This window comes from Dendrobates tinctorius, unplaced genomic scaffold (genome assembly GCF_039654945.1).
Source record: "Dendrobates tinctorius isolate UK_male_01 unplaced genomic scaffold, ASM3965494v1 ptg000056l, whole genome shotgun sequence".
In the NCBI taxonomy this organism is placed as follows: Eukaryota; Metazoa; Chordata; class Amphibia; order Anura; family Dendrobatidae; genus Dendrobates; species Dendrobates tinctorius.
In genome coordinates, this window is record NW_027361724.1 from 2,940,276 (window position 1) to 3,228,633 (window position 288,358).

Here is a 288,358-nt window from a genome sequence, read left to right on the forward strand (position 1 = left end):
AAATTAATGTGCATGCAAAATGTAATTGCATATGAACACATGACCTTTACACAGAGAAAACCAAAAGCAAAACACAAAACAAATATCCTGGAATAAAAAAGTAAAAAAATATATTGCAAAAATTGCATGAAGGTAGTAATAATGGTAATAATAAGGGTATTTAGTTAACATAATTTTGATCATAATAATGTAGAAGCCATCCCGCCACGTCACGGCAACCCTTGTGGGACAGTCCTAACTCTTGTATTTAAAACCTTTCCACTTGTCAAGTGACGTAAATGTGAACAAGGACAGAGGGACTGAACCACCAGTAATAGTATAGGCCAGACAGGATGGATTTTCCAACTCAGAAACAGGGCGGTCACACCCTTATATGCACAGAATGCACAATGAAACAAATGGGAAACTGGGTCTGAGCAGAAAAAGTAAATTAATGTGCATGCAAAATGTAATTGCATATGAACACATGACCTTTACACAGAGAAAACCAAAAGCAAAACACAAAACAAATATCCTGGAATAAAAAAGTAAAAAAATATATTGCAAAAATTGCATGAAGGTAGTAATAATAGTAATAATAAGGGTATTTAGTTAACATAATTTTGATCAAAATAATGTAGAAGCCATCCCGCCACGTCACGGCAACCCTTGTGGGACAGTCCTAACTCTTGTATTTAAAACCTTTCCACTTGTCAAGTGACGTAAATGTGAACAAGGACAGAGGGACTGAACCACCAGTAATAGTATAGGCCAGACAGGATGGATTTTCCAACTCAGAAACAGGGCGGTCACACCCTTATATGCACAGAATGCACAATGAAACAAATGGGAAACTGGGTCTGAGCAGAAAAAGTAAATTAATGTGCATGCAAAATGTAATTGCATATGAACACATGACCTTTACACAGAGAAAACCAAAAGCAAAACACAAAACAAATATCCTGGAATAAAAAAGTAAAAAAATATATTGCAAAAATTGCATGAAGGTAGTAATAGTAATAATAAGGGTATTTAGTTAACATAATTTTGATCAAAATAATGTAGAAGCCATCCCGCCACGTCACGGCAACCCTTGTGGGACAGTCCTAACTCTTGTATTTAAAACCTTTCCACTTGTCAAGTGACGTAAATGTGAACAAGGACAGAGGGACTGAACCACCAGTAATAGTATAGGCCAGACAGGATGGATTTTCCAACTCAGAAACAGGGCGGTCACACCCTTATATGCACAGAATGCACAATGAAACAAATGGGAAACTGGGTCTGAGCAGAAAAAGTAAATTAATGTGCATGCAAAATGTAATTGCATATGAACACATGACCTTTACACAGAGAAAACCAAAAGCAAAACACAAAACAAATATCCTGGAATAAAAAAGTAAAAAAATATATTGCAAAAATTGCATGAAGGTAGTAATAATAGTAATAATAAGGGTATTTAGTTAACATAATTTTGATCAAAATAATGTAGAAGCCATCCCGCCACGTCACGGCAACCCTTGTGGGACAGTCCTAACTCTTGTATTTAAAACCTTTCCACTTGTCAAGTGACGTAAATGTGAACAAGGACAGAGGGACTGAACCACCAGTAATAGTATAGGCCAGACAGGATGGATTTTCCAACTCAGAAACAGGGCGGTCACACCCTTATATGCACAGAATGCACAATGAAACAAATGGGAAACTGGGTCTGAGCAGAAAAAGTAAATTAATGTGCATGCAAAATGTAATTGCATATGAACACATGACCTTTACACAGAGAAAACCAAAAGCAAAACACAAAACAAATATCCTGGAATAAAAAAGTAAAAAAATATATTGCAAAAATTGCATGAAGGTAGTAATAATAGTAATAATAAGGGTATTTAGTTAACATAATTTTGATCAAAATAATGTAGAAGCCATCCCGCCACGTCACGGCAACCCTTGTGGGACAGTCCTAACTCTTGTATTTAAAACCTTTCCACTTGTCAAGTGACGTAAATGTGAACAAGGACAGAGGGACTGAACCACCAGTAATAGTATAGGCCAGACAGGATGGATTTTCCAACTCAGAACCAGGGCGGTCACACCCTTATATGCACAGAATGCACAATGAAACAAATGGGAAACTGGGTCTGAGCAGAAAAAGTAAATTAATGTGCATGCAAAATGTAATTGCATATGAACACATGACCTTTACACAGAGAAAACCAAAAGCAAAACACAAAACAAATATCCTGGAATAAAAAAGTAAAAAAATATATTGCAAAAATTGCATGAAGGTAGTAATAATAGTAATAATAAGGGTATTTAGTTAACATAATTTTGATCAAAATAATGTAGAAGCCATCCCGCCACGTCACGGCAACCCTTGTGGGACAGTCCTAACTCTTGTATTTAAAACCTTTCCACTTGTCAAGTGACGTAAATGTGAACAAGGACAGAGGGACTGAACCACCAGTAATAGTATAGGCCAGACAGGATGGATTTTCCAACTCAGAAACAGGGCGGTCACACCCTTATATGCACAGAATGCACAATGAAACAAATGGGAAACTGGGTCTGAGCAGAAAAAGTAAATTAATGTGCATGCAAAATGTAATTGCATATGAACACATGACCTTTACACAGAGAAAACCAAAAGCAAAACACAAAACAAATATCCTGGAATAAAAAAGTAAAAAAATATATTGCAAAAATTGCATGAAGGTAGTAATAATAATAGTAATAATAAGGGTATTTAGTTAACATAATTTTGATCAAAATAATGTAGAAGCCATCCCGCCACGTCACGGCAACCCTTGTGGGACAGTCCTAACTCTTGTATTTAAAACCTTTCCACTTGTCAAGTGACGTAAATGTGAACAAGGACAGAGGGACTGAACCACCAGTAATAGTATAGGCCAGACAGGATGGATTTTCCAACTCAGAAACAGGGCGGTCACACCCTTATATGCACAGAATGCACAATGAAACAAATGGGAAACTGGGTCTGAGCAGAAAAAGTAAATTAATGTGCATGCAAAATGTAATTGCATATGAACACATGACCTTTACACAGAGAAAACCAAAAGCAAAACACAAAACAAATATCCTGGAATAAAAAAGTAAAAAAATATATTGCAAAAATTGCATGAAGGTAGTAATAATAGTAATAATAAGGGTATTTAGTTAACATAATTTTGATCAAAATAATGTAGAAGCCATCCCGCCACGTCACGGCAACCCTTGTGGGACAGTCCTAACTCTTGTATTTAAAACCTTTCCACTTGTCAAGTGACGTAAATGTGAACAAGGACAGAGGGACTGAACCACCAGTAATAGTATAGGCCAGACAGGATGGATTTTCCAACTCAGAAACAGGGCGGTCACACCCTTATATGCACAGAATGCACAATGAAACAAATGGGAAACTGGGTCTGAGCAGAAAAAGTAAATTAATGTGCATGCAAAATGTAATTGCATATGAACACATGACCTTTACACAGAGAAAACCAAAAGCAAAACACAAAACAAATATCCTGGAATAAAAAAGTAAAAAAATATATTGCAAAAATTGCATGAAGGTAGTAATAATAGTAATAATAAGGGTATTTAGTTAACATAATTTTGATCAAAATAATGTAGAAGCCATCCCGCCACGTCACGGCAACCCTTGTGGGACAGTCCTAACTCTTGTATTTAAAACCTTTCCACTTGTCAAGTGACGTAAATGTGAACAAGGACAGAGGGACTGAACCACCAGTAATAGTATAGGCCAGACAGGATGGATTTTCCAACTCAGAAACAGGGCGGTCACACCCTTATATGCACAGAATGCACAATGAAACAAATGGGAAACTGGGTCTGAGCAGAAAAAGTAAATTAATGTGCATGCAAAATGTAATTGCATATGAACACATGACCTTTACACAGAGAAAACCAAAAGCAAAACACAAAACAAATATCCTGGAATAAAAAAGTAAAAAAATATATTGCAAAAATTGCATGAAGGTAGTAATAATAGTAATAATAAGGGTATTTAGTTAACATAATTTTGATCAAAATAATGTAGAAGCCATCCCGCCACGTCACGGCAACCCTTGTGGGACAGTCCTAACTCTTGTATTTAAAACCTTTCCACTTGTCAAGTGACGTAAATGTGAACAAGGACAGAGGGACTGAACCACCAGTAATAGTATAGGCCAGACAGGATGGATTTTCCAACTCAGAAACAGGGCGGTCACACCCTTATATGCACAGAATGCACAATGAAACAAATGGGAAACTGGGTCTGAGCAGAAAAAGTAAATTAATGTGCATGCAAAATGTAATTGCATATGAACACATGACCTTTACACAGAGAAAACCAAAAGCAAAACACAAAACAAATATCCTGGAATAAAAAAGTAAAAAAATATATTGCAAAAATTGCATGAAGGTAGTAATAGTAATAATAAGGGTATTTAGTTAACATAATTTTGATCAAAATAATGTAGAAGCCATCCCGCCACGTCACGGCAACCCTTGTGGGACAGTCCTAACTCTTGTATTTAAAACCTTTCCACTTGTCAAGTGACGTAAATGTGAACAAGGACAGAGGGACTGAACCACCAGTAATAGTATAGGCCAGACAGGATGGATTTTCCAACTCAGAAACAGGGCGGTCACACCCTTATATGCACAGAATGCACAATGAAACAAATGGGAAACTGGGTCTGAGCAGAAAAAGTAAATTAATGTGCATGCAAAATGTAATTGCATATGAACACATGACCTTTACACAGAGAAAACCAAAAGCAAAACACAAAACAAATATCCTGGAATAAAAAAGTAAAAAAATATATTGCAAAAATTGCATGAAGGTAGTAATAATAGTAATAATAAGTGTATTTAGTTAACATAATTTTGATCAAAATAATGTAGAAGCCATCCCGCCACGTCACGGCAACCCTTGTGGGACAGTCCTAACTCTTGTATTTAAAACCTTTCCACTTGTCAAGTGACGTAAATGTGAACAAGGACAGAGGGACTGAACCACCAGTAATAGTATAGACCAGACAGGATGGATTTTCCAACTCAGAAACAGGGCGGTCACACCCTTATATGCACAGAATGCACAATGAAACAAATGGGAAACTGGGTCTGAGCAGAAAAAGTAAATTAATGTGCATGCAAAATGTAATTGCATATGAACACATGACCTTTACACAGAGAAAACCAAAAGCAAAACACAAAACAAATATCCTGGAATAAAAAAGTAAAAAAATATATTGCAAAAATTGCATGAAGGTAGTAATAATAGTAATAATAAGGGTATTTAGTTAACATAATTTTGATCAAAATAATGTAGAAGCCATCCCGCCACGTCACGGCAACCCTTGTGGGACAGTCCTAACTCTTGTATTTAAAACCTTTCCACTTGTCAAGTGACGTAAATGTGAACAAGGACAGAGGGACTGAACCACCAGTAATAGTATAGGCCAGACAGGATGGATTTTCCAACTCAGAAACAGGGCGGTCACACCCTTATATGCACAGAATGCACAATGAAACAAATGGGAAACTGGGTCTGAGCAGAAAAAGTAAATTAATGTGCATGCAAAATGTAATTGCATATGAACACATGACCTTTACACAGAGAAAACCAAAAGCAAAACACAAAACAAATATCCTGGAATAAAAAAGTAAAAAAATATATTGCAAAAATTGCATGAAGGTAGTAATAATAGTAATAATAAGGGTATTTAGTTAACATAATTTTGATCAAAATAATGTAGAAGCCATCCCGCCACGTCACGGCAACCCTTGTGGGACAGTCCTAACTCTTGTATTTAAAACCTTTCCACTTGTCAAGTGACGTAAATGTGAACAAGGACAGAGGGACTGAACCACCAGTAATAGTATAGGCCAGACAGGATGGATTTTCCAACTCAGAAACAGGGCGGTCACACCCTTATATGCACAGAATGCACAATGAAACAAATGGGAAACTGGGTCTGAGCAGAAAAAGTAAATTAATGTGCATGCAAAATGTAATTGCATATGAACACATGACCTTTACACAGAGAAAACCAAAAGCAAAACACAAAACAAATATCCTGGAATAAAAAAGTAAAAAAATATATTGCAAAAATTGCATGAAGGTAGAAATAATAGTAATAATAAGGGTATTTAGTTAACATAATTTTGATCAAAATAATGTAGAAGCCATCCCGCCACGTCACGGCAACCCTTGTGGGACAGTCCTAACTCTTGTATTTAAAACCTTTCCACTTGTCAAGTGACGTAAATGTGAACAAGGACAGAGGGACTGAACCACCAGTAATAGTATAGGCCAGACAGGATGGATTTTCCAACTCAGAAACAGGGCGGTCACACCCTTATATGCACAGAATGCACAATGAAACAAATGGGAAACTGGGTCTGAGCAGAAAAAGTAAATTAATGTGCATGCAAAATGTAATTGCATATGAACACATGACCTTTACACAGAGAAAACCAAAAGCAAAACACAAAACAAATATCCTGGAATAAAAAAGTAAAAAAATATATTGCAAAAATTGCATGAAGGTAGTAATAATAGTAATAATAAGGGTATTTAGTTAACATAATTTTGATCAAAATAATGTAGAAGCCATCCCGCCACGTCACGGCAACCCTTGTGGGACAGTCCTAACTCTTGTATTTAAAACCTTTCCACTTGTCAAGTGACGTAAATGTGAACAAGGACAGAGGGACTGAACCACCAGTAATAGTATAGGCCAGACAGGATGGATTTTCCAACTCAGAAACAGGGCGGTCACACCCTTATATGCACAGAATGCACAATGAAACAAATGGGAAACTGGGTCTGAGCAGAAAAAGTAAATTAATGTGCATGCAAAATGTAATTGCATATGAACACATGACCTTTACACAGAGAAAACCAAAAGCAAAACACAAAACAAATATCCTGGAATAAAAAAGTAAAAAAATATATTGCAAAAATTGCATGAAGGTAGTAATAATAGTAATAATAAGGGTATTTAGTTAACATAATTTTGATCAAAATAATGTAGAAGCCATCCCGCCACGTCACGTCAACCCTTGTGGGACAGTCCTAACTCTTGTATTTAAAACCTTTCCACTTGTCAAGTGACGTAAATGTGAACAAGGACAGAGGGACTGAACCACCAGTAATAGTATAGGCCAGACAGGATGGATTTTCCAACTCAGAAACAGGGCGGTCACACCCTTATATGCACAGAATGCACAATGAAACAAATGGGAAACTGGGTCTGAGCAGAAAAAGTAAATTAATGTGCATGCAAAATGTAATTGCATATGAACACATGACCTTTACACAGAGAAAACCAAAAGCAAAACACAAAACAAATATCCTGGAATAAAAAAGTAAAAAAATATATTGCAAAAATTGCATGAAGGTAGTAATAATAGTAATAATAAGGGTATTTAGTTAACATAATTTTGATCAAAATAATGTAGAAGCCATCCCGCCACGTCACGGCAACCCTTGTGGGACAGTCCTAACTCTTGTATTTAAAACCTTTCCACTTGTCAAGTGACGTAAATGTGAACAAGGACAGAGGGACTGAACCACCAGTAATAGTATAGGCCAGACAGGATGGATTTTCCAACTCAGAAACAGGGCGGTCACACCCTTATATGCACAGAATGCACAATGAAACAAATGGGAAACTGGGTCTGAGCAGAAAAAGTAAATTAATGTGCATGCAAAATGTAATTGCATATGAACACATGACCTTTACACAGAGAAAACCAAAAGCAAAACACAAAACAAATAGCCTGGAATAAAAAAGTAAAAAAACATATTGCAAAAATTGCATGAAGGTAGTAATAATAGTAATAATAAGGGTATTTAGTTAACATAATTTTGATCAAAATAATGTAGAAGCCATCCCGCCACGTCACGGCAACCCTTGTGGGACAGTCCTAACTCTTGTATTTAAAACCTTTCCACTTGTCAAGTGACGTAAATGTGAACAAGGACAGAGGGACTGAACCACCAGTAATAGTATAGGCCAGACAGGATGGATTTTCCAACTCAGATACAGGGCGGTCACACCCTTATATGCACAGAATGCACAGTGAAACAAATGGGAAACTGGGTCTGAGCAGAAAAAGTAAATTAATGTGCATGCAAAATGTAATTGCATATGAACACATGACCTTTACACAGAGAAAACCAAAACACAAAACAAATATCCTGGAATAAAAAAGTAAAAAAATATATTGCAAAAATTGCATGAAGGTAGTAATAATAGTAATAATAAGGGTATTTAGTTAACATAATTTTGATCATAATAATGTAGAAGCCATCCCGCCACGTCACGGCAACCCTTGTGGGACAGTCCTAACTCTTGTATTTAAAACCTTTCCACTTGTCAAGTGATGTAAATGTGAACAAGGACAGAGGGACTGAACCACCAGTAATAGTATAGGCCAGACAGGATGGATTTTCCAACTCAGAACCAGGGCGGTCACACCCTTATATGCACAGAATGCACAATGAAACAAATGGGAAACTGGGTCTGAGCAGAAAAAGTAAATTAATGTGCATGCAAAATGTAATTGCATATGAACACATGACCTTTACACAGAGAAAACCAAAAGCAAAACACAAAACAAATATCCTGGAATAAAAAAGTAAAAAAATATATTGCAAAAATTGCATGAAGGTAGTAATAATAGTAATAATAAGGGTATTTAGTTAACATAATTTTGATCAAAATAATGTAGAAGCCATCCCGCCACGTCACGGCAACCCTTGTGGGACAGTCCTAACTCTTGTATTTAAAACCTTTCCACTTGTCAAGTGACGTAAATGTGAACAAGGACAGAGGGACTGAACCACCAGTAATAGTATAGGCCAGACAGGATGGATTTTCCAACTCAGAAACAGGGCGGTCACACCCTTATATGCACAGAATGCACAATGAAACAAATGGGAAACTGGGCCTGAGCAGAAAAAGTAAATTAATGTGCATACAAAATGTAATTGCATATGAACACATGACCTTTACACAGAGAAAACCAAAAGCAAAACACAAAACAAATATCCTGGAATAAAAAAGTAAAAAAATATATTGCAAAAATTGCATGAAGGTAGTAATAATAGTAATAATAAGGGTATTTAGTTAACATAATTTTGATCAAAATAATGTAGAAGCCATCCCGCCACGTCACGGCAACCCTTGTGGGACAGTCCTAACTCTTGTATTTAAAACCTTTCCACTTGTCAAGTGACGTAAATGTGAACAAGGACAGAGGGACTGAACCACCAGTAATAGTATAGGCCAGACAGGATGGATTTTCCAACTCAGAAACAGGGCGGTCACACCCTTATATGCACAGAATGCACAATGAAACAAATGGGAAACTGGGTCTGAGCAGAAAAAGTAAATTAATGTGCATGCAAAATGTAATTGCATATGAACACATGACCTTTACACAGAGAAAACCAAAAGCAAAACACAAAACAAATATCCTGGAATAAAAAAGTAAAAAAATATATTGCAAAAATTGCATGAAGGTAGTAATAATAGTAATAATAAGGGTATTTAGTTAACATAATTTTGATCAAAATAACGTAGAAGCCATCCCGCCACGTCACGGCAACCCTTGTGGGACAGTCCTAACTCTTGTATTTAAAACCTTTTCACTTGTCAAGTGACGTAAATGTGAACAAGGACAGAGGGACTGAACCACCAGTAATAGTATAGGCCAAACAGGATGGATTTTCCAACTCAGAAACAGGGCGGTCACACCCTTATATGCACAGAATGCACAATGAAACAAATGGGAAACTGGGTCTGAGCAGAAAAAGTAAATTAATGTGCATGCAAAATGTAATTGCATATGAACACATGACCTTTACACAGAGAAAACCAAAAGCAAAACACAAAACAAATATCCTGGAATAAAAAAGTAAAAAAATATATTGCAAAAATTGCATGAAGGTAGTAATAATAGTAATAATAAGGGTATTTAGTTAACATAATTTTGATCAAAATAATGTAGAAGCCATCCCGCCACGTCACGGCAACCCTTGTGGGACAGTCCTAACTCTTGTATTTAAAACCTTTCCACTTGTCAAGTGACGTAAATGTGAACAAGGACAGAGGGACTGAACCACCAGTAATAGTATAGGCCAGACAGGATGGATTTTCCAACTCAGAAACAGGGCGGTCACACCCTTATATGCACAGAATGCACAATGAAACAAATGGGAAACTGGGTCTGAGCAGAAAAAGTAAATTAATGTGCATGCAAAATGTAATTGCATATGAACACATGACCTTTACACAGAGAAAACCAAAAGCAAAACACAAAACAAATATCCTGGAATAAAAAAGTAAAAAAATATATTGCAAAAATTGCATGAAGGTAGTAATAATAGTAATAATAAGGGTATTTAGTTAACATAATTTTGATCAAAATAATGTAGAAGCCATCCCGCCACGTCACGGCAACCCTTGTGGGACAGTCCTAACTCTTGTATTTAAAACCTTTCCACTTGTCAAGTGACGTAAATGTGAACAAGGACAGAGGGACTGAACCACCAGTAATAGTATAGGCCAGACAGGATGGATTTTCCAACTCAGAACCAGGGCGGTCACACCCTTATATGCACAGAATGCACAATGAAACAAATGGGAAACTGGGTCTGAGCAGAAAAAGTAAATTAATGTGCATGCAAAATGTAATTGCATATGAACACATGACCTTTACACAGAGAAAACCAAAAGCAAAACACAAAACAAATATCCTGGAATAAAAAAGTAAAAAAATATATTGCAAAAATTGCATGAAGGTAGTAATAATGGTAATAATAAGGGTATTTAGTTAACATAATTTTGATCATAATAATGTAGAAGCCATCCCGCCACGTCACGGCAACCCTTGTGGGACAGTCCTAACTCTTGTATTTAAAACCTTTCCACTTGTCAAGTGACGTAAATGTGAACAAGGACAGAGGGACTGAACCACCAGTAATAGTATAGGCCAGACAGGATGGATTTTCCAACTCAGAAACAGGGCGGTCACACCCTTATATGCACAGAATGCACAATGAAACAAATGGGAAACTGGGTCTGAGCAGAAAAAGTAAATTAATGTGCATGCAAAATGTAATTGCATATGAACACATGACCTTTACACAGAGAAAACCAAAAGCAAAACACAAAACAAATATCCTGGAATAAAAAAGTAAAAAAATATATTGCAAAAATTGCATGAAGGTAGTAATAATAGTAATAATAAGGGTATTTAGTTAACATAATTTTGATCAAAATAATGTAGAAGCCATCCCGCCACGTCACGGCAACCCTTGTGGGACAGTCCTAACTCTTGTATTTAAAACCTTTCCACTTGTCAAGTGACGTAAATGTGAACAAGGACAGAGGGACTGAACCACCAGTAATAGTATAGGCCAGACAGGATGGATTTTCCAACTCAGAAACAGGGCGGTCACACCCTTATATGCACAGAATGCACAATGAAACAAATGGGAAACTGGGTCTGAGCAGAAAAAGTAAATTAATGTGCATGCAAAATGTAATTGCATATGAACACATGACCTTTACACAGAGAAAACCAAAAGCAAAACACAAAACAAATATCCTGGAATAAAAAAGTAAAAAAATATATTGCAAAAATTGCATGAAGGTAGTAATAGTAATAATAAGGGTATTTAGTTAACATAATTTTGATCAAAATAATGTAGAAGCCATCCCGCCACGTCACGGCAACCCTTGTGGGACAGTCCTAACTCTTGTATTTAAAACCTTTCCACTTGTCAAGTGACGTAAATGTGAACAAGGACAGAGGGACTGAACCACCAGTAATAGTATAGGCCAGACAGGATGGATTTTCCAACTCAGAAACAGGGCGGTCACACCCTTATATGCACAGAATGCACAATGAAACAAATGGGAAACTGGGTCTGAGCAGAAAAAGTAAATTAATGTGCATGCAAAATGTAATTGCATATGAACACATGACCTTTACACAGAGAAAACCAAAAGCAAAACACAAAACAAATATCCTGGAATAAAAAAGTAAAAAAATATATTGCAAAAATTGCATGAAGGTAGTAATAATAGTAATAATAAGGGTATTTAGTTAACATAATTTTGATCAAAATAATGTAGAAGCCATCCCGCCACGTCACGGCAACCCTTGTGGGACAGTCCTAACTCTTGTATTTAAAACCTTTCCACTTGTCAAGTGACGTAAATGTGAACAAGGACAGAGGGACTGAACCACCAGTAATAGTATAGGCCAGACAGGATGGATTTTCCAACTCAGAAACAGGGCGGTCACACCCTTATATGCACAGAATGCACAATGAAACAAATGGGAAACTGGGTCTGAGCAGAAAAAGTAAATTAATGTGCATGCAAAATGTAATTGCATATGAACACATGACCTTTACACAGAGAAAACCAAAAGCAAAACACAAAACAAATATCCTGGAATAAAAAAGTAAAAAAATATATTGCAAAAATTGCATGAAGGTAGTAATAATAGTAATAATAAGGGTATTTAGTTAACATAATTTTGATCAAAATAATGTAGAAGCCATCCCGCCACGTCACGGCAACCCTTGTGGGACAGTCCTAACTCTTGTATTTAAAACCTTTCCACTTGTCAAGTGACGTAAATGTGAACAAGGACAGAGGGACTGAACCACCAGTAATAGTATAGGCCAGACAGGATGGATTTTCCAACTCAGAACCAGGGCGGTCACACCCTTATATGCACAGAATGCACAATGAAACAAATGGGAAACTGGGTCTGAGCAGAAAAAGTAAATTAATGTGCATGCAAAATGTAATTGCATATGAACACATGACCTTTACACAGAGAAAACCAAAAGCAAAACACAAAACAAATATCCTGGAATAAAAAAGTAAAAAAATATATTGCAAAAATTGCATGAAGGTAGTAATAATAGTAATAATAAGGGTATTTAGTTAACATAATTTTGATCAAAATAATGTAGAAGCCATCCCGCCACGTCACGGCAACCCTTGTGGGACAGTCCTAACTCTTGTATTTAAAACCTTTCCACTTGTCAAGTGACGTAAATGTGAACAAGGACAGAGGGACTGAACCACCAGTAATAGTATAGGCCAGACAGGATGGATTTTCCAACTCAGAAACAGGGCGGTCACACCCTTATATGCACAGAATGCACAATGAAACAAATGGGAAACTGGGTCTGAGCAGAAAAAGTAAATTAATGTGCATGCAAAATGTAATTGCATATGAACACATGACCTTTACACAGAGAAAACCAAAAGCAAAACACAAAACAAATATCCTGGAATAAAAAAGTAAAAAAATATATTGCAAAAATTGCATGAAGGTAGTAATAATAATAGTAATAATAAGGGTATTTAGTTAACATAATTTTGATCAAAATAATGTAGAAGCCATCCCGCCACGTCACGGCAACCCTTGTGGGACAGTCCTAACTCTTGTATTTAAAACCTTTCCACTTGTCAAGTGACGTAAATGTGAACAAGGACAGAGGGACTGAACCACCAGTAATAGTATAGGCCAGACAGGATGGATTTTCCAACTCAGAAACAGGGCGGTCACACCCTTATATGCACAGAATGCACAATGAAACAAATGGGAAACTGGGTCTGAGCAGAAAAAGTAAATTAATGTGCATGCAAAATGTAATTGCATATGAACACATGACCTTTACACAGAGAAAACCAAAAGCAAAACACAAAACAAATATCCTGGAATAAAAAAGTAAAAAAATATATTGCAAAAATTGCATGAAGGTAGTAATAATAGTAATAATAAGGGTATTTAGTTAACATAATTTTGATCAAAATAATGTAGAAGCCATCCCGCCACGTCACGGCAACCCTTGTGGGACAGTCCTAACTCTTGTATTTAAAACCTTTCCACTTGTCAAGTGACGTAAATGTGAACAAGGACAGAGGGACTGAACCACCAGTAATAGTATAGGCCAGACAGGATGGATTTTCCAACTCAGAAACAGGGCGGTCACACCCTTATATGCACAGAATGCACAATGAAACAAATGGGAAACTGGGTCTGAGCAGAAAAAGTAAATTAATGTGCATGCAAAATGTAATTGCATATGAACACATGACCTTTACACAGAGAAAACCAAAAGCAAAACACAAAACAAATATCCTGGAATAAAAAAGTAAAAAAATATATTGCAAAAATTGCATGAAGGTAGTAATAATAGTAATAATAAGGGTATTTAGTTAACATAATTTTGATCAAAATAATGTAGAAGCCATCCCGCCACGTCACGGCAACCCTTGTGGGACAGTCCTAACTCTTGTATTTAAAACCTTTCCACTTGTCAAGTGACGTAAATGTGAACAAGGACAGAGGGACTGAACCACCAGTAATAGTATAGGCCAGACAGGATGGATTTTCCAACTCAGAAACAGGGCGGTCACACCCTTATATGCACAGAATGCACAATGAAACAAATGGGAAACTGGGTCTGAGCAGAAAAAGTAAATTAATGTGCATGCAAAATGTAATTGCATATGAACACATGACCTTTACACAGAGAAAACCAAAAGCAAAACACAAAACAAATATCCTGGAATAAAAAAGTAAAAAAATATATTGCAAAAATTGCATGAAGGTAGTAATAATAGTAATAATAAGGGTATTTAGTTAACATAATTTTGATCAAAATAATGTAGAAGCCATCCCGCCACGTCACGGCAACCCTTGTGGGACAGTCCTAACTCTTGTATTTAAAACCTTTCCACTTGTCAAGTGACGTAAATGTGAACAAGGACAGAGGGACTGAACCACCAGTAATAGTATAGGCCAGACAGGATGGATTTTCCAACTCAGAAACAGGGCGGTCACACCCTTATATGCACAGAATGCACAATGAAACAAATGGGAAACTGGGTCTGAGCAGAAAAAGTAAATTAATGTGCATGCAAAATGTAATTGCATATGAACACATGACCTTTACACAGAGAAAACCAAAAGCAAAACACAAAACAAATATCCTGGAATAAAAAAGTAAAAAAATATATTGCAAAAATTGCATGAAGGTAGTAATAGTAATAATAAGGGTATTTAGTTAACATAATTTTGATCAAAATAATGTAGAAGCCATCCCGCCACGTCACGGCAACCCTTGTGGGACAGTCCTAACTCTTGTATTTAAAACCTTTCCACTTGTCAAGTGACGTAAATGTGAACAAGGACAGAGGGACTGAACCACCAGTAATAGTATAGGCCAGACAGGATGGATTTTCCAACTCAGAAACAGGGCGGTCACACCCTTATATGCACAGAATGCACAATGAAACAAATGGGAAACTGGGTCTGAGCAGAAAAAGTAAATTAATGTGCATGCAAAATGTAATTGCATATGAACACATGACCTTTACACAGAGAAAACCAAAAGCAAAACACAAAACAAATATCCTGGAATAAAAAAGTAAAAAAATATATTGCAAAAATTGCATGAAGGTAGTAATAATAGTAATAATAAGTGTATTTAGTTAACATAATTTTGATCAAAATAATGTAGAAGCCATCCCGCCACGTCACGGCAACCCTTGTGGGACAGTCCTAACTCTTGTATTTAAAACCTTTCCACTTGTCAAGTGACGTAAATGTGAACAAGGACAGAGGGACTGAACCACCAGTAATAGTATAGACCAGACAGGATGGATTTTCCAACTCAGAAACAGGGCGGTCACACCCTTATATGCACAGAATGCACAATGAAACAAATGGGAAACTGGGTCTGAGCAGAAAAAGTAAATTAATGTGCATGCAAAATGTAATTGCATATGAACACATGACCTTTACACAGAGAAAACCAAAAGCAAAACACAAAACAAATATCCTGGAATAAAAAAGTAAAAAAATATATTGCAAAAATTGCATGAAGGTAGTAATAATAGTAATAATAAGGGTATTTAGTTAACATAATTTTGATCAAAATAATGTAGAAGCCATCCCGCCACGTCACGGCAACCCTTGTGGGACAGTCCTAACTCTTGTATTTAAAACCTTTCCACTTGTCAAGTGACGTAAATGTGAACAAGGACAGAGGGACTGAACCACCAGTAATAGTATAGGCCAGACAGGATGGATTTTCCAACTCAGAAACAGGGCGGTCACACCCTTATATGCACAGAATGCACAATGAAACAAATGGGAAACTGGGTCTGAGCAGAAAAAGTAAATTAATGTGCATGCAAAATGTAATTGCATATGAACACATGACCTTTACACAGAGAAAACCAAAAGCAAAACACAAAACAAATATCCTGGAATAAAAAAGTAAAAAAATATATTGCAAAAATTGCATGAAGGTAGTAATAATAGTAATAATAAGGGTATTTAGTTAACATAATTTTGATCAAAATAATGTAGAAGCCATCCCGCCACGTCACGGCAACCCTTGTGGGACAGTCCTAACTCTTGTATTTAAAACCTTTCCACTTGTCAAGTGACGTAAATGTGAACAAGGACAGAGGGACTGAACCACCAGTAATAGTATAGGCCAGACAGGATGGATTTTCCAACTCAGAAACAGGGCGGTCACACCCTTATATGCACAGAATGCACAATGAAACAAATGGGAAACTGGGTCTGAGCAGAAAAAGTAAATTAATGTGCATGCAAAATGTAATTGCATATGAACACATGACCTTTACACAGAGAAAACCAAAAGCAAAACACAAAACAAATATCCTGGAATAAAAAAGTAAAAAAATATATTGCAAAAATTGCATGAAGGTAGAAATAATAGTAATAATAAGGGTATTTAGTTAACATAATTTTGATCAAAATAATGTAGAAGCCATCCCGCCACGTCACGGCAACCCTTGTGGGACAGTCCTAACTCTTGTATTTAAAACCTTTCCACTTGTCAAGTGACGTAAATGTGAACAAGGACAGAGGGACTGAACCACCAGTAATAGTATAGGCCAGACAGGATGGATTTTCCAACTCAGAAACAGGGCGGTCACACCCTTATATGCACAGAATGCACAATGAAACAAATGGGAAACTGGGTCTGAGCAGAAAAAGTAAATTAATGTGCATGCAAAATGTAATTGCATATGAACACATGACCTTTACACAGAGAAAACCAAAAGCAAAACACAAAACAAATATCCTGGAATAAAAAAGTAAAAAAATATATTGCAAAAATTGCATGAAGGTAGTAATAATAGTAATAATAAGGGTATTTAGTTAACATAATTTTGATCAAAATAATGTAGAAGCCATCCCGCCACGTCACGGCAACCCTTGTGGGACAGTCCTAACTCTTGTATTTAAAACCTTTCCACTTGTCAAGTGACGTAAATGTGAACAAGGACAGAGGGACTGAACCACCAGTAATAGTATAGGCCAGACAGGATGGATTTTCCAACTCAGAAACAGGGCGGTCACACCCTTATATGCACAGAATGCACAATGAAACAAATGGGAAACTGGGTCTGAGCAGAAAAAGTAAATTAATGTGCATGCAAAATGTAATTGCATATGAACACATGACCTTTACACAGAGAAAACCAAAAGCAAAACACAAAACAAATATCCTGGAATAAAAAAGTAAAAAAATATATTGCAAAAATTGCATGAAGGTAGTAATAATAGTAATAATAAGGGTATTTAGTTAACATAATTTTGATCAAAATAATGTAGAAGCCATCCCGCCACGTCACGTCAACCCTTGTGGGACAGTCCTAACTCTTGTATTTAAAACCTTTCCACTTGTCAAGTGACGTAAATGTGAACAAGGACAGAGGGACTGAACCACCAGTAATAGTATAGGCCAGACAGGATGGATTTTCCAACTCAGAAACAGGGCGGTCACACCCTTATATGCACAGAATGCACAATGAAACAAATGGGAAACTGGGTCTGAGCAGAAAAAGTAAATTAATGTGCATGCAAAATGTAATTGCATATGAACACATGACCTTTACACAGAGAAAACCAAAAGCAAAACACAAAACAAATATCCTGGAATAAAAAAGTAAAAAAATATATTGCAAAAATTGCATGAAGGTAGTAATAATAGTAATAATAAGGGTATTTAGTTAACATAATTTTGATCAAAATAATGTAGAAGCCATCCCGCCACGTCACGGCAACCCTTGTGGGACAGTCCTAACTCTTGTATTTAAAACCTTTCCACTTGTCAAGTGACGTAAATGTGAACAAGGACAGAGGGACTGAACCACCAGTAATAGTATAGGCCAGACAGGATGGATTTTCCAACTCAGAAACAGGGCGGTCACACCCTTATATGCACAGAATGCACAATGAAACAAATGGGAAACTGGGTCTGAGCAGAAAAAGTAAATTAATGTGCATGCAAAATGTAATTGCATATGAACACATGACCTTTACACAGAGAAAACCAAAAGCAAAACACAAAACAAATATCCTGGAATAAAAAAGTAAAAAAATATATTGCAAAAATTGCATGAAGGTAGTAATAATAATAGTAATAATAAGGGTATTTAGTTAACATAATTTTGATCAAAATAATGTAGAAGCCATCCCGCCACGTCACGGCAACCCTTGTGGGACAGTCCTAACTCTTGTATTTAAAACCTTTCCACTTGTCAAGTGACGTAAATGTGAACAAGGACAGAGGGACTGAACCACCAGTAATAGTATAGGCCAGACAGGATGGATTTTCCAACTCAGAAACAGGGCGGTCACACCCTTATATGCACAGAATGCACAATGAAACAAATGGGAAACTGGGTCTGAGCAGAAAAAGTAAATTAATGTGCATGCAAAATGTAATTGCATATGAACACATGACCTTTACACAGAGAAAACCAAAAGCAAAACACAAAACAAATATCCTGGAATAAAAAAGTAAAAAAATATATTGCAAAAATTGCATGAAGGTAGTAATAATAGTAATAATAAGGGTATTTAGTTAACATAATTTTGATCAAAATAATGTAGAAGCCATCCCGCCACGTCACGGCAACCCTTGTGGGACAGTCCTAACTCTTGTATTTAAAACCTTTCCACTTGTCAAGTGACGTAAATGTGAACAAGGACAGAGGGACTGAACCACCAGTAATAGTATAGGCCAGACAGGATGGATTTTCCAACTCAGAAACAGGGCGGTCACACCCTTATATGCACAGAATGCACAATGAAACAAATGGGAAACTGGGTCTGAGCAGAAAAAGTAAATTAATGTGCATGCAAAATGTAATTGCATATGAACACATGACCTTTACACAGAGAAAACCAAAAGCAAAACACAAAACAAATATCCTGGAATAAAAAAGTAAAAAAATATATTGCAAAAATTGCATGAAGGTAGTAATAATAGTAATAATAAGGGTATTCAATTAACATAATTTTGATCAAAATAATGTAGAAGCCATCCCGCCACGTCACGGCAACCCTTGTGGGACAGTCCTAACTCTTGTATTTAAAACCTTTCCACTTGTCAAGTGACGTAAATGTGAACAAGGACAGAGGGACTGAACCACCAGTAATAGTATAGGCCAGACAGGATGGATTTTCCAACTCAGAAACAGGGCGGTCACACCCTTATATGCACAGAATGCACAATGAAACAAATGGGAAACTGGGTCTGAGCAGAAAAAGTAAATTAATGTGCATGCAAAATGTAATTGCATATGAACACATGACCTTTACACAGAGAAAACCAAAAGCAAAACACAAAACAAATATCCTGGAATAAAAAAGTAAAAAAATATATTGCAAAAATTGCATGAAGGTAGTAATAATAGTAATAATAAGGGTATTCAATTAACATAATTTTGATCAAAATAATGTAGAAGCCATCCCGCCACGTCACGGCAACCCTTGTGGGACAGTCCTAACTCTTGTATTTAAAACCTTTCCACTTGTCAAGTGACGTAAATGTGAACAAGGACAGAGGGACTGAACCACCAGTAATAGTATAGGCCAGACAGGATGGATTTTCCAACTCAGAAACAGGGCGGTCACACCCTTATATGCACAGAATGCACAATGAAACAAATGGGAAACTGGGTCTGAGCAGAAAAAGTAAATTAATGTGCATGCAAAATGTAATTGCATATGAACACATGACCTTTACACAGAGAAAACCAAAAGCAAAACACAAAACAAATATCCTGGAATAAAAAAGTAAAAAAATATATTGCAAAAATTGCATGAAGGTAGTAATAATAGTAATAATAAGGGTATTTAGTTAACATAATTTTGATCAAAATAATGTAGAAGCCATCCCGCCACGTCACGGCAACCCTTGTGGGACAGTCCTAACTCTTGTATTTAAAACCTATTAGATATAAATTAATTATCCACTGTGACTCTCCCTTCATGTTCATTAAAATCCCTGTCCTGTGTCCTTTCTCCATCCCCAATTCATTAAAAGTCCATGTCCTGTGTCCATTTCCCCAATTCATTAAAAACTTGTCCTGTGTCCTACCTCCCTCCTCAATTCATTATGTGTCCTCTGCTGCCCTATTGCCAATTTAATGAGTCACTGTACTATGTTTCCTATCCTGTATCCTCTCTCCCACCCCTCAGTTCATTGTAAACCTGTCCTGTGTCCTTTCTGCCATCCACAACTCATTATAAGTCCCTATATTGTGTCATGTCTCCCTCCCCACTTCATTATGAGTCCCTGTATTGTGTTCCACATCCCACCCACATTTCAATAAGTTATTGTATTGTTGCCTCCCTCTATCCCCCTTCCCAATTGAGTCTATATATTGTGTCTACATTCTTAATCACCTTCCTTATCGTGCTCTTCCCTACCTTAATAAAAAAAAGAAAGAATCACTCACCTCCAGAGATGATCCTCCAAGGCTCCATTTCCATCTTTCTCTGGCCAGTTACATGGTGGTAATTAATGGAAGCACCTGGCAAAAAGTTGAGGATGGCTTCCTGCAGCTCCGCTGTTATTTTTTATTATAAGGAGTGGAGCTACCGGGACAATCCCTGGCCACAGTGCCACAAAATGGCCATGAAAATGTATATTGAGAGAAAACAGATTATGACCCCCCCCACCCGAACACAGCTTTGGAACCCGGGCGGTAGGTCAAATCGCCCTCATTATAATCCACCCCTGCATAGCTGCCATAGGACCCTCTTAACTTCTGGGATGCTGTACTGCAGAACTGGTATGTCCCTTCCTTGTATCTACTGAATATATAATGAAGTCACTGTGCCCCATGAATTTAACATGACTAGACTGTCAGTGAGACAAAATTTGGGAGCAGGAGATCACAGAGTGCCAAGTAGAGCTGCAAAATTAAGCCTGTGACAAGCCCATGGACTAGTCCAGTGGTTTCTTGGAAATTAAATCAAGCGGTGGGAAGTGATTGTGGCATAATTTGAGGGTTAAAGTTTTGCACTGTATATTGCAAATAAGATGACCTGTGTAAAAGTTACAGTTGTAATTGGACTTTTGCTTCTGTTGCAAAGATATCATTCCTAAACTGTTATAACATGGACTTGTCTGATTTCGGAATAAATTCTTGGACTTCTGTGCGCTAACAGATAAAATCACTAATCCAGTATTTTGGAGAAAGATTAATCCATTTATTTCCCAACGCGTTTCGAAATGTATACCATTTCTTCTTCAGGGGATGACATATATGATCAGACAGAACAGTCACGGATTATATAGAACAGAAGTTCAAAAAAAGATTCAAAAAACGGCGCCAAAAGGTCCTATAATGAAAGGGATTTATAAGTGTGGCAAGAAAAATTGTCTCTGTTGTAAGATTATTACACACAAAGAAAAAACTATAAAATCATCTATCACTAATGAAATCTTTCCTATAAAAAACTACCTGAATTGCACTACGGATTTTGTAATATATCTAATTGAATGTGGATGTAAAAAACAATACGTTGGAAGGACAACCCAACCCCTACATCTAAGGGTTAATTCACATAGATACAATATTAAGAGGGGTTTCTTACAACACGGTCTGTCAAGACATTTTACTATTAAACATAATAAGGACCCGAGTGGACTAAAAATTAGTCCAATTGAACATATTCCTGCTGATAATCCTGACAGAATAGGACAATTGAATAGAAAAGAAGTATTTTGGATCTACAGGCTAAATACACTCAAGCCGTATGGATTAAACAAAATTACTGAGGTCTTTCTTTAAAATTTGATAATTTTAATGAATTTCATCTTTTTTAATTTTTAATTATGCAACCACATATTAATCCTAATGATTTTTTTAATATTTTATATAATTAACCCCCTTTTTTGTATGCGACTTTCTATTTCTGTAGTGTTTTTTCATATGTGACTTTTTTCTGTAATGTTACATTTGTCATATGTTTCTCTCATATAATTATATATTTTAATAGGAAAATAATGCCATTTCTTTATATTGGTGGCATACAGTCTCTTTTTCTTCCTTCTTCCAAATTCCTCCTTTTGCACTGGGACATCGCGGTATGCGATCCTGGTTTCTCCATTTACTGCTATATGATTTCTTCATAGTCGGTGTCTCAGCTCTTTTCCCTATAAAACACCGTGAGGATTCACGGATGAAATTGAAGTCTCCCCCCTTGTGTGATCGATCTACTGATTGATCTTTATTCTAAGACAGCACAGGAGGCGATCCTGTTTTTTGAATGCAGTGAGAGCTCTCTGTAACTGTTCACTTTGTTACAAACACTCCAAGGATTTATGAATGAAATTATCCCTCCCCTCTCAGGTGATTTTGAATTAATCGTACTGATTTTTTAATTATATATCTCTCATATACATTTTTTATATTTTAAATTTCTTATATACATTTTTTACACACAATTTTAATAATAAAAAGAAAGAATTTTATTGTTAGAAAGATAATTTTTAATTAAAATTCGTTTATATATACAAAAAATACAATTCTTGGAGCCTTTTTCTTTTTCTTTTCGAGTTAGATATAACCAATCCTGGCTCAGTGGTCTGAGACTACCACTGTGCCTATTTCTTTATCTCTTGATGTCAGGAGTTCGTTTTACACGGGTCTTCCCCTCTTTGTTCTTTTTTTGTTCTTTTTTATCTTCCAATTCTCCTTTTCTTTTCTTTCTTTTATCTATGAAATAATAAAAGCAATATGTTTTTAATGATTTTAAATTTAACTAATACACTAATTTAACTATGACATTTTGAACTCTGACATTTGTATCAGATGACATGTGACCTTTTGGCGCCGTTTTTTGAATCTTTTTTTGAACTTCTGTTCTATATAATCCGTGACTGTTCTGTCTGATCATATATGTCATCCCCTGAAGAAGAAATGGTATACATTTCGAAACGCGTTGGGAAATAAATGGATTAATCTTTCTCCAAAATACTGGATTAGTGATTTTATCTGTTAGCGCACAGAAGTCCAAGAATTTATTCCGAAATCAGATGTTGAAGCGGCCACAGAGTTGACCTTTGGACGTGCAGCAAGCAGATTACTGATCCTACATGTTTTAATCTCTCCTAAAAAGGGTGAGTAAAATTTAATTTACTTTTTCTACAATAACCCGGATAAGACCCTATTGCGCTTTTTCTGTTCCTTCAGCTATATCACATAACATGGACTTGGACTGAGACTGTGTTGGCTGCTCTGTGGATGAGGACCACGCTTGTGCAGACAATTGTACTATGTGCATGATGTACTTTGGCAGCCACAGGTTGCCAAGTATTTGTGAAGGTTAGCGGCATCCTGATCCAGAAGGACTCACTGAGGTACAAAGTAGCATCCATACTAAGTGACTAGTGTAACACGGAGTGTAGTGTATAAGATTTCCAGGCCGAGATGAGAAGTAGTGTATCTGAGATGCACAGTGGCAAAGTAGAACAAGGAAAAGACAGCAGTAATTTTGGGTACAAACCAACTTGCTAGTAGGCTCTGTGTGTCTTATACTCCCATACCTGGAATATGACAGTTCATAATTAGTAATACCACGGTTGAGAAGGAATAAGAGCTACATGTTAAATAAGCAGCATGTGCATGGTCAGATCACCACTTTTGATAAGAAGTCTTTTCTGAGAAAGTGTATAGCAGCAACCAAAATCAAAGACATCGGTACCAGCGTGTTCCTGATTGTTTAGGTTTATTAACTAAAAGTTGAAATCTGAGTGTGATGTAGAGTACATGTGAATAGCCCAGTTGAAGCGTTGTGGAACTAAAGCAGTCTTTACTTAAAGGGAAACTATCACAATGTACATGCAGTCGGATCTGTGGACAGCACAGTATAGAAAAAGAGAAGCTGAGCAGAATCATCTATAGGATTGTTGGAAATGATTCAGTGTAACTTGTGTGTTTTATTGGTGTTTGTATGTACAGTATATGAGTCCAGTGGGAGATTCTACTCAGTGATTGACCGCTATCTGCATGCACAGTCATACAATTATGACAATCAATAAGTTAGAAGGACCGCCCACAGGGCTCATACAGACACTCGGGATTTCAATGAATAAAACAAAAGTGTTACTGAAACTTTTCCAACAAAAATGTATATCAATTTGATTAGCTCCTCCTGCTCTATAACATCCTGCCTTCAGATCAGAGACCAGTTTCAACTTGATATGTTGCCTTTAAAGGGAATTTGTGAGTAGGATCAACCCTCCTAAGTTGTGTATTTGGCCATGCAGGTCATAGAAAGCTGATTAAAATGGTACCTTGATTCCCTGCCACAACAATCCAAGGATAGCCGTTGCAGATTGTGAGACCGGAGCATTTTTCTTTGAACTCCAGGCTACTTTGCTTAGGCTTACTATATCTTCAAGATGGATAAGGGTACCGATGCACCAGCGATCCCGACCAGCGATATGACGTGGTCAGGATCGCTGGTGCATCGCTAGGTGGTCGCTAGTGAGCTGCCACACAGGCAGATCTCACCAGCGACATTGCTGGGGACGGGGATCGCTACTTACCTGTCAGATGCGGCGATCCTGCGTCCTCCCGCCTGGCTCCACGCGTCGCTCGTCGGCGCCACAGGAAGCGCCGCAGGAAGTGACCGACGAGAAATGATCCAGGAGCTTCTCGCGCGATCAGCGATAACCAGCGGGGGAGCAGTCGGAGGTAAGTATCACATGCAGCGATATCGCTAGCAATATCGCTGCAACATCACAAAATCGGTGACTTTACAGCGATATTGCTAGCGATATCGCAGTGTGTAACGGGGGCTTAAGTGACCTATCCAAAATAAGTTAACAATGCTTGTAGACACCTTTTGTGCCTTATAGTTCACTTTTATGCCCATTGCTACTGTTTTCACTCTTAAATTGTCTTGATTATGCCACCAGTTGCCCTCGATTGTCCCACCTAATGTTAATATTGTCTAATAACCAATCGGGCTCACCCACGTTCATAGTTGCACCTCCACCAAATGTTTCATGTGCTAGTTTCTATCCTGATGAGCTCATTTCCCCATAGACAACCTATTATCCTTAACCTGTATAGTAGGTGGCCATCCCTTCACTCACTTGTTCCTTTAGACTAATATAGAGCATCCAGCCGACCAAATAATTTTTTTCGTGCTTCAAGAAGACTATAATCCTACAAACTTACCCATCCCGCCTTCGCCCCATATGTAATTTCCTCACAGCTATTATTGTTCTTACTGTGCTGCTACTCACAAAACACACACACTGTTGCTAACCTCATTTTGCTCAACCATCTTCTTTACTCGCCACACCACCTTCCCCGCCCCATGTTTTTTTAATTTTATTTTTGCTGTAACCCCTGTTTCAACTGTACCTTGACTAACCTACAACCTCCTCACTACATGGAGAGGATGCTAGATAAACTATATACCCAAAATAGTACTTCCAATAGTAGCTATATCTCACATGCGAAGCCTCAATATTTGACCCAACTATCTTCAAAACCATGCCATTAACCATTCAGTCACACAATGTGTGGGGCCTCAACTCTCTACAGAAACATACTAAAGCCTTCAGTTACTACAGATCTCTTAAAGCAATCTGTCTCCTAGATAGGCACTTCTCTAAAACATCATACCAAAAGTTCATGTCTCCCTCTTACCCACTGCTTTACTCGTCTCATATAAAGCTAAAGGCCTCTCAAATAAAGCTAAAGGTGTAGCCATTTGCTTTAAGAAATCAGTACCCTTCGCCTTCAAATTGCTAGTCGCTAATAATGATAACTGATACCTAATGGTAACAGGCACTATTTAAGATGAATTGGTGACTTTTATTTCCTACTACGCTCCCAAAACCCACCACCTTTCTTTCCCACATATTTGGCCTAGTGTCAGAACATGCTCAAGGTGCTACGCTGCTTTGCGGCAACTCAAATTGCAAACTTAACCCCCAGCTCCATAAGTCTATGGATCCTCAACTTTCAGCACCCTCATCATTCCCACATTCAATAGACACAGTTTCTCTCCGTAATCACCCTTCTCTCCATCACTGGGTAGACATGTGGAGAGAATTGCACCCTTCAGTTAAAGATTACACCTATTTTTCCCAATGCCACTTAGTCATCATAAAAATAGACCACGTAGTCGCTCATTCAGCATTCATTCCTAAAGTGACAAACATCTCGATTCTCACCACTCCTTGGTTGAACCACTCTCCAATCCAATTGATCTGTTCTTCCCTACATCCTTGTTTATTCAACTGGGCTCTGAAAAGTTCCCTCCTTTCCTACACAGAAATATCTAAAAGACTGATTGATCACGTACATGATTTATTTTCTTTGAATCAGCAGTCACTAATTTCCCTGAAGGAAACTTAGAAAGCAGTATTAAGGGCCTTCTGCATTTAGGAAACCTCTCACAAGACAAAAGAAAGACTCTCTAGGACAGCTGACCTTAAGAGCAGGGTATCAGAATTAGATTCCCAGATAAAAAAAACTCCCCCTCAACATATCAGAACCAAACTAGATCTGTTTTTCTGAGAATGTGGATCAAGCACTACAATGGTCACAGCAGTGCTTCTATGCCTTCAATAACAAAAGCAATTCCGACCTTACCCGATGCCTAAATTGTCTCCATAGAACTTATACCCCGATACGACTACTTACTGTCACCAGTCTTATGTCTGCTATTAATCAACCGCTTGTATCAACAACACCTTGAGCAACTGTGCAATATTAAGGGTGGCCTCTATCCCTGCTACTATTCCTACTTGCAAACTGAGCCACTAGTAATTTGCCTCTGCCAAAACCCAAACATTCAAGGTATAGAAATTGTGTCAATTCTCCACCAGCTCTTCCTGTTTACAGACAATATTCTGCTCCTTCTTACTGCCCCTCACACCTCACTACCTGCTTCTCTTCAATCCTTGCCAAACTAAAAGCATATTTCTGGCCTACAGATTAACCAATCAAAATCACATACTATGAATTTCTCTTTTCCTACCACCACAGTCTCACAGCTTAAGTAAGAGTTCCCTTTTCAATGATCCACAAACCACCTTGACTACCTAGGCATTAAATTAACCACTAATAAAGATTACCTCTTTTCCGCAAACTATCCCAAAACGCTTCGCAGTTTATGTACACTGCTCGAAATGTGGAGGAAGCTGCATCTTTCTTGGTTAGTCTGTATAAGTACTGTTAAATGACTCTACTCCCTAAATTATTCGGCCTTCCCAGCTGCTTTCCCAGGGTGAACAAGGCAGCCTTCCTAGAGTCAACAGACCCACATTATATATATATCATCATCATCTGAAAGGAGGTCTGGGAGTTCCCAATCTAACCAAATATTGCCAAGCTGTCCAATTAGCCAAGATATCACTATATTACGCCTCCTCTCAGCCACCTTTCTGGCTTTCCTTGGAAGCTTCAGAGTGTCATCTGCTGACCCTTGACACCTTATTATGACCCCTACCAACCTAGCATAAACACATCTCAAATCCCATCATATCTCACTCGCTCAAAATATGGGACTCTTTAAAATACTCCTCAAATCTAATCTCCCATTTCTACCTCTAGCCCCCCTATGGAGTAATCAACAATTCCCCCCAGGTACTGAGTCCCTTTTGGATTTCCACTCATTGATTGCAGTGGGAATCACTAGATTTCACCACCTATTTAACATAAATGGCATTATTCCATTCCCAGTCCTTCAAGAGAAATATAACCTTCCCCTTAGAGAAATATTCCCATATTTGCAGCTCAAACATTTTATTTCCACCCGACAAAGGAATTCCAGCCACCTTACACGGTCACGCCATTCAAACAGAGGTTACGTCAAAACCCACATGCCACAGGTACTATTTCACTCCTTTATTCTCACATAAATTGTGCCATGAATAGACGTAGTTTAACTTACATCTCCCACTGGGGATCTGACATTGGAACCACCCTAACTGTATCAGAATAGTGTCACGGTCCTGTTAAGGTTGGCGTGCAGCCACCGCTGAGCAAGGACTCACCCACGGCCGGATAGTTCAGGCAAACAGGACCTGGAGAAGCTAAAGTCAGTGAGCAGTGAAGGACCTATGGTCATGTGACCAAAAGGGGGCGGGGCTTAGCATCCTGCTGTCAGAGATAGGCAGAACACTAATACAGGAATTCTCAAAGTCAGACAAACCGGGTCATACACAGAGATAACAGTAAAGTACCAGGGATGAGACAGAACGGATAGTCGGGGCCAGGCAGTGGTCAAAGCCAAACAGACATAGAAGGTACCAAGCAGAATCCAACAAGCAGTATCCAGAGAACAGACCGAGTCGTACACAGAGTATCAGATAAACAAGAACACAGCAGAAACACACTCAGGGGTCACCACACAATGCCAAGGGCAAAAGTATAACTGACGGGGATAGGAGCTTCCTGAGGCTATAAGAAGCCTTTCCCAGAACCAGGGAGAGGCCACAATCATAAGCCCCAGGTGTGCAGGTAAGCCTGCACTGGGATCACAACCTTTAACCCCAGAAATGCCAGTCATCAGCACTGGTTCCAGACATTAACCCCACATGTGCGAGTCAAACCCACGCTGAGATCATGACAAATAGATCCAAATGTGGTTCTTCTCCACTGGGGGAATGTTAAATACCTTGATGCTGAAAACTAAGTACAAGGTGCTTACAAGATGGTACCTGTCCCCAGTTAGGGTGGCCAAAGCAGTGCCCAGTGATTCCCCTAATAGGTTCAGAGGATGTAAATCCACTGGTGACCATTTACCATACCATATATGGTGGTTATGCCCCATAGTCCACAGGCTTTGGATCAGGGTTTACTTCCTCATTCTTCTGTCACTAACCAAAATATTAAAAAAGACTCCTGGGAAGCCTTGTTTAATTATCGAACCCATAACATCCCCAAACACTCTCAAGCCCTTATCTTGTTTATATTTCTAATAACTGAAAAAAAACATAGCTTCAGTTTGGAAAAAAACAAGACTAGAACAATCTGAAGACAAAAGATGCCTTTCCTAGTATATTGTAACCGTGGTTTGAGGAGAGCCTGGAGGGATATGACTAGGTGAGCACCTGACTTTTCACTAGAGCCCCTGATGGTGGGGTTAGGCTTAGCTCCCGATTGACATCAGGTGCTGATCCAGGACATACCATGGATGAACAGCAGCTGACTACCAAGAAACAGGTAGTTGGAAAGGTCCAGTAGGTGGATACAGCTGATACAGGCAGGCACAACAGGAACCACAAATGCAGAAGGGTCCAGCAGATATTCCGATTGACATGGCAGGTGCAGACGTGTCCTGCTGATGTATAGACTGGTATGGCAGGTGCAGACGGGACCAACTGATGTGCAGACTGGCATAGCAGGTGCATAGGACCGGCTGATGTGTAGACGGGTTCAGCTGAAATACCAACTGGCACGGCTGTTGCAGATGGGATTGGCTGATGTGCAGATAGGCCCGGCTGAAATACAGACTGGCACTGTGGGTGCAGATGGGACCGACAGATGTACAGAGTGTCACGACAGGTGCAGATAGGTTCCGCTGAAATACAAGGCAGGTACTGGCACAGAGGTTAAGGACAGACGGATACTAGCAGTACTAGCAGGAACAAATGGACAGGGATCTGAGAATTAGCAAGCGTATAGGACCAACTGTCTCCCAGCCATTGGATGGGGACACTTTAGAATGGCATGGCCCCTTTAATAAGGAGCGAGCGAGCATGCACTAAAATGGTACCTTGATTCCCTGCCACAACAATCCAAGGATAGCCGTTGCAGATTGTGAGACCGGAGCATTTTTCTTTGAACTCCAGGCTACTTTGCTTAGGCTTACTATATCTTCAAGATGGATAAGGGTACCGATGCACCAGCGATCCCGACCAGCGATATGACGCGGTCAGGATCGCTGGTGCATCGCTAGGTGGTCGCTAGTGAGCTGCCACACAGGCAGATCTCACCAGCGACATTGCTGGGGACGGGGATCGCTACTTACCTGTCAGACGTGGCGATCCTGCGTCCTCCCGCCCGGCTCCACGCGTCGCTCGTCGGCGCCACAGGAAGCACCGCAGGAAGTGACCGACGAGAAATGATCCAGGAGCTTCTCGCGCGATCAGCGATAACCAGCGGGGGAGCAGTCGGAGGTAAGTATCACATGCAGCGATATCGCTAGCAATATCGCTGCAACATCACAAAATCGGTGACTTTACAGCGATATTGCTAGCGATATCGCAGTGTGTAACGGGGGCTTAAGTGACCTATCCAAAATAAGTTAACAATGCTTGTAGACACCTTTTGTGCCTTATAGTTCACTTTTATGCCCATTGCCACTGTTTTCACTCTTAAATTGTCTTGATTATGCCACCAGTTGCCCTCGATTGTCCCACCTAATGTTAATATTGTCTAATAACCAATCGGGCTCACCCACGTTCATAGTTGCACCTCCACCAAATGTTTCATGTGCTAGTTTCTATCCTGATGAGCTCATTTCCCCATAGCCCACCTATTATCCTTAACCTGTATAGTAGGTGGCCATCCCTTCACTCACTTGTTCCTTTAGACTAATATAGAGCATCCAGCCGACCAAATAATTTTTTCCGTGCTTCAAGAAGACTATAATCCTACAAACTTACCCATCCCGCCTTCGCCCCATATGTAATTTCCTCACAGCTATTATTGTTCTTACTGTGCTGCTACTCACAAAACACACACACTGTTGCTAACCTCATTTTGCTCAACCATCTTCTTTACTCGCCACACCACCTTCCCCGCCCCATGTTTTTTTAATTTTATTTTTGCTGTAACCCCTGTTTCAACTGTACCTTGACTAACCTACAACCTCCTCACTATATGGAGAGGATGCTAGATAAACTATATACCCAAAATAGTACTTCCAATAGTAGCTATATCTCACATGCGAAGCCTCAATATTTGACCCAACTATCTTCAAAACCATGCCATTAACCATTCAGTCACACAATGTGTGGGGCCTCAACTCTCTACAGAAACATACTAAAGCCTTCAGTTACTACAGATCTCTTAAAGCAATCTGTCTCCTAGATAGGCACTTCTCTAAAACATCATACCAAAAGTTCATGTCTCCCTCTTACCCACTGCTTTACTCGTCTCATATAAAGCTAAAGGCCTCTCAAATAAAGCTAAAGGTGTAGCCATTTGCTTTAAGAAATCAGTACCCTTCGCCTTCAAATTGCTAGTCGCTAATAATGATAACTGATACCTAATGGTAACAGGCACTATTTAAGATGAATTGGTGACTTTTATTTCCTACTACGCTCCCAAAACCCACCACCTTTCTTTCCCACATATTTGGCCTAGTGTCAGAACATGCTCAAGGTGCTACGCTGCTTTGCGGCAACTCAAATTGCAAACTTAACCCCCAGCTCCATAAGTCTATGGATCCTCAACTTTCAGCACCCTCATCATTCCCACATTCAATAGACACAGTTTCTCTCCGTAATCACCCTTCTCTCCATCACTGGGTAGACATGTGGAGAGAATTGCACCCTTCAGTTAAAGATTACACCTATTTTTCCCAATGCCACTTAGTCATCATAAAAATAGACCACGTAGTCGCTCATTCAGCATTCATTCCTAAAGTGACAAACATCTCGATTCTCACCACTCCTTGGTTGAACCACTCTCCAATCCAATTGATCTGTTCTTCCCTACATCCTTGTTTATTCAACTGGGCTCTGAAAAGTTCCCTCCTTTCCTACACAGAAATATCTAAAAGACTGATTGATCACGTACATGATTTATTTTCTTTGAATCAGCAGTCACTAATTTCCCTGAAGGAAACTTAGAAAGCAGTATTAAGGGCCTTCTGCATTTAGGAAACCTCTCACAAGACAAAAGAAAGACTCTCTAGGACAGCTGACCTTAAGAGCAGGGTATCAGAATTAGATTCCCAGATAAAAAAAACTCCCCCTCAACATATCAGAACCAAACTAGATCTGTTTTTCTGAGAATGTGGATCAAGCACTACAATGGTCACAGCAGTGCTTCTATGCCTTCAATAACAAAAGCAATTCCGACCTTACCCGATGCCTAAATTGTCTCCATAGAACTTATACCCCGATACGACTACTTAATGTCACCAGTCTTATGTCTGCTATTAATCAACCGCTTGTATCAACAACACCTTGAGCAACTGTGCAATATTAAGGGTGGCCTCTATCCCTGCTACTATTCCTACTTGCAAACTGAGCCACTAGTAATTTGCCTCTGCCAAAACCCAAACATTCAAGGTATAGAAATTGTGTCAATTCTCCACCAGCTCTTCCTGTTTACAGACAATATTCTGCTCCTTCTTACGGCCCCTCACACCTCACTACCTGCTTCTCTTCAATCCTTGCCAAACTAAAAGCATATTTCTGGCCTACAGATTAACCAATCAAAATCACATACTATGAATTTCTCTTTTCCTACCACCACAGTCTCACAGCTTAAGTAAGAGTTCCCTTTTCAATGATCCACAAACCACCTTGACTACCTAGGCATTAAATTAACCACTAATAAAGATTACCTCTTTTCCGCAAACTATCCCAAAACGCTTCGCAGTTTATGTACACTGCTCGAAATGTGGAGGAAGCTGCATCTTTCTTGGTTAGTCTGTATAAGTACTGTTAAATGACTCTACTCCCTAAATTATTCGGCCTTCCCAGCTGCTTTCCCAGGGTGAACAAGGCAGCCTTCCTAGAGTCAACAGACCCACATTATATATATATCATCATCATCTGAAAGGAGGTCTGGGAGTTCCCAATCTAACCAAATATTGCCAAGCTGTCCAATTAGCCAAGATATCACTATATTACGCCTCCTCTCAGCCACCTTTCTGGCTTTCCTTGGAAGCTTCAGAGTGTCATCTGCTGACCCTTGACACCTTATTATGACCCCTACCAACCTAGCATAAACACATCTCAAATCCCATCATATCTCACTCGCTCAAAATATGGGACTCTTTAAAATACTCCTCAAATCTAATCTCCCATTTCTACCTCTAGCCCCCCTATGGAGTAATCAACAATTCCCCCCAGGTACTGAGTCCCTTTTGGATTTCCACTCATTGATTGCAGTGGGAATCACTAGATTTCACCACCTATTTAACATAAATGGCATTATTCCATTCCCAGTCCTTCAAGAGAAATATAACCTTCCCCTTAGAGAAATATTCCCATATTTGCAGCTCAAACATTTTATTTCCACCCTACAAAGGAATTCCAGCCACCTTACACGGTCACGCCATTCAAACAGAGGTTACGTCAAAACCCACATGCCACAGGTACTATTTCACTCCTTTATTCTCACATAAATTGTGCCATGAATAGACGTAGTTTAACTTACATCTCCCACTGGGGATCTGACATTGGAACCACCCTAACTGTATCAGAATAGTGTCACGGTCCTGTTAAGGTTGGCGTGCAGCCACCGCTGAGCAAGGACTCACCCACGGCCGGATAGTTCAGGCAAACAGGACCTGGAGAAGCTAAAGTCAGTGAGCAGTGAAGGACCTATGGTCATGTGACCAAAAGGGGGCGGGGCTTAGCATCCTGCTGTCAGAGATAGGCAGAACACTAATACGGGAATTCTCAAAGTCAGACAAACCGGGTCATACACAGAGATAACAGTAAAGTACCAGGGATGAGACAGAACGGATAGTCGGGGCCAGGCAGTGGTCAAAGCCAAACAGACATAGAAGGTACCAAGCAGAATCCAACAAGCAGTATCCAGAGAACAGACCGAGTCGTACACAGAGTATCAGATAAACAAGAACACAGCAGAAACACACTCAGGGGTCACCACACAATGCCAAGGGCAAAAGTATAACTGACGGGGATAGGAGCTTCCTGAGGCTATAAGAAGCCTTTCCCAGAACCAGGGAGAGGCCACAATCATAAGCCCCAGGTGTGCAGGTAAGCCTGCACTTTGATCACAACCTTTAACCCCAGAAATGCCAGTCATCAGCACTGGTTCCAGACATTAACCCCACATGTGCGAGTCAAACCCACGCTGAGATCATGACAAATAGATCCAAATGTGGTTCTTCTCCACTGGGGGAATGTTAAATACCTTGATGCTGAAAACTAAGTACAAGGTGCTTACAAGATGGTACCTGTCCCCAGTTAGGGTGGCCAAAGTAGTGCCCAGTGATTCCCCTAATAGGTTCAGAGGATGTAAATCCACTGGTGACCATTTACCATACCATATATGGTGGTTATGCCCCATAGTCCACAGGCTTTGGATCAGGGTTTACTTCCTCATTCTTCTGTCACTAACCAAAATATTAAAAAAGACTCCTGGGAAGCCTTGTTTAATTATCGAACCCATAACATCCCCAAACACTCTCAAGCCCTTATCTTGTTTATATTTCTAATAACTGAAAAAAAACATAGCTTCAGTTTGGAAAAAAATAAGACTAGACCAATCTGAAGTCAAAAGATGCCTTTCCTAGTATATTGTAACCGTGGTTTGAGGAGAGCCTGGAGGGATATGACTAGGTGAGCACCTGACTTTTCACTAGAGCCCCTGATGGTGGGGTTAGGCTTAGCTCCCGATTGACATCAGGTGCTGATCCAGGACATACCATGGATGAACAGCAGCTGACTACCAAGAAACAGGTAGTTGGAAAGGTCCAGTAGGTGGATACAGCTGATACAGGCAGGCACAACAGGAACCACAAATGCAGAAGGGTCCAGCAGATATTCCGATTGACATGGCAGGTGCAGACGGGTCCTGCTGATGTATAGACTGGTATGGCAGGTGCAGACGGGACCAACTGATGTGCAGACTGGCATAGCAGGTGCATAGGACCGGCTGATGTGTAGACGGGTTCAGCTGAAATACCAACTGGCACGGCTGTTGCAGATGGGATTGGCTGATGTGCAGATAGGCCCGGCTGAAATACAGACTGGCACTGTGGGTGCAGATGGGACCGACAGATGTACAGAGTGTCACGACAGGTGCAGATAGGTTCCGCTGAAATACAAGGCAGGTACTGGCACAGAGGTTAAGGACAGACGGATACTAGCAGTACTAGCAGGAACAAATGGACAGGGATCTGAGAATTAGCAAGCGTATAGGACCAACTGTCTCCCAGCCATTGGATGGGGACACTTTAGAATGGCATGGCCCCTTTAATAAGGAGCGAGCGAGCATGCACTAAGCCCAGTACATGGGGATCTGTGTGCAGTGCGCGGATCCCAGGTAGCAGGAGAGGAAGGAGGAAGTACGGGACGAGGGCCGCGGTGGTGAGTGAGTTGGTGTCCCTGCCAGGGAAGGGGAGCAGCATTCAGGGAAGTCGGTGCTTATATGATCAATGAAAAACTATCAGCCATACTTAACAAAGTTCACAGATTTGAGAAAGTTTGGCAACCCTGGGCGGTATACCCTAAACATACCACCTTTGCTACTGCAGCACTTCGTCTAAAGGTCTCTAGAGCTTCTGACTCTCCTGACTCTCTATGAAGTACTTTCAGCTATGAGACTTGGTAGGTCTCCCCTTCAGGTCCCCTTCTCTTCCCCCCCATTTCCACCCCCCCGTGTCTTTCCATGTGTTCACGCCCCTTGTAGTTCCTTCAAGTATATGTTAACAGTCTTGCTTTTTGTGATGCTTTAAATCTGTAATGTGTTACAAATTTTAATAAAAACTTAAACAATGGTACATTAACATCTGCAGTCTGATGTCTTATTCCAGAAAGATACATGTTTTTGTTTTAAAATCTATGGGCTGGACACAGATCTCCCAGAGAATCTGCCTCCAGAGTTATTTTAAAGGAGATGTTACCAGTATGAGACATATAATGACTGAAATTCTGCTCTCCTAATCTCACTGCAGAGCTATGTGTGACTATAACTCAAACATCTGCAGGTTCCTCTCAGTGCTTCAGCTTCCATCTCACAGACAGCCAGAGCTGCAGCAAATGTGTTTGTAAGAAGATAAGGTTCAATCCTACTATTCTGTGTTAAGGGCCCGTTACACATAGCGATATCGCTAGCAATATCCCTATAACGTCACTGGTTTTTGTGACGCAGCAGCGATATTGTTAGCGATATCACTATGTGTGATACTTATCTCCGACCGGCTCCCCCGCTGGTTATCGCTGATCGTGCGAGATCGGCCTGGGCCGTTTCTCGTCGTCTGCTTCCTGCTAGGCTTCCTGCTGTGGCGACGAGCGGACGCGGACGGGAGGATGTCTTCATCGCCGCGTCTGACAGGTAAGTAGCGACCGCCGACCGCTACTATGTCGCTGGTGAGATCTGCCTGTTTGGCAGCTCACTAGCGACCACTTAGCGATGCACCAGCGATCCTGACCGCGTCATATCGTTGTCGGGATCGCTGGTGCATCGCTAAGTGTAACGGTACCCTTAGTTACTTGTCTCACACTGGTAACTTCCCATTTTAATACAAATAATATATGAAGCCAGATTCTCAGTAAGATCTATGACCGGCCCACAGATCTCAGCAGCTTATTTACATATAAAAAAAAACATGATTTTCTCTAGAAAAAGACATCATATCACTGATATCAAGGTATCATTTTATTCAGCTTCCTATGACCTGCATGCCCATATGTATGGCATAGGAGGGTTAATCTCACTGACAGTCCCTTTAAAACATAAGTAAACCATAAAGCATTAAAATACTTAATTGTATTATTTGCATTATTTGAAAACAACAAATAATATCATATATTAACCGATAACCGTTCTAGATATCCAAGAACCAGAAGAGCATTATTACTAATGTATGATGTAGTAGATGTACCAAATAAGTAGCGTGACTATAATAAATGTTATTGGAGGAAGGAAGGTCTTTTCTGTATTTGCTTAAATAATCATATTTCTTTTCTTTTTTTATCATGTTAGTTTCCACATAATGTCAAGTTTTGCATACTGTTTTGTATTATTATACAGTGCAAAATATACATTCTTTATCTGCATGATAAATAAATGTTATTTTTAATTGATCTCTCCAGTCGCCATGCTGCAATACTTAAAAAATGGTGCACTTATAAATCACGATTTGTCATAAGGGAAGGACGTACTATGTTTATAAAACAATCAGAGGTCACATTGCAGCTAATTTTTCATATATCAAGTTTAATTATGCTTTACAATAGGTGTGAAGGATTTCAGAAAAACAGCACCGCTGCCGGTGACAGCCAAGTCATGTGATCAGCTTTTGTATTCGGAGGCAATAACTCACTGCCTGCAGCCAAGATATCCCCCAGAGGAAGCTTCTTCCAGAGTGGACGCACACATTCTGTGATCTACAGATTAACATGGCCAGAGTCGCACGGCTTTTGTCTTCTGCCCCTATGTTTGGTACAAGCAAAAGGTTGATTCATGAATTTTTTAAAGCGGAAGGGGGGGGAGACGCAGATAACGAATTGCAGCAATCAATGGATACATTGATTCTTGCTTCCAAGATATTTTCACTCGAAAGATCCTCTCTTCCTGCAAATGGTACAATCTTATCATAAGAAGAACATGCGGGCGTAAAACACGGCTGCGAAAAAATTCCAAACCTTTGCTATTGTCCTTGGCAAATAAGTCATTTATTAATGACTATACGGTCAATGAATGGGTTAATCCTGATTGAAATCAATGAACATTTCAGCTCAAAATCAAACAAACAGACTGCTGCTATATAAACAATAAAGAAATATAATAAACATAATAAATGGTAATATACGGCTGTTTAATATTATGGGAAGACGCCGCGTAGAACCGAGAGGCACCTGATTAACCTTTCGCTGACTCCTCTTGGTCATGTGACCGCGAGCACGCTTTTCCTCAGACTGATGGCTTTAAAAAGAAGATGTTAAATTTAACCTCCACCGCAGTGATAAATTGACAATAAAAAATTCAATGGGCTGGTAATTACCAATCACTTTGGACATCGGCAACATTTTTCAGTTCTGTCACTGAGCGTTGGCACAAAAGCTTCAACTGAAATCCTCTGGATTTTTTTTTAACTTTGTTTTCATGATGCAGATTCTATCTGCCACCCTATTGCTGATTCATTTTCCTAATTTTTCATGTCTGATCCCTGCCCCAGCTGCACCGGGCTGATAATTGCACAGCCCAGCCCTGATGATTAACATCAGAAGAATTAATTATGCCTGCCGTTAAAAATCCAGGTTCCACATGGTGATCAAGAAAAATTAAGTTTCTCTGTGCCTCTAAATCATTTCACCTTTGTGGGGAGCGATTTTGCTTATGGTGCTTAGACAGCTATGCTGCAGTGTGCGCTCCTGCGGAGGCTTAAATGATGTACCCTTTTTGTGTAATCTGTTCACCACCTTGCCTGTTGTTTTACTCCTACGCAGTGTTTACAAAATGGGCTTGATGTTTCCTAAATGACAAGCCAGATGCACCGCATTACATGCTTCTCAGGACCACCGATGGCAGCATGCGGAGTTGTGCCAAAAAGAGTCGTTTTATACCTTGCGCCCCTCCAGATACTATTACTTTTAGTCAATTTGTGTTTCAACTGAAGGTTTTACTCGGCACATCAAGGTCATTCCAATACTCCATTGTTGCATTACCTTCATACTTCAGCATGCGTCTTATATTTTATGCACAAGACCTGTATACCCAAAGCGGTAAGATATTTTTAGCCAAGGGTATTGTCTTTATTCTTTTTACTTAAGCACATTCAGGCAATAAAGTGATGCCTCATTCAGCCATAAAAAAAAACCTGCGTTTCATCAGTTGTGGAACCGACTTTCATCCATTTTTGGTCAGTGTATCCATTTTTACCATCCAAGTGAAAAATGGATCCATGAACAAAACGGATAGACATGGATGAAGTCTTTGCTTTGTTTTCTTTCTTGATTTCATTGGACAACTTTGACTTGCTTGGATCAAAAATGAACATCTTTTTAATCCCTTAACCCCCCGGAGCTTTTTTCGGTTTTGCGTTTTTGTTTATCGCTCCCCTCCTTCCCAGAGCTATAACGTTTTTATTTTTTCCATCAATATGGCTATGTGAGGGTTTATTTTTTTGCGGGACGAGTTGTACTTTTGAACGACACCATTGGTTTTACCATGTCGGGCAGTAGAAAACGGGGTAAAAAAAAGTGCTGTGAAATTGCAAAAAAAAGTGCAATCCCACACTTGTTTTTTGTTTGGCTTTTTTGATAGGCTCACTAAATACTAAAATTGACCTGCCATTATGATTCTCCAGGTCACTAGGGGTTCATAGACACCAAACATGTCTAGGTTCTCTTATCTAAGTGGTGAAAAAAAATTCCAAACTTTGTTTAAAAAAAAATGACCGTTTTCCAATACCCGTAGTGTCTCCATTTTTCGTGATCTCGGGTTGGGTGAGGGCTTATTTTTTGTGTACCAGGCTGACATTTTTATTGATACCATTTTTGGTGCAGATACGACCTTTTGATCGCCCTTTATTGCATTTTAATGGAATGTCGTGGTGACCAAAAAAACGTAATTCTGGCGTTTTTGACTTTTTTATCGCTACTCCATTTAGCGATCAGGTTAATCCCTTTTATATTGATAGATCGGGCGATTCTGAACGCGGCAATGCCAAATATGTGCATATTTGATTTGATTTTTATTGTTTTATTTTGAATGGGGCGAAGGGGGGTGATTTGAACTTTTATATTTTTTTTATTTTTTTACATTTTTAAACACTTTTTTTTTACTTTTGGCATGCTTCAATAGTCTCCATGGGAGAGTATAAGCTGCCATAACCCATTTGGCTACATAGAAGCGATGGTCAGATCACCTCTATGTACTAGAATTGCTGACTTGCTTTGAGCCACTGGGTGGTGCTCACGGCAATCTGGCACTGACAACCATAGAGGTCTCCAGGAGACCTTGGGTTGACATGCCGACACACCGGTGACCCGCGATCACGTGACGCGGGTCACCGGTGTGCGTATTTCCGGCGCGATTGCTGGAAGCACCATCTAAATGCCTCTGTCAACATTTATAATTAAGTTCTTGGAATCTCACTGAAAAGCATCCAATTTTTACCGATATATTGCAATTCCATAACATAGGAAACTGTAAATGATTAATAATTGCTGATGTAAAAAAAAAAATTGCGCATGGACTGAACACGGAGGACAAGAGAGAAAAAATATCATCCCACTTTTCTGGATGAAACACTGCATTTTTTTTATACTGTTGTGTGACTCCAGCCTAAGGCTTATATCTGTACTAAAAAGAGTAATTTATTCTGGAAAGTAATGCAAAACGTAAAGAAGATATAATAATGTCCACACTGTCAGTACAAAGGGTTTTCCTGCATGTTTGTAAGATTAGCATTCTTGAAGAACTCTTGGACTAAATTCACACTGTGGGTGTAAAAATCAAATGGTATTCTCCCTGCCTCATATAATAGAAACAGTATTGTGAGTGAAGTCCACACACAAACATATACTTAATAATAAATCCAAGTGGATGAATAAATAGCTTAATCATGTGTAGCTATCACCATAAAAATCACCACATGCATGTATATCTATAATAACAGAGAGAATATGTTACAGTTATGAGAACTCAGAGTCTCCGACGTACGTTTCGCCAGGTGGCTTTCTCAAGGAATAGTACATATTACATAATACTTATTTCCCAATATTCTATGTTAGGAACGGCGGAACGCACTAATAAAATAATAATAAAATGCGTTCGCCGCTCTGGGCCCACCGTGCAGTAGGTGGTATAACTGCTGCTAAGTGGTGGCAGACAAGCAATATGGCGGTATGATGCACACGGGTTAAACTTCACCCGGAGTGCGCAGAGCGGCCTCTGTTCACACACACAGAGGTGCCGCAACAAAAAACATACAAAACGCTGAACCTGTTAGTGACACAGGCTTCAGGTAGATGCAAACACGGTATCTGGTCACAGGAGCAGGACCCAAGACAGAGGAACTGCTTCCCTCTAGACCTACCGTGTGTGCAGCGTCGCTTCTGCGGATGCCAAGGAGGGCTGTAACTGCAGCGTGGCGTAGGGCACTGCCGCTCGATGACAAAGCCAGAAAGCAAGCGCGATGTCGGACGCTAGTGTAGCGGTGCGGTGAGCACAGTGGTTTAAGGCTTGCCACTGACTGGCGCTGACTGCTGCACTAATTCCCTATCCACATGCGTAATATCTGAGAGAAGGGATTTCAAAAGAGTCAGTCACCAGAATCATACATCCGTCACCATTCACACATAGCAAGTATAGTCTATACTAGCGCCAGGCGGAACGGCCATGCGCGCTTTTTATAGCCGTGCGGGACCTTCCTGATCTCCGAGATGGACCAATGAGAAATGGAACAGGACCTGGGCACATGACTCCCGATCTCCAATGGGAGATCGTCTCGTGAGCATGCCCAGAAGGAGCACAGAGGAACTTAGTCTCTGGAGCGGTCTGCTGCAATGTAATCTTCTCTGCAGTAGATGGGCAGCAGGAGACCGCAGAATGTGAGTCTCTGGATTCCTGCAGAGCAGATGCAGAAACCAGACGCCTAACAATTCTATATGTACATAATGTAGCGTTTTCCATTTTCTGTTGCAGTAATGGAGATCCAATGTTCTAGATAGCAATTCAGGGTGCAACTTTAATCTTTTTCTATAGTTATATTTTTTAGTTGGCACCTGTTCACACTAGTTTGGATATGCTGGTCATTTTTGTCTATTTTTAGTAAACCTTTTTTGACACATGCACTCCTCCCATTAGCCTAAGGTGATTTTAAGAAATTAGCTGGTTCCATCCTGCCCCATAAATTGTAATCTTCTTGCTCAGGAGAGGTGTCATATCAGGACAAGGACCCAACAGTGAAGCCCATATTCCATATGTACATAATGTAGCTTTTTCCTATTTTCTATGGCAATAATGCAGTTCCAATGTTCTAGATAACAATTCAGGGTGTAACTTTAATCTTTCTCCTAATTGGGAGTGAAAATCATTCTGAGCTACCTAGTTCAGGAATACAATATTGGAATTATCACATTTACAATGACATTTACATAGACAGAGAAGTCCTCTATTGTACTGGGAATTGATTGATTGATCACAAGCTGATTGTATAGTGTGATTAGATAAGTTCTTTATGACTTCTTGCTGTGTGAAATAGAAATCTGAATCACTGATGCCAACGTTCGCACCCATCTGCATTTCTGCAGAACAGGCTTGATAACCCAATGTTTGGAGCAAACCTATGGCCACTAATGATGTTCACCTACAGGAGTGACCTCTCCAGTAGGTTAATCAATTTCTACAACATCTGAGGCCTGGCTGAAATTAAGGCTCTTCTTCCCTGAAGAGGACTTCAGAATCTCATCTCAGGTGGCCTCATTTTTAGAATAAGAGGGATGAGGTTCTCACTTTCTGTTTCGGCATCTGTTCTTCTTTTGGACGTTGCTAATGACCGATGTACAGAACAGAAGACTCGCTATTTGTCTTTATTTATCTCTATTTTATTTTTTAATCCATTATTTTTTTATCAATTGTTTTGCTAAAAAAAAAATCAAAATGCAGACAAACGTACTTTTACTTTATTGAGATAGATCGGGAAAATGGAGAAATCATTATCATACCATGCTGATCATATATATATATATATATATATATATATATGTATATGATCATGTTGCTCATTTTCTGGGTGTTACTGACTAGCTTTTATTAAATCCAAAGCGCTCCCCCATGATAAACAGCTTCCAGAGTCCATCATTGGGACTACATGAATAATGCCATCGTCAGAGTGTTGGAGATAGGGGGCGTAACAAGCTTCTGGTGCCCTGTGTGTGATATAACGAGTATCTGAAAATTGTGTGTGTTAAGGTCCAATCACATTGCAAGATTATTTTGACCTTGTGATCCTAGGAACTTTTGTTCCTGATTATCTTGCTGTCTAAATAGGCTGCAGATCACCTGATAAATGATCAAAATGCTCATTTGTTGAGTGAAATGATCTTTTGTTCTTCTCAAAAAATCTTTGTTCTCAGCAGCCCATTGTCCTGTGTAAAAATGACTTGTGCTGCCGAGAACAATTGCAGCCTGTGCACACTGAACGCTACAGATCGTTCAGTGCTCATCTCAAGCACAGTCAGCCTAAGCCCCGCCCCCTGCCGGCTCCCTGCCCGCCCTTTCCGGTCACCGCCGCCTACTAGCGCACATGGACGCTTGCGATCTGCGCACCCTATCTTTAGCATAGGGTGCGCAGATCGTGCGCTGGCCATGCACTAGCAGGATTTTGCCGTGCGCTGCGCACTTTTGAAGGTGCGCCGTGCGCACCGAAATGCAACATGCTGCGTTCGGCGCACACGGGCGCACCTTCAAAAGTGCGCAGCGCACGGCAAAATCCTGCTAGCGCACAGCCAGCGCACGATCTGCGCACCCTATGCTAAAGATAGGGTGCGCAGATCGCAAGCGTCCATGTGCGCTAGTAGGCGAGCAGGGAGCCGGCAGGGGGCGGGGCTTAGCGGCGGCCGTGCGCAGGCCATCGCTGCGCTATAAAGCGCAAATATGAAACTGGCCTAAGCAGGCTATAAAATGACCACTGAATGACAGACAAGTAGCTTATTGGCATTGGTCCAGTGCCTCCAGACAATTTCTGTAAATGGACCCATTGAAGTTATGGGCAGACAATTAGACAGCATCTAGCATAGAAAATGGAAATAGTAGACAGATAAGAGGTAAGAGGGGTATGCAGCCTCTGTTCCTGAACCGAGTGTAAAGATGCCTGTACACACTAGAGCAAAGCCATCCAAGCACCCAATGTAGGCAGCATCAGCTGGCAGGGTCATCCCAATACTTTCACGACAGATGATATCAGTGATGTTGAATTTCAACTCCCAATGTTTTTATACTCCAAGCCGATCCAGAGGTTTATGTTAGTGAAATACTCTGCTGATAATGGAAACACAAGGACGCTAAGCCAAACCGAGCGTGCGTGTGTATGAATGAATAGTGAGTTATAATTGTCGGCCAACAGCTATTGAAAGTGTATGGTCACTTTAAGACTTATGTTGTGAGAGGGGCAGCTGACTTGTCAGTGCACGGATTCTGTATCAGGCCACATTCACACCTTCAGTATTTAGTCAGTATTTTGCATCAGTATTTGTAAGCCAAAACTAGGAGTTGAACAATCAGAGGAAAAGTGTAATAGAAACACGTCACCTCTTCTGTATTTATTACCCACTCCTGGTTTTGGCTTACAAATACTGATGTAAAATACTGACCAAATACTGATCATGTGAACATGATCTACAACTAAGAGAAGTTGGCCCACTTAACAAACAGAGACAAAAAAGTGAATTTATAAAAAGAAACAGAAAGAAGATAAAAGTACAAAAAAAGCAGGTCATAACTTTGGTCAATTTTGAATGTATATTAGTAAAAGCTACACTTTATTTGTCTTCCCTATTTCTCTACCTGCAACATCTATACTGTGTGAGTCTAGTGAGATCATAGTCATAGGATAGAGTGGCTATGGCTCTCTGCTCTACCAGAAGATCCAACTGTATCAGTGTCTTATTGACACTGATATATTTCAACGTGGCACTTTCCAGGTACCAGCAAGAGGTGCATTGCCACGGATCTTTGCTATTAGCAATGTAACTGCCGCTTTATTTTGTTTTTATTTTGAAATTTGGTGCCTAGGGCAATTGTTCTTGTGTCCACTCTTCTCATCACCCACACTTGGCCACTGGCTTGATGCCACTGGATTACTTTCTATTCAAGGTCACAATGCTTATTTCTAGTTGCAACTTGATTATATCTGTGATGGTGTGATATGTTATGTGGGCATCATTTTGTGTCTGTTTATATTTTACGGATTTCCATAGTGTTTTCTTGTTGCCCTGTATCATTCCGTGTATTCCCCATATTGTCTAGAGTCTCAATTACCTTCCAAAAGTCTGATAATTGAATTAGCTCAATTCTGCAGCCTGACTGTATCTATGCCTCTTGAGGAACCCCCTGTAGTGCCTTAATCCCCAAGGCACCTTTGTCAGGTCTGGGAGGCCTGAAAACCGCCCCAACCTGTCTGACTACCCCTAGACATAAGGAGGGGGCTGGGGAGGACAGGAGCTGTACAAGTCAGACCCTGTGAGGTGATGATCGTGTGAAGACAGTACGTCAGAGAGAAGGGGAAGCATATGGACCCATTTTATCCTCTGTCTGCTGGATTATTGGACTCTCATCTCCTTGGACATTCATCCTGTTACTGAACTGCATTCGTGTTCTGGACTATTGTATCTTCAGTGTGGTGGATTGTTTATGGACCTTTTAGTTTTACCTATAATAAAGGTCTTGGGATTGTTCACACTTCCCTTGCTCTGTTGATTGTATGGTATCCGAGAAGGACCCCGTGACAATATCCCCCTCACTTTATACCCCTGAACCCAAATACTACCTGAATGAACGAATGGACATAAAAAATGTGTAAGTATTTCTAAAGAGAATTACTTCTATTTAAGCAGATAAGAGATTTGCAGAAGTAGCTGTTGCTCATAAAATAGCTCTCATTACTTCCCAATGTCAAATTTGAGGCCATGTATGATAAAGATTGAATTATATTAAATTGCCAAACACAGTGTACTTTTTAAAAAGTAAATTATTGCATGTGCTGAGATCCTGGCATCCTCTAGGCTAGGATATAATGAAAGAAGCAATGCCGTTGACTGATACATTTCTAAAATGATTGTTGAATAAGAAGTGTAATCCAGCTCACCCTCAGGTACTGAATTTACAAGCACTGCAAGCTACGAGAAGCTATGCATTTATCAAATTCTTCTTTTCACCATAGATTCCATTTTTAAATTACCATAATAATGTGCATCACAGGGAGTATTAGGGGAAAAAAAGGAAGTCATTTGTTGTCAACCGATGTAAATATCTATGGGAAACAAGAAAAGTCATATTTACACATTAATCCAGCAGCAGCCAAAGGACCATTTGCATATTAGCCATTATTCCGGTATGTAAGTACTCAGAGGGAGGTATGGCATATTATTACATTTTCTCTCTCTTGTTTTAACCCATTAAATGCTTTAAAATCAAAACTGAAATTGTACATAAGTCAATTTATACTATATTAAGGGAGAAAACTGTTCAAATATTGATCAATGAAGAAAGCAATTAACAAAGGAATATTACACTCTGATCTTTGTATAATTCTATTATTATGTAGTTTGCCAATACACTGAGAATGTATAAGATCAATTATGTATGAAGCATATATAATTTAAAGATTATTTCCTGGACTTTAAAAAAAAGGCATTCAGTTGCTAACAGAGGTAACTACTTGTTTGTTGTACCCAGCGCCAGTCATTGACCGCTCCTGCTGGAGATTCAGCTACTCCTTTTCAACAGAACAGCAGTTTCTCTTCCTGTTAACAGGGTGGTAATACAGGTGTCATGCTAATTGACAGCCGGCATCCCTCAATTAGGCAGCGAAGAGCCGGCTGTCAATCAGCTGTCAACGGGAAGAGAAACTGCTGCTCTGTTGACATGGAGCAGCTGAATCTCTGACAGGAGCAGTCAATCACCATCACCGAGTACAACAGACAGGTCGTTGCCTCTGTTAGCAACTACATGCATTTTTTTCTAAAGTCCTGAATATCCTCTTTAAAGTGAACCTGTCACATTGTAAATGCAGTTTGATCTGTAGGAAGGGCATCACGGATACATATATAAATTTGTGAGAATTGATTATTTATAACTTGTATTTTATTCACTTAAATTCCTGAGTATTCCTTGCTTCGGAGTCCATTGGGCGGTCCTGCTTGACAAATATCTAGCATAATATAACTTTAATATTTAAAGTAACACTTCAGTTTTTTTTTTAAATGTCACTACTGGATAGTTATCGGTAATGTATGTTCCCTGTGTGTAGTAAACTGCTTACCGGTCACCATCTGCTATCATTTCCAGTGCCGGCTCCAGTCTTCCTCTGCACCATGTGATTGGGGTTGTCACTGGTCTGATTTGCTGGTTAGACTGGAAATCACTTCTAAATATACAGTAAGTCTATGGCTCTCATAGATTTACTTCAAGATAGATAATCTAAGAGCTGCACAGATTATTAAAATCTAAGTTATCACAGCTCCATCTGCTGTCTACTGAACGTAGTTCCTCTGCATAAGTCTGCAGCTGTTGTATACTCCAACATGCCAAGGTTGACATTAGCCAAAATAAAGTGTTTGAAAGGTTTCAATAATATCTTGGGGTCTGACCCTAAGCAGTTAAAGTTAAAAGAAACACAACAACAATTTAATATCTTACCTTATTATTTTTTTACGTAACCATGAAAGACACTTTTTTGTGTACCTTAATGTCTTAATCTAGAGCTCCCCTGAAGATGCTACTCTTTTCCATTTTGCGATGAGTCACTCCATTGCAGAGGCATTCACATTGCTTTTGGAGCGCAGTATGTGAACCCTCTGCTTGCAGACCAGCTGAGTGCTTCTTCAGTGTCTTCTCTGGGGTCGTGCACTTTTACTCCTTCCTCTTAGATGCTGCCAATCACAGTTCGGCAGTGTCAGAGACTCCTAGACTGCTGATGAGCTTCCAAACCGTGATAGGTAGCATCTGGAAGGAAGAGTTCAACCCAAGAAAAGACTCGGAAGAAGCAACCAGTTGGACTGCAAGCAGAAATTTCACATACTGAGCTCCAAAAGCAACAAATGTTAATTTCTCTGCAATGGAGCAATGCAGCACAAAACATAATAAAGGGCCAGAATCAGGAGAGCTCAGGGATTTTTGCAAGTTATTTAACTCAATTTTTGGGCAAGTAACAGGTCATCTTAACTGTATGTGTATGAAAGGAACGTGGAGCTATGTACAGTATTGGTAAAACAAAGCTCTGACTACGACTGTATAAATATATATTGAAAATATAGTTTGGTCATATTTAGATTAAAAAATGAGATGAGTTTCCGGGTGTACATTACTTTTAAAGGAAAGTTCTCCTAGATGAAACTTGTGAAAAAACTTTTGGTCATCCTCTTGGAACGTTCCTGTATTATCTATAACTGAGCATCCTGTCCGGAGCGGCTCTAGGGGTGGGAGGACAGCAGACATGCTCCTCATAAAACAATGCCGACTTTGAAGTAGCAAATCCTCTAAACTAGTCAATATGATGGCTTAGGTCTGCAATCTGGCATTTGGAAGGCCACTTGGAATTTCACGAGAATTACTATAAAACATAATAATAGCAATGGTTAAAGGCAAAACCTAACATGTAAGAATTCACATTAGGATTTTATTTTCACTAGCGCAGTGCCAAGAAAGAAAATGAACTGCTCAGTGCTGTCAATAAAAAGAGTCACTTAACAGATACTAGTTTTAATATCAGAAACCTTCTATCTCGGCCCTGCAGTATTATAGCATTGTGCATACACAAATTTCTCATATATTATATTGGAAGTTGTGTGATATATTTCTAATGAGTTTAAATAGAGATGTTAAAAGCAAATTTTAAAAAAGTTTCCATAAATATACATTATTGGCTGAAGAGTGTCTTAGTTATAAGTAGGAGTTGGCTTTATAAGAGGTTCAATATCTACAAATCCGGAGTATAAAAAACAATGTCTATTCTGAAACTAATGTTTCAAAGGCTGAAGATGTAGAAAAGAAAAACATTGAATGATTTCACAAATAGTTTATTTTTATCAATTAACAAAATGCAAAGTGAATGAACAAAAAAGAAAACTAAGTGAAATCAATATTTAGTGTGACCGTACTTTGTCTTAAAAAAACAGTATATATTTTTTCTAGGAACACAGTTTTTGAAGGAACTCAACACATTGGTTGTTCCAAACATCTGGGAGAGCTAACTACAGATCTTCTGTAGATGTAGCTTGGGCAAATCCTTTATCTCTTCATGTAATCCCAGATTACAGATTTGATGATGTTGAGATCGGGGCATTGAGGGGCTATATTATCACAAATAAAAAGACCGGGCTGACACTCTTTAACATACTCTTCGGGAGGACAGTGAACACAGGATTGTATTACCTCAGGTTCTTACTTTGAAGTATGATGATTTGTTCTGTTATGTGAAAAGTTTACACAATAAGCTATCATATCTGCACAATCATGTCTTTTCTTCCATTCCAGACCCAAGCAGTCTAGAAGGGACTCATAATCTAAAGCCTGGAGATCTGGCTATGTTAAAAAGACATGTAAGCAAATCCCTTGAGCCCAGATTTGACTGTCCATACCAAGTCCTTATAGGTTAGAAGAGGGAGGAACACAATAACACCGATAATTAGAGAAATGCAAGCCATTCAAATCTTTATACTGTGTGGAAGGTTGTAATGTTATGATCCCAACGGGGCATAATACGTTGGGTCACCATACTCTGCTGGAGGATTACAGAAGGGGCATCATGCCCAACGTGTAGAGGGTACTGTGGAGGAAGTCAATGTGGGGGGGTATCATACTGTATTTGGAAAACATTTTTGTTGGTATCATACTTTATTATTTGATGCATTTGTTAATTCAAGTTTTTTTATGCTCACTTCTGTGAAGTTAAAAGGAAGAGCCAATCGGATTCACGTCAATGTAAAAGATACATCCCTCAAAAATTAGAACATATATCCATCTATGTTTCTTTTTGATAAAGATGCATGGGTGAACACCAGGCCAAATGGCGTTGGAAGCACTGAAAATAATCTGTCGACAAATGCAACCTGTTTGAAGTGGTATAATGAAACATTTCATTTTTCATGAGAATTTAGATGTAGATTTTTATAAGATTATGCTAGTAGAAAATACGTGATTACAATTTTAATATAAAGGATCATAATCTCACTTTACAAGAAGCTTGGGTAGATGCAGTTTTTGTTAGAGAAGTTATTGTATTTGTTTTCATTCATAGATCACCTTACTGAACATCAATGGTATGATAATTTTACAGGATTTAGCCCTTCAGGAAATCACAAAGTAAATAATTTTTCCAATCTTTAGTACTGTTATTTGTATGTTTTATTCTTATGATAGTTCTAAATGTGTTTTCATTTTGTACAGTAAAGGCTGCATTTTCGAGAAGACCCTTCCTGAGGGAAGAAAGGATGTTATGAGTTCATAGAAGCCCGAAATTATCTGACGTCCAGAATCGAGTGAAGATTTAATAAGTCCGGCAGGATGGATTAGCCCCTGAAGTACGGAACATTTTCGGTCGTCAAGAATCACAAAAGGAGGGAATTGTGGGAAATCAGGATCCATTTTGTCTTCAGTCCTCATTCTGAGCTCTAAATCTACAGTGCCTTGCGAAAGTATTTGGCCCCCTGGAACATTTCAACCTTTTCCCACATATCATGCTTCAAACATAAAGATACCAAATGTAAATTTTTGGTGAAGAATCAACAAGTGGAACACAATTGTGAAGCTGAACGAAATTTATTGGTTATTTTATTTTTTTGTGGAAATTCAAAAACTGAAAAGTGGGGCGTGCAACATTATTTGGCCCCTTTACTTTCAGTGCAGCAAACTCACTCCAGAAGTTCATTGTGGATCTCTGAATGATCCAATGTTGTCCTAAATGACTAATGATGATAAATACAATCCACCTGTGTGTAATCAAGTCTCCGTATAAATGCACCTGCTCTGTGAAAGTCTCAGGGTTCTGTTTGAAGCACAGAGAGCATCATGAAGACCAAGGAACACAACAGGCAGGTCTGTGATACTGTTGTGGAGAAGTTTAAAACCGGATTTGGATACAAAATGATTTCCAAAACTTTAAACATCCCGAGGAGCACTGTGCAAGCGATCATATTGAAATGGAAGGAGTATCATACCACTGCAAATCTACCAAGACCTGGCTGTCCCTCTAAACTTTCATCTCAAACAAGGAGAAGACTGATCAGAGATGCAGCCAAGAGACCCATGATCACTCTGGATGATCTGCAGAGATCTACAGCTGAGGTGGGACTGTCTGTCCATAGGACAACAATCAGTCGTACACTGCACAAATCTGGCCTTTATGGAGTGTGGCAAGAAGAAAGCCATTTCTCCAAGATTGTTATGCTGCGGATGACGGTGGCGAGAGTGGACCCTCTGGGCCGTGACGCCGAGCCCTCCCCGAGCGAGCGCACCAAGTGGACCGACCCCTATACAGGGACCGTTAGGGAACAGACTCGGGAAGTTCAAGCGCCACGGCAGCCAGGACCAGGGGTCGGCTCAGGAGGGTGAGCAGATGATGAGGAGCAGAGGAAGATCCGGAGAGGAACCAGGAAGACCAGGGTCCAGAAGCTGAGGGAGGTGGAGAAGGACGGAAGAGGATGGCGGGAACCAGGAGAGGCAAACTGAAAAGGGAAGGAGACACAGGGGTTACCAGGAGGCACAGGCAGGAGTCTCACGGGGAACACAGGAGACACAGGCGGGAGACACAGGGATTATCAGGAAGAAGAGGTACAAGACACAAGGGGTTAACCAGCGCGCAAGCTTGCAAGAAACTAGCAGCAGAGAGCGCAGCCTAGACATAAGAGAGGTAACTCAATAGTCAGGCACCTCCACTGAGGGAGGGCGGCCTGAAATACCTGGTGGTGGGCTCTGATAGGTCAGGAGGCTGGTCCGGGTCAGGTCACGCCAGGCAGGTGGCTGACGGCAGAGGCGCGTGGCTTAACCCCCTGGCGTGTGCGCAGAGGCATAGTGCGCGCGGCCGAGGGAAGTGGAGGAGTGCGTCAGGACACGTCAGAGGAGCGAGTCGGACCAGAAGCAGAGGTGGTGAGTATGGCAGCGGGAGCGGGAGCAGCAGAACGGGGAGCGGTGCTGACAGTACCCCCTCTCTTACACTCCCCTCCACTGCGTCTGGCTAAAAACCTCTTAAGAATGCGTGGAGCATTGATGTTCTCCTGCGGCTCCCAAGATCTCTCCTTGGGACCAAAACCCTTCCAATCGATCAAAAAAAAGGTTTTACCCCTAACCTTTTCCAAGGCCAGAATGTCTTTTACTTCAAAGACATCATCAGACGTGACCGGAAGAGGAGAAAGGTTCGGGGCCGGATGAAACCGATTCAAGACAACTGGTTTAAGGAGAGAGACGTGGAAGGAGTTGGGGACCCGAAGCGACACAGGCAACTCCAGTTTGTAAGACACATTGTTAAGACGTTTGAGAATCTTGAAAGGCCCAATGTAGCGCGGTCCCAGCTTGTAAGAAGGGAGCTTTAGCCTAATGTACTTGGCCGAAAGCCAAACTTGTTGACCTGGGAGGTAGGTTGGAGCATCCAAGCGTCTTTTGTCAGCGTGCCTCTTCATGCGCTCCCCAGACTTCCTGAGAGCCTCCTTAGTCTCGGTCCAGATCCTAGAGAACTCTTGGGTCAGGGAATCGGCTGCAGGCACACCGGAGGAACCGGATATAGGTAGAGGGACACCAGGGTGCATGCCAAAGACCACGAAGAATGGAGACTTGGCTGATGACTCGCTGGGATGGTTATTGTAGGAGAATTCTGCCCAGGGGAGTAGATGGACCCAGTTGTCTTGATGAGCGTTAGAGAACTGCCGTAAGTAGGACGCTAGCACCTGATTAACGCGTTCAACTTGACCATTGGACTGGGGATGGTACGCGGATGAAAAGTCCAGTTTTACTTCCAGAAGTTTACACAGGGCTCTCCAAAATCGAGAGGTGAACAGTACACCTCGATCAGAAACAATATGCCGTGGAAAGCCGTGGAGGCGGAAGATGTGCTAGATAAAAATCTTCGCCAACTCTGGAGCGGAGGGCAGCGCTGGAAGAGGAACAAAATGGGCCATCTTGGAGAAGCGGTCGACCGCCACCAGGATAGTCGTAGATCCGGAAGAGTTAGGCAGATCCGTGATGAAATCCAAAGCTATATGTTGCCATGGAACCGAGGGAATCGGGAGAGGAAGCAGGAGACCGGCGGGTGGCCGCCTAGGAATCTTGACCTTGGCGCAAGAGGGACAGGAGGCCGTGAAGTCAGTCACATCCTGGAGGAGTGAGGGCCACCAATAAAAACGAGCGATGAGCTCCAACGTCTTTTTGACTCCGACATGTCCAGAAATTTTAGAGGAATGTCCCCAATGCAGTACCTTTTTTCTTTCAGAGTCAAGAACGTAGGTCTTGCCGGGAGGAGGAGTAATCAATCTCACAGGAGCCACAGTGATGATCCTGGCGGGAACGATAATGTGAGTTGGTTCCTCCACCAGATCAAGAGACTGTAGAGACCGGGACAATGCGTCCGCCTTGATGTTCTTTGGCCTGGGACGGAAACGCAATTCAAAATCGAACCGTCCAAAGAAGAGAGACCATCTGGCTTGCCGAGGGTTAAGTCTCTGGGCTGACTGAAGATATGCAAGGTTTTTGTGGTCGGTAAAGATGGTAAACGGATGGACCGACCCTTCAAGAAGGTAACGCCACTCCTCCAGTGCCAATTTTATGGCCAACAGCTCGCAATCCCCGATGGCGTAGTTACACTCTGCCGGCGAGAAGGCCTTTGAAAAGAACCCACAGGTAATCAGTCGGCCGGACGGGGACCTCTGTGAGAGCACTGCACCTGCTCCGGTGGAAGAGGCATCTACCTCCAGGATGAATGGCTTATTAGCCTCGGGTCGGTGTAGGACAGGTGCAGTCGCGAAGGCTTGCTTCAAACAGGAAAAGGCCTCTTCAGCCTCCGGGGGCCAGGACGAGGAATTAACGCTCTTGCGAGTGAGACTGGAGATGGGTTTGATGACGGACGAAAAATGTGGCACAAATTGACGATAATAGTTGGCGAAGCCGAGGAACCTTTGAATCGCCTTGACCCCCACTGGGCGGGGCCATTGAAGAATAGCCAACAGTTTCTCAGGATCCATCTCCAGCCTAGAATCTGAAACAATGTAGCCCAAGAAGGGCAAGGAAGACAGCTCAAAGAGACACTTCTCAAGCTTCGCGTAGAGGCGATTCTCCCGCAGACGTTGTAGGACCAGACGAACACTCCTCCTATGGGACGCCAGATCCGGGGAAAAAATAAGGATGTCGTCCAGATACACCACCATGCAGGAGTATAACAAATCTCGGAAGATATCATTGACGAACTCCTGAAAGACCGCGGGAGCGTTGCAGAGACCGAAGGGCATAACCAGGTATTCGTAATGCCCGTCCCTGGTGTTAAAGGCGGTCTTCCATTCGTCACCAGGGCGAATGCAGATAAGGTTGTAAGCTCCGCGTAGATCCAACTTTGAGAAGTTGCGGGCTCCCCGCAGCCGGTCAAAGAGTTCTGGGATGAGAGGCAAAGGATACTTATTCTTCACAGTAATGTCGTTCAGACCCCGGAAATCAATACAAGGACAGAGAGAACCGTCTTTCTTCTTTACAAAGAAAAACCCGACTCCGCCCGGGGAGGAAGACTTCCGTATGAAACCTCGAGCTAAATTCTCACGAATATACTCAGACATGTCCGTAGTCTCTGCAGGAGACAAGGGATAAATTCACCCTCGAGGTGGGGTGGTCCCGGGCCGCAGGTCAATAGGGCAGTCATACGGGCGATGCGGGGGAAGAATCTCTGCCTCCTTCTTATCGAACACGTCATAGAATGCCCAGTATGCGGCTGGTAGAGCCTCAGGACCCGAGGAGGCTGGAGGGGGATTGGCCGAGCGGACAGACCACAGGCACCTCTCTTGGCAAGGATGCCCCCAGCGGAGGACCTCACCGGAACGCCAGTCCAAGACAGGTGCATGTGTCCTAAGCCATGGAAGACCTAGCAGCACAGCATGAGAAAGGTTGGGAAGAACGTAGAAAGCGATCCACTCCTGGTGCAAGGCCCCGATTTGCAGGCACACCTCCTCCATAACCAGGGACACAGATTCTCGCAGGGGTCTTCCATCTACTGAGGCGATGACACGTGGAGTCTTCAGGGAAATCACGGGAATCTACTACTTCTTCACCTCCTTCAACCTATTGAAATTCCCTGCCGCGCCCGAGTCCACATAGGCCACCTCCGAACCACGTCTCTGGCCCAAAACTAGCTGAACCGAAAGGGTAAGGGGATGAGAGGAGTGAGACACACCTAGATCGGCCTCTCTTACCTGCCCTAGGTGGAGGAGTTTCCCGGTCTCTCAGGACAGGAGCGTAGGAAGTGAGACGCGCTGCCACAATACAGGCACAAACCCTCCATCACTCTCTCCTTACGGCGCTGTTCTGCCAACTTGACCCGATCCACCTGCATCGGCTCTGGCGCCGGACTGGAGGATGCCCCAGGAGGACGTGGGCTGGACGGCCTGTGAAAAGAAGCAGATGGTCTAAGCGGTCTCCTATCCCTAGCAGTCTCCCTAGCGCGTTCCTGGAACCGGAGGTCGATTCGTGTGGCCAAAGAAATTAGATCCTCCAAGGAGGTCGGGGTATCTCGCCCTGCCAGCTCATCTTTAATTTTGCCAGAGAGACCACTCCAGAAGGCCCCAACCAAAGCCTCGTTATTCCACCCCACCTCAGAGGCCAAGGTACGGAACCGGATGGCGTATTGTCCGACCGTAAGAGTGCCCTGGGTGAGGCCAAAAAGAGACTCCGTGGCGGAAGCCAACCATCCGGGCTCGTCAAAGACCTTACGGAAAGTGTCAGTGAAGGTCTGGAGGCTGGAGACTACGGGATCGTCCCGCTCCCACAGGGGGTTCACCCAGGAGAGTGCCTCTCCCTCCAAATGGGAGACAATGAAGGCAACCTTGGCCCGGTCAGTGGGGTACTGTTGGGGCAGGAGTTCGAAGTGCAACCTGCACTGATTTAAGAAGCCTCTGCACAACTTTGGGTCGCCGCCATACCGAGGCGGTCTACCAAGCCTGGGAGGTGGGGAGGGTCCGGGATCAGAGCTGCGGGACGAATCGTGCCTGGCGGCCGACTGAAGGGAAAGCAGCCGATCGTCGACCGAAGCCATATATGACAGAATATGGGACTGGGTGTCCTGTTGTTGAACCAGCTCCTGCTGGAGGCTGGCCAGTTGGGAGGCGTTACCAGGGTCAGCCGCCTGCAAGGCCGACAAGCGGGAATCCATGGTCTTCATGAAAGACATAATACGGGTCTGGTTCTCCCTTAGGAAAACCAACTCCTTTTGGGCAGCGGCCCCGGCGGGGTCCATGGCCTGACTATACTGTTACGCTGCGGATGACGGTGGCGAGAGTGGACCCTCTGGGCCGTGACGCCGAGCCCTCCCCGAGCGAGCGCACCAAGTGGACCGACCCCTATACAGGGAACGTTAGGGAACAGACTCGGGAAGTTCAAGCGCCACGGCAAGAAACTAGCAGCAGAGAGCGCGGCCTAGACATAAGAGAGGTAACTCAATAGTCAGGCGCCTCCACTGAGGGAGGGCGGCCTGAAATACCTGGTGGTGGGCTCTGATAGGTCAGGAGGCTGGTCCGGGTCAGGTCATGCCAGGCGGGTGGCTGACGGCAGAGGCACGCGGCTTAACCCCCAGCACGTGCGCAGAGGCATAGTGCGCGTGGCCGAGGGAAGTGGAGGAGTGCGTCGGGACGCCGGACGCCGGAAAGCGAGGAGAGCGGGGGCACGCGTCCAGGACGCGTCAGAGGAGCGAGTCGGACCAGAAGCGGAGGTGGTGAGTATGGCAGCGGGAGCGGGAGCAGCGGAACGGGGAGCGGTGCTGACAAAGATATCCATAAAAAGTGTTGTTTAAAGTTTGCAACAAGCCACCTGGGAGACACACCAAACATGTGGAAGAAGGTGCTTTGGTCAGATAAAACCAAAAAGAACTTTTTGGCAACAATGCCAAATGTTATGTTTGGCGTAAAGGCAATACAGGTCATCACCATGAACACACCATTCCCACTGTCAAACATGGAGGTGGCAGCATCATGGTTTGGGCCTGCTTTTCTTCAGCAGGGACAGCGAAGATGGTTAAAATTGATGGGAAGATGGATGGAGCCAAATACAAGACCATTCTTGAAGGAAACTTGTTGGAGTCTGCAAAAGACCTGAGACTGGGACGGAGATTTGTCTTCCAACAAGACAATGTTCCCCAAACATAAAGCAAAATCTACAATGGAATGGTTCACAAATAAACGTATTCAGGTGTTAGAATGGTCAAGTCAAAGTCCAGATCTGAATCCAATCGAGAATCTTTGGAAAGAGCTGAAAACTGCTGTTCACAAACGATCTCCATCAAACCTCACTGAGCTCGAGCTGTTTGCCAAGGAAGAATCGGCAAGAATTTCAGTCTCTTGATGTACAAAACTGATAGAAACATACACCAAGCGACTTGCAGCTGTAATCGCAGCAAAAGGTGGCGCAACAAAGTATTAAGTTAAAGGGGCCAAATAATATTGCAGGCCCCACTTTTCAGTTTTTGAATTTCCACAAAAATTTAAAATAACCAATAAATTTCGTTCAACTTCACAATTGTGTCCCACTTGTTGTTGATTCTTCACCGAAAATTTACATTTGGTATCTTTATGTTTGAAGCATAATATGTGGGAAAAGGTTGAAAAGTTCCAGGGGGCCGAATACTTTCGCAAGGCACTGTATCACGCAGCACATTTACACAAATTTTCCCCATTCTCCCTCCACTTTCCAAGTCCCTGAGATTCTGTATCGAACCAGACACTTAGACGCAACTATCTCTGAATCCTACAAAACAGCATTTCATCAACATGTAATCTTATGCTGAACACTACTGTGTGTGTACTGTATTTATTCTCCGAGCTCATTTATTACAACACCTCTGATCTGGCCATGCACATCTACTTTGGTGGGCCAGTTGTGCCCCCGTTGAGCGCACATAGGTTAGCAGTGGGAGGAAATAAAATAACACCGTATGCAAGCCATTCAAATCTTTATACTGTGTGGAGGGTTGTAATGTTGTGATCCCAATTGGGGCATAATACTTTGAGCCACCATACTCTGCTGTAGGGGTACAGAAGGGGCATCATACCAAGCATGTAGAGGGTACTATGGAGGAAGTAATTGTGGGGGGGTATCATACTGTGTTTGGAGAACACTTTTGTTGGCATAATACTTTATTATTTTATGTATTTATTAATTCTAGTTTTTTATGTTTTGCTATTACATATTTAAATTGGGCCATTGGGTCATGTGCTTTTTACTCCTCTTGCATAAGAAATTACATTATTTAAATATGTACAATTTGTGATTTTAGAAAAGCTTCCCCAACTGTAGACTTTTTTTTAATAAATATCAAGGTTGGCCCATAACTTTGTAAAAGTTTTTAATTTTGTCCCATTGTGTCTTTGAGTTTAACATCCCTGGTTTCAGAGAAAAAGATATCAAGGGGTAAAATTATACTGTATGGAGGACTATGTGGGCATAGTATACTGCATGGAGGACTATGAGTGGCTTATTTTACTGTACGAAAGGTAATGTGGGGTTCACTATACTGTATGTAGAATTATGTGGGGCACATACTGTATGTAAGACTAAGTGGTGCCATTATACTATATGGAGAACTATGTGGGGTCATTATTACTGTGTGAACTATATGGGGCCCATTATACTGTGTGGAGGGCTGTGTGGTGATCACTAGTGTTGAGCATTCCGATACTGCAAGTATCGGGTATCGGCCGATATTAGCAGTATCGGAATTCCGATACTGACTTCCGATACTTTTGTCATATCGGATTCCGGAATCGGAATCGGAAGTTCCCATCATGCTATGAGCCTGCTTGCTTTGATTAAGCCAATGGGAATCCTCCGAAGTGTGGGCACATCCTGTTAGGCTTGTAGGCATGTTAACTATTGGCATGGCTGTGATTGGCTGCCGAAATGATGTCATGATGCACTATAAAAGCCACCGCAGCCGCCATTTCTGGTTCACTCTGCTGTGAATTCAGTTAGGGACAGGCTGCTGTAGAAGACTGTGAGGGACAGTTAGAAATAGCGATTCCACCAAACTTCTAGTGCTTTACCCAGGCTACATAAACCACCACTGTAGCCTTCTTTGCCCTAGCAGCAGTGTTCACAGCTGTCTGCAAGGGCTGTGTGAGTGCAGCTCACGCTGTGGAGTGGGTCCTGCAGCCACGTCAGGCTGTAGGCCACCCAGTGTGATCACTGCTGCCTCATACATCTTTTAATTTTTGAGCTGCATTTTTTACATAATTTCAATCTAGTGTGCTTCCATCCGTATCCATATACGTTGGTTGCAAACACTAGTAGTAGACAGCGGAGCCTTTCTGCAGCCTTTCAGTGCTAGTGTCCACTTTGCTGCACTGTTCACGGCTGTCTGAGAGGTCTCTGACTGTGTGTGAGTGCAGCTCACGCTGAGTAGTGTGTCCTGCAGCTACGTCTGGTTGTAGGACGATCAGTGTGTCACTGCCTCACACATTTTTCTTTTATTGCAGCTCATTTTTTCTTCTATTAGTGTGCATCCATCCGTCTCCATCTACGGTGGTTGCAAACACTATATAGGAGTACACAGCGGAGCCTTTCTGCAGCCTGTCAGTGCCAGTGCCCACTTAGCTGCACTGTTCACAGCTGTCTGAGAGGTCTCTGACTGTGTGTGAGTGCAGCTCACGCAGAGTAGAGTGTCCTGCAGCTACGTCTGGTTGTAGGACGCTCAACGTGCGTCACTGCCTCACATATTTGTCTTTGAGTGCAGCTCATTTTTTCTTCTCCTATTAGTGTGCATCCATCCGTATCCATCAACATTGGTTGGTTGCAAACACTATATAGGAGTAGATAGAGGAGCCTTTTTTTCTGGCTTGTGCCCTGCCGGCGCAGCCAGATTAGTATTACCCAATTTTTTTTGAGCCTCATCTTTTGCATTGTAGGTTACCTGCCTGCATTGTAATAGCTCCAAAAAGTTGGTGATACTATCAGTTTCAATTCTTTGTTCACATACTTTGAGTTTGTTTCCAACAAAGAAACCACAAAAAAAGTTCACCAAACACTACATTTGGAACTTGTGTAGGCCACATCAGCTCCTATTAAAGTGTAGTCCACACACACACACTTCATAAAATTAGTGTTTCTTGTACCTGTAACCAGCTGTTCAGGAATAAGCACACTAAGGCCCCCCTTTGTACTTTTCTGCCTATCTTAAGCAGTCTGGCAAGATGAAGAAGGCAGGGAGTAAGGCGCGTGGGCGTGGGCGTGGAGTTTCAGCAGGGAGAGGACGTGGGGATTCTGCAGGGAGAGGACGTGGGGATTCTGCAGATAGAGGACGTGGGGATTCTGGGCCTGCTGCGGGCACCAGTGGATCAGCATCCCCCAGTTTTAGCAGGCAACAGTCCTTTATGCGCAGCTTTGTAGGATCTCAACATACCCCACTGCTGCGGGAGGAACAAATTGAAGCCGTTGTCGGATGGATGGCAGCTAACGCATCGACTTCAATTACTTCCACATCCTCTCAGGGCCAGAGCACCGAAGAGCAACCATCTGTCTCTTCACCACCTGCCAAAGTGCCCAGGCCGTCAGAGAGACATGGACAGGAGCCATCACAGTCTCTACTTCTGTTCTCGGAATCTGTTGGCTTGGAAAGAGGGGGCCAGCCAAGCAGCATTCCTGAATGTGAAGAAGAGGGAGTATGCAGTGATGCGCAACTTCTTTGTCCCTCTGAATCTGAAGAGGCGAGTGGGCCAGTGCCTATGGTCAGCACACCTCAGTACGCATCAGATGATGACGAGACTCAGTTGCCACTTTCTGGTGCGTACAGTGCTGGCGAGACAACCCCGGAGAAGCAGCTGTTTGAAGAGGGGAGGGAAGATGATGAGGTCCTTGACCCATCATGGCGTGAGGAACAGGAAGGTGGTGGGAGCAGCTCGGAGGAAGAGATTCCCCTACCGGCCAAAACAGGAGGCAGAGGGAGGGGGAAGACTTGGTTGCCTGTACCCTCCACTTCGGCACCCGTTAGGAGCATTCCTCATTCCAAAGGCAAAACGGGCGCTCCCAAGAGTTGCAGTGCATGGTCCTTTTTTGACACAGTTGCAGATGACATTTGCTTTGTCAAATGCAAGCTGTGTCATCAGATAGTCAAAAGAGGGAGAAATGTCAGCAACCTCAATACCACAAATATGTGGAAACATGTGCGCACCAAGCACGAGTTGGAGTTGCAGAGACACCCTGAAGACGTAGGCCAACGTACAGCACCACCTACCACCTCTTCAGTTCGTGTTGGGGCCTCTTCCTCCAGCTCACGCACTGCTGGTTCGGCTTCCTCACAGGATCGCCAAGGAAGAACCTCTGCCACTGTTGTCCGGAGACCCTGTCAGATTCCACCCATAGCAGCACGTTCCCATCCATCACAGCCATCGGTAGCACAGGCATGGGATAAAAGGCGCCCTTACTCGGCAAACCATCCCCGAGCACAGTCTCTGAATGCTGGCATTGCCAAACTTCTGGCAGTTGAAATGCTGTCATTCAGGCTGGTGGACACTGACACCTTCCGGGACTTAATGGCATTGGCAGTCCCCCAATACAACGTGCCCAGCCGCTTTTATTTCAGCAGGCGAGCCGTCCCTGCCCTGCAGAAACATGTTGAGGGCAAAATAAAACATGCGCTACTAAACGCCGTTAGTAGCAAGGTCCACCTGACCACCGATGCGTGGACCAGTAACCATGGACAGGAACGATACCTTTCCCTCACTGCCCACTGGGTCAATGTTGTGGAGCCGGGTACAGATCTGGAGAGTGGCGCTGTATGTGTTCTTCCAACGCCACGGATTGCAGGACTCCAGTCTGTACACATAGACTCCTCCTCCTACTCAAGTTCCTCAGAAACAGCAGAGCAGGAGCCTGTTACGACCGATATGAGCACAGCCGTGGCCAAACGTCAACAGGCTGTACTCAAATTAATTTCTTTGGGGAATCGAAGCCACACAGCGCAGGAGCTGTCATGCTATCAAGCTGGAGAGCGATGTGTGGTTTGGGCCAGCGAATCTCCAGCCGGGCTTGGTAGTGTGTGACAATGGCCGAAATCTGTTGGCAGCTCTTGGCCTAGGCAACCTCACACACATCCCATGTCTGGCACATGTGCTTAACTTGGTCGTGCAGAGCTTTCTGAGGGACTATCCGGATCTTGATGCACTGTTGCACAAGGTCCGCATAGAGTGCGCTCACTTGCGGCGTTCCAGCATGGCAAGATCGCGCCTCGCTGCTCTGCAGCGACGATTTGGCCTTCCGGAACATCGCATCATATGTGACCTACCCACCCGGTGGAATTCAACGTTACATATGTTGGAGCGGTTGTGTGAGCAGCAGGCAGCAGTCATGGAGTACCAGCTGCATCAGGCACAAACAAGTCGCACTGTGCGCCGTTCACACTTCAGCACCATTGAGTGGGCCTCTATGAAGGACATCTGCCTCGTTTTGCGTGCCTTCGATGAATCCACGCGGATGGCGAGTGCAGATGATGCACTAGTCAGCATGACTGTCCCCCTTATCTGCCTGCTTCAACAAACACTGCAAGCACTAAGGGATGAGGTTTCGGAAGAGGTGGAGGATGAGGAGTACCAAATGCCATCTGCTTCTGGACAGTCTGCGCTACGTGTTTCCTCACAAAGGCCTAGGCAGGGGACACTTTGTGAGGAGGATGAGGAGGAGTCGATGGAGGAGGAAGACATCTCTCCAGAGGAGGGAGGTACACAAACCTCTACTCAGTATGTACAGCGAGGGTGGGGTGATGCAGAGCAGGCCGAGGTCACGCCTCAAACAGGGGACAGCGGTTCTTTGGCAGTTGGGAGTCTGCAGCACATGGTTGATTTCATGCTGCATTGCCTGAGAAACGACCGCCGCATCGCCCACATTCTCGTCTCGGCTGATTATTGGGTGTACACCCTCCTAGATCCTCGCTACCGGGACAGTGTACAAAGGCTCATACCAACGTTGAACCGGGAGCGTAAACTGCGGGAGTACGAAGAGTCACTGGTGCAGTCCATAATGTTTTCCATTCCACCCGACAGCATTGTTGCTAGTGCTTTACAAAGCAGCTCTGTGCGTCGAGGCAGTGGAGGAAACTCTGCACAAAGAGGGAGCAGAGGCAGCACCGCAGCACAAGGCAAGACCACTATGGCCCAAATGTGGCAAAGTTTTGTGTGTCCACCACAATTGTCTACACCATCAGCGACGCCTCGAGTCAGCAGGAGGCAACGCTTCCGTCAGATGGTGTCAGACTACATGTCTTGCCCTGTCACTGTACTCCCAGATGGCTCTTCCCCCTTCAAGTTTTGGGTCTCTAAGCTGGATACATGGCCAGAGCTTAGCCAGTATGCATTGGAGGTGCTGGCTTGCCCAGCTGCCAGTGTATTATCGGAACGTGTCTTTAGTGCCGCAGGTGGTGAACTAACAGACCGTCGCACGCGACTATCTTCCGATAATGTTGACCGGCTGACTTTTCTGAAAATGAACAAGGCCTGGATCTCCAAAGACTTTGCCATTCCTCTTACACACTAAATTAGTGGTTGGCAACTGTATCCAGGTCTGCTGGTGTGTTCATTTTTCTACCACCTGAACTATAATCCCTGTGCTTCAACACAGCCAGTTGTCGCTCAGATGTGTCGTCTGCACAGAGAAACACACTAGCTCCTGTGTTAGTGGGGTTCAGTAACGCCAGCTGATCCCCTGCTGTGTGGACGGCAAAGTCACCAGCTCCATCAACATTCAAACCACTACTGATTTTTAACCGTGCCCAACTTAGGTCTCTGGCTCCACTGTCTCTACTATTTCCCCTGACCTCCAACCCCGCCATCTACATCTCTGAAGTGGCGTCAGCACAATCTACACTTGTTCCTGTGTTCCTGTGGCTCAGTCCCATAAGTTTATCCCCTGATGTGTGTCCGGCAAGGTCTCCTGCTCTGTCCACATTCCCATAACCAGTAGTGGGAATGAGGACAGAGCTGGCGAACTTGCCGGACAAACATCAGGACAGAGCACCAGTAACACAGGAACAAGTGTAGATTGTGCTGACGCCACTTCAGAGATGTAGCTGGCGGGGTTGGAGGCCAGGGTAAATAGTAGAGACAGTGGAGCCAGAGGCCTAAGTGGAGCATGGTTAGAATCAGTAGTAGTCAACAACCTCCATAAAAACCGCTGCCCATTGGCCTCTGCATGCGGCATGCGTAATCCTGGGCTCCAACAGTGTCAGTTGGTGTTCAGAAGTGTCGTCTCCACAGAGCCAAACACATTCGTTCAAGTGTTAGTGGGGTTCAGCACTGCCAGCTGTTCCCCTGCTGTGGAGATGGCAAGTCTCCTGCTGCCTTCACCTGCCAAAAGCAACAGGCCCCAGCCTGCTCCACGCCTAATCCTGGGCTCCAACAGCGTCAGTTGGTGTTCAGAAGTGTCGTCTCCACAGAGCCAAACACATTCGTTCGAGTGTTAGTGGGGTTCAGCACTGCCAGCTGTTCCCCTGCTGTGGAGATGGCAAGTCTCCTGCTGCCTTCACCTGCCAAAAGCAACAGGCCCCAGCCTGCTCCACGCCTAATCCTGGGCTCCAACAGCGTCAGTTGGTGTTCAGAAGTGTCGTCTCCACAGAGCCAAACACATTCGTTCGAGTGTTAGTGGGGTTCAGCACTGCCAGCTGTTCCCCTGCTGTGGAGATGGCAAGTCTCCTGCTGCCTTCACCTGCCAAAATCCAGTAGGCCCCAGCCTGCTCCACGCCTAATCCTGGGCTCCAACAGCGTCAGTTGGTGTTCAGAAGTGTCGTCTCCACAGAGCCAAACACATTCGTTCGAGTGTTAGTGGGGTTCAGCACTGCCAGCTGTTCCCCTGCTGTGGAGATGGCAAGTCTCCTGCTGCCTTCACCTGCCAAAATCCAGTAGGCCCCAGCCTGCTCCACGCCTAATCCTGGGCTCCAACAGCGTCAGTTGGTGTTCAGAAGTGTCGTCTCCACAGAGCCAAACACATTCGTTCGAGTGTTAGTGGGGTTCAGCACTGCCAGCTGTTCCCCTGCTGTGGAGATGGCAAGTCTCCTGCTGCCTTCACCTGCCAAAATCCAGTAGGCCCCAGCCTGCTCCATGCCTAATCCTGGGCTCCAACAGCGTCAGTTGGTGTTCAGAAGTGTCGTCTCCACAGAGCCAAACACATTCGTTCGAGTGTTAGTGGGGTTCAGCACTGCCAGCTGTTCCCCTGCTGTGGAGATGGCAAGTCTCCTGCTGCCTTCACCTGCCAAAATCCAGTAGGCCCCAGCCTGCTCCACGCCTAATCCTGGGCTCCAACAGCGTCAGTTGGTGTTCAGAAGTGTCGTCTCCACAGAGCCAAACACATTCGTTCGAGTGTTAGTGGGGTTCAGCACTGCCAGCTGTTCCCCTGCTGTGGAGATGGCAAGTCTCCTGCTGCCTTCACCTGCCAAAATCCAGTAGGCCCCAGCCTGCTCCACGCCTAATCCTGGGCTCCAACAGCGTCAGTTGGTGTTCAGAAGTGTCGTCTCCACAGAGCCAAACACATTCGTTCGAGTGTTAGTGGGGTTCAGCACTGCCAGCTGTTCCCCTGCTGTGGAGATGGCAAGTCTCCTGCTGCCTTCACCTGCCAAAATCCAGTAGGCCCCAGCCTGCTCCACGCCTAATCCTGGGCTCCAACAGCGTCAGTTGGTGTTCAGAAGTGTCGTCTCCACAGAGCCAAACACATTCGTTCGAGTGTTAGTGGGGTTCAGCACTGCCAGCTGTTCCCCTGCTGTGGAGATGGCAAGTCTCCTGCTGCCTTAACCTGCCAAAATCCAGTAGGCCCCAGCCTGCTCCACGCCTAATCCTGGGCTCCAACAGCGTCAGTTGGTGTTCAGAAGTGTCGTCTCCACAGAGCCAAACACATTCGTTCGAGTGTTAGTGGGGTTCAGCACTGCCAGCTGTTCCCCTGCTGTGGAGATGGCAAGTCTCCTGCTGCCTACACAGTCCTACTACTACTGATTTTTAACCGTGCTCCACTTAGGCCTGTGGCTTCACTGATTTTCGTATTTCCCCTGTCCTCCAACCCCGCCAGTTACAGCTCCGAAGTGGCGTCTGCACAATCCACACTTGTTCCTGTGTTCCAGGTGTTCAGTCCGGTCAGTTAATCCCCTGATGTGTGTCCGGCAATGCCGCCTGCTCTGTCCACATTCCCATAACTAGTTATACGAGTATCACTGATATTTGTATTTCCCCTGTCCTCCAACCCCGCCAGTTACAGCTCCGAAGTGGCGTCTGCACAATCCACACTTGTTCCTGTGTTCCAGGTGTTCAGTCCGGTCAGTTAATCCCCTGATGTGTGTCCGGCAATGCCGCCTGCTCTGTCCACATTCCCATAACTAGTTATGGGAATGTGGACAGAGCAGGCGACATTGCCGGACACACATCAGGGGATTAACTGACCGGACTGAACACCTGGAACACAGGAACAAGTGTGGATTGTGCAGACGCCACTTCGGAGCTGTAACTGGCGGGGTTGGAGGACAGGGGAAATACGAAAATCAGTGAAGCCACAGGCCTAAGTGGAGCACGGTTAAAATTAGTAGAAGTCTACAACCGATCTTAAAATTTCTTCAATGCAGCCTCAGCCTGCTCCGTTCTTGTCCCTGGGCTTCAACACAGCCAGTTGTAGCTCGGAAGTGCTGTCCACACGGAAAGAGACACTTGCTCCCGTGTCTCAGTGGGGTTCAGTAACGCTAGCTGATCCCCTGCTGTGTGGATGGCAGTCTCTCCTGCTGTCTCTGCATTCCAAAGACAGTAGGCCTCTGCCTACACCCTCCTATTTCCTGGGCTTCAACACAGCCAGTTGTAGCTCGGAAGTGCCGTCCACACGGAAAGAGACACTTGCTCCCGTGTCTCAGTGGGGTTCAGTAACGCTAGCTGATCCCCTGCTGTGTGGATGGCAGTCTCTCCTGCTGTCTCTGCATTCCACAAACAGTAAGCCTCTGCCTACACCCTCCTATTTCCTGGGCTTCAACACAGCCAGTTGTAGCTCGGAAGTGCCGTCCACACGGAAAGAGACACTTGCTCCCGTGTCTCAGTGGGGTTCAGTAACGTCAGCTGTTCCCCTGCTGTGTGGATGGCAGTCTCTCCTGCTGTCTCCACATTCCAAAGACAGTAGGCCTCTGCCTACACCCTCCTATTTCCTGGGCTTCAACACAGCCAGTTGTAGCTCGGAAGTGCCGTCCACACGGAAAGAGACACTTGCTCCCGTGTCTCAGTGAGGTTCAGTAACGTCAGCTGATCCCCTGCTGTGTGGATGGCAGTCTCTCCTGCTGTCTCCACATTCCAAAGACAGTAGGCCTCTGCCTACACCCTCCTATTTCCTGGGCTTCAACACAGCCAGTTGTAGCTCGGAAGTGCCGTCCACACGGAAAGAGACACTTGCTCCCGTGTCTCAGTGGGGTTCAGTAACGTCAGCTGATCCCCTGCTGTGTGGATGGCAAAGTCTCCTGCTGCCTACACAGTCATACCACTACTGATTTTTAACCGTGCTCCAATTAGGCCTGTGGCTCCACTGTCTCTCGTATTTCCCCTGTCCTCCAACCCCGCCAGTTACAGCTCCGAAGTGGCGTCTGCACAATCCACACTTGTTCCTGTGTTCCAGGTGTTCAGTCCGGTCAGTTAATCCCCTGATGTGTGTCCGGCAATGTCGCCTGCTCTGTCCACATTCCCATAACTAGTTATGGGAATGTGGACAGAGCAGGCGACATTGCCGGACACACATCAGGGGATTAACTGACCGGACTGAACACCTGGAACACAGGAACAAGTGTGGATTGTGCAGACGCCACTTCGGAGCTGTAACTGGCGGGGTTGGAGGACAGGGGAAATACGAGAGACAGTGGAGCCACAGGCCTAATTGGAGCTTGGTTAAAATTAGTAGAAGTCTACAACCGATCTTAAAATTTCTTCAATGCAGCCTCAGCCTGCTCCGTGCTTGTCCCTGGGCTTCAACACAGCCAGTTGTTGCTCGGAAGTGCCGTCTTCACAGAGTAAAACACTAGCTCCTGTGTTTGTGGGGTTCAGTAACGTCAGCTGTTCCCCTGCTGTTTTGATGGCAATCTGTCCTGCTGCCTCCCAATTGACAGCACATCAGGCCTCAGCCTGCTAAGTGCTTGTCCCTGGGCTCCAACATCGCCAGTTGCTGCTCATAACTGACTTTGGCACGGGTACTCCCTCCTGCCCAGCTTGGTCCCAGCCCTGCCTGCTGTTTCCGGGAAGTGTCAATGTCAGTTTGCCACCCCAAGTTGCCATGTCATGTTGCGGTTGGGTTAGCCGAGGCTAGGGTGCCAGCAGTTTAGGTGCTTCCTATGTGGACTGCGGGTTCTGGTAAGAAAGGCTTGTTCCGTAGTGCCAGTAGGACAAGCACCCCCTGTAGGACTGTGTGATTCGGTAACTGCGGCCAGCTTGCGGCATGCCAACTTTGCTTTTCAGGGGTAACTTCTGCTACCCCTCCGGGTTCCAGCACCGTCAGCTGGTTCTCGTCAGAGCCTTTGGCCTAGGTGCCTCCATCTCGGTATCCGAGTTCCGGCAACGTCTGCTGGTCCTTGGTAGTGCTTTGTAGCACAGGTACCTCCTGCTTAGTAACCGGGTTCCAGCACCGTCAGCTGGTCCTCAGTTGTGCCATTGGCTCTTATTCCTTCTGCTGCCCCTCCGGGTGCCAGCACTGTCAGCTGGTCCTCGCTATTTCCATTTGCTCTTGCAGCTTCTGCTACCCCTCCGGGTTCCAGCACCGTCAGCTGGTTCTCGTCAGAGCCTTTGGCCTAGGTGCCTCCATCTCGGTATCCGAGTTCCGGCAACGTCTGCTGGTCCTTGGTAGTGCTTTGCAGCACAGGTACCTCCTGCTTAGTAACCGGGTTCCAGCACCGTCAGCTGGTCCTCGGTAGTGCCATTGGCTCTTGTTCCTTCTGCTGCCCCTCCGGGTGCCAGCACTGTCAGCTGGTCCTCGCTATTTCCATTTGCTCTTGCAGCTTCTGCTACCCCTCCGGGTTCCAGCACCGTCAGCTGGTTCTCGTCAGAGCCTTTGGCCTAGGTGCCTCCATCTCGGTATCTGAGTTCCGGCAACGTCTGCTGGTCCTTGGTAGTGCTTTGTAGCACAGGTACCTCCTGCTTAGTAACCGGGTTCCAGCACCGTCAGCTGGTCCTCGGTTGTGCCATTGGCTCTTATTCCTTCTGCTGCCCCTCCGGGTGCCAGCACTGTCAGCTGGTCCTCGCTATTTCCATTTGCTCTTGCAGCTTCTGCTACCCCTCCGGGTTCCAGCACCGTCAGCTGGTTCTCGTCAGAGCCTTTGGCCTAGGTGCCTCCATCTCGGTATCTGAGTTCCGGCAACGTCTGCTGGTCCTTGGTAGTGCTTTGTAGCACAGGTACCTCCTGCTTAGTAACCGGGTTCCAGCACCGTCAGCTGGTCCTCGGTAGTGCCATTGGCTCTTGTTCCTTCTGCTGCCCCTCCGGGTGCCAGTACCGTCAGCTGGTTCAAGAGGACAAAGAACAGGAAGACAACCACCAAGATGCAGAACAACAAGAGAGAGAAGACAAAGAAGCATAAAAAAACAAAGCAGAAGAACATTAAGCATAAGACTAATACTCTGAGCAAATGATATTATCTTATTTATAAGCAGAAGAAGACTAAGCAGTGTATGGGGGTGAGTCCGTTCCTCCTCGTGGTGCCCCTGGAAAATGCCTGCTGCTGCAGGCCAAACTGAACGCGGACAAATCCTGTTGTAAATCTTTTGTGACAGGCATAACGGAAGGTGTAAACTTCTAACTTTTCTAGATAACAACTACAGGAATGCCTGACACAAACAAGAATATGATGAAGAAGAATAGGAAGAAGATGAAGAAGTTGAATATGTAGAATAATAATTGTTGAATAAGAAGAATATGAAGAATGTAAGAAAAGGAAGAAGAAGAATGTAAAAAAAGGAAGTAGAAGAATTTAAAAAAAGGAAGAAGAAGAAGAATGTAAAAAAAGGAATAAGAAGAAGAATGTAAAAAAAGGAAGTAGAAGAATGTAAAAAAAGGAAGAAGAAGAAGAAGAATGTAAAAAAAGGAATAAGAAGAAGAAGAAGAAGGTAAAAAAAGGAAGAAGAATAAGAAAGACGAAGAAAGAAGAAAGAAGAAAGAAGAAGAAGACATACATGTCTGTCAAAATATAAATGAGGCTAACATAGTCAATATCTTTGTAACTCCTAACGTCTTTAAAAAAAAAGTTTAATTCCTGCTATTCCATTTGATTGGGCTAAACCTCTATGGCTTTAATGTCTCCTCCACCTCCCACAATACATTCTACATTATTCTTAGTTGTTTTTCTTCATGTAGAATTAACCTACAAGGAAAGAAAGGGTTTTTTTTAATTTCGATATTTTGGCCCCATTGACTTGCATTGGTTCCCGGTAGTGTTGAGCATTCCGATACCGCAAGTATCGGGTATCGGCAGATACTTGCTCTATCGGAATTCCGATACCGACTTCCGATATTTTTTCAATATCGGAATTCGGCATTGGAATCGGAAGTTCAAAGTTGATTGACAGCCTGACGTCATCATGATGCGCGGTGTGTGCGCATCATGATGCGCCGTCATTTCGGGCCTTCCGGGGGTCTCTGCCGGCCTGCCGGGGGCTGTGTGGACTGCCCGGGGTCTGTACCGGCCTGCCGGGGGGCTGTGCCGGCCTGCCGGTGGTCTGTGCACCCTGTGGGGGTCTGTACCGGCCTGCCGGGGGGCTGTGCCGGCCTGCCGGTGGTCTGTGCACCCTGTGGGGGTCTGTACCGGCCTGCCGGGGGGCTGTGCCGGCCTGCCGGTGGTCTGTGCACCCTGTGGGGGTCTGTACCGGCCTGCCGGGGGGCTGTGCTGATGTCCGGGGGTCTGTGCAAGCATCGTCCGATGGGACTACAAGTCCCATCTGGCGATGCCTGCTACCATGACAGTGATTGACACATTAGCCAATGATGGGACAGTAGTAGTCCCATCATCCGGCTAATGTGTTAAATGTTAAAAAAAAAAAAAAAAAGAAAAATACTACATACATACTACATGCATGCTACATACATACTACATACATACCACATACATACTACATACATACCACATACATACCACATATATACCACATACATACCACATACATACTACATACATACTACATACATACTACATACATACTACATATATACTACATGCATGCTACATACATACTACATGCTACATATATACTACATACATACTACATACATACATACATACTACATGCATGCTACATACATACTACATGCTACATACATACTACATATATACTACATACATACTACATGCATGCTACATACATACTACATGCTACATACATACCACATACATACTACATACATACTACATACATACTACATGCATGCTACATACATACTACATGCTACATACATACTACATATATACTACATGCATGCTACATACATACTACATGCTACATACATACTACATATATACTACATGCATGCTACATACATACTACATGCTACATACATACTACATATATACTACATGCATGCTACATACATACTACATGCTACATACATACTACATATATACTACATACATACTACATACATACTACATGCTACATACATACCACATACATACTACATACATACTACATGCTACATACATACTACATATATACTACATGCATGCTACATACATACTGCATGCTACATACATACTACATATATACTACATACATACTACATACATGCTACATACATGCTACATACTGCATGCTACATACATACTACATACATACTACATACATACTACATGCATGCTACATGCATGCTACATGATGCATCATGATGCGCCGTCATTTCGGGCCTTCCGGGGGTCTCTGCCGGCCTGCCGGGGGCTGTGTGGACTGCCCGGGGTCTGTACCGGCCTGCCGGGGGGCTGTGCCGGCCTGCCGGTGGTCTGTGCACCCTGTGGGGGTCTGTACCGGCCTGCCGGGGGGCTGTGCCGGCCTGCCGGTGGTCTGTGCACCCTGTGGGGGTCTGTACCGGCCTGCCGGGGGGCTGTGCCGGCCTGCCGGTGGTCTGTGCACCCTGTGGGGGTCTGTACCGGCCTGCCGGGGGGCTGTGCTGATGTCCGGGGGTCTGTGCAAGCATCGTCCGATGGGACTACAAGTCCCATCTGGCGATGCCTGCTACCATGACAGTGATTGACACATTAGCCAATGATGGGACAGTAGTAGTCCCATCATCCAGCTAATGTGTTAAATGTTAAAAAAAAAAAAAAAGAAAAATACTACATACATACTACATGCATGCTACATACATACTACATACATACCACATACATACTACATACATACCACATACATACCACATATATACCACATACATACCACATACATACTACATACATACTACATACATACTACATATATACTACATGCATGCTACATACATACTACATGCTACATATATACTACATACATACTACATACATACATACATACTACATGCATGCTACATACATACTACATGCTACATACATACTACATACATACTACATACATACTACATATATACTACATGCATGCTACATACATACTACATGCTACATACATACTACATATATACTACATACATACTACATACATACTACATGCTACATACATACCACATACATACTACATACATACTACATGCTACATACATACTACATTTATACTACATGCATGCTACATACATACTGCATGCTACATACATACTACATACATACTACATACATACTACATATATACTACATGCATGCTACATACATACTACATGCTACATATATACTACATACATACTACATACATACATACTACATGCATGCTACATACATACTACATGCTACATACATACTACATATATACTACATACATACTACATATATTTCCCACGCAGCAATGGCATAAAGTGAGACTAGGGACTTTTTTTTTTTTTTAAGTGGCGGAGGAATACAGTGCGGAAGGATACCTACCTTCCGTCATTGGATTCCTGCAGCCCGTAGAGAACGGCAGCATCATCTGATGCTGCAGTTCTCTACCCAAGATCGTCGTGGGACACACTCGTGGACTGCTTCGGATCGTGGGTGAGTATTTTTGTGGTTTGTTATGTTAATATTTATTCCGGAAAAGACAATGGCTTCGGGGAACAATGTGACAAGTATTGGTAAGTATGTTACTCTATGTTATATGTACTGTATGTCTATGTATGTATTGTATGAATGTATTGTATGTATGTAGTATATATGTGGTATGTATGTAGCATGTAGTATGTATGTAGTATGTATGTAGCATGCATGTAGCATGCAGTATGTATGTAGCATGCATGTAGTATATATGTAGTATGTATGTGGTATGTATGTAGCATGTAGTATGTATGTAGCATGCATGTAGTATGTATGTAGTATGTATGTAGCATGCATGTAGTATATATGTAGTATGTATGTAGCATGTAGTATGTAGCATGCATGTAGTATATATGTAGTATGTATGTAGCATGTAGTATGTATGTAGCATGCATGTAGTATATATGTAGTATGTATGTAGCATGTATGTAGCATGCATGTAGTATATATGTAGTATGTATGTAGTATGTATGTAGCATGCATGTAGTATATATGTAGTATGTATGTAGCATGTAGTATGTATGTAGCATGCATGTAGTATATATGTAGTATGTATGTAGCATGTAGTATGTATGTAGCATGCATGTAGTATATATGTAGTATGTATGTAGCATGTAGTATGTATGTAGCATGCATGTAGTATATATGTAGTATGTATGTAGCATGTAGTATGTATGTAGCATGCATGTAGTATATATGTAGTATGTAGCATGTAGTATGTATGTAGCATGCATGTAGTATGTATGTAGCATGCATGTAGTATGTATGTGGTATGTATGTAGCATGTAGTATGTATGTAGCATGCATGTAGTATATATGTGTTATGTATGTAGCATGTAGCATGCATGTAGCATGCATGTAGTATGTATGTAGTATGTATGTAGTATGTATGTGGTATGTATGTAGCATGCATGTAGTATGTATGTAGTATATATGTGGTATGTATGTAGCATGTAGTATGTATGTAGCATGCAGTATGTATGTAGCATGTATGTAGTATGTATGTAGTATATATGTAGTATGTATGTTGCATGTAGTATTTATGTAGTATGAATGTAGCATGTATGTAGTATGTAGTATGAATGTAGCATGTATGTAGTATGCATGTTGTATGTATGTAGCATGTATGTAGCATGTAATTTTTTTTTTTTTTTTACATTCAACACATTAGCCGGATGATGGGACTACTACTGCCCCATCATTGGCTAATGTGTCAATCACTGTCATGGTAGCAGGCATCGCCCGATGGGACTTGTAGTCCCATCGGACGATGCCTGCACAGACCCCCGAAGCCTGCACAGACCACCGGCAGGCCGGCACAGCCCCCCGGCAGGCCGGCACAGCCCCCCGGAGCCTGCACAGACCACCGGCAGGCCGGCACAGCCCCCCGGCAGGCCGGCACAGCCCCCCGGCAGGCCGGCACAGCCCCCCCGGAGCCTGCACAGCCCCCCGGCAGGCCGGCACAGCCCCCCGGCAGGCCGGCACAGCCCACCGGAGCCTGCACAGACCACCGGCAGGCCGGCACAGCCCCCCGGCAGGCCGGCACAGACCACCGGAGCCTGCACAGACCCCCTGGCAGGCCGGCACAGCCCCCCGAAAGGCCCGTACAGACCCCAGAGAGGCTATACAAGGCAAAAACAGGGTTTTTCTTATTCCGATACCGGAAGTCCCATAGACTTGAATGGGACTTCCGGTATCGGAATCGGCGATACCGATACTTTTTTTAAAGATCGGCCGATCCATTCCGATCCGATACTTTGAAGTATCGGACGGTATCGCTCAACTCTAGTTCCCGGTATCGGAATCGGCGATACCGATACTTTTTTTTAAGATCGGCCGATCCATTCCGATCCGATATTTTCAAGTATCGGCTGATATCGCTTAACTCTAGTGATCACACTTGTGGCATCATACTGTGTTGGGGTCACCATACTCTGGTGGAGGGTTACAGAAGGGGCATCATACCATACATGTGGAGGATACTATGGAGGAATTCACTATGGGGCTATCATACTGTGTTTGGAGAACACTTTTGTTGGCTCCATACTTTATTATCTGTTGTATTTATTAATTCAAGGTTTTTTATGCTTTGTTATTACGTATTTAAATTAGGCCATTGGGTCATATGCTCTTTACTGCTCTTGGAAAACATTTATTATTCCAGTATGCCTCATTTGTGATAATGGGTTTTACTTTATTCTAAGATCTATTAATTAAAATGTACTTTGTTCATGAGACAGTCCCTTTAAGTTTGTATCCATATAAAAAGGTTCATCGTTATGTTTGATGATAAGGAAAAACTTCCTTAATTCTAGACATTTTTTTAACAATTTTTAAGGTTAGCCCCCAACTTTTTACAAGTTTTTAATTTTGGCCCCCTGTGTATTTGAGTTTGACATCCCTGGTTTAAGAGAAAAACATATCAAAGGTTGGGTCGTAGGAAATAACCAGAGTTTACACGGGTTTGATTGGAAATAATGGGGTTCCATGGGGAGATAGGGAATAACAGGGGAATAATGAGAAATAACAGATGGGTGAGAGGGAGTGACGGATGGTGGAATAAAAAGAAGGGGTTTATTTAACCTATTACTGTAGACGTTTTTTAGGCATCATTATTGATGTATGATTTGTCTATATGCAGTGCATGCATTTTTTACTACGAGATAAGATTTATGAACTGCATGGATTGTTATCTTTTTTGCAGCATCTGTATTTTTCGTTACGAGATAAGGTATTTAGCTGCTATTTTTTCTATTTTTGAGCCTTTTTGACTACGAGATAAGTTTACAGCACCTCAGCACTTTCCTCCTACTAAGACATATTTATGTCTACCCATTAGGGGTTGTTTTTCAGGTTTATTTGTATGTGTGTGGTTTCTGTGTGTCCCTTTTTTTGTTTTACTAGGGTGATTTAGGGTATCTAGGGCTACCGACGTTGAGCGGGGGCGCCACATCGTCAACAACTAGGCTGCCAACCTCCGCGGCTAGGAAGGGACACATTAGGGTTTATTAGGGCGAAGTCCCCCCTTCCCTTGATATATATAAAAAATTCTCTTTTGTGTGTCAATTTTTGGGCACTGATGGAAACCTGAAATAACCCAGCATTGTAGTTTTTTATACTAAAAATCTTTTTAAGATATTGAATTAAAGGTTAATTTTTAAGGGTTTTTCCAATTTAGTGCTCTCTTGGTTTCTAATATAAAGGACAGCAGAACTAACAGCCAAGGACCACGGACACTGTGCTATGGATAAAGTGTAATCGTAACCCCCCGCCAAACAGAAATTTTCATAGATTCAAGGTTATAACACAGATTTAATACAGATGCTGTACTGCATACCTTGTAAACACAAATAATAATCTGCGAATTAAACATGTTAATGAGTTTTCTACGGCAGAAAATTAGTGAAAAAAGGAAAATTTCTATAGAACGTGTACAGAAAAGCCTTAAGAAAACCTCATACAAATTATCCCTTTGTTTGACCAAACTGTGAACTGCAGTTCTCATGATATGATGTGTGTGCAAATCCGACTTGTGGATGATGGTGGTTAAGGCATAAAAAAATGTCACTAGCTGGATGAAACATCGCCATTATCGCGCTGTGTATATCTTTAGGTGAACACGAGTTGAAAGGGCCGTTTTAACATCACCCTACTAGAGTGACATTTGCTTGGGTGCAGGATTCGACCCCAGTGCAAGTGAAGCCCTAAACCAGACTTGAAGGATCTGTACAGCTTTGTGCTAGAGGTTGTTGTTGCAAAATTTTAAATCGATGTTAGAGAAGGTCACCAGGGTTGCCAACCATCCAGAAATTCCAGGACCATCAGTAAAAATAGGCCCCTTTTTTGCCCTATCTATGAAAAAAAATTATGGAGTCCATGGTTTGTTTTTTTAAGCTGAACAACCTTTTACAATTTTTTTTTGGACTATAGTTATCATTCTACAGTTTATAATGAATACAGATGATGTCCTCATATTAGAACTTTGGGCTATAGACATGGATCACCGATCAATGGTTTATTATGGTTCTCCAAAGTGCCAGTAAAAAATATTGTCTATCCGTGATTATTTGATAAGTCCAAAAGATAAGTCCAGTTGGGAGCTCTTAAAGTCACATGTGCACACATATTAGTCCTTAAACATCCTAGACCACACAGGTTGCACTCCATTTAGAACTCATTAACCAGAAACCAAAACACAGGGAACAAGGAACATGTAGAACAATATTGAAATTTTAAAAATGGATGCCTCTTGTCGGACTTAAAAAACACAGCAGCAGACTGGCAATCTTCTCTAGGTTAAATAAACTAGTATTAGGCTCAGTGATTTATATTGGTCATCAGCATCAAGATTGAAAAAAATGTGTATAATGGTATAGAAACTGAATATATATAAACCTTAAGGTATATCTGAAAATGAAAGCTGCACCAAAATTATTAGTCTAGGCCAAAGTGCCCTTCCCAACATTTACTCACAGGTGCAAGTGACCATAGAATGATTAAGGAGGCTACAACTTATGCTGAAATACGTGTATGACTTTTTTAACTTAGTATTAACAGAAAAAACGGAAGATGATTGTAAAGTGCCTCAGTGCATGTAAACCAAATTATAAGTCAATTGAGTCAATTGGCCCTTATTTTGCACAAGATGCAAAGATGTAAGCAAAACCAATTATCACAAGGAAGTTACAGTCCATTCAGGACTGCAGCTCAAACCTTATGAACAAAGTGCACATTGTATAGATGTATACGTGGATTGTGAGTCAAGGCTACTGTGTCCCACCACAACACATGTTTCGCATATTCTTCTTCAGGGGGCGTGCTCAATAGAAGGGGCTCATGGTTATTTAACATACCTGCAGACCAATCCGAAACTGACTGTGTAAACATGTGATGTCCATGTGAAGAAACAATTCATAACCATGCTGACGTCCCGCTTGCTCACTCGCATCTGTTAGATACACTGGTGCCGGGAATCCTCGATGCATCCGGCCCTGACGTCACTGCAGCAAGGGACCTCTTACTTTCAGCTGGAATAGAACGCATGCGTTCCACCCGACCTAGGCTACCATCAGTTGCCAGGAGCAGAAACGTCCAGCGTGGCAACATTATTTTTTGTTTAAATCAGGCTTTAATTTTAATGTATTTTTTTTTTATTATTTACTTAATTACTGTCTGTACTGTAGTCGAAAAAAAATTAAACGGAAATCTTGTAATTTTCACTCTGGTCACAAGGCCTAATAATAGACTCATACTTCCTTTCTTTTCAGCAGCCACGTAGATATAAGCAGAAATAGACTTACTCTGATCTAATGACTTGCATAGGAGAGCTTTCTAAGCATGCTCTGACCTAAGCAAAGGTCAATGTGAAGGGAGGTTTAGGAGATGAGCTGTGACATCATCTTTGGTAAATGCTGGGTTCGGAGTCATTTATTTTGCATTAATTTGCTATTTGGCATTGTAATCCTGTCTGTGGTGATCATAAGACTGCTGTGAAGTGTTGCAGAACAGGAAGGAGGAGTTTGGTCCTGGGTCTAGTGGTTATTGTGAAAATTGCAAGATTAGAAAAAAAACATAGCAATATGGAAAACTTTAGCAAAAATCTTTATTCTTTTTAAATACAATTGACACAAAATTAGGTTTTGTAATTATTGTTATTATTGTGGCCATTGGGAGGGGCATTAGCAAAAAAAAGTTGAGGATTCTTAATTTAAAGGAAAGAGCACCCACTATACAGCTGGTCAGCCTCATCACTGGCGAGAAAAGCTGTACACCAGTTGCTTCTATTGCCACTCAAATATATTCGCTCATCTCTATGGTTGATAGAAAAATGAAGTAGATTATTATTATCTCTAAGAAATTATTATCACTAATTCTCCCTCCCTCAGAAATCAGGGAGATACAAACGCTCAGTGCACAGTGTTATTTTCTTGCAATATTCAGATTCCAGATAGTGTAACAGAACTGTCAATAAATTCCCTGCCTTGTTATGATGCTGAGATGACTCTGCTCTATCTGACTCAGTGTGTACTACAAAGTTGGCAATTGAGGCAGAGAAAACAGGAAGTGACATGATAGTGTTGGGGGTGGACTGACCTATGTACCTGTCTGATGAAAAAGGAAAATGTAAAAGGTGATGTGCACAATGCTTTATTCTGACTTGTAAGTATATGTATGGGACAACAGCTAGAATTAGGAAAAAGACGGTGTAGTACGGGGTTTTTACCACTAGAAGGAGACATAAAGTAGTGAGAAAAGGACTCAACAGCAGCTTTAGGCTAGGGAAACCACAGAGTCATGGTGGGCGGAGTCACGGGACTGGGAAGGGAACTTCCAGGATGAGATAAAAGGAAATAGAGTCCCAGGGGCAGGGCAGACACCCCAGAGGCGACAAAAAAGAGAAGAGCTCATGAGAGGATGGAGGAAGGAAGAGCTCAGAAGAGACAGAGGAGAGACAGATACTCGGAGAGGGGAGTGGCCCGGAGAGGACAGCTGCCTGTCAGAAGGATGCTGACTAAAGGAGGCCTGGGATACCGGACGGCTGGACACTGAAGGAGCAGTAAGTGTCGCAGCGGGTAGACTCAGGCAGGGGGAAGCGCTGTGACCGTGGGCCTAATGGCAGCCACAGCGAAAGAACTCAGAGGGTTACCGCCGACAGGAGTAGGAGGAGGTGACGGGTACCCGGGCCTAGGAGCAGAAGCTGTTGTGTTTGCGGTGGATGTCAAGAGGACACCCAATAAAGTTGGACCTGGTTGAACGAGCTTCTGTGTCTGTCGCCAGTCCGTTCCGCAGCCGAAAGGGACCAACCCCCAGTCGGCACTCGTACCACAATAGGCTAAAAATACTACCAAAATGTTTTAAAATGATCTTGATAATAACGATCTGATTTACCTATTGTGATTTGAGGATACTTTACCTTTAGTAAAGCAATGGGGGGGAAAAGAATTGGTCCTTTTCTTTAAGGTTATAGCTAGTGAGCGTGCTCAGCGCTGCTCGAGTCCGCGTAAGGAGAGAGACAGATAGAAAAAATTCCAGGGGTCCGTCTCTCTTTGGACCTAACCAGTTCACGAGCTAGGGTCGCTCGGAAAAATGACTGATGACAGGTTCCCTTTAAATTTTATGCCATCCCTGGAACCGACTTCTTTATAATAAGGCCACATTCACACGTTCAGTATTTGATCAGTATTTTACAGTTTCCTAGTTTTTAAGGTTGAAGGTTGAAGATAGACTTAAGTCCAACAAGTTCAACCTACAACCTAACATGTTGATCCAGAAGAAGATGAAAGCATCAGTAGTTGTGAGCCAAAATCAGGAGTGGAGCAATCAGAGGAAAAGTATAATAGAAACACGTCACCACTTCTGTATTTTTCACCCACTCTTGATTTTGGCTTACAAATACTGATGTAAAATACTGATCAAATACTGAACGTGTGAACGTGGCCTAACTGTGCTCGTAGTTCACTTTACACATGCAAGGTTTTCATATTATTCTAGATGAACATCAATTATCCAAGCTTGCGGAGGTCCAGCTGGAACGTACAATCTCACCATGATGCATATTAAACTCCCCCACACCTGTAAATATTATCCATTGTCACGTTTTATTACCCAGAAGATAATCTATGATCGCTATTTATTTAATTGCTCAAGGTGGAGGGGGAAGAAAAAAAAAAAGACCCTGACATAGGTGTCTGCCTGTTTGGAATCTTGTGACTTTCCTGCCTCGAGATTTACAGTTTAGCGCCATTTTTTTTACTTTCGGAATTTAAGTGCTTGAAGTGTAAAGGGCACATTTTACTAGTTAAGTGCAACAGCCGTGTCTACATGCTCTACTCCCCAGAAACACAAGAAATACAGTATGATTAGAAATTAGTGGTCAGCCCCACAGTCACTGATTAATATTAGGCTTATTCACTCAGTAAAACTCTTTGTCAGATTTATGGCTTCCCTCTTGACTAATTTTGTAGACAGACAAAGGTAATATGTAACGTACTTTTAACTCCAGAAAGCGGCTATGTCATCAGTGACATTGGAGTAGAAGAGAGCCGTATGTGTCCTGCGTGTGATCCTACAGAGCACAGTTGCAGTCTGTAACACCCCATAACAAGTTCTAAATCTGTCATCAGAACATGAATTTTATATTAAGCTCCTTTTCACTGCATGAGCCAGGAACTTAAGAGGGAAACATTCAGTATCATTTATGCCAGTGCTGGGTCAAGCATGACATCACTCTCCCATTTGAAGGGCTATAATGAGGTGAAAAGACAGTTTTAAAATAACATAACACTTTATATGGTGGAAATTATGGATATGTTCATTTTAATATCGCTGCTTAGTGCTCTGGGGAGTTTTACAGGATTGGATTTGGCACATGGAAATGGTGCCTTAAAGTGAACTGACACGAGGTTAAGCATACTTGTTGCTTTGGGTGGCAGAGTATTTATGAAATACCAGTGGAAAAACTGGAAAAATTAAATAATAAATATTGAGAATTTTGCTAGTCCAAAGTTTGCCTCGTTAATCTGTGGCCCTTTATGTAAGAGATTTTCCTGGCTCCATTGATGATATCATTGCTACGTTTTCATTTTTAACTGACAGCTTAAGGAAGAGTAGACCTGTCGATTCTTCTAATATGTTTATTTTGGTAATTAATTATATTCCCCTAATTATTCCTCTTTGTTGTACTGTTCCTCTGTTATTCCTTCCAGAAATTTAAGAATAAATTGGCAACTGGATGTGACTAGTTAGGGGTGTGTCCGAGCACAGTCCGACTTTCCAATCAGTGCTGATGCTATCAGACTGTATAGGGACACACCCCTTTGACAAGGAAGGTGGTAACACCCTGTTGCCAATTCATTCATTCATTTCTAAGAGAAATAACAGAGGAACAATGTAATATAGTTCGAAGAAAAGATGGTCCAAAAATGTTCATAAATGCTGGATGGAAACTGAGGGAGGAAACTGATCCAGTTATTTGCAACGGCATCGTTTCCACCTTTCCATCCTTTGTTGCGCTGGACTGGTGCCGGCTCTTGTCCAAGGGCTGGATAACAACATTTTGTATAATGTTTAGTGATGAGTAAACATGCTCAGATAAGGTGTTATCAGCCCATGCTCGGTGCTAACCGAGTGCCTTCGGCGTGCTCGAAAAATATGTTTGAGTCCCCATGGTTGCATGTCTCTTGACTGTTTGACAGCCGCAACACATACATTAATTGCCTGCTTGTTAGGCAATTCATGTATGTGTTGCGGCCGTTAAAATGCCGTGATACATGCAGCCGAGGGGGGCTTGACACATTATTTGAGCACGCCGAAGACACTCAGTTAGCAGCTAGGCATGGGTGGATAACACTTTATCTGAGTATGTTCGCTAATCACTAATAATGTTATGATTGTCACCAGCTATGATATTTTTGAGTTTTATTAGGCTCCAAAAACGGAAACTGATGCAACAGATATATGTGAACACAGTCTTACACACTAAACACTTTCTTCTTACGTAAAAATATAAAAGGGGACAATAAAATAACATAATTTGAATTGCCATGTCGACAACCTCAGAGGCCACCGATAGAGAAGCTGTTCTGCTCGTGTCTTCCAAAACAGTCTTCCAAAATGGCAAAAATAATAGCGACAGCTCATTTAAAAAAAGCCTTCACAAAACTCAGTTTATGGAAAAGTTAATTTGATACAGATTTATGAATGTATATTCCCATAAAATTGATTTTTTTAAGTATTTTATTTTGCAAAAGTAAAAAAAAAACTATACCTTTGTTATCACTTAACACAAAGAAGTTAATATGTAATTATTACACGACATTGAATATCATAAAATAAGAAAAAGAAAAAACATTGAAAAAATTGTTGTTTTTAATTGTTGGGGATTTTTTTTTAAAAAAAAGACATTTTATATTACACGCTTATCTAAACTTGGGTAAACATGCATTGTTTTTCACAGTTGATACTAATCAATGTACAGTATTTTAAAATGTACAATACATGGTTAATCTAATGGGAGTATGGGATAAAATACAATTGGCACTAATCAGGCAGGAGAAAGACAAAATCAATTTCATTTATTGAAATCAATGTGGCAATGACATCCTTTACCGCATAAGGTGAAAGATAAAAATAACAATGCCAGGTAACCAATGCTTCACAGTTTCGGTATTGATGGTGGTTATTGACTGTGTAAAACGCATCCAAGGTTAAGTGCCATTTAAATATCATTATTTTTTGTGTAATGTGACGGTGGATTTTCTGGAATTTATTATGGTAGCAGAAAGCACTTTAGCTAAGTCTCAGATTCAAGTGATAAAAGTCATTCTTTTGGGCATCATTGATATATTTTTATTACAGATACATTAAATTAACATGAAACTTAGATATATGATATTGCATATAAATTCGAGACGAGAGAATCGATCGGAAGAAAAGCGAGCTTGCCTCAAACTTTCCAAAAAAATTAAGGTTTACCAGAATTTTAATTGTTTGAGATTTGATCTGGGTGAAATGGTCCTGCTTCCATTTTTCTAAATTTCAGAGGGTTGAGAAGGGTTTAAAACAGAGCAAAATTTTACTCTCACCTCTCCTTAGCCCCCTTTGTACCTATCCCGCTGCTGCTGGTCCTCTGATCGGCGGTTCCATCATATGTCATTGTTGTGCACTGCTTCTCATGTCAAGTCTTGGAGCCTACTGAATGGAAGACCTGGTCGGATATAGCCAGATGCCTGAAGCAAAGATAGAAGACTGAAATTAGATGATAGAAGACGGAAGACAGAATAGAGGACAGAAGATAGAAGACAGAAGATTGATAGAAAACAGAAGATTGATGATAGAAGACATAAAACAGAAAAAAGAAGATGAGAGGTCCTCTGCCTTTTAAGCTTAGTTCCCACAATAAGATTTTGTAGTGTTTTTAATTTTGCAGATTTTCTGCAGCATTCCTGTATCAAGTTGCTAATTTAGGTCACTTGTGTTTATTCATTTCGATTTTTAGTGAGGTTTTTTTACATGCGTTATTATCACATTTATTTCTGATTTGTTTTTTCCCTCTTTTTGTATGTCATGTTTTAAATAAAATTAGAGACAAGTAGAAGGAGTTTGAAACGTGTCGCCATGTTGCTTCCTGTCCCGCGCAATGTTCCATGCGCCATGGAATTTTCGGAATTTTAAAGTGTATTTAATAAGGGATTTTCATATTTTTATGGATAGTTGCCAGAATGTGGAATTTTTTCTACTTGTCTCCATACTTCACATTTTGGTGAGAACGTCATTTTGTGCATATTGGACTACAGAACGCTGGATGCAGTGAGCTGGTTCCAATTTTCCTTTTCATTTCAATAAAATTGCTTTATTTTGAATACTTCCAGTTACTGCTACAGAAACACAATAAAAATGCATATGCGTTTTTCACCTGCAAAATTTCCTCATCTCATTCAAGTCTATGGGGAAAATCTGCAAATAAAACGCATATTTATCGCAATAGAGATAGACGTGATGCAGATTACAAAATCGCACTACAGGGCAGTTTACGCTACATATGAAAAGCATAATAGGGATTAGGTTTATACGAGTCCCATCCACCATGCTTGAACAGTAATACTCTGTGTTTTTTGTTGAAAAAAATTTGCAGTGTCAAAAACTCATCAAATTCCGTACTTAATGTAGAACTTTAGCCTTAACAGTGTCAGCCACATCCAAGTTTGAATGGTGGTCGCCAACATAGCTACATTCAACTCTAAAAACAAGGAGAAATTGTAAAAAACGTTCCAGATGTCATTATATAATCCAAGTCCACCATGGTATCGAAGTTAGGAAATGTCTGCAATATTATTTATGCGAATGTTATATCATGGCTAAAATGGAAAGCTGGAAACTAGGGCTCCTAAAGCACATGTCGCACTTGAGCGTCCGGATGGGATTTATGGCATAAAAGGAATGTTTTAGTTAAGTGACTTTAATGATTTTAACTTATGAAAGAAATAAAAGTAAACTACAAGTCTTTTCCTTTCCATTGTAATATTAATCCAAGACTGCACACGGATACAATCTATGTGCTGTCCCTGCCTTCAGAAAAATAAGTAATTAAGAGGAAGTCAGGGCTGCCCTCTCACTCCCTCTTGATTGCTTATAACCCCAAAGGCCATAAGAAGCTCACGTGAGCCCCGGGAATGCGACTGTCAATACTGCTGGAACAACACCGGCACGGGAGGGGAAACACTCAGGCTGAGAATAGATTGTCTTAATAGTGAACAACCCCTTTAAGTCGTTTAAGTTGGCTGTGCCAGAATTCTGAAGCAATTTGAAGCAAAAAAAGGCCTGTTCTTCATGACTTGCACCATATTTATCATGTGTTTTAGATGTTTCAGGCATCTTGTGTGAGTTGGGCATAGCTTGTTTTAAAAGGGTGCAGCTTAACAGAAAGGGCTGTAAAGTAACATGCTAAAAGCACCAAAAGGTTGGTACAAATTTCTGGCAAAAAGTAAACTAGTAGGTAGTATAAACTTGGATTAGATTAGAAAGTCTAAAAATATGGCACATTTATCAAACAGCATGAACCACTATGATAAATCTGTAAAATTTTAGAATTGTTTAAAGGAAATCTGTCACCAACTTTTTTGGCATATCATGTAAAAATATCATTCAATTTAGTGTCAGCTCTGCATTATACAAGTACTTTTTATACCCCTTGACTCCCCACCAATGAAATAAATACCATTTTTATTCCTCCAAATATGTTCTGTCCGGTCCGATGGGCAGGGCTTATTGTCTGTCTCCACCCCCCTCCTCGTCTTGCTGTACATATTCGTTTCTGTGACTATCACAGATAGTGTACAGTTACCGCGCATGCGCATTCTAATGGTCCCTTGCTCGTGCACAGTGTGCTTTGCCCAACTGTGGGCAAAGCCGAAAAACAGTATTGCGCATGCGCCGGCATACGCCATGGCTTTCTATGGCCCGGAAGTATACAAGTATACTTCCAGGCCACAGAACGCAATTGCATATGTCGGCGCATGTGAAATACTGTTTTTGGGTTTGCCCACAGTTGGACAAAGCATATTGCACACGTGCGAGGGACCATTTGAATGCGCATGCGCAGTAACTCTACGCGAACACAGGAATTACCTGAAAGGAATGCGTAGAGCAAGCCAGGAGGGGGAGAGACAGACAATAAGCCCCGCCCATCGGACCGGACCGAGCATATTTTCATACACCACAGGAGGAATAAAAACGGTATTTATGTATCATTGGTGGGGAGTCAAGGGGTATAAAAAGTAATTGTATAATGCAGAGCTGACACTAAATTGAATGATATTTTTACATGATATGCCAAAAAAGTGGTGGCAGATTCCCTTTAATTTAAGGGGTTGCCCACTACTTGGACAATCCCTTCTGAATCCCTGTTACCCACCCCTCACTCCCTAATAAATTATAAGCACTCATTCTCACCTCTGGTTTCAGTGCCGTTACAGCGCTGTCATCAATGGCTCTCCTGGGGATCATGTGACATTGGTATGTCATGTTATCCCTACGACCAATCAGTGCTGATTTCACTCTTCCAGGGACCTTCGGACAAAACACTTACATCCGGAGGAAGTGAGCGCTGCTGCTCTCTCACTTCCCTCGAATGTGTATGATACACTTGATGGCAAGAAGAGTGAAGCCAAGACTGATTAGCTACAGGGATCACAAGACATTATGACAAGTGATTCCTGGGAGAGCAAGTGCCGACAATGCTGGAATGGCACCACCACCAGAAGTATGTATACAGTAAGTGTTGTTATTTTACAAGGGGGAAACAAAGGTATTCAGAAGGGGTTTTCTTTAAGTAGTGGACAACCCTTTTAAGTTTGCACTAATTAAAAATTATACAGTTTTGAAAAATATGCCCCATTTTGTATATAATACATACCTCAAATAGTTTTGTCCTGGAAAATATATGTTTTCCTACATTACGGTGCCTGAAATAAATAATACACCTTTCAGAATGTAAATCAGCATGACCCACTCCACATAGCACCCACAGAGTGGATTCAATGTACAGAACCCTCTGTGTACTGCTATACAGGCAATATGTTCATTATGTGGCACGTGAATGAGATCTAAATGACAAGCCAACATTAATATTATACTAGCAGTTTCATAATTTAATACTATTTAAATAGTAAATGAAGAACACTATAGACTGAACACAACGTGACTCGTCAGCATATAGTTTTGTGATTTATTGTCATTTAATTGCTAATGTTCCACATCTATTCTCTGATCTCTCTTTAATCGCAAATAACTGCATGTGAAATCAATGGTTTTCCAATTAGAATGTAAAACAGGATACTTGAAGGGATAAATGGCATTTTACCTAGTAAAGAGGGTTAACATTTCAGAAGAATAGATTAATTCCACCTCAAGCACTAAAAGGATTTATCAGGTTGATAAATTTGGATTGAGTGGAGCATAAAGGGGCTACATTCTTTATGGGTGGTACATGCAAAAGTGTGTGAAATAAGCCTACAGTTTATCCATATTAGAAGTTATGAGCTGTTTTCTTTCTATAAAAAGCTATGTCCCTTTGTTAATGAAGCCCTCCTCCTCCCATCAAATTTTTTATCCTTTTAATATATTCAGGTCCTCATTTTATATAGCATTGTGTACTTACAATTGCTCATTTCACCTTTCTACCCAGATAGTTCTCTTTTTCATTAGGCCTATGACCTTACGTGATTAATAACGGACTAGCCGAATCCTTCTAAGCTCTATGTAGAAAGAGGAGGTCAGTATTCCCTGCTTGAGTCATAAGTCACTGCAAAAGACTATGTCAGAGCAGAGGAGAGAGCAGCTGGGTTAGGAGTTGAAGAGGGGAATGATAAATTCAGGGAAAAGAGACTTAATGTTTTGAAATAGAGCATAGAAAAGAGAAGAGTTAACTAAGTAGAAAGGCAAAATGAGCAATTGTAAGTACACAGTGCTATATTATGATGACTGCAATATAATAATTGGATAAAAACTGTGATGGGAGTGCTTCTTTAAGATGACCATTCTGTCCCAAGAGTAGGCCAACACTGTTCTGAAAATGGGCACTGATGAAAACGCAAATGGACTGACACATGTATTAGTAATCTTATGCTTATACATATGTGTACAGTGCAGAAGTTTTAGGTAGGTGGAAAAATGCTGCAATGGAAGAATGCTCTGAAAAATAGAAATCAATGTATTTCTGTTTTTATCAATGAGTGAAATGCAAAGTTAATGAACTAAAAAGAAATCTAACTCAAATCAATGTTTGATGTCACCATCCTTTGCCTTCAAATGCATGAATTCTTCTATGCACTTGTACACATATTTCAAAGAAACTCATCAGTGAGAATGTTGCAAATATCTTATAGAACTAACCGCAGATCCTGTGAGGATGTAGGGTTATGCAAATCCTAGCTCTTAATATAATTATTGGTCAGCCATGGAAACTTAGTGCAGCAGCTGAATGACACATGATGCTTACTCTTCTAAGCAATCAGATGTACAGCGGTGCCATCAGGTCAGAACTGGCAGCAACCATTGGGACCAAGCTATACCCTTTTACTGTTTGAAGATTTCTGTCCAGAAGACGTCTTTTTCAGAGAATTGAAGTACAAAAAATATGTACCTTCAACATGGAAACAAGGCCAAACAGCGGAGCTATGCGTGTCAAACATAGAAACTGGGGTGCAGAAAAAAGCAGTAGGTGCTGATGAGTCAAAATGTGAAATCTTTGGCTTTATCATAAAGCAGTTTGTTCACCGTGTGATACAATAATGAGTGCCTGCAGGCAACAGTGAAGTTTGGTAGAGGGTCCATGAACGTTTGGGGTTGCATTTCTGCAAAAGGATTTGGGAATTTGGTTGAGATTATTGCTGTCCTCAATTTTTGAAAGCATTCGTGCTTTGCAACATTTTTTCCACACCTGCCTAAAACTGTTGCACAGTACTGTATATATCTGATGTTTCTTGGTTTCATGCAGGAGTTTCTAAGACAGAACAGAAAAAAAACTTTGAAAGCTTCAGTTAGTCTGTGATATTTTGAAAGACCCATTACCGCTGACATGACGGTTGTGGTAAGGCTGCAAACCCTTGGCCACCATCCCAATATTTTTAGAGTTATTTCAGTGAGCGTGACCAGCTTTACTGAAATATCTTAATGTATTAACTTTAAATTAAACCCACGGCACCATTTCCAACCAAAACAAAGGCTTCTTGTAAAAAATTTTAACCCATGTTCTTAAGAAATTAAAATTAATGACCAGCAGAAGAAAAGTATTACTCTTTTATTTGTGATGCACATTATATTTCCATTCAATTTACTTTTAGTTCAGTCTTTTAATAGACTTAGAAAAACATATAAACCCACGTGAACCACCTCGTAGACACCTGAAAGCTAATGGTCCTGGTCAAGTTTGCTTGTAAATAAGAAATGAGTAGACATCAAAACTTTAAAGCAGCCAATATATTATATTCCAATTAGCTAACTGATGTGTATAACCGTAACCAACCTTACTTTTAGTGACCCACTGATTGAAATAGAAAGGAATAATTGACCTTTCTTCTGCTTCTCAAGCCCACATTTATTGTGCTTTTTGTGGTTAGAGAAGACTAATTGGGGCCACCACATTTGCATTTGGGTTGCCAACTTTTTTTTTAAGGACAAACTGGAAAACCCAATTTGACGCAAAAAGAGGACACATAATACTTTATGTCTGTTCTGTACATGTACAACACAAACATGAAAATATCAGGTATATTGGATAAGGTCCTTTAGTTTCAAAAACATCATGGAAGCTTCAACATTTTCTTATAGAGGTGGAAGCTTCAATATTTTCTTGTAGAGGCTAGACAAAGTCTGAACTGAATTTACGCCTGGTTGACAACACAGATTCAATGGTGGGTAATGGGATGGTGGATGTTCACACATGTGCTAACCCCTAACATTATAATCACCTGTTCTACCCTAATAGAGACCAAGCCTTCAATCATGACTTTATTGGGGCACTTAGGGGATTCCAAAAACATTATGTTGTTAGGGGATCTATGAATGGTCCGGTGAAAAAAAAAATTCACACTATCATTTTTATTCAGAAAAATTTCTAAAGTAACTTTCTCAAAATACAATTCAGAGGCACAGTAGAACCCCAGATGGATGCGTTATTACAATTCTGACAACCCCAAAATAAGATTTGTGCATGAGACCTTTGACTATATTGCAATGGATATTCCCATAGTACTGTCTACATACAGTAACTTGAGGTGCTGGATCATTTGGGCAGTCGGGCAATCACTCTTCAGTCAGTTACAATACTTAAAGGTTTATTGCAAAAATATTAAGTTATTCTTGTCCATGGATAGAGGCAAAGCCGGCTTTAGAGGCAGGCAGACCAGGTAGCTGCTTTGGGCCCCTACTCCTCCAGGGGCCCCAGCCAGTAGCATACAGCTAATAGCGGCACACCATGTGGCAGCTATTGGGCCTGTAAGAGGGACCCTGCCCCGTTCCCGCATCATGCATTCAACTTATTGGTATCATGGAAGTCGATACAGTTGAAAGCAGTGATGGAGGAGAGAGCTCCCTCTCCCATCACTCCTCCTCTGCTTCTGACTCAGCTGGCACGCGATGATGTTACTTCAGCGTGCACCACGCTGTGCCACCAGTGAAGCCGATGAGATGCACTGCAGAAGCCTGAGCAGTGGGTGAACGGTGAGAGGTAAGTATTGTGTGTGTATATATGTATGCATTAAAGTGTGTTTGTATGAATTATTGAGTGTGGGGAGATCTGCACTATACTGTGAGTGGGGGGCTGCAGTATACTGTGAGTGGGGGCAGAATTATACTGTGTGTGGGGTTGCTGTACTATACTGTGTGTGGGGGGACTGCACTATTATGTGTGTGGGGGGACTGCACTATACTGTGTGTGGGGGGCTGAATTATACTGTGTGTGGGGGCTGTATTATGCTGTGTGTGGGGGCTGCACTATACTGTGTGTATGTGTGTGGCTGCATTATACTGTGTGTGTGGGGGATTGCATTATACTTGTGTGTGTGGCTGCATTATACTCTGAGGGGGCTGCATTATACTGTGAATGGGGGGATGCATTATACTGTGTGTGGAGGCTGCACTATACTGTGTGTGGGGGGACTGCACTATACTGTGTATGTGGGGGGGCTGCATTATACTGTATGTGGGGGGCTCCACTATACTGTGTGTGGGGGCTGCATTACACTGTGTGTGTGGGGGCTGCATTATACTGTGTTGGGGCTGCATTATACTGTGTTGGGGCTGCACTATACTGTGTGTGGCTGCATTATACTCTGAGGGGGCTGCGTTATACTCTGAGGGGACTGCATTATACTGTGAGGAGGCTGTATTATACTCTATGAGTGGGATGAAGTATACTCTATGAGTGGGCTGCCATATGCTCTGAGAGGGGCTTTGGTACACTCTGAGGGGGCTGTGGTATACTCTATGAGGCGGGCTGCAGTATACTCTATGAGGGGGTGCAGTATACTCTATGAGGAGGGCTGCATTATACTCTGAGGGGCTGCATTTTACTCTGATGGAGGCTGCATTATACTATAAGGGGGCTGCATTATACTCTGAGGGGGCTGCATTATACTCTGAGTGGACTGCATTATATCCTGAGGGATACTCTGAGGGGGGCTGCAGTATACTCTGAGGGGGCTGCATTATACTCTATCACAGACCATGGGGAATGCATTATACTATATGTACTATATGGGACCTGCATTATACTGTATCGAGGATTACCTGTCCTCTTAACTCTTTCTCAGCCAGTGTAAAGAAACTCGGGAACAAGCATCAAATGACTTCAATGTTATTGATCACGCTCGTTTAATGGCCTGAACTCAGCGCATGTAAACACAACCGAAATGTTTCTGTGTGATGGTGCAATATGTGAGCATTTGGGATCCCACTTTAAACTTTTGTCCATGCCTCCACTTTGTCTAAAACCGGCCCTGGATAGAGGTTAACTTACTGCTTGCTGGGAGTTCAACCAATGGCCTCAACTTTCTCTTGTAGACACATTGACAATGAATGAAGCAGAAGGCGAACATTTGCTTCTCCAATTCATTCACAACTGAGCTATTCCTGTATTCCAAAGCCGCGATCTCAGGATTACAGGGGTGCTAGTGGTTGAACCCCCAGCGATCAATAAGTTATAACCTATCCTATTAATAGGAGATAACTTAACATTTTGGGAATAACCACTTTTTTAATAGCGTAATCATGTCCTCAGAAGATGTTGCAAAAGATTTTCCCATTTCATTTTGAGGTCAAATAGAAAAGAAAAAAGACACAATATTACACCAATACAATAAAAAAGCACTATACTGTAAAAAACAATGTATTGGAAACAATTCTACTTAATTAATATTTCTGAGGAGGCCCATTCTAAAAGGTATCCATGTATTCATGTAGAGAATATCTAAATTGACCTCTTCTTTTGCCCTGTTTACTGTAGCCAAGCACATCCAGGACTATAGGAAAGAAATGAGCAGTGTAGTCACCTTTGCATATATAGATCGGTGAAGAGGATGGTTCATTTTAAACCTAATCGAGTCCCATGCTTGTGTGCTTCTCAGAAATTAGAGGAAATCAATTCATGTGCTAATGAGAAAGTCCATAATTTATTGTCTGCTGAGGAATGCATGATACATTTATTTTAACAGTAAACAATTATTTTTATTGCAAGATTAATTATCCTGATTTATTGGTAACTCCTGTCTCCTCCTATTCTAGAAAGCTGCAAGGTTTCTGGTCACTACTTTGTTCATCTGTCAGGTCAGATCACAAAAAAATGTAATAGATGCATAAGATTTTTCTGTTTCTCTTGGCATGAAGGCAGGAGGACAAGGTAGTGAGCAAATTGCTAACATGCCGTGTAATAAGCTATCGAGAACATCAGAGATAGAAAATATTACTGTCCAACTGCAATCGGTAAAAAGTTAGGACACTGCTATTTACTTATTAGTGAGGTTATATGTAATGGCAAGTACTCCATCTCACTTTATTCCATGGACCAGTAGGATTACCAAATATTCCACCCTTGCTGGTCATAAAGTGATATATAGCAGCAAAGAATTGTAAAATAAAGACCAAATACATTCAGTATATGGTGAGTTTTTTACCCCAGTATTTGTAAGCCAAAACCAGGAGTGGAACAGTCAGAGGAAAAGTGTAATAGAAACATTTGCACCACTTCTGCATTTTTCACCCACTCCTGTTTTTGGCTTACAAATACTGGGATAAAAAACTCACCAAATACTGAATGTGTGCATGTGGCCTATCCCTGAGGGGATAAGCCAGCGCTGCCTATTGTCAGAACGCAATACATAAAGTGTATATGCACATATTGATTTCTAACTGTACTTTAAAATGAGATATTTAGCAAACAATTGATCAATTCTTTGAGCCACCCCGCCACGTCACGGTATTCTCATATTGGGCAGTCCTACTCTACGTTTTTTATATACGCTGTGCCATTACGGCCTCCTAAATGTAGTAAAAGCAAGACTATATTAAAATATTAAATGCAAAATGTACCTGAAGCACTTCTGAATCACTCCCATGGCGCCAGAAAGGGTGAGCACAGATAAAGGCTGACCAGGTCCGGACATGGACATTTCAGATCTAACCTCTACACTGCCAAACCAGCAACCACAGATGAAGGGTGAAACAGGCCCAGACACAGGTGCATAATCAAATATAGCCTGGGGCAGGGTAGGGCTGCTGTATTTGTGGACAGCAGCCTATATTAATCACAATAAAGACAGAAAGAATGGCGTGCATAATCCAGCACGCACGGCAAACAGTGGTGGTCAGCCACAAACCAATATCAAATAAAAAGGTGAGAAGCCAGCGCTGCTTGTGGTCAGAACGCAATACATAAAGTGCATATGCACATATTGATTTCTAACTGTACTTTAAATTGAGACATTTAGCAAACAATTGATCAATTCTTTGAGCCACCCCACCATGCCAAGGCATTCTCACATGGGGCAGTCCTACTCTACATTTTTTTTTATCTGCGCTTGCCCTTCTGGCGCCATGGGAGTGATTCAGAAACGCTTCAGATACGCTTGCATTTTATACAGTCTTGCTTTTAATACATTTAGGAGGCCATAATGGCACAGCGAATATAAAAAACAGAGTAGGACTGCCCCATATGAGAATGCCGTGACGTGGCGGGGTGGCTCAAAGAATTGATCAATTGTTTGCTAAATGTCTCATTAGTACAGTTAGAAATCAATATGTGCATATGCAATTTATGTATTGCGTTCTGACCATAGGCAGCGCTGGCTTTCCCCCTTTTTTATCCCTGAGGGTAGGTTCACATTACAGTGTAGAAAATCGGTCAGTTTCATCCAGAAAAGTGAGATGATTTTTTTTTTGTCACTTGTCATCCGTGTACAACCTGTTAAGCATTTTCCGGCAACTTGTTAGTTGGTGGGCAAGAGAGGCAGTTTTTCTTCCAATGTCCCAGACTTACACAATAGAAACATAATTTCCCTTCTCGTCGCTGTTTCCTCTCCTTATCCTTGAGGTTAGTGGTCTCAACCTCCCTAAGATCCGTATATGGCATCACCTCGGACTTAGCAGGATATATTGGAACCTCTCGCTGGATAACTTCTCTCTCCCGCAAACTCCGATCCATGCAATGGCCTGGGTCATGGCCTCCTCCAAAGGACTGGGTGGTGGATGGAGAGCCAGAGTGTCCGAAAGTCCTCTCCTAAACTGGCATCTTAAAGCAGAGTCATTCCAAGACACTTGGACCACCGTCTAAACTCTGAATAGTACAATTCTGCAGTGAGTTTACCCTGGGAGACCCATGATCGTGTCCTCTGACACCCTGACCCGGTCTGGTTCATCATAAATCAGTGCTAACTCCTAAGGCCTCAAAGAACCTATCCACAGAGGTACGTTCAGGGGCGGTAGAAGGTAACGAAAAAGACCAAGTCTGAGGACCCTCCCTGAGTAAAGACATAATTATCCACACCTGTTGACTTTAATTTCCTGAGGATCTGGGTCTAAAGGTACTGTCACACTTAGCAATGCACCAGCGATCACGACAACGATATGGATCGCTGGTGCATCGCTAAGTGGTCGCTAGTGAGCTGCCACACAGGCAGATCTCACCAGCGACATAGCAGCGGTCGGGGGTCGCTACTTACCTGACAGACGAGGCGATCCTGACGTCCTCCTGCCCGCGTCCACGCGTCGCTCGTCGGCACCACAGGAAGCCCAGCAGGAAGCGGATGACGAGAAACGGCCCAGGCCGTTCTCGCGCGATCAGCGATAATCAGCGGGAGAGCCGGTTGGAGGTAAGTATCACACATAGCGATATCGCTAGCAATATCGCTGCTGCGTCACAAAACCAGTGACGTCACAGTGATATTGCTATAGATATCGCTTAGTGTGACGGGGCCTTAAGGGAAAAGAGTAACTTACAACTCTCTCTGAATATACAAAACTTCTCTCCGGAGAAATTATCTGGGAGCCTAATCGTAGGTTCAGGAGAGTGCAAAGAAACGTCAATGGGATCAGATTGCCTAAAGGCTGATTGTGACATGGAACCCTGAACAGATTTAATAGCTTCAGAAAGTTCCCTCTGGAGTTGGTTATGAGAGGTGACAAGGGCTCTATGTTCTACGTACAAATCCAGCATCATTTGGGTCAAATTTGACATCTGATCTGCAATAGTACGAAGCGGATCCATACAGAGAGAAAAAAAATGTAAGGCCAGTTATAATGTCATGCTGTATTACTGAGGGTTACTGCAGAGTAACACAAACTCCACTAGATGGCAGCAGAGTGGAGGATGAGCAGAATATACTGCAATGAAGATGACCAGCAGAAATACAGAGAAGCAACCAATAGGTGGCAGCGGAATAGTCAGAGACCCGAGTCGATACCAGAGAATAACAGTACAAAGAGGAAATCCAAGACACAGAGTCAGAAGAGAGCAAATGGTCAGTGCCGATCAAAAGCTGGACTAACAGATGGTCGAGAGAGGATCAGGTCAGGGATGAGCTAAAGTCAAATACCGGGGAATCCAAACACACAGGGAGATAATGAGCAGGGTTGGGTAGGAGGAAGGTCATCAGACACGGGTAGGGTCAAATGAACGCAGCAAGACAGATCAGGAAGCTCACCAGAGCCAGCTAAACATGCCGAAGGTATGCAATATAACTGGCACTGCACACAGGTAGCAGCACAGAGATATAGCAGCCCGGACACAGGAACGAGGCAGGGAAAATTAACCCCTGACATTGCCAGACCGGGAAAGGAGAGATGAGACAAAAACCCGGCCTGGATCATGGGAATCACTAGCTTGGTAATAAGGGCTGACAGCACTTGGTCCCAGGTGGAGACTATGGGTAAGAGCATAGCTTAGCTTGATTCTTGTAGTTTTGGTTCCCTTAAAGCGATATACACCTTACTATTAAGCTAGTGATATACCCCTGGCTGAACAAGGATCAACCTATATTAACTCAGTATTCCTCTATAGTTTCTTTGAAAATGGGGTACGGTTTTGGGACAGCTAAATGTTAGATATGAGTCTTGTTTTACAGATTTTTACAAAATGGATACTTAAAAGGGTTGTCCAACCTAATGTTGAAAGTTTACAGTCACTCAATGGGACTGCAGACTTCTAAATCCTAACAGCACCACACCACACACTGTCAGGATTCTACTATGTTGCTGCCAAGACAGAGAGTCACTTGATTGAAAGTATGCAAATAAAGTCCATGGAGCCTAATTTAAGAGTCTCAAACAAGGGACTAGCCAGATCTTCCTCCAGAGAAGGACCCAGCCAAGGAGTGGCTCCTTTTAGAAACCACCATTACCACCATATTAAGTGGCCCTTTAAGTCAATATCCAGCTCTTTACGAGTTTACAGATATGACAAGGGAAATACCAAGGCCAGGTATCCATCTACAGACAGCTGTTTTGGGGTGTTGCCCCTCGTCAGTGTGGAGTAGGATTCTGGCTAGGTGGGAGCAATGCATAGTAGACCAACATCACGAAACAATCACTGACCTCAGGGAGACCAGTCAAAGAAAACACTGCGGCAGCCGGCAAAGGCGCTCAATCAGTGAAATCCTAGGTGCATTTCCCTGGAGGAAGATCTGGCTAGTCCCGTGTTTGAGACTCTTAAATGAGACTCCACGGACTTTATTTGCATATTCGTATTTCCCAGGGAGCAATGCACCTAGGATTTCACTGATTGAGCGCCTTTGCCGGCTGCCGCAGTGTTTTCTTTGACTGGTCTCCCTGAGGTCAGTGATTGTTTCGTGATGTTGATTGAAAGTATGTGATTTGCATACTACCAGCCACATTCCGACTAGGCATGCTCAGCCTCACTCAATGTACTTGTATTATGCCAGGCTGAGCACATCTAGTTGGCATGTAACCGCATGAATGCACATCCTGAAAGCGTGCAGTGTGCACACTGTAAGGATTCAAAAGTCTGCAGTTACATAGAGTGATTGCAGACTTTCACAACAAGACCAGACAACCCCTTCAATGCAGTCATATGTATGGGACCATATGATTTCCTCAAAGTCCAGTGAGATTCTCCTGCTCGTTTAATAAAAAATATAGAAATAAATGGTTACAGCTGTTGAGTGCCAAATAGATCCACAGTTACCTCCGTATGAGCAGTCTATAATGTAAGACATGTGCAAGAGCTAGATGGACTGGCACTACTGTGATATTCCTGGACTCTCATAACGATGCCGGTTCAGGACTTACGGGTGCCTAGCCACAAGAAGATGTAAAGCCAATTGTCCATAATCCCTTAGGAGAAAAAAGTGGAAAATGGCAATCACCGTCTTCAAAAGTCCTTCATTGGATGTCACATCAGACAGAAGAACATGAGGTAAAAAAGTGCCGGACGACGGCTGTTTCGCACGTCGGATCCCGTAGAAGCGCAATGTAGGCGTAAAAGGGCCGTCGTCCGGCACTTTTTCACTTCATGTTCTTCTGTCTGATGTGACATCCAATAAAGGACTTTTGAGGACGGTGACTGCCATTTGCCACTTTTACTCCTAAGGGATTATAGACAGTCTATAATGTAAGTACTTTTTATATTATGTAGGTGTTTGAAATGCAGAGGATCGGCAATGACAAATGATTTTACCCTGCGGCATAGGATGAATTTAATTTATAAACCCTGACTAAACTCCTGGTCTCCCTGAGATTTTGAGACATGTATACCGCCTTGAGGATTTGGCATATGACTTTGTTCCTAGAACTGGACTATAACGTCCTCTATACATAGTAAATTCCACGTAGGCTCAGCTACAGTTAATTTTATTCTTGCCCTCTGCTCTGAATCTCAACAAGCAATTTTGTTTATTCATTCTCTGGACTTATTAAAAAACTAAGTAGCATAGGACATAAGGAGTAAAAAAAAGGAAAGATTGCGTATTGAGGTCATCTATCTCAATTCTCTGCTTGACAGCATTCTTGACCAACTCAGCAGTCTTACGGTTTCACACGAGCTGAACCAGAAATTCTCATTAAAACAAAACCATGCTTAAATTATGAAAATAATTTATCTTGTAAAAACACAGTAAATATATTGGTTTTAATCATAAATTTAGATTTACTTGTTGTATATAAAAGCTTTGACCTAAGACAATTATACAATGTCGCAATCAGAAAGATTTACTCTACTAAAGTGAGACAAATAGAACATTTTCTGTCTATGACACATTATGTTGGACGCTTGAAGTCATGTACAGAAAAGATTGACAACCGTTCACAAAATTATACTTATTTGAAGGCTATTGTGCGGCAGTATATCAAAGATGGTTAAACCCGAAAGGCTTGTTTTTAGTCTGCATAGTAAAATCAACAGAATTAAAGAAACTACTGGTAAAGCTAAAGTTCAAGGCCAATGTAACATGATTGCTTCTATGGATACTCTAATACAGGGGTCTCAAACAAGCAACCTACAAGCCACATGTGGCCCATGAAACAATTTTTAAAAGGGGTTGTCCACTGCTCTGACAACCCTTTTTCAAACTGTATATGTTTGACACCGTATCTCCTGGGGTTTGGGGCCGCTGATTATCAAAATCAGTGGTCACGTCACTCTCCCCACCTTTGGACAAATCACATACATCCAGAGGAAGTGAGATATATGTTTTGCGGCTGGTTACTTACTACTGTGCTAAGTCAACAACAGAGCGCACTGCCATTGTGCACATTGCACTTTGACAGAGCAGAAACTAATCTGGCCCCTGAAACTAAGGTGACACTTCATTTCAGGTAGGGGGCAGAGTCTGTGGAAGGATCGCAGCCTCTGCCCCCTGATGGCACTTTGAATATTCAAACATGAACTGAGAATTCTGAAAGAAGCGTTAACAAAAAGGAAGTTGCAAAAAAAAAAGAAAAGCAGGTAGTGTAGGTTGGGAAGGATAAGAAAGTTTAATTAAAGCATATTAGAAAATAGATTAGATCATGGCATCAAATAGATAGGCATTCAGGATAAAATTTGTATTTTGGACCACACCTTTAGGTAAAAAGTAATAAAATATAAATAGATGTTGAAAACACCATTACAATATTGTAAAAGAAGCTAGTATTAGACAATAATGCTCAACAACTTTATCACAAGGGAACTTTTCCTGTAGTTGGTGTCTTCCATGGAAACTCTATTTAAAGTCCAAGTAACTCCAACACTCCAAAGAACCATGGATGGGAGACACATCCCTAATGCAGAAAAAGATTCAACTTTTTACATGGTTTAGCCCCTTAACTCCCAGGCCATTTTCCGTTTTTGTTTTTACCTCCCTTTCTTCCCATTGCCATAACTTTTTTATTTTTCAATCAATATGGCTATGTGAGGGCTTGTTTTTTGTGGAACAAGTTGTACTTATGAACGAAACCATTTGTTTTAACATATTGTGTACCGAAAAACGGGAAAAAATGCAAAGTGTGATGAAATTACAAAACAAATACAACTCCACAGTTGTTTGGTTTTTTTTTACCATGTTCACTAATTTTTAAAACTGATCTGCCATTATGATTCTACAGGTCATGATTTCACAGACTCCAACCATGTATAGGTTCTTTTTTATTTAAGTGGTGAAAAAAAATGAAAAAGTTGCTAAAAAACAAATTCCGAGACATGTAGCGTCTCCATTTTTTGTGATCTGGGGCTGGGTGAGGGCTTTTTTTGTGTGCCAAACTGACATTTTTATTGATACAATTTTGGTCTAGATACAGTGTTTTGCTTGCTCATTATTGCATCTTATTGCAATGTGGCGGCGACCAAAAAAACATAATCTGGCATTTTTCATTTTTTCTTGGTACGCCATTTAGTGATTGGATTAATTATTTTTTTATATTGATAGATCGGGCAATTGTGAATGCAGCGATACCAAATATGTGTATATTTGATTTTTTTTATTGTTTTATTTTGAATGGGGCAAAAGGGGGGTGATTTGAACTTTTATATTTTTATTTTTTAATATTTTTAAAAACATTTTTTTAAATTTTTGCATACATTAATAGTCTCCATGGGAGGCTAGAAGCTGCAGTACTTTGATCATCTCTGCTACACACAGGCGATGATCATATCGCCTCTATGTAGCAGAAATGCTCACTTGCTATGAGTGCCGACCATGGGGCGGTGCTCATACCAATCTGGCAATAACAACTACAGAGGTCTGATGCAGATCTCTGGTTCCCATTGGTGGCCCACAATCATATGACGGGTTCACCGATGGGCGGAGCCAGTGATACGCTTCCTGTAAGCACAAGTTAAATGCTGCAGGCAGTCATTGACAGTGACATTTAACTAGTTAACAGCCGTAGGTGGATCGCGATTCCACCCGCAGCTGGTGTGGGCACATGTCAGCTGTATAGATCAGCTGTCATGTGCCCAGAAAGGTGCGGGTTCAGCGCCGGAGCCTGCACCAAACAGGGGAATACAGACATGTTCATATTATTACGGCACATGTTGGAAAGGGGTTAAAGCCTTTAAAAAAATTATACTCTTATTTCTGTTTGTTGGGACCAGAAGAGGACAGCAGTTTCAGGTTGTGAATGACTTGGGACTTCCTACTTTATAACAGTTTTGGTTAACCGATACCAGGGTTGTAGCAAAGTCTTAGCTACAGTATTATCAAGCACCAAATCTGAATATCTGACCAAGGTAAAGTGACCTGTTGGTGCCTCCGCACTCGATATCAAGCACTCATGACACATATCTGTTAGCTACCCTCCTTCTGAATATGAGCTTGACCACTGCAAACCAATTTTTGTGTAAATACTTTGCTTTCTAAGTCATGTTTTCATACAATTAGACACATTATACTTATGAAGTGTTAATCAAAACTAATGCAGGTTTCAGTGTAAAGGATGACAGGGGCTGGGCTGTATGACGCAATTATTATTAATTACAGCAGATAATTATTCCCACAGCTTTAGTTGAAGAACACAGACACTTTTTAGGTCTTTGATAAACAATAGTCATCTCAAATTGATTATTTAGAAAATCCTCCACATTGTGATTACATAACAAGCCACTAGAGTATAGCTCTGTCCTCCAAGAACCTTGATTGATTTATTATATCTCAATCTATCATTTCACATCCATTACTCTCCTTTGAGTCTTTGCAAATACAGCTTTTTTTTTTGTTTTTTTGTAGAGAACTGTTTCTAATTTTGAAAATTTTAGCTCCTGCATTTCTTGTGCTACTAAGAGGATCAGAAACCCATGAAATACAAGGCTAGCTTCAATATTTTGCAGCCATAAAATAATTTCATCTCTTCCTTCATCATCTTAGCTTTTCTTGTCCGTTGGGATCTAATCAGAGAGATGCCCCAGGTTAAGAAAGCTGCTTAATTGGACCCCATGAGAAGATAAGCGATAGCAGGGAACCAGGAAAGAAGCCTCTTGCTTTATATATAATTGATCAGATTGAAATTGTGTTTTTTCTCTATAACACAGGATTTAAACTAAATAAAATAACATTTTATGGTTAGACTGGTAAATACCTCAATAATATCAATGGTGAGTGAGAAATTTACACATTCACAGTGATCACGTGTACTTATTTATCAACGTATTAGGAAGCATTCTGAAAATATGGAAATTGTTATTAGTGGGTGTGACGAACCCGCATCTTGCCTTAAGGGTATACTAGACAATACACTATATACACACTTGTTATACATATACAATGGTTAGATATGCAAACAAAATAGTGATAGTGTTAAAGATATAAGCAGATGGATGATGTCAATTACTGGGTTGATGTTCAACCATGTGTGTGTGTTTGTGTTCTGGGCCACAAGGAACATAGGCTGCCAGCTTGTTCCTAGGTCCTTCATAGCACGTTACTCGACATGGCCACCACTTTCAAAGTGGCCTGCAAGCAGAGAGAGCAACCATATGCCCTTACACTACCCTTTAGCCCCTTTGGGTCACTCCTTTCCTGCCCTCAAGGTTGAACCTAAATTCAGTCCCCTTGCCTCTAGCAGCTAAAAACTCCAAAACCTAAGATGGCTCATAACTTCTTAATGGATGGTCTTAAAGCAGCTTTGGTGTCATCGGATCCAGCTGGACCCTGACTATGCATTGAGACCAAACACAGCTTTGCTATATGGCTCCTACTAGTCATTCTAAATATTTCCCACCCTGTGGTGCTAGAATGGCTCGAGACCCTGGAAGACTTTAGATGTTTTAGAGATCTTTAAAATATAACCGGTGTGTAGCTAGGACCTATGGCAAGTCCATATTCTCCTTGTGAAATTCAAGCTGTCTGAACAAAGCGGCACTATCTAGTCTTTCTGTCATAGCTAGTTGGTAGAGGTGTGAATTCCTTTTTTGATGCCAAGAAGCTGGGCTCCCATGCTGAGCCAGGTGTTCTGATAAAGCTACACATTTTATAGAGGATTGTAAGCTGTGAATAAATTCCCCCATACTTCCCATCTCCCACTTTAGAGGGTGCTAGGAGGCAGCACCTTTCTGTGTTCCCCTCTGCTCCCATCCTCAACCTTCCCTTGTTAGAATAACCCATTGGTGTTACCATGGTCACAGCCCTTGTGGGGAATGGTGAAGTGGTACTGCTGGAGCGCAAGACTTCAGTGTAGCAACCTCCCATTCATTCCAGATATGGTTTGTAACTAGCTGAGGGAGTTGTGGTCCATTTTCATGGTGATTTGCAATCTGTCAAAGTATGGCTGCAGAAGCTGCAGATCCCACACAATTGCCAGATATTTCATCTACATTGTGGAGTAGGCCACCTTACTCAGCAGATGCTTCCAGCTCAGGTACAAAACAGGGTGTTCTTGGCCAGTAGAGTCAAACTGGCTGAACACAGCACACAGTCCAAAGTCACCAGCTTCGGTCTGTACTACAAACGACCATGTAAAGTCGGCTGCTTGTAGTACCTGAAAGCTGGAAATTGCAGTCTTCAGCATCCAGAATGCCATCTCACAGTTACAGTCATATGTAAAAGTTTGGGCACCCCTATTAATGTTAACCTTTTTTCTTTATAACAATTTTGGTTTTTGCAACAGGTATTTCAGTTTCATATGTCTAATAACTGATGGACTCAGTTATATTTCTGGATTCAAATGAGGTTTATTGTACTAACAGAAAATGTGCAATCTGCATTTAAACAAAATTTGACCGGTGCAAAAGTATGGGCACCCTTATCATTTTCTTGATTTGAACACTCCTAATTACTTTTTACTGACTTCCTGAAGCACTAAATTGGTTTTGTAACCTCATTGAGCTTTGAACTTCATAGCCAGGTGTATCAAATCATGAGAAAAGGTATTTAAAGTGGCCACTTGCAAGTAGTTCTCCTATTTGATTCTCCTATGAAGAGTGGCATCATGGGCTCCTCAAAACAACTCTCAAATGATCTGAAAACAAAGATTATTCAACATAGCTTTTCAGGGGAAGGATACAAAAAGTTGTCTCAGAGATTTAACCAGTCAGTTTCCACTGTGAGGAACATAGTAAGGAAATGGAAGAACACAGGTACAGTTCTTGTTAAGCCCAGAAGTGGCAGGCCAAGAAAAATATCAGAAAGGCAGAGAAGAAGAATGGTGAGAACAGTCAAGGACAATCCACAGACCACCTCCAAAGACCTGCAGCATCATCTTGCTGCAGATGGTGTCACTGTGCATCGGTCAACAATACAGCGCATGCATAACGCCTTTTTGTATGACCAAACAACTCAATCTTTGTTTCATCAGTCCACAGGACCTTCTTCCAAAATGTAACTGGCTTGTCCAAATGTGCTTTTGCATACCTCAGGCGACTCTGTTTGTGGCGTGCTTGCAGAAACGGCTTCTTTCGCATCACTCTCCCATACAGCTTCTGCTTGTGCAAAGTGCGCTGTATTGTTGACCGATATACAGTGACATCATCTGCAGCAAGATGATGCTGCAGGTCTTTGGAGGTGGTCTGTGGATTGTCCTTGACTGTTCACCATTCTTCTTCTCTGCCTTTCTGATATTTTTCTTGGCCTGCCACTTCTGGGCTTAACAAGAACTGTACCTGTGTTCTTCCATTTCCTTACTATGTTCCTCACAATGGAATCTGACAGGTTAAATCTCTGAGACAACTTTTTGTATCCTTCCCCTGATAAGCTATGTTGAATAATCTTTGTTTTCAGATCATTTGAGAGTTGTTTTGAGGAGCCCATGATGCCACTCTTCATAGGAGAATCAAATAGGAGATCTACTTGCAAGTGGCCACCTTAACTACCTTTTCTCATGATTTGATACACCTGGCTATGAAGTTCAAAGCTCAATGAGGTTACAAAACCAATTTAGTGCTTCAGGAAGTCAGTAAAAAGTAGTTAGGAGTGTTCAAATCAAGAAAATGATAAGGGTGCCCATACTTTTGCACCGGTCAAATTTTGTTTAAATGCAGATTGCACATTTTCTGTTAGTACAATAAACCTCATTTGAATCCAGAAATATAACTGAGTCCATCAGTTATTAGATATATGAAACTGAAATACCTGTTGCAAAAACCAAAATTGTTATAAAGAAAAAAGGTTAACATTAATAGGGGTGCCCAAACTTTTACATATGACTGTATTTGTCCAATTGACTGCAGAGGGCAACTTCTTCTTGCTGAGGTCCTTCATGGACTTTGTCAGGCTACTATGGTGGGGAACTAACCTCCTATAGTACTTGGCAGTGTACAGGACATCACCTGTTTCTTGTAAAACCATACAAAACACATGCCGCGGAGACACCATCACATGTTTCTCAACGCAAGCAATGACTAGCCAGGTCTTTCCCCGGGAAGGAACAACCACAGGAAGGGCAGTTTCCAATGAAGGAAACCACCTATGCCAAAACATGGTATCCATCCACAGACAGCTGTTTCGGGGTATTGCACCTCATCAGTGTGGAGTAGGAAACTGGCCAGTAGGAGCAATGCCTAGTAGAAGACTGTGAAAAATGAGGATGAATGAACTCATGGAGATCAACATCCAACACTGCGGAGACACCATCACATGTTTCTCAGCGCAGTCATTCTAGAGCAATGCCCCCATCCCTTATGGGAAATATGTAAAAACATACAAAACACAAGCCGCTGAGACACCATCACATGTTTCTTAATGCAAGCAATGACTAGCCAGGTCTTTCCCCGGGAAGGAACAACCACAGGAAGGGCAGTTTCCAATGAAGGAAACCACCTATGCCAAAACATGGTATCCATCCACAGACAGCTGTTTCGGGGTATTGCCCCTCATCAGTGTGGAGTAGGAAACTGGCCAGTAGGACCAATGCCTAGTAGAAGACCATGAAAAATGAGGATGAATGTACTCATAGAGATCAACATCCAAAACTGCGGAGACACCATCACATGTTTCTCAACGCAGTGATTCTAGAGCAATGCCCCCATCCCTTATGGGAAATATGTAAAAACATACAAAACACAAGCCGCTGAGACACCATCACATGTTTCTTAATGCAAGCAATGACTAGCCAGGTCTTTCCCCGGGAAGGAACAACCACGGGAAGGGCAGTCTCCAATGAAGGAAACCACCTATGCCAAAACATGGTATCCATCCACAGACAGCTGTTTCGATGTATTGCCCCTCATCAGTGTGGAGTAGGAAACTGGCTAGTAGAGGCAATGCCTAGTAGAAGACTGTGAAAAATGAGGATGAATGAACTCATGGAGATCAACATCCAACACTGCGGAGACACCATTACATGTTTCTCAATGCAGTCATTCTAGAGCAATGCCCCCATCCCTTATGGGAAATATGTAAAAACATACAAAACACAAGCCGCGGAGACACCATCACATGTTTCTCAAAGCAAGCAATAACAAGCCAGGTCTTTCCCCGGGAAGGAACAACCACGGGATGGGCAGTCTCCAATGAAGGAAACCACCTATGCCAAAACATGGTATCCATCCACAGACAGCTGTTTCTTTTTTTTTTTTTTTTTTAAACCATTCATGTCAGTTATAAACAACTCAATATCAGCTCATCAACTTAAACGTCGTTGTTTCAACTCTCATCATCATGGTTCATATTTATTTTAGCATAACAAACCAAGGGTATACACAAAAGACATCCTGAACATCAATAAACATCACTAAAATTCACTGATATTTGATCAGGTGCTGCCATTTTTTAAATTTCCAGACACCCTCTGCATCAGAACCACCACCGCCTTCGCTGTCTAATTTATAAATCAAGTATAATCTAGAAAGGATCAGCCCGACATATTTATTCACAGATACATGCTTCTCTTTGAAAATTCCTAAATTCCTCACATCCCACAAACTCTGCATCACACAAGTCATAATTAACCATAGGATTCTATTTTTCACATGACCACATGCACCAATTCCAAACATCGCAACACGCCAGTCAATAAAACTCACACCTGCTAACTCCTTACACAACCCACCTACACACTTCCACACACAGCACGCGTAATCACAGTCCCACATAGTATGCCACACAGTCTCACATCCACCACATCCTTCCCTTGGGCACACATCAGTTCTGGTCAGACCTCGTCTCTTCTGAACCTGTCGCACAGGCAAAATATTGTGCAAGGACATCCATACAATATCCCTTTGTCTATTAGACATCCCGTGCGTTCTCAAACTTTTCCATGCAACCGATACTTCATTCCCTCTCAACCCCACAATATTACATTCCACATCATTCTTACGTATTATTTTCATCACATTCTTAGCCATTCTAAAATCATTCATTGGTACACTCAGCAAATCATGCTTCCTCACAAACTTCTCAATCACCTCATACCAGACCGGACACTTGAAAGCAACAGGCACTCTAGCATTCCTCTTTCTCCAACATAAGCCATATAACATCCAACCAGCAGAATAACTTGCCATATACGCTGCCTTATTTCCTTTATTCAGCAAAATAACAACAGTTTTGATATACTGAAGCCCCAGAAAAATCTCAATGTTTGGAAAGGCCATGCCACCATGGTGACACGCCTTGAAAAGACTCTCTCTCTTAAGTTTCTCTATTTTACTGCTCCAGAAAAAAGTAAAAACTAACTTTTCCACTCTTTTTGTTTTCCTACATGATGGTGGAAAAACTGTTGCAATAAAAAGCAAAATTGGAAGAATCACCCCTTTTATGACCAAAATCTTACCACTCAAGGTCAAGTCTCTCAGTCGCCAAAAATTTAACTTACGCTCTATGCGCAATCCACACTCCTCCCAGCTCTCCTTACCTTCCAAGTCCTTATTAAATAATACTCCCAGCACTTTGATAGCACCCTCCACACACTTTACCCCCTCAATTTTAACCCTGTCATCCCAAAAACATTTAAAACTACATTTATTCCAATTCACTCTAAAGCCAGATGCACCACAGAAAAACTCCAGAAGCAACTTAACCCTACTCATAGACGCAACACTTTCACTCACAGCGACAACATCATCCATATATCCAAGAACTTTCACATGCTTCCCACCACTCCCAGGTACCAACAAACCTCGCATCATTTTATCATGTCTCACCAAGCACAACAGAGGTTCAATCACACATACAAACAAGACAGGGGACATGGGACACCCCTGCCTTACACCAGACTTAATATTCACTTTCTCACTCAACCACCCATTAACAAGAAACTCACTTGACACACAATCATACAAAGACATTATCCCATTCACAAATTTTTGAGGAAAGCCCATTCTCTCCAGAACTTTAAACAAAAACACATGCGAGACCCTATCAAACGCTTTCTCAAAATCAACTGACAGAACCATACACTTCCGTTTCCTTCCCATGCAGTCTCCAATCAAATCCCTTAATAACAATAAGTTATCACTCATACTTCTTCCAGGCACAGCACACACTTGATCCTCATCCACAATACTACCAATCACCTCACGCATACGATTCACCAACAATTTACTATAGATTTTGTAATCTGCGTTCAGCAATGTTATAGGTCTCCAATTCTCTAAATACTTTCTCTCACCTTTCTTATGCACAAGCACAACCACCCCCTCTTTCATTGATTCACACAACTTACCACTCTCCCACATATACTTACATAACTCAGTCAAATCAGCACCCAGAAAATCCCACGCCTTCACATAGAATTCTACCAGCAATCCATCTTTACCTGGTGTCTTATTCTTTTTAGCACTCTTCATCACATTTTCTACTTCTTCCATAATTACGTCCTCATTCAAAATATCACATTCTCCACTATCCAACTTCTTCTCTAACCCATTCAGCACTTCTGAAACAAGACCAGAATCAATCCATTTTTTATCATATAACTTGCTATAGAACCTATTCACCTCCTTTATCACATTCTCACCTGACATACACAAGCCATTCCTATCCAGGATTTTATCCATATCAACCTTTCTCCCATTCATTTTTTTAAAAAAGAACCTCGTGCACTTTTCATCTTTCTCAAGAAGTTCTATTTTGGTGCGATAGATGATTTCTTTCCCTTTTTCATCCATAACACTCTTTAATTCACTCTTTGTCTCAGCCAGCAGATCAGACACATCCATGCCACTTTCTCCACACTTCCTTAACCAGTCTAAGCGCCTGTTTAAATAATTAAATCTACTCCGATAAATAGCAGCTTTTTTATAGCCCCACTTTTTGAAGAATTTTTTGCAACACACCCTAACCCAGTTCCACCATTCCAGTACACACGCAAAATCCCTCTTACATACTCTCCACTCTTTATACTTTATTTTTAATTCATTCATCACATCCTCATCTTCTAACAATCTTACATTCAGCTTCCAAACCCCACCCCCATACACACGGTCATCAATCGCACTAAACACACCTCTCAAACACTCATGATCAGAGAAAGGTACAGCATTTTGTTCAAAATTCATACACAACATATTTTTGGAAAACAACATTTTATCTATCCTGGATGCAATACCACCCCTATCAGCATGGTACGTTAGCGGTGGTGGGATGCCAAATTTCAGAGCAGCAGCATCTAGAAGGGAAAAATCAGAAATAAGATTGGATAACTTTTTACCCGTTATGTCACAATTTCCTTCTGTGGTGCAATTAAAGTCTCCAACTACTGTAAAACTGTAGGCATTTTGCCCAGAAGAAACAAACTTAATTTTTCCAAAAGAGCCAGACGCTCCTTTTTCCTGTCGTGTCCTGATGGACAGTACACATTAATAATTCTAGCCCACCACCCAATATAGCTAACATGTGCAATTATACATCTACCCACCTCTACCACCGTGTAGCTATCTAAACTAATCTCTGTCATGAATGAGTCACCGGAGGAAGAAAAAACAAAAATGCAAGCTAAGTCCAGAAAACCGGAGAGGTTGGTAGCTAGCAGATTGCAGACCTCTGATCCTATTCACAATAACTAACAGTAGCCGTGGAGCGTTCCTACGGTGGTCCTAGACGCCTCTTCACAGCCGGAGAACTAAATAAGCCTAAAGAAAGAAAGGGGAAATATAAACTGCCCCAGAGCAGACCCCAAAGCAATAGACAGCCCCCAACATGTATTGTCGGTGAAAACAGATGAAAACACAAACACAGACAGAAAGACAGGCAGAGCAAACGATGGGGCCCAACTAACTAGATAGGAAAGGACAGAAAAGATGCTGGCTGCAATCCGCAAAAACCCTTCCAAAAATGTCCCAACACGTCTGATGGAAAAACGGCCCTGAAGTCACTAGACTTCAAAATCCCTATATCAGCACTCCGATATATTCTGAAGACAGAGCAAAAGAGATTTAACCGATCAGGGACAAAAATGGAAATTCAGCAGAGCCCCAGCCGGGGCTGGCAAAACACAAAATTAAGCAAATCAGACAAAATATCATGGAACAATAACAGAGCAAAACTTAGCTTTAGAAGACAGGAACTGAACTGGAGGCCAGAGCTCAGAGCAGAGAAATCACCAGCAACCCTACAGGGCGTCGGCTGCCTTATATCCACTCAGAGATTCCGGATGTCCAATCACAAGCCACCTGTTCAGGTGACAGGTTTCTCCCATCCAAATCAGTTTCACCACCTCCTTTCACCAGCAGAGGGAGTTCATCGGACATCAAAGGTGAACAAGAAAATGAGCTCACAACAAATCTCCCTGTTACCCATTAATATCCCTGCACCATCATTCCTATTAACACATGAGCCAGACCATACATGCTGTCCGTAAGGCCAGTCCTTATCGCTTGGAGCGTCCACAATCTCACATTCCTGAAGACAAAAGATGTGAGCATTCATCTGTTTAATATAATCTAGAACGATTGCCCTCCTGAATTTGGATCTAATTTGCCTGACATTCAGGGACGCAATGCCCCAACCAGCTTGGGAAGCCATAACATGACTGTGTTATTTACATGACGACAAACACGCCACTTCCTCTTCAGCCGTTTTCGTCTTCCATCTGGAACTGCAACTCCTTGAATCTGTTTACGTCTGCGGGAATGCCTAAAAAAGCATTGGTGTCAGGAGAGAAGACATTCTGAGGGTAACTACGTTCACTCACCGGACTTAAACCAACTTCACCGTGGTCTGCCCAATCCATTCTGGGCTTCTTACAGGAATTTCCAGGCTCCTCATCCTCAGAGGACCTTGCAAGAGTGAAGTCACCTTGATCTCCACAGCTGGCCAACTCCTCCTCAGTAGCAAACCAAGATACACTGGGGGTATTGCCAAGAGTACTCTCCAACTCCCCCTCCCCACAGACATCAGGCTGATGAGGGAGCTCACATTCAAAATCAGTAGCTTCCAAAACTGCCACCTCTGGGCTGGGAGACTCCGTTTGGGGCAGGGCCTCCTCATGTGCATCCATGATTTCAGGTTCCTCAATAAGTTCCGGGTCTGAAACCTGTGGAATGTCAACAACAGCAGCAGGGGGTGCAGCTGCCCCACCTGAGACCTCAGCGTAAGACCTAGGACTGATCCTGGCCTTACAGTCCCGATACTTATGGCCCTCCTCACCACAAGCATTACACATAACAGGATTTGAGCAGTCTTTTGCCATATGGCCAGAAGCATTGCAATTCCTGCAAGTTGGCATCTCCTTGCAACTATCCTGGGTATGCCAGAAATTTTTACACCTCCTGCAATACATTGGGGCATCTGGAAAGAACAAAAAAACAGTATTTTTCCCAATTGAAACATTAAGAGGGAGGTAATGGATGCCTCCCGGGCCTTGGGGATCCATCCCAAATCTCACAAAAAATTTGTACTTCCCGGTCCAGAGCCCTTCTCCATTCAGGACCCTGTGGGAGTACTGAACATAAATGCAATGTCTTTTCAAAAATAAAGCAATGTCCTCCAGGGAAACAAAAGGGTTGTGCATGAAAACTACAAGTGGGATATCTCCCTTAGAGTACAGCACAGTAAAGGTAAGACCTTCCAGCAAAGGATCTGCCTCTCCATTTTTCAGGGCAGTAAACAAATTCTGGCAAGCCGCCACAGAAGATAGCACCAGTACATACCTGCCTTCTCTCCTAAACTCCTGCAGGCATATTATATCGGACTTCCGAATCTTCAGGATGTCATAAACACCATGTTGACCAAATATCCCAGGGAAAAATGCAACTTCTTATCTTCAGCGATGTCAAGCTATCACCGGTCCCAGAGAATTGAAGTCGGACTCCCATCGTCCACAACTCCAAGGGTCTCCACCCCGAAACCTCCTGGCTATCTCCCAAAAGCAGCAACCGGCTTAACCCACCGAAGTGGCGATGCCGGAAGGCCAAGAGACAGCACTCAAGGTATTCAGGAAACTCCGCACCTCATCAGTGTGGAGTAGGAAACTGGCCAGTAGGAGCAATGCCTAGTAGAAGACTGTGAAAAATGAGGATGAATGAACTCATGGAGATCAACATCCAACACTGCGGAGACACCATCACATGTTTCTCAACGCAGTGATTCTAGAGCAATGCCCCATCCCTTATGGGAAATATGTAAAAACTTACAAAACACAAGCCCCGGAGACACCATCACATGTTTCTCAACGCAAGTAATGACTAGCCAGGTCTTTCCCCGGGAAGGAACAACCACGGGAAGGGCAGTCTCCAATGAAGGAAACCACCTATGCCAAAACATGGTATCCATCCACAGACAGCTGTTTCGGGGTATTGCACCTCATCAGTGTGGAGTAGGAAACTGGCCAGTAGGAGCAATGCCTAGTAGAAGAAATCGAACCGGGCGAAGAACAGAGACCACCTGGCTTGTCGAGGATTAAGTCTTTGCGCTGTCCGGATGTATGCCAGGTTCTTGTGGTCAGTGTAGATCCTGACGGGATGCACCGCTCCCTCGAGGAGGTACCGCCATTCCTCCAAGGCCAACTTGATAGCGAGCAGCTCTCTGTCACCAATGGTATAGTTTCTCTCCGGGGTGGAGAATGACTTCGAGAAGAAGCCACAGGTGACCAGTCATCCAGAGGGTGACGTCTGGGAAAGTACTGCACCGGCTCCGGTGGCAGAGGCGTCTACCTCCAGAATGAAGGGTTTATTGGCCTCTGGGCGATGGAGTACGGGAGCCGCAGCAAAGGCTTGTCTCAGGGAGCGGAACGCGTCTTCGGCCTCAGGTGACCAGAAGTGGGGATTGGCCCCCTTACGGATCAGAGCGGAGATAGAACTGGTCAGGGTGGAAAAGTGTGGGATAAACTGCCGGTAGTAATTGGCGAACCCCAGGAATCGTTGGATAGCTTTCACTCCCTGGGGACGCGGCCAGTTGAGTACGGCAGACAGTTTTCCCGGGTCCATTCGTAGACCAGTATTAGAAATGATGAAGCCCAAAAACGGTAGAGAAGACTGTTCAAAGGCGCATTTCTCGAGTTTGGCATAGAGACGATGCTCTCTCAGGCGCAACAACACTTGACGGACGTCTTTTCTGTGAGTAGACAGGTCCGGGGAAAACACCAGAATATCATCCAGGTACACCACCACGCAAGAATAGAGAAGATCTCGGAAGACATCATGGACAAATTCTTGGAACACGGCGGGTGCGTTGCACAAGCCGAAGGGCATAACCAGATATTCATAGTGGCCATCGCGAGTGTTGAAAGCCGTCTTCCACTCATCTCCAGGGCGAATGCGGATTAGGTTGTAGGCTCCACGCAGATCCAATTTGGTAAAGATTTGCGCCCCTCGGAGACGATCGAATAACTCCGGGATGAGAGGAAGCGGATATTTATTTTTAATTGTAATATCGTTGAGGCCCCGATAGTCAATGCAGGGACGAAGGGTCCCATCCTTCTTCTTGACGAAAAAGAAACCCGCACCTGCGGGTGAGGAAGACTTACGACTAAAGCCTTTGGCAAAGTTTTCTTGAACATATTCGGACATGGCTTGGGTCTCTGATGGCGACAGCGGATAAATCCGGCCTCGGGGTGGAGTGGAGTCGGGAACGAGATCGATTGGGCAATCGTAGGGGCGGTGAGGAGGCAGACTCTCTGCTTCTTTCTTGCTGAAGACATCCGCATAGGCCCAATAGGCTAAAGGTAAATCTGGAGATACCGACGTTGGACGAGGAGAGTTTCTTGGCTGGACGGAAGGCAAACACCTCCTCTGACAGAACTGTCCCCACTGCAAGATGTCACCAGACCGCCAGTCTAAGGTAGGCTCATGTTTTCTTAGCCAAGGAAGGCCCAACAGGATAGTGTGTGATAAGGTTGGCAGCACATAGAAGGCTATCCTCTCCCGATGCAAGGCTCCGACCTGAAGGTCCAACTCTTCGGTGACCTGCGTAAAGGACACCCGCAGGGGTTGGCCGTCGACCAACGCAATCTGCCGAGGAGTCTCCAGGGACCTGACTGGAATACGAAGCCTCCTGACTGCCTCAAGCTGAATAAAATTTCCAGCCGCACCAGAATCTATGAAAGCCCACTCGGAGGAACGCTTGGGACCCAGATGCAAGAGAACAGAAAGAGTCAAGGATAGAGAGGAGTCATAGGTACCTAGGGAGGCCTCTCTTACCTGTCCTAGGCGAGGCATTTCCCAGGGGCTCAGGGCAGGAACGCAGGAAGTGTGATGCACTCCCACAATAGAGACAAAGACCCTGAGTGAACCTCTCCTTTCAGCGTTGCTTCACCGGCTTGAGGCGATCTACTTGCATGGGCTCAGGTGCGGAAGGTGCCGACGCCAGAGCAGGGTGCGAGCGAGGTGGGCTGCGGGCAGCGGATGGGAGGCGAGGAAACCTTCTATCCCTGGCGGCCTCTCGTGAACGCTCCTGGAAGCGCAAGTCGATGCGGGTAGCCAGGGAAATTAGATCCTCCAAAGAGGTTGGAGTATCCCGTCCCGCCAGCTCGTCCTTAATTCGGCCCGAGAGTCCCCGCCAAAAAGCTCCTACCAAGGCCTCATTGTTCCATCCTACCTCGGAGGCCAGGGTACGGAAGAGAATGGCGTACTGACCTACGGAGAGCGTGCCCTGATGCAGATTAAAAAGTGACTCGGTGGCAGAGGCTACGCGACCCAGCTCGTCAAACACTTTACGGAAAGAGTCGAGGAAGATGGAGAGTTGGGAGACCAAGGGGTCATCACGCTCCCAGAGAGGGGTTACCCAGGCCAAAGCCTCACCCTCCAAATGGGAAATGACAAAGGCCACCTGTCGGTGGGGTACTGTTGAGGCAATAGCTCAAAATGAAACTGGCATTGATTTAAAAAACCCCTGCACGACTTAGGGTCGCCACCATAACGCGGGGGTTTTGCCAAACGGGGCGGCGCATGGGATACCGCAGTGTTATGAATGAGTCACCGTAGGAGGCAAAAACAGAAATACTAGCTAAGTCCAGAAAACCAGAGAAGTTGGCAGCTATCGGATTACAGACCCCTGAACCTATCAACAACAACTAGCAGTAGCCGTGGGGGGTTCCTACGGTGCCCTAGACCCCTCGATCACAGCCGGAGAACTACATAGGCCTAAAGACAGAAAGGGAAATCTAAACTGCCACAGATCAGACCCCAGAGCAATAGGCAGCCCCCAACATATAATGACGGTGAAGCAAGATGAAAAAACACTCACACAGATAGAAAGATAGGCTGAGCAAAAGATGGGCCCAAGCTAACTACATAGGACAGGATAGAAAAGCTGCTGTCTGTAATCCGCCAAAACCCTATCAAAACAAGAGCCAACAGCTGATAGGGAAGAAAGCCCTGAAGACGCTAGGCTTCAAAAAGACTATATCAGCACTCAGGTATCTTCTGAAGACAGAGCAAAAAGGAATTCAGCACACCCCAGCAGGGAATGGCAGAAATCCAGAAAAACAAGGAAAAACAAAACCAAAACACAAACGCAAAAGGCAGAGCAGAAAACTTAGCTTTTGAGGAGCAGGAGTCAGACTGGTCTCCTAGAATCCCTCAGAGAGATCACCATCAACGCAGAAGGGCGTCGGCTGCCTTATATCCAGTCAGCAATTCCCGTCACCCAGTCATCATCATCCTGCCCAGATGCTTGGTAATCAGCCTCACTACCTTCCTTCACCAGAAGAGGGAGTTCATCAGACCTCAATGGTGAAGGGGAAAATGAACTCACAACAACGCAGCCTGGACCGGGGTCTTGGCCACAGATTGCAGGGTTATCTATAGATGCCATATAGTTCAATATATGGGCCTGGGTGTCTCGCTGCTGAGCCAGCTCCTGTTGGAGGCTGCCCAGCTGGGAGGCAGTCCCAGGATCAGAGGCCTGTAGAGTCGACAAGCGGGACTCCATGGACTTAAGGAATGACATTATCCTTGCTTGATTCTCCCGTAGGAATAGTAGCTCCTTTTGGGTTGGGGTCGGAGTACCAGCGGGGTCCATGGCCTGACTATACTGTAGGGCTGAGGAGAACCAGAAGTGAACCCGCAGGACCGCGACGACAAACCTCCTCGGGGCGAGCTGGCCAAGTGGACCACTCCTTATACAGGGAGCGTCTGGGGCAAGCCTCGGGGAAACTATCGCCGTGGAAGCTGATACCCGGGGACAACAGCAGGAGGAAAACCAGAGGTGACCACAAGGACTGCGGAAGGACCAGCAGGGGAGGGTTTGTAGACAGGAACGGATTAGGCTGACGACGGTAGATACTGCAGGAGAGGACTTGAGGCCGGGTAAGGGTGAAGCAGGCCCTAGGAAAGAACACAGGGAGAGATTACAAGAAGGTACAGGGGCACAGAGCGCAGGACAGAGTGCTAGGCTGGGAGAGCGCAGGGACGCGTGGACCTGAATCAGCAGTGCTAGACACAATTGATAGTCAGGCACTGGGCAGGAGGCGAGGCTATCTGATATAGGACTGCAGGCAGCGCTTCCGGGTCAGGGTCGGCCAGGAGGTGGAGCAGCAGCAGCAACAGAGGAGATGAGTGGCAGGGTCACTGGCGCGCAGTGCGCAGGCGCACCAGACAGGCATGGAAGGCCGGTTGCAGCGGCGGCAGTGAAGGAGCAGGATGGCGCGTGCGCACCTCGGGAGCGCGCCGGGTGAGGTGAGTGCGCCGGTGTTCGGAAGGAGGGGCAGAGGAAGTGGAGGATGCAGCCGCGGGCGGCGTGACAGGAGCAGCGGGGAGTGTGGCAGCGGGTGGCGTGACACTGCCCTTCCCGTGGTTGTTCCTTCCCAGGGAAAGACCTGGCTAGTCTTTGCTTGTGTTGAGAAACGTGATGGTGTCTCCACGGCTTGTGTTTTGTATGTGTTGATGGAGCCAGACGTAGTCGGCTCGATCAATTTCAAAATCCTATTTCAAAGTACTATTTCAAAGTACTGTTGATTAGACTAGAATTGGGCTGGAATTGACTGGAAGGTAATGGACTATAACACCACAACAATGTTTCGCCTTCTTTTTACTATCACCCCCATACTACTCTATTTCTCCCTAACTCCTGCAATCCCCCTCCTAGTAAGGAACTATTCATCTCCCCCTCCATTCTCCCCAGCCACCTAACCTTCTCCTCACAACTGTTCCTCCCCATACAATCCTTTTTCTCCAGACATGCACGGCCACATCATGTCCTATCCTCCTCCCACCTTCTAATGCTCTGTCTACTTCTCCTCATTGCTGGCGACATATCCCCAAATCCTGGCCCCCCTCAACACATCCCTACACTCACTTCTACCACCCTGCCACGATCCTCTACACATCTTCGCAACCATGACAATCTCATACCTATTCAACCAGCCCCCATTCCCCCGGTCCCCCTACCTGGATCCCTATGGAAGGCACGCTCTGTCTGCAACAAGCTATCATTTATCCATGACTTCTTTATCACCAACAAACTCTCCTTCCTCGCCATCACTGAAACCTGGCTCACTCCCTCTGACACAGCCTCTCCAGCTGCGCTCTCCTATGGCGGACTCCATCTCTCTCACACCCCTCGCCCCAGCAATAAATGTGGTGGAGGAGTTGGCTTGCTCCTGTCTGATACCTGCTCCTTTACCCCAATTCCTCTGCCACACTCCGCTACTCTTCCCTCGTTTGAGGTGCACTCCGTCCGCATCTACTCCCCCTCCAACCTCCAGCTGGCTGTCATCTACCGCCCCCCAGAACTAGCCATCTCCACCTTTCTCGACCACTTCACCACCTGGCTACTCCATTTCCTTTCTGCTGACATCCCCACCATCATCATGGGCGACTTCAACATCTCCATTGACACTTCCACCCTGGCTGCCTCAAAGCTTCTATCGCTCACGGCTTCCCTTGGCCTCAGTCAATGGTCCTCTGCGGCCACTCACAAAGATGGTCACACGCTGGACCTTATCTTCACTCTTCTCGGTTCCCTCACTAATCTCAATAACTCGCCCCTCCCCCTGTCTGACCACAACCTACTGACATTCTCCTCCCTCTCCTCTCCCACGGAGCAACTCCCGCTCCATAAACTCGCTCACCCTCGCAGGAATCTCAAACACCTCAATTTACAATCACTCTCTGAATCCCCCTTACAGACATAGCTTCCCTTCACGACACAGAAGCTGCTGCCACTTTTTATAACACCACAATAACAGCAACACTTGATTCGGCTTCACCCCTCACACAGAGCAAAACTCGAACAATCAACAGGCAGCCCTGGCTGACCAGCCTGACCAAAGAACTGAGACGGGTTTCCAGGGCCTCTGAGCGGAGATGGAAGAGAACCCATTCTACTGAGCACTTCAATGCATACAAGCAGTCCCTTGCCAGCTTTAAGTCCATGCTCTCTGCCGCAAAGCAAACTTACTTCACATCTCTCATATCCTCCCTGTCTCATAACCCTAAACAGCTCTTCAACACTTTCAATTCTCTACTCCATTCCACAGCACCTCCTCCCCCTCATCTCATCTCCGCTGAAGACTTTGCCTCCTTCTTCAAGCAGAAGATCGACACAATCAGACAAAACTTTGGCCCGCAGCCCCCAATGCCCCTCTTAACCGCTCAGCCCTGTTCTGAAAAAGCCAGCTTCTCCACCATGACAGAAGATCAGCTCTCCACACTTCTTTCAAGATCACACCTCACCACTTGTGCCCTCGACCCACTCCCGTCCCACCTCATCCCTAACTTAGCCACAGTCCTCATCCCATCTCTAACACACCTATTCAACCTTTCAATTACAAATGGTGTCTTTCCCTCATCCTTCAAACATGCCTCAATCACACCCATCCTCAAAAATCCCTCCCTTGACCCATCCTCTGTGTCTAACTATCGCCCGATATCTCTTCTCCCTTACGCCTCAAAACTACTGGAACAGCATCTATATCTTGAACTGTCCTCCCACCTCGCCTCCTGTTCCCTCTTTGACCGGTTACAATCTGGCTTCCGACCGCATCACTCAACTGAAACTGCCCTAACTAAAGTCACTAACGTCTTACTAACCGCCAAGAGCAAGCGACACTACTCTGTCCTCCTTCTCTTGGACCTGTCCTCTGCCTTCGACACCGTAGACCATTCCCTCCTGCTACAGATTCTCTCATCTCTTGGCATCACAGACTTGGCCCTATCCTGGATCTCATCATACCTAATGGACCGTACATTCACTGTCTCCCTCTTACACACCACCTCCTCACCTCGCCCCCTGTCTGTCCGTGTTCCCCAAGGCTCTGTTCTAGGACCCCTACTATTCTCCATCTATACCTTCGGCTTGGGACAGCTCATAGAATCCCATGGTTTGCAGTATCACCTCTATGCCGATGACACGCAGATCTACCTATCTGGACCCGACCTCGCCTCCTTACTGACTGAAATCCCACAATGTCTGTCTGCTATCTCAGCTTTCTTCTCTGCTCGCTTTCTCAAGCTGAACATGGACAAAACAGAATTCATCATCTTTCCCCCATCTCACTCTACCCCTCCACCAGACCTATCCATCAATGTCAACGGCTGCTCTCTTTCCCCAGTCCCGCATGCCTGGTGCCTTGGGGTGATCCTCGACTCTGCGCTCTCTTTCAAACCACATATCCAAGCCCTCGCCTCCTCCTGCCGCCTCAAACTCAAAAATATTTCCCGGTCCGCTCATTCCTCAACCACGAAACCACAAAAACACTAGAGCACGCTATTATCATCTCCCGCCTCGACTACTGCAACCTCCTACTCTCTGGCCTCCCCTCTAGCACTCTAGCACCGCTCCAGTCCATCCTACACTCTGCTGCCCGACTAATCCACCTGTCTCCCCGCTATTCCCCAGCCTCCCCCCTATGCCAGGCCCTTCACTGGCTTCCTATTGCCCAGAGGATCCAATTCAAAACCCTAACCATGACATACAAAGCCATCCACAACCTGTCTCCTCCATACATCTGTGACATGGTCTCTAGGTACCTACCCGCACGCAACCTTCGATCGTCCCAAGATCTCCTTCTCTACTCCCCCCTTATCTCTTTTTCCCACAACCGCATACAAGACTTCTCCCGTGCTCCCCCCATACTCTGGAACTCCCTACCGCAACACATCAGACTCTCACCATCAACAGAAACCTTCAAGAAGAACCTGAAGACCCACCTGTTCCGACAAGCCTACAGCCTGCAATGATCCTCGGTCTACTGAACCACCGCACGACCTGCTCTACCCTCTCCTACTGTATCCTCGCCCATCCCTGTAGACTGTGAGCCCTCGCGGGCAGGGTCCCCTCTCCTTATATACTTGTGTGTCCCTTGTCCCTTGTCTTACACTTATTTCCCCTTTTCACATGTAAAGCGCCATGGAATAAATGGCGCTATATAAATGCATAATAATAATAATAATAATAATGTGTTTACATATTTCCCATAAGGGATGGGGGTATTGCTCTAGAATCACTGCGTTGAGAAACATGAGATGGTTGGATGTTAATCTCCATGAGTTCATTCATCCTCATTTTTCATCACCTGTTTCTTGGTCCTGGGGGTGGGTCAAGATGCTATCACATCCACCATCCCGGACTCTGGGTTCAGAGCCCCCCACCTACCCAGTGTCCCAGGTAGGGGACGTCACTCATACACAACTGGCACTTTTCCAGCTTTATGGTCAAGCCTGGCCTGCCGATCTGCCAGAGCAACTGTGCTGGATGCTCTAAGTGATCCTCCCAGTGGGATTGAAGATGGCAATGTCATCCAGGTGCGCAGCCGCGTACTCTTCAAGTCCCTTTAACAGCATCTTGACTAGAGTTGAGTGAATTTGATCTGGTCCCTGCTTATTCCCCAAGCTATAGCACTTGCCAAATAAGCTGCAGAGGGAACCAGGATACATGGAGCGCGCCAGCTGATCAGCTGTTCGGCGATGCAGCTGCATGTGTCGCGGCTGTGTAACTGTCACAGGCATGCATGGAGAGCCCAACACACAGGCTCTCCATGCATGTGCTGTCGCAGGGACACAGCCGTGACACATGCAGCTACAGTACCAGACTGCTAATCAGCCTGCACCCTCCATGTATCCAGGTTCCCTCTGCAGCTTATTAGGCAAGCACTATAGCTTGCCAAATAAGCAGGGACCTAATCACATTCACTCAACTCTAGTGCTGACCATCCACTGAAAGTGGTAGGGGCATTCTTCAAGTTGAACAGCTTCACTGAGGTCTCATATAGTCCAAATATGGTGATAAAGGCAGAGTGCTCCCGCACCTCATGGGTCTGCTGAATGTGCCAATATTCCCAGCTCAACACCATGATGGTCAGGTACTTGTCCCCAGCCAAGTGGTCAAGCAGTTCATCGATGTGTGGCATTACATACACACCAGTGACCTTAACAGCATTGTGCTCCCTGTAGTCCATACAGAACTGGGTTGTAAGGTCATTCTTTGGAGCGAACTCTATGGGTGAGACCCAAGTCCTGCTGGATGTTTGGATGACCCGCAGCTTCAGCACCTCATCAATCTCTTGGCACATGTGCTGCTGAACCTCCAGGGAGACACAATATGTTGAATGCTGGACTGGGAGTGATCCCCAATTTCCACGTGGTTGGCGGCCGATTCTGTCCTTCTGGACTTGTTACTGAACAAATCCCGGAAGGGGTGTAGAATTGCACACAGCTGAGACCATTGATCCGACAAAAGCTGGTTGCAAAACTCCACATCCTCGATGTCCCAACCACCCTACCCTGGGGAGAATATCCAGGAGGGTCTCTGCCTCTCCCTCTTCTGGCAGGTTGCATACTGGGAAGGTGCAGGCCTCACGCTCATGATTTGCGTTCATCATGTTCACGTGGAAGGCCTTCTGCCTTCCTTGGCTGTGGTCCAGGGTGACCAGGTAGGTTACGATGTTGATGTGCCACCCCTCCTTCCCCATCCTCTCACAGGTGTTGCACAAACGACAGTAGGCAGCCACATCGTCCCCCTTTCTTGGCTTGTAGAAATGCTGGGCTAGCCTCCCCCTTCCTTGGCTTGTAGAAATGCTGGGCTAGCCTGGCCTTAGTCTTAGTGATCCCTAGATATCTGCCCATCGGAATCTCGTGTGCAATCCACTAAACTCCGCACTGAATGGATAGGCTACCATGAACAGTCGGTTCCCAGGCCACACCTCTGGTGAATTCTGGTGGACCATAAAGCCGTCCCTGGTCCCCGACCACCCGTCGCTTGAGGTCTGAGTCCAAGGGAGGCTGTCATCAGAGTTCAATGCAGGCTGAAACTCCTGACTGGATGTGGCCAGAATACACGAGACTGACACATTTTCTGTCAGTTCTCTAGGACATGTCTCCTGGCTTCCATCTGACACAGCAGCCACTTGGTCAGAAGGGGGAAGCCGTTGGACCCCTGAGGGGCCTTGGCACTATTACTGCACGTGACAACAGGCACAGCCGCTGCAACCAAAAGTAGTGCCCTCTCCTTCTCTGCATCCGAACAAGTCATCGGTCCAGACAGACTAACCTGGCCCTCTGACATCCTGGTTGTGGAAGAACCTTGAAATGGGGTCTTACCTGGGAGCCCTACCTCTTCTGGGACAGTCCTGCCCTCAGCTGTCTTCCCTCTGTCTGTCCCTTCTTTGAGAACCTCACAGGACAACTGGTCCTAGCATGAAGGCTGGCCACATTCTAAGGCATTATTACAGCTTGATTAATTTATCTCCTCCCCAAGGAGGGGAGATGAAAACAGTGCCTCACCCTCCTTCACATCCTCATCAGCTGGCATGTTAATCACATTGACATCAACTGCAGTGGACATTACATTGTTGACTGGGAGTTCAGTCCTTGGGGGTTCAGTGGCCACATACTGGCACATTAGCCACCCCAAGTCTTGCTAGCTCTGGTGACCGGGATGTCGTCATAACAATATCGGGTCACCATGGCAATGATCTGTCCCTCGCGATGACGTCAAGGGGTCACCAACTGGAGAGCAGAAGGCGCTCCCTCCCTCTGCTTGCCTGCTAAATACTGAAATTGATTTCAATTACAGTATTTAGTGGGTTAAAGTGCCGGGAGTGATGTGGGCACCACCCCTGCACCGAGTGCCAGGTGTAAGCTGTCAGAATCAGCTAATACACTTTGGCGATTGCCCGCACACAGCCCCTGTGTGCTGGAGATCGCCATGATGTATACATATGTCATAGGTCGGTAAGTTCAAGCTGAGCATGAGATATGGATACATCCAATGTTGGGAAGGGATTAATGGATGGTCCTAAGGAGGCGGATTTGGCAGCATCAGATCTGGCCGGGCCCTGGCTATGTGCTGAGACCAAACACAGTTTTGCTACCTTACTCCTACTAGCCATTCTATGGATTTACCCACCCTGTGGTGCTAGAACAGATTGTGACCTTGGCAGTCCCATTCCAGAGATCTCAAAAATGTAAGTAGTGTGTGGCTAGGACCTATGGTAAGTCCATATTCTCCATGTCACACAGCCGCAACACATGCAGCTGCGGAGCCGAACAGCTGATCAGCCAGAGCGATCCAGGAAGTCAGGTTCCCTCTGCAGCATGTGTATTAGCAACTTCTCTATGCACCACATACAGTTGTGACACACAACATTTTATTTATACCATTTATAATAAGCAGCTCTTTAATCACCCAGTGGAGATTACCCCTCCCTTTTTGTACTTGAGTCTGTCATTAGGCTTTGACCGCCTATGGAACTGTTTTAATGTAATAATAAAGGAATGCTATTTTAATCTTTACATTTGCGCTATGCGTTTGGTGTTTTCAGTTTATTCGGTTTTTCTTTGGTGTGTTGTTTGACAGTATTCGCCTGGCAGCTCTAGAATGGCTACCATGGACAAGTCACTCCGCTTACGAGATCTCAGAGGCTGCCCTGGCCTTTACCCTTTAACCTCTGTACAGTGAACTGAACTTAGACAGGGGCCACTGGGTTGGGGCCACAGAATAAACTGCTGTACAGTGGTACAGGCTGGTAACAGTGATCAGGTACCTGAATAGAATCAAGATGACAGGAAAAGTCCAAAATCAGAAGACTCAAGAATAGTCAATAAAACAAGCCATGGTCAAAAATAGAAAATAAATCTGAAGCTGACCAAGCAGGCCTGAACCAGAGGAGCAAAAGGTTACATCTGGTAGCTTCCAGCAGTAAGCTAGAAGCTTAAGTAGGGTGTGGTGCTCTCCAAATGGCTGCAGCAGGGAGCTGATAATTCCAGTACAGTACACACACCCATACAGCAATACTAGAAAGCAATGAAGATCCAAGCCACCCTAATCTTAGTGGCTGGGCAGAGCCTGTGCTGTCCAGAACTTCTGGTTGCAACTAGTGATGAGTGAGTATACTCGGTACTCGAGAATTCCCGAGCATGCTCAGGTAATCTCCGAGTATTTGAATGTGCTCAGAGATTTAGTTTCTGTCGCCGTAGCTGCATTATTTGTGGCTGCTAGCCAGCCTGAATACATGTGGGGTTTCCTAACAAACAGGCAACAAATCATGCAGATATGGTGACAGAAACTAAATCTCAGAGCACATCCAAATACTCGGAGATCACCCGAGGATGCTCGAGAAATCTCAAGTAATGAGTATACCCGCACATCACTAGTTGCAATATCTCTTCTATAAACAGTGCCACCCACAGAATGAATATGGTGGCGCATGGAGACAGAACCGGATATCGCAGAAGCAGGACCTGGTTAAGATGTGATAATTATAATAATAATTAATAACGCTAGGGATTGGTGAAATCTCTGCCCTGAACAGATAGAGACCTTGGCCCACCCTTGATGATACCCAATAGCAAATTCTGCATACTGTTGCATCATGTGTATTAAAAGGAAATGTTTAGTCCAAAGAACAGGGATATAGTACAAGAAAATATACATTCATGAATAGAGCCAATGGTTTCCCTTTGCCTACACTGATATTCAATCCAAAGCCCACCCAATAAACCTTTTATATGCTCAATGTTGGGAAACAGAACTAGTAATAAATAAGGAAGGTCATTAAATTTAGTATTGCAATTATTACTTAAATTAACAAGACAGCAAATAAACCTGAAACCACCAAATTATTTCTCAGCAATGAAAATACATTATTTTTATGTAAAAGATGATTGGAAAGTGCATAGCTAAAACTGGGTTAAGCAACAAAGCCGTTTTGTTTCCAGGAGTTATACAAATGTGTTATGTATTTTAACATTTACAAGTATGAAATATTAAGTAGAAAACCATTTCTTGCCGTCTCTTTTGGGCATTTCACATTAGTTTTGCAATGAATCATTTATGAGCAATAAAATTTGGTGTTTTGATACATTAATTTGTGTTACTATGCTTTAATGCCCATTATGTTCTGTTCTGTGAGCTCGTTGGAATTAAAAACAGAATATTATGGGATAGCAAACTGCAAGCAGCATAACCTCATATAACATAAGAGTTAAAGGGTTTTTTTTTCCATAATTCCTTTCCAAGAGCTTTAACTGTTCTATTTTTCCTTCAACATATGTTCTTTTTGAGAGATGAGTTGTATTTTTGGACTACCATTTTGATGCGCAGAAAATGTGTTATGTAATTTTTTTTTAGAGAAGAGAGGAAAAAATAGCAATTCTGCTATTGTTTAGTTTTAAAGACATGTTGACTTTAACATACGTTATGTAAGGGCTTGATCTTTTTGAGAGATGAGTTGTATTTTTGGACTACCATTTTTTTGAGGCACATAAAATGTATTATGCAACATTATTATTTTAGAAAAGAGAGGAAAAAATAGCAATTCTGCTATTGTTTAGTTTTAAAGACATGTTGACTTTATTCTTCAGGTCACTACAATTTTGAAAATACCTAAAATTTATAAATATATATTTACGGTAATCATTTATATATAATTTTACTACTTTTGCTTTGGATACTAAAACACTTAAAAAATTGTTTTTGTGTTGCCAAATTCTGAGACCTACAATCTAATTGGCAGTCATGTAACTTGAAGCATGTGGGCCTCATTTAAAAATCTACAACACGGCCCCCAACTATCATGTGACATTAATAGTATTAGACTTTTAATTTGAGCCAAAAGGGACCTTTTGGCCCCTGCTAGACTTCAGAACCTGGTTGCAACTGCAACCCCTGCACCCACTATATTTACGCCCCTAGTATTTGGGGAGCATGCACATTTTATCCCTTTTTATTGATTTTTGGGGGAGATAACAACAGCAATGCTGGCATATGGAATATATAGAGTAACAATTTAATAATCCAGTTAGTTATTTCAAATATTATTATGATGGAGAATAAATAGTTTTTTTAAGGTTTTTTTTTTTCAAAAAACTTCATGGATTTTTTTTATCTTGTTTTGCTTCCATAATACATTGCAACAATTTACATGGTAGGTAAAAACGGCAACATCTAAGATGAAAAAAATCTGGGATTGGAGCCTCTGGCTGTTGTAGATGTGTGTCAGCAAATGTCGTGGGCCCATCTTCTGTTTTGTGGTAAAGTCCACCTGCAAGTTCAGGTAAGGCTTAGAAAGAAGCTAGCGTAGTGATAAATTGATACTTCTGGTCAATCAGTTTTTCTAAATCTCAGTAATCAACTTTTTAAAGTCATGTCTATATTTCATCCATGCAATATGTAACTTGCCTTTAAAAAAAAATAGCTGTATCTGTCAGCTGACTAGGATGATGCTTTATGCAGACCCAACTCCAAAGTGTGGACAGGTAACATCTATTAGAGCATAGAGTTCTGTAGGATCTTTCCAAATTGTGAAATTTGTGAAGGATTAAATTGTAGACTGAAAACAACTGCAAAGCAACAAATACAAGTGTGATGAACATAAAAAGGCATAGGAAGTTCAGTAGACTGCACTATGCAACTGCAACAGTGTGTAGCGCTTCAGAGGCAACACACAAACATCAGTGGACTGCAAGGCGAACAAAGATGATAAGGCAGTGTGAAGACACAGCATTGTATCTTAATTAACCAGACGACTGTTTTAAACAAACCAACAATAATAGAATGATATCTGTATGTTGGCTTTCTAATTTAAGTGTTGACTTCTGGTTGGTCCAGAAAACAGACCAGTAATATTGACTTATATTGTGCGCTTATCCTTGATCACTAATGATGTTTGCTATACTAATTATGCATTGTGTTATGGTAGATTGTGTTGTTGACTTCAAAAGCAGAGAGGGAAAAACTATGCAAAATAGATTAAATAATCAAGTAATGCTACTTGATTTCATCACCATTCTTCCCCTTTTTTTGTGATGCTGAACTGAAGGACACTTGTTAAATCTAAAAATAGGCTATACCTGCCTCTGTATAAAAAGACTCAGAGACAGAGAGACAGAGAGGGACAGCCAGAGATTGTGCCAAGACATTGATACATCCAAAGGAACAGAGACAGGACAGCAGCCATTATCATGGCTTCTTCAGGAGGGACATGGATCTATTATTCATCAGGAAACAACTTATGGGTTTTCGGCCCCGGGTGGAAGAATACAGATCTGCTCCATTGACTATCGCTGAACCAGGGTTATATTTGGCGAAAGCTGGGATTGGGACCCGCTGGTCCCTTGGCTCCATGGAGATGTTTGGAGAACCAAGGTTGTGATCCTCAGATCAACTGGCCTTGTACCTTGTATGGACTCAATGGACTGTCATCTCCCTACGTGTGCGTACCACAAGTAGGGTAGCGACCCTGGAAGATCTGAAGTCATAGCTGCTCTTATCCCGGCGAATCAGCGGACGGGTGAGACTGTAATGTGTATCCGTCTCTCCACAGGCAGTAACAGCCTTGCATCATCTACAGGAAACATGAAGTAGTTTGAGGAGATTAGTGGCAACAGAAGAATAAAAGGAGCAGCCAAATTTGCAGTTGTCACCTACTATCTTCCTGGACTGAAGCTATGAAACAGAATGGACACACTGGCCATTAGTCATCAAGACTGGCATTATTTACTCTGGTCTTCATGAGAGGGCGTTCTGAATTCAGCAGCACCTGATTCATTAACAGATACATGCCTCTTAATGAATAGTAACATCTGAAAGTGCTGTGCTCTGTTACGCACATGGATTGTGCCACTGTCTTGGCTTACCCTTGGAGAGGCATGGCTAAGCGGCTACTTGGTTTTCACTAGAGCTCCTGATGGTGGAATTAAACCTGAGCCTCAGATACCCACCAGGTACCACTCCAAGGACAGTCCCCGATACAGAGGCAGTTGACCCCAAGGGTCAGGGTAGCAGTTACGGAACAGACTCGGACTCACTGGAAAGACAGGATTTGGACACTGGTTCTAGCAGTAGAGATCCTGGAACATTTGACAGGACAGATGCTGGTGCAGGTTCAGAAAGTGCGGATCCTGGAAAAATTGACAGAATTGACCCCGGTAGTGGTTCAAGTACTGACGAAGTGGCTCCAGGTTCAGGTACCGCTGGTGCGGTTTCAGGTTCAGGGTACAGGCACCACCGGAGTGGCTTCAGGCTCATGTACCGCCAAAGTGGTTTCAGGCAAAGGTACCACTGGAGCGATTTCAGTTTTGGGTACCGCCGGACCGGTTTCAATTTCAGGTATCGCCAGTGCAGTTTCTGGTGCCAACGGAGCTGTGATAGGCTCAGGTGCCGCTGGAGTGGCTTCAGGTTCATGTACTGCCACAGCGGTTTGAGGTTCTGGCAACATGGATAACAGGGTGAGGTTTGGATTCAGACTAGATGGGTTCAGGAACAGGTTCAAGTACTAACAGAATAGGTTCAGGAATAGGTTCAGGGATCTGACTGCTAACAAGCAGGGACAAACTTAAACTAACACTAAATATGGTGTTGTACAGGCACCTCCCTAAAGGAGAGGGTGCTTTAAATACTTGATGCCTCCCAGCTATTGGCTGTGGAAATTCCCAAAGTATGTTTGCTGCCCCTTTAAGAATTGAGAAGCGCGTACAAGGTGTGCCCACTGGGGGACCTGCGCGACGTGCACAGGACCAGGGGACCAGGAAGCCTGTGCAAGGAATGGAAACACCTCCGTGTGGCCGAGCAGTTAGTATGTCAGCGTACCTGTCGGGAGGAGGTAGAGGTAACATTTCAAGGATGCCGGCATTAACATTACATGATCCTCACCACCAATTTTAAACTAGTCAGAGACTGGAGAAAGATTTCTAGTGTAATGTATACCACAGTATGTCATGAATTAGGCAAACTGTGTCATCACGACCTCCACTCCCCAGCTCTGCTCATTTGGTGAAACTGGCAAGAAAACATGAAAAGTTGCAACATTTTTGTGCAACCTTGAGTTGCGCAAAAAAAAATGCGACTTATCAAAATGTTTTATTCCCGAATTTTGGAAAAACACTTTAGTGAATGGGGGCCATTGTGTTTTATATTTGAGTTTTGAGAGTCCTATAAGTGACAATAGTGGCATAAAACATCATGATTACATGTGTGTATATACATGAGACATGATAGTTTCATTTTTTCTACATTATGACTGGATTTTCACAATGTCCAGAACAACCGGACACCAAAAACGTGATTTTGTCTGTGATGTAAGAGATGAAGATATTGTAAGTTACATACCTTGTAATGACCTTACACATTGCAACACTAAACATATAGGGTTTGATTTATTATTTGAATTTGTGCCTTTTTTGTGTTTTTCGGCTGTTTTAGTGTTGTTCATGTGTTTATCATTTGTGCCTTATTATTCTTTTAATTACCGTAGTTCCTCTTTAAATGTCTATTTCATCGGAGTTTGCTAGAGATGGGCAAATTTATTTAAATGGAATTGAATTCTACTAAAATTTTACAAAAATTTGCATTCTGGAGAATACAGATTTTTTTAGAATTTGCTGAGCACAAATTTGGCAAAATGGCGGCCAGATGAGGCCGCCATCTTGTTTATGAGTAGAGAGTTGGCAAAATACTCAGCACTCACCTCTTCGGTTGCCCATGCTGCTCTTGGCTCTGTCTGGTTCTCTGCACCTCTGTTGTGCACCATCTCTTACCCCCTATTCATTCTAGGCCAGGACATCCGACCACAAGCGGGCCCTGGAAACACAGTTTGGTGTTCACTCTAGGGTAGGACTTCCAGCTATAAGCAGGCCTCTCAAGGTCACTGTGCGTGCGAGGTCAAAGCTGCATTGTGACGAAGGTCAAGTGAAGAGCAGGGATGGCTAGAGAGGTGAGTGGATGAGTTGTGAGGTATGAGTTTTCTTCTCTTTTTGCATCTTATGTTTATTATGCTCTAGGGTCTGAAGAGACCTCAGAGCATAATAGGGAACATTGAATTTGCGGAGACTTCTCCACTAAATTCTGTGTGATTTGGCAAATTGCAATTTTTGTCAGATCAGCTCATTTCTAGTGTTTGCCTGTTTTCTTTTTTATGTTGGCCACTGTGGGCAGAATTTGGGTTTTCCAGATGCTGAATCATCAATTCCAACTTTTTTAAAAAGTTGCTAAATTTTTCCGCAAATTTACTATAGTCCCACCTTGGAGTGATGCTACAAACAAGTGTTTCTCACAAAATTAGAATATCATGAAAAAGTTAATTTATTTCAGTTCATCAGTACAAAAAGTGAAACTCATATATTATATAGAGTCATTACAAAACAGAGTCAGTAGTCTTCCCCATGATTGTGGAATCTATTGAAACAGACTAAGGGACTTTTTAAACACTTTGGAAGCAGGTTTTTTTTGTTAATTATTCTAATATACTGAGATAATAACTTTTGGGTTCTCATTGGCTGTAAGCCATAATCATCAACATTACCAGAAATAAACACTTGAAAAAGATCACTCTGTTTGTAATGACTATAAAATATGAGTTTCACTTTTTGTATTGAAGAACTGAAATAAATTAACTTTTTGATGATATTCTAATTTTGTGAGAAACACCTGTATGTCTGAAATTTTTGAGCAAATGTTCCAACATATTAATGGATCATATCCAAGAAGAAAAAAAGACCGCACTCCTGGAGCTGATGGAAATAGTGTTAAATTTATTGGCACAGGTCCTGTTGAAGCGTGAAACGGCCGTTGTCAGCTGTTTTCCCTCTCCTGTTATCACTCCCCCGGCCGACATGTATAGCATGTGCCAATAAATCTAACACTATTTCCATCAGCTCCAGGAGTGCGGTCTTTTTTTCTTCTTGGATATAATCAGCGTTGTGGATTCCCAGACCAGCACCCGCAGCTGCCAGCACTGAGAGCTCCGGATACCGCACACCACTAGAAGCTAAATGGTAACAGCGGTGCCATCCGCGTTTTTTCTCTTTTTTCACACATGATATTAATAGATCATGTAACTATGCGTGCTAAAATGTCTGAAAAAAAGTTGAACGCAAAACTATGGATCACATGAACTTTTGTGAAAAATTTGGAGCAAAAAAAACCAGGAAAGGGACTTTAAAAAGGCAAATGATGAATAGGATTTATAGTTTTAGTAAATGTTTTATTAAAAGCTACAGAATAATTTCCAAATTTCTTTCCTTATTTTAATACATAGCTAATTTTAGTAACTTTACCGTTAGACACATCACATGACATAACAAATTATTGAAGTGTACTGGGCTTATTCCATTTGGTCTCCTGAAGAGATGCTGCTGTGCACTACTGGCTACATTTGTTAAAACAACATTGCTATGGCCCATTCAATTTGTGGAAGTGACTTTGCTATGCTCTGTGGTCACATTTACTAAAAGGACATCCCCGTGATCCCTTCAGTTTGATAAAGTGATCTTGGTATGGTCCATTGGGCTCAACATAAAAATGGCCATGTCAGAGAGAAGAGTTTAATGCTGATACTTTATGTTTACTAAAACCACTGTGCAAATAATTGGCATTCATTTTTAAAGGATTTCAGTGTGGAAACAAAAAAACTTGTACTGTAATTCCTGACTATCAGCCCTGTTCAACAGTCTAAATGAATTATTTGAGTGGAAAGGTAATATCCTAACATTATTCTAATACAATGTGTGTCCTTAGTCTACACTAAACATTTGATAGAATTAATAGCACAGAAAGTGGAATGTACCTTTCATATGAAAACCATGCAAATTCAGTGGGGTCTTCTGGAAGTGAGCACTAAACTGCTCTTCATATTTCCTAACATACAAGAGTAGCATTTACACCATATGGGCAAAAGTAGCTCAGGTTTTTAATTTAGTGCTATTGCCATAGGAGTACAAAATCCAGCCCCTCACTATGCTATCTCTGCTTACTAAAATTTTTGAATATGGAAAGAGCCTCTTCAGGGAGAAATAGGACTTGAACACTAGCACCACCTATCAGAGGTAACAATCCTCAAAGTCAATATCAGCCCTTTAATGGCAATTGCCACATGATTGCCACATTATTTAGGATAAAAGCCAAACCAGAATGTAAATTTCCAGACATGTGTTTTGGGGTATTTGCCCCTCATCAGTGCAAAGCATGAGGATGATAGGTCTAGGTGAGAGGCCTCTAACAGGAGGTCAAGGAGAATTGTTTCTCCTTTTCAAGAGTGCCAAGCTGGTGTAAGGAGACTTATTGGCCATGCAATGTTCCTCTGGGAATCTAAATATCCAAATAACCTCTTCAGAAAGACAGAGGACTTCCCCCCACAGAGAAATATGCTCCACGTAGCTTAGATCCCCTCACAGAGGCCTCTCACCTAGCCAAATCAGACCTCCTGCTTTGTACTGATGAGGGGTAAACACCCGAAACACATGTCTGCAAATGCAGTGTCTGGTTTGGCTTTTTATCATGTTGTGTGTTAAGGATTGTTAAAGAGTTGATTTTGACTTTTAAGATTACTACTTTCTATAAGTGGCACTAGAGTTCAAGTCATCTTCCTCTTTGCAGAGGCTATTGCATATTTAGTTTTCCTGGGGAGCATTGCATGGCCTATAAATATCCTTTTGCTGGCTTGGCACTCTCCACAAGAAGAAATGTGTAAAATTTGTGAAAGAATAGCTCATTTTAAAAAATGGAATGTGACTGTGGCCATGTAATATAATGACACTAATGTAACAAGTCAGTTCATGAAATTTCTTTCCTTCAAAAAATCAAGAGTGGGTGGTATTATTGTAAAATGGAAGTAGCCGCAACAGCTTAGGCCCAATTTGCCAGACCTAAAAAAAGTTACAAAGGAAGATCACTGAGTGCTGAGATGCATATTGCAAAAAAGTCGTCAATGCTCTCTTATTAACAACAGAGTTCCAAGTCTACTATGGCATTAAAATCAGCTTAAAAACTGTTTGCATAGGTTTCTGTGACTGAGCAGCTGCATACATCCATTATATCACCTAGCACAATGCCAAACATTGGATGCAGTGATGTAAAGCAAGCTGCTTCTAAACTCTGAAGCAGTAAAAAAATATTCTGTGGAGTGACGAATCACACTTTTCTATCTTATACTCTTATTCACGAGTTTGGGTATGGCGAAAGCTAGGAGAATGTTACCTGCCTATGTTGTCTGCCTGATTGCATTGTGCCCACTATACAGTTTAGAGGAGGGACAATGGTGTGAGGCTGAATCACTTCTCGCAGATGCATTTGAGGAGTTCAAGATCAAAAGCCAGAAGGGTACATAATGAACAGAGGGGAGAGACACAGGCATAGTCAGGTAACGGTCCGAGGTCAGAATTCCGGGAGGAGAGTGCATCATAGCAAAGGGATCAGGCAAAAAGGATGGTCAGTAGAGTTGAGTGACTTTTGCTTTTTAGGGTCGAGTTTCGTTTCATGAAACCCGACTTTTCCAAAAGTCGGGTCGAGCAAAATCGGCCGACTATAGGGAAAAGTCGGGGGTCCGACCGATACACGAAACCCAATGTAAGTCAATGGGGAATCAAAGTCGGCAGTGAGAGGAGGACAGGAAACACACCTACAGTGCCCATTTGAATGCGAAAAGCATCAATTCTTCTTACTTAAGCTTGTCAACCTTAATTAACTTCATAATACTAGTTACGCACTGAAAAGTGGGGGTTATTTGGCTAAAGTTGTGGGGGGGTAGGGCTGGCTCCAGGTTTTCATGTGCCCTGGGCGAAAGAGCGCCCCTTTAATACATACCACAACTCATGATGCTCCGATACGGCAGAGAAATAGCGGTATAGTACAATGAAAAATACTTCACTTTTTACATCTCATGACGAGGCCCATCTATTTCTCCATACAGAATCATTGGTCCCATATAATGTTTGAAACAGTATATGATGAGCTCCACATAATGCTACAGTATATGTTGGTCCCCATGGATGAAGCTCCACTGTCTTATGGGCCCAAATAATGCTCCAAACATAATGGGCCCCATTTCTAATGCTCTATTGTATAATGGGCCTGTAAATGCTGCTCCAGTGTCTGATGTCCACCTTTGGAATGTTTCAGTGTATGGTGGGCCCCATCTATCATTCTCCAGAGTATAGTGCTCCCCAAAAATTGCTGTCCCAACATTGAAAACAATGAAATAAGTCTCCTCGCTAGGGAATCCCTGTACTAGTCTGGACTCCTCGTCGTCCCCATCTTCCATCTCACTGCACAGTATTTCAACCTTGCAAGTGCTGTGATCCTGAGCAAACAGGGGGGGCCCACTCGTTGGCGACGGCACTGGCACAGGGCCCCTGATAGTACGGTGGTGTGTCTGACGGCGGGTGGGCCGAACCTGCACTTTCATCTGCAGCTTCTTCTTTGTCACCGTGTAAGATGGAACTGTATATGGGAAAAGTAACCTGAGTTTCATCAGGGTCAGATTCAGGCCGTGTAGCGTGCGAGGGGAATGTAGTGGTCTGGGTCAATGTACCAGCAGATTCATCGAGCAATGGCTGGGCATCAGTGCACTTGTGTCGCCCCCAGGAGTACGGTCGCCACAGTGGCATTACCTTCCTCCTAGGGAGTGTGATGTCATGCATGGGAGCAACGAAGGATCTCTCTAGCAGGTTAACTGATTGGGCGGCGTTATTCCCACGAGTCACAACCCTCCAAACAGCGTTCATGAAGGCAAAGTGTTTGTTTTACATGGGCAGTATGGTTGCAAAGCTGAACCTTAAAGGAATTTCCAGAAGGGCACCACCAGGAGTGGAGCCTACGGCGTAATTTGACTCAACACGGGCAACCTCAACCATCCAGCAATAAAAAAGATGCACACATTGCAAGCTTAATTCCGTTAACGAACGAGACTCCGTCATGCCCCGCGGTCCGAGTCCGGCTTACTAGAGGGACACGCGAGGCTCTGGCACGTGAGATTGGCCAATAACTGGTGTGTTATGCCCTTACATGTCCGTGGCTGCATGTGCGCTACACTGAAAAGGCCAGCGTTTGTCGCTTACAGGTGCAGATAACCCGCTGAACAACGTTAGTGATGGGGATCTGGGATTACAATTATTACCCGCGAACGATGATTTCCCAGTAAGTGCAGGTCAACCGCAGTTCTGGAATTAGGCCTAACCGTCATTCCTGAAAAAATGAAAAACTTACGTGTGCAAACCACAGGTGCTGTAGCTTGCTTAACAGCTCGCCAGCCGTTCTCAGGCCCAGTATGGATTACACGTGATTGCACAAAGATGAGAAAGGGTACCGCATCCCCGGATAACATGTATGGATAGCATAGTGTACACATTCAAAATATATGTCTATAGATCAGGAGGCAGGCTCAGACGGTGTCAGGCCCAGTATGGATTACACGTGATTGCACAAAGGTGAGAAAGGGTACCATATCACCGGATAACATGTATGGATAGCATAGTGTACACATTCAAAATATATGTCTATAGATCAGGAGGCAGGCTCAAACGGTGTCAGGCCCAGTATGGATTACACGTGATTGCACAAAGGTGAGAAAGGGTACCGTATCCCTGGATAACATGTATGGATAGCATAGAGTACACATTCAAAATATATGTCTATAGATCAGGAGGCAGGCTCAGACGGTGTCAGGCCCAGTATGGATTTGACGGCCCAGACTACAAAGCGGAGGAGCAGGGAGAGGTAAAGATTGCAAATGCTGGGGCCCTGCCCAAGCAAGGGGGGCCCACTTGTGGGCGTCGGTACTGGCACTGGGCCCCTCATAGTATGGCGGTGTGTCTGACGGCGGGTGTGCACCACCACCGTCAGAGACACTTGATTGCACTATGAGGGACCCTGTGCCAGAGCCCGCGCCCAAGAGTCGGCCTATCCACCTGTCCAGGGCAACGGCACTCGCACGGTTTCGTGCGCTAGGTGGTGACCCCGGCCATGGGGGGGGAGGCAGCACAGTTAGGAAGTTTTAGAAAGTGGCATATGTTGATGCTGGACATTCAGCTGATGCAAAAGGCGAAATTGTTCAAGTCCCAGGAAGAGGAGGACCAAAGCAAGCCATTTTTCTGTCACCCTATGTGTCATCAAGGGAAGGTGGGACAAAATCCTTGGAAACCCATGCATGGTTCATTTTAATGAAGGTTAGATCATCCACATTTTGGGTTGACAGACGGGTCCCTTTTTCTGTCAGGATTAGAGTTGAGCGATACCGTCCGATACTTCAAAGTATCGTATCGGATGGTATCGGCCGATCTTTAAAAAAAGTATCGGTATCGCCGATTCCGATACCGGAAGTCCCATTCAAGTCTATGGGACTTCCGGTATCGGAATAAGAAAAACCCTTTCCTGCCCTTGTACAGCCTCTCTGGGGTCTGTACGGGCCTTTCGGGGGGCTGTGCCGGCCTGCCAGGGGGTCTGTGCAGGCTCCGGTGGTCTGTGCCGGCCTGCCGGTGGTCTGTGCAGGCTCCGGGGGGCTGTGCCGGCCTGCCGGGGGGCTGTGCCGGCCTGCCGGGGGGCTGTGCAGGCTCCGGGGGGCTGTGCCGGCCTGCCGGGGGGCTGTGCCGGCCTGCCGGTGGTCTGTGCAGGCTCCGGGGGTCTGTGCAGGCATCGTCCGATGGGACTACAAGTCCCATCGGGCGATGCCTGCTACCATGACAGTGATTGACACATTAGCCAATGATGGGACAGTAGTAGTCCCATCATCCGGCTAATGTGTTAAATGTAAAAAAAAAAAAAAAAAAAAAAATTACATGCTACATACATACAACATGCATACTACATACATGCTACATTCATACTACATACTACATACATGCTACATTCATACTACATAAATACTACATGCAACATACATACTACATATATACTACATGCATGCTACATACATACTGCATGCTACATACATACCACATATATACTACATACATACTACATGCATGCTACATGCTACATACATAACACATATATACTACATGCATGCTACATACATACTACATGCTACATACTACATATATACTACATGCATGCTACATACTACATGCTACATACATACTACATGCATGCTACATACATACTACATACATACTACATATATACTACATGCATGCTACATACATACTACATGCTACATACTACATGCATGCTACATACATACTACATGCTACATACTACATATATACTACATGCATGCTACATACATACTACATACATACTACATATATACTACATGCATGCTACATACTACATGCTACACACATACTACATATATACTACATTCATACTACATACTACATATATACTACATACATACTACATACATACTACATACATACTACATACATACTACATGCATGCTACATACATACCACATACATACTACATGCTACATACATACCACATATATACTACATACATACAATACATTCATACAATACATACATAGACATACAGTACATATAACATAGAGTAACATACTTACCAATACTTGTCACATTGTTCCCCGAAGCCATTGTCTATTCCGGGATAAATATTAACATAACAAACCACAAAAATACTCACCCACGATCCGAAGCAGTCCACGAGTGTGTCCCACGACGATCTTGGGTAGAGAACTGCAGCATCAGATGATGCTGCCGTTCTCTACGGGCTGCAGGAATCCAATGACGGAAGGTAGGTATCCTTCCGCACTGTATTCCTCCGCCACTTAAAAAAAAAAAAGTCCCTAGTCTCACTTTATGCCATTGCTGTGTGGGAAATTCCCACACAGCAATGGCATAAAGTGAGACTAGGGACTTTTTTTTTTTAAGTGGCGGAGGAATACAGTGCGGAAGGATACCTACCTTCCGTCATTGGATTCCTACAGCCCGTAGAGAACGGCAGCATCATCTGATGCTGCAGTTCTCTACCCAAGATCGTCGTGGGACACACTCGTGGACTGCTTCGGATCGTGGGTGAGTATTTTTGTGGTTTGTTATGTTAATATTTATCCCGGAATAGACAATGGCTTCGGGGAACAATGTGACAAGTATTGGTAAGTATGTTACTCTATGTTATATGTACTGTATGTCTATGTATGTATTGTATGAATGTATTGTATGTATGTAGTATATATGTGGTATGTATGTAGCATGTAGTATGTATGTAGTATGTATGTAGCATGCATGTAGCATGTATGTGGTATGTATGTAGCATGCATGTAGTATGTATGTAGCATGCATGTAGCATGCATGTAGCATGCATGTAGTATGTATGTAGTATGTATGTAGCATGTATGTAGCATGCAGTATGTATGTAGTATGTATGTAGTATATATGTAGTATGTAGTATGTATGTAGCATGCATGTAGTATATATGTAGTATGTATGTAGCATGCATGTAGTATGTATGTAGCATGTAGTATATATGTAGCATGCAGCATGTATGTAGTATGTATGTAGTATATATGTAGTATGCATGTAGTATGTATGTAGTATGTATGTAGCATGCAGTATGTATGTAGTATGTATGTAGTATATATGTAGTATGTATGTAGCATGCATGTAGTATGTATGTAGTATGTATGTAGCATGCAGTATGTAGCATGTATGTAGTATGTATGTAGTATGTATGTAGCATGCAGTATGTATGTAGCATGTATGTAGTATGTATGTAGTATATATGTAGTATGTATGTAGTATGTATGTAGTATGTATGTAGCATGCAGTATGTATGTAGCATGTATGTAGTATGTATGTAGTATATATGTAGCATGCATGTAGTATGTATGTAGCATGCATGTAGTATTTTTTTTTTTTTTTTTTTTTTTTAACATTTAACACATTAGCCGGATGATGGGACTACTACTGTCCCATCATTGGCTAATGTGTCAATCACTGTCATGGTAGCAGGCATCGCCCGATGGGACTTGTAGTCCCATCGGACGATGCTTGCACAGACCCCCGGACATCAGCACAGCCCCCCGGCAGGCCGGTACAGACCCCCACAGGGTGCACAGACCACCGGCAGGCCGGCACAGCCCCCCGGCAGGCCGGTACAGACCCCGGGCAGTCCACACAGCCCCCCGGCAGGCCGGTACAGACCCCCACAGGGTGCACAGACCACCGGCAGGCCGGCACAGCCCCCCGGCAGGCCGGTACAGACCCCGGGCAGTCCACACAGCCCCCCGGCAGGCCGGCACAGCCCCCCGGCAGGCCGGCAGAGACCCCCGGAAGGCCCGAAATGACGGCGCATCATGATGCGCACACACCGCGCATCATGATGACGTCAGGCCGTCAATCAACTGAACTTCCGATTCCGATGCCGAATTCCGATATTGAAAAAATATCGGAAGTCGGTATCGGAATTCCGATACAGCAAGTATCGGCCGATACCCGATACTTGCGGTATCGGAATGCTCAACACTAGTCAGGATTGATCCAGCTGCACTGAAGACTCTTTCCGATAGCACACTTGCAGCTGGGCAAGCGAGCTCCTGTAAGGCATATTGTGCCAATTCAGGCCAGGTGTCCAGCTTAGCGGCCCAATAGTCAAAGGGGAATGACCTGTGCGGGAGAACATCGATATGGGAGGAAAAGTAATTGGTAACCATAGTTGACAACTGCTGTCTCCTGTCACTTTCCATCGATGCAGTATTACCAGTTGTGTGAGCGGTACTTGAAAAATCAGTCCACAACATTGTCATGAAACCCCTGTCTCCAACGCCACTTCTGCTGTGTGCACCACGAACACCTCTGCCAAGCTGCCCCCGGCCCGTACGGCTCGTGTGAGAACCATCACCGCTGCTGTGTGCTGGGAATGCCTCAACCAACCGGTTTACCAGAGTTGCTTGTTTATTAGCCAATATTAGGTCAAAGTTCTCGTGTGGCATGATGTTTTGTAATTTGCCTTTAGAGCGTGGATCCAGGATGCTGGCCAACCAGTAGTCGTCATCATTCATCATTTTGGCAATGCGGGGGTCCCTTTTTAGGATCTGCAAGGCATAATCTGACATGTGGGCCAAGGTTCCCGGTGTCAATGATGCACTGCGAGTGCTGGTTGGAGGAGCACTTTCTGGCAAATCCACATCCCTCCAGTCACGCACAAACCCTGTACCAGACCTTGCCACGCCAACATTTTCACTTGCCCCACGAGATGCAGCCTCCTCCCCTAAGTAATCATCCCCATCATCCTCCTCCTCTTCTTCCTCCACCTCGTCCAGGAGAGGTCCCTGAGCAGACAATGGCTGAATGTCATCAACGATTCCCTCCTCCTCTTCCTCCTCATCAACATTGGCTGCAGACGCTTGCTCCTTAAGGTGCGTCAAAGTTTGCATGAGCAGACGCATAAGTGGGATGCTCATGCTTAGGATGGCGTCGTCTGCGCTTACCGGCTGTGTGCATTCCTCAAAACACTGAAGGACTTTACAGAGGTCTTTCAGCTTCGACCACTGCACACCTGTCAACTCCATGTCTGCTCTCAAAGTGCCTGACCGTGTATCCTCCCACAAATGCATTATGGCCTGCATCTGTTCGCACAGCCGCTAAACCATGTGCAGGGTGGAGTTCCACCTTGTTGCAATGTCGATAATGAGGCGGTGGTTGGGAAGGTGGAGCAATCGCTGCAACTTCTGCATACGAATGGAGTGTACAGGCGACCAGCGGATGTGCGCGCACAGTCTTCGCACCTTCTGGAGCAGGGCTGTTAACTCCGGATAATTGTTGAGGAAGCACTGCACCACCAGGTTCAAGGTGTGAGCCAAGCAAGGTATGTGGCTGAGTTTTGAAAGGGCTATGGCTGCCACAAAATTACGACCGTTATCACTACCTTGCCTGCCTCAAGATGTATACTGCCCAGCCATGACTCAGTTTGTCGCTGAAAGTACTCGGCCAGCACCTCCGCGGTATGTCTGTCACCCAAACACATCATCTGCAACACAGCCTGCTGACGCTTTCCACTAGCTGCTCGATAGGGGGACACCTCATGTGCAACAGTGGCAGCTGCAGATGGAGTGCTCGTACGACTGCGCTCTGTGGACGAGCTTTCGCTTCTGGAGGAGGAGGAGGAGGGTCGAACGCCTACAGCCAACTGTTTCCTATACCGTGGGCTAGGCAGCACTGTCCCACCACCGCTGTCCCCTGTGGACCCTGCATCCACCACATTAACCCAGTGCGCAGTGATGGACACGTAATGGCCCTGGCCATGCCGACTGGACCATGCATCTGTTGTGAGGTGCACCTTTCCACTCACTGACTGCTTGAGTGCATGGACAATGCGGTCTTTCACATGATGGTGGAGGGCTGGGATGGCTTTGCGAGAGAAGAAGTGGCGACTGGGTAGGTCATAGCGTGGTACTGCATAGGCCATGAGTTCGCGGAAAGCTGCGCTTTCCACCAACCGATAGGGCATCATCTCTAACGAGATTAGTTTGGCAATGTGGGCGTTCAAACACAGTGTACGCGGATGAGAGACTGAGTACTTTCTTGACCTACTCATAGTCTCTGGGAGGGAGAGCTGGACTTGAGAGCTGCATATGGTGGAACTAGCGGTGGACAGGGCGGACTGAGAGAGGGTTGATGATGGTGATGGAGTTGGTGTTCTTTCTGATGGCCTAGATTCAGTCTTTCGTTGATATAACAGTGGGATTCCCTGACTGCTTTGGCCTTGCAACGACACCTCAACATTTGCTGCTGTGCTAACCGGTGGGCTTACAGTGGGGGAAACAATGTAGCGTTGCTGACTACCTTCTTTGTGATCAGTTGCACATGTGGTACTTGAGGTTTGGTATTGTGTCCACGCTTGCAAGTGCATGCTGGTTAAATGTCTAAGCATGCAACTGGTATTCAAATTTTTCAGATTTTTCCCTCGGCCAAAGGTCTTTGCGCACTTCTTACAGATAACCTTGGCCTGATCATGAGGATTTTGTTCAAAAAAGTGCCACACTGCACTCTTCCTACTTTGGAAGACATTTTGCGGCCTAGCACGCTGTGCTATTTTGACCGTCTGGACAAGCTGTCCAGCAACTCTTTTGATTTTTGGAACCTGTCTTTGGAGTGCTCCGGGCCTGCCAGATAACAGCTGTTGCGATGTCAATGTCTGCTGTGGATGCTCCTCCTCCTCATTTGAGCTATTGGAAGCAGCACCCTCTTCCCCCAATGAATGCCAATCTGGGTCAACAACTGGGTCATCCATCACCTCCTCTTCAATGTCATGTGCACCTTCCTCTGTGTCACCGTGTATGGTGGTATAGTTTGCGGGAAGGAGCACCTGAGTCTCATCAGGGTCAGAATCTGGCTCATTACACTGCGAGGACAATGTAGTGCTCTGACTGAATGTACCAGCGGAATCATCTATCAGTGGCTGTGCATCAGTGCACTCCATGTCAGATTCATCTTGGCCTGGGTAATTCACCATTTCACTTGATAACCCAGGCATGGTATGTGAAAACAGCTCCATGGAGTAATCAGTTGTATGGCCTGCGTCATCCTTCAATCTTGGTTGGGGTGAAGGACACAAGGAAAGGTGTGGCTCATGAACATGACCCTCCAATGACGACTCAGTGCTTTTATTTTTTACAACTTCAGAAGAGGAGGCGATAGAGCTGGAGACTGAGTCAGCAATGTAAGCCAAAACTTTTTCCTGAAGCTCTGGCTTTAAAAGCGGTTTGCCAACTCCTAGAAAACTAAGCCTTCGAGGCCTTGTGGAGCCAGACGATGACGCAGGCTCAACACCTGCATTCGGTCCTATTTTGCTTTTGCCACTACCATCAGATCCACCACCAACACCATGATTACCAGCTGGCAACCCCCGCCCAATTCCACAGCCTCTTCCACCAGCCTCCCTCATTTTTGGTAAAAATGTACACAAAATCCCACAAACTATATAGTAATGTAAAACAAGGTACAAGGTGTATATAGGACAGGGGAGACATAGAATTTCTGAACACACTTGTGGACACTGTTGGATTGTGTGAGGCCCAGTTAATATCACACCGCTATGTCACAGGCTCAATGTCGCAGGTGTGAAAAATGTCACGATAGGATAAGGGAGATGTAGAATTTCTGAACACACTTGTGGACACTGTTGGATTGTGTGAGGTCCAGTTAATATCACACCGCTATGTCACAGGCTCAATGTCGCAGGTGTGAAAAATGTCACTATAGGACAGGGAAGATGTAGAATTTCTGAACACACTTGTGGACACTGTTGGATTGTGTGAGGCCCAGTTAATATCACACCGCTATGTCACAGGCTCAATGTCGCAGGTGTGAAAAATGTCACTATAGGACAGGAGAGATGTAGAATTTCTGAACACACTTGTGGACACTGTTGGATTGTGTGAGGCCCAGTTTAATATCACACCGCTATGTCACAGGCTCAATGTCGCAGGTGTGAAAAATGTCACTATAGGACAGGGGAGATTTAGAATTTCTGAACACACTTGTGGACACTGTTGGATTGTGTGAGACCCAGTTAATATCACACCGCTATGTCACAGGCTCAATGTCGCAGGTGTGAAAAATGTCACTATAGGACAGGGAAGATGTAGAATTTCTGAACACACTTGTGGACACTGTTGGATTGTGTGAGGCCCAGTTAATATCACACCGCTATGTCACAGGCTCAATGTCGCAGGTGTGAAAAATGTCACTATAGGACAGGGGAGATGTAGAATTTCTGAACACACTTGTGGACACTGTTGGATTGTGTGAGGCCCAGTTAATATCACACCGCTATGTCACAGGCTCAATGTCGCAGGTGTGAAAAATGTCACTATAGGACAGGGGAGATGTAGAATTTCTGAACACACTTGTGGACACTGTTGTGTGAGGCCCAGTTAATATCACACCACTATGTCACAGGCTCAATGTCGCAGGTGTGAAAAATGTCACTATAGAACAGGGGAGATGTAGAATTTCTGAACACACTTGTGGACACTGTTGGATTGTGTGAGGCCCAGTTAATATCACACCGCTATGTCACTGGCTCAATGTCGCAGGTGTGAAAAATGTCACTATAGGACAGGGGAGATTTAGAATTTCTGAACACACTTGTGGACACTGTTGGATTGTGTGAGGCCCAGTTAATATCACACCGCTATGTCACAGGCTCAATGTCGCAGGTGTGAAAAATGTCACTATAGGACAGGGGAGATGTAGAATTTCTGAACACACTTGTGGACACTGTTGGATTGTGTGAGGCCCAGTTAATATCACACCGTTATGTCACAGGCTCAATGTCGCAGGTGTGAAAAATGTCACTATAGGACAGGGGAGATGTAGAATTTCTGAACACACTTGTGGACACTGTTGGATTGTGTGAGGCCCAGTTAATATCACACCGTTATGTCACAGGCTCAATGTCGCAGGTGTGAAAAATGTCACTATAGGACAGGGGAGATTTAGAATTTCTGAACACACTTGTGGACACTGTTGGATTGTGTGAGGCCCAGTTAATATCACACCACTATGTCACAGGCTCAATGTCGCAGGTGTGAAAAATGTCACTATAGGACAGGGGAGATGTAGAATTTCTGAACACATTTGTGGACACTGTTGTGTGAGGCACAGTTAATATCACACCGCTATGTCACAGGCTCAATGTCGCAGGTGTGAAAAATGTCACTATAGGACAGGGGAGATGTAGAATTTCTGAACACACTTGTGGACACTGTTGGATTGTGTGAGGCCCAGTTTAATATCACACCGCTATGTCACAGGCAGAAATTGGCTAGTGTATGACAAACTACAAGGTGTATATAGAATTGGGCAGAATAGGAATCCACCTAGAGTGTAGGTCTGTAAGAACGGAACATGTCCTCGACTTATCCTTACAGAGTGACACACAGATAGCTTCACTATGGCCATGATAACAGCCGTTACACGGTACTGAGAGAGGAGCGTGCACGTACACCGCTGGCCGGTGTCCGTAAAATTGTCAAGCTCCGTGTTTTTTAAGTATACGGACTGACACACGCTGTCTCTCTATAGTTTTGAATGTGATCAAACAGCAAATATACTTAACTGTTTGAAAGGCAGACAAAACTAGAAGGTGGAGGTCTGTAAGAACGGAACATGTCCTCGACTTATTCTTACAGAGTCACACACAGCTTCACTGTGGCCGTGATAACAGCCGTTACACGGTACTGAGAGAGGAGCGTGCACGTACACCGCTGTCCGGTGTCCGTAAAATTGTCAAGCTCCGTGTTTTTTAAGTATACAGACTGACACACGCTGTCTCGCTATAGTGTTGAATGTGATCAAACAGCAAATATACTTAACTGTTTGAAAAGCAGACAAAACTAGAAGGTGGAGGTCTGTAAGAACGGAACATGTCCTCGACTTATTCTTACAGAGTCACACACAGATAGCTTCACTGTGGCCGTGATAACAGCCATTACACGGTACTGTGTGAGGAGCGTACACCGCTGTATGGTGTGAAAAAATGCACGCGCAGTACCTCACCAGGACAAAAAAAAAATTTGGATTGCTTTTAAAAAAGCAGTTTGCAGAGCAGTGGGAAAACAGCAATGCAGCTATCAGGAAGCCTTATAAGGCAGCCTAACAACCAACACAGCTGATCCCGCAAAATATAGCCTCCACTTGCACTGCACACACAGTGACTGGTGTGTTGTACAGGCAAAATCGCTAGCAGCAGAAGTAGTTTTTGGTGTCTTCTTCCCTGCCTAACGCTCTCCCTACAGAATCAGCAGCAGCAGCAGCTCTCCCTATTCTGAGAGCAGCATGAGTAACATGGCGGTCGGCGTGCATGCCCTTTTATACCCCCTGTGACGCCCCCCCAAAGCAAGCCAATCACTTGTATGCCCTTCTCAAAGATGGTGGTGACTCCTGCCTATGTCATCATGTTGCCCACAGTGTCCGTGGATCCTGATTGGCTGAAAAAGGCCGGAAAACAAACTTTTGAAAAGCGACTTTGGCGCTAAAGTCGCCGTGCTCGTGGCCGACCTCACCCTAGGGTCGGGTTTCGTTTCATGAAACCCGACTTTACTAAAAGTCGGCGACTTTTGAAATTTTTTGACCCGTTTCGCTCAACTCTAATGGTCAGAATGAGGTCCAAGGTCAGGCAGTAAAAAAATCCACAAGCAGAACACAAGGCACAGAGAGACAATCCACACAGAGTTGAGTGCACGTCAAACAGAGATCTAGGACTGACAGCCCAACTAAGTAACTGGGCAATCACCTGGGACAGGGAACACCTGAAGGCAGCCCAAAACCTCCCAGTCTCAGATTTTCCAGCTGAGCCATCAATCAAAACACAAACAGCTCAGCATGCTCTTGCACCAGGCTTGACAACTGAACTGTCAAAGTACGGACGGCTCCAGCACGCCCCTGCACCAGTTTGGATGGCTGAGCTGTTAGTAACTGCATCTTAGACACATTGAGAGGTGTGACAAATGCTATGGGGTTGTTTTTTCATGTTTGACCTTGGCTCCTCAGTTCCAGTAAAGGGAAATATTTATTCTTCATCATACTAAGACATTTTGGACAATTGTAGAGTCTAACTTTGTGGGATCAGTTTTGGGAAGGCCCTTTTCTGTTTCCCAAGACTGTGGCCCAGTACTCTAAACAAGGTCCATAGAAGCATAACTGGGGGAGTTAGTGTGTGGAAGAACTTAACAGAGCCTGACCTCAACCCCATCCAACAACTTTGGGATATACTAGAAAGTAGATTGTGAGCCCTGCCTTCTCCTAGTGTCTGACTTCTTAAACTCTCTTGTGGATGAATGGTCAAAATTCCCACAGACACCTCCAAAATCTTGTAGAAAGTCTTCCAAGAAGAGTGGAAACTGTTATAGCTCCAAAGGGTGGACCAACAAAATATTAATAGCTATGGATTTAGGGATGTCTTCAGAGCTGTTTTAGGTGTAATGTGGAGGAGGCACAATATTTTTGTCCATCTTTCATAGAAAACAATACTTTGGATAGTAATGCTATACACTATAAATACTATAACAATTATTTATTATTATTATTATTATTTATCCAAATTTTCTAATATTTAACTATATGTGGGAAGGACCATACCATCAATACACATTATAAACAAACATCAATATAATATTCATAATGGAGTCACTAGCCACAGTTTATTGCAACACTATTTAATGGAGCATTAGAAATATTCAAGCAGTTTAAAGTTAACAATAATAGAACAGATTCCAGATGATATCCCTGATCACTAACAGAGACTTATCAATAGGAAATCATATTAGATTTTTAAACTATCAACCTTTATGATTGATGGCTTAAATGAATGCATAAAGAATACGAACTAAGGAAGGGTTAACAATAGGACTCCTCCCAGGAGTTTACCTTTTTAATAGAAAATAAATATTTTTAATCTTTTTTCTTTAAATAATATTTCATATGCACTATCCCAGAAATTTAGCTATCAGTTCCCATATAGGGAATGACAAAGTTTGTATCATAATTATGTGAAATTTTAAAAACTAAAATAAGTAAAATAAAGACACTAGCGCCCAAGGGGATAGATATCACTGAAAGCTGCGGACAGAAAAACAGGTCCTGTGTGGCAAACCCATAGAGAAAGATGATCAAATACAAACTGGATACTGTTGCATTGGGGACATGGGGGGAAAAAAAGGTGTGTAAGGATAAAGATATCAATAAGAATTGCATGTATAAAGTAATACTCAGATAATCCCCTCATACATCATGGTAATTCAAATTTAGACACAGGAATTTATGATTAACACTAGTGATGGGCAAGTAGTATCGCTGCTTGGGTCTCCATGAGCATGCTCGGGTGATCGCTGAATATTTTGGCGTGCTCGGAGATTTAGTTTTGGTCTCTCAGCTGCATGATTTGCGACTTGTAGACAGGCTGAATACATGTGGTAATTCCCTAACAAACAGGCATTCCACACATGTATTCAAGCTGTCTAGTAGTCGCAAATCATGCAGCTGAGGCGATGAAAACTAAATCTTCGAGCACGCCAAAATACTCGGAGACCACCCGAGCATGCTCAGGAAAACCCGAGCAACGAGTATACTGGCTCATCACTAATTAGCACCATCTCTATAAACAGAAGAAACAACAATTTGTGTTTTTTCTGCTAACACCGCAAATCTAGTATTTGGACTATAAATCTTACATTTAGTGGATAAATAATTCACTAAACTCTTTCTATTAAAAAAGAAGATAAATATTTAGAATTGAGAGTCCTCAGTGGTTGATATCTTTTAATGGCTAACTGAAAAGATGGTAACAAATTGCGAGCCTTCAAGACTACTCAAGTCTCTTCATCAGTCATAGAATAACACAATATCTGAAGAATAACATATTTATACACAACACAGCACAGAAATAATGCAAGTGACAAGAAGCAGAACTATCATTATGGGAGAGGGATAAGCAGTTGTGGCCTTAAATTTTGGAACAGTTCATAGATAAGGAGTGTGAAAGTTTTATTGTCCTCTGATTAGGGTATGGTTCTGCGTTGTGATGCCCCCTCAAGGTCTGAGGAGCAAATTCCTTAATTGATGCAAAAAGACATAACTCCATGTAGCACCTTCATTCCTGCACTGAGTGTGTCAAAGGTTGTCATGAGTGTCCTACTAAGGCCCTAGATAAAACTGAACTCTGCAGTGATATGGGACATTATTTCAGAAGACTGCGCCTGAGGGAATATTTCAATGCTATAGAACTTTCAGAAAACACTTGGATCCTTGTGAGGGCATCACAACACAGAGCCAGACCCTAATCATAGGACAATAAAACTTTCACACTCCTTATCTATGAACTGTTCCAATATTTATGGCCACAACTTTTTATTCCTCTCCCATAATGATAGTTCTGCTTCACGTCACTTGTCTTATCGATTGCGTTATTTCTGTGCTGTTTTGTGCATAAATATGTGACTCTTCAGATTTTGTATCAGTCTACGCCTGATGAAGAGACCTGAGTAGGCTTGAAAGCTTACAATTTGTTACCATCCTTTCAGTTAGCCATTAAAAGGTATCAACCACTGAGGACTCTCAATTCTGAATATTCTTCTATCTACTGGCTAACAGGATACAAAGATATATATCTTTCCTGTATTAAAAATTGTCAGTTTATAATGCTACAAATAGTTACCACCTCAGACATAGCATTTCAGCTAACAATCATGCATATGAAACATAAAAAGTAGTAACAAAAAGAAAACTTGAAGTTTTCTGATGTAGAGTCCTTGTAATAGTTCACTGGAGGATGGAGGTTATCCCTGTACTTCTGAATGCTCCTCTGTGTACTGGTGTCTACTGTAGGGATCCTGTATCCAGAAGTAATTAGAAATGGGCACGGTGCAGCAAGATACTATGAGTCAGTTTGCTGATGTAGCATCCTTGTTATATTTCATCAATCACTTTCTATTAAAAAAGTCAGTTTATAATGCTACAAATAGTTACTACTGCACACCTAGCATTTCAGCTAACAAACATTCATGTGAACCATAAGAAATTGTAACAAAAAAGAAGACCTGAAGTTTGCTAATATAGTGCCCTTGGAGTAGTTCACGGGAGGATGGGGGTTATCCTTGTACCTCTGACTGCTCCTGTGATATACATCCTCTAGCTGCTTAGCGCGGCCGTATCCAGTTTGTATTTTTTAAAACTTACTTTGTACAATTCATTTACTACGTCATCGGTGACCTCTAAAAAGGTCAGGAGCAATATCCTGTAAATCGTACACCTGATGAAGGAGCGTGATCAGCTCTGAAATGCGTAGTATCTATATATATGATTGCCTTAAATTGTCTGTCATCCACTTCTGTCTGGATGTCCCTGAATCCCACAATCCACTGTGCCGCACCGGAATTACGCTGACCGCAATTTTGGAACACCCAAGTGATGCCGCTCGGATCCAGGATGCAGCTGCAATCCTGAACACCGCTGCGATCCCGACCGCCGCTGGGATCACAGCTGCCGCTCAGATCCAGGTCGCCGCTGCGATCCCGAACACCGCTGCGATCCTGACCGCCGCTGGGATACCAGCAGCCGCTGGGATCCCAGCTGCCGCTAGGATCCAGGCCACCGCTGCGATCACGAGGCTGTGGAAGGGGTGTAACGAGGGGATATAACGAGAGGGGTGTAATGAAGAGGGTATAATGAGAGGGTGTAATGAGGGGGTGTAATGAGAGGGTGTAATTGGGGGGAGTAATAAGAGAGATGCTGCCACCTGACACCCGCCAGGACCCACCGCCTGACTACACACGCCAGATCCCGCCTCTGCCTGCCCACCCACCTCCGTGCAGTCACAGCCGGCAGGAAAGACCGCGGCTTGAGGCCTGTGCTGGAGATTGGGTGTGGCCACCCTCTGGTGGCGCTGCACACCATCTCCAGCACAGGCCACAAAACACCATCTTTCCTGCCGGTTGTGCACGGAAGTGGGTGAGCCGCCACCCCCAGCGCCACAAAGCTGCCCCCATCGTGATGTTACTGCCCTCCTGATGCGATAGCATCGGGCACACATCTAGTGATAAATAAGCTATTAAACCTACTTTTAGATCCTCATCTTCCTGGCAGCGCTCTCCAAGTCTGCGGTATATTGCTCTAGTCTACATCATCCCTGATATTTAACAAGAGACATAATTGTATAGCCATGAACTCACACAAGGATGGTGGTGTGAAACAAATATGAGCTAACCACATTTGTACTTTTTAATATAATGAGCTGTTGGCCAAATGGTCAGATTTCCATGAAGATAGCAAAAGGTCTGGTGTAAGCCATCGGTACTTATAATGACCATTCCAGCCATGACCAAAGAATATTCTGTCTTGGCTTCTCCTAGACACCTTTCCATAACCTTTTCTTGGCAAGATTCAGGGGAATGATTTTGAAATATGAAACTGTTTTCCTTTCCTTAAAGATAGTCTTACGGAAAAAAAAAATATCTCTCAGTTGTAAATTTCCATAAGCATTTACCCAGCCACCCACCTTGCTTCTGTGCTCATTAGCAAAGTGTTGGTGTGAGGCTTGGAAAGTAACCATAATGTTTAAAAGACTTTCAAAGACAATGTTAAATCTTAGTTATGCTTTTCCGAAGCATTTTTTAACAGTCATTGTTACAAAGTGATACATGTGTACAAGAAAGAAGCAAAGCACACAAGCTGATCATACATATATGACCCCATATGACGTAGTAGTGAACAATAGCTTTTATTTAGTTACAACATTTTTATGTGCTCTTTATTGGACCATTTTTTTTAAATAAATGCTCTTGTACAGGAACCGATGATCGACCAAATGAACATTCAGAGGAACGCTTGTTCCCAATCATAGGCCATTGGATACATGGCAAGAGATGAACAAATCTTTCCCTTGCCGAGTTGTGTTCCTGAATCCACCTTCTGATCATTGCTAAGTGAAAATAGTCTTTAATGAATATCAACCAGCTTCCTATATCATTTATCGGCTTCTTACGACCAGTTTACCAGTCAGTGTAAAAGGATGCTAAGACAAGAATAAGCAATAGTGGAATTAAGGATTGTGTTTAATGGATTCGAGGCTTGCAGTGAGTGTGTTATACACTTATCTCTGTGCAGGACAGCGGCACTTAGCACTTCCTGTTTGGATCATTGAGTTTGAGTTTACATAATAGAAGACCTGTGCTTCTGGGGCGTAGCAGTGCACTGTCTGTCGGGCAAAAGAAGTAAATCTCTTACTAGCATGTGGAGATAAGGTCTTTATTGAATTCTTCTAGCTCATAAATTGGTTTTCGGCTCTGAACTGGAGCCTTCATCAGGTGTGTAACTAAGAATTCAATAAAGATATTATCTCCCCACAGGGCCAGCGTCACCACTCAGCTCACCCAGGCAAGTGTCGGGGCCGTGAGCAAGCGGGGGCTCCACTCACCATCAGGGACACCATGAGTCACTGGTGCTGGCACTGGTACTGGTCCCCCCATGCTCTAAACTGTTTGAAATACATATTTACACTTATATGGGGCCCATTCTGTAAGGGGCATTATATGGGGTCCATTATTCTTTAGTGAACATTAATGGGGTTTAATCAGCATAGATCATTATATGGGGCTCATTCTGTATGGAGTATTATATGAAGCCCATTTTGTATGGAGCATTATATTGGGTCCATTATTCTGTATGGAGCATTATATGGGGTCCATTATTCTGTAGGGAGCATTATATGGGGCTCATTCTGTAGGGAGCATTATATGGGGTCCATTATTTTGTATGGAGCATTATACGAATCACATTCTGTAGGAACATTATATGGGGTCCATTATTTTGTATGGAGCATTATATGAGTCCCATTCTGTTTGGAGCATTATATGGGGCTCATTTTGTATAAAGCATTATTTGGGGCCCATTCTGCATGGACTATTATTCTGTATGAAGGACTATGTGCTGCCCACAATACTGTATGGAGAACTACGTGTTGACCAAAATACTTTATGGAGGACTATACTGTCCGGTCTAAAATGAAAAGTCTGCAGTCACTCTGACTGCAGACTTTTGAATACACCCAGCGTGCACACTGTGCGCTGCGAAGATTCACCAATCTCTAAACTATTGTAGAATTTACAGTAGATATCACTCATGTAATGTCAGAAATAACTGAAATATTTGGCATTGTACTACACCTATATTTCTCTGCCATATCTGTGCATCATTATTCATGGTATGTGTTAAAGGGGCCTATTGAGACTTATTCACACAGGGCCCACAAAAACCTGGAGCCGGTTTTGTCTCCACATAATGGTAAATACTGGTAAGAGAGCACAAATTTTCTGCTAAGACAAGAATGGCCTACATGCTTTTGAAAGGTTATATAAATGGTTAAAAAAAATGAGCATTCAGCCAACCAAGGAATGGTAGACATTTGAGGTATGGAAAAGCCAGAACAGAAAGCACTGACTGTGCAACCCTGGATGGTCTAGATGGATGGAGTAGTGGAGCTTGGTGGATGGCTATCATATCCCAATAAGGCTGCAATGTCAACATTGAGGTTGTCATTAGGGATGAGCAAGTATACTCGTTAGGATTCAGTACTCATTGAGTAATGCAGTACTCTCGGTACTCGAATCCTGGCGAGTATTTCACTACTCGCCTCGCAATATTCGGCACAGCCCGCACAGTCCTCGCACAGCCCAGCAGTCCGTGCCCAGCACAGTCCCGCACAGCTTGGCACAGTCCTTGCACAGTACCTCCACAGTCCCCGCACAGTCCCGCACAGCCCAGCACAGTCCCGCACAGCCTAGCACAGTCCCGCACAGTCCTGCACAGTGCCCGCACAGCCCTGCACAGTCCCCGCACAGCCCAGCATAGTCCCGCACAGCCCAGTTTAGTCCCCGCACAGTACCTGCACAGCCCAGCACCGTCCCGCACAGGCCAGCATAGTCCACGCACGGTACCTGCACAGCCCAGCACAGTCACGCACAGCCCAACACAGTCCCCGCACAGCCCAGCATAGTCCCCGCACAGCCCAGCACAGCCTCCGCACAGTACATGCACAGTCCAGCACAATCCCGCACAGTCCAGCACAATCTTCGCACAGTCCCCGCCCAGCACACAAACACAGCCCATTACTCGCATTTCCCAAAGACTTACATTGGACTCACTACTTGTTACGAGTATTTCACTACTCACTCATCCCTAGTTGTCATGTTTTCGGCTGAATCATGGGAAGAGAGCTGGTAGAGGCCTGTAGGGTCCCTGAACGTGTGAAAATTACCTATACAAAGTTTATAGAGTTTGACTGCATCTTCAAAAATTTCACCCAGATTGCTGCACCCCTGCAAGAGCTGTTGAGAGGTCATTTTGCACGCCAGACAAGAAAGAGTTCACAGATGACATTGCCAACCATTCACAAAATGACTACAGAGCTGATACAATGGAGAATCCTGTAGGAAGTTCCTTTCCAGATGAGGTACCCCCTGACAAAAGGTCAGAGACAGCTGCAGAATGCCAAAGTAATATTTTCTGTTGGATGGTGATTTGGTCATTGTTTGCAGTGGTCCATCCCACAACCTGTTTACCCTCAGTATAAACTAGATGATTATCAGCCACCATGAATCACTTGAGAATGAGCCCCCATCAGGTATCCCAAGTGAGGCTGCGTTCATACGTTGCGGTTTTTTCGCGTTTTTGCGGCAGTTTTTAACGTGCGATTTTGCTGCGAAAATGCAAAAAAACAGCATCACATGCAATCCTATGGGATTCCGCAATGCTGTGCTAATGCTGCGGATTTTCCTGCAGCGGAATCGCCACTGCATGCTCATTATTTTGCGGAATTGTGGCAATTCCACCCACATAGGAATGCATTGTTCTGCTTACTTTCCGCATGTGGCTGTGCCCACCATGCGAAAAGTAAGCAGAACATTTGTGGATGGTACTCACGGTCCGGAGGAGAGGAGACTGTCCTCTGGGCTCTGGGTACCATATCCCTGTAAAAAATAGAATTAAAACAAAAAAATCGGGTTATATTCACCTTCCGACGTCACGCGCAGCGTCCCCAGGCTTCAGCGATACACGTGGCAGGTCCTGTTCCCAGTAATGCATTGCGATGACCTTTGCTGATGCCGCGTTTCGCGATACAGTAGTGGTCTCATGGGACCGCGACGTCATGAAAGGTCATTGCCGCAATGCATCACTGGTAACGGGACCTGCCGGAGCATCGCGGAGGCCTGGGGACGCTGCGCGGGACGTCGGAAGGTGAATATAACACAATTTTTATTTTTTTATTATTTTTAACATTAGATCTTTTTACTACTGATGCCGCATAGGCAGCCTCAATAGTAAAAAGTTGGTCACACTAGTCAAACACTATGTTTTACTAGTGTAACCAACCTGTCAATCAGTTCTCCAAGCGATGCTACTGATGGCTTGGAAAACGATAGCATTCTGCAAGCTAATTATGCTTGCATATCGCTAGTTTTTCTGCTGGAAAATCGAGGGAATTTAAAATGTGATTTTCCCGCTGAATGGAATTCCGGAATTCCTGTGGTAACTTCTGTGGGAGAACTTAGCCTGACTCATTGAGAAGGTTAGAGAGGGTGACCAAGGGCCATGTGCCAGCAAGATATTGTGAATGACTGAGTTAATCCTTTACTCTATGTACTTTAACTAGTAAAGAGAAATTAGCCCACTACAAGAGACTATGATACAGCAGCCCCATGTTCTTAATTTCCCTTATTTTATGCACAGTGATGTGCCTTCAAATACTTTTTGTTGGCAGCGGATTACTCACGATACTCTCCAAGCGTGTGACAACAGAGCTTATTTATTCATGAACAAACAGGAACAATATATGATAAGCTTAATAGATGAGGAATAAATCATTTGTGTGTCTCTATCTGTGCAGCATCTGCAGCAGGCTGCTTCTCTCATACACAGACACATGAACTACAGTCACATGCTATCCCTGTGTGAGCCTCAGGGAGTTTTTTTTGTTTTAACTTTATGAACAGCATACAAATCTAGCAACTGAACACTCATAGACAGGAATGGACTTGCTGCACCAAATGTATTCCAACACTTTTGGATTATGTTATATTTGTTCCAGGTTACAGTATTTATACAGAGACTCGTGGACTACTGATATTGCACTATTTGCATTTTATGTGTGTTTCTCATATTCGTTATGCAAACTAGGGGGCTGGTCAGTGAGGGATCAGTGACCAATCAGCAGTCTTCATTATGAATACCTAATCAGAGCACCACATGAAGACCCCCACACAAATATACACAGGCCGCCTCGGGGCATGAGTATATTATTAACTAAAAACTGAAAATAAAGATTAAACAACAGCCACAAGACAGATTTCATCACCCAGGTATCATAGAATCATGGAATGGTAGAGTTGGAAGGGACCTCCTGGGTCATCTGGTCCAACCCCCTGCTCAAAGCAGGATTCGCTAAATCATCCCAGACAGATATTTGTCCACCTTCTGTTTGAAGACTTCCATGGAAGGAGAACTCATCACCTCTCATGGCAGCCTGTTCCACTCATTGATCACTCTAACTTTCAAAAAGTTTTTTCTAATATCTAATCTGTGTCTCCTCCCATTCAGTTTCATCCCATTGCTTCTAGTCTTTCCTTATGCAAATGAGAATAAAGATGATCCTTCTACAATGTGACAGCCCTTGAGATATTTGTAAACAACTATTAAGTCTCCTCTCAGTCTTCTTTGTTGCAAGCTAAACATTCCCAGATCCTGTAACCGTTCCTCATAGGACAGGGTTTGCAGACCGGTCACCATTCTGGTCGCTTTTCTCTGAACTTGCTCGTTTGTTGATGTCTTTATTATTGTAATCAGTATAACAGCGCCGACCTGACACTGTGTGTAGGCTTCTGTGCATAATCCTGCTGACGGGTTCTCTTTAAAAACATTTTTTTGCACTTTTTGCATTATTTAATAGTCTCCTCAGGAGACTTAAAACTGCGATCGTATGAATGCATTAGCATAGCAGAAATCACGATCTCCTATGAACATCAGCTTTGAGCCGGCATTCACAGTAGTATCATAATAACAAGCATGGAAGTCTTCTGCAGACCCCCCGCTGTCATGACAACCCATTGGCGCTGCACGATCACTAGACAGGGACGCTGATGGGCGACCAGAAAGACGCACTTCCAGCTGGCATGTTTTTAATCCAGCTCTTAGAGACTGACAGTGGGATTTAACTGGTTAATGGCATGGGGGTGGCGCATCGATCCACCCACAACTGTTAAAGGCACATGACAGCAGATTAAATCAGCTGTCATGTGCAGGGAAAGAAGCATGTCAGCTGTTTTGAACTGCTGTGCTAAGCCCGCATTTTTCCACTCCCAGGACAGCTGATTTAAAGTCAGGCACAGGGTTAAACATATGGTGTACAAATGGGGCATCTGGCTATGGGATCCCTACTGGTTAGATCTTGAATGTCTCATTGGTCAACCAGTGCCTATTATTATGGAAAATTTGACAAAGTAGAAAGAAAAATGTAACTAGAGTAGATCGTGTTGTGAGTTCATTTTCCCCTTCACTACTGAGGCCCGAGGAACTCCCTCTTCTGGTAAAGAAAGGTAGTGAGCCTGATTATCAAACACCTGAGTCTGATGATGATGACTGGCTGAGTGGAGATACTGACTGGATATAAGGCTGCCGACGCCCTTCTGCCCTGCGGGTGATTTCTCTGTGGGATCCTTGGAGACCAGTCTGAATTCCTGCTCCTCTAAAGCTAAGTTTTCTGCTCGGCCTTTTGCATTTGTGCTTAGACTTTGTTTTGCTTTGTTTTTTCTGGATTTCTGCCATTCCCTGCTGGGGTGTGCTGAATTCCTTTAGCTCTGTCTTCTGAAAATACCTGAGTGCTGATTTAGTTTTTGAAGCCTAGCTGCTTCAGGGTCTTTTTCATATCAGCTTGTTGGCTTATGTCTTTGATAGGGTTTTGGCAGATTGCAGACAGCAACCTTCCTTTCCTGTTCTGTTTAGCTAGCTTGGGCCCCATCGTTTGCTCAGCCTATCTTTCTATCTGTGTGAGTGTTTTTTCATCTTGCTTCACCGTCATTATATGTTGGGGGCTGCCTCTTACTTTGGGGTCTGCTCTGGGGCAGTTTAGATTTCCTTTTCTGTCTTTAGGCTATTTAGCGCTCCGGCTGTGATCGAGGGGTCTAGGGCATCGTAGGAACCCCCCACGGCTACTGCTAGTTGTGTTGATAGGTTCAGGGGTCTGCAATCTGATAGTTGCCAACTTCTCTGGTTTTCTGGACGTAGCTTCTATTTTTGTGTCTGCCTCCTACGGTTACTCAATCATAACAGAATCACCCGCCATACCGCAGATCCTAGGGTACTCAATAGCAGGAAAGAATTGTAAAAAAAAAAGTGTATATTTTTTCCTCTATATCTCTGAGGCTGTAGGGGGAAATTTTTTTTTTCTCTCAATGGAGATAAAGCAATTGTCTGATCGTGTGGAGCAGCTCGCTGCGGAAGTGCGGGGAATTTCCGCCTACCTTGCTCATTCACATGCTGCTGAACCAAAGATTCCTACACCTGATGTATTTTTTGGGGATCGGTCTAAATTTTTGAATTTCAAAAATAATTGTAAATTATTTTTTGCCTTGAAGCCTAACTCGTCAGGGAGCTCCGCGCAGCAGGTTAAAATTGTCATCTCTTTGCTGCGTGGTGATCCCCAGGATTGGGCGTTTTCTTTGAAACCAGATGATCCTATTCTGACTAATGTGAACGCATTTTTTCAGGCCTTGGGGTTGTTGTATGACGAACCTAATGCCATTGATCAGGCTGAAAAGACCCTGCTGGCATTGAACCAGGGCCGTGATTCTGCAGAATTGTACTGTCAAAAATTCCGAAAGTGGGCAGTACTTACTACCTGGAATGATAATGCCTTGGCTGCTCTCTTTCGGAAGGGGTTGTCAGAAGCCGTAAAAGATACTATGGTGGGATTTCCTGTTCCCTCTGGTCTTGACGATTCTATGTCATTAGCCAGTCAGGTTGATCGGCGTTTGCGCGAACGCGAAATTGCACGAGAGGTGTTGCCACCTGTTGAACAAATGTCTGAACCTATGCAATGTGATAGAGTTTTTTCCAGAGAGCAGCGTCAGGAGTTCAGAAGGCGTAATAAGTTGTGTTTTTTCTGCGGAGATGCCTCGCATATTATTTCTGTCTGTCCTAAACGAGAGAAACGCTTTGCACACACGTTTTCTGTTGGTGGTGTTCAATCTAAGTTTCTTCTGGCTATTACTCTGATCTGCTCCCTGTCCACATTTTCCGCCAAGGCTTTTGTGGATTCGGGAGCAGCCCTAAACCTAATGGACTTGGATTTTGCTAAACGTTGTGGATTTCCGATGACACCTCTGCAGACGCCTATCCCTTTGAGGGGGATTGATGCTACTCCTTTGGCTAAAAATAAACCTCAGTTTTGGACCCAGGTGGTAATGCGGGTCGCCCCAGACCATCAAGAAAATTGCAGATTTTTGGTGTTGCATAATCTGCATGATACTATTGTTCTGGGGTTTCCCTGGTTACAAATTCATAATCCAGTTTTGGATTGGAAATCTGTGTCTGTGGTGAGTTGGGGTTGTCGGTGTGCCTTTAGTGAGGCTCCGGTGTTTTCCACCTCTCCTCAGTCGCATGATGTTCCTGATTATTTGGCAGACTTTTATGATGTATTTAGTGAGAATGAGTCTGCGTTGCCTCCTCATAGGAGTTATGACTGTGCAATTGAACTGAGCCCGGGGTGTAAATTTCCCAAAGGTCGGCTCTTCAATCTATCTGTACCTGAGCACAAGGCTATGCGATCCTATATTAAGGAGGCGTTGGAGAAGGGTCATATTAGGCCACCTCGTCACCCTTAGGTGCCGTTTTTTTTTTTGTAGCCAAAAAGGATGGATCATTAAGACTTTGTATTGATTATCGTGCCCTCAACAAAATTACTGTTAAATATCAGATCCGTTACCCCTGATTTCGTATCTATTCTCCAGAGTTAAAGGTGCTTGCTGGTTTACCAAGCTTGACCTCAGGGGGGCGTATAATCTTATTCGCATTAAGCATGGGGATGAATGGAAGATAGCGTTTAATACTCCGGAGGGACATTTTGAGTACCTGGTGATGCCTTTTGGGCTCACTAATGCCCCTTCTGTCTTCCAGTGCTTCATGAACGATATTTTCTGAGATTTTGTCGATAAATTTTTGATTATCTATCTGGATGATATTTTGATCTTCTCCAAGGATTGGGATTCTCATGTGGAACATATTCGGACTGTGTTCCGGATCTTGAGGGAGAATTCCCTGTATGTCAAAGGATCTAAATGCCTTTTTGGAGTACAGAGGATTTCTTTTTTGGGATTTATTTTGTCCCCGTCAACTATTGAAATGGACCTGGCCAAGGTACAGGCCATTTACGATTGGGTTCAGCCCACTTCTTTGAAGGCCCTCCAGAAGTTTTTGGGTTTTGCTAATTTTTATCGGAAATTTATAGCAAAATTTTCTAGTATTGCCAAGCCATTGACTGATTTGACTAAGAAGGGTGCTGATGTGTTAAATTGGTCTCCGGAGGCTGTTTCTTCCTTTCAGGAGCTGAAGCGAAGATTCACCTCCGCCCCGGTTTTGCGGCAACCTGATGTCTCACTTCCGTTCCAGGTAGAGGTGGATGCTTCTGAGATTGGTGCAGGAGCTGTTTTGTCCCAAAAGGATCCTGTAACATCTAAAATGAATCCCTGTGCTTTCTTTTCCCGAAAGTTCTCTCCATCTGAACGTAACTATGATGTGGGGAATCGGGAACTGTTGGCCATGAAATGGGCATTTGAGGAGTGGAGACATTGGTTGGAGGGAGCTAAGCATCAAGTCATGGTCCTCACTGACCACAAGAATTTGATTTACCTAGAGTCGGCTAAGCGCTTGAACCCTAGACAGGCTAGGTGGGCCTTGTTTTTTATACGTTTTGATTTTGTGGTTTCTTTTCTTCCTGGAACTAAGAATGTCAAGGCAGACGACCTCTCTAGGCGCTTCTTTGCTGATTCTCCTGTGGTGACCAAGCCTGCTACCATCTTAGGCGAAGGGGTAGTTCTTTCTGCCATCTCGCCCGATTTGAGACGTGCTCTGGAAGAGTTCCAGGAGGACAAACCTGAGCGTTGTCCCAGTGGAAAGTTGTATGTTCCAGACCAGTGGAAGAAGAGAGTGATGTCTGAAGTTCATTGCTCTGCTTTGGCTGGTCATCCAGGTATTTTTGGTACTAGAGATCTGGTGAGTCGGTCTTTTTGGTGGCCCTCCTTGTCTCGTGATGTCAGGAATTTTGTGCAGTCCTGTGGGACTTGCTCCCGGTCTAAATCGTGTTCTCGCTCTAGTGGGTTGTTGATGCCTTTGCCTGTCCCCAAGAGGCCATGGACCCATATTTCAATGGATTTCATCTCTGATATGCCTGTCTCTCAAAGGATGACTGTTATTTGGGTGATTTGTGATAGGTTCTCTAAGATGGTTCATCTTGTACCACTCCCTAAGTTGCCGTCTTCCTCTGAGTTGGTGCCCCTGTTTTTACAACAGGTGGTTCGCTTGCACGGGATTCCTGAGAACATTGTATCTGACAGAGGAGTCCAGTTTGTGTCTAGATTTTGGAGAACTTTCTGTTCCAAGCTGGGAATTCAGTTGTCCTTCTCCTCTGCTTTTCACCCTCAGACCAATGGGCAGACAGAGAGAACAAACCAGACCTTGGAGTCATATTTGAGATGTTTTATTTCTGCTGATCAGGATGATTGGGTTTCATTTTTGCCCTTGGCCGAATTTGCTTTAAATAATAGAGCTAGTTCTGCCACTTTGATGTCACCTTTTTTTTGTAACTTTGGGTTTCATCCTCGATTTTCTTCAGGGCAGGTGGAGCCCTCTGCCTGCCCAGGTGTTGACACTGTGGTGGAGAGAATGCACCAGATCTGGGACCAAGTGGTGGATAAGTTATCTCTCTCCCAGGAAAAGGCCCAGCAGTTTTCCAACCGACATAGGACCATTGGTCCCCAGTTTAAGGTTGGTGATATGGTGTGGTTATCATCAAAAAATATTGCTATGAAGGTGGCTTCTCCTAAGTTTAAGCCTAGATTTATTGGACCTTACAAGATTTTGGAGATTATTAATCCGGTTTCTTTTCGTTTGGCTCTTCCTGTCACATTTAAAATCCATAATGTGTTCCATAAATCTTTGTTGAAGAGGTTTGTTGAACCTGTTGTTCCGGGGGTGGCACCTCCAGACCCTGTATTGGTTGAAGGTAACATGGAATATGAGGTAGAGAAAGTACTGGATTCCCGTCTGGCTAGACGGAGACTCCAGTATTTGGTTAAGTGGAAGGGTTATGGTCAGAAGGATAATTCCTGGGTCTCTGCCTCTGATATTCATGCCAAAAGATTGGTGCGTGCCTTTCATCGGGCTCACCCTGATCGCCCTGGTGGCGTGGTTGAGGGTTCAGTGACCCCTCCTCAATGGGGAGGTACTGTTGTGAGTTCATTTTCCCCTTCACTGCTGAGGCCCGAGGAACTCCCTCTTCTGGTAAAGAAAGGTAGTGAGCTGTTATGAATGAGTCACCGTAGGAGGCAAAAACATAAATGCTAGCTAAGTCCAGAAAACCAGAGAAGTTGGCAACTATCAGATTGCAGACCCCTGAACCTATCAACACAACTTGCAGTAGCCGTGGGGGGTTCCTACGATGACCTAGACCCCTCGATCACAGCCGGAGAGATACATAGGCCTAAAGAAGGAAAGGGGAAAACTAACTGCCCCAGAGCAGACCCCAAAGCAATAGGCAGCCCCCCACATATAATGACGGTGAAGCAAGATGAAAACACTTACACAGACAGAAAGACAGACTGAGCAAAGACGGGGCCCAAAAACTACCTAGATAGGAACGGATAGGAAGGCTGCTGTCTGCAATCTGCCAAAACCCTATCAGAGACAAAAGCCAACAAGCTGATATAAAAATGGCCCTGAAGCAACTAAGCTTCAAAAACTAAATCAGCACTCAGGTAAATTCAGAAGACAGAGCTAACGGAACACTGCACACTCCAGCAGGGAGTGGCAGAATCCAAAAAGCAAGAAAAACAAAAGCAAATCTTAAATGCAAAAGGCAAAACAGCAAACTTAGCTTTAGGAGAGCAGGAATCAGACTGGTGTCCAAGAGTCCACAGAGAAATCACCCGCAGGGCAGAAAGGGCGTAGGCTGCCTTAAATCCAGTCAGTGACTCCACTCAGCCAATCGTCTTCATTAGTCCCAGGTGCCTGATAATCAGGCTCACTACCTTCCTTCACTAGAATAGGGAGTTCACCAGGCCTCAGTGACGGAGGGGAAAATGAACTCACAACAGTACCCCCCCCTTGAGGAGGGGTCACCGAACCCTCAACAACGCTACCAGGGCGATCAGGGTGAGCCCGATGAAAGGCACGCACCAATCTTTTGGCATGAATATCGGAGGCAGAGACCCAGGAATTATCCTCCTGACCATAACCCTTCCACTTAACCAAATACTGGAGTCTCCGTCTAGCCAGACGGGAATCCAGAATTTTCTCTACCTCATATTCCAAGTTACCTTCAACCAATACAGGGTCCGGAGGTGCCACCTCAGGCACAACTGGCTCAACAAACCTCTTCAACAAGGACTTATGGAACACATTATGGATCTTAAATGTGACAGGAAGAGCCAAACGAAAAGAGACCGGATTAATAATCTCCAAAATCTTGTAAGGTCCAATAAATCTAGGCTTAAACTTAGGAGAAGCCACCTTCATAGCAATATTTTTTGATGATAACCACACCATATCACCAATCTTAAACTGGGGACCAATGGTCCTATGTCGATTGGAAAACCGCTGGGCCTTTTCCTGGGAGAGAGATAACTTATCCACCACTTGGTCCCCAGATCTGGTGCATTCTCTCCACCACAGTGTCAACACCTGGGCAGGCAGAGGGCTCCACCTGCCCTGAAGAAAATCGAGGATGAAACCCAAAGTTACAAAAAAAAGGTGACATCAAAGTGGCAGAACTAGCTCTATTATTCAAAGCAAATTCGGCCAAGGGCAAAAATGAAACCCAATCATCCTGATCAGCGGAAATAAAACATCTCAAATACGACACCAAGGTCTGGTTTGTTCTCTCTGTCTGCCCATTGGTTTGAGGGTGAAAAGCAGAGGAGAAGGACAACTGAATTCCCAACTTGGAACAGAACGTCCTCCAAAATTTAGACATAAATTGAACTCCTCTGTCAGATACAATGTTCTCAGGAATCCCGTGCAAGCGAACCACCTGTTGCAAAAACAGGGGCACCAACTCAGAGGAAGATGGCAACTTAGGGAGTGGTACAAGATGAACCATCTTAGAGAACCTATCACAAATCACCCAAATAACAGTCATTCTTTGAGAGACCGGCATATCAGAGATGAAATCCATTGAAATATGGGTCCATGGCCTCCTGGGGACCGGCAAAGGCATCAACAACCCACTAGAGTGAGAACAAGATTTAGACCGGGAGCAAGTCCCACAGGACTGCACAAAATTCCTGACATCATGAGACAAGGTGGGCCACCAAAAAGAGCGACTCACCAGATCTCTAGTACCAAAAATACCTGGATGACCAGCCAATGCAGAGCAATGAACTTCAGACATCACTCTCTTCTTCCACTGGTCAGGAACATACAACTTTCCACTGGGGCAACGCTCAGGTTTATCCTCCTGGAACTCTTGCAGAGCAAGTCTCAAATCGGGCGAGATGGCAGAAAGAACTACCCCTTTGCCTAAGATGGTAGCAGGCTTGGTCACCACAGGAGAATCAGCAAGGAAGCTCCTAGAGAGGGCGTCTGCCTTGACATTCTTAGTTCCAGGAAGGAAAGAGACCACAAAATCAAAACGTGTAAAAAACAAGGCCCACCTAGCCTGTCTAGGGTTCAAGCATTTAGCCGACTCTAGGTAAATCAAATTTTTGTGGTCAGTGAGGACCACAACCTGATGTTTGGCTCCCTCCAACCAATGTCTCCACTCCTCAAATGCCCATTTCATGGCCAACAGTTCCCGATTCCCCACATCATAGTTACGTTCAGATGAAGAGAACTTTCGGGAAAAGAAAGCACAGGGATTCATTTTAGATGTTACCGGATCCTTTTGAGACAACACCGCTCCTGCACCAATCTCAGAAGCATCCACCTCTACCTGAAACGGGAGTGAGACATCAGGTTGCCGCAGAACCGGGGCGGAGGTAAATCTACGCTTCAGCTCCTGAAAGGAAGCAACCGCCTCCGGAGACCAATTCAACACATCTGCACCCTTCCTGGTCAGGTCAGTCAATGGTTTGGCAATACTAGAAAATTTTGTTATAAATTTCCGATAAAAGTTAGCAAAACCCAAAAACTTCTGGAGGGCCTTCAAAGAAGTGGGCTGAACCCAATCATAAATGGCCTGTACCTTGGCCGGGTCCATTTCAATAGTTGACGGAGACAAAATAAATCCCAAAAAAGAAATCCTCTGTACTCCAAAAAGGCATTTTGATCCTTTGACATACAGAGAATTCTCCCTCAAGATCCAGAACACAGTCCGAATATGTTCCACATGAGCATCCCAATCCTTGGAGAAGATCAAAATATCGTCCAGATAGATGATCAAAAATTTATCGACAAAGTCTCGGAAAATATCGTTCATGAAGCACTGGAAGACAGAAGGGGCATTAGTGAGCCCAAAAGGCATCACCAGGTACTCAAAATGTCCCTCTGGAGTATTAAACGCCGTCTTCCATTCATCCCCCTGCTTAATGCGGATAAGATTATACGCCCCCCTGAGGTCAAGCTTGGTAAACCAGCAAGCACCTCTGACTCTAGAGAATAGATCCGAAATCAGGGGTAACGGATACTGATAATTAATAGTAATTTTATTGAGGGCACGATAATCAATACAAGGCCTTAAAGAACCATCCTTCTTGGCCACAAAAAAAAACCCGGCACCTAAGGGTGAAGAGGATGGTCTAATATGACCCTTCTCCAACGCCTCCTTAATATAGGACCGCATAGCCTCGTGCTCGGGTACAGATAAATTGAAGAGCTGACCCTTAGGAAATTTACACCCCGGACTTAGTTCAATTGCACAGTCATAACTCCTATGAGGAGGCAAGGACGCAGACTCATTCTCACTAAATACATCATAGAAGTCCGCCAAATAGTCAGGAACCTCATGCGACTGAGGAGAGGTGGAAAAAACCGGAGCCTCACTAAAGGTACACCGGCAGCCCCAACTCACCACAGACACAGACTTCCAATCCAAAACTGGATTATGAATCTGCAACCAGGGAAACCCCAGAACAACGGCATCATGCAGACCATGCAACACCAAAAATCTACAATTTTCTTGGTGGTCTGGGGCGACCCGCATGACCAACTGGGTCCAAAACTGAGGTTTATTTTTAGCCAGAGGGGTAGCATCAATCCCCCTCAAAGGGATAGGCGTCTGCAGAGGTGTCAATGGAAATCCACAACGTTTAGCAAAATCCAAGTCCATAAGGTTTAGCGCTGCTCCCGAATCCACAAAAGCCTTGGCGGAAAATGTGGACAGGGAACAGATCAGAGTAATCGCCAAAAGAAACTTAGGCTGAACCCCACCAACAGAAAACGTGTGTGCAAAGCGTTTCTCACGTTTAGGACAAACAGAAATAATATGTGAGGCATCTCCACAGAAAAAACACAGCTCATTACGCCTTCTGAATTCCTGACGTTGCGCCTTAGACAAAACTCTATCACATTGCATAGGTTCAGACGTCTGTTCAACCGGTGGCAACACCTCTCGTGTAATCCTGCGTTCACGTAAACGCCGATCAACCTGAATGGCTAAAGACATAGAATCGTCCAGACCAGAGGGAACAGGAAATCCCACCATAGTATCTTTTACGGCTTCTGACAAACCCTTCCGAAAGAGAGCAGCCAAGGCACTATCATTCCAGGTAGTAAGGACCGCCCACTTTCGGAACTTTTGACAGTACAACTCTGCAGATTCTCGACCCTGGCTCAATTCTAAAAGGGTCTTTTCAACCTGATCAATAGCATTAGGTTCGTCGTACAGCAACCCCAAGGCTTGAAAAAATGCGTTCACATTAGTCAGCATAGGGTCATCTGGTTTCAAAGAAAACGCCCATTCCTGGGGATCGCCGCGCAGCAAAGAGATGACAATTCTAACCTGCTGCGCGGGGCTCCCTGACGAGTTAGGCTTCAAAGCAAAAAATAATTTACAATTATTTTTGAAACTCAAAAATTTAGATCGATCCCCAAAAAATACATCAGGTGTAGGAATCTTTGGTTCAACAGCATGTGAACGAGCAAGATAGGCGGAAATTCCTCGCACTTCAGCAGCGAGCTGCTCCACACGATCAGACACTTGCTTAATCTCCATTGAGAGGGAAAAAAAATTCCCCCTACGGCCTCAGAGATATAGAGGAAAGAATATACACACCTTTTTTTTTTTTTTTTTTTTAAACACAATTCTTTCCTGCTATTGAGTACCCAAGGATCTGCGGTAGGCGGGTGATTCTGTTATGAATGAGTCACCGTAGGAGGCAAAAACATAAATGCTAGCTAAGTCCAGAAAACCAGAGAAGTTGGCAACTATCAGATTGCAGACCCCTGAACCTATCAACACAACTAGCAGTAGCCGTGGGGGGTTCCTACGATGACCTAGACCCCTCGATCACAGCCGGAGAGATACATAGGCCTAAAGAAGGAAAGGGGAAAACTAACTGCCCCAGAGCAGACCCCAAAGCAATAGGCAGCCCCCCACATATAATGACGGTGAAGCAAGATGAAAACACTTACACAGACAGAAAGACAGACTGAGCAAAGACGGGGCCCAAAAACTACCTAGATAGGAACGGATAGGAAGGCTGCTGTCTGCAATCTGCCAAAACCCTATCAGAGACAAAAGCCAACAAGCTGATATAAAAGTGGCCCTGAAGCAACTAAGCTTCAAAAACTAAATCAGCACTCAGGTAAATTCAGAAGACAGAGCTAACGGAACACTGCACACTCCAGCAGGGAGTGGCAGAATCCAAAAAGCAAGAAAAACAAAAGCAAATCTTAAATGCAAAAGGCAAAACAGCAAACTTAGCTTTAGGAGAGCAGGAATCAGACTGGTGTCCAAGAGTCCACAGAGAAATCACCCGCAGGGCAGAAAGGGCGAAGGCTGCCTTAAATCCAGTCAGTGACTCCACTCAGCCAATCGTCTTCATTAGTCCCAGGTGCCTGATAATCAGGCTCACTACCTTCCTTCACTAGAATAGGGAGTTCACCAGGCCTCAGTGACGGAGGGGAAAATGAACTCACAACAGTGAGCCTGATTATCAAACACCTGAGTCTGATGATGATGACTGGCTTAGTGGAGTTACTGACTGGATATAAGGCTGCCGACGCCCTTCTGCCCTGCGGGTGATTTCTCTGTGGGATCCTTGGAGACCAGTCTGAATTCCTGCTCCTCTAAAGCTAAGTTTTCTGCTCGGCCTTTTGCATTTGTGCTTAGACTTTGTTTTGCTTTGTTTTTTCTGGATTTCTGCCATTCCCTGCTGGGGTGTGCTGAATTCCTTTAGCTCTGTCTTCTGAAAATACCTGAGTGCTGATTTAGTTTTTGAAGCCTAGCTGCTTCAGGGTCTTTTTCATATCAGCTTGTTGGCTTATGTCTTTGATAGGGTTTTGGCAGATTGCAGACAGCAACCTTCCTTTCCTGTTCTGTTTAGCTAGCTTGGGCCCCATCGTTTGCTCAGCCTATCTTTCTATCTGTGTGAGTGTTTTTTCATCTTGCTTCACCGTCATTATATGTTGGGGGCTGCCTTTTACTTTGGGGTCTGCTCTGGGGCAGTTTAGATTTCCTTTTCTGTCTTTAGGCTATTTAGCGCTCCGGCTGTGATCGAGGGGTCTAGGGCATCGTAGGAACCCCCCACGGCTACTGCTAGTTGTGTTGATAGGTTCAGGGGTCTGCAATCTGATAGTTGCCAACTTCTCTGGTTTTCTGGACGTAGCTTCTATTTTTGTGTCTGCCTCCTACGGTTACTCAATCATAACAAGATCGTATACATTTTACTTTTCTTTTATTTACTAGATTGAACAGTATTTATATTTTAAACCCCTTTTTGGGACATAATATTGTTCTATTACAGGAAGTAATTGCAAATAGAAAAATATCCCCTTTTCGCGTAGCAAACAGATTTTGGCCTTTTTTTTAAATGATCAGTTCACAACGTGCATCCAAACTGGGATTTTATTGTATATTTAATAGGCATCGCATACCTCCATATCACAAAATGTAGTTTAGTTACAACATGTTGGGTAAAGTTATAAAAATTATTCTGAAATAAGTACAGTTGGTACAAAAGCACTAAATATTTACAATCCACTCAGTATTCATTCTCCAGTTTTTACATTATGTGCTTTTTTATAATTCCCATTTTGGTCCTTTTGTATTTTCTTTTTTATAGTTTTACTATTTGTGTATTCATGAATGTGTTATATGAAAATAAAAGTGTATATAAAAGTCAGCAGTCTGCCTTTATTATACAGTCAATGATAGAATCATGAAAGGATCTCGTCAATGAAGAGCTGTAAAGGCACTTTTTGTTGAAAGGTTATTCCCATAGATATAAAATCAGAAAACTGTCCCTACAATGCACTGTATATTAACTTAACACCATAAATGCTGGCAAGCAATATAATGAGCTGCATGGCATTTACTGGAGGGGGGAAAATCCAATATTAGTCAAATGTAACATTTTCTACTTTTATTATATGTTTGAAACATTAGATGGTCGCAGACACAAGGGATGTATGAAGAGGTATGGCATTTGAAAAGTATTGCATAGGGAGAACTAAGCATTAATGCTAAACATATGGCTAGTTTAGATTTAGGTACCAAGACAATTAAAGGAGATAAAATGAAAAATTAAACGGATTTACTTTTTCATATATTTACAATAGCAAATGTTAAAACCATTTTCTTCCATGAGGTTTATTTTCAATATTAACCCTTAGAAAATATGAATTCATCTTTATGCATCTCTTAGGCTTAGACTAAATAACATCTGTCGCCCATCAGAATACAGGTTGTCCTATCACCATATCCCAAAAGTACTATTGCTTTAACTTACTTCTAAATTGGTATTGGTGTGCTGCAATGCGGTTGTAACATGGTGATTGCAGGCAAATAGTATTGCGCTTGCTACAACCCAAATCATCGAGTGATATGCTTCCCCACTTGTGGCCCAAGATGGAATAGTCATGTTGAAAAATAAATGTTCTAGGGCCAAGCTTATAATTGTTTGCAGTGGGAATAAACCTGATTGTCTGGGGTAGCGCATTCCAGAGAACAGGTGCAGCACAAGAAAAGTCATCCAGAATTATGTGGAAGGTTCTGATTACCGTATAGCAGATGTTAGTATTACTATTTCAAATTATAGGATGTATAGTATGATTTAGAAAGCCGAAAATTGGAAAATATATTTCACACTAATTAAAACTTTCCTTACGGTGTAAAGAAGTGTAGACTTCAATATTAGAATTGAGGAAATACAGTCATGGCTGAAAGTGTTGGCACCCTTAAAATTATTCCAAAAAAAGAAGTATTTCTCCAAGAAAATGACTGTAATTGTACACATTTTGTTATACGCATTTTTATTTCTTTTGTGTGCATTGGAACAACAAAAAATGAGGAAAGAAAGGAAAATTGGGCATAATTTCACACTAAACCCTCAAAACGGGTCTTACAAATTGATTGGCATCTTCAATTTAATATTTGTTTGCACACGCTTTGTAATAAATAGCTGCAATTAATTGCTTCCAATAACCATCAACGAGCTTCTTACACCACTCAATTGGAATTTGGACCTCTCATATTTCGCAAATTTCTCTTGGTCTGTCATATTTGAAGGTGTCTGCTCCAAACAACAATTTTAACCCATTTCCGACATCGTAAATATACGCTGATGTTGGACTCCTTCCCTTTGATGTGGGCTCTGGCGGTGAACCCACATCTTTCCAGGGACATGTCAGCTGTTTTGAACTGCTGACATGTGCCCGCAATAGCCGCGGGTGGAATCGCGATCCAGCCGTGGCTATTAACCAGTTAAATGCAACTGTCAATCACTGACGGCAGCATTTAACAAGCGCTTCCGGTAATTGCGCCGGAAAAACACACACCGATGACCTCCATCACGTGATCACGGGTCACCGGTGTGTTAGCATGATAACCTGAGATCTCCTGAAGACCTCTATGGTTGTCAGTGCCAACTTGCTGTGAGCGCCATCCAGTGGTCGGTGCTCATAGCAAGTGAGTAAATCTGCTATATAGAGGCGATCTGATCATCGCCTCTATGTAGCAGAGCCGATCGGGTTGTGGCAGCTTCTATTCTTCCACGAAGACTATTGAAGCATGCCAAAAGTAAAAAGAAAATGTTTTTAAAAATATAAAAAAAGAATAAAAAAATGTAAAAATTCAAATCACCCCCCTTTCACCCCATTCAATAAAATAATAAAAATAAAATCACACATACACATATTTGATATCGTCGCATTCAGAATCGCCCCATCTATCAATAAAAAAAGGATTAACCTGATCGCTAAACGGCATAGCGAGAGAAAGTCAAAACGCCAGAATTACGTTTTATTTGGTCGCCGTGACATTGCATTAAAATGCAATAACGGGTGATCAAAAGATTGTATCTGCACCAAAATGGTATCATTAAAACGTCAGCTCAACATGCAAAAAATAAGCCCTCACCTGACCTGAGATCATGAAAAATGGAGACGCTACGATTATCAGAAAATGGCACAATTTTTTTTTTTAATAAAGTTTGGATTTTTTTTTCACCACTTAGATAAAAAAGAACCTATACATGTTTGGTGTCTATGAACTCATAATGACCTGGAGAATCATAATGGCAGGTCAGTTTTAGTATTTAGTGAACCCAGTAAAAAGCCAAACAAAGAATAAGTGTGGGATTGCACTTTTTTGCAATTTCACAGCACTTTACTAGTACACTACATTGTAAAACCAATGGTGTTGTTCAAAAGTAAAACTCGACCCACAAAAAACAAGCCCTCACACAGCCATATTGATGGAAATATAAAAAAGTTATGGCTCTTGGAAGAAGGGGAGCGAAAAATGAATATGCAAAACCGAAAAAAGCTCCGGGGGTTAAGGGGTTAAGATCTCTCCACAGGTGTTCAATGGAATAAAGATTCAAACTTATTGCTGGACACTTCACTCTTCTGTACTTTGCTTCCATCCATTTCTGGGTGCTTCTTGAAGTATGTTTGGGGTCATTGTTGTGCTGGCTGACCCATGACATAGGACGCAAACCCAGCTTTCGGACACTGGTCACTACATTGCAACCCAAAATCCCTTGGTAATCTTCAGATTTCATGATGCCTTGCACACAGTCAAGGCACCCAGTGCCAGAGGCAGCAAAACAACACCAAAACTTCTTTGAACCTCCACCATTTTTGACTGTAGGTACTATGTTTTTTCTTTGTAGGCCTCATTCTGTTTTCGGTAAATAGCCGAATTATGTGCTTTATCAAAAAGCTCTATCTTGGTCTCATCTGGCCACAAGTCCTTTTCCCAGAAGGTTTATGGCCTACTCATGTATATTTTGGCAAACTGAAGTCTACCCTTTTTAAGACTCTGTGTCAGCAATGGGGTCCTCCTGGGCATCCTACCATAGTGTTTCATTTCATTCAAATGTCCACAGATAGTCTATGCTAACACTGATGCACCCTTAGCATGCAGGACAGCTTGAATTTCTTTGGAACATGATTGAGGCTGCTTGTTCACCATCTGGACTATCCTGAGTTGCAACCTTTCATCAATTGTTAACTGCTGTCCATGTGCAGGAAGCTTATCTACATTACTATGGGTTGTAAATTCTTGATTATGCTGCACATTGTGGACAAAAGGAATATCAAACTCTCTGGAAATGGACTTGCAACTTTGAGATTGTTGATATTGTTCAAAAATTTGGTTCTCAAGTCCTCAGATAGTTCTCTTCTCCTCTTTGTGCTCTGTATGCTTTGTGCAGCACACACAGACACACAATGCAAATATTGAGTCAACGTCTGCCCTTTTTATTTGGTTTGAGGTTTGATTTTCATAGTGTCCACACCTGGTACTTGCCACAAGTGAGTTTGAACAAGTATCACAAGCTTGAAACAAAGTTGTTTTCCCACATTTTTGGAAAGGTGCCAACAATTTTGTCCAGCCCATGTTTTTGGGTTTAGTGTTAAATTATGTCTAATTTGTCTTTTTTTTCTGTTTTTTTATTTTTTTTGTTGTTCCAATACACATAAAGGAAATAAACTTGTGTATGACAAAACATGTGTAAATGCCATTATTTTCTGGGAGAAATACTTCATTTTCTGAAACTATTTCAAGGGTGTCAACACTTTTGGCCATCTCCTATCCTTATTCCTGATGATGAACTTTTAGCACCATTAGAATGGAGAGGCAGCGAACATGCCCATCTGCTGATCCTTTCATTCTCTATGGGGCTGTCAAAAAAAGCTGAGAACAGGGAATGAAAAGCAGTAGTCAAGCTTGTGCACTGCTGCTTCATTCTAACAGGGTAAAAAGTATCTTGCTCTGTCAAACGGATGCCCACTGGTGAATAAGTTATCACCTATACAGTGGAGGATAGGTGGAGGATGTTAGTCTTTGATCATCAGACAACACATATGAGGCTGTACTTTTGAGTGTTAGAGCACTATATAAGGTCAAAATAGCTTGGGAAGATCAACTTTGTGAATCACAGTATCCAATGATACACTTCATATGATATGGGATAGGTCCAGAAGTCTAGATTAGATACTGATTTTTGACTAAGGAAAGAAAATGCTCCAATCAGCAGTTCAGTAAACAGTTTAAATAAAGATTATAATTTAAAAATGACTTGTCACATAAATATCAAAAAGAAGAAATATTTGTCCCTTTGTTATTTACTATTTATCCAAATTAGTAGACTTGTGGACTCTTGAAGTGACATTAGTGATGGTCTTCATTAAGGCTTCACATTTAGTTCTCACACCGTGATTAATAGAATTACTTGTATCACAAATACCATGGACTAATATTTCATTGACATAGAGACTGAAAGATACAAATGAAAATGTAGGAAGAACGTTCACTCGGACTATTGCTTTAGCTTTTTGCACATGTGAACAAATTCCTATCCGTCCAGCACCAAAGGAGATTAGCAACAAGGAGCTATGAGGCATTCAGTAATTTACAATTTCTGGCTACAGTTTTCATTCATCACAAGCCTTGATTCACTACCTGCCATCTACATGGCTGCAGTTTGAAACCATGCAGTCATCAGTCTTTTTAAATGGAACAAGTAGCTTATTTGAAATAGTTTAGTTTACTGATGTTTTGTTTTATTTTAAATTTAAATTTCAGTTCCACGTTCATCCATCAGGAGGACGCCGGTGTTTTCGTTGTTTTGTCATTGTTGAAAGGCTCGTGGCATTTTCTCTTTATCCAACACATTGTTCTACGATGGCGGTGAGGACTTCATAGTTGTACAAGTTGCTTCTTAGCAATAGAATAATAGAATTTGGTTAGCAATGAAATTTACATAGATTTATGCAATTCATACTAGAACATTTTTTTTACCCATCCCATCTTCAACCTCTACTGTTTTGGTGGTGTTTTTCTCTTTTAGTGTCTCCAAATAAAGGAGTTGTTCAACAGAAAACACAACATTTTTTAAAAAATAGACTGGTTTAAAAAATAAATAAAAGGATTACTCATTTTCATCACTACAATACAACTCCCATTCTGGTGCTTGCCTACTCAGTACTCCAGAAACGACAGGAAATGCCCACTCACCAATCACTGCCTAAGGAGGGTCAACACTAAGACCAATGATTGGCTGCGAGGGCTTTTTCTATCATTTTCTTGTCTGTTGAGACCGGACAAGGTTATAAAAAACAGCGCAAACTGGGTAAGTATTGGAACGGGATCTGTGCAGGTAATTTAGACTAAGTATTAATTTTTTCATTTTTAAAGCTAGTCTATGATTTCTAGAAAAAACTTTTCCCTGTTTCACAACCCTTTAAACTATTAATATTGGAATAATTGAAATCTTTTTGGATCAGTATATGATTTACATGTCAGGAGCATGGAGATACAAAATCCATAGCACTAGGCTCCTCCAATTAAAGTCAAATCAATACCACGCCCCTTATATAGATAATCGGTGGTAACATTAAACAGACTTATAATATTGACCAGACGCTATGGAAAGCTAATCCTTGCTTGAGAGTAGATGGCCATGGGCAGTAAAATGTACCCTTGTATCACTAATGAATAACATTAGGCTCTGTACACATTAGTGTCATGATTTTCATTAGTAATGTAGCAAGGGTTGCTTTGACTGATCCATTGTAAAACGTATTCTAGCAAATCTTCAGTCTTCTTTAAATTATATATGGTCTGTAGGGATTTATAGCAAGTACTGAATGGTGACTACGTTATTAATTCCCATTTAGCTGTAACCGAGGGGGGGCACGAAACATCGCTGTATTTCTAGAATTACAGCTGATACAGCAGAGAGATGAGACATTGAACCATCACCCTAATGTGTATAGGGGCACCGGCCAATTGATTATCGAGCAAGATGTTGATCAGATATAACCGATTTCCGACTGACGATTGCATTGTTCTCCTAGAGATAAGCCGCCATCATATATGTCTGTTGGCAGCTTATAGAGAAAACTGTGTATGGGAAAGACAGACGAGATAGCTGTAGGCCGAACGATCTGACAAAGCATTGACTAGCTAGAAGCCATCTAATGCATGGGATTAGGTTGAGTGTCCCATCCAATTGCCAGTCGAAGCCATTGCTCGACTTCATACTCTGGTAAATTATGAATAACGAGAGGGTCTGACAAGTATTAAACAGCTCAAGAATTGGTTGTCATTATTTAGGCCAGTGTATTCAGTCCTTAAGTATCTGAAATCGGTCATGTCTTTAGGAATTCCTTTATTATTGTAGCAGGTACAATAATTGTCAGTGCCTACACAACTACCATAGGTGTTCTCTCTAAGGCCGGCGTCACACACAACGTATAAAAAATCGGTCCGTTTTACACGGCCGAGAATCGCAGAAATGTTCCCTGAACAGTGATCCGTATGTCATCCAATGCGAGGATGCGATTTTCTCACATCTAAGCATCTGTGTGACATCCGTATGGCATCTGAATGGCGAGATTTTCTCACCGGCTTGCAAAATGGACATATAATGGATCCATGGCATTAGATATTCGTGAAAACATATATACAGTATATATACAGTATATATATTTATATATATGTCAGTGAGACACATATATATATATCATCTTATTTCATACAGAGCTAGATAGCAGGATAGGGGATAATTCAATTGTCGGCTTCTGTAAAATCAGTACAGAACCCGACAGGATATGACACATGGTTTACATACAGTAAACCATTGCATATCCGCTAGATTTATATATGTCCCTTACTAATAATGTTATTAGTGTGTGTGTGTGTGTAAAATTTTGGAGATGTAGGTGTTAAAGAATGAAATCACGGAAAAAACTGGCGTGGGCTCCCATGCAATTTTCCCCGCCAGTGAGGGAAAGCCAGTGACTGAGGGCAGATATTATTAGTCTAGAGAGGGACCATGGTTTTTGGCCCCCCTGGCTAAAAACATCTGCCACCAGTCACCCCCAAAAAGGCGCATCTGTAAGATGCGCCAATTCAGGCACTTAGCCTCTCTCTTCCCACTGCCGTGTAGCGTGACATATGGGGTAATAAGGGGTTAATGTCACCTTGCTATTGTATCACATGCATGGTCTGTGAGTAATCTGTTTTCTTTTCACACCCATAGACTTTCAATGGCGAGTCTCGACTGTAATACAGTGCAAATCACAGCATGCTGCGATTTCTCTCGCTTGTATAATACGGGTGAGAAAAAAACGGATGATGGGAGCATCCCCATAGATTAGCATTGATTCGAGTGCTATGTGATTTTTTATCGCCTAGCACTCGTCCTTATTCTACGGTAGTGTGACTCCGGCCTAAGGGTTATCTTCATAACATGACCTATTGAAGATATTTGGGGACTGGAATCATTGTTCCAGACCATCAACCCGTATGATATTAAAAAATATAATTTCCTGCCCCTTAATATGTATAATTTCCCTTAAAATAGTAAGCTCATTTGAGAATATAAGATAGATAGAACATTTTTAAATGCTATACGGGAGTGTCCCCTTGAGGAATAACCAAAACTGCTGAGTTGGTCAAAAAAAATTTGACTTTTGGGGTATTCACGTCAGTTTATATTAGCTCCCCTGGAATGGGTGGAGCTGGAGAGGAGCCATGGCTGGAAAAGGCATGGGCATCGGTGGCTGGACAGGTCGTGGGCATCCCTGATGGGGGTGGCATTTCCGACACAGCACACACCGCTCAGAAGAGGCACCAAATTCATTATGTGACATGCGCCTCATAATGAATTTGGTGCCTTCTACTGTGGAAAAACTGGTGTAGCGTTGTTACACCACCCGCTGCCACGCTCCTCGCTGCTCCCGCTGTGCCGCTCGCAGCCGCATCCTCTGCCCCGCCTCCCGAACACCGGCTCGCTCACCTCTCCCGGCGCGCCCCCGTAAGGCGCGCGCATCCTCCTGCGTCCTCTCCTCCGCCGCCGCTGCCGGCCTTCCGTGCCCGTCGGGTGCGCCTGCGCACTGCGCGCCACTAATCCTGTTTCCACTGCTCCACCTCCTGGCCCCTCCTGACCCGGAAGCGCTGCCTGCCGCCCTATATCTAGCAGTCTCGCCTCCTGCCCGGTGCCTGACTATCTATTGTGCCTAGCACGGCTGATTCAGGTCCTCTCTGCTCTGCACTTCCCCAGCCTAGCGCCCTGTCCTGTTTTCTCTGTGTCCCAGTGTCCTCTTGTGATTGCTCCCTCTGTTTTTTCCTAGTGTCTGCTTCGTCTCCGGTCTCCAGCTCCCGCCGCAGGGTCTACCTCTGTCTGCCTGGATCCGTACCTGCCTAGCCTAACCTTTGTGGCTATCCCTGTTCTCTCCCTACTGTGTCCCCGGGTACCAGCTTCCGCGGCGATAGTCTCTCTGAGGCTTGCCCCAGACGCTCCCTGTATAGGGGGTGGTCCACTTGGCCAGCTCGCCTCGAGGAGGTTCGTCGTCGCGGTCCTGCGGGTTCACTTCCGGTTCCCCTCAGTCCTACAGCATAACAGTATAGTCAGGCCATGGACCCCGCTGGTGCTCCGACCCCAACCCAAAAAGAGCTCCTATTCCTAAGGGAGAATCAGGCAAGGATAATGTCTTTCCTTAAATCCATGGAGTCCCTCTTGTCATCTCTACAGGCCTCTGATCCTGGGACCGCCTCCCAGCTGGGCAGTCTCCAACAGGAGCTGGCGCAGCAGCGAGACACCCAGGCCCATATATTGAATTATATGGCTTCCATAGATAATCGTCTCCTTGCCCTGCAATCTGTAGCCTCGACCCCGGCCCAGGCGGCGGTATCCCATCCGCCGCCCCGTTTGGCAAAACCCCCGCGTTATAGTGGCGATTCTAAGTCGTGCAGGGGTTTTTTAAATCAGTGTCAGCTCCATTTTGAGCTATTGCCTCAACAGTACCCAAGGTGGCCTTTGTCGTGTCCCATTTGGAGGGTGAGGCTTTAGCCTGGGTAAACCCCCTTTGGGAGCGTGATGACCCCTTGGTCTCCCAACTCTCCACCTTCCTCGACTCTTTTCGCAAGGTGTTCGACGAGCCGGGTCGCGTAGCCTCTGCCACCGAGTCACTTTTTAACCTGCAACAGGGCACGCTCTCCGTGGGTCAATACACCATTCGCTTCCGTACCATGGCCTCCGAGGTTGGATGGAACAATGAGGCCTTGGTAGGAGCTTTTTGGCGGGGCCTCTCAGGTCGAATTAAAGATGAATTAGCGGGACGGGACACTCCAACCTCATTGGAGGATCTAATTTCCCTGGCTATCCGCATCGACTTGCGCTTCCAGGAGCGTTCTCGAGAGGCCGCCAGGGATAGGAGGTTTCCTCGTGTTACAACCGCTGCCCGCAGCCCACCTCGCTCATGCCCTGCTCTGGCGTCAGCATCCCCCGCACCTGAGCCCATGCAAGTAGATCGCCTCAAGCCAGTGGAGCAACGCCGCCAGGAGAGGTTCACTCAGGGCCTTTGCCTGTATTGTGGGAGTGCATCACACTTCTTGCGTTCCTGCCCTGTGCGTCCGGGAAACGCCTCCGCCTAGGACAGGTAAGAGAGGCCTCCCTAGGTACCAATGACTCCTCTCTACCCTTGACTCTTTCTGTTCTCTTGCACCTAGGTTCCAAGCGTTTCTCCGAGTGGGCTTACATAGATTCAGGTGCGGCTGGAAATTTCATTCAGCTTGAGGCAGTCAGGAGGCTTCGTATTCCGGTCAGATCCCTGGAGACTCCTCGGCAGATTGCGTCGGTTGACGGCCAACCCCTGCGGGTGTCCGTTACACAGGTCACCGAAGAATTGGACCTTCAGATCGGAGCCTTGCATCTGGAGAAGATTGCCTTCTATGTGCTGCCGACCCTATCACACACTATCCTGTTGGGTCTTCCTTGGCTAAGAAAACACGAGCCAACCTTGGACTGGCGGTCTGGTGACGTCGTACGGTGGGGACAGTTCTGTCACAGAGGGTGTTTGCTTTCCGTCCAGCCAAGTAACTCCTCTCGGCCAACATCGGTATCCCCAGATTTACCTTCGGCCTATTGGGCCTATGCGGATGTCTTCAGTAAGAAAGAGGCAGAGGCTCTGCCTCCTCACCGTTCCTACGACTGTCCCATCAATCTCGTTCCCGACTCTACTCCTCCCCGAGGTCGGATTTATCCGCTGTCGCCGTCAGAGACCCAAGCCATGTCCGAATATGTTCAAGAAAACTTAGCCAAAGGCTTCATTCGCCCGTCTTCCTCGCCCGCGGGTGCGGGTTTTTTCTTCGTCAAGAAGAAGGACGGAACCCTTCGTCCCTGCATTGACTATCGGGGACTCAACGATATTACAATTAAAAACAAATATCCGCTTCCTCTCATCCCGGAGCTATTTGATCGTCTCCGAGGGGCGCAAATCTTTACCAAATTGGATTTGCGGGGAGCCTACAACCTAATCCGCATCCGTCCCGGAGATGAGTGGAAAACGGCTTTCAACACTCGCGATGGCCACTATGAATATCTGGTTATGCCTTTTGGTTTATGCAACGCACCCGCCGTGTTTCAAGAATTCGTCAATGATGTCTTCCGAGACCTTCTCTATTCTTGTGTGGTGGTGTACCTGGATGATATTCTGGTATTTTCCTCGGACCTGTCTACTCACAGAAAGGACGTCCGTCAAGTCTTGTCGCGCCTGAGAGAGCATCGTCTCTATGCCAAACTTGAAAAATGCGCCTTTGAACAGTCTTCTCTACCGTTTTTGAGCTACATCATTTCTAATACTGGTCTACGGATGGATCCGGGAAAATTGTCGGCCGTACTAAACTGGCCGCGTCCCCAGGGAGTGAAGGCCATCCAACGATTCCTGGGGTTCGCCAATTATTACCGGCAGTTTATTCCACACTTTTCCTCCCTGACCAGCCCTATCTCCGCTCTGATCCGTAAGGGGGCTAATCCCCACTTCTGGTCACCTGAAGCCGAAGACGCATTCCGCTCCCTGAAACAAGCTTTTGCAACGGCTCCCGTACTCCATCGCCCAGAGGCCAACAAACCCTTCACCCTGGAAGTAGATGCCTCTGCCATCGGAGCCGGTGCAGTACTTTCCCAGACGGCACCCTCTGGTCGATTGGTCACCTGTGGCTTCTTTTCAAAGTCGTTCTCCACCCCGGTGAGAAACTATACCATTGGGGATAGAGAACTGCTCGCCATCAAGTTGGCCTTGGAGGAATGGCGGTACCTCCTCGAGGGAGCGGTCCACCCCGTCAGGATCTACACTGACCACAAGAACCTGGCGTACATCCGGACAGCGCAAAGACTCAATCCCCGTCAAGCCAGGTGGTCTCTGTTCTTCGCTCGGTTCGATTTCGAACTCCATTTTCGCCCCGGCGATAAGAACCTCAAGGCAGATGCCCTATCCAGATCCTTTTTGGTTACCGACTGTGAGGAAGAGCCTTCGCACATCATGGATCCTAGCAAGGTCATGGTGGTTGCTCCTGTAAACCTGACTTCATTGCCTCCGGGTAAGACGTTTGTTCAAGAGAACAATAGGAGGCGAGTCTTACAGTGGGGTCATGCCTCCAAACTAGCTGGCCACGGTGGTCTCAAGAAAACCCTCTCCTTCGTCTCTCGTTATTATTGGTGGCCCTCTCTTGCTCAAGATATCCAAAGTTTTGTCGCCTCTTGTCCGTCTTGTGCCAAGAATAAAGTTCCCCGACACCTACCCGCTGGTCTTCTTCACCCGCTCCCGGTTCCTTCGGCTCCCTGGCAGCACATTGCATTGGATTTTATTACCGATCTAACTCGGTCTTCGGGTCACACAGTCATCCTCGTGGTTGTAGATCGATTTTCCAAAATGGCACATTTCATCTCCCTGCCTGGGTTGCCCTCCGCTCCTGAACTGGCGAGAATCTTCATTTCCCATGTCTTCCGGATTCACGGTTTTCCTCAGCATATCGTTTCGGATAGAGGAGTTCAGTTCACCTCACACTTCTGGCGAGCCCTGTGTAAACGCATGGATGTCACTTTGGACTCCTCAGTCAGCCTACCATCCCCAAACTAATGGTCAGGCTGAGCGCACGAACCAAATTTTGATAAACTATCTTCGCCACTTCTCCAACGCCCACCACAACGACTGGTCCCACCTGCTCCCGTGGGCCGAATTTGCCTACAACAACCACATCAACGAGTCTTCGTCTAAGTCTCCTTTCTTCATCGTCTACGGGCAACATCCCAGTGTACCTCTGCCGGTACCCCCTGTCTTGGGTGTGCCTGCAGCCGACCTTCTGACCGAGAAGTTCTCCAGGGTCTGGCAGGAAACCAAGTCTGCACTCGAGCTAGCGCAGGATAGAATGAAGAGACACGCAGACAAAAGGTGTCTGGATTCTCCGTTGTACCATCCCGGAGATAAAGTGTGGCTGTCCTCCAAGTTTGTCCACCTCAAAGTCCCCTCATATAAGCTAGACCCTTGGTATATCGGGCCTTTTGAGGTCATGGCCCGCATTAGTAATGTTGCCTACAAACTAAAACTTCCCGCCTCACTGCGAATCCCCAATTCTTTTCACGTGTCCCTCCTGAAACCTGTCATTTTTAACCAGTTTCATGCCTCTGTTGGGCACTCTCCCCAGCCAGTCTCTGGCCAGGATGTCTTTGAGGTCCAGGACATCTTGGCTGTAAAGAGATCTAGAGGGAAGACCCTCTTCTTAGTTGATTGGAAAGGTTTTGGTCCCGAGGAGAGGTCTTGGGAACCCCGGCAAAACATCCAGGCCCCCCGCATTCTAGCCAGGTTCCTTGCCAGTCTCAAGAAGAGGGGGCGTAAAGAGGGGGGTACTGTTACACCACCCGCTGCCACGCTCCACGCTGCTCCCGCTGTGCCGCTCGCAGCCGCACCCTCTGCCCCGCCTCCCGAACACCGGCTCGCTCACCTCTCCCGGCGCGCCCCCGGAAGGCGCGCGCATCCTTCTGCGTCCTCTCCTCCGCCGCCGCTGCCGGCCTTCCGTGCCCGTCGGGTGCGCCTGCGCACTGCGCGCCACTAATCCTGTTTCCACTGCTCCACCTCCTGGCCCCTCCTGACCCGGAAGCGCTGCCTGCCGCCCTATATCTAGCAGTCTCGCCTCCTGCCCGGTGCCTGACTATCCATTGTGCCTAGCACGGCTGATTCAGGTCCTCTCTGCTCTGCACTTCCCCAGCCTAGCGCCCTGTCCTGTTTTCTCTGTGTCCCAGTGTCCTCTTGTGATTGCTCCCTCTGTTTTCTCCTAGTGTCTGCTTCGTCTCCGGTCTCCAGCTCCCGCCGCAGGGTCTACCTCTGTCTGCCTGGATCCGTACCTGCCTAGCCTAACCTTTGTGGCTATCCCTGTTCTCTCCCTACTGTGTCCCCAGGTACCAGCTTCCGCGGCGATAGTCTCTCTGAGGCTTGCCCCAGACACTCCCTGTATAGGGGGTGGTCCACTTGGCCAGCTCGCCTCGAGGAGGTTCGTCGTCGCGGTCCTGCGGGTTCACTTCCGGTTCCCCTCAGTCCTACAGCATAACAAGCGTGTGTGCTATGCCAGTCTTAATTAATCAACACCTTTATGTCTTAGCGTTTTATGTGACATTTCATGGAAAGTTAAACCTATGTAACATTAGAAAAACAATTTAGGGTTCAAGGACTAAGTAGCAAAGACATCAAATAAGGTTATGGCATATCACTTGGAAATGCTATACTATTAGGGTTGTGGGTGTTCAATTTTTGGGACATCTGGCGATCCCTATAAAGGGCCAGATGTAGGTCAACACTTTCCCTGCAAAACGAGGCACTAATTAAGGTGGCCATGCTGCAGTTTCTAGTAATGGGTGGCTACGTGGCAAATTCTTCACTCTCCCACCATTTAGATCACCAGGACCACCGCTATTACATGGCAATCTACGTTGTGCTATTAACAAATGAATCTTCACTTTTTAGTTCTTTTTATCAGTCTTACCAACTGCTGGTCAAAGACTTTCACATACTTCTTCATTACAAAATGATTTCCTTAGTTCAGAGTATAGTGTGAAATTAAATTGTTGACTGCTTCATCCAGAAAAATGTAATTACAGTGTAAAGTTTTATTAAAGAAAAGAAGGATCTAAGGTATAAAAATAATTACATTGATTTCTATGACCACAACTTGCTTGAGCTGCTGATTTCAGATATTGTGAAATAATAGGACACTGTAAAACAAAATACTTTTCAATGTAAAAGGTTTGAAGAGAAGTCGCAGAAAAATAGCATTATATCTCATAGTGCCCTGTGGTTTGTCTTACAAACTTTTGGAGACTTTTCTGTGATAAAAAGATTAGGAAGCATAGAAATTGTATAATGCATTGATTTTCCAGGACATGAACTTTTTGCAAAACGGATTCCAAAATCTTCAACCATGCAAAATATTCTTGCAATAATTTCACAGTTGTGGTTTTAGTGTCATCTGCAGAGTGTTCTATGTTCTGGTAGCGAGCAGCAATGTTTTGGTACATGGATCATAGAAAAAAAAAAAGAAGTTTGAAGATTATTTGCTCTCCTATTAGGCATTTGCTCTAAAAGTCTCCAAAAAGATGGAAAAATATTCAGAATTGAGAGTCCTTAGTGGTTGATATCCAAAAAGATAGACACTAACTTTTATAACCGTACTACTCATACTGTATACAAATTTATATAGATTTATCATTGAAATCAAAATTATTCACTCCCCTAGTAAAAACTTCCTATTGCAATAAATCAATCAAAAAAGAGCAATTTAAGTGCCTCAACACGCTAAAATAACAAGTGGCTTCTCCAAATTCAAAACAAAATGCCACTTTGATGATGACTAAAGTCTCAGATGTATTCAACCCCTACATGACTAGGGTCTGTAGTACTCAGTAGAGCCCTTTTGGCTGTTATGACCTGCTACACATGTGATATATAGAATAACAACATCCCAAGTACAGAGTACATAATAGTAATCCTTCTTAAGTCACCCTCAGTGACTTTTTGGAGACAAATCCCCTATGGAGCTCCTGATATGTAAGGCTAGTTTCACACTAGCGTTTTTGAGCGCAGCGACGGCCTGCGCACGGCCGCCGCTAAGCCCCGCCCCCTGCCGCGCCTCCGCCGGTAGCTCCGCCTACCAGCGCATGACGCTGCATGTGCCCTGCGTCCCCTATCTTTATCACTGGGGGCGCAGGCCGTGCGCAGTATGCGTTTGGCGGCGCATGCGCCTTTTTGACAGCCTAATAACACCAAGCAAGGGGAGCAATAACCACAATAATACCAAAATATCCAAAGATATTAAAGAAGTCTTTAGTGTAATAGTATCAAAATATAAAATTCACATAGATGAATAGTACAGCATGTAACACGAAACAGATAGTTGTTAACACATGAGCCGGGAAAAAACGGATGAAAAAGCAGTCCTGCGTCCAGACATGGACATAAATGGGCTAAGAAACAAGAAGAATTAGTTCCTTAATTAGGATCATATCCCTTAGTCTGTAGTATAATGTCATCAGAGAATAAACCCCAGTCACCATATAGTACTCTTCCCTGTAGTAGATCCCCGTACACATGTAACCATGGCTAGTAAATGGATCCAGCTATATGGGACAAAAACATGCGGCATAGAGACAGAGTAATCAGGGGTTAATCTTACCCATGTCCTTGTCTGGTGTGCAGGAACGTGGCTCTACACACGTTTCACAGTTGCTTCCTCGGGGAAGCAGATTTTGTATTAGTCAATGCCTGATGAAAAGACCTGAGTAGTCTCGAAAGCTTGCAATGTGTTACCATCTTTTCATTTAGCCATTAAAAGGTATCTACCACTGAGGACTCTCAATTCTGAATATTTTTCTATTCATCTATGTGAATTTTATATTTTGATACTATTACATTAAAGACTTCTTTAATATTTTTGGATATTTTGGTATTATGGTGCTTATTGCGCCGCTTGCTTGGTGTTATTACATGTGATATATTGCCAGGCATCACCTTCTGGCAGTGTTCCTGATGAAATTTAAATCTTTCCTCAGAGACAATGTCCTTGAGTTCACTAAAATTCTTAGATTTGCGTGCTGCAACCACCTTTTACAAATCCTAGCAAATATTTTCTACAGGGTTTAAGTTAAACAACTGCTATGGGCACTTCAAGAATTACCAGATCTTTTGAAATGAAGCCTTGGTGGACACTGAGTTATTATTTGGATTATTGTCCTATTGAAAGATCCAATGATGCACAAGCTTCAGCTTCTTCACAGAGGGCATGATGTTTGTCCTAGGATTTCCTGATATTTGATTAAGTCGTGACGTGGCGCAGTGGCTCAAAGAATTGATCAATTGTTTGCTAAATGTCTCATTTTAAAGTACAGTTAGAAATCAATATGTGCATATCCACTTTATGTATTGCGTTCTGACCATAGGCAGCGCTGGCTTCCCCCCTTTTTTATCAAACACAGACAACACACGTTTCAGGGACAGGCTGCCTGGTTTTTGCTAGAGCTTCTGGTGTGGAGTTAGGCTTACACTGTAGGTAGCCACCAAGTACCACTCCTCGGCAGTCCTTGGTACACGGACTCTTAGTCACTGACATCACAAGACAAGATGCTGAAATACATTCCAGGAAGACAGAACTGGCTTCAGGTTCATGTACCACCAGAGCAGCTTAAGGTTCAGGTACCCAGTGGAGCGGCTACAGGATCAGGTACCGCCGATGTGGCTTCAGGTTCAGGTACCGCCGATGTGGCTTCAGGTTCAGGTACCGCCGAACCAGCTACAGGTTCGGAGTAGTTTCAGGTTCAGCTAAAACGGGTCTAACACAGACAACATTGGTTTCAGAGACAGGATCAGGTTCAGACTATATGGGACTCAAGAACAAGGACCTTACAACATACTAGTTGCAAACACACTGAATAGGGAATCTACAGAGGTTGCTCAGGCACCACCCTACTGTGGAGCATACCTTATATACCTGATGCCTTCCAGCTATTCACTGGGGCAATTCCAAATTGCTAGGCGTGCTGCCAAGAGACCTGCGCGATGTTCAAAGGCTCAGGGAAGCAACAGCCAAGAACGGGGACAATGTCGCATCGCCAGGGCAGTTAGTATGTCAGCATTCCTGCTGAGTGAAGGGAGAAGGACCACGCAGGAATGCCAGAACTGGCGTTACACAATCTGACTCTACCAGCAGAGATGCCGAAACTAAATAAGTGGGGGCAGATCTTTTTCTCTGTGCTCTTAGTCTTCTGAGAAACTGCAATGGACATACAAGCCATTGGTGAATTCTTCCAGGAGCAATGCATGCTGGAAGTAAGGGAAAAGGAATACCATGTTCCTATAGTGCTGGTAAAATACTGATAAAAAAGAACCTTCTACTAAATATGGAGTGATGAAAGTTGCAAAGCATGAAAATATGGAAATTACCTGGACATATACTGATATGTGCACCAACTTTAAGTGGGCAACGAGGGCAGTTAGATTATCCTTTTTTACAGGTTTTGTGTGAAAGGACAGATACACATTAAGTAGCCTAAGAAGCATAATTGAAAATACAACTCAAAGAATTAAAAGTAAGTTACCATAAAGCCTAATATATACATTATTTCTTGCAGTCATTGATGCCTCATTTGTAATATCCAAAATTTACATTACAATAAATATCATCAAATAGACAAGTGTTGTGTTGCTATCAGCTGCCACATCCATGGTTTTCACTACTTCTTAGTTCCCAGCTCTTTTTTGACTGTATAATTTAATTAATTTTCTCTTTGTGGGTTGGGAGGCAACACTCACTCTTACTAGAGCTGCCGTTTGTCTCTGTCTCTGTGTTTCCCTTTCTCTGTCTCTCTCCTCTGTCTGAACCTTTTGTCACCCTGCCTCTTGCTATTCTAACAGTGAATCGACACATTTTTAATATGAACACATTGTTTTGAAATCAATACCCAATTTGTTTAGACTGAGTCTAATGAACAATTCATTTTTCATTGTCTTCTGGCTCTATATTGCCTTGCGGATTAACAAATATGTCTTCCTATTGCAATTGGTTCATAGAAGTAATCAAGTTAAATGGCTACAAGTTGATATACAAGTTAAGGCAGTTACGTGCAATTAGGTGGCCAGAAATGACCCCAGCTATTTATCTCATAGTGTAACCTTTTGGTTGACACTATAGAGTTTTTGGAGGAAGCAGTACCATCCAGGCCTTAGAGCCCAAACCTCTACCATTTAGGAATCCATTGCTAAATAAATAACATGTTGAAGTTAAAGATTTCACATCGGCACCGAGGAGGTTTAAGTTACTTTTATGCATAACCCTTTGTAAGTGGCATAATATTCTAGGTAGAAGAATGATTTCACATCTTGGATCTCCTTTATACATTGATTTATAAGATTAAGAGGCCCACAAGATTCCTGCAATAGCTTTCTAATGCAAAGATTCTTGTTTTGCAGGGGTCTTAATAGGTCTGTGACCCAAGCACCAAGACATATACTCTCTCTGATAAATGTACTTAAGATGCAAAACATAGGTATAATATAATATTTATAACAAATCAGGCTTAGATACATTATATCAAACCTAACTATAGGTAGTGATGAGGCATTAAATAAATGCAGAAGATTAAATAAATTCTGTAAAAAGCAAATCAAGGCAGCAAAGATTGAGACAGAGAGACTCATTGCCAGAGAAAGTAAAAATAATCCCAAAATATTCTTTAACTACATAAATTATAAGAAACTAAAAAATGATAGTGTTGGCCCCCTTAAAAATAGTCTGGGTGAAATGGTGGATGAGGATTAGGAAAAAGCCAATATGCTAAATGACTTTTTTTCAACAGTATTTACACAAGAAAATCCCATGACGGATAACATGATCAGTGATAAAAAAAATTCTCCATTAAATGCCACCTGCTTAACCCAGCAGGAAGTACGGCGGAGTCTAAAAATCACTAAAATTGACAAATCCCCGGGCCCGGATGGGATACATTCCCTAGTACTGCAGGAATTAAGTACAGTCATAGATAGACCATTATTTTTAATCTTTAAAGATTCCATAATAGCAGGGTCTGTACCACAGGACTGGCATATAGCAAATGTGGTGCCAATATACAAAAAGGGGACAAAAACTGAACTTGGAAATTATAGGCCCATGAGCTTGACCTCTATGGTGGGTAAAATCCTGGAGGGTTTTCTAAGAGATACTATACTGGAGTATCTGAAGAAGAATAACCTCATGACCCAATATCAAGATGGGTTTACGAGGGACCGTTCCTGTCAGACTAATCTGATAAGCTTTTATGAAGAGGTAAGTTTAGGACTGGACCAAGGAAATGCAGTGGATGTGGTGTACATGGACTTTTCAAAAGTTTTTGATACGGTGCCACACAAAAGGTTGATACATAAAATGAGAACAATGAAGATAGGGGAAAATATGTGTAAGTGGGTTAAGAGCTGGCTCAGGGATAGGAAACAAAGGGTGGTTATTAATGGAGCACACTCGGACTGGGACACGGTTAGCAGTGGGGTACCACAGGGGTCAGTATTGGGCCCGCTTCTTTTTAACATATTTATTAATGACCTTGTAGGGGGCATAGAGAGTGGAATTTCAATATTTGCAGATGACACTAAACTCTGCAGGGTATTCAATACAGAGGAGGACAATTTTATATTACAGGAGGATTTATGTAAACTAGAAGCTTGGGCTGATAAATGGCAAATGAGCTTTAATGGGGATAAATGTAAGGTCATGCACTTGGGTAGAACAAACAAAATGTATAATTATGTGCTTAATTGTAAAACACTAGGCAAAACTGTCACTGAAAAAGACCTGGGTGTATGGGTGGACGACAAACTCACAATTAGTGGCCAGTGTCAGGCAGTTGCTGCAAAGGCAAATAAAATAATGGGATGCATTAAAAGAGGCATAGATGCTCATGAGGAGAACATAATTTTACCTCTATATAAGTCACTAGTGCGACCACACTTAGAATACTGTGTATAGTTCTGGTCTCCGGTGTATAAGAAAGACATAGCTGAACTGGAGCGGGTGCAGAGAAGAGCGACCAAGGTTATTAGGGAACTGGGTGGTCTACAATACCAAGACAGGTTATTACACTAGGGGTTATTTAGTTTGGAAAATCGAAGGCTTAGGGGTGATCTTATTACAATGTATAAATATATGCGGGGACAATACAAAAGACCTTTCTAATGATCTTTTTACTCTTAGACCTGTGACGGGGACAAGGGGGCATCCTCTACGTCTGGAGGAAAGAAGGTTTAAGCATAATCACAGATGCAGATTCTTTACTGTAAGAGCAGTGAGACTATGGAACTCTCTGCCACATGATGTTGTAATGGGGGATTCCCTACTAAAATTTGAGAAGGGTCTGGATGCTGTTCTTGAAAAGTATAATATTACAGGTTATATACACTAGTCTCCTTGATATTGCGTTGATCCAGGGAGCTAGTCTGATTGCCGTATGTGGGGTCAGGAAATAATTTTTTTCCCCAATGTGAAGCTTACTGTTTGCCACATGGGTTTTTTTTTCCCTCCTCTGGATCAACATGTTACGGCAGGTTAGGATAGGATATGGGTTGAACTAGATTGACTTAAAGTCTTCCTTCAACCATAATAACTATGTTACTATGTATTATATTAGAATACTAAATAATGAAGTCACCAGTGAAAATAGTACGGTACAATTAAATCAGGGACTCATATGTGACATCTCTCTTTTCTTCTTTATTTGGGCCTGGACCTCCATGAGGACATTTTCTATCAACAACTCATCTTCGCACTCAAACTCCCCATTCTGCTGCTACTCCAGTTCTCCTCACAGAGTAATAGTAGCCACCTTTGGGCCTCACGTCGAATTAACAACCCAAGATTATGGTGCATTTATATGATTATTATTTATTTTTGGCGCACCATTGATTCCATGGTGCTGTATATTTGAAAATTGTTTTTCATACAAAATGCAAATATAAATTACAATGATCAAAATAACAGTGACAGATTGGAACCAAGGAGAAGAGGACCTTGTGGGCTTAGAGTCTACAGGATAATGGAGAAGGAGACAGTAGGTATGGGGGCTTACAGCAGCTCTGATGGTGGTGAGGTGGCAGCGGAGTCATTGCAGGCTGTAAGTTTGCTTGAAGAGATGGGTTTTCAAGTAATGTCTGTAGGTTCTTAATGTGGTGGATAATCGGAAGTGTTAGGGCACGGAATTCCAGAAGATGGGGGATACTCTTGTAGACGATTGGGTTAGGAACATACAGGTGTGGAGAAGAGAAGGAGGTCTTGCAAAAACTGGAGAGTATGTGTGGGAAGATATCGAGAAATTAGTTCCGAGATAGATAGAGGAGACAGATTATGGACAGCTTTGTAGGTCAGTGTTAATAGTTTGAACTGGATTTGACAGAAAATTGGAAGCCAATTAAGGGATTTATAGAGGGGAGAAGAGGGGGAGTAATGAGGAGAGAGGTGGATTATTTTGACAACAGAGTTAATGAAGGGCTCGTGAGGAGTGAGAATCAGAAGGTAGGTGACAGAGAAGGATTTTGCAGTGGCTGAGGCAAGAGATGATGAGGGTATGCACTAACATTTTAGTAGGTTCAAGGTTGATTTACTGGGCTACCGCTAGTTTCCTCATCCAAATTCAACAGACTCATAGGGTACCGTTACACCTAGCGATGCACCAGCGATCCCGACTAGCGATATGACGCGGTCAGGATCGCTGGTGCATCGCTAGGTGGTCGCTAGTGAGCTGCCAAACAGGCAGATCTCACCAGCGACATCACTGGGGATGGGGATGGCTACTTACCTGTCAGACGCGGCGATCCTGCGTCCTCCCGCCCGCGTCCACGCGTCGCTCGTCGTCACAGCAGGAAGCGCCGCAGGAAGTGGCCGACGAGGAATGGTCCAGGAGCTTCTTGCACGATCAGCGATAACCAGCGGGGGAGCCGGTCGGAGGTAAGTATCACATGTAGCAATATCGCTAGCAATATCGCTGCAACATCACAAAATCGGTGACTTTACAGCGATATTGCTAGCGATATTGCAGTGTGTAACGGGGGCTATAGGCTTTTGAGTGTAGGTAAGCAAACTCAGGGACAGTTTGGAAATCATGGACTCTGAATTCATCCTAACCCAAAGACAAGAAAAAATTGTGCCCCCGATTGAAGATACGGTATGTACATTCTGCACTACGTTGATCAATTTCTTAGTTAGTCTTTATGGTAATTAAAGCTCTTCTTTTTTGGATGCAGGGCTTCATAACTCCTGTATAGCAACATGGCTCTCATCACAAAAGTGGACCCCGTTATTGAAATATTTTTTTTCTCTGTCTAAACTAAGTTGCAGTTTTTTTGTATTATATTGAGATTTCAATGCTCTAAGGATATATTAAAATTTGAATCAGTAAGGAATGCTGCACCTAAACACTACAACAATAGGTAAATATTAATGTTAAATAAGATAACTGCCTGAATTTACTTTTCAAAAGTAATTCTGCAATTAATGACATCAATGTATTTACCTTCCTTAGTTATGGAATCATAATTCATAGTGAAATCTTTATTCCTTTCCATTACCAACATATTTTACAGTGCTGTACTGAGCCACCTGTTACCACTCACATTGAATTCTGTCCCCTATGACACACACTAAGACTAGTAAAGCTATCCATATGTTAAGTATTATAAAGGAGTTCTTTAAATGTTAGTACTGGTTGAGTTAACTACAGTGGCATGTAAAAGTTTGGGCACTCCTAGTCAAAATTACTGTTATTCTGAACAAGCAAATTGAAGTTGAAATGATCTGTAAAAGGCCTAAAGTTAAAGATGATACATTTCCTTTAGATTTTAGTAAAACAAAATATGTATTTTCATCTTTTACATTTTAAAAATGACAAAAATGAAAATGGGACGATGCAAAAGTTTGGGCACCCTGAATGGTTAGTACCTAGAAGCATGCTCTTTGGAAAGCATCCCTGTTTGCAGCCTGTCAAGAGTCTTTCAATTCTTGTTTCACGGATTCTTCCTATGATTCCTGAGTTGTCTTGCATGCACTGCTATTTTGAGGTCTAGCCACAGATTTTCAATGCTGTTCAGATCAGGAGACAGTGAGGGCCATTGTAAAACTTTGAGCTTGCACCTTTTGAGGTCGTCTATTGTGGATTTTGATGTGTGTTTAGGATTATTCATTTGTAGAAGCCATCCTATTTTCAACTTCAGCTTTTTACAGATGGTGTTATGTTTGCATCTAGATTTTGTTGAAATTTCATTGAAACCATTCTTCCCTCTACCCGTGAAATGTTTCCTGTGACATTGGCTGCAACACAACCCCAAAGTATGATTGATCTACCCCCATGCTTAATGGTAGGCGAGATGTTCACACATACCTGTAACTTTGATCATTACTGCCAAAGAGTTCTATTTTAAACTTATCAGTCTACATGACTTGTTTCAAAAATGCATCAGGCTCTTTTAGAGGTTATTTTGCATGCTTCTGAAGTTGAATTTTATGGTGAGGACGCAGAAGACGTTTTCTTCTGGTGACTCATCCATGAAGGCCATATTTGTGCAGGTGTCTCTGAATAGTAGAACAATGTACCACAACTCCAGAGTCTGCTAAATCTTACCGAAAGTTTTTTACAGTCAAGCAAGGGTTCCGCTTTGCCTCTCTAGAAAACCTATGAGCACGTCTCACTGAAATGTTGCTTGGTCTTCCAGACATTATCTTGACCTCACTGTTCCTGTTAACTGCTATTTCGTAATTACAGTTCAAACTGAGGAAAAATCTACTTATAAATGCTTTGTTATCTTCTTATAGCCTTCTCCTGCTTTGTGGGGCTCCACTATTTTTATTTTTAGAGTGCTAGACCTAGACAGCTGCTTAGAAGAACCCATGGCTACTGTTTTTTTGGAACAAGGTTAGAGGAGGCTTGGTTTGTATAAGGTTGGGAAATTTGTATCACCTGACCTCATTTAACTGTTCACAATAACAGTAATTTTGATCAGGAGTGCCCAAACCTTTACATGACACTGTACATGGGACTGTGGTTACAAGTTCTTAAAAAGATTGTTCCCAAAATTTAAAGGATAGGTAATTACTTCTTGTAATTTGTTTTTGGGACAATGACTGAGACTTAGCCGATCCTGTGAACAGCATCTCTGAAATGCCACCTAAGGCTACTGCTCCACTATCAGTATTTGGTCAGTATTTTTCCTCAGTAATTGTAATCCAAAACCAGAAGTGGGCATCTTTGGATGCAGAATTGGTGCTTTTGTTTCTATTATACTTTTTCTTTGATTGTTCCTCACCTGGTTTTGGCTTACAAATACTGAGGAAAAATACTGACCAAATACTGATAGTGGGGGTGTAGCCTCAATCTTTTAAAGGAAAAGTGTCATCAGATTCAAGCTGTCCGTACCACAGGCAGCATGACCAGAAACTATCTGTGTGATTGCAACCAGGTTTGTTTTAATCTGAAACGCTGCTTTGAAAAACTTATTCGAGAACCATGTGGCTCAGCTGAGTAGTCTAAAGTCAGTTCCTGGAAGATTTTTCACCACCTGTAATATCCATATCAGTTCCTGCCTCCTTTGTTTATGCGTTAATCTTTCTTCTGGGTGAGGCATTGAAACCATGCACCAGTCCTGTATTATTCTCTAGGACTTATGGTGCTGTTCAGGAAGGGGCTTAATGCTTAGCTTGTTTAGTATTGTCTCTCTGCAATAGGTGAGGCTGCCCTCTATTTAAGCTCTTGATTTTCTGTCTCTCATTGCCAGTTATAAGTACTTCTTTATCTGGTCCACAGCTCTGTGCTCTGCATCAGCAGTTCTAGTGCTTATTCCTGTTTCAGACCTGTTTCTTTTAACTGACGAGTTTGTCCCTTATCTTTACTTCCTTGTTCTAACCTGACTACTTGACTTTCCTGCCAGCCTGCTCCATCAGCCAGCAGTTACTTCAAGGACTCAACCCAGGGCCCCTGTGAAAGTCCACATCCCTATAGAGAGTTAAAGGGTGAAGGCCAGAACCCTGCTATTGACCTGATTTATAATCAGAGTAGCTAGTAGCAAAGCCTGTCAGTGGAAGACCTATTTAGAGCTACCAGGTGACCACACTGATCCCTTTACCTGGCAGGTCTCTCCTATGCACACACATAGAGACTTGTCAGTCTACTGAAGTGAGGCAGGATAAAACCATCCAGGAGCCTGCCTGTCACGTCGCCGTCAGACTCGGGGCCTGCTGTTCCACCCTCAGCCACTAGGAGGCGACGGACTGTCACGCCGCCCTCGGGCTCAGGGCCTGCTGTTCAGGCCTCGGCTACCAGGAGGCGCCGGACTGACATGTCATCGTCGAATTCAGGGCCTGCTGTTCCGCCCTCAGCCACTAGGAGGCGCCGTGGCTCGCGCCCGAGTAATGGCGGCAACAGTGAAAGGGCTTATGCGCAGGCGTCTAGTGGACACAGACTCCGCTCCTCTGTCAGTCATGAAGGGGTTGGTGCATCGTCATCAGGTCTGGTCCTGGGGGCGGTCCTGATGACATCATCAGCCCGGGAGCCTGTGAGGGATGACCTGATCCCTCAAATACCTTTGGACTGGGCTTGCAAGCCGCCGGATATATTCTTGGTTCCCCTGCGTGTTACTGTGTGAATTGCTGTTGACTGACTCTGACTTTTGCCTGGACTTCTGACTCTGCTTCTGCCTAACGATTCTGTACCTCTGCTGCCCTCCTGGTTTATGACTCTGACTTCGGCCTGGATTCTGACTCTGCTTCTGCCTAACGATTCTGTACCTCTGCGACTCTCCTGGTTTATGACTCTGACTTCGGCCTGGATTCTGACTCTGCTTCTGCCTAACGATTCTGTACCTCTGCGACTCTCCTGGTTTATGACTCTGACTTCGGCCTGGATTCTGACTCTGCTTCTGCCTAACGATTCTGTACCTCTGCGACTCTCCTGGTTTATGACTCTGGCTTCTGCCTGGAAACTGATTCTGCTACTGTCTACTGTTTTTGTACCGTTGCTGCCTGACTGGTTTAGTCTCGGATATCATTGCCTCTGTGTCCTTTATTGGAACACCTTTCTGGCGACCGTCCTGCTCTGGTCATTGCTCCTATTCAGACAGTGCCTCCTGGGCTCTGCTATAAATCCAGATCCCTGTATAGGGGTAAAGGGTATCAGTGTTTCTCGGGGTGCTGTCTGGCTGCAGTCCAGACCGCAGGCAGACGTCACATTATATCTGGCCCAAAAAAATAAAACTGCTCTTGTGTCTATACTTAACACATATAAAAGCAGTTTTCCTTACCTTTTTTTTTTCTTCCTCCTGACTGAGCTGATTCCTGGCCCAAACACCTGTTACATTGCACAGCCTCGATGGTCACTCTCAGGCTCAAGCATGCTGCAGCCTGGAAGCTTCAAAGAAAATGCTGGCTGTTGGAAATCCACATTCCTGGAGCATCGCCCCCTGGACAGCGCTGGGGGTCAGGTATTGCCCGCAAAAGCGGCCAAACTGTTGTTACCAGTTTCCCTTTCTTTTGCTAAGAAACGTCTGTGTGTGAAGGCTTATGTGGATTGTGGTGCTGCCGGCAACCTTATGGATTTTTTATTTGCTAAGAGTCTGGGTGTACCTCTGCTAAGGCTTAAAGCGCCTATTCAGACTATTACAATTAATGGTACATCTATAGACCAGGGAGGCGTGGAATTTATTACTGCCGAAATTTCTATGTCAGTGGGGACATTACATAACGAACAAATGTCATTTTTTGTTATACACAATTTATCAGATCCAGTTGTGTTAGGCATGCCATGGTTGCACCAGCATAATCCAGTTATTGACTGGCGCATAGGTGATATCGTGCGCTGGAGTCCACGGTGTCAGAATCACTGTATGTCACTGTCAGTGAACCAAGTTAAAATTAAAAACCCCTCCATTCCATATGCATTCGGAGATTATGAAGATGTCTTCTCCATAGTGGAGTCTGAGAAACTACCTCCTCATAGAGAGTACGACTGTCCTATAGACTTGGTCCCTGGTGCCCGTCTCCCTAAGGGGAGAATATTCAACCTCTCGGGTCTGGAGCGTGTAGCCATGAATGACTACATAGCAGACAGCCTACGTAAAGGCTTTATTAGACCTTCCACCTCACCTGTAGGAGCTGGGTTTTTCTTTGTAGAAAAAAAAGATGGTGGACTCAGACCATGCATCGATTATCGTGAGCTGAACGCAATTACTGTAAAAAATCAGTACTCGCTCCCACTCATTCCTGATCTGTTTAATCAGCTACTGGGAGCCCGCTGGTTTACTAAACTTGACCTCCGGGGGGCATATAATCTGGTCCGCATAAGAAGCGGTGACGAATGGAAAACGGCCTTTAATACACCTCTTGGTCACTTTGAGTACCTTGTAATGCCGTTCGGACTCAGTAACGCACCTGCCGTATTTCAACACTTTGTCAATGACATTTTCAGGGACATTTGTGGGGTGTATGTCGTCGTGTATCTGGATGACATTTTGATTTATTCGGCTGACCCTGTGACACATGCTCAACACGTCCGTTCGGTATTGCAGAGACTGCGAAAAAACTCTTTGTTTGCGAAATTAGAAAAATGTGTTTTTTTTGCTGAAGAGGTACAGTTCTTAGGATACATGGTCTCAGGCAAGGGGTTTCGCATGGACCCTGCCAAGATTCAACCCATTAAGGATTGGGTGCAACCCAAATCGCTGAAAGCGCTGCAGCGGTTTTTGGGATTTGCGAATTATTACCGCAAGTTTATCAGGGGTTTCTCTGAGATTGCCAAGCCACTCACGGACCTTACCCGAAAAGGGGCGGACGTGACTAATTGGAATCCTGAGGCAACCCAAGCTTTTTCTACACTAAAGGAGTGCTTCGTGGCCAACCCGGTGTTGATTCAACCAAACTTGGACCACCCCTTTATTGTTGAAGTAGATGCCTCCGAAGTCGGAGTGGGAGCAGTGCTCTCGCAAGGCACTGCATCCCTCACTCAGCTTCGCCCATGTGCGTTTTTCTCCCGCAAATTCTCTGCCACGGAGAGAAACTATGACGTCGGTAATCGGGAATTACTGGCGATCAAATGGGCCTTCGAGGAATGGCGCCACTTCCTCGAAGGTGCCAAACACAAGGTCACTGTTATTACAGACCACAAAAACCTAACCTACCTAGAGTCAGCTAAAAGACTAAATCCCAGGCAGGCTAGGTGGGCCTTGTTTTTCTCCAGGTTTGATTTTATAATCACCTTCCGCCCCGGGACTAAAAATGTGAGGGCAGATGCCCTCTCTCGCAGTTTCTGCCCCACACAGACCAAGGACTGTGAACCAGTCCCAATATTGGCAAATGGAATCGTCGTGTCGGCAGTGTCTTTGGACCTTCTGGAGGAGATCCGTAGGTCTTCAGAGCAAGTTCCTGACACTACACCCCCCAAAAAATTGTTTGTTCCAGCTAACCTTCGTCTGCAGGTTCTAAAAGAATCGCACGACTCTGTCCTGGCAGGCCATCCGGGTCTCAATAATACCACCAGGTTGGTAACTAGGAACTTTTGGTGGCCGACGGTGGTCAAGGACTGTAAGGACTATGTTTCAGCGTGTGAAGTCTGTGCCCGCGCCAAGTCCCTCCATAGTCGCCCTGCCGGCTGGCTTCAGTCCTTGCCCACCCCTGAGAGTCCATGGACCCACATCTCCATGGATTTCATTACAGACCTGCCGCCATCCGATGGGAAAACTTGTATCTGGGTGGTGGTAGACAGGTTCAGCAAGCAGGGCCATTTTATTCCCCTGTCTGGGTTGCCTAACTCTGAGACTTTAAGTAAGTTGTTTATCCTGCACATTGTACGTCTGCACGGCGTTCCGGCAAATATTGTGTCCGACAGGGGTACCCAGTTTGTCTCGAAGTTCTGGAGGGCATTCTGTAGACGCATTGGTGTGGAGTTGTCCTTCTCTTCGGCATACCATCCCGAAACTAATGGTCAAACTGAGCGTACTAACCAAGCTCTGGAAAAATACCTCCGCTGTTATGTGTCAGGACATCAGACCGATTGGGTGGAACATCTGCTGAGTTCGCCCTCAATAATCGATATCAAGACTCCATTAAAACTACCCCTTTCTTTTGTAACCTTGGACTACATCCGCGCTTTGGGTCGTTTTCGGCCAGGATGTCGGAGCTCCCTGGGGTTGAGCAAAATATACATCGGCTAAAAATGATTTGGTCTGAGGTTAATTCAAATTTGAAAGGGGCTCAGGTTAGACAGGCTTCGGCTGCAAATAGACGACAATCTAAGGGGCCGCACCTGGGAGTTGGCGACAAGGTTTGGCTCTCTACAAAAAATATCAAGCTTAAGGTACCGTCCGCCAAACTAGGTCCCAGGTTCATCGGCCCATACGAAACTATCAAGGTGGTTAACCCAGTAGCCTTCCGCTTAAAACTTCCACAGTCATTCAAATTGCCTAACGTTTTCCACAGGTCTCTCCTCAAACCTTATCGTTCTCCCATTCACCCTGTTCAGTCCCCTCCTCCTCCTGTTTCGGTCGGGGGAGCTCTGGAGTATGAAGTCCAGGGTATCCTTGACTCCCGCCTTGTGAGGGGCTCAGTACAGTATCTGGTACACTGGAAGGGCTATGGCCCAGAAGAAAGGTCCTGGGTTCCTGCGAGGAACGTCCATGCCAAGGCATTAATTAGGAGATTTCATCTTCTTCACCCTGACAAACCGGGTTTTGAGGGTCCGGAGGCCCCTCCTGGAGAGGGGGGTACTGTCACGTCGCCGTCAGACTCGGGGCCTGCTGTTCCGCCCTCAGCCACTAGGAGGTGACGGACTGTCACGCCGCCCTCGGGCTCAGGGCCTGCTGTTCAGGCCTCGGCTACCAGGAGGCGCCGGACTGACATGTCATCGTCGAATTCAGGGCCTGCTGTTCTGCCCCCAGCCACTAGGAGGCGCCGTGGCTCGCGCCCGAGTAATGGCGGCAACAGTGAAAGGGCTTATGCGCAGGCATCTAGTGGACACAGACTCCGCTCCTCTGTCAGTCATGAAGGGGTTGGTGCATCGTCATCAGGTCTGGTCCTGGGGGCGGTCCTGATGACATCATCAGCCCGGGAGCCTGTGAGGGATGACCTGATCCCTCAAATACCTTTGGACTGGGCTTGCAAGCCGCCGGATATATTCTTGGTTCCCCTGCGTGTTACTGTGTGAATTGCTGTTGACTGACTCTGACTTTTGCCTGGACTTCTGACTCTGCTTCTGCCTAACGATTCTGTACCTCTGCTGCCCTCCTGGTTTATGACTCTGACTTCGGCCTGGATTCTGACTCTGCTTCTGCCTAACGATTCTGTACCTCAGCTGCCCTCCTGGTTTATGACTCTGACTTCGGCCTGGATTCTGACTCTGCTTCTGCCTAACGATTCTGTACCTCTGCGACTCTCCTGGTTTATGACTCTGACTTCGGCCTGGATTCTGACTCTGCTTCTGCCTAACGATTTTGTACCTCTGCGACTCTCCTGGTTTATGACTCTGACTTCGGCCTGGATTCTGACTCTGCTTCTGCCTAACGATTCTGTACCTCTGCGACTCTCCTGGTTTATGACTCTGACTTCGGCCTGGATTCTGACTCTGCTTCTGCCTAACGATTCTGTACCTCTGCAACTCTCCTGGTTTATGACTCTGACTTCGGCCTGGATTCTGACTCTGCTTCTGCCTAACGATTCTGTACCTCTGCGACTCTCCTGGTTTATGACTCTGGCTTCTGCCTGGAAACTGACTCTGCTACTGTCTACTGTTTTTGTACCGTTGCTGCCTGACTGGTTTAGTCTCGGATATCATTGCCTCTGTGTCCTGTATTGGAACACCTTTCTGGCGACCGTCCTGCTCTGGTCATTGCTCCTATTCAGACAGCGCCTCCTGGGCTCTGCTATAAATCCAGATCCCTGTATAGGGGTAAAGGGTATCAGTGTTTCTCGGGGTGCTGTCTGGCTGCAGTCCAGACCGCAGGCAGACGTCACACTGCCTTGAACTAGTCTTGAATCTGATGACAATTTCCTTTTAAGTTTGTTTTTGAGCTAAATGCTTTTACTGCAATTTGTAGGAAATAAAATCCCCTGAACAGTGAATCAAGACAGTGAGTTATAGTTAAAGTATATGGTTACAAGAGAAAAAGCTAAGGATGTGATACAGTCTGACAAGTTGGATACATATAGGTCAGTGTGAAATCAGCACAGGAGGTTAAAATAGCATTTCTATAACAACGTTAGAGAAATCCAGACAGTTTGGAGACAAAGAAGTAAGAAAATAGAAATGAGACACTGGAAAATGTAACAGATTTATGAGATAATTCTTTAACATGTACAGAGTGTATGTAGCTATAAAGTAATAATGTGAAATAAACAAAGTTGACGCTTTGGTCATAAACTAAAGCCTTAACCCTGAGACTAGGAGTGGTGTACCGGCATGAAAGAACTATCTCTGTGGGATACAAGAACCTCCTGAGCCCCTCAGGCTCCAGAGTTATCCACACCCTCTATACTCCTTACAGTAATGCCTCTACATAAAAAAAATATTAGCATAAGTGAAAGGCAGATATACTGTAGTTCTGCTTTATTTCTTTGATATTAAGATATCCTTATTTTCAATCTTCTTACCAACCTACTATGTATTATTTCAATTAGACTTTTTTGTGAAGACAGAGCAAATAAAAAGATAAATCTGACTATTCTCAAAATTGTTGTATAAGAGAAAATATGTTCTGAAGTGTTATATTATATCTATTATATTTTACGGAAAAGTTTTTGACTAAGCTACAGTATTACATAAAGGATATGTACTAAAACAAGGATATTTTAAGAGACAGTTCTTAATAAAAATTTGGACTATGCAGATTAAAATCCCATGAAAATTCTTGGTGATTTTTTAACATGTTTCGTAGTTTCAAAGCTTTTAAGGTTGAAGGAAGACTTAAGTCCAACAAGTCCTTAAGTTCAATCTATAGCCTAACATGTTAATCCATAGGAAGGCAAAATCCCCATGGGGGCAGATGCTGACCGCCCCATATTAGGGGAAAAATTCCTTCCCAACTCCACATATGGTAATTTGACTAGTTTGCTGGATCAATGTCCAATCATAAAACTTATTACCCACTAGCTGAAGAGCCCGGCGCTGCCCGGGCATAGTAACTAACTACAGTTAGTTATAACAAATTATAATGATTATATCTTTATATATATAAAGCTGAGTGTAGAGCCCCCGCCCACTCCGCACATCATCCCGTCAGCCAGAGTCACCGGACTACTACCCCTAATATCCCACATCATCTCTTCAGCCAGAGCCACGGACTACTACCCCTAATATCCCACATCATCCCATCAGCCTGGGTTCAGAACCAGAGCGCTGAGTGGAACGGTCCTATCTTCCATAACAGGAATCCCTTTAAGAGAGGCCTGACATCAGAACCAGAGTGCTGAGTGGATTTGCCCTGACTTGCATACCATTGATCCCTTTAATAGAACCCTGGGGTCTGAATCAGAGCGCTGAGGGATTTGTCTTATCTTCCGTACAGGAGATCCGTTTAAGAGAGGCCTGGGGTCAGAACCAAAGCACTGGATGGATTTGCCCTAACTTACATACCAATGATCCCTTTAAGAGATGGAGGATGTGTGATGTGTATTTGGGCACGGGAGGGGGGTTCATTTCTGTCATGTGCTCTGCTCCTTTCTGGGGGCAGACAATGGCTGGGGGCTTATGTTCCCAGGGATGCTAGATTTCTCCCACCATGTCAGTGTCTGCTGAGGTGTTGTCAAGTGGGAAAACTTGCTCATAGCAACCAATCACAGCTCAGCTTCTTTTAACCAGGTCTGGTGAAATGAGAGATGCTTAGTGATTGGTTGCAAGGAAAATGTCATGGTTAGGACATGGTTAATGTCCTGGTTTCTCAGGGTTAATGTTGCTGGCCTCCCTTTGGATCTGGGAGGGGTATTTATACTCACTCCAGACTAGGATTCCCTTGGTACTATTGTCTTCTCTGGTTCTGACCTCCTGGCTTGGCTATTGTTACTCCGTTACTGTTTGCCCCTTTTGTACTGTCTATTGCCCATTCTGGTTTTCTGATCTATTGCTATGTCCTGACTATCTGCTCTGGTTAACCCTTTGGTACTGTCCTGCTATCTTGTGCTTTGACCCCGGCTTGATCTGGTTTACTTCCCTGTCAATGCCCCTTGGTAACTTGTCCCGTAGTTACCTTTCTAGGAGTTTCCCTGCAGCTCCTAGCTCTGTGGAGTTTAGGCCATGCCCCCAGCAGTCACATGCTTCAGGTCCTGATAGTCTGAAGCACGCATCGTCACCGCTGCTGCCCTGCTTCACAGGTATCTTTGAGCACTGTTTTTGTACTCAGGACACGCGCACTGGCTCAGTGAGCAAGTGCAGTGCGGTGTTTCTGACAGAAAACTGTTGCTCATAGCAACCAATCACAGCTCATCTTCTTTTGAACAGCTCTGGTGAAATGAAAGATGCTTCATGATTGGTTGGTGATACACATACATACATACATACATACATACATTCAGTTTTATATAGAGAGATAACCTGTAAAATTATATTTGTCAATAGTTACTATCTACAGTATATAATAAACATAACTGAAATTTAGAATTTTTCACTTCGGTCAATTAGCATACACAATTGCCTGCCATGTTGTCCTTGGTATGGATAACTTCTCAGAGTCATCTGATTTTTATTTTGGGCAACAGATCATTTTGGTCTATCATGAAGTTGGAAGTAGATAACTAAGAAAAACAGCTCCTTGGAGTTTGTATGCTCCACTCATTTTTTAGTAAGTTTCCTTTGGGTACTTCACTTTTCTTGCATACTCCAAAACATACTGATAGTATAGTTTGGAGTGTGAACCCCAGTGGGGAGATACAGTAGATAGTAGTAAGAGTGTTAAGGGTTCACCTTGTGAGGTGGATACTCCAAGCCCAAGGTCAAGGTTGGCACATGGGCCACAGGCATCGGTGAAGCAGGCAGGTGAATTATGCATGAAAAGGGTAGTAGGAACACTGGAAGCCGCAGGTAGACAGGAGACAATGAAGCAGATAGCATAGGTACTGGAGGCCTCAGATAGATAGTAGACCAGGGAGCAGGTAGCAGAGGCACTCAAAGCTTTAGGCACACAGGAGACCGGGCATCAGGTAGCAGAGGTACTGGAAGCTGCAGGCAGACAGGTGAACAGCAATAGGGTAGCAGAGGTCCTATGGCCGCAGACAGACAGGAGACCAGGAAGCAGGTAGCAGAGGTACTGAAAGCCACAGACAGGAGACAATGAAGCAGGTAGCAAAAGTACTGAAAGTCAAAGGCAGACTGGAGACCAGAAAGCAAGTAGTAGAGGGAATGAAAGCCACAGGCAGACAGGAGACTGGGAAACAGGTACTAGAGGTACTGAAAGCCACAGACAGGAGACTGTTAAGCAAGTACCAGCGTTACTGAAAGCCATAGACAGACAGGGACTTTGAAGCAGGTAACAGAGGTACCGGAGGCCACAGGCATACAAGACTCTGGAACGCTAAAAGTCTTAATACAAAGACCCAGATATGTGTCTTGGTGGGCCTACATATAGGCCACACGAGAGTATGCCGGGCTACTTACAAAGTCGGAAGAGAAGCACAAGAGAGTTTAGCAAACCAGGGTGAATGGAGCAAAGCCTGTACCCAGGACAGGTATGTAACTGAGAGACGTGAATGATAACCATTTATTTACAGCAGAACAGAATATATTGCCACTATATGAATGTATAAAAGAAGTACAAAAATAAACGTCATGAGCTCACAGATTGATAACTTAGAAGAGGACAGCACAGTTCCTCCTCTCTGCCAAAAAATGAGACTGTCTATTAGTTGCAAAACTACCACTCAAGTCAGCAGCCACACTTTGGGGACCATTAGGATACACTAAAAAAAAGTCCCTCTGGTATTGAAGATTTATTTTCAAACCTTGACAATACCTGAGAAGTTTGGCAAATATTTTTTGCACAGATGTCCCTACATGTCTACTAAGATCAAGTCTCATTACTTGATGCATATGAGCATACCTCAGATTGTGCAGTACAAAGATTCATCTTGACTGCAAAAGTCAATGTAGAGCTGTGTACCTCATATACGTAAATCATCATGATGGAATAACTTTCAAAAGTGGGTTTAGTCTACTGCCACAAAAATAGCTATTTAACATTATGCAATAAGGCCGCCTGCAGAAGCGCAGCCATAATACACGGTATACACTTCCATTGCAACTCAGTCTCAAAAATCAATCACAGAGACTTATGTGAGCAATAACCATAATGCTAATCATTATTTGAAATAGATCAGCTACATTAGAAAATGCTAGATGACCTTTTAAATAAATATAAATCCTCCAAAGGTTCAAAATTACTTTTCGTTTCTTGCTGAACCTTAAATCATTTGTTAGCCCCGTTGTAACATTTGTAATATGTTAATAAAAAAAAGAGAAAAAGAAAAAAAAAAAGGAAAAACATTTCATGCGGAGTTCAAGGGCTAGAGTTCAGTGTCGGAAACGAGATATGAGCCAGCAAATACAATTAATGTGATCATCCCTTCCATGTGACTTTGTAATAGTTTTACAGACTGGAATGCCAGAGACTTTTTGGAATATGAAATAAGCCTCTCTACGCTGCTGATTACCATTTTATGACTTTCTGTTGACTTTGCTTAGAGTTCTATCCAATTACTCTGTCTTCCTATTTTGCATTACACTTAATTGCATTTCAAGGTCACTTATAGCCCCAGTATCCTCCGCCAGCAATTAACATGATAGCTTGTCTACAAGGAAGACAATAGCAACAAAACAAAGTACGTGACATCCGTCTGTTGCTATAGGAACGATTCACGCAGTATTGGACAATGACTTTTCAGAATCTTTGTCTTATTTGTTTTTTCTCATTTATTTTTGGGGGGATAAAATATATATTTTTTTTCTTGTACGAATGGACAAATGTGATATTTAAATATGACTTATTTTTCACTCTAGTTTTAGTGTATTGTTGTACTATTAAAGTACCACTCCAGCGTTGTTGTTTTTTATTTCCCTATACTTTAGCTATCTATAATGTATGTAAAGGGTATGCATTAAAATACTTACCAGTCACAGTCTTCTGCCGTTTCCAGCACTACTCCAGTCCCCTCCTGGAATGGCAGCTGTGATCACTGCACTGCAGTGACTTCTCTGTGACCGAAAGTTGCTTTTTCCTATGTAAGTCTGTGAGACTCAGAACGAGAATCTTATAGACTTACTTTAAGGCTAGGTGCATGTGGCCATAGATTCTGTCATCACAGAAAAAATGACCGATTATACAAATCACACTGTGATCAGCGTTTTATTAGAGTGTGATCACAGCATAATCCGACTCTCTCAGATGAGTCAAGCAGAGCCCAATGTGAGGAGAAGCTGGAGATGGAGAAAAAAATCTCCATCTTCTCCATTGTGTCAGTCCATGGAAATCAGACTGAAATCAGATGTCATCCAAGTGCCGTCTGATGTTTTCCGCGCACTCATTGACCTGCATGGCCGAGTGCAATCTGAATATGGGATCAAACTCAGACATGCTATGATTTTTTTTTCCTCAAACAGACTCTGTGGAAGGAAAAAAAAATCACACATGTGCACGGCCCCACTAACATTAGTCCAAGTGCAATCTGATGTTTTGTCGGATCGCACAAGTACCAATCATACGATAGTCTGCACGAGCCTTAAAAGATTTACAGTTCACAGTGTGAGCCACCAACAAACATCTGCTCGTAGGATTGATAGAGAGGCAAAACAAAACCCCCGCTTGCCTTCAAAAGACCTTTGGAAAGATTTAGCAGACTCTAGAGTTGTGGTACATTGTTCTATTGATCAGAGACACCTGCACAAATATGGTCTTTATGGAAGCGTCATTAGAAGAAAACCTCTCCTGCATACTCACCATAAAATTCAGCACTAGAAGTATGCAAAAGAACATCTAAGCAAGTCTAATGCATTATGGAAACAAGTCCTGTGGACCAATGAGGTTAAAATAGAATTCTTTGGCCACCATAATCAAAGGAATGAGTGGAGAAAAAAGGGCTCAGGAAAAGAACATCTTGACAGCCATTAAGCATGGATGTGGATCAATCATGCTTTGGGGTTGTGTTTCAGCTAATAGCACGGGGAACATTTCACAGGTAAAGGAAAGAATGGATTCCATGAAATTTCATCAAATTCTTCATGCAAACATAACACCATCTTTAAAAAAGTTGAAGTTGAAAAGAGGATGGCTTCCAAAAATGGATAATGATCCTAAACATAAGTCAAAATCCACAATAGACTACCTCAAAAGGTGCAAGCTGAATTTTTTACACATGTCCTGTAAAGTCCCCTGATGTGAACATCATTGAAAATATTGAAAATCTGTGGCTAGACCTCAAAATAGCAGTGCATCAAGACAACCCTGGGATCTCACAGAACTGGAATAGTTTTCCATGGAAGAATGGATGAAAATCCCTCAAACAAGAATTGAAAGTCTCAAGGCTGGCTGCAAAAAGCATTTACAAGCTGTGATACTTTCAAAAGGGGGTGCTACTAAGTACTAACCATGCAGGGTGCCCAAACTTTTACATAGTCCCAGTTTCCTTTTTTTAATTTTTAAAATGTAAAAGATGAAAATATATATATTTGTTGCCTCAAATACGAAGGAGATGTGTCATCTTTAACTTTAAGTTTTTTAGAGATCATTTAATCTTCAAGTTGCTTAACTGTTAACACGTCCTGGTGATGTCGCTATTGAAAAAAACAGTATTGGTTAGATCCATGGTCCATGTCTGTGTGTGATCCATGTGTATGTATGTTATATCCATGTGACATACATGTGTCTGTGTGCTGTTCTTTTCCGTGTGTCTGTCTGCTGATAATATGACACATATGGAATGAAATGCAGCTTAGAAATGAAAGAGTTTTATGTTTTAAAGATGTTCAAAACTAGAGATAGATAGCAATGAGGAACCCAAGAGATGATAGATAGATGATAGATAGATAGATAGATAGATAGATAGATAGATAGATAATAGAGAGAAAGTTTGAAATATATCAGTGTGATTTCTAATCAGTGCTTTGCATGCTTATTTTTTGTACTTGCATTTATTTTTTAAATAAATAAATTAAATGGCGTGGGGTCCCTTTTAATTTTCAGAACCAGCTGAGGGAAAGCTGACAGCTGGGGACATATTTTAGCATTCTGGGAAGGAGCCAATAGCCATAAAGGTTCCCAGGCTATTAATATCAGCTCTCAGCTGTTTCCTTAGCTTTTACTGGTTATTATAGGAGACCACTCCAAAAAATGATGTGGGGACCCCCCTATATTTACTAACCAGTAAATGCTAAACAGACAGCTGTGGACTGATATTAATAGCCTAGGAAAGGGTCATGGATATTGGCCACTTAAGAACATTAACCCTCAGGAGCCCCAGAAATGGTGCATCCATTAGATGGGACAATTCTGGCACCTAGCCTCCACTCTTTCCACTTGTCGCAGTGCAGTGGCAAGTGGTGTAATAGTTGTGAAGGTGATGTCTGCTATTTTATGTTCGCTGACATCAAGACCAGGGGTTAGTAATGGAGAGATGTCTGTCAGACACCCCACATTACTAACTCCATAGTCAAATGTAATAAATACACATATAAAGTCCTTTAACTGAATTAAACACACAAAGTCTTTTATTTGAAATAAATACTCCCGGACCCTCTTTTACCCATTTATTTAGCAAAAATAAAAATAAAATAGCAAAGTTATACTCACTTTTTCGCCAATAATCCATCAATGCCCATGTCCCATGACAATTCAGATGGTCTAGTGAATGGTCAGGTCAGTGATGTGACCTCTCGCCATGATAGCCGGAACACACTGAACTGAGGATGAGACCGCGGTTGCGTGTGACTGGCGGTGACGTTTTTAAAGGGGATATCTGGGACATAAAAAAAAGACATATAGTTGCTAACAGAGGCAACTTCCAGTCTGTTGTACACATCACTGGTCATTGACTGCTCCTGCCAGAGATTATGCTATTTCCTGTCAACAGGGACTAGCCGATTGCCATGCTGATTGACAGTCAGCTCTCCACTGCCTAATTGGGGAAGCCAGCTGTCAATCAGCAAGAGACCAGTAGTCCTGCCCTGTCATCAGGAAGAAAAATTGCTGCTCTTTTGACAAGGGGTAACTGAATCTCTGGCATGAGTGGTTAATGGCCGGCACTGGGTACTACATGCAGGTAGTTGCGTCTGTTAGCAATTACATGCTTTTTTTTAAATCTTGCATACCCCATTTAAGGTTACCACTGGCCACAGACAGTGCTTCTCAAGCTCACCTCAGTGTGCTCTGGTTGGCGTGGTGAGCGTTTGCATCATTGATGTGACCGCTCACCAAACTTAACAGTAATTTGGACCAGGGGTTCCCAAACTTTTACCTGCCACTGTATATCTGATAAGGGTACATAATAAAAAGTGCCATCTTTGATGAAAAAAAAAGCTTGCGCCCAATCTTTTTTTCTTAACATAATCTGTATGGAAGTATTTAAAGAGCCATTTATTTCTGCATACACTTTACTAGGAGGAGCTTTACAGCAGTCCATCCAGGACCTTTTACTCATGATTTTCTTTAGGCTTTTTTCGCATCTTGTTATTTGAGTGCTGTCAGTCAGACAGTGCCAGGACAAGCTTATAGCTGCCACTCTCAGTGCTGTGAGCAGTGACTGTTATTGCTGTGGGCACGCCTGCATGACTGAAAGTTGGCAGCTACTGGGAGGAATAAAGATTATTTTTTCCCAGGTGCTGCACTTTCAGTAAAACTGACGTGCACCTTTATAATGCTACAAACCTGCAGATTAACCTCTATATCTGCAGGTTAATAGCGTTATCAGACCGGTTCCCTTCATAGGGAACTTGTCAGCCCATTTTTCCATATGAATGTAGTCATATGACTGTATAGGCACTTGTCCTCAAATTAAAAAAAAAAAAAAAAAAATAATAATATATATATATATATATATATATATATATATATATATATATATATATATATATATATATTTTATGGAAAGATCTAATATGCCAGTCATGAGGAATTTAAAAAAGAAACCATATGCAAATCAGGCTGAAAGAACAGCGGGGGGCATGTCAATCTACTTGGACTGATTCTTCGAAAAGCATTGACACGCCCAGTGCACATCCAGACTGATTTGTATATAACTATTTCACTAGATTTGTCACGACTGGAACATCTGATCTGTGCAAAATCAGAATACTTTTTATTGGGGGATAAATGTCAATAGAGCCACAAACTACCTCCCTATAAAGACATGCTAACAAGTTATAAATATGCCCGCTATAGCTGGTGGGTAACTTTGTGCATTTATAATAATGTCTGCTTTTATATAAAAAAAAATCTTTTATTATTAATTATTAGAGATGAGGAAATTGATTTGGTGAAAATAAAATTTGTGCTGAATTTTTGAATATCCTGTGGGCCTGGCAATTTAGAATAATTTGTGATTCGTTTCATGCAAATCACTAAAAATGGCAGTCAATATTTTACACAATGTGGAAAAGTGTATCAGCCAGAGAATACTCACATAATCACGGGTGTAGCTGCGCAAGCTCCCCCATAATTCCTTGAAGGCAGCTATCCCATCACAAGGTTATTACATAGCCAGTGAGGAAGGACTATCATAGCCAGAATCTAAGTAGAGACAGGGAATGCAGCAGTCATTTTGGAGTGAATATGCTGCTGAATAGTGAAAAGTCATCTTAGCTCACAGATTAGCCACGGAGATAGAGAAAGCCATAAAACACTCAATAAACTGTACAGCTAGTATGTGACATTTACCCATAGCCATATATGTTGAGGTCACTTTGACATTACGACAAAACTTGTTCATGTTAAAGAGCTTGAAATTATTTGGATCAGTCCTAGGAGACCTCATAGTGTAAATCAGTCAATCATCTCACCTGCCCTTATAGAACAATCTAAAGAGAGTCAGATACAGCACGTCAAACATACATAAACTTTATTTTTATTCCATAATATAGGTAGTGAAAGAATCCACATCCGATAAGGTTATGAGGTTACTGCTTCTTACTCATTACCTATGGCTATGACTAAGAAGCAATTCACTGCGAATTGCGTCAACTGGCAACATCTCCAATGGCAGGGTTCCCCAACTCCAGTCCTCAAGGCCCACCAACAGATCATGTTTTCACGATTTCCTTTGTATTGCACTGGTGAAGCAATTATCACCTGTGCAATACAAAGGAAATCCTGAAAACATGATCTGTTGGTGGGCCTTGAGGACTGGAGTTGGGGAACCCTGTCCTATGGGATTTCTGGTTCTCATCTTTGATATGGAATTTTTTACTACAAGTATTATGGTAGAATAATAAAATGTATGTATTTTTTCTCATGCTGGATCAAACTCTCTTTGGATTGTGCCAGACCTCAGAGTGTCATAGACGAGTTTTCAGGGCAACTAAAGTACTTGTGCAAATCGAAATTTTGGTAACAATTTGTCAAAGCTCTTTGATAGGAACTGAAGGAGTTAAATTGAGTTCTGTCTATGTTGTATTTTCTTGTTTAGACTCATCTTTCCTGTTCCCTTGAGAACTAAAACCAGATAACAGATGAATTCCTGTTTTTCAGCCTACGTGGCTTCCTCTGTCTTGTTGAAACCAGTTGTGAAATTGTTTTATACTACGCATGTCTGTAAATGTTTAACTTCTTTGCTATAAAGAATGGAAACCTAACTGATAAGCCAGAGGCGTCTCAGCAGGCTTCCCGAGTTGTACAATACAGCGTAAGTCTGTGTTATTCTTCTCGACGGAGCAATCAATTAGAGACATATGGTGTCTCACACCCAAGAACATCGGTCCTTCAGGTGAAAGAGGTACTCTGAGGGATCCCGACAGTTTCCTGGCGCCCGAACAGGGACCTGATATAGGCACCTCTCCAAGACTAACCGATCTACAGACCATTCCAGTTACTGATGAAATTGTGAACAGCAGACCTAAACACCTGGCCAGGTAAGAGATCAATTCTTCTCTTCTCTGCTCTTCATAATCTATCATTGTAACTAAGGTCCGTATAAAGGGGAATCTAGTAGAGGAGGGGGCCGTAGGATCAGGTCTATATAAGAACTCTGAGGAAATCGGGTGTGATACGCATATGTAATTTTTGCTCGAATAAGAGGTCATTGCAGATTCTGTCTGTGTACTGCTATCTTCAGGAGAAGAACTGATGCAAATCATAACGGGTATGGTGATTGGACATTTGCAGGAACAACCCCAGACACCAATATAAGAAAGTTTCATTATGCCAAAAAGGGAGATCAGTGGTGGATACTGTTAGCATTGAATACACATATCCCATTGAGTAATACGTTGAGAAGTCAGACATTACGGAATATAAGGCTAGGTGAACAGTTCATATTACAAAGCCCAGACGGACAAGTTTTCCACAATAGAAGATTCCGTGTTAGGAATCAGGGAGGTTGTTGAGTGGCTGCTCTGAGTTGAAGGATTGTGGAAAGTAGAAAATAAGCTGCACAGTAGGTATTCGTTCAAAGAGTGGTGATATTGCCTAACTGGGTCATGTGACAGCGTCCTTTCGGGGAGGTCACCGCCTAAGCTTAAATCAACACCCTTTACGAATAAACCTTGTGACAGATAAGAGTGTGATTGAATGAGCACAGGATAACAATATAAGCCTGTGACAAGATATGACTGAAGAAACCCAGTGAATGGATGTCCTGTTCACATTCCTGTGTATCGTGGGAGTGCTTCTGTTTGCAGTGTATATAGCGTATAAGTATACGAAACATATAATACAAAGAGGAACAGAAACTCCATTCAGTCTGTTAGCACCTTAGGAAGAAGGTAACGAGGTATAGTAGAGCCGAGTCTTGAGCTTACCCAATACACCACCTAAGGCAGGGGACTAACAGAAGGGATAAGTGATACGGGACAAGAAAATGGGAAACAGTCAGGGGAAAACAGTGGTAGAAGGAAAATTGTTAAGTGAGATAATAAAGGACAGATGTGGAAGTAGTGCAGCAAAGGACCTAAAAGCAGTATTAAGAGAGTTTAAGTTAAAAGGTAAAGAAGCTCTAGATGAAGAAAAGTGGAAGGAGATAAAAGACATAAAATCAGGAAGAATTGCAGACAATGAGTGCGGGGAACAAGTGGAGGCATGCATTAAAGTATCACAGGTTGCTAAGCGAGAGAACTGGGCATATAATGAGAAATCAAAACGATGGATTCGTCCCAAAGAATTTAGCCCTGTGTCAGAGAAGCAGGAACCACCACCATATCCTGCCCCAGCCCGTATAACAACCCCACCTGCAGCACCGGTTATATCACTGCCCACCGGACTGTGCCCTGATGTACAATCACCATTACCTAGCAATGGCGATCTAGGATGGACTTGTAATAATTGTGGTCAACAAAATCCAGACTGGAGAGAGACGTGTCTAGCCTGTGGAGCACCCTGTTACCATCACCCTAGCAGATTAGCCCCCGTTAGGACCCAAACACGCCCTTTCAGGGAAACAGATGAACAGGGTGTTACCCGCACCAGACAGATTCAGACTACCCATTATACTCCATGGTCCGCTCCAGAATGTATGGCATTATTGTCTAATGCTCCAGATCCCACTACCTTTCCTATGGGGTTTGCCCGGTACATAAGACAAGTACTGACTGTACACAGAGGGACCTGGTTGGATGGGGAAGACTTATGCAGATTAAAACTACCAATAACTACCCAAGGGGAATTTTCACAGATTGTTGGACCAAATAGACCCGCTGATAATGATCAAGAAGGTAATCCTCGAACTCAGGCTTCGAGAGAGCCCTTTTTAACTGCCCTTGACAATTTTATGCAGACGAAGCAGAGACAGAGAGGTAACATGACAGCCATACCGCAGAAACCGGGACAGTCAGTGACCGATTTCTTTCGGATATTGGAAACGGCGTTCCAAGATGAGGGTCTTGATAGAAATAATGAGGGGGTATCACGACTATTGGCAAAAGCCTTTATGGAAGGGTTGCTCAAAGAAATACGAGATCCCCTGAAAATAAGCACCCCTGATTGGAGATCAGTACCTGATGTCCATGGATTAAGACAAAAAGCTATGGGCATTGAATTAGATTTGCAGGAAAGGAAGAATGCACCACCGGCTAAAACAAGAGTAGCGGTGACCCAATTTGACAACCAAGGACATCCAATCAATGAGGTTAGGAGGAGAACTTTTACATGTCATTACTGTAAAAAGCCAGGTCATTTCCAGAGAGATTGCCGTAAACGAAAAGCGGATAGAGAATCTCAGCCTAGGAGGGAGGAACCTACTAACTGACTAGGTGCAGTTAGAATGCAACTTGATTCTAGGGAACCAGTAGTTAAAATCAAAGTAAATGGAAAAAAGGTACCCTTTCTAGTAGACACCGGAGCAACCTCTTCAGTGGTTAATGACAAAGTAATAACTCCAGATCTCCTTTCAGAAAACTCGACCTTTGTTTCAGGATTTAGTGGACAATCTAGCTTAATCCCTTTTAGCAAACCTCTGCCAGTTAAAGTAGGACCTAAAATGTTTCTGAATAAATTTTTGTTTGTCAAAAAAGCACCAATTTGCCTATTGGGAGTAGATGTACTAAAGAAACTGCAGGCAGACATCAAATTTACTGAAGATGGTACAGTACACCTTACCATTCCAGATGAGGAAGGGGATGCTATTGAGGCTTGCATGATAATTCAAGCTCTCGAGTCACAAAATCATGATGACACCACATCACAACCATGGGACCCAGCCCTAGACGAATTACCTGATACCTTATGGGCAAAAGGGAATGCGGATATTGGCTTACTTCCCGTATCCCCAGTTGTGGTAGAGGTGCCCGCAGACACAAGATTGCCACAGCTGCGGCAGTACCCTATCAGTGCCCAACAAGAGGCTGCTATTGAGGCACAAGTCACTGATCTTGTAAACAATGGAGCATTGGTGTCAATTAAATCACAAGCTAATACGCCATTGTTTCCTGTCAAAAAGAAAGGAGGACCAGGTGATGCCCCGAAATATCGCATGGTACATGATCTGAGAGAGATAAATAAGGTCCTTGTTCCTTTGACACCAGTAGTACCTAACCCACACACGCTATTGGCAAAAATCCCTAGTCAATCGAAATGTTTTTCAGTGATTGATTTGTCAAACGCATTTTTCTCAGTGCCCCTCCAAAAAAGCTGTTGGCATCTGTTCGCTTTTACATTTAAGGGCAAACAATATGCTTGGACCAGACTGCCACAGGGCATGCAGCATTCACCCACACTGTACACGCAGGCATTGCAATCTGTGTTGGCCGGCTGGCCACACCCACCTGATATTGTGCTCTTACAATATGTGGATGACCTGTTGCTTTGTGCACCTGATGAGGCTAACTGTAGAATCCATACACTTTCACTACTGATGTTTTTATCAGACAATGGATGTAAGGTCAACAGAGAAAAGTTACAGTTTTGCCAACCAAAAGTCGTATTCTTAGGACATTGTCTATCACACGGTACCCGACACTTAACCAATGACAGAATTACAATTGTACAACAAATGAAGGAACCGACAACCCACAAGCAGTTGAGAGCATTTTTGGGTTTAGTTTCGTCTTGCTGCCAATGGGTCATACATGCTAGTGAACATATGCAGCCACTGTATGATTGCATCAACACAATACCTTTCCAACTGACTGACATTGCTCGAGACTCATTCCAGTATCTGAAGAAGGCCATAGTGTCAGCCCCAGCATTAGGTATACCTAACTATGATATACCCTTTCAACTGATGGCCGCTGAAATTAGAGGGCATGCTACTGGCATTTTGACACAGAAACATGACAAAAAGAATAGACCCCTTGCATACTATTCTGCCAAATTAGACTCTGTGGCACAGGGAACACCATCCTGTGTTAGAGCAGTCTCTGCAATCGCATTGCTACTTGACAAAGTTTCTGATATTGTACTGGATAACCCACTAACTGTCTGTACCACACATGATATATACGGTATCCTAAATCAGGTTTCTGCTAAACATATTTCTATGGCAAGACAACTCAGATTGCAATGTGCCTTGCTTATGCCTCCTAATGTTACGTTTACCAAAACTCAGAATCTGAATCTGGCTACATTGTTGCCAATTGCAGATTCTGAAGGGGGGATATAGATGAGAACACATTATCGCTTTCTTTTGAGCCCCCACACGAGGTTGAACATGATTGCATAGAACTGATGCAGCAAGAAGTTGTTGGCTTGCCCAATGTCACAGACACACCATTGTCAAATCCAGACTTTATATTTTTTGTGGATGGCAGTAGATATGCCGATGAAAGTGGAAAATTCCTCACAGGATATGCGGTAGTGTCACCACATGAGACTATTGTAGCAAAGGCACTTCCACCCCACATGTCCGCACAAGAGGCTGAGCTGACAGCTCTGAATGAGGCATTAAAACTTTCCAAAGGACAAACAGCAAATATCTACACTGACTCAAGATATGCCTTTGGGATAGTACATGATTTTGGGGTTTTGTGGCGCACAAGGGGTTTCATGACAGCAGCAGGAACACCCATAAAACATGCCACACTGATCAGAGACATCCTCGAGAATGTGGCCCAGACACAGGGGGTGGCCGTTATGAGGGTGCCAGCACACACCAGAAAAGACAACATGGAAGCAAAAGGCAACGAAAAAGCAGACCAGGCGGCGAAGCAAGCTGCCTTGGGGACTCCAGAAAAAGTAAACATAGTGCACAAGGATGCATCAGGATTGTTTACAGACTTACAAAGGTTCCAAGAAGACTCCGCTCAGACGGACAAGGAAACTTGGGAAAAGATGGGAGCTGAGAAGACGAACGGAATGTGGAAGAAAGATCAGAAGTACTGCTTGCCTAGGGTTTTGTACCCAAGGATGGCAGAAGCAGTTCATCTTCCAACTCACATGTCCGCCAATGGAATGACGCGCCTAGTCACGAAGGTTTGGATTGCTCCTGGGTTTGGGAAGGTGGCGCAGCTACACTGTACCTCCTGTCCCATATGCCTAGCACACAATCCCGGACAGGTAGTGAAAACTCCACGGAAACACAGTCCTAGGCCGTTATATCCCTTCCAGAGACTACAGATCGACTACATTCAACTCCCCAGAAGTGGACCATATGAATATGTTCTGGTGTGTGTTGACATGTTCTCTGGATGGCCAGAGGCCTACCCGGTGAAAACGGCTACAGCTCGAGCCACTGCAAAGAAACTAGTGATGGAACTAGTACCACGATTCGGTGTTCCTGAAACAATTGAATCAGATAGAGGCAATTGAATCATTGTAGGCATTTACTACAGGCCGCCTGTGCAAGCCGAAGATATAGATGAACTCTTTATGCATCAGATGGCCAAGTTCTCCAAAAAATATGACATAGTTGTCATGGGAGATTTCAACTATCCAGACATTTGTTGGGAATCTCTCTCAGGCAAAACTAACAGGTCAAGGAAATTCTTATCCTCTCTTGCTGACAACTTTATCTTCCAAAAGGTAAGGGAGAAAACAAGGGGAACTGCTACCTTGGATCTAATCCTTATAAACAGGGAGGAAATGGTTGAGGAGGTAAAAGTGGCTGGGACCCTAGGAGGTAGCGACCATGCTATTTTAGAATTTTGGATTACTAGAGGTGGAAGACCTGTGAAGACTCAGACGTCAAGGTTAGATTTCAGAAAGGCAGATTTTAAGGGATTCAGAAAGAGAATTGGAGGGATCCAATGGCTGGATATCCTTAAAGACAAAAATGTCCAGGAAGGATGGGAAATCTTGAAAAATGAAATTCTCAAAGCACAGTTGTTAACAATTCCGAAAAGAGGGAAGAATAGGAAGCATTTAAGGAAACCAGGATGGATGAACACAGAACTTAAGCACATGCTAAAAAGGAAGAAAAAAATGTTTATAAAATGGAAAGAGGGAGGCATATCTAAAGAAGAATATAATGCTGTCTGCAGAACCTGCAGGGCACAAATCAGATTAGCTAAAGCTGAAAATGAACTGAGGCTTGCAAGAGATGTCAAAAGCAATAATAAAGGATTTTGGGGATATGTCAAAAGTAAAAGAAAAGTCAAAGATGCTATAGGATTTTTACAGGATGAAAATGATGAAATGGTAAGACAGGATGTTGAGAAGGCTGAACTTTTAAATTCCTATTTTGCATCTGTTTTCTCTCAGAAAGGAAATGCAACATCAACTTTTATTCACTGTCCTATTAAGGGAATAGAAGAATCCAGGATATCTATAAACAGAAAGATAGTGAGGAAACACTTAGCTAACCTAAATGAATTCAAGTCTCCAGGTCCAGATGAATTACACCCCAGAGTACTGAAGGAGATAGCAGAAGAAATTTTTGAACCCCTCTCCATAATCTTTGAAAATTCTTGGAGAACAGGAGAAGTGCCAGAAGACTGGAGAAGAGCAAATGTTGTTCCTATCTTCAAAAAGGGGAAGAAGGTGGACCCAGGCAACTATAGGCCGGTGAGTCTGACTTCTATATCAGGAAAGATCTTTGAACAAATTATTAAACAACATGTATGTCAATACCTGGATAAGAATGAAGTGATTAAACAGAGCCAGCATGGGTTTCTAACTAATAAGTCATGTCAGACTAACTTAATTTCCTTCTATGACGGTATCACTGATTGGGTGGATCAAGGAAATGCTGTAGATATAGTATATCTTGACTTCAGCAAAGCATTTGACAAAGTCTCTCATACAATCCTTATTGAAAAAATGACTAAGTATGGAATGGACAAGGCAACTGTTAGGTGGATTCATAACTGGCTTAGTGATCGGACCCAAAGAGTGGTCATAAATGGCTGCACATCCAGTTGGAAGAATGTCTCAAGTGGGGTACCACAGGGCTCTGTCCTGGGCCCTGTATTGTTCAACATCTTTATCAATGATTTAGATGAAGGAATTGAGGGTAAACTGATTAAATTTGCTGATGACACAAAGCTAGGAGGGATAGCTAATACTAGAGAAGAGAGAGAGAGGATTCAAAAAGATTTAAATAAACTGGAGAAGTGGGCAGCAACTAACAGAATGGTTTTTAACAGGGAGAAATGCAAAGTACTACATCTGGGCAATAAAAATGAAAAAAGCATATATAGAATGGGAGGAATAGGGCTAAGTGACCGCACATGTGAAAAAGACTTGGGTATACTAATAGATCACAGACTGAATATGAGTCAACAGTGTGATGCAGCAGCAAAAAAGGCAAATGCAATTCTAGGATGTATTAACAGAAGCATACAGTCTAGATCACGTGAAGTCATTATTTCCCTCTACTCCTCTTTGGTCAGACCTCATCTGGAATATTGTGTCCAGTTTTGGGCACCACATTTTAAAAAAGACATCAACAAACTGGAGCAAGTTCAGAAAAGAGCGACCAGAATGGTGACCGGTCTGCAAACCCTGTCTTATGAGGAAAGGTTGCAGGATTTGGGAATGTTTAGTTTGCAAAAGAGAAGACTGAGAGGAGACTTAATAGCTGTCTACAAATATCTAAAGGGCTGTCACATTGTAGAAGGATCAACTTTATTCTCATTTGCACAAGGAAAGACTAGAAGCAATGGGATGAAACTGAATGGGAAGAGACACAGATTAGATATTAGAAAAAACTTTTTGACAGTTAGAGTGATCAATGAGTGGAACAGGCTGCCACGAGAAGTGGTGAGTTCTCCTTCAATGGAAGTCTTCAAACAGAGGCTGGACAGACATCTGACTGGGATGATTTAGCGAATCCTGCTTTGAGCAGGGGGTTGGACCAGATGGCCCAGGAGGTCCCTTCCAACTCTACGATTATATGATTTCACTGCTGAGGTAATGCAAAATGTAATGCAAATGATAGGTGTAGAACAAACATTTCATACACCCTATCACCCACAGAGTTCAGGGAAGGTAGAAAGAATGAATGGGACACTAAAATTAAAAATACAGAAAACCATGGAACAGACCCATAGACCATGGCCAGAGTGTCTTCCGTTAGCATTATTCTCAGTAAGGTACACACCCACGGGGAAAGCTAAACTGTCACCCTTCGAGATACTGTTTGGAAGACCACCAAACACAGGGTTGTACTACCCACAGGTCTTAACACTCAATGTGGATAATTTGACAAGTTATGTAATCCAGTTGCAAAAGCATTTAACTCAAATGCATTCTCTAGTTTTCTCTTCCATTCCAGATCCAGATAGTGTGGAAGGAACTCACTGTCTACAACCCGGTGATTACGTATATGTCAAGAAACACTCCAGAAAGACCCTTGAACCCCGATATCAGGGACCTTACCAAGTACTCCTAACAACGCCTACTTCTGTTAAGTTGGAAGGACGACCAACCTGGATCCACGCATCGCATTGCAAACTAGCCACAGGAATTAACAAAGCATAAGAGTGCATAATGTTTTGGTTTGGTTTTGTTGCATTATCTGTAATAATGGTAGCTGCGTGGGACAGTCTAAATTCTCCAATGTCCTTGAATAATAAGTTTATACAACATCATAAAAAATTACTGAATGATTGGTCAAATGACACTCAGTCTCCAGCAGATTGCTGGATCTGCACACATTCACCAGTATCAGCCACTAGTATTCCGTTCCTTGTTATTCCTGTGCCACCCAAGGAATTATTTGCCTGGACCAGTTGTTCTGATACACTTGCTAATAATGCCACAAATAATGTGAAGTTATGGAACACAACGGTTGGTATACCCATTGTGGGATGGGTAGGATACCCTTGGTGGCAGGGTAACCTTTCAGGAAGTAATACACACCTTCAATATCTGGCATATAAAGGGGGGGCTTGGGTACCTAGGAATAGAACCCGGTTAACCTACTTGGGACAAGTTCCAACGTATGGTTTACAAGTTAGCTTTAATGTAACTTCCCATTCTACTGATGCCTTCAAACCAATGTTGCTAGAAAGAAAGTTACATAATATGTCATGGGAGTACTCCAATTTATTTCCCCAGGGCACTAACGAAACTTGTATTAATATTCCTGGTAATATGCCTTGTAACGAGTCCTCGGAATATAAGAAGGGAACCTCCCCTTGTGGAAACCCTGATGCAGGTTATTGTAGTCCTTTAGGACAACTTCCAAATTGGTGTATGCTTCAGAATGTATCTGCGTTCATAGATTTAGTTCATAGACTGGTACTACAACATTCAGCCCTATGGGACCTACCTAGTGACATGTACTGGGTATGTGGAGACAATGCATATAAATGGTTGCCAGTAGGGGTAAAAGGTGCTTGTACTCTGGGTCGTTTGACTCCAGCTACCTTTGTTATTCCGAATGACCAGTTGAGTACTCAGAGCATACCTAAACACACGTTGTACAAAAGAGCTGCTGATAATACACCTCGCCTCTCTGGAAGACCACACATAGTGCAGATGAGTGTGGCCAATAAAATTGTTAGCTCTATTTTTATCTACCCTATGATCACTCAAATGTGGGATAAATTAGTTAGAGCTACAGATTATTTAGATGACCAAATATGGGATATATTGGATATACTGAACACCACTGTTGCTGTTCAAAATCAGCTTATCATAGTCACTAATCAGCATACCATAGTACTAGATTATTTAACTGCAGCACAAGGAGATATGTGTCAAGTCATCGGACCCGCCTGTTGTCATTCTATAGATCCTGACAAAACTTTAAGATTAAAACTAAAATTAGAGGATGTTCAAAGACTCAGAGATCAGTATGATAAAGACAATGATCGCAATAAAGATAGTTGGTGGTCAGATACCTTCTCCTTTTTGAATCCAGCCAATTGGTTTAAAGGTATAGGGGGTTGGATAGCTGGAATTATATTAAGCCTACTACGTATCTTTGTTTGTCTTTTCGTAATATATGTATTTTTAAAATTCGTTTTTTGGTGTTTAACTGTGTGTAAGAAAAGATACAGAAACAGATGAGAAAGATGAATTAATGACAGAACCCTTACCAAAGTTGATAATTGTTTCCTTTAAGTCTTAGGTTGACATCTCATTTCTGACATGAAGGAGCGTACTCTTGTGATGACAGACGTGGCCTTAGTAACTGGGGGATGGAGAGGGTAAAAGAAGATATCTGTCTCCCTCGGGCAACCCGTCGGCCTGGGATAGTACCTGGTGAATAGGACACTATCAGCTGTCATTACAGGATCCAGTGTTCCAGATTGTGAAGAATGAAGATGTCAAAGGGGGGACTGATAGGAACTGAAGGAGTTAAATTGAGTTCTGTCTATGTTGTATTTTCTTGTTTAGACTCATCTTTCCTGTTCCCTTGAGAACTAAAACCAGATAACACATGAATTCCTGTTTTTCAGCCTACGTGGCTTCCTCTGTCTTGTTGAAACCAGTTGTGAAATTGTTTTATACTACGCATGTCTGTAAATGTTTAACTTCTTTGCTATAAAGAATGGAAACCTAACTGATAAGCCAGAGGTGTCTCAGCAGGCTTCCCGAGTTGTACAATACAGCGTAAGTCTGTGTTATTCTTCTCGACGGAGCAATCAATTAGAGACATATGGTGTCTCACACCCAAGAACATCGGTCCTTCAGGTGAAAGAGGTACTCTGAGGGATCCCGACACTCTTGAATTCAATTTTCAAAAGATTTGCTCATGCCTTTTAGTTATATATTCTCTATCTGTGCAGGGATATAAGTCGTACTTTAACTTCTTTGAACACCCCATAGCGTGACATGTAACTCGGGATAGCATCAACACTACGTGGCCACATGATAAAATCCAGTTCCAGCGCATTACGAGGAAAACAGAAGAATATAAACATTTCTTACAATGTAAAACTTTTGTCTTAAACCAGGAGACATGTTTATGGCCATTCTCCAATTAATTAATCCAAACAATAAAGAAGTTATAGTCTCCTATAATAATGTTCATCATCACTACCATTCTCGCACTGGAAACTAGTAAATTCATATAATTAACAATGTATAAATTCTAATGCACATAGAAAGTAATTTGCCTAGTCACTATGTTTAAGCAAAAGTTGTTCATTAATATTGCCTGCAATGAATATGCTGAGCTGAATGCAGCAGATCATTTAATTTATGGACTATGCCGGCCTGTCTGCCAGGCACCAGGGCAAGGAATGAATCATTTGTTGAGAAGCTGGCACAAAACGTATAAAGCATGTCTGCGTAGCTATGCCACCTCCCTACTCTTCTACCTCAGCAGCCGAAGGTCATATACAGTTCACAATCTTGTGTATGACATTCCCAATTATCCTGATTCAGTAGCAGAAATTGGAAAATCTCAGCTGTGCACGCACATTTAAAGATACAGAACCCCTACACTATATGGCAGTACCCCGACATGCCCCCCGTCATTATAAACATAGGTCTAATAACACGTGAGTATAATGATTCATAAACTCTACAATTAGCAAAGAAAAAATAAAAATCTGAATTTTTTCTTTTAAGGGGGTCAAGATGGTCATGCTTTACATAATAATTTAAATGTGTTAATAAATTAGGTATGCTATGTCAAATCTGCATGCTATTTAATCCTTTAAGAATAAAATTCATTACCTTTAAACCTAGGGGAAAAAAGCCAATTATTACAAAACATAATGAACCAAAATAGCAATATATAATAGTAATAAATAATAATAATAAATAATAACAATAAATAGTACATAGATTATACAAAATCTAATGAACATTTAAAAAAATACTAATTAAAGTTAATTTTTTTCTATATTAAATTATTCACAGGATTCTGTTCTGATTGTTGTCACAATCATGAGCTCTTTTTTTTCTGATGCAGAGATCTCAGTACTCCGCTTTTCTTCACACAGCTACAGAGTCAAATGATAAAATTCTCACTGCCCGCAGGAAATACTAGGGGGAACTTGGGGACAGCAGACTAAGGCATCTACCATTGATCTGAGTAATAAATCTGTTTTCAGTAAGCTCCTGAACTTTCCCTAGTGGTAGATACAAGCAGCTCACATTCCTACATTGTCCTCTAAGGCTTAGGGACAAAAACCATAGATATAATATACAAGCCAATTATTTTTTACATGAATTTTAATTGGACAGGAAATATCCTTAAATGGGTGGTCTGAAACTAATATTGATTTTCATCCTAAATGCTTTTCTATTTATTTTAATAATATAGTTGTTTTCTTATACGGTTTAATTAAAAAAAGACCCTACCCTTCCCTCTGTAATCTAACTGCTTTATTTTATTTTATTTTTTATTACCTACTAGCTGAAGAGCCCATCGTTGCATAGTAACTTACTGTGGGCCCTTAACAGCCCCGCTCTCCACCCGCTGTCCCGCTCGCTCCCTCTGCAGCCCCGTTTTCCATGCACCGTCCAATTCTATCCCTCCGCAGCCCCATTCTCCATCTATGTCCCGCTCTCTCTGCACAGCCCCACTCTCTCCCTCCACAGCCGCACTGTCTTCCTCCACAGCTCCGCTCTCTCCCACCACAGCCTTGCTCTCCATGCGCCATCCCACTCTATTCCTCCGCAGCCCTGCTCTCCATCCATGTCCCGCTTTCCCTCCACAGCCCAGCTCTCTCCCTCCACAGCCCTACTCTCCACGTGCCGTCCAGCTCTATCGCTCCGCAACCCTGCTCTCCATCCGTGTCACACTCTCCGTCCACAGCCTCACTCTCTCCCTCCACAGCCCCACCCTCCATGCGCTGTTTTGCTCTACCCCTCCACAGCCCCGCTCTCCACCCACGTCACGCACTTTCCCTCTGCAACCCAGCTCTCCATCTGCCAGTGGGTGGGGCTATGTGGAGTGGACATGGCTTAATACATACACACATATACAGACACACAGCTTTATATATATATATTTCTGTTTTTATGACATTTCATTTGAAGACTCACAGTGCATGCTGGGATACTTAGACACGTCATCATGAGGGCAGCATGGTGGCTCAGTGTTTAGCACTGCAGCCTTGCTGCGCTGGGGTCCGGGGTTCAAACCCCACCAAGGACAACATCTGCAAGGAGTTTGTATGTTCTCTCCGTGTTGCGTGGGTTTCCTCCGGGTACTCTGGTTTCCTCCCACACTCCAAAGACATACTGAGGTGGAATATAGATTGTGAGCCCCAATGGGGACAGTGATGATGATGTGTGCAACACTGTAAAGCGCTGCAGAATATGTTGGCGCTATATAAATAACAGTCACTGCTATAACCTCTGTCACCACTCTGAAATGAAGCATCATCAGTGACGTCCGATTCAGGGGCTTCTGCTTTACTGAGCATGCATAGATTGTCAATTCTAATGAATGCTCAGTACGAGCTCCCTTCTCCCTTCCCTTCAATATTCTTCTCGATGTACAGTGACAGTGCACTCCCTCACTAGCTCTAATTAGAAGCAACAAGCCGTCAACGAGCCGTCATTGTAAGGACAGAACCCGACAAGAAGAGACCAGCTCCAACACTGTAAGTAATGTCTTTCAGGAGTTGGACTGGTCTCGGCCTTGCTCATAGTAATATCGTGTTACCCTGTGTTGTCACTTGAGGTCTAGTCAGCACCAAAGGTGCCAAAGAGTGAAGGTGAACACAAAAAAAGTATACGGGAGATAGAGAGATGGAATAATTGAACAGGGAACTGCTCTACCGGGACAGGTAAAGGGTGAGGAGAGTATAATCTCTTCTCTTTATAACTCCACCGTTTATTAATCTGTGGCGTCTAGAGAGACCTCAGAGCATAATAAATGTCTTTAACTGGCCATTTTGATTCACAAGAAAACAGATAGCATTTCGAGACAATCTGTCAAATTTGAGTTTGGCCACATTAAGTTTTTTGTATTCATGGATAATGTTGTCTGCCACCGCGCATCTGCATAAATAGGTACGTTTGCACTACCAAGATGAGTCACAATCCGTGGGGAGGCTGCAAGAGTGGCAATATTGGTCTTCGCCTAGCTTTCACAGAAATACCTGTGATGTAGCTTGAAGCTCATGGGCTCCAATGCAAAATCTCCAACAGGGCCACCAACTAACTGTCCGTAACAGTACTGGCCTTCTAAATTGGGCCAAAGGAACCGTTTTGGTCTCTTAGTCTCCAGTGCCTGGGCGCAATTGCAACCCCTGAACCTACTGTATTATGTCCTTACAGCTAACACCCAGATGAATACGAAGAACGTGAATGCAGAAGAATATTATGGTGGCTTCACTGTCATCCTACGCTAAGCTAAGATTCTATGGTTGACTGGCAGCAGCGAAGTGAAAGAGGGTATGATTGGCATATATAGTACGGCAGAAACCCTCCAGTTATTTCATGTACATTATTCAGCTCATACATAGCACATGATATATAGTGATGTGAAATACTGGCTATACTAGCTCTTTTATATTACAGCATTCATAAATATGACATATAAATTAAATATCGCCCCATTTTCCCTTGGCGCTCAGCCTCATCACATCTTAACCCAATCATTACTGGAGCTTACTTGTTGAATGCTAGTAACTTATCTATACGCACTCACACATAAATATGATGACATAGATAGATAGATAGATAGATAGATAGATAGATAGATAGATAGATGCCATCTGAGGATCAGTAAAGTATCCACTGTTTTCACATTTAATTTGAGTGCTGCCTATTTTTTTCCTTTTGTTAATTTGGCTGTTTGGACACTGCTGAATAGGCTTTGCACCTACTATATTATTTTGGTATTGCTGCCCTTTTTTCTTGATTTAGATAGATAGATAGATAGATAGATAATGATTTTCCTTCCTTTTATTCATATATCTATCTATCTATCTATCTATCTATCTATCTATCTATCAATATTCTTTTTATTCTTCCTATTTCTATAAAACAAATTATTATATGGAAGAGTCTATTGCATCCCTCACTCATTAGGCCGTATTCACATGTCAGTATTTCAGTTAGTATTTTTCTTCAAGCAAAACCAGAAGTGGCTCCAAATCACAGAAGAGAATTGGATCTTTCAAATATACTTTTTCTTTCTTTTTTTTTCTTTGCAGGTTTTTCACCTGATTTTCCCTTACAAATACAAAATCTGACATGTTCTATACTGACAACTAATTATCCAGATTTTTATCTTTAAAAAATCATCATTTTCGTTCTCTGAACTACTGTAGTAGTAAATGAGTAACTTTAGCAAGTTATAACACTGTTATATCCCCTTAAAAATATATACATTTGTGAGTCAAAGTATGCACATATACGTATACAAATATATGTTTCTTTTAGTAATTGAAAGCATTTTACTAACTATAGAACCATTGAGTTGGACAGAGCTTTTTTCTGTTAAAGCGTACCTTCTCCTGCCACCAAAAAAATAGAAAAAATAAAATGTGCAGTCCTTATCTTCCAGAACTTTTAGTGTACAAATCTGTCTGTGAACTGTCCTGATATCTCATGATTTGTAATTTTTCATCTATTATTTTTGAGTAGGCTGTTCCTTTTCATCAATTGTCTGCCAGCACAATAGGTGCTGGAAAAGTAAGACGACATAATTTTAAATAAAGTGGTTTGCAATTTGTGTATTAAGAACATTATCAATTAAATGACATTAAGCTGTCTGAAATTACAGTAACCATTTAAAGGGGTTGTCTGGCTTTAAACTAATCTGTGACTGCCGACTTGAGAATCCTCACATCATGTGCATTGCATGCTGTGAGGATTCTCTGGTGTTGGTGCTGAGAGTGGCGGTCATGCATTATGCATCCTCCCAGCCACATTCCGACTAGACTGTTTCCAGGCTCGCTCTATACACTTGCATTGAGAGAGGCTGCGTCCATCTAGTCAGCATGTGGCCAGGAGGATGAATATCGTATACTTGGGGACACAGGACCGCCCACTGGTACCGAGAACCCTCGCAGTGAGCTGCGTGTAGTGCGTGTGATGTGAGAATTCACAAGTCTGCAGTCATATATAGTGTGACTGTAGACTGGTAGTTTAAAACTGAACAACCCATTTGAGGCACAGCTCCCATAATAAGGACTTATAACTTTCCTTTCTGGTGGATGTGCTTCTGACTTTGTCTATAATCTATGGGCGCCTTCACATGTAGTTTTTTCCTATAATATGCCACTGTAGATTTTGATGCAGGAGTGAATCCAGTAAGGAGTATACCTGTAAGGCCTCTTTCACACATCAGTTTTTTACACGGATCCGTCGCAGCAGCTGTAGGGGTTAAATTAAAGGAATAGAAATTATTCCAGGCATGCTCAGTTTTAAAAAACGGAATCCATCGCCAGATTCCGTCTTTTGACGGACTGCGGCGGAGCCTGCGCCCAAAGGCTTCCATTATATCCAACGACGAACAAAACATTTCCGACGGATCTGTCGAACGGTGGATGAAACGTGCGGCCATCAGTCGCAATCCGTCGCTAATACAAGTCTATGAGAAAAAAAACGGATCCAGCGGCATCAGTCGCACAGATTGTGACTGATGGCAAAAAAGCTGATGTGTCAAAGAGGCCTAAGTCCTTTCTATATATTTTGCACCCACTCCTTTTGAATCCACTTCTGACTTAGGCTCAAGAAATATCTTCAAAAACTGCAGTATCAGTAAAATAAAAAAAAACGATCTTTGTATGAAACCACCTTCAGGGTTAGAATCACATATTCAGTTTTCGTTCCATTCTTCAATAGTTCTTTGGGCAAAAGTCTGGAGTGGATCCAAAAAAAAAAAGGGAAAAATGAAAAAAGAGCGATACTTCTCTCTTTTGTATCCACTTATGTGTTTGCCTCAAAAACTGAATTTGTGATACTGTCCTCTTTAGACTTTTCCTATTAATAACATACGGTAAGATACATTGCTTCTCTAAAAACAAAATCATCACCCGATTATTAATTAATACACAGTAATAGTGCACAAATATGCAATAGAAATTGTAACAGCTGCCAGAATTTACATTTAAGAAAAAAGTGCAGTACATGTAAATTCAACATAATTTCTATGATCTGTCGCATATACCTTGGTGGAACCACATATTTCCAAAATCTGGCAAATTCACGTAATTGAAAGCAAGAAGATTGGCATAAAGGACAATTCAAAATTCAAATACTTGTGCCCCAGATAACATATCTGTTATTTCAGACCTTAGGTAGTAGCATCTTCTCTAGAACATATCAGACAAATGCCGAAATTAATAAAGTATGTCAGGTCCCCTAGTGGGGACTGTGGTATATTTCCCTTGAAAAGTGGCATCATGAAGAGAGTCTAAAAGTTATGTATATGTAGATATGTGTGCGTGAGTGTATATTTATAAGTGCATGCAAGTACCTATGTATATATATATTTTTTTATTTACATTCTATATATGTATTTGTATGTGTATTTTTCTGTGCTTGTGTTTATATTTCTGTGTCTATCTGTGTCAGCTTATGTATATAACTGGATGTGCATCTTTGTTGGGTGGGCATTGACATACAGAGGCAGCTAAAACAGAATAAACAGTAGAATAAAGCAAGAAACAAGTGATATAAAGTCATTTACACATGCAGTAAACCAATTTCTTACCTGCAATAATAGACCCAGTTCTCTGTGATATTTTCTAAAACCTTAAGCAAATTTTCCCAGCATTAAAAAAAAAAGTGTCATTTGCCCCCTACAAAAAAAAAAGTTTCCATTACTATTTAGCAGCATTGTCTAATTTTGCCGTCTTCATGCAGTATCAGTTTCTGGATCCACCATGATGTGACATGATATAATGTGACTTCGTTCAGCTCTACCTTGACTTCCCATTCCTTCCCTATATATTCTTTTACATTGAACATAAAAATATATTTATGGATTTTAAATGCCTTACCGTATGATTGTCTTTCTCTCAGGCTTAAGTGGCATGTTATTAGTTAGTTAGGTCATAAATCCATTTGGCCTTTTCTACAATTCATGTGGAAGTGGTTGTGTGACTGACAATAAAAATATAATGGACAGCATATTGGTCAATGGGAAATAAATTATTAACCGCTGTTTTATGACTGTGTTTCCTGAACAATTACACCAGCTGCATCCTACATAAAATAGCAATGTTCATGTAATGTTACCTTGGAACATGCTTTATAACAGGGGATTATTGCGTAATTGGAGGCCCTTCAACAAAAGTCTCTCTGCTTTACCTTTAAACTGCTGACAATCCCAGAAAATCAGGAGGGATTAAGCAGAATTTAGCAAGGAGAGAAAGGCATTTGCCATAAAACCAAGAAGGTGTTTCAGTTTGGTGCCGACCCATAATTCTAACTGGCTGCACAATTCTCAGTTGGAAACATTCTTTACAGCCCACAAAACACATGTTTTAAATTAAGCGGGAGCAGATCAGGCTCAAAAACACAGTTATTTTACAAGACCCTACTGGAAAACATCAATTTGTTAATGGATTTTTTGCTTTATTGGTATAAAACAATATCTCTCATGGAGATCTCCAGCAGTCAGGACCATGGTGTAGCTAGTTTATGATAAAGATTATTGTTGGTAAATTCTGGTATAAATACTGTACAATTTATATATTTGAATTAACTTAAAGGGGTTGTCCACTACTAGGACAACCCCTACTTGATAAAAATGCACTTGCCATGCTGGTGCCTTTCCTCCGGTGTTGATACTCGCTCTTCTGGGGCAGCTGTTGTGACACGTGGCGCAGATGCGCAATCAGTGCTGGCATCACTGTCTCCGCCTTCGGACAAATCAAACATGAAGAGGAAGTCCAGGCTGCGCTGATCACAAACTTCCTCTTCCTGCTCAATTCGACAAGAGGAGGGGACAGTGAAGTCAGCCCTGATTAGGCGCCAGCATCATGTGTCACAACAGCACCGGAGCCCTGGAAGACAGAGTGCCGAAACGTGGGAGCGGCGCCAGCACGGGAGGTGATTATAGGTTTTATTATTTTATCAGGACCAAGCGAGAAGTATGAGAAGTTGCCCAAGTAGTGGACAACTTATTTAATGCATGGTTTGCTTGCACTTTTGAAAATCTGATTAATAATGACAGCTAAAGTGACAAAAAACATGGTGCATTGATCATCCATGTTCTGATCAGCAGGTTGATACAATCACACTTGAACGCAGAAGAGTGCTCTCTGATGCTTTATCGGATAGCACTCGGACCAATGTTATTCTATGGGGCAGTGCAGATCTGAGGTTTTATTCTCATGCCAATGTTGCGATTGGCTCTGCACATTGTATCAAGCGCATCCATTCAAGTCTATAGGTGGGTACAGGCCCGGATTGGTAATATAACCAACCGGGCATTTTCCCGCTGGGCCGCTGTCATGTGGGCCGCGGGCGGCAGCGCCCAATCATCTGGCCGCTTGCCAGCTGATGCGGCCACTGGCCTGGCTGTTGCTCCTGCCGCCGGCCCTCTGCGGGCACAGCGGTTATAGTTTCCAACCCTCCAGCACTGCAGGGAGATAAGCCACCACGCCCCCTCCCACGCACCCCATCCTTGCCATAGCATGAGACCTCCCCCCCTGCAGCCACTCGCAGCGTCGCTTGCCTGCTCTCTTCTCTGTTCACAGGACCTGTGATGAGGTCACAGGAGGGGATGAGTCAGAGGTCACATGATCAGGAGCCTTTGTCCAGACCCCTGATCATGTTACCCCTGACTCCGCCCCTCCTGTGACCTCATCACAGGTCCTGTGCGCTCAGCCTTGCCTCTTGGTGTCTGCAAGACTCTGCTGTGCTGTTGTCATGGTTCAGGATGACGTAAGTATGTGTGGGGTCAGGAGGGGTTTTCAGGGTAGATGAAACAGAGCTGTATGTGTATGAGGTGTACGGAGCAGAGCCGTGTGTGTACGAGGTGTACGGAGCGGAGCCGTGTGTGCACGAGGTGCACGGAGCGGAGCCGCGCGTGTACGAGGTGTACGGAGCGGAGCCGTGTGTGAACAGAGTGGAGCCGTGCGTGTACGAGGTGTACGGAGCGGAGCCGCGTGAGTACAAGGTGTGCGGAGCGGGCCACGCGTGTACGAGGTGTACGGAGCGGAGCCGTGCGTGTACTCGGTGTACGGAGCGGAGTCGCGTGTATATGGGGTATACAGAGCGGAGCCATGTGTGTACGGAGTGGAGCCATATGTGTACGGGATGTACGGAGCGGAGCCAAGTGTGTACGAAGCATACAAAGCGGGCTTTTCCCACGGACACAGGAGTAAACGGCGGAGCCCCAAGGAGCATTTTAAAACACACACATGACGTTCCACCTGAAGTGATGTGCTGGAAGCTGACCGGAAATGAGATAATTTCTTGAGGAGATTGTGACGGAACCAGGAATGCTTCAGATCCATCACCGTGTCCTCCTCCGACAGTGCAGACAGCAGGATCGCCTTGGAATTGGGGATGCCAGCCATGTGAGCGGATCATGATATGTCCTGCACCGGGAGGCTCAGGTGGGCACTACAATGGGAGCCGGGCTGCTATAGTATCTTTATAGAATCTTTCTTTATTTCTTCTCTCTTTTTCTTTCTTTCTCTCTTCTTTCTTTCTCATTCTCTGTTCTGTCTTTCCCTTATTTTCTTTCTCTCTCTGTTCCTTCTTTCTCTCTCTAATCTTTCTTTTTTCTTTCTCTCTCTGTTCTTTCTTTCCCCTCTTTCTTTCTTTTTCTTTCCTCTCTTTCTTTCTCTCTCTGTTCTTTCTCTGTCTCTCTCTGCTCTTTCTTTCTTTCCCCTCTTTCTTTCTCTCTCTGTTCTTTCTTCTTTCTCTCTCTGTTCTTTCTTTCTCTCTCTTTTTTCTTTTTTCTCTCTCTCTGTTTTCTCTCTTCCCTAGTGCCAGTCAGTGTGCCCATAATGCCAGCCACTGTGCCCACAGTACCAGTCAGTGTGATCAGCCGTGCTAAATGGGTGCGATTAGGCGTGGACATGGGTGTGACTAGTTGTGAAATGGGTGTGGCCGGGCATGGCCTAAAATTTGCAGCCGCGCACTGCGCACGCCGCGGTCTTTGTCCCTCTTTCCCTTCTTCAAAATTTGGGAGGTATGAAAGGGGCAGCTATGACCAGGGGGTCTGGTTGCCCAATGGATAGCAGTTCTGCCAGGAATTCTGTCACCGTGCGTACAAAAGGGGACAGAGCTTTGGGAGGAGTACTGTACATAAAAGCAATAAATAGGACTGAGCTGAAATCCTGGGCACAGCTGTGACTACATGTTATATAGTCGTGTTAATCTCCTCTCACTTCTTGTAACCTACAAGTGTACAAAGATATTATATAGTCACCATGTGACTAGTGGGCCTGTGTAACTTCAAATGCCAGGGCTGAATTTTAGTCCCAGTCCGGCCCTGGGTGGGTGTAATACATCGGAATGCACTCAGATGTCATTTACATAGACACTGACAATGTAGAAGATGAAGAATGTGGGCAGAGTGTCATTACCATAATCGATTCGATTCACTCCGAAGAGTGACAGTGAACAGCAGACAGGACAGAGAGGCGAGCGATGAGGTGAGTATAAGAATTTTCTTATTTTTCACATATTATGTTTATTATGGTCTGGGGTCTACAGAGAGACCACAAAGCATAATATGGAACAATACATTTTCCAAAAAGGCAAATTAATCTAGGCAAATCTAATCTAATTTTCCCAGGGAAATCCACACAACAGGCGAATTTAAATTTTGCCTGATCTGCTCGTCTCTACCAAGTGCTGTACTAATTAGATTTTTTTTTTACAAAACTGTAGGTAGAAAAGCTAGTGAACAACTGGCCGACAGTCACACACTGAAAGATATATGCGCCCTTGGCAGTCCAACGATTCATCACAATGAAAAATTCCACCAGCCTTGAAGCTTGATGTGGCCCCCTTATCTCTTGTGCCCCTGTGCGGCTGCACAGGTTGCACAAATGGTATATTCACTCCTCTCATGAACTCATGTACATTTACAGCAGCCATGTGCTATTAATTTAAGACGCAGGCTCGGGAACTGAGCCCGCTTGGTACAGTGTAGGTGGTGGCTGCATTGAATACATGGTACCTGAAGGTAACTCATACTTTCTTGCTAGCTTCCATGGCATCAGTTGATCCCCTTAAATGCATTCTTTAAAACTAAATACCATAAATATTGAAAAATTCAAAACACGCAAATTGCATTTTTTGGTTACCGCAACACCGCAAAAAATGCAGTAAGAAATTATCAAAACATCATATCTGTCCCAAAATGGTATCAATAAAAATGTCTTGTCCTGCAAAAAACAAACCCACAGCCCCACTGACCAAAAAAATGAAAACAATACGGGTCTCGGAAAATATCGACACAAGCAAAATACATTTCTTTTACAAATTCTGATTTTTTTTTACACTAAAATAATAATAAAAAACTGAAAAGTGGTATCGAAATAACTGTACTGATCTGAACAATCATGATGTCAGGTCTTTTTTACCACACAATATACGATATAAAAATAATTCCCTAAAAATAATGTCAGAATTGCGTGTTTTTCACCATTTCACCACACTTGGAATTTTTTTCCCGTGCTCTAGTACATCATGTGGTAAATTGAATGGTGTCATTCAAAAGCACATCTTGTCCTTCCAAAAACAAACCCTGATACGTCTACATGGACCAAAAAATTAAAAAGGTATGGCCCTTAGAAGAAGGGGAGCAAAAAACGAAAACGCAAAAATGGAAATTAGCCATGTAAGGAATTTATTAAACATTATACAGTATTACAATTTTATAAATATGGCGCATGCAGTTAAATTTCCACCATTGTGTTATAGTCTTATAGGGTCATTAGACTTACATTCAGCATTACCAGTTATTTCTTTATTAATAATGTATGAATATTCATTCTAGAATGCAATACATGTGGAAAAAGCGTTTAACACTTTCATGGCCTTTTTTCATATAGGTATGGTCAAGGTCGTTTCACTGCCTTTGATGCGATCTCCAGCACTGAGCCTTCATCTTTCCCTGACCATGACAGCTGATCTGATCAGGAAAGCAAGAGTCAAGGAGTTGAGGTGTGGAATCGCATTGTAACAGGAAATCCTAATAACATTAGCATGTGACCTCATTATGGATTTTCTCCAACTCAGCAGATGGGATTTTTTGTACAAAATATGGACATCTGCTTAGATATAGGTGAATTGTATTAAACTATCCTTCTACAATACTGGATGGATAAAGCAGTCCTTTTAAAAGGTTATTCCCTAAATGAAATTGTGTTGTTTTTAATAATGAACACATATATTTATTCTATTATGTTAATATAGCCAATTTTTAAATGTGCCCCATTTTACACATATCACCACCCTAAGTATGACCCTCGAGGCTCTATTTACCTTATTGTCCAGTTGTAATTGGAACCGTCCTGCTGTAGTTCTAGTGCTCATAATTAGAGTTGAGCGAAACGGGTCGAAAAAATTCAAAAGTCGCCGACTTTTGGCAAAGTCGGGTTTCATGAAACGAAATCGACCCTAGGATGAGGTCGGCCACGAGGTCGGCGACTTACGCGCCAAAGTCGCGTTTCAAAAGTTTGTTTTGCGCTGTTTTTCAGCCAATCAGGATCCACGGACACTGTGGGCAACGTGATGAGATAGGCACGGGTCACCACCATCTTTCAGAAGGGCATGCAAGTGATTGGCTTGCTTTGGTGGGCGTCACAGGGGGTATAAAAGGGCATGCACGCCGACCGCCATCTTACTTCTGCCGATCTTAGTATAGGGAGAGGTTGCTGCTGATTCTGTAGGGAGAGCGTTAGGCAGGGAAGAAGACAAAAAAACTGCTTCTGCTGCTAGCGATTTGGCCTTCACAACACACCAGTCACTGTGTGTGCAGTGCAAGGGGAGGCTATATAGTGGTGTATCAGTGGTGTTGGTTGTTGGGCTGCCTTCTAAGGCTTCCTGACATTCCTGCATTGCTGTTTACCCACTGCTCCGCAAACTGCTTTTTTAAAAGCAATTCAATCTCCCTTATCCTCTAGTCACTTTTGTCACAGCTGTGCCATCGAGCCTGTCACATAGCGCTCAGATATTCATTGGGCCTCACACAATCCAAAAGTGTCCAGTGGCCAAAAGTGTGTGCAGAGATTCAAAATCTCCCTTATCCTCTAGTCACTTTTGTCACAGCTGTGCCATCGAGCCTGTCACATAGCGCTCAGATAACAGTGGGCCTCACACAATCCAAAAGTGTCCATCCAGTGTCCAAAAGTGTGTGCAGAGATTCAATATCTCCCTTATCCTCTAGTCACTTTGGTCACAGCTGTGCCATCGAGCCTGTCACATAGCGCTCAGATATCAGTGGGCCTCACACAATCCAAAAGTGTCCATCCAGTGTCCAAAAGTGTGTGCAGAGATTCAAAATCTCCCTTATCCTCTAGTCACTTTGGTCACAGCTGTGCCATCGAGCCTGTCACATAGCGCTCAGATATCAGTGGGCCTCACACAATCCAAAAGTGTCCAGTGTCCACAAGTGTCTGCAGAAATTCAAAATATCCCCTGTCCTATAGACACCTTGTACCTTGTTTTACATTACTATATAGTTTGTTGGATTTTGTCTACATTTCTACCAAAAATGAGGAAGGCTGGTGGAAGAGGCCGTGGAATTGGGCGGGGGTTGGCAGCTGGTAATGATGGTGTTGGTGGTGGATCTGATGGTAGTGGCAAGAGCAAAATAGGACCGAATGCAGGAGGTGCTGACCCTGCGTCATCGTCTGGCTACATAAGGCCTCGAACGCTTAGTTTTCTAGGAGTTGGCAAACCGCTTTTAAAGCCAGAGCATCAGGAAAAAGTTTTGTCTTACATTGCTGACTCAACCTCCAGCTCTATCGCCTCCTCTTCTTCAGTTGTAAAAAGTAAAAGCACTGAGTCGTCATTGGAGGCTCATGTTCATGAACCACACCTTTCCTTGTGTCCTTCACCCCAACCAAGATTGAAGGATGACGCAGGCCATACTACTGATTACTCCATGGAGCTGTTTTCACATACCATGCCTGGATTATCAAGTCAAATGGTGAATTACCCAGGCCAAGATGAATCTGACATGGAGTGCACTGATGCAAAGCCGCTGATGGATGATTCTGCTGGTACATTCACTCAGAGCACTACATTGTCCTCGCAGTGTACAGAGCCAGATTCTGACCCTGATGAGACTCAGGTGCCCCTTCCCGCACACTATACCACCATACACGGTGACACAGAGGAAGGTGCACATGACATAGAAGAGGAGGTGATGGATGACCCAGTTGTTGACCCAGATTGGCATCCATTGGGGGAAGAGGGTGCTGCTTCCAATAGCTCAGATGAGGAGCATCCACAGCAGACATCGACATCGCAACAGCTGTTATCTGGCAGGCCCGGAGCACTCCAAAGACAGGTTCCAAACATCAAAAGAGTTGCTGGACAGCTTGTCCAGAGGGTCAAAAGATCACAGCGTGCTAGGCCGCAAAATGTCTGCCAAAGTAGGAAGAGTGCAGTGTGGCACTTTTTTGAACAAAATCCTCATGATCAGGCCAAGGTTATCTGTAAGAAGTGCACAAAGACCTTTAGCCGAGGGAAAAATCTGAAAAATTTGAATACCAGTTGCATGCTTAGACATTTAACCAGCATGCACTTGCAAGCGTGGACACAACACCAAACCTCAAGTGCCACATGTGCAACTGATCACAACGAAGGTAGTCAGCAACGCTACATTGTTTTCCCCACTGTAAGCCCACCGGTTAGCACAGCAGCAAATGTTGAGGTGTCGTTGCAAGACCACAGCAGTCAGGGAATCCCACTGTTATATCAACGAAAGACTGATTCTAGGCCATCAGAAAGAACACCAACTCCATCACCATCATCAACCCTCTCTCAGTCCGCCCTGTCCACCGCTACTTCCACCATATGCAGCTCTCAAGTCCAGCTCACCCTCCCAGACACTATGAGTAGGTCAAGAAAGTACTCAGTCTCTCATCCGCGTACACTGGGTTTGAACGCCCACATTGCCAAACTAATCTCGTTTGAGATGATGCCCTTTCGGTTGGTGGAAAGCACAGCTTTCCGCGAACTCATGGCCTATGCAGTACCACGCTATGACCTACCCAGTCGCCACTTCTTCTCTCGCAAAGCCATCCCAGCCCTCCACCATCATGTGAAAGACCGCATTGTCCATGCACTCAAGCAGTCAGTGAGCGGAAAGGTGCACCTCACAACTGATGCATGGTCCAGTCGGCATGGCCAGGGCCGTTACGTGTCCATCACTGCGCACTGGGTTAATGTGGTGGATGCAGGGTCCACAGGGGACAGCGGTGGTGGGACAGTGCTGCCTAGCCCTCGGTATAGGAAACAGTTGGCTGTAGGCGTTCGACCCTCCTCCTCCTCCTCCTCCAGAAGCGAAAGCTCATCCACAGAGCGCAGTCGTACGAGCATTCCATCTGCAGCTGCCACTGTTGCACACGATGTGTCCCCCTATCGAGCAGCTAGTGGAAAGCGTCAGCAGGCTGTGTTGCAGATGATGTGTTTGGGCGACAGACACACCGCCGAGGTGCTGGCCGAGTACTTGAAGCGACAAACTGAGTCATGGCTGGGCGGTGTACATCTTGAGGCAGGCAAGGTAGTTAGTGATAACGGCCGTAATTTTGTGGCAGCCATAGCCTTTTCAAAACTCAGCCACATACCTTGCTTGGCTCACACCTTGAACCTGGTGGTGCAGTGCTTCCTCAAAAATTATCCGGAGTTAACAGCCCTGCTCCAGAAGGTGCGAAGACTGTGCGCGCACATCCGCCGGACGCCTGTACACTCCGTTCGTATGCAGAAGCTGCAGCGATTGCTCCACCTTCCCAACCACCGCCTCATTATCGACATTGCAACAAGGTGGAACTCCACCCTGCACATGGTGGAGCGGCTGTGCGAGCAGAGGCAGGCCATAATGCATTTGTGGGAGGATACACGGCCAGGCACTTTGAGAGCAGACATGGAGTTGACAGGTGTGCAGTGGTCGAAGCTGAAAGACCTTTGTAAAGTCCTTCAGTGTTTTGAGGAATGCACACGGCTGGTAAGCGCAGACGACGCCATCCTAAGCATGAGCATCCCACTTATGCGTCTGCTCATGCAAACTTTGACGCACCTTAAGGAGCAGGCGTCTGCAGCCAATGTTGATGAGGAGGAAGAGGAGGAGGGAATCCTTGATGACATTCAGCCATTGGCTGCTCAGGGACCTCTCCTGGACGAGGTGGAGGAAGAAGAGGAGGAGGAGGATGATGATGGGGATGATTACTTAGGGGAGGAGCATGCATCTCGTGGGGCAAGTGAAAATGTTGGCGTGGCAAGGTCTGGTACAGGGTTTGTGCGTGACTGGAGGGATGCGGATTTGCCAGAAAGTGCTCCTCCACCCAGCACTCGCAGTGCATCATTGACACCGGGAACATTGGCCCACATGTCAGATTATGCCTTGCGGATCCTAAAAAGGGACCCCTGCATTGCCAAAATGATGAACTATGACGACTACTGGTTGGCCAGCATCCTGGATCCACGCTATAAAGGCAAATTACAAAACATCATGCCACAGGAGAACCTTGACCTAATATTGGCTAATAAACAAGCAACTCTGGTAAATCGGTTGCTTGAGGCATTCCCAGCACACAGCAGCGGTGATGGTTCTCACATGAGCCGTACGGGCCGGGGGCAGCTTGGCAGAGGTGTTCGTGGTGCACACAGCAGAAGTGGCGTTGGAGACAGGGGTTTCATGACAATGTTGTGGACTGATTTTTCAAATACCGCTCACACAACTGGTGATACTGCATCGATGGAAAGTGACAGGAGACAGCAGTTGTCAACTATGGTTACAAACTACTTTTCCTCCCATATCGATGTTCTCCCACACAGGTCATTCCCCTTTGACTATTGGGCCGCTAAACTGGACACCTGGCCTGAATTGGCCCAATATGCCTTACAGGAGCTCGCTTGCCCAGCTGCAAGTGTGCTATCGGAAAGAGTCTTCAGTGCAGCTGGATCAATCCTGACAGAAAAAAGGACCCGTCTGTCAACCCAAAATGTGGATGATCTAACCTTCATTAAAATGAACCACGCATGGGTTTCCAAGGATTTTGTCCCACCTTCCCCTGATGACACATAGGGTGACAGAAAAATGGCTTGCTTTGGTCCACCTCTTCCTGGTACTTCACCTATTTCGCCTTTTGCATCAGCTGAATGTCCAACATCAACATATGCCACTTTCTAAAACTCCCTAACTGTGCTGCCTCCCCCCCCATGGCCGGGGTCACCACCTAGCGCACGACACCGTGCGAGTGCCGTTGCCCTGGACAGGTGGGTAGGCCGACTCTTGGGCGCGGGCACTGGCACAGGGTCCCTCATAGTGCAATCAAGTGTCTCTGACGGTGGTGGTGCACACCCGCCGTCAGACACACCGCTGTACTATGAGGGGCCCAGTGCCAGTACCGACGCCCACGAGTGGGCCCCCCTTGCTTGGGCAGGGCCCCAGCATTTGCAATCTTTACCTCTCCCTGCTCCTCCGCTGTGTAATCTGGGCCGTCAAATCCATACTGTGCCTGACACCGTCTGAGCCTGCCTCCTGATGTATAGACATATATTTTGAATGCGTACGCTATCCATACATGTTATCCGGGGATACGGTACCCTTTCTAACCTTTGTGCAATCACGTGCAATCCATACTGGGCCTAACACCGTCTGAGCCTGCCTCCTGAGACATATATTTTGAATGTGTACGCTATCCATACATGTTATCCGGGGATACGGTACCCTTTCTAACCTTTGTGCAATCACGTGCAATCCATACTGGGCCTAACACCGTCTGAGCCTGCCTCCTGAGACATATATTTTGAATGTGTACGCTATCCATACATGTTATCCGGGGATACGGTACCCTTTCTAACCTTTGTGCAATCACGTGCAATCCATACTGGGCCTAACACCGTCTGAGCCTGCCTCCTGAGACATATATTTTGAATGTGTACGCTATCCATACATGTTATCTGGGGATACGGTACCCTTTCTAACCTTTGTGCAATCACGTGCAATCCATACTGGGCCTAACACCGTCTGAGCCTGCCTCCTGAGACATATATTTTGAATGTGTACGCTATCCATACATGTTATCCGGGGATACGGTACCCTTTCTAACCTTTGTGCAATCACATGCAATCCATACTGGGCCTAACACCGTCTGAGCCTGCCTCCTGAGACATATATTTTGAATGTGTACGCTATCCATACATGTTATCCGGGGATACGGTACCCTTTCTAACCTTTGTGCAATCACGTGCAATCCATACTGGGCCTAACACCGTCTGAGAATGATAGATGGGGCCCACCATACACTGGAACATTCCAAAGGTGGACATCAGACACTGGAGCAGCATTTACAGGGCCCATTATACACTAGAGCATTAGAAATGGGGCCCATTATGTTTGGAGCATTATTTTTGCCCATAAGACAGTAGAGCTTCATCCATGGGACCAACATATACTGTAGCATTATGTGGAGCTCATCATATACTGTTTCAAACATTATATGGGACCAATGATTCTGTATGGAGAAATAGATGGGCCTCGTCATGAGATGTAAAAAGTGAGGTATTTTTCATTGTACTATACCGCTATTTCTCTGCCGTATTGGAGCATGATGAGTTGTGGTATGTGTTAAAGGGGCGCTCTTTCACCCGGGGCACATGAAAACCTGGAGCCAGCCCTCCCCCCCACAACTTTAGCCAAATAACCCCCATTTTTCAGTGCGTAACTTGTATTATGAAGTTAATTAAGGTTGACAAGCTTAAGTAAGAAGAATTGATGCTTTTGGCATTCAAATGGGCACTGTTGGTGTGTTTCCTGTCCTCCTCTCACTGCCGACTTTTATTCCCCATTGACTTACATTGGGTTTCGTGTTTCGGGACGACCCCGACTTTTCCCTATAATCGGACGATCTTGCTCAACCCGACTTTTGGAAAAGTCGGGTTTCACGAAACGAAACGCGACCCTAAAATACCAAAAGTCGCTCAACTCTACTCATAATGGATTATGCGCAGTTCAGTCTCTCTCAGCAGACATCCAACTAGAATAGTTGGACAGGGATGTATACAAGGGTTGAAAGGAGCGACATACTACAGGATGGGTTGAGAGGAGGGATATACTGCAGGATGGGGATGAAAAAAGCAATTTACTGCAGGATGGGGCTGTACATAGAGGGGCTGAAATAATATATTTCAGGGTGGGGCTACATACAGCGGCTGAGAGAAATTGAGCTGTGCTTGTTGCTCACAAATGTGATCCTGCAAATGCCACTCTACTGATTCATATGATGGAGGATTATCTTCTATTATATGCATCACAAGAGTTGCATTTGCAGTTTCGCATAACTCATCTGTTAGCAGCAGGCAACAAACATGACTCTACAGGAGAGTTGAGTAGAGATGGGCGAACCCGAACAGTAAAGTTCGGCATCCATACCAAATACCTACTGTTCGGGCCCGGACACCGTACACTGACTTCACCAGGAAGACTGTTACTGTTCAGGTTCGGCTGCCCGAACACCGGATGTGTGTCGCACTGTCATGTGCATGACAGTGCGGCAAATACCACTTCTGATAGGCGGTGAAATCATCCCTGCCAGTCAGAGAGCCACGGTTTCCATGCTGTCAAAAGAAAGCGAGAACGCTCAGCTGTGATTGGAGGTATAAACTTTACCTCTGACCACTGGTGTCAGCGGATGGGACTACTGATCCCATCATCTGACACCTGCTGCCGCTAATAACAGCAAGAGCGGCGGATGGTAGTATTCAATAGCCGCTCCTGCGCTGTAAATAATTTTTTTTTTAAATGGTGTGGGTTCCCCTGTATTTTTGCTAACCAGAAAGACAAAACTCACAGCTGGGGGCTGCAACCCTCAGCTGTCAGCTTCAGCAGGGTTAGTTATCAAGAATAGAGGGGTTCCCACGTTGTTTTTTTAATTATTTATATAAATAATTTAAAAAACATCGCTAGGCCCCCCATTTTTGACAACCAGCCTTGCTAAAGCAGACAGCCATGGATATTGACCTCCTCAGCCTAAAAATAGCAGTCCACAGCTGCCCAGAAAAGGCACATCTATTAAATGCGCCAATTCTGGCATTTTGCCAGGCTCTTCCCACTTGCCCTGTAGCAGTGGCAAGCGAGGTTCATATTTGTGGGGTTGACGTTCTTTTTGTATTGTCAGGTGACATTAAGACCACGGTTTAGTAATGGGGAGGCGTCTATTAGACACCCATCCATTACTAATCCTATAGCAGTATGGTAAAGACACAGCCAGAATAAAGTCCTTTATTTTAAATAAGACTAAACACAGTTTTCCATTTTTATTTAAATGCCTAATTCCACCGAAGCCCTCGATCTCCTGTAATGAAACTAAAATAAAAATCAACAATATACCATACCCATCTGTCGTTCTGTCCCACGCTGTAATCCATGTCTGGGGGATAAACAGTTTTCAACCTGGACGGTGCCAAGATGCGACTGGCTGAAAACCACTGGTGACTGAACTGCTGCGAACACAGCCTCAGAGACCGGTGGTGACGTCATAGAGGTTACGTCTGGTCACTGAGGCTCCGTTCCCAGCTCAGCTGAAATGCCGTGACCACGGTGACATCCCCGCTAGTACCATGAGAAAAACTCAGTGACTGGATATAGCCTCAATGGCGTCACCATCGGTCTCTGGTGCATTCAGCCCATTTGGCTATGTTTAAATCTTGACATGAACAGAGTTCTAGTGTAACGCTGTGAAAATAAAAATCAACTATAATTACATTGTTTCAGAAGAAAATAAATTTCACGGCTTTTGACAATATTTTTCTGACATTAGAAATGTTTTAAGGAGACAGAAGAATACTTAATATCAACAGACCACAAGGGAGGTATATTTAGGTGAACTGCCACAGAGTTCTGTCGTTTGTTTTTATGACAATGCATTAAAATTTAGTTCTAGAGATAATTATTTGTCTCTCTTCAATAAAGCAAGGCAAAATGAAGGGTTTTTAATAAAGAAAAAAAAGGCCACATGGGGGGAATTAAAATGGCTGATGTTTCATTGTCAAATTACATTTGCAAAAAATCATAAAATATCAGCAAGAATTAACAATTATTAACCCACACTGATGAAATAGAGCTTAGGAAGAGGTTGTGTGAGTTTATTGGGAAACATTTGTTTTCTAGTAAGTTAAATGAAAATATCCTATGGCTCCTGTAATATTCAACAATGTCCTTACACTTAAAAGAAAATGCAAATTAAAGAAAAGATTAGTCGACCAATCATGTTCTGATGTCAGAAACCTGGCAATAATCTCTTACCGCAAAACTGCTTTGTACCAGATTATTTTTGCTGTCGTTGGTCCTAACAGCTCCGCTTCTAGGTGTGATTTCTGATGTGAGCACATCATCATCACCACTGTGTCAAGGTTGCCATCTAACGGGCTTACTTGAACAGCCAAACTAGTCCCTTCTATGCAGGGGCTGGCTGGCACTTTTCTGCCTGGGGGGCAATCACAAGGCAGTGGCCCTCCAGTTGCGGTGCTTTTGCCCTGCTTATCTCTGGCTGCTGCAATAAAGCAGCAGAGATAACAGGCTTTAATAACAGGCTAGTACATAGATATGGGAACAGAATGGAGCTAGCTGCATATATATGGGAGCAGAACCAAGTTTGCTGCCTACATAGTTACTGTAACAGAAGCAAGCTGACTATATAGACACGAGACCAGAACCAAGATTGCTACGTAGACAAGGAAACTGACTGGAGCTTACTACAGAGATATGGGACAGAACCAAGCTTACTACAGAGAAATAGGAAAAGAGCGGCGCTTACTAAAGAGATATGGGAGCAGAACAGAGCTTACTACAGAGATATGGGAGCAGAACAAAGCTTGCTGCCTACACAGATACTGTAACAGAAGCAAGCTGACTACAGATATATGGAAGCAGAACCGAGCTTACTAGAGAGATATGGGAACAGAACAGAGCTTACTACAGAGCTATGGAAGCAGAACCAAGCTTACTACAGAAATAAAGGAGTAGAACCGAGCTTATTACAGAGACAAGGGAGCAGAACCGAGTTTACAACAGAGATAAGGGAGCAGAATCAAGCTTACTACAGAGATATGGGAGCAGAACCAAGCTTGCTGCCTACATAGATACTGTAACAGAAGGAAGCTGACTACAGAGGTATGGAAGCAGAACCGAGCTTACTACAGAAATAAAGGAGTAGAACCGAGCTTACTACAGAGATAAGGGAGCAGAACCGAGTTTACAACAGAGATAAGGGAGCAGAATCGAGCTTACTACAGAGATATGGGAGCAGAACAGAGCTTACTACAGAGATAAGGGAGCAGAACTGAGCTTACCACAGAGATATGGGAGCAGAACCGAGCTTACTACAGAGATATGGGAGCAGAACCGAGCTTACTACAGAGATATGGGAGCAGAACAGAGCTTACTCCAGAGATATGGGAGCAGAACCGAGCTTACTCCAGAGATATGGGAGCAGAACCAAGCTTACTGCAGAGATATCAGAGCAGAACGAAGCTTACTGCAGAGATAAGGGAGCAGAACCGAGCTTACTCCAGAGATATGGGAGCAGAACCGAGCTTACTACTGTCACGGTCACGTGTGTCTGGACGCAGCGAGTAGAGTACCGCAAGGCGAACCCATATGACACACGTGACCCTGGATACACCGCCTCCAGTTGGGCGAATTTAAATAATAGGACGTGCAGCTGGATACACCACCTCCAACTGGCAGCTTTAGATATTACACGTACATATAAAGTAGTCTGGAAACCCCGCCTGCAGTAAGGCGAATTTAAATAATAAAGGGGAACCTGGTTAACATTAACAATGATGGGCCCTGCAATAGGGAATAGGGAAGTGGAGACCTCCTGTACTCCCCTGAGCAGAACAGAGCTTATTTCAGAGATATGGGAGCAGAATCGAGCTTACTACAGAGATATGGGAGCAGAACGGAGCTTACTCCAGAGATATGGGAGCAGAACCAAGCTTACTACAGAGATATGGGAGCAGAACGGAGCTTACTCCAGAGATATGGGAGCAGAATGGAGCTTACTCCAGAGATATGGGAACAGAACCGAGCTTACTAGAGAAATAAGGAAGCAGAACAGAGCTTACTACAGAGATAAGGAAGCAGAACAGAGCTTACTATGTCTACTACAAGATACAGAAACAGAATCAAGCTTATGGCATACATATTGTACCAGAATCTAGATTACTACATCAATACAGTATCAGAACCAAGGTTACTGCTTAGATATGGTACCATAACTGAGCTTACTTACAAACATACAACTCCAGAAACACGGACATTTAAACACACAATATGGCAGGGGCATTGCCAGGGTCCTTAAAGCTCAAGGGCCCAAGCCCCAAAATGGCGTGCGTGCCAGGTACTCTGAAGGCTCGTGCACCTTGCCTTTACTTCCGGGCTCTCTTTGAATCATTTCCTGTCCACGTACGCTGTATGCACACTATTCCGGACCCTTCAAAGGAATCACCGCCGCCTCTTGGATATGTAACCGATGAGGTAATAATGCAGCTGCATTCTATTTGTCTAAATTATGTTCCCTATTTATAGGATACCGCTTTGACATAATCACTTGCCCCTGACGAAGCCACCTAGTTGTGGCGAACATGCGTCGGGCATCTCCACAAGCTCCCCCAGCAATTGACACCCCCACGTGATTGCATTCAGTTTTCCTCTTGGCGGGATGGGCACCCTTTCAATCCAAGCTGCTCTTTGCACTTATACCATTGGTAAATTTTATTGATACATCTTTGGGTATTGCCTTTATTCCCTTTTGACGGAGCATTTAGGTCCATTTATGCTGATCTGAGTTTTTGAGATTTTCCACTATTGTCATATTAGGATGATTTCAGCATGTGGGGGATAGGTGATTAAGTGCCGTTATAGCCTCTGTGTTCAATTGCCTTAAGTTGTCTATACTCTAAATGTACACCTGTTACATTTAAGGCTATTTTGTCCTACATGTTATTGGCTATTCTATACGGCCTATGTATAACACTGATTTTTGGGGGAGTTATTTATCTCTATTGTGGGCTAAAAAGGGTATGGTATGGTTATTGTCATGTCTTTGACTTTTAAATGTTTTTAACTCTGGTTATGTCTGTTCTGTATCCAATAAAACTTATATTTGTTTATTCAGGTGATCCTGGTTTAAGTCTGTAGCTTTTCTCTTCATGATTTACTAGTGTTGTACAGACTCTCTGTGTATCCCTGTGTGTGGTGCCCTCTAGTTCCCTATTTACCAAGCCCCAAAAAGCATGTCTCCCCATAAGACCAAGCTTTAGCCATTTAAAATAGCATGTATATATAATTACAGTATACCACTGTTGCTACCCAAAAACACACAATGCAAAGACCAATATGATCAATATTACTACTATAAAAGGCCAAAACAATACATCTGCACAATGCCCACTACCATCACCACCACACCGCGAATACATAATATAATATGACCATTACCTCTACATAACAAAACACTCTAATCAGACCAGTGACACCACCATACACCTTCTACTACATAATGACCAAAACACATTAAGCTGTTACTAAATAAATTAAAAAAACAAAAGCTAGTAAAAAGAGCACTAGTCCCACCTTACAGGAACCGTATATTGGTAGATACCAGTCCTGCAGAACACATACATGATTATAGTCAGGGCTGCCACTAGGAATTTCGGGGGCCCATACTGGCAAAATTTTCGGGACCCCTTGAGACTCCACCCCGGCTCCACCCCAGTTCTGCCTCCACACCTCGAGCCTGCCACAGTCCCACCGCCCGCTCTTGGAAAAACTCATCTTCTACACCACGTCCTCACCAATCTATTAACAGTTCCCAGCAAACACCAGATCACATACATAACCAGCAGCTTTTGTTTTGGCCAAAAGAATTTTTAAGCCACCACCACAACATGGTAAACTCTTTTGGCCGGGCCATATTCTACTCTTACTTATTAAACATTTCCTAAAATATCCAATACTCTTTTTAGGTTTATTTTTATTTATTTTTCTTTAAGGGAATGAGTCGCACATATTTTTTAGAATGACCATTAATACCACATACAAGGGACAAAAACCGTCACACCATGACCAGACCATATATTACCACAACATAGCGACCGAATAATACCATATATAAGGAACAAATACCTTCATACCATGACCAGACCACATATTACCATCACATAGTGCCAAATAATACCACATACAGGGAGAAATACCGCCACACCATAACCAGATCACATACTACCACCATATAGTGACCGAATACTACAAAACAGATCATTAATAAAAAAAATACACAACACTAATGCCACTATACATAGGAGCTTTGTATATAGTGTACAGGTAATACAGAGCTCACCAGTGACATTATACACAGGAGCTCTGTATACAGTGTCAGTGTCCAGGTAATACAGTGATCACCTGTGACATTATACACAGAAGCTCTGTATATAGTGCACAGTGAACAGGTTATAGTGCATAGTGTCAGTGTACAGGTAGCACACTGACTCACCAGTGACGTCTCCAGCTGAAGTCCCTCATCTTTGCTTTTTTATGCAGCGCAGACAGCCATAATTTCTTTCAGCCAGGACTCGTCTCTGCATAAAATAACACAAAGTTACCTTGAGCACGGCTTCCAGAGCACATTCCCCATTTTTCCCCTTTCTTCTACACTACACATCTAAATACAAACATGCACCCACCATTAATATATAATAATCCACCATTCCAAATATAAATTATAATTCACCACTGCGCCCCCACCAACAATAAATAGCAATTTCCACACCTAATAAATATATACATTAATTAGCCCCTGTACTCTTCCTCAATTCATTACCAGTCACTGCATCATCAATGTCCCCCAATATGTGCCTCCCGCTCCCCCAATTCATTATATTTATATGCCCCTTCCGCCCCAATTCATTGTCATGTCTTTCTCTCCCACCCTCTATTCATTATCAACTGCTCTACCCCACATTCAATACATCATTTACTCCCATCACCTTGAAAATTCATTACTTGCTCCCCCCCCAGGTCCTCATTTGTTCTCCCCAACCCCCATCTTCAATTCAATTGCTGTCCCCGTCCCTCATTTCATCATTTGCAGTCCCCCTCACTTCATCATTCGCTGTCCCCCTTCCCCCCTCTTCATGATTTGCAGTCCCCCTTACCCCCTCACTTCATCATTTGCAGTCCCCAATTCTCCCCCATTTCATGTGCAGTCCCCTTTCGTTCATGTGCAGTCCCCGATCCCCTCCCTCACATCATCATATGCAGCCCCCCTCCATTATTTGTAGCCTCTTCCAACATTTGCAGACCCCATTCCATAATTTGCAAATTGCAGCACCCTCCTCCATCATTTGCATCCCCCCTTTCATCATTTGCAGCACCCCCTCCATCATTTGCAGCCCCCTGCATCATTTCCAGCATCCCCTGCATCATTTCCAGCAACCCTCCATCATTTTCAGCCCCCCTCCATCATTTTCAGCCCCCCTCCATCATTTGCAGCCCCCCTCCATCATTTGCTGCAGCCCCCCTCCATCATTGGCATCCCCCCTTCATCATTTGCAGCCCCCCTCCATCATTGGCAGCCCCCCATTCTTCATTTGCAGCCCCCCTCCACCATTGGCAGCCCCCCATTCTTCATTTGCAGCCCCCCTCCACCATTGGCAGCCCCCTTTCTTCATTTGCAGCCCCCTCCACCATTTGCAGCCCCCTTACCCATTTAATTTATTTGATAAAGAAAAAAAAACGTTTTTCATACTTACCTCACCAGTGATCCCCAGCAGGCACCGCTCCTCTTGTCATGGCAGACGCTGTACCTGGAAGGAGCCCCATACATTGTATCATTTTCAGCAGTGAATCAGCTAGGCTGTATGGGCTGCTGAGAGGCCCTGAGATGAGCCTATACAGTCTAGCACATTCACTACTGAGACAGCTAGAATGTATGGGCTGTAGTGAGGACCTGCAAGGAGCCCCTACATTCTAGCTTCAGCCATGTCACATGACCTGAAATCCAGTGAGGGCGGAGGGAGAGAGTCGGAGCTGCGCAGCTGTCAAGGTAAGACAGCTATGCACAGCTCAGAGAAAGCTGCCGGTCCATGTGTGCGCCTGGGGGAGTGGCCCGGGGGGCATATGCCTCCCTGCCACCCGGCCCAGCCCGCCCCTGCTTCCATGTATATGCAGAAACAATAACGCAAAAAAATGGCTAGCTTAGCTATTGAAATTAGCTACACAGTCGGCCCACTGGACCAAGATCGGGACACCTTTGTAAATACAACTGCATTAATAAGTTATATGCAATTATATTAGGAACACGTTTAAAAATAATAATTTTGAAGGGGACGACCCCGTCTATTGTATCCTTAGGAAATTGTTGAACCAGTTCATTCCAATGTGCTTTCTTGGAGGCCTCATAGTGAGCTCATTATTTACAGCCTACCATGTGACTGGGTGTTATTTCCTTATCTTGTAATATGCCGTTATTATTTTTGAAAATTATTTTAACGGACTGTACTTGTGAAATAATGGTCTCATAGTGGCAGAAGTAAAACAAGTAAAAAGTTATTTTTTGCTTATTGTTCAGATTTATTTAAAAGGGTATTAATAATAATAACAATAATAATAATATTTTTTTATTTCTATAGAACCTGTATATTCAGCAGCACTTTACTTTTGAAAGGGGACCTGTACAGACAGTAAAAACATTACAGAGTAAACACATAATTCAACAGATACCAAGAGGAGTGACGGGGCTGCTCGCAAGCTAATAATCAAGCTGTCTATTGAGCAGTTCACAGCTATGAAATCTCTTTACTTCTCTCGTCCTTGAGTGACAGCTCTGGTGAATAGCAACATAGAAATTGTAGAACTTTAAGGGTACCGTTACACTAAGCGGCACACCAGCGATCCCGACAACGATACGACCTGGTAAGGATCGCTTGTGCGTCGCTACATGATAGCTACATGGCCGTCAGACAGACTTACCCAACGATGCTGCAATGATCCAGCGATCCGTATAACGTCCTCGGCGGTCGTTGGGACCTTGTCACACAGCAGCGATTCTGACGACTCCCGCCTGCGTCCATGATTTCTGAGTTGCTAACTAGGTCGCTTGTCAGTGTCAAACACAGCGATGCGCGCTGGCCAGCGGGACACCAGCGATCAAAAAATGACCCAGGACATTCGAGCATGATCAGCGACATCGCAGGGGGGCCTGGTCGCCGCTATGTATCACACGTAGCGAGATCGCTGGCGAAGTCGCTGCTGCGTCACAAAATCGGTGACGCTTCAGCGATCTCGCTATGTGAGACGGGGCCTTAAAGCTCAGTACCGTTTTAAAACACATTTAGCTATCAGTGCTTTGTTCTGTAGTGTGCACTGTTATCCCAGTATTTACACAGAGATAACAGGGTATGTGAACAAGCATTTTGTGACGCAACAGCAATCTCGCCAGAGATCTCGCTACATGTGACATGCAGCAGTGACTGGCCCCCCCTTCCGGATATCGCTGATCATGCAGGAATGTCCTGGGCCATTTTTAGTCGACGGCGTCCCGCTGGACAGCGCATATCGCTGTATTTGATCGCTGGATCATTGCTGCATCGCTGAAGAGATCTGCCTGTTTGGCAACTTACTAGCAACCATTTAGCGATCCACCAGCGATCCTTTCCAGGTCGTATCGTTGTCGGGATCGCTGGTGCGTCGCTAAGTGAAACGGGACCCTAACTTCTGTATTGAAATTAATTGACCGGTGAAAACTGACTAGGATGTTAAGAGTTAACCCATCTCTTGGAATGTCACTAATGCACACTCTCCATGGGGTTCTGGGCAGGCGGTTGAGCTCCATTGTAACAAGCTGTACACTATAAAAGATATAATCTCTCATTGCAGAAGAATGACAGCAGATAAATAAGCAAGTCAGTTGTAAACTTGCTTATTTATATGCCATCTAATTAAAGCAATTTAAAAACCTGAGAACATTGCTTTAAAACTGTGTTTGCATTTCATGTATTGATATCTAACCAATTTTAGAAAATAAAGTGTTAATAGCAACATAATGTATTTGGTTGGAATCACTTATCCAAATTCAATCTACTTAGGAAAAAACAAAATGTTCAGTGTTGTCCATAAGATTTTTATAAATCTCCTAGATAGAAGAAAGTTTCTCTTCATCACCAGTGGCAAGCTACCTATGTACAAAAGTTCTTTTCTTTGTAAATTTAATCTTAATTACGGTATGTCACAAAGCCCCAAATACTCCCACTGTTTTGCATCTCTCATCTCCAGAAGGTCAAAAGTAGACGTTTAACAGACATTTAGGTAGGTTCTAAAAGCCAAAAAATGATTATGTTTTAAGAGCAGCAATCCTTAGCTCTAAGTAAGTTGTAGAGATACCCAAAGCTTTTGGATAATTGGAGTCTACAAGAATTAATTGCAGCTTATAAACTACCCGAAACACTGCTCCAAAAATGTAAGCTATACATCTATCTTCATTTAAAGGGAAATATAGAATTAATCTGTCCTAATATCTCCACAATATTCCCTTACAATCTGAAGGTTATAGCATGTTTTAGTATGTCTATAAATTCTATAAATTGACTTATCCTTATATCCTGTTTCCTGAACTTAACAAGTGCTTCTGCATCATTAGCAAACACATCATCTGCTGAGGGATCAAAGCAAGTCAGGTTGACTTTATTTAATTTTGATTTGAGGTATTCCAGATGTGACATCCGCTATGTATTCCTGCAAATTTCATGCCTGTGAGCACTTTGTTTAAGACCAGGTTATGGACTCACTTATCCGGGTGGCCAAATAAGTTGACCATACACAACTAAAATTGGAGTGTTGTAAATAGGTGTACACTTATAATCCCATTTTGGTATTCGTTAATAACTGATCAGTCATCTTTTAAAAAGAGAATAAGAACATCTGCAAGTTATTAAATAATGTGTGTGTTGGCAGTGGATTAATCTCTGTATTGTCCAGCTGTTCAAAAGTGAATGAATGTATATTTAATCAGGAACAAAGATAGCACAGCTTACAACTGGTATTTCTTATAGCTTAAGGTCTTAGCATCTTGTATGTCAGCTTAAACTAAAAGTAAACTGTGTGCCCCAGCTACACACATAGTGAACAGGAAATTACTATTTTTCTTTTCTTTAGCAATGTATTGGCAATATAACACTATTGCTGGAGACAGAAACTAGTAAATAGTAGTTGATGCAATGTATACAATAATAAGTATTATTCCAATACTCCCACTCAACAACTACACTAATTATTCTGTTAGTCCCATAGTGGTTCTGAATTCTTCAAACTTGGCTCTTGGAAGTGGCTTTGTCAAAGCATATGCTATAATCTGGTCAACCTCATAATAGAGACACTCAATTATGCCATGTTCTATCAAATGACGCAGGTGATGATGTTGAACATCAATGTGTTTGGTTCTCGTTTTGATCTTCTCACTGCATGCAAGTTTAATGCATCCTTGGTTGTCTTCATAAATCACTTTGGGTTGAGTTGATCGCTTACTAAGATCGCTTAACAATTGGTTTTACCAAATGACCTCTTGACTTGTATGGGCTGCAGACACATGCTCTGCTTCTGTAGATGACAATGCTATAGACACCTGTTTTCTGCTAGACCAAGAAATTGAACTTTTTCCAAGCTTGAACAAATAGATGCCTGTCAATTTATGATCACTTAAATCACCAACCCAGTCTGCATCCATGTAGCCTGTGAGTTTTAGATATCCTGTTGCAGATATCTTTAAATTTATGTCTTGAACCTCTTTTAAATATTGAAGAACTCTCTTAATGGCATTCCAGGCTTTCTGGCATGCTTTTTCCACATGTCTGCAGAGAATTCCAATTGTTGCTGTGATATGCAGTCGAGTCATTGCTGCTATGTATAGAAGTGCCACCACTTTCTGTCTGTATTTCTCAATGTTAGTTAACAAATCCTCTTCTTCTTCCAACATTTAATAATGAAATACAACAAGAAAACACAAAATGACAAATTTACAAAAATACTCTGCAGTAAAAAATATGGCAGTAATCAGCAAGTGCTGGATAACAAATACAGGGTATTTAGGCTAGTTTCACACTAGCATTTATGAGCGCAGCGACGGTCTGCGCACGGCCGCTGCTAAGCCCCGCCCCTTCCGCGCCCCCGCCGGTAGCTCTGCCCACCGGCGCATGATGCTGCATGCGCCCTGCATCCCCTATCTTTATCACAGGGGGTGCAGGCCATGCGCAGTATGCGTTTGGCAGCACATGCGTCCTTTTGACGGTGCGCCGACCTGCGCCAAACGCAACCTGATGCAGTTTGGTTGCGTCGGCGCACCGTCAAAAAGACGCATGCGCTGCCAAACACATACTGCGCACGGCCTGCGCCCCCTGTGATAAAGATAGGGGATGCAGGGCGCATGCAGCGTCATGCGCCGGTGGGCGGAGCTACCGGTGGGGCGCGACCGGTGGCGGGGCTTAGCTGCGGCCGTGCGCAGGCCGTCGCTGCGCTCATAAACGCTAGTGTGAAACTAGCCTTAGTCGATACGTTTTTTGCAAAAAATATATTTTGTAAATTTGTCATTTTGTGCTTTCTTGTTGTATTTCAGCCATTGGGTGGCGTGAGCACTGTCTGACCGACTTGTTCACATTTTGTGCATGTCACATATGTTTTCAATCCGCTTTTTCCTTGCTCAGCATGGTTTGGGGGACCCCACCCCTCTCTTGTGTGACATGCACATAAATGAGCTGCCATAAACCACAAGCCCATATACTAGGAGGTGCCTGTCTGTATCCTGTTCATTTAGACACTGTTCACATGTTCAGGTTTTAAATACATAAGATAGGGACTGCTCCGTGAAGGGTTACCGTGACGTGGTGGAGCAGCTTGGCATATATTTTTTGCAAAAAACGTATCGACTAAATACCCTGTATTTGTTATCCAGCACTTGCTGATTACTGCCATATTTTTTACTGCAGAGTATTTTTGTAAATTTGTCATTTTGTGTTTTCTTGTTGTATTTCAGCCATTGGGTGGCGTGAGCACTGTCTGACCGACTTGTTCACATTTTGTGCATGTTACATATGTTTTTAATCCGTTTTTTCTTCCAACATTTAGTAGGATGGTTCCATTGGGGTTGCTATACCTTTGGCTTCTGACATTCCAAACTGATTCAGAATTAAGTTTTTTGCACTTTGGTTTAGAAGAAAACTTCAATCTTCTTCTCTTTGGACCTGGATTCCTAGATAATGTGTCACATTTGCAAATCACATCGTCCACATATAAAAGAATATACATTCACTATCTGTCTGTACATTTGTGTATAAACACAGATTTGCTTGGTCTCTATTAAATTTTTCTTCTAATAAGACTTTGTTCATTTTGGTGTTCCATGCTCTCGCTGATTGCTTTAGACGATAGAGTTTTGTAGTTTGCAAGCAAGATTCTCTTCATCCTGTTTCAAGCCCTCTTCATGGCTATAGCCATTAGCTTGACTGTAATACCATCAGCAACTTGTTTTTGAACTAACTTTTCTTATTGCTTCTGGGTTTTTGTGTGCCACACATGGATACAAATCTTGTGCTGTTCATGTTTAGCATTGTATACATTTTCCTTGCATTTCAGCTGGTGCAGCTCATCTTTGATTTTTCCTTCTGAATTCACATACTGACCATTAGCCAAGATCACTATTTCTGACTTACTTTGGTCAAGGTTAAAGAAGCTTCTGTCATTAGTGATATGACTAGTTGCCCCAGAGTCTTTACACCATGCATGCAAGTCAATGGGGAATAAAAGTCGGCATTGAGTGGAGTGGATGAATGTCATCCGCTCAATGCCGAGTTTTATTTCCCATTGACTTGAATTGGGGTCGGGTTTCGGACAAAACTCCGACTTTTTTTGCCCTAGTCGGACTAGTTTCATCTGAAACAAATTTTGTTTCATGAAACCCGATCCGACCAAAGTCGCTCAACTCTAGCAGCAACCTGTAAATCCTTTAGATCTTCCCCAATGTCCTGCAGATGCTCCATAAGTTCTAGAGTATTTGTTATGCAATCCTGCTTATCTTGGTTCTTAGATTGATACAGCTTTCTTTTTAAATAGAGGTTATTGCTGAGATTTATCCTTCCATGACCTCTCTGCAGCTATTCCCACATTTCTTTTGCAGTTTCATATTTATATGCATGCACAATCTGATCAATATCTATACTGAGGGAGATAGTGTCTTGTGCTTTATCAGCAGCATCTTTACCTTGAATTTCCAGGATTAGTAGTTCTGGTTATTCAGATTTGGCACTGTGAACTTCACAGAGTTGCTGCTGGAGTCATCTTAGCTTCTTTTTCTTAGTACAGTACACTGTTGTTTTTTCTCCTCTGGGCTAGTCTCTGAGTCTCTGGGCACATAACCTGTTGGCAGCGGATCAATCTCTGTACTGTCCAGCCGTTCAACAGTGAATATGTGGCGCCCCTGAGGCTCAGTCGCCACAGAGGTACTGCACCTCCTCCTGAGGTGTGGTGCCCCACCATCCAGGTAAGTTGGAGGCTCCTGAACACGCTCCAACACCTGCATCCCACCCAACACGGTAGTTCAGCAAAGCCACATTGCGGCTCCCTGCTTGGAGTGTAGCAGAGCACCTTTGGTGGCTCTGTTATGATTGAGTCACCGTAGGAGGCAAAAACAGAAATGCTAGCTAAGTCCAGAAAACCAGAGAAGTTGGCAACTATCAGATTGCAGACCTCTGAACCTATCAACACAACTAGCAGTAGCCGTGGGGGGTTCCTACGATGACCTAGACCCCTCGATCACAGCCGGAGAGATACATAGACCTAAAGAAAGAAAGGGGAAATCTAACTGCCCCAGAGCAGACCCCAAAGCAATAGGCAGCCCCCCACATATAATGACGGTGAAGCAAGATGAAAACACTTACACAGACAGAAAGACAGGCTGAGCAAAGACGGGGCCCAAAAATTACCTAGATAGGAACGAATAGGAAGGCTGCTGTCTGCAATCTGCCAAAACCCTATCAGAGACAAAAGCCAACAAGCTGATATAAAAATGGCCCTGAAGCAACTAAGCTTCAAAAACTAAATCAGCACTCAGGTACTTTCAGAAGACAGAGCTAACGGAACACTGCACACTCCAGCAGGGAGTGGCAGAATCCAAAAAGCAAGAAAAACAAAAACAAATCTTAAATGCAAAAAGGCAAAACAGAAAACTTAGCTTTAGGAGAGCAGGAATCAGACTGGTGTCCAAGAGTCCACAGAGAAATCACCCGCAGGGCAGAAAGGGCGTAGGCTGCCTTAAATCCAGTCAGTGACTCCACTCAGCCAATCGTCTTCATTAGTCCCAGGTGCCTGATAATCAGGCTCACTACCTTCCTTCACTGGAATAGGGAGTTCACCAGGCCTCAGTGACGGAGGGGAAAATGAACTCACAACATGGCTCCCTGCTTGGAACACGAAACGTGCTGGGAGGCGGGTGGAGTTAGAATACATAAAAGAGCGGGAAGGGTTAGGATTTGAGGTCAGTCAGTCGGAGAGTCACTCAGAGAGGAGTGAGGGAAGAAGATCCCTGAGAGAGGGATGGAGGAAGGAGGTGCTGCAGCAGATCTCAGTGACCTGGGTCTGCTGGCACGGGAAAGGAAAGAAGGAGAAAGACATTGAACTGAAACCTGATCTTCCATAAGAAGGAAAGATTAGTATGGAACATAGGAGTAAACGGGAACAGAGGACGTGGGTTAGAGGAAGAACCCTGCCTAGAAGTTCTAAGCGCAAGGCCGGGGCCCGGTCCCCGAGGTTGTATAGATACTAATGGTCCTACAGCAGACACCGGTGGAGTAGTGGGCTGTAAATGCACTACTCCCATCTAAGACTTGGAGACACAACAGCAATCTTGATAGTGAGCCGGGACTCAGGAGTAAGGAGTCCCTGAAGCAGGCTACAGCTGTCTGCCGTACAAGTAGAGTTCTTGGGAACATCTGTCAGGAGGCACTCCAGTGTAACTCAGTACTGGGAGTACTTCACACTTAAAGGCGCTATAAAAGGAGACGTTCAGAAAGGCACATGTTGGCGGAGTGTTGGAAGGGAGCATTCCATCTGGCCTGGAGGTTGATTGAGTCCCTGACCCGGAGGACACGGCACGGAGAAGGGCACCTGTGTGTGCTACAGACTGTGAGTAAAGCTTTGGAACTACAAGCCTGGTGTCCTCCATTGATTCTTGCACCAACACACCCAGCACCGCTACATCGGGGTACCAGTTTCTACACCGCTTGTGCCTCTCCTCTACCCCTACATCTACACTGCCCTGGGGCTACAGCTCCACCTGTGGGGAGCTTCACCATCTTGGCTGCAACACACCACCAGCCCCAGAGGATCTCCACGCAGCGTCGGCTCAACATCTCACTTGCCGAACACCACAGGTGGCGTCACAAACTATTCCATTAATTACATTCCACCATTCAAACTTCCCCTGTTAATTGGGCAGGGCGACCCAAATATATATTTTTTCATTAACACAACTTACAACTATAAGTATTTCTTATAGCTTAGGATCTTAGCATCTTGTCTGTCAGCTTGCAAATTGAAATCAAATTGGGTGCTCTAGCTACGCACGCAGTGAACAGGAACATCCTATTTTTATTTTTTAACAATGCATTATTTTCAATATAACACTATTGCTGGAGACAGAAATACATGCACTATTAAATAGCAGTAAATAGTAGTTAATGCAAGGTATACAAGAATATGCATTATTCCAACAATGTGTTTTTCCAAATTTAATGCTTGTGACAACATCATGAGTCTCCAATGGGGTTATACACTCTGTGAAAACAAACAATAACAGCAAATGACATAAAATAAGCAATAATCCGTGCCCACCCTAGTTTTTGCATACAAGTGTACAGCATGTAACCCTTGCAGCCAAGTAATAGCCTTGACCAATAATGTGGCTGATTAGCATCAGCAAAGACAGGGGGAACAATGGATTATGTGTGAAGGATTATTGGTTGATTAGAGAGGAGAACATTTGTTTTCTGGATAAACCCTTTTACTGTGCACACAGTAGACTTGTTTCACTCCTTTGATGATTGTGGTTGTCTATATATATATATATATATACATATATATACATATATATATATATATGAAACTCAAAATCTGTAGTAGCCCGCTCTATACAAATCAACAGTTCTCTCCCGATTTGGGTGAAATTTGGCATGCCCCCTCTCCACCAACAGGAGCAGAATACTGTGCACGTTACATCTCGCTAGCATCCCCCGTCATGAGATTGGGGCCCCCGAAGTTGGACTTGTAGCCTTAAGATTGCTCATGCTTCCTCACAAGTTGGTTTCTCAAGTCCTCAGACAGTTCTTTGGTCTTCTTTCTTTTCTCCATGCTCAATGTGGTACACACAAGGACACAGGACAGAGGTTGAGTCAACTTTAATCCATGTCAACTGGCTGCAAGTGTGATTTAGTTATTGCCAACACCTGTTAGGTGCCACAGGTAAGTTACAGGTACTGTTAATTACACAAATTAGAGAAGCATCACATGATTTTTCGAACAGTGCCAATACTTTTGTCCACCCTCTTTTTTATGTTTGGTGTGGAATTATATCCAATTTGGCTTTAGGACAATTCTTTTTGCGTTTTTTCATTTAAGACAAATTAAATGAAGATAATAATACCAAAGAATTTGTGTTTGCAATCATTTTCAGGAAGAAACTGAGTATTATCTGACAGAATTGCAGGGGTGTCAATACTTTTGGCCACAACTGTACATATAATGGAGAAATGTGAAGGTGAAAGTAAACGTGCTAAGGGGAAAACAACAGTTGTGACCGACAGGGAAGGATTATAGCGACAGCGCCAAAGAGCTGCTGCTAAAGGGGCCGCACAACCACACACAACACACAAACATTTCACAAACACCATGCACATCACACAGACAGCAAACATACACCAACCCACAAGCACAACACCACACAAATGCCACAACACACCACACAAACACCAGACCACTCTAGACACACACAACAAAAACACCACCCCACAAATACCACATCACCCCATAAGTACCACATGTACACCACACACACACACACACACACACACATGCAAGGACCACACACAAATGCAAACACACTCAGATGGATGCACCCTACGCACACGGACGAACATTACTGAGCAGCAATATTGGTCAGGCGAATAATGCCTCATAGTAAGATTGTCATTATTGCTTACTATACAGGGATCTTTCATCACTGAAGGTGCTGAGGTATAGTGAAAGCTGAGCTCTGATTGGTTGCTATGGGAAACTAGACAAGTCTACCTGTGAGGCGGTTTTAATTACTGACATGTGAGCTCCTTCAGGTCATAGTAATACAGTACTGTGTGAGGGCTGCTCTGTATTTACTATTCATCCTATTACATCTCTTATCAGTGTCAGGTGAATACTAAAGGGTCATAATACTAAGGACTGTTTTTTTAAAATGCCGTCCAAAAAACGACCATCTTTTGGGCAAGTTCATCCAAAAGTTAAGAAAGCAAAATTGTGTCAAAGAGCTGAGGCAAGTGAACAACGTGACTCGCGGCTTGAAAAGAAACGGATGAGACAGGCTAAATGTAAGGCAGCTGAGACATCAGAGCAACGGGAATGTCGCCTTCACAAGAATTGGATAAGGCAGGCTGAAACTTGAAAAGTACTTGTTTGGGATGAATGTACCATGGCGCACAACAAAGCGGTCGAGGCCCTTGATCGCACCTTGAAGGATCTGCAGGGAACTGGTCGTTTAATTGGGGGAATTGTCGTAATTTTTTTAAGGTGACTTCTGCCAGACATTACCTGTTCTTAAGGGAGCAATACCAGTGGATGAGCTGAATGCCTGTCTAAAATCTTCTTATCTGCGGATACATGTTCAGAAGTAGAGTTGAGCGACTTTTGTTTTTTTAGGGTCGCGTTTCGTTTCGTGAAACCCGACTTTTCCAAAAGTCGGGTCGAGCAAGATCGTCCGATTATAGGGAAAAGTCGGGGTCGTCCCGAAACACGAAACCCAATGTAAGTCAATGGGGAATAAAAGTCGGCAGTGAGAGGAGGACAGGAAACACACCTACAGTGCCCATTTGAATGCCAAAAGCATTAATTCTTCTTACTTAAGCTTGTCAACCTTAATTAACTTCATAATACAAGTTACGCACTGAAAAATGGGGGTTATTTGGCTAAAGTTGTGGGGGGGGAGGGCTGGCTGCAGGTTTTCATGTGCCCTGGGCGAAAGAGCGCCCCTTTAACACATACCACAACTCATCATGCTCCGATACGGCAGAGAAATAGCGGTATAGTACAATGAAAAATACCTCACTTTTTACATCTCATGACGAGGCCCATCTATTTCTCCATACAGAATCATTGGTCCCATATAATGTTTGAAACAGTATATGATGAGCTCCACATAATGCTACAGTATATGTTGGTCCCCATGGATGAAGCTCCACTGTCTTATGGGCCCAAATAATGCTCCAAACATAATGGGCCCCATTTCTAATGCTCTAGTGTATAATGGGCCCTGTAAATGCTGCTCCAGTGTCTGATGTCCACCTTTGGAATGTTCCAGTGTATGGTGGGCCCCATCTATCATTCTCCAGAGTATAGTGCTCCCCAAAAATTGCTGTCCCAACATTGAAAACAATCAAATAAGTCTCCTCGCTAGGGAATCCCTGTACTTGTCTGGACTCCTCGTCGTCCCCATCTTCCATCTCACTGCACAGTATTTCAACTTTGCAAGTGCTGTGATCCTGGGCAAGCAGGGGGGGCCCACTCATTGGCGACGGCACTGGCACAGGGCCCCTGATAGTACGGTGGTGTGTCTGATGGCGGGTGGGCCGAACCTGCACTTTCATCTGCAGCTTCCTCTTTGTCACCGTGTAAGATAGAACTGTATATGGGAAAGGTAACCTGAGTTTCATCAGGGTCAGATTCAGGTTGTGTAGCGTGCGAGGGGAATGTAGTAGTCTGGGTCAACGTACCAGCAGATTCATCGAGCAGTGGCTGGGCATCAGTGCACTTGTGTCGCCCCCAGGAGTACGGTCGCCACAGTGGCATTACCTTCTTCCTAGGGAGTGTGATGTCATGCTTGGGAGCAACGAAGGATCTCTCTAGCAGGTTAACTGATTGGGCGGCGTTATTCCCACGAGTCATGACCCTCCAAACAGCGTTCATGAAGGCAAAGTGTTTGTTTTACGTGGGCAGTATGGTTGCAAAGCTGAACCTTAAAGGAATGTCCAGAAGGGCACCACCAGGAGTGGAGCCTACGGTTAAATTCGACTCCACCTGGGAAACCTCAACCATGCCAGCTACAGAACAGATGCACACATTGCAAGCTTAATTCCGTTAACGAACGAGACTCCGTCATGCCCCGCGGTCCGAGTCCAGCTTACTAGAGGGACACGTGAGGCTCTGGCACATGAGATTGGCCAATAACTGGTGTGTCATGCCCTTACATGTCCGTGGCTGCATGTGCGCTACACTGAAAAGGCCAGCGTTTGTCGCTTACAGGTGCAGATAACCCGCTGAACAACGTTAGTGATGGGGATCACTGATTACAATTATTACCCGCGAACAATGATTTCCCAGTAAGTGCAGGTCAACCGCAGTTCCGGAATTAGGCCTAACCGTCATTCCTGAAAAAAAATGAAAAACTTACGTGTGCAAACCACAGGTGCTGTAGCTTGCTTAACAGCTCGCCAGCCGTTCTCATGCCCAGTATGGATTACACGTGATTGCACAAAGGTGAGAAAGGGTACCGTATCCCCAGATAACATGTATGGATAGCGTACACATTCAAAATATATGTCTCAGGAATCAGGCCCAGTATGGATTGCACGTGATTGCACAAAGGTTAGAAAGGGTACCGTTTCCCCGGATAACATGTATGGATAGCGTACACATTCAAAATATATGTCTCAGGAGGCAGGCTCAGACGGTGTTAGGCCCAGCATGGATTGCACGTGATTGCACAAAGGTTAGAAAGGGTACCGTTTCCCCGGATAACATGTATGGATAGCGTACACATTCAAAATATATGTCTATACATCAGGAGGCATGCTCAGACGGTGTTAGGCCCAGTATGGATTGCACGTGATTGCACAAAGGTTAGAAAGGGTACCGTATCCCCAGGTAACATGTATGGATAGCGTACACATTCAAAATATATGTCTCAGGAGGCAGGCTCAGACGGTGTTAGGCCCAGTATGGATTGCACGTGATTGCACAAAGGTTAGAAAGGGTACCGTTTCCCCGGATAACATGTATGGATAGCGTACACATTCAAAATATATGTCTCAGGAGGCAGGCTCAGACGGTGTTAGGCCCAGTATGGATTGCACGTGATTGCACAAAGGTTAGAAAGGGTACCGTTTCCCCGGATAACATGTATGGATAGCGTACACATTCAAAATATATGTCTATACATCAGGAGGCAGGCTCAGACGGTGTTAGGCCCAGTATGGATTGCACGTGATTGCACAAAGGTTAGAAAGGGTACCGTATCCCCAGATAACATGTATGGATAGCATACACATTCAAAATATATGTCTCAGGAGGCAGGCTCAGACGGTGTTAGGCCCAGTATGGATTGCACGTGATTGCACAAAGGTTAGAAAGGGTACCGTTTCCCCGGATAACATGTATGGATAGCGTACACATTCAAAATATATGTCTCAGGAGGCAGGCTCAGACGGTGTTAGGCCCAGTATGGATTGCACGTGATTGCACAAAGGTTAGAAAGGGTACCGTTTCCCCGGATAACATGTATGGATAGCGTACACATTCAAAATATATGTCTCAGGAGGCAGGCTCAGACGGTGTTAGGCCCAGTATGGATTGCACGTGATTGCACAAAGGTTAGAAAGGGTACCGTTTCCCCAGATAACATGTATGGATAGCGTACACATTCAAAATATATGTCTATACATCGGGAGGCAGGCTCAGACGGTGTCAGGCACAGTATGGATTTGACGGCCCAGATTACACAGCGGAGGAGCAGGGAGAGGTAAAGATTGCAAATGCTGGGGCCCTGCCCAAGCAAGGGGGGCCCACTCACGGGCGTCGGTACTGGCACTGGGCCCCTCATAGTACAGCGGTGTGTCTGACGGCGGGTGTGCACCACCACTGTCAGAGACACTTGATTGCACTATGAGGGACCCTGTGCCAGTGCCCGCGCCCAAGAGTCAGCCTACCCACCTGTCCAGGGCAACGGCACTCGCACGGTGTCGTGCGCTAGGTGGTGACCCCGGCCATGGGGGGGAGGCAGCACAGTTAGGGAGTTTTAGAAAGTGGCATATGTTGATGTTGGACATTCAGCTGATGCAAAAGGCGAAATAGGTGAAGTACCAGGAAGAGGTGGACCAAAGCAAGCCATTTTTCTGTCACCCTATGTGTCATCAGGGGAAGGTGGGACAAAATCCTTGGAAACCCATGCATGGTTCATTTTAATGAAGGTTAGATCATCCACATTTTGGGTTGACAGACGGGTCCTTTTTTCTGTCAGGATTGATCCAGCTGCACTGAAGACTCTTTCCGATAGCACACTTGCAGCTGGGCAAGCGAGCTCCTGTAAGGCATATTGGGCCAATTCAGGCCAGGTGTCCAGTTTAGCGGCCCAATAGTCAAAGGGGAATGACCTGTGTGGGAGAACATCGATATGGGAGGAAAAGTAGTTTGTAACCATAGTTGACAACTGCTGTCTCTTGTCACTTTCCATCGATGCAGTATTACCAGTTGTGTGAGCGGTATTTGAAAAATCAGTCCACAACATTGTCATGAAACCCCTGTCTCCAATGCCACTTCTGCTGTGTGCACCACGAACACCTCTGCCAAGCTGCCCCCGGCCCGTATGGCTCGTGTGAGAACCATCACCACTGCTGTGTGCTGGGAATGCCTCAAGCAACCGATTTACCAGAGTTGCTTGTTTATTAGCCAATATTAGGTCAAGGTTCTCCTGTGGAATGATGTTTTGTAATTTGCCTTTATAGCGTGGATCCAGGATGCTGGCCAACCAGTATTCGTCATCGTTCATCATTTTGGCAATGCGGGGGTCCCTTTTTAGGATCTGCAAGGCATAATCTGACATGTGGGCCAATGTTCCCGGTGTCAATGATGCACTGCGAGTGCTGGGTGGAGGAGCACTTTCTGGCAAATCCACATCCCTCCAGTCACGCACAAACCCTGTACCAGACCTTGCCACGCCAACATTTTCACTTGCCCCACGAGATGCATCCTCCTCCCCTAAGTAATCATCCCCATCATCATCCTCCTCCTCCTCTTCTTCCTCCACCTCGTCCAGGAGAGGTCCCTGAGCAGACAATGGCTGAATGTCATCAAGGATTCCCTCCTCCTCTTCCTCCTCATCAACATTGGCTGCAGACGCCTGCTCCTTAAGGTGCGTCAAAGTTTGCATGAGCAGACGCATAAGTGGGATGCTCATGCTTAGGATGGCGTCGTCTGCGCTTACCAGCCGTGTGCATTCCTCAAAACACTGAAGGACTTTACAGAGGTCTTTCAGCTTCGACCACTGCACACCTGTCAACTCCATGTCTGCTCTCAAAGTGCCTGGCCGTGTATCCTCCCACAAATGCATTATGGCCTGCCTCTGCTCGCACAGCCGCTCCACCATGTGCAGGGTGGAGTTCCACCTTGTTGCAATGTCGATAATGAGGCGGTGGTTGGGAAGGTGGAGCAATCGCTGCAGCTTCTGCATACGAACGGAGTGTACAGGCGACCGGCGGATGTGCGCGCACAGTCTTCGCACCTTCTGGAGCAGGGCTGTTAACTCCGGATAATTTTTGAGGAAACACTGCACCACCAGGTTCAAGGTGTGAGCCAAGCAAGGTATGTGGCTGAGTTTTGAAAGGGCTATGGCTGCCACAAAATTACGGCCGTTATCACTAACTACCTTGCCTGCCTCAAGATGTACACTGCCCAGTCATGACTCAGTTTGTCACTTCAAGTACTCGGCCAGCACCTCGGCGGTGTGTCTGTTGCCCAAACACATCATCTGCAACACAGCCTGCTGACGCTTTCCACTAGCTGCTCGATAGGGGGACACATCGTGTGCAACAGTGGCAGCTGCAGATGGAGTGCTCGTACGACTGCGCTCTGTGGACGAGCTTTCGCTTCTGGAGGAGGAGGAGGGTCGAACACCTACAGCCAACTGTTTCCTATACCGTGGGCTAGGCAGCACTGTCCCACCACCGCTGTCCCCTGTGGACCCTGCATCCACCACATTAACCCAGTGCACAGTGATGGACACGTAACGGCCCTGGCCATGCTGACTGGACCATGCATCAGTTGTGAGGTGCACCTTTCCGCTCACTGACTGCTTGAGTGCATGGACAATGCGGTCTTTCACATGATGGTGGAGGGCTGGGATGGCTTTGCGAGAGAAGAAGTGGTGACTGGGTAGGTCATAGCGTGGTACTGCATAGGCCATGAATTCGCGGAAAGCTGTGCTTTCCACCAACCGAAAGGGCATCATCTCAAACGAGATTAGTTTGGCAATGTGGGCGTTCAAACCCAGTGTACGCGGATGAGAGACTGAGTACTTTCTTGACCTACTCATAGTGTCTGGGAGGGTGAGCTGGACTTGAGAGCTGCATATGGTGGAAGTAGCGGTGGACAGGGCGGACTGAGAGAGGGTTGATGATGGTGATGGAGTTGGTGTTCTTTCTGATGGCCTAGAATCAGTATTTCGTTGATATAACAGTGGGATTCCCTGACTGCTGTGGCCTTGCAACGACACCTCAACATTTGCTGCTGTGCTAACCGGTGGGCTTACAGTGGGGGAAACAATGTAGCGTTGCTGACTACCTTCGTTGTGATCAGTTGCACATGTGGCACTTGAGGTTTGGTGTTGTGTCCACGCTTGCAAGTGCATGCTGGTTAAATGTCTAAGCAAGCAACTGGTATTCAAATTTTTCAGATTTTTCCCTCGGCTAAAGGTCTTTGCGCACTTCTTACAAATAACCTTGGCCTGATCATGAGGATTTTGTTCAAAAAAGTGCCATACTGCACTCTTCCTACTTTGGCAGACATTTTGCGGCCTAGCACGCTGTGATCTTTTGACCCTCTGGACAAGCTGTCCAGCAACTCTTTTGATGTTTGGAACCTGTCTTTGGAGTGCTACGGGCCTGCCAGATGTCGATGTCTGCTGTGGATGCTCCTCATCTGAGCTATTGGAAGCAGCACCCTCTTCCCCCAATGGATGCCAATCTGGGTCAACAACTGGGTCATCCATCACCTCCTCTTCTATGTCATGTGCACCTTCCTCTGTGTCACCGTGTATGGTGGTATAGTGTGCGGGAAGGGGCACCTGAGTCTCATCAGGGTCAGAATCTGGCTCTGTACACTGCGAGGACAATGTAGTGCTCTGAGTGATTGTACCAGCAGAATCATCCATCAGCGGCTGTGCATCAGTGCACTCCATGTCAGATTCATCTTGGCCTGGGTAATTCACCATTTCACTTGATAATCCAGGCATGGTATGTGAAAACAGCTCCATGGAGTAATCAGTAGTATGGCCTGCGTCATCCTTCAATCTTGGTTGGGGTGAAGGACACAAGGAAAGGTGTGGTTCATGAACATGAGCCTCCAATGACGACTCAGTGCTTTTACTTTTTACAACTGAAGAAGAGGAGGCGATAGAGCTGGAGGCTGAGTCAGCAATGTAAGACAAAACTTTTTCCTGATGCTCTGGCTTTAAAAGCGGTTTGCCAACTCCTAGAAAACTAAGCGTTCGAGGCCTTATGTAGCCAGACGATGACGCAGGCTCAACACCTCCTGCATTCGGTCCTATTTTGCTCTTGCCACTACCATCAGATCCACCACCAACACCATCATTACCAGATGACAACCCCCGCCCAATTCCACGGCCTCTTCCACCAGCCTTCCTCATTTTTGGTAGAAATGTAGACAAAATCCAACAAACTATATAGTAATGTAAAACAAGGTACAAGGTGTCTATAGGACAAGGGAGATTTAGAATTTCTGCAGACACTTGTGGACACTGGACACTTTTGGATTGTGTGAGGCCCACTGATATCTGAGCGCTATGTGACAGGCTCGATGGCACAGCTGTGACCAAAGTGACTAGAGGATAAGGGAGATTTTGAATCTCTGCACACACTTTTGGACACTGGACACTTTTGGATTGTGTGAGGCCCACTGATATCTGAGCGCTATGTCACAGGCTCGATGGCACAGCTGTGACCAAAGCGACTTGAGGATAAGGGAGATTTTGAATCTCTGCACACACTTTTAGACACTGGACACTTTTGGATTGTGTGAGGCCCAATGAATATCTGAGCGCTATGTGACAGGCTCGATGGCACAGCTGTGACCAAAGTGACTAGAGGATAAGGGAGATTTTGAATCTCTGCACACACTTTTAGACACTGGACACTTTTGGATTGTGTGAGGCCCAATGAATATCTGAGCGCTATGTGACAGGCTCGATGGCACAGCTGTGACCAAAGTGACTAGAGGATAAGGGAGATTTTGAATCTCTGCACACACTTTTGGACACTGGACACTTTTGGATTGTGTGAGGCCCAATGAATATCTGAGCGCTATGTGACAGGCTCGATGGCACAGCTGCTGTGACCAAAGTGACTAGAGGATAAGGGAGATTTTGAATCTCTGCACACACTTTTGGACACTGGACACTTTTGGATTGTGTGAGGCCCACTGATATCTGAGCGCTATGTGACAGACTCGATGGCACAGCTGTGACCAAAGTGACTAGAGGATAAGGGAGATTTTGAATCTCTGCACACACTTTTGGACACTGGACACTTTTGGATTGTGTGAGGCCCAATGAATATCTGAGCGCTATGTGACAGGCTCGATGGCACAGCTGTGACCAAAGTGACTAGAGGATAAGGGAGATTTTGAATCTCTGCACACACTTTTGGACACTGGACACTTTTGGATTGTGTGAGGCCCAATGAATATCTGAGCGCTATGTGACAGGCTCGATGGCACAGCTGCTGTGACCAAAGTGACTAGAGGATAAGGGAGATTTTGAATCTCTGCACACACTTTTGGACACTGGACACTTTTGGATTGTGTGAGGCCCACTGATATCTGAGCGCTATGTGACAGGCTCAATGGCACAGCTGTGACCAAAGTGACTAGAGGATAAGGGAGATTTTGAATCTCTGCACACACTTTTGGACACTGGACACTTTTGGATTGTGTGAGGCCCAATGAATATCTGAGCGCTATGTGACAGGCTCGATGGCACAGCTGTGACCAAAGTGACTAGAGGATAAGGGAGATTTTGAATCTCTGCACACACTTTTGGACACTGGACACTTTTGGATTGTGTGAGGCCCACTGATATCTGAGCGCTATGTGACAGGCTCGATGGCACAGCTGTGACCAAAGTGACTAGAGGATAAGGGAGATTTTGAATCTCTGCACACACTTTTGGACACTGGACACTTTTGGATTGTGTGAGGCCCACTGATATCTGAGCGCTATGTGACAGGCTCGATGGCACAGCTGTGACCAAAGTGACTAGAGGATAAGGGAGATTTTGAATCTCTGCACACACTTTTGGACACTGGACACTTTTGGATTGTGTGAGGCCCATTGAATATCTGAGCGCTATGTGACAGGCTCGATGGCACAGCTGCTGTGACCAAAGTGACTAGAGGATAAGGGAGATTTTGAATCTCTGCACACACTTTTGGACACTGGACACTTTTGGATTGTGTGAGGCCCACTGATATCTGAGCGCTATGTCACAGGCTCGATGGCACAGCTGTGACCAAAGTGACTAGAGGATAAGGGAGATTTTGAATCTCTGCACACACTTTTGGACACTGGACACTTTTGGATTGTGTGAGGCCCAATGAATATCTGAGCGCTATGTGACAGGCTCGATGGCACAGCTGTGACAAAAGTGACTAGAGGATAAGGGAGATTTGATTGCTTTTAAAAAAGCAGTTTGCGGAGCAGTGGGTAAACAGCAATGCTAGCCTGTCAGGAAGCCTTAAAAGGCAGCCCAACAACCAACACCACTGATACACCACAATATAGCCTCCCCTTGCACTGCACACACAGTGACTGGTGTGTTGTGCAGGCCAAATTGCTAGCAGCAGAAGCAGTTTTTTTTTCTTCTCAGCAGGACAAAAAAAAAAAATTGGGATTGCTTTTAAAAAAGCAGTTTGCGGAGCAGTGGGTAAACAGCAATGCAGGAATGTCAGGAAGCCTTAGAAGGCAGCCCAACAACCAACACCACTGATACACCACTATATAGCCTCCCCTTGCACTGCACACACAGTGACTGGTGTGTTGTGCAGGCCAAATCGCTAGCAGCAGAAGCAGTTTTTTTGTCTTCTTCCCTGCCTAACGCTCTCCCTACAGAATCAGCAGCAACCTCTCCCTATACTGAGATCGGCAGAAGTAAGATGGCGGTCGGCGTGCACGCCATTTTATATCCCCTGTGACGCCCACCAAAGAAAGCCAATCACTTGCATGCCCTTCTGAAAGATGGTGGTGACCCCTGCCTATGTCATCACGTTGCCCACAGTGTCCGTGGATCCTGATTGGCTGAAAAAGAGCGCAAAACAAACTTTTGAAACGCGACTTTGGCGCGTAAGTCGCCGACCTCGTGGGCGACCTCATCCTAGGGTCGGGTTTCGTTTCATGAAACCCGACTTTGACAAAAGTCGGCGACTTTTGAAATTTTTCAACCCGTTTCGCTCAACTCTATTCAGAAGCAAACTCTTATTACTAATATGCGGGTTCATTTGATGGGAAATACAACTGCGGACAAATTTACACAACAGCTACTGTGCCTTGGAAATGACAGGATCCCTACTGATTCACTACTGGTCTCATTTCCTTTCCGGAAGATTTTTGTGAAATGACATCTTTGGTAATGGAACTTATTGACCAAGTTTTCCCTGATATTTGTAACAATTTTAACAACCATCAGTGGCTTTGTGAACGAGCAAATCCTAGCGCCTAAAAAAGATAGTGTCAGCTCCATAAATCTAATAATTCAGGGAAGGCTGCCTGGTCTAGCGACCACATACATGTCCATTGATTCAGTCATGGAGAGTGACTATCCATTGGAGTTCCTGAATTCTTTGGAGCCTCCTGGAATGCCACCGCATAAGCTCACTTTAAAAATAGGAGCCACAATAATTTTGCTTCGGAGCCTTGACCCACCAAAAATGTGTAACGGCACAAGACTGTTCATTAAGAGACTCATGCCCAATGTTATTGAAGCCACTATTCTTATGGGAAACTCTAAGGCTATGCGCACACAGTGAGGATTCACCCGCGGATTTTTCCACATGGATTTTGCACAATCCACAGGTAAATCCGCAGGTCAATAAACCTGCGGTTTATCTGCGGATTAGCCTGCAGTTTTGCCCTGCGGTTTATCACCTCCACAATGGAGGAGATGGCAAACCGCAGCGGAATCCGCAGAAAAGAATGACATGTCAATTCTTTCTGCGGATTTGAAACCGCAGGCAAAACCGCGAGGAAAAATCCGCACCGTCTGCACAGCGGTTTCAATTTTCCATAGGCTAGAATGCTACTGTACATCACCTGCAGTTCTGCTGCGGATCCGCAGGGCCAAATCTGCTGCGGATCTGCAGCAGAATCCACACCGTGTGCACATAGCCTAAGGGAGCAAATGTTTCCATTCCGCGTATTCCTTTGCTACCAAGCGACATGCCCTTCAATTTTAAGTGTCTGCAGTAGAGTTGAGCGACTTTTGGTTTTTTAGGGTCGCGTTTCGTTTCGTGAAACCCGACTTTTCCAAAAGTCGGGTCGAGCAAGATCGTCCGATTATAGGGAAAAGTCGGGGTCGTCCCGAAACACGAAACCCAATGTAAGTCAATGGGGAATAAAAGTCGGCAGTGAGAGGAGGACAGGAAACACACCTACAGTGCCCATTTGAATGCCAAAAGCATCAATTCTTCTTACTTAAGCTTGTCAACCTTAATTAACTTCATAATACAAGTTACGCACTGAAAAATGGGGGTTATTTGGCTAAATTTGTGGGGGGGGGGGCTGGCTGCAGGTTTTCATGTGCCCTGGGCGAAAGAGCGCCCCTTTAACACATACCACAACTCATCATGCTCCGATACGGCAGATAAATAGCGGTATAGTACAATGAAAAATACCTCACTTTTTACATCTCATGACGAGGCCCATCTATTTCTCCATACAAAATCATTGGTCCCATATAATGTTTGAAACAGTATATGATGAGCTCCACATAATGCTACAGTATATGTTGGTCCCCATGGATGAAGCTCCACTGTCTTATGGGCCCAAATAATGCTCCAAACATAATGGGCCCCATTTCTAATGCTCTAGTGTATAATGGGCCCTGTAAATGCTGCTCCAGTGTCTGATGTCCACCTTTGGAATGTTCCAGTGTATGGTGGGCCCCATCTATCATTCTCCAGAGTATAGTGCTCCCCAAAAATTGCTGTCCCAACATTGAAAACAATCAAATAAGTCTCCTCGCTAGGGAATCCCTGTACTTGTCTGGACAGGTGCTGTAGCTTGCTTAACAGCTCGCCAGCCGTTCTCACGCCCAGTATGGATTGCATGTGATTGCACAAAGGTTAGAAAGGGTACCGTATCCCTGGATAACATGTATGGATAGCGTACACATTCAAAATATATGTCTATACAGCATGAGGCAGGCTCAGACGGTGTTAGGCCCAGTATGGATTGCACGTCATTGCACAAAGGTTAGAAAGGGTACCGTATCCCCGGATAACATGTATGGATAGCGTACACATTCAAAATATATGTCTATACAGCATGAGGCAGGCTCAGACGGTGTTAGGCCCAGTATGGATTGCACGTCATTGCACAAAGGTTAGAAAGGGTACCGTATCCCCGGATAACATGTATGGATAGCGTACACATTCAAAATATATGTCTATACAGCATGAGGCAGGCTCAGACGGTGTTAGGCCCAGTATGGATTGCACGTCATTGCACAAAGGTTAGAAAGGGTACCGTATCCCCGGATAACATGTATGGATAGTGTACACATTCAAAATATATGTCTATACAGCATGAGGCAGGCTCAGACGGTGTTAGGCCCAGTATGGATTGCACGTCATTGCACAAAGGTTAGAAAGGGTACCGTATCCACGGATAACATGTATGGATAGCGTTCACATTCAAAATATATGTCTATACAGCATGAGGCAGGCTCAGACGGTGTTAGGCCCAGTATGGATTGCACGTCATTGCACAAAGGTTAGAAAGGGTACCGTATCCCTGGATAACATGTATGGATAGCGTACACATTCAAAATATATGTCTATACAGCATGAGGCAGGCTCAGACGGTGTTAGGCCCAGTATGGATTGCACGTCATTGCACAAAGGTTAGAAAGGGTACCGTATCCCCGGATAACATGTATGGATAGCGTACACATTCAAAATATATGTCTATACAGCATGAGGCAGGCTCAGACGGTGTTAGGCCCAGTATGGATTGCACGTCATTGCACAAAGGTTAGAAGGGGTACCGTATCCCCGGATAACATGTATGGATAGCGTACACATTCAAAATATATGTCTATACAGCATGAGGCAGGCTCAGACGGTGTTAGGCCCAGTATGGATTGCACGTCATTGCACAAAGGTTAGAAAGGGTACCGTATCCCTGGATAACATGTATGGATAGCGTACACATTCAAAATATATTTCTCAGGAGGCAGGCTCAGACGGTGTCAGGCACAGTATTGATTTGACGGCCCAGATTACACAGCGGAGGAGCAGGGAGAGGTAAAGATTGCAAATGCTGGGGCCCTGGCCAAGCAAGGGGGGCCCACTCGTGGGCGTCGGTACTGGCACTGGGCCCCTCATAGTACAGCGGTGTGTCTGACGGCGGGTGTGCACCACCACCGTCAGAGACACTTGATTGCACTATGAGGGACCCTGTGCCAGTGCCCGCGCCCAAGAGTCGGCCTACCCACCTGTCCAGGGCAACGGCACTCGCACGGTGTCGTGCGGTAGGTGGTGACCCCGGCCATGGGGGGGGGAGGCAGCACAGTTATGGAGTTTTAGAAAGTGGCATATGTTGATGTTGGACATTCAGCTGATGCAAAAGGTGAAATAGGTGAAGTACCAGGAAGAGGTGGACCAAAGCAAGCCATTTTTCTGTCACCCTATGTGTCATCAGGGGAAGGTGGGACAAAATCCTTGGAAACCCATGCGTGGTTCATTTTAATGAAGGTTAGATCATCCACATTTTGGGTTGACAGACGGGTCCTTTTTTCTGTCAGGATTGATCCAGCTGCACTGAAGACTCTTTCCGATAGCACACTTGCAGCTGGGCAAGGGAGCTCCTGTAAGGCATATTGGGCCAATTCAGGCCAGGTGTCCAGTTTAGCGGCCCAATAGTCAAAGGGGAATGACCTGTGTGGGAGAACATCGATATGGGAGGAAAAGTAGTTTGTAACCATAGTTGACAACTGCTGTCTCCTGTCACTTTCCATCGATGCAGTATTACCAGTTGTGTGAGCGGTATTTGAAAAATCAGTCCACAACATTGTCATGAAACCCCTGTCTCCAACGCCACTTCTGCTGTGTGCACCACGAACACCTCTGCCAAGCTGCCCCCAGCCCGTACGGCTCTTGTGAGAACCATCACCGCTGCTGTGTGCTGGGAATGCCTCAAGCAACCGATTTACCAGAGTTGCTTGTTTATTAGCCAATATTAGGTCAAGGTTCTCCTGTGGCATGATGTTTTGTAATTTGCCTTTATAGCGTGGATCCAGGATGCTGGCCAACCAGTAGTCATCATCGTTCATCATTTTGGCAATGCGGGGGTCCCTTTTTAGGATCCGCAAGGCATAATCTGACATGTGGGCCAATGTTCCCGGTGTCAATGATGCACTGCGAGTGCTGGGTGGAGGAGCACTTTCTGGCAAATCCACATCCCTCCAGTCACGCACAAACCCTGTACCAGACCTTGCCACGCCAACATTTTCACTTGCCCCACGAGATGCATGCTCCTCCCCTAAGTAATCATCCCCATCATCCTCCTCCTCCTCCTCTTCTTCCTCCACCTCGTCCAGGAGAGGTCCCTGAGCAGACAATGGCTGAATGTCATCAAGGATTCCCTCCTCCTCTTCCTCCTCATCAACATTGGCTGCAGACGCCTGCTCCTTAAGGTGCGTCAAAGTTTGCATGAGCAGACGCATAAGTGGGATGCTCATGCTTAGGATGGCGTCGTCTGCGCTTACCAGCCGTGTGCATTCCTCAAAACACTGAAGGACTTTACAAAGGTCTTTCAGCTTCGACCACTGCACGCCTGTCAACTCCATGTCTGCTCTCAAAGTGCCTGGCCGTGTATCCTCCCACAAATGCATTATGGCCTGCCTCTGCTCGCACAGCCGCTCCACCATGTGCAGGGTGGAGTTCCACCTTGTTGCAATGTCGATAATGAGGCGGTGGTTGGGAAGGTGGAGCATTCGCTGCAGCTTCTGCATACGAACGGAGTGTACAGGCGACCGGCGGATGTGCGCGCACAGTCTTCGCACCTTCTGGAGCAGGGCTGTTAACTCTGGATAATTTTTGAGGAAGCACTGCACCACCAGGTTCAAGGTGTGAGCCAAGCAAGGTATGTGGCTGAGTTTTGAAAGGGCTATGGCTGCCACAAAATTACGGCCGTTATCACTAACTACCTTGCCTGCCTCAAGATGTACACTGCCCAGCCATGACTCAGTTTGTCGCTTCAAGTACTCGGCCAGCACCTCGGCGGTGTGTCTGTCGCCCAAACACATCATCTGCAACACAGCCTGCTGACGCTTTCCACTAGCTGCTCGATAGGGGGACACATCGTGTGCAACAGTGGCAGCTGCAGATGGAGTGCTCGTACGACTGCGCTCTGTGGACGAGCTTTCGCTTCTGGAGGAGGAGGAGGAGGGTCGAACGCCTACAGCCAACTGTTTCCTATACCGTGGGCTAGGCAGCACTGTCCCACCACTGATGTCCCCTGTGGACCCTGCATCCACCACATTAACCCAGTGCGCAGTGATGGACACGTAACGGCCCTGGCCATGCCGACTGGACCATGCATCAGTTGTGAGGTGCACCTTTCCGCTCACTGACTGCTTGAGTGCATGGACAATGCGGTCTTTCACATGATGGTGGAGGGCTGGGATGGCTTTGCGAGAGAAGAAGTGGCGACTGGGTAGGTCATAGCGTGGTACTGCATAGGCCATGAGTTCGCGGAAAGCTGTGCTTTCCACCAACCGAAAGGGCATCATCTCAAACAAGATTAGTTTGGCAATGTGGGCGTTCAAACCCAGTGTACGCGGATGAGAGACTGAGTACTTTCTTGACCTACTCATAGTGTCTGGGAGGGTGAGCTGGACTTGAGAGCTGCATATGGTGGAAGTAGCGGTGGACAGGGCGGACTGAGAGAGGGTTGATGATGGTGATGGAGTTGGTGTTCTTTCTGATGGCCTAGAATCAGTATTTCGTTGATATAACAGTGGGATTCCCTGACTGCTGTGGCCTTGCAACGACACCTCAACATTTGCTGCTGTGCTAACCGGTGGGCTTACAGTGGGGGAAACAATGTAGCGTTGCTGACTACCTTCGTTGTGATCAGTTGCACATGTGGCACTTGAGGTTTGGTGTTGTGTCCACGCTTGCAAGTGCATGCTGGTTAAATGTCTAAGCATGCAACTGGTATTCAAATTTTTCAGATTTTTCCCTCGGCTAAAGGTCTTTGCGCACTTCTTACAGATAACCTTGGCCTGATCATGAGGATTTTGTTCAAAAAAGTGCCACACTGCACTCTTCCTACTTTGGCAGACATTTTGCGGCCTAGCACGCTGTGATCTTTTGACCCTCTGGACAAGCTGTCCAGCAACTCTTTTGATGTTTGGAACCTGTCTTTGGAGTGCTCCGGGCCTGCCAGATAACAGCTGTTGCGATGTCGATGTCTGCTGTGGATGCTCCTCATCTGAGCTATTGGAAGCAGCACCCTCTTCCCTCAATGGATGCCAATCTGGGTCAACAACTGGGTCATCCATCACCTCCTCTTCTATGTCATGTGCACCTTCCTCTGTGTCACCGTGTATGGTGGTATAGTGTGCGGGAAGGGGCACCTGAGTCTCATCAGGGTCAGAATCTGGCTCTGTACACTGCGAGGACAATGTAGTGCTCTGAGTGAATGTACCAGCAGAATCATCCATCAGCGGCTGTGCATCAGTGCACTCCATGTCAGATTCATCTTGGCCTGGGTAATTCACCATTTCACTTGATAATCCAGGCATGGTATGTGAAAACAGCTCCATGGAGTAATCAGTAGTATGGCCTGCGTCATCCTTCAATCTTGGTTGGGGTGAAGGACACGGAAAGGTGTGGTTCATGAACATGAGCCTCCAATGACGACTCAGTGCTTTTACTTTTTACAACTGAAGAAGAGGAGGCGATAGAGCTGGAGGCTGAGTCAGCAATGTAAGACAAAACTTTTTCCTGATGCTCTGGCTTTAAAAGCGGTTTGCCAACTCCTATAAAACTAAGCGTTCGAGGCCTTATGTAGCCAGACGATGACGCAGGGTCAGCACCTCCTGCATTCGGTCCTATTTTGCTCTTGCCACTACCATCAGATCCACCACCAGCACCATCATTACCAGCTGCCAACCCCCGCCCAATTCCACGGCCTCTTCCACCAGCCTTCCTCATTTTTGGTAGAAATGTAGACAAAATCCAACAAACTATATAGTAATGTAAAACAAGGTACAAGGTGTCTATAGGACAGGGGAGTTTTAGAATTTCTGCACACACTTGTGGACAGTGGACACTTGTGGATTGTGTGAGGCCCACTGATATCTGAGCGCTATGTGAGACGCTCGATGGCACAGCTGCCTGTGACCAAAGTGACGAGAGGATAATGGAGATTTTGAATCTCTGCGTACACTTTTGGACACTGGACACTTGTGGATTGTGTGAGGCCCACTGATATCTGAGCGCTATGTGACACGCTCGATGGCACAGCTGCCTGTGACCAAAGTGACGAGAGGATAATGGAGATTTTGAATCTCTGCGTACACTTTTGGACACTGGACACTTGTGGATGGTGTGAGGCCCACTGATATCTGAGCGCTATGTGACACGCTCGATGGCACTGCTGCCTGTGACCAAAGTGACGAGAGGATAATGGAGATTTTGAATCTCTGCGTACACTTTTGGACACTGGACACTTGTGGATTGTGTGAGGCCCACTGATATCTGAGCGCTATGTGACACGCTCGATGGCACAGCTGCCTGTGACCAAAGTGACGAGAGGATAATGGAGATTTTGAATCTCTGCGTACACTTTTGGACACTGGACACTTGTGGATGGTGTGAGGCCCACTGATATCTGAGCGCTATGCGACACGCTCGATGGCACAGCTGCCTGTGACCAAAGTGACGAGAGGATAATGGAGATTTTGAATCTCTGCGTACACTTTTGGACACTGGACACTTGTGGATTGTGTGAGGCCCACTGATATGTGAGCGCTATGTGACACGCTCGATGGCACAGCTGCCTGTGACCAAAGTGACGAGAGGATAATGGAGATTTTGAATCTCTGCGTACACTTTTGGACACTGGACACTTGTGGATGGTGTGAGGCCCCTGATATCTGAGCGCTATGTGACACGCTCGATGGCACAGCTGCCTGTGACCAAAGTGACGAGAGGATAATGGAGATTTTGAATCTCTGCGTACACTTTTGGACACTGGACACTTGTGGATGGTGTGAGGCCCACTGATATCTGAGCGCTATGTGACACGCTCAATGGCACAGCTGCCTGTGACCAAAGTGACGAGAGGATAATGGAGATTTTGAATCTCTGCGTACACTTTTGGACACTGGACACTTGTGGATGGTGTGAGGCCCACTGATATCTGAGCGCTATGTGACACGCTCGATGGCACAGCTGCCTGTGACCAAAGTGACGAGAGAATAATGGAGATTTTGAATCTCTGCGTACACTTTTGGACACTGGACACTTGTGGATTGTGTGAGGCCCACTGATATCTGAGCGCTATGTGACAAGCTCGATGGCACAGCTGCCTGTGACCAAAGTGACGAGAGGATAATGGAGATTTTGAATCTCTGCGTACACTTTTGGACACTGGACACTTGTGGATTGTGTGAGGCCCACTGATATCTGAGCGCTATGTGACACGCTCGATGGCACAGCTGCCTGTGACCAAAGTGACGAGAGGATAATGGAGATTTTGAATCTCTGCGTACACTTTTGGACACTGGACACTTGTGGATGGTGTGAGGCCCACTGATATCTGAGCGCTATGTGACACGCTCGATGGCACAGCTGCCTGTGACCAAAGTGACGAGAGGATAATGGAGATTTTGAATCTCTGCGTACACTTTTGGACACTGGACACTTGTGGATGGTGTGAGGCCCACTGATATCTGAGCGCTATGTGACACGCTCGATGGCACAGCTGCCTGTGACCAAAGTGACGAGAGGATAATGGAGATTTTGAATCTCTGCGTACACTTTTGGACACTTGTGGATTGTGTGAGGCCCACTGATATCTGAGCGCTATGTGACACGCTCGATGGCACAGCTGCCTGTGACCAAAGTGACGAGAGGATAATGGAGATTTTGAATCTCTGCGTACACTTTTGGACACTGGACACTTGTGGATGGTGTGAGGCCCACTGATATGTGAGCGCTATGTGACACGCTCGATGGCACAGCTGCCTGTGACCAAAGTGACGAGAGGATAATGGAGATTTTGAATCTCTGCGTACACTTTTGGACACTGGACACATGTGGATGGTGTGAGGCCCACTGATATCTGAGCGCTATGTGACACGCTCGATGGCACAGCTGCCTGTGACCAAAGTGACGAGAGGATAATGGAGATTTTGAATCTGTGCGTACACTTTTGGACACTGGACACTTGTGGATTGTGTGAGGCCCACTGATATCTGAGCGCTATGTGACACGCTCGATGGCACAGCTGCCTGTGACCAAAGTGACGAGAGGATAATGGAGATTTTGAATCTCTGCGTACACTTTTGGACACTGGACACTTGTGGATGGTGTGAGGCCCACTGATATCTGAGCGCTATGTGACACGCTCGATGGCACAGCTGCCTGTGACCAAAGTGACGAGAGGATAATGGAGATTTTGAATCTCTGCGTACACTTTTGGACACTGGACACTTGTGGATGGTGTGAGGCCCACTGATATCTGAGCGCTATGTGACACGCTCGATGGCACAGCTGCCTGTGACCAAAGTGACGAGAGGATAATGGAGATTTTGAATCTCTGCGTACACTTTTGGACACTGGACACTTGTGGATGGTGTGAGGCCCACTGATATCTGAGCGCTATGTGACACGCTCGATGGCACAGCTGCCTGTGACCAAAGTGACGAGAGGATAATGGAGATTTTGAATCTCTGCGTACACTTTTGGACACTGGACACTTGTGGATGGTGTGAGGCCCACTGATATCTGAGCGCTATGTGACACGCTCGATGGCACAGCTGCCTGTGACCAAAGTGACGAGAGGATAATGGAGATTTTGAATCTCTGCGTACACTTTTGGACACTGGACACTTGTGGATGGTGTGAGGCCCACTGATATCTGAGCGCTATGTGACACGCTCGATGGCACAGCTGCCTGTGACCAAAGTGACGAGAGGATAATGGAGATTTTGAATCTCTGTGTACACTTTTGGACACTGGACACTTGTGGATGGTGTGAGGCCCACTGATATCTGAGCGCTATGTGACACGCTCGATGGCACAGCTGCCTGTGACCAAAGTGACGAGAGGATAATGGAGATTTTGAATCTCTGCGTACACTTTTGGACACTGGACACTTGTGGATGGTGTGAGGCCCACTGATATCTGAGCGCTATGTGACACGCTCGATGGCACAGCTGCCTGTGACCAAAGTGACGAGAGGATAAGGGAGATTGGATTGCTTTTAAAAAAGCAGTTTGCGGAGCAGTGGGTAAACAGCAATGCCAGCGTGTCAGGAAGCCTTAAAAGGCAGCCCAACAACCAACACCACTGATACACCACAATATAGCCTCCCCTTGCACTGCACACACAGTGACTTGTGTGTTGTGCAGGCCAAATCGCTAGCAGCAGAAGCAGTTTTTTTGTCTTCTTCCCTGCCTAACGCTCTCCCTACAGAATCAGCAGCAACCTCTCCCTATACTAAGATCGGCAGAAGTAAGATGGCGGTCGGCGTGCACGCCCTTTTATACCCCCTGTGACGCCCACCAAAGCAAGCCAATCACTTGCATGCCCTTCTGAAAGATGGTGGTGACCCCTGCCTATGTCATCACGTTGCCCACAGTGTCCGTGGATCCTGATTGGCTGAAAAAGAGCGCAAAACAAACTTTTGAAACGCGACTTTGGCGCGTAAGTCGCCGACCTCGTGGCCGACCTCATCCTAGGGTCGGGTTTCGTTTCATGAAACCCGACTTTGCCAAAAGTCGGCGACTTTTGAATTTTTTCGACCCGTTTCGCTCAACTCTAGTCTGGAGTTCCCAATCCAACTTGCATTTGCTATGACTATAAACAAAGCACAAGGTCAATCACTTAAAGTAGCCGGCATTAATTTGGAGAGCCCGTGTTTTTCACATGGACAATTGTACGTTGCTTGCTCTAGAATAAGTATCCCCAAAAATGTTTTCATATATGCACCTCGTAAAACCAGAAACATTGTTTACCAAAAAGCACTACAATAGATAGTTGTTTAACTGTAAGCCAATTTTACTCTTTTGTCCTGAACTACTTATAGATTACTGTACACCACTGGAAGGAGGGGGGAAGGGTTGCACTATGTTGTTAAATGGGTGTAAATGTTTTATGTGTTTGTGTAAGGTGCATAAATTTTCATTTTTGAGAAAAAAAGTTCAAAAAATAGCTGTAATAGCTTATACTAAGAAAATAGGGGGGGAAGCCAGCACTGCTTAAGGTTAGAACGCATAAATTGGAGTGCATATGCACATAATGTCTAGCTGTATTCAAAAATGAGATATTTAGCAAAAAAATTGATCAATTCAATTGAGCCACCCCGCCGCGCCAAGGCAATCTCATATGGGGGGTCCTACTCTATATATTTTTAATAAATGCTGTGCCATTACGGCCTCCTAAATACACTTAGAGCATGACCACATCAAGTGCAAACTGTACCTGAACATTACTGGATCGCTCCCATGAAGCCAGATGAAGCAAGTGCAGATGAAGGCCAACCAGGTCTGAACACAGACATATCAGGAATGGCCTCCACACATTGCCTGACCAGCAAACATAGATGAAGGGCGATGTTGGTCCAGACACAGGTGCACAATTAAATAAAGCTTGGGGCAGGGTGGGGCTGCCGTGTGTGTGCACAGCAGCCTAATCCATCACAATGAACACAGAAAAATTATGGCGGACATAACCAAGAGTGCACGGCAACAGTGGTGGTGAGCCACAAACCAACAACAAGAAAATAGGGGGGGAAGCCAGCACTGCTTAAGGTTAGAACGCATAAATTGGAGTGCATATGCACATAATGTCTAGCTGTATTCAAAAATGAGATATTTAGCGAAAAAATTGATCAATTCAATTGAGCCACCCCGCCGCGCCAAGGCAATCTCATATGGGGGGTCCTACTCTATATATTTTTAATAAATGCACGCTGGGTCATGTTCGCCATCTTTTCTGTGTTTATTGTGATTGATCTAGGCTGCTGTGCACACTCACGGCAGCCCCGCCCTGCCCCAGGCTTTATTTATTTTTGCATCCATGTCTGAGCCTGCATTGCCCTTCATCTGTGTTTGCTGGTCAGGCAGTGTGTGGAGGTCAAACCTGAGATGTCTGTTTTCAGACCTGGTTGGCCTTCATCTGCACCTGCTCCATCTGGCTGCACGGGAGTGATGCAGATATGCTTCAGGTATGGATTGCATTTGATATGGTCTTGCTTTTAAAACATTTAGGAGGCCGCAATGGCACAGTGAATAAATAAAAATGTAGAGTAGGACCCCCCATATGAGATTGCCTTGGCGTGGCGGGGTGGCTCAATATATTGATCAATATTTTGCTAAATGTCTCATTTTGAATGCAGTAAGATATGTGCATATGCACCTCATGTTATGCGTTCTGACCACTGGCAGTGCTGGCTCTTCTCTTTTTTTAATAGCTTATACTACATAATATGTATTGAATATGGAAAATCAATAAAAATGTTGAAACAAAAAAAAAAAAAAGGTGTTCACATCATTGTTATGACAAATTAGTAAAATTCCAAAATAATAAAAATTTAAAGTGGAAGAAAAAATGTACTGTAGCACTCTGAAAATGTCAATTTCAGGGTGACACTGACAATTTTACTTCTACCATAACCAACAATTTAACATATTTTCCGTGAGCGAAGCCACGGGTATTCTACTAGATTATGAGAAAACTGGAATCCACCTAGAATCTCATATTCATGTTTGGTATTAACCGACTGTTTATCTACCTTCTAAAGAGGAAGGGAGAATATCTGCAGAAGGTGGATGCTCAGTCATTAAAGGGATTGTCTCATCTTTTTTAAGAAACAAAGAACTTGCAATTGGGCGCACCTTGCCTCAGAGACTGGCCACCTGTGATACTCTGCAGTGGTGGCCACTGGCCAGTAACCTAGGCAAGAAGTAGTAACCTATAGAATTATAAATCTCTCTGAACCTGAGAATGTAGATGTTTTGTATTAGGGGTTGCTCACATCAGCCTTTAAACTTGGCGAGTATAATGTGAGAAATCCTCACAATGCACTTGCTACAATGTTATTCAATTAGGCAGTGCTCACTGCTCCTCTGAGAATTTTTCCTCAACTGGAATTGAGGTGAGTAAAATTTGCAGCATGCTGCGTATGGCCACGTAAAACGGGCGAGACTCACCAATGAAAATCAATGGGTACGAGAGAAAAATCGCACGACACATGCCCATCTCATAGGAAACCCAACATTTCAACAACCAAGTACAGTAAAAAATTCCCAATGTGAACCATCAGAATAGAATAGAAATACTGTATATACTCACGTATAAGCCGAGATTTTCAGCCCTTTTTTTAGGCTGAAAGTCCCCCTCTCGGCTTATATGCGAGTCATATACCGGGGGTCGGTGGGGGAGCATACTTATCCTCCCCGGCGCGGTCTCTGCAGCCCCCCTGCTTGTCCCACAGTCTCCGGCGTCTGCCTTCAGCGGTCACGTGGTACCGCTCATTAAAGACATGGGGGCATATTCTTTGGAGCATCTTATGGGGGCCTATTCTGTGGAGCATCTTATGGGAGCATATTCTATGGGGGCATCTTATGGGGGTCTATTCTATGGAGCATCTTATGGGGGCAAAATGTATGGCGCATCTTATGGGGATATATTCTATGGAGCATCTTATGGGGGCATAATCTACGGAGCATCTTATGGGGGCATATTCTATGGAGCATCTTATAAGGCCATTATTAACCTTTAAGGAGCATAATATGGGGTGGATTTTGTGTGGAGCATCTTATGGGCCATCATGAACTGTATGGAGCATTATATGAGGCTCCTGATTCAATATGGATATTCAAAAACATTTAACCTACTGATGTCTCATCTATTTTTATTTTTAAAAATTTACCAGTAGCTGCTGCATTTTCCACCCTAGGCTTATACGTGAGTCAATAAGTTTTCCCAGTTTTTTGTGGCAATATTAGGGGGATCGGCTTATACACTGGTCGACTTATACACAAGTATATACGGTATATATAGACGCTAGCTACTCTATATATATACGCAGATGTGAGAGTGCCATTAAAAAAGTAAATTGTAAAGTTGCTGGTTTTTATAAGCACTTTGTACTTCTGCCCATTTAACAAGTTGATACAAACCCTTTAAAGGGAATCTGTCACCAGGTTCTTGCTATGCCATGTGAGACCCTGATTGAAGTGATGTATCATTTGTTGGGTTGCCTGCTGTAGTTTCAATAAAATCACTGTTTTATCTGCTGTATGTCTACCAGTTCTCTGAATGCTGAGCTCTGCATAACCTCGCCCACACCACTGATTGGCAGCTTTCTATGTACACTGTGTGTAGGCAGAAAGCTGCCAATCTGTAGTGGAAGTGAGATTATACAATGTGGAGGAATATGGACGACTATCTGGCTGCACGTTTACTAGTCTTCTAGTGATAATTTTCTGTTGATGAACAGTGACTTTTTCAAAACTACAGCAAGCAGCCCAGTAAGTGACACGTCACTGGAATCAGGGTCTCTGCCTCTACATCATGCTGCTCTTAGATTAGATGGCAAAAACCTGGTGACGAATTCCCTGTAAATCATGCATTCCAGAAAATGTGATGCTTGTGAACACTTTTAAATTACTGTATAAAACAGGTGTCCACCTGAAATCCCATTGTGGTGAGCAGTCATCTCCTAAGAGTTAAATTAGACCACTTCCAGTAGAAGGAAATAGCTATGAGTCAACACACACTGAAGACCCTTGTTTACACTAAGAAAACACTTGTTATAAGGTTTCACAATATTGGACAAGTTGTTCTAATGCCTTAAGCTTCCTTATTACATGAAGGTTTTATGAGTTTTCTCAAAATGATTCATTAATTAGAATCTAAATTTCTCCCAGACACTTATATGTTATATTTACCCTTGGGTATGATCAAATTTGTCAATTAAGTTTGCAAATCTTCAGTTTTGTCCAATGTTAGACAAAAATTACTTTCTTAAATATTTTCTATTAACTCCTTCCTGCTGTAGACAGTTTTCTCCTCTGTTGACTTCATTTTTTCATCCATGTTTGCAAATGCTATAATCTGCTTTATTTTTCTACTAACATAAATGTATACAGGCTCGTTTTTGGGGAGGAAGACTGCTGTACAGCATGGTGGCTCAGTGGTTAGTCCTGGGTTCAAATCCCAGCAAGGACAACATCTGCAAGGAGTTTGTATGTTCTCCCCGTGTTTGCGTAGGTTCCTCTGGGTTCTCCGGTTTCCTCCCACATTCCAAAGACATACTGATAGGGAATGTAGATTATGAGCCCCATTGGGGACAGCGATGATAATGTGTGCAAACTGTAAAGTGCACTGCTGAGGAATATGTTAGCGCTATATTAAAAAAAATGCTTTAAAAATCAAATCTAAAGCTGGGTGACAGTTAGAAGGCGGGGTAGAAGGAAGAGCACCAGGGAGGCTAGTCCTGATCTGGCACACCCCAATAAGTTTGCTAAGTTGGCAGATGAGGGGAATGTTAGTGCAGGAGTAGCACTGCTGCAGCAAGGCATGTCCTCGGAAAGCCGGTGGAGTGTCTGCTCCAGTAAGGGGGGAAATAGGAGAGCAGGGCAGGCCAGACAGGTTCTGGTAGTGGGAGACTCATTTATTAGGGGAACAGATAGTACAATCTGTCACAAAGACAGGGATCGTTGAACGGTGTGCTGCCTACCTGGCGCTCGAGTCCGACACATCGCTGATCGGGTTGACAGATTACTGAGAGGGGCTGGTGAGGATCCAACAGTCATGGTGCACATTGGCACAAATGACAAAGTTAGAGGTAGGTGGAAGGTCCTTAAAGATAATTTCAGGGAAATAGGCTGCAAGCTTAAAGCAAGGACCTCCAAGGTGGTATTTTCAGAAATACTTCCTGTACCACGTGCCACGCCAGAGAGGCAACGGGAGATTAGGGAGGTTAATAAGTGGCTCAGGAATTGGTGTAGGAAGGAGGGGTTTGGGTTCCTGCAGGAACTGGGCCGACTTCTCAGTTGGCTACAGGTTCTACGCTAGGGACGGGCTGCACCTCAATTGGGAGGGTGCAGCTGTGCTGGGGGAGAAAATGGCTAGAAGGTTGGAGGAGTGTTTAAACTAGGGACGGGGGGGAGGGTATTCCTTTTATAGTTAATAATTTAAGAAAGAATAGAGGTACAGAGAGATACATAAAGTGCATGTATACTAATGCCAGAAGTCTCGCCAACAAAATGGAGGAATTGGAGTTAATGTTGTTGGAACATAATTATGACATGGTAGGGATATCTGAGACAAGGCTGGACGAGAGCCATGACTGAGCAGTTAATTTACAGGGCTATAGTCTGTTCAGAAATGACCGTACAAATAAGCGAGGGGGAGGCGTGTGTTTATATGTAAAATCATCCTTAAAACCCATCCTTCGTGATAATATATATGAATCTAATGAAAATGTAGAGTCCCTGTGGGTAGAGATAAGGGGAGGGGGGAAAAATAATAAATTACTGATAGGGGTTTGTTATAAGTCTCCAAAAATAATGGAAGCAACAGAGAATATCCTCATAAAGCAAATAGATGAAGCTGCGACTCAAGGAGAAGTCATTATTATGGGGGACTTCAACTACCCTGAAATACATTGGGGAACCGAAACCTGCAGTTCCAGCAAAGGTAATAGGTTTTTGACAACTATGAGAGACAATTACCTTTCACAACTGGTTCAGGACCCAACAAGAGGGGGGCACCGCTAGACCTAATATTAACCAACAGGCCAGACCGCATATCAAATGTAAGGGTTGAGGGTCACTTGGGTAATAGTGATCACAAATTAATAAGTTTTCATGTATGCTTTAATAAGATGTATAGTAGAGAGGTAACAAGGACACTAAACTTCAGGAAGGCAAATTTCCAACGGATGAGAGATGATCTTGGTGCAATTAACTGGGACGATATCCTGAGACATAAAAATACACAAAGAAAATGGGAGATGTTTATTAGCATCCTGAATAGGACCTGTGCACAATATATACCGTATGGGAATAAACATGCGAGAAATAGGAGGAAACCACTATGGCTAAATAGAGCTGTAAGGGGTGCAATAAGAGATAAAAATAAATCATTTAGAGAATTAAAGCAAGTAGGTAGTGATGAGGCATTAAATAAATATAGAAAATTAAATAAATTCTGTAAAAAGCAAATCAAGACAGCAAAGATTGAGACAGAGAGACCCATTGCCAGAGAAAGTAAAAATAATCCCAAAATATTCTTTAACTACATAAATAGTAAGAAACTAAAAAATGATAGTGTTGGCCCCCTTAAAAATAGTCTGGGTGAAATGGTGGATGAGGATGAGGAAAAAGCTAATATGCTAAATGACTTTTTTTCAACAGTATTTAC